The 276,465-nt window shown below is 61.0% G+C and overlaps 7 protein-coding genes and 2 non-coding genes across 14 annotated transcripts; 6 read left to right on the top strand and 3 right to left on the bottom strand.

Annotated features, from left to right (window-relative positions):
- Positions 1-7,405: 7,405 nt before the first annotated feature.
- Positions 7,406-36,932, top strand: CALU (calumenin). Of its 2 annotated transcripts, none has more exons than XM_077837634.1 (7): positions 7,406-7,478; positions 20,502-20,739; positions 24,590-24,783; positions 30,184-30,350; positions 31,881-31,941; positions 32,883-33,082; positions 34,117-36,932. In XM_077837634.1, exons 2-7 carry the CDS (start codon positions 20,519-20,521, stop codon positions 34,219-34,221), a joined length of 948 nt encoding a protein of 315 aa, XP_077693760.1. In that variant the 5' UTR covers positions 7,406-7,478; positions 20,502-20,518; the 3' UTR covers positions 34,222-36,932. The 2 variants fall into 2 exon arrangements, with proteins under 2 accessions (XP_077693760.1, XP_077693750.1); XM_077837624.1 differs by lacking the exon at positions 24,590-24,783 and adding an exon at positions 24,326-24,519.
- Positions 36,933-47,028: 10,096 nt separating this feature from the next.
- On the bottom strand, positions 47,029-55,323 carry OPN1SW (opsin 1, short wave sensitive). Its single transcript, XM_077837610.1, has 5 exons — positions 54,978-55,323; positions 53,070-53,238; positions 52,187-52,352; positions 48,440-48,679; positions 47,029-47,151 (listed from the first exon to the last, which is right to left on the bottom strand). The coding sequence occupies exons 1-5, from the start codon at positions 55,321-55,323 to the stop codon at positions 47,029-47,031; spliced, it is 1,044 nt and encodes a 347-aa protein (XP_077693736.1).
- A 2,563-nt stretch (positions 55,324-57,886) lies between these two features.
- Positions 57,887-57,958, bottom strand: TRNAP-UGG (transfer RNA proline (anticodon UGG)). The gene has a single exon. It is a non-coding gene; the product is annotated as a tRNA-Pro (tRNA).
- Positions 57,959-65,340: 7,382 nt separating this feature from the next.
- TRNAP-AGG (transfer RNA proline (anticodon AGG)) lies at positions 65,341-65,412 on the top strand. Its single transcript has one exon. It is a non-coding gene; the product is annotated as a tRNA-Pro (tRNA).
- An 11,470-nt stretch (positions 65,413-76,882) lies between these two features.
- On the top strand, positions 76,883-114,850 carry CCDC136 (coiled-coil domain containing 136). The gene is made up of 9 exons (XM_077807303.1): positions 76,883-76,919; positions 86,861-87,064; positions 88,115-88,189; positions 109,474-109,800; positions 111,608-111,725; positions 112,173-112,434; positions 112,526-112,669; positions 113,372-113,474; positions 114,754-114,850. Exons 1-8 carry the CDS (start codon positions 76,883-76,885, stop codon positions 113,462-113,464), a joined length of 1,260 nt encoding a protein of 419 aa, XP_077663429.1. The 3' UTR covers positions 113,465-113,474; positions 114,754-114,850.
- A 12,534-nt stretch (positions 114,851-127,384) lies between these two features.
- FLNC (filamin C) lies at positions 127,385-187,665 on the top strand. 5 transcript variants are annotated; one of them, XM_077807927.1, is made up of 48 exons: positions 127,385-127,730; positions 138,339-138,587; positions 140,583-140,680; positions 142,116-142,266; positions 142,576-142,694; positions 143,210-143,287; positions 145,126-145,288; positions 145,375-145,575; positions 154,786-154,923; positions 155,314-155,440; positions 155,708-155,844; positions 156,339-156,532; positions 157,313-157,426; positions 159,162-159,305; positions 159,620-159,743; positions 160,279-160,439; positions 161,263-161,353; positions 161,726-161,895; positions 162,311-162,428; positions 163,907-164,169; positions 164,756-165,353; positions 166,073-166,246; positions 167,112-167,274; positions 167,947-168,107; positions 168,745-168,912; positions 169,295-169,418; positions 170,043-170,199; positions 170,721-170,910; positions 171,430-171,453; positions 171,811-172,058; positions 172,636-172,734; positions 173,333-173,432; positions 174,575-174,715; positions 175,413-175,541; positions 175,776-175,949; positions 177,155-177,316; positions 178,084-178,287; positions 179,667-179,819; positions 180,214-180,336; positions 180,678-180,920; positions 181,658-181,927; positions 182,239-182,376; positions 182,988-183,103; positions 183,600-183,732; positions 184,139-184,315; positions 184,777-184,995; positions 185,258-185,467; positions 185,915-187,665. In XM_077807927.1, the coding sequence occupies exons 1-48, from the start codon at positions 127,385-127,387 to the stop codon at positions 186,100-186,102; spliced, it is 8,172 nt and encodes a 2,723-aa protein (XP_077664053.1). In that variant the 3' UTR covers positions 186,103-187,665. The 5 variants fall into 5 exon arrangements, with proteins under 5 accessions (XP_077664053.1, XP_077664058.1, XP_077664059.1 ...); XM_077807932.1 differs by lacking the exons at positions 171,430-171,453; positions 180,678-180,920 and having other exon boundaries at positions 127,439-127,730; positions 171,811-172,078; positions 172,664-172,682; XM_077807933.1 differs by lacking the exons at positions 171,430-171,453; positions 172,636-172,734; positions 180,678-180,920 and having other exon boundaries at positions 127,439-127,730.
- A 2,879-nt stretch (positions 187,666-190,544) lies between these two features.
- On the top strand, positions 190,545-192,115 carry ATP6V1F (ATPase H+ transporting V1 subunit F). The gene is made up of 2 exons (XM_077807926.1): positions 190,545-190,777; positions 191,338-192,115. Exons 1-2 carry the CDS (start codon positions 190,620-190,622, stop codon positions 191,537-191,539), a joined length of 360 nt encoding a protein of 119 aa, XP_077664052.1. The 5' UTR covers positions 190,545-190,619; the 3' UTR covers positions 191,540-192,115.
- Positions 192,116-196,429: 4,314 nt separating this feature from the next.
- On the top strand, positions 196,430-198,249 carry SPMIP1 (sperm microtubule inner protein 1). Its single transcript, XM_077807925.1, has 2 exons — positions 196,430-196,972; positions 198,034-198,249. Exons 1-2 carry the CDS (start codon positions 196,561-196,563, stop codon positions 198,141-198,143), a joined length of 522 nt encoding a protein of 173 aa, XP_077664051.1. The 5' UTR covers positions 196,430-196,560; the 3' UTR covers positions 198,144-198,249.
- Positions 198,250-221,538: 23,289 nt separating this feature from the next.
- KCP (kielin cysteine rich BMP regulator) lies at positions 221,539-272,184 on the bottom strand. Its single transcript, XM_077807924.1, is given in 48 exon segments — positions 221,539-221,756; positions 222,252-222,558; positions 223,081-223,245; positions 223,454-223,555; positions 223,756-223,867; positions 224,195-224,367; positions 224,693-224,835; positions 225,424-225,526; positions 226,097-226,185; positions 226,758-226,857; positions 227,859-227,941; positions 228,450-228,570; positions 229,918-230,012; positions 230,808-230,975; positions 231,292-231,385; positions 233,541-233,723; positions 234,211-234,384; positions 234,578-234,660; positions 235,570-235,746; positions 235,921-236,091; positions 237,012-237,194; positions 237,489-237,582; positions 238,130-238,212; positions 239,715-239,888; positions 240,750-240,843; positions 243,554-243,660; positions 245,995-246,147; positions 246,549-246,561; positions 246,563-246,610; positions 246,612-246,644; positions 246,957-247,042; positions 247,642-247,741; positions 248,136-248,171; positions 248,173-248,224; positions 248,503-248,591; positions 249,510-249,589; positions 250,045-250,138; positions 250,904-250,945; positions 250,947-250,987; positions 253,643-253,736; positions 254,424-254,506; positions 256,574-256,670; positions 259,469-259,545; positions 262,210-262,393; positions 264,285-264,535; positions 266,798-266,870; positions 267,860-268,416; positions 272,073-272,184. Coding segments are annotated over 48 exon segments (5,991 nt in total).
- Positions 272,185-276,465: the final 4,281 nt, after the last annotated feature.

Here is a 276,465-nt window from a genome sequence, read left to right as displayed (position 1 = left end):
GGCTGAGGGAACTGGGATTGTTTAGTCTGCAGAAGAGAAGAATGAGGGGGGATTTGATAGTGGCTTTCAACTACCTGAGAGGTGGTTCCAACGAGGATGGTTCTAGACTATTCTCAGTGGTAGAAGAGGACAGGACAAGGAGTAATGGTCTCAAGTTGCAGTGGGGGAGGTTTAGGTTGGCTGTTAGGAAAATCTTTTTCACTAGGAGTGTGGTGAAACACTGGAATGCGTTACCTAGGGAGGTGGTAGAATCTCCTTCCTTAGAGGTTTTGCCAGCTGCAGCCTCTGACAGGGACTTTGCTCCAACAACAGCTGCCAAGGAGCCTGTTCCAAGACTACAGAAAGGTGGTTGCAGATATCCCCGCACCAGGAGTCATCCAAAAGAAAGCAATCTCCTACTGAAAAATCTGCCCCGGCACCAAGAGCAGCAGACCATGAGGCATCGGGAACATCCGGCACCGAGGGCTCCCGACAAGCTGAAGACCCTATGCAGGCAAGCTGTAATGGCAGTTCACACATTAAAGTGAAAACTGCCAACTCAGCACCCACGGAGCCAAAGATCTCGGCACCAAGTGGTACAATGGCGCCACCTGCTGTACTTGTGCCACACAGCCATAAATGCTTGGCACCAGCAGTTTAACTCATGCTCCCGGGCCATCCACCATGCCATCTCTGGCACCAAGCCTTATGGTACCACAGCAATTTATGAGGCATGAAGGTGGTTTCAACACCAGAATCTCCTCTACTTGGCCCAGAGGGCACCACATCCAGATCGTTAACAAGCCAGCTGACCTACTCCCTGCGGATCAGCCCCTACTCTCTCTCCAGTGATGAGAGAGGATGATGCAGCAATGTACACTCCTCACCGCTCCCCACCCAAGCCAGGACCATCTCAGCACCCACCACCTGAGGATATAAGAGGATGGTATGGGCACTGCCCCCCCCCCCCCACCATTCCCACCTAACTGGTCATGCTGGGATCCATGGGCAATGTACAAGGCCCAAAACCGTAGGCCCCCTAGCCTGTATAGGTTCAGAACAGCTCAGTCCCCTTAACCAACTGTCCCAGCACCCTCAGAAACACAAGAGGAAGACACTGAGGAACCTGAGGATGCAGCCAAGCATGACACTTCGCCGCCTACTCACATCTCATCTTCATCCCCAGATGAAACCATAATGCCACCGCTCCCTATTATGGGGATGATTTCAAATCCTTTCAGGACCTCTTCAAAAGGGCTGCTGAGTCCCTAGACATTTCTGTGGCACAGCTACCAGAATTCCAACATAAGTTCATGGACATACTCCAGGCATCCCCATCAGCAAAGATAGTCCTGCCGATAAATGATGTGATTATGGAGCCTGCAAAAATAATCTGGCAGACTCCAGCTACTGCACCACCCTTGTGTGGTGTGACAAAGAGGTGTGACAAAAAATATTTTTATTCAGACATCCCCACCAAACTCCTTAGTGGTAGACACAGTCAATCAAAGGGAGAAACACCACTAGTCCTGAAAGCCCCTGTGACACCCTGACATCCCAATATTCACCACTGTCATGTCATTAAGATATGTCTTATACAAAGTATGCCTTGTGAGATGTCAATCTAAAAGTCTTGATCTGCTACCCCATACAGTCCAATGAGATATTACTGTCTATCATCCTATGTGAAGTTATGAAGTTTGGCTATGTATGTGTTACCGAAACATGTCCTAAGGTTGAAAACACCCACAAGCAGCCTTTCAGGTACGACCGTAAAAAGGCCAAACAACGTTAATGGCTTATTGAGGAAATGCACACAAGCATAAGGATTACTCTGGGAACTGTGTACAATAGAAACCTCTCAGAGATAGCACTACACAGTGGGAACTGTTTGACCCCAGTCACAGCAAAAGAGCTTTCCAGCAAGTGGGGGGGAAAATGAGATTATGGGGGACCGCACTCTCCCTACAACAACACACCTGGAAACACCTGAGAAACAAAGACTGGACTGTGGGAAGGGGAAGTGATGGTCCCAGGCTAGAAGGATCTTTAGCCTGTGTATGAAAACCTAGGAAAGCTAAGGCAACTTGTGCCTTAAGAATCTGCCAGACTGTTTATCACTCAGAGTGAAAATTTGCTAATTTATAGCCTACCCATCTAATGTGTTAAGCTCAGTTTGCAGTTTTTGTGTATTTACTAAGGTAATCTGCTTTGTTCTGGTTGCTGTCCCTTATTGTCACTTAAAATTTATCTTTTGTAGTTAATAAACAAGAAATAAGCTTATACCAAAACAGAGTTTGTGCAACTCATAACTAGGGGTAGGGGGCACAAAAAGCTGTGCATAACTCCCTCCACATTGAGGGATGGGTGATTTTTATGAGCTTGCGCTGTGCAGATCTCGCTATACAGTGCAAGACAATATTATTTTGGGTTTACACCACAAAGGAGGTGAGTATGTGAGTGCTGGGCAATCTCCTAGCTGAGTCCTCCCACAGAGAGCTGATTGCAGGCTCTGTGTGATTCAATAGCTGGGTCCCTACCTGTGTGTGTACTGGAAAGGGGCTTGAGAGCTGGTCACAGCAGCTCAGAGTGAGGGAAACCCAGGCTGGTGAGACAGGCAGGCTCACTGGGACCCCAGCACATCTGGTGACCCCCAAAAAGGGGGGTCCAATCCATCAAAGACCCAATATAATAAGAACTGGAAAAGGCTAGATTGTTCTGGGCAGAAAGCTTATTCCTCAGCTACATTTCAGTTTCATGTAGCCAAATATGCTGCCCTGCTGGCCAAATATACACACAATGTATTTGTCAAAATGTCAACTTTTATTGAAAATGTACCAGATGACAAAAAAACTGTACAAGACAAACATTTCTGAAGGGTCTCTCAGTGCCAGGATGGCCCTCCAGGTCTCCCTTGACTCTGCAGACGCAGCAGCATGATCCATCGCGACATCCGTGGTCATGTGCGGTGCATCGTGGCTCCACCTCTCTGAGTTTCCAAAGGAGGTCCAGGCAACAGTCGAGGAGTTACCCTTCGAGGGGCAGAAACCAATGTTTCGTGACACCCCTAAAAGACTCCTGGGCAATCTTAAAAACCCTTAGCATTTACATATCTGCAAACAAAAAGAAACAGAACAGGTTTTCCAATCAGAGATTCTGGGTCTGTGGCTGAGAGTATGGCATAAAGACAATATGACCAACAGCATAAACAAAAACGGCAGACCCATGATCAGCCTTCAACATCTCAACAATCCACCTCTAAACAATCATTTTGCAGGTGTGGTGTAAGGCAACGAGACCTGCAAACTCTCTGACTCCAGAACCAGAAACAGTCTGCCCATTTGGAGACCATCTGTCACGGTGCTACTCAGTCTGGAACACCATCAAGACAGACAAATGGGTTTAGAGATTATCCAGAAGGGCTACTCCATCCCCTTTATTTCTATCCCACCCACCCTTCCCCGTCCCTCTTCAGGGACCCCTCTCATGAGCATCTGTTAAAAGAGGAAATAAATCACCTCGTACAATTAGGTGCCATGGAACCCGTACCATTACAACACTGGGGGAGAGGTTTTTATTCACATTACTTTCTAACTAAGAAAAAGACTGGCGGGTGGAGACCCATCCTGGATTTATGAAAACTCAACAAATTTGTAAAAACACAACATTTCAAAATGGTAACTAACCACAATGATTTCGGCATTAGAGAAAGGAGATTGGCTCTCAGCCCTCGACCATCAGGACACTTATTTTCATATCATCATCCACCCATCACACAGAAGAGTCCTGAGATTCACCCTAGGAAACAGCATTTCCAATACAGAGTACTACCCTTTGGCCTTTCCACTACTGCAAGGGTTTTTCCAAAGATCTCGCTGTCATTGCAGCTCACCTCTGCAGATAAGGAGGAGTGATATTTCCATACTTAGATGACTGCAAGAAGCAATAAACTTCATGCAGAACACAATAACCCTGTTCACGGATCTAGGGTTGCCAATAAATGTACAAAAGTCCACACTGGCTCCTGTCCAAAAGTTAAGGAGTACTTGTGGCACCTTAGAGACTAACGAATTTATTTGAGCATGAGCTTTCGTGAGCTACAGCTCACTTCACCAGATCAGAGCTGTAGCTCACGAAAGCTCATGCTCAAATAAATTCGTTAGTCTCTAAGGTGCCACAAGTACTCCTTTTCTTTTTGCGAATACAGACTAACACGGCTGTTACTCTGAAACCTGTCCAAAAGTTGGAATTCATAGGAGCCTACCTCAATTGTCTCACAGCAACAGTATCCATATTACTTCAACAATACTTTCTCACTCTAGTCAACCTAATTTCAAAGGTGATGGACAGCCCCCAAACATCCGCCAGAACATGCTTACAACTCTTGGGGCATACATCAACAATGTTTGTGTAAAACATGCCTGACTCCACAGGAGATGCTTGCAGGCCTGGCTTCGAACAGTGTATATACCGCACAGTCACTCTCTCAACAGACACTCCTCAATGCCACACAGGTGTAAAAAACTCGCTAACATGGTGGACACAACCAAAGAACATCTGCTCAGGAGTCCCTTTCCAACAAAGAACTGCCACCACAACAAATGCTTCCCTAATAGGTGAAGGGGGGGGAACATCTACGCAACAATATGATCCAAGGCCACTGATCCCCAGCAGAGTCCAACCTGCACATAAACTTATTGGAGCTAAGGGCAGTCTGAAATGTATGCGAGCACTTTCTCCCTTTAATCAAAAACAATGCCATCAAGATCCTTGCGGACAATATAGCACGCATGTTTTATATAAATCGTCAAGGGGGAGTGCGATCATAAGTGCATCACCAGCAACACAGAGCTATCAGCATCCTAGCTGCCGGGATGTCAGAATACAACAGTGGCTCCACTAAGCAGGGATTTCTCACAAACACACAAGTGGGAGATGGATCCTGGAATTCTCAAATCCATATTCAAACTATGGGGGTTCCCCACCATAGATCTATTTGCAACAGCTCAGGATGCCAAGTGCCCACAATATTGCCCCAGAGCAGCACTGGGGCACCACTCCCAAGGTGAGGCTCTCCTCATAAAATGGGAGGCACCACTGGTGTATGCATTTCCTCCAACTCCACTCCTAAGAAAAGGAGTACTTGTGGCACTTTAGAGACTAACCAATTTATTTGAGCATAAGCTTTCGTGAGCTACAGCTCACTTCATCGGATGCATACTGTGGAAAATACAGAAGATGTTTGTTTTTATACACACAAATCATGAAAAAATGGGTGTTTATCACTACAAAAAGTTTTCTCTCCCCCCACCCCATTCTCCTGCTGGTAATAGCTTATGTAAAGTGATCTCTCTCCTTACAATGTGTATGATAATCAAGGTGGGCCATTTCCAGCAGAAATCCAGGTTTTCTTCCCCCCCACACACACCCCCCAAACAAACCCACTCTCCTGTTGGTAATAGAATAGCTTATGTAAAGTGAGAGAGCTGAATTGGAATTCATTTGCAAATTGGATACAATTAACTTAGGCTTGAATAGAGACTGGGAGTGGCTAAGTCATTATGCAAGGTAACCTATTTCCCCTTTTTTTCCTAGCCCCCCTCCCCCCCTTTCCTCAGACGTTCTTGTTAAACCCTGTGTATAAAAACAAACATCTTCTGTATTTTCCACAGTATGCATCCGTTGAAGTGAGCTGTAGCTCACAAAAGCTTATGTTCAAATAAATTGGTTAGTCTCCAAGGTGCCACAAGTCCTCCTTTTTTTTTTTGGTTTTTTTTAATGTTATAATTCTTGATGTTTGATTTGTGTCTATTTATTCTTTTACGCAGAGACTGTCTGGTTTGACCAATGTACATGGCAGAGGGGAATTGCTGGCACATGATGGCATATATCACATTGGTAGATGTGCAGGTGAAGGAGCCTCTGATAGAGTGGCTGATGTGATTAGGCCCTATGATGGTGTCCCCTGAATAGATATGTGGACCCAGTTGGCAGCGGGCTTTGTTGCAAGGATAGGTTCCTGGGTTAGTGTTTTTCTTGTGTGGCAGCTACTAGGCAGCTCTCCTACACCACTTTCTACAAGCCATTACCCTCTGATTCCACTGAGGGTTACCAAAAGAAACTACAGCATTTGCTCAAGAACCTCCCTGAAAAAGCACAAGAACAAATCCGCACAGACACACCCCTGGAACCCCGATTAGGGCTATTGTATCTGCTACCCAAGATCCATAAACCTGGAAATCCTGGATGCCCCATCATCTCAGGCATTGGCACCCTGATAGCAAGATTGTCTGGCTATGTAGACTCCCTCCTCCAGCCCTACGCTACCAGCACTCCCAGCTACCTTCGAGACACCACTGACTTCCTGAGGAAACTACAATCCATCGGTGATCTTCCTGAAAACACCCTCCCGGCCACTATGGATGCAGAAGCCCCCTACACCAACATTCCCCACAAAGATGGACTACAAGCCGTCAGGAACACTATCCCCGATAATGTCACGGCAAACCTGGTGGCTGAACTTTGTGACTTTGTCCTCACCCATAACTATTCCACATTTGGGGATAATGTATACCTTCAAATCAGCGGCACTGCCATGGGAACCCGCATGGCCCCACAGTATGCCAACATTTTTATGGCTGACTTAGAACAACGCTCTCCTGCTGGTAATAGCTCACCGGTCCTGATCACGCTCGTTACAGTCTGTCTGGTAATACCCATTGTTTCATGTTCTCTGTGTATATAAACCCCCCCCCCCCCCGTATTTTCCACTGCATGCCTCCGAAGAAGTGAGCTGTAGCTGAGGAAAGCTAATGTTCAGATAAATGTGTCAGCCTCTGAGGTGCCCCAAGGAGTCCTCGGTCTTCCTGCGGATACAGCCTAACACGGCTGCTACTCCGCCTCCACTCCGAAGCTCTCCTTCACAAGACCAGGCAGGACCCGTGACGGGAGTAGCCCGCCAACCCCATGGAACAGGTCATGAGAGCCCAGGGCTGCCTCGCCTCCCAGTGCCGGGATCGCCCCTCCCCCTCCGCCAACGGGCATAGCCTTCTTTTCCCGCCCTTTCTAACGGTCACTCCCTGCCCTCGCGCCCCCCTCATTCCTCTGCGCTCGTGGCAATCCCAAGCCTCAGCTTCAGCGTCGACGCTTGCGCAGAGAAAAGACTGCACACCCCCCCCGGACGCCGGCGCGCGGGCGGAGGGACGAGGGAAGCCCCGAAGTGGGCGGATCCGCCAGCCGGCGCGCGCCTGAGGACGTGGCGCTTTCCAGCCAATCCAGGCCGAGTCGCCGCAGCCCTTCGGCGCCGCCGCGCGGCTGGAGGAAAGCCGACGGGGCGCCCAATCCGAGCCCCGCGCGTGGCGGCGAGGGAGGCGGGGGCGATTCCTGATTGGGTGGCCGGGCGGGCGCCGAGGGCGGGGCGGGCGCCGCTGTTTCCGGTCCGCGCGGCGGGTGGCGAGCTGAGGGAGAGCGAAGCCGGAGGGTCTCCTGGCGGGAAGAAGGTAACCGAGGGTGTCGGCCTCCGCCACCCGCTGGCGCCGGGGTCTGTCTCCCGGGAAGGGGGAGGGAGGTGACAGCCCTGGGCCGGGCCCCCGCGCGCTGCGGGCCCTCCCCGGCCTGGGGGCCCGGTGCTCAGGGCCGGGCGGCTCCCCCGCGGGGGAGGGGAGCCTGGGGCCGGCCTGGGGGCGCGCTCTGGCCCGGGGCTCACGCGGGGAGCGGCGGCTTGGCCGTGACGTTCTGCCGCTGGAAGTGTGTGTGTGTGCGGGGGGGGTGCGCCTTTGTTCCTCGCCCCCGCCTGGGACTGGGGTGGGTCGCCCCAAGCCCGCCCGCGGCGCCCCCCCCCTCGAGGCGGGGGGGGGCGCGCTCGTGCAGCGGCCCGCCCGGGCCCGAGGGCGTGGCGCGCCCGCCCTCGTGCAAGCGCCCCAGCCTGGCTTGGTGGCAGGGTCAGTGGGGCAGGCCAGGGAAGGGACGCGGGGTGCAGCGGCTGGTGGCTGCAGAACCAACCCTGGTGTTTGTGTAGCTGCTCCAGAGGCCACGGTTGGGGGGAGGGGACTTTAAGGGCCCTGAAAGCGGGGGCTGATGACGTGAGACTTAACTCACCAAGAGCCTTCGTTATTGACAAAGCCTCATTCGTGTGTTCGGCACTGAGCGCCGCATGGAGACTACAAGAGCGGCCATACCATAGTGGGACAGATCCGCGGTCTAGCTAGTCCAGTATCCTGTCTTGCAACAGATGGTGCCAGGTGCTTCAGAGGGAGTGAACAGAACAGGGCAATTATTGAGTGATCATCCCCTGTTGTCCAGGCCCAGCTTCGGACCGTCAGAGATTTAGGGCCACCCTCAAGACTAGCCCTGCCCACAAGGAGCTTACCTATGGCTGCTTGTATGACTTATAAGGGCCTGAAGTCTGTCACTACTTAAAAAAGCTCTTTAGACCTAGGATGTGACCCTGTACGTGTATCTGGAATGGCATGTGGCTCACTGGATGGTCATTTGTGCTGATTTATTGCATCACCCTTTGAGAAATTGAGAGGAGATGCGCCACTTCAAAATTGAATTTTTTATTTAATAAAAAACAGCATGTCTGTTGTCTTGTTCACTGAATGTTAACAGAAGAGCCAAATAAGGTTTCAAGTTGTCGAAATGTCAGCTGTGCGGGTGAATGAATTTTTTATTCACCCACGGTAAATTGCTGTACTGTTTCTCACCATTACTCATATTGATAATAAAACTAAGTAGAGTTTAGATACCCAGATGATAAAAGACCTGTATAAATGCCCTGAAATAAGTAATTTTGCATTTCCATTATACTTTGTCCCAGAGGATATGTGAATTGACATATTAGCTACATGGGGGTACGTGAAACAATCTCTCTAAAATAGTCATCTCTATGAAAACAGTGCAGTTGGATACTACAGCTATTTCTCCATGCCTCGTGCTGAAGGTTGCTGCATTCTTTTCCCCTTGTCCACCCTATGCAACAGTGACCTTTCCTGTAACCACCAGATTTTGAAATGGAAAAACTTCAAAGCCAGTAAATATTTCTTTGTATTTGACTAGAGCGGTTGTGTGAGTAAAGTCAACTATTCCCTCTCTCCGCCACCAGGTGAGTATGTACTGCACCTCCTGATTTTCAACCAGGATCATGAGTAAAGATCTGGTGTTTCTGTGTGACAAGACATATCATTAGGCCATGGGCTGGTTCATGGAATCCATGTTAATATTATTAAAAGACAATCTTGAGCATAATTTCAAGATTTGTTGAGCTGTGTTGTCCATGTTTTTTCTGTGTGCTGGAAGAGATTTTTTTTTAATGTATTATTGTAGCACCTCGGAGTTCTAGTCATAGACCAGGACCCCCTTGTGCTAGGTGCTAAAGAGCCATTCAGGTGTTGCACTGTTGTGAGTGACCTCTTGCTGCAGATACTTATTTGCAAGAAAGGAATAACATGAAGATCAGCATTCAGATCTTAAACAAGTTAAGATTGCTATGAGCTCCTATTGTTGCAAGTAGAGGTCTCTCAACTCCAAGCCACCTCCTACCTAATTACCACTTCCTAGTACCCACGATGAACTCCAGTACCCATTTATGCAGGTAGCTTAACAGAGAGTGGGCTAGTGTTGATTATAAAGATATTGTTAGTTCATGGCTTGCTTATTGTGACTTAGTGGAAAAAACTTACATCAGTGAGGTAAATGATGGCTTGCTTTTCCTATTGATTGTAACATAATTTAGAGGGTCCTTAGATGTTGCAAAAGTTTTGTCATATTCTGTAGACAGAACTGTTGATGACTTGCAGAAAACATTCTCTTTAATAATAACTTTAGCTAAAGATTTTTCTCTTGTTTGCATTGGAACAAAATCTCTGATAGTGGATATGAGATTGTGTCAGAGGAGTCTAATGTTTGGATAGGGTGGAAATGATTAAAATGATTCTGGGTGGATTTTATTTAAATCAAATTGATATAAATCATGATTTAATCATGGTTTTCTACATAAAAGTGGTTTCAGAGTAACAGCCGTGTTAGTCTGTATTCGCAAAAAGAAAAGGAGTACTTGTGGCACCTTAGAGACTAACCAATTTATTTGAGCATGAGCTTTCGTGAGCTACAGCTCACTTGTGAGCTGTAGCTCACGAAAGCTCATGCTCAAATAAATTGGTTAGTCTCTAAGGTGCCACAAGTACTCCTTTTCTTTTTACATAAAAGTGCATTCTTGTTGGTTGTTATAACCTTAATACATATTCTTCACAACTCAGAAATAGATGTAGGTTTCATTTTTAGAAGGGACACACTATACATTTTTAAACAGTGATTTATTTTGAAAACCTTTCAGATTTAGTTTTACAGCTATATCAGAAAATGAATGATTGGTTATTTCATTTACCAAAGGTAATTGAAGCAGATATTTATGAATCCATTGGGAGGTGCACTATCTTCAGTTCAACAGGTTAATCATTAATATTTGGCGGATTTTCTTGCCAGGCTGTATTAGGAGGAGAACATCACCAGACAGACATTTAAATATTTTTTTAACTAAAACAACAATGTTAAGTATTCTTGAATTTTTTCTTCAACAACAAACATATAATATTTTAAACTAAACAAGCATATGTCCCTCGCTTCTCACATTTATCTCCAGACTTCTTCCCCTTGTCCAGATCTATTCAGCTCCCAACAATCTTCTATTCATTGAACCTTTTGAAACTTTGCACTTTTAGAGAGAGGTAAGGGATTGACTCTGTGTACACAAATTTGCAGAGGTACAGTATAGTTGAGGTCTGTTATTTCTCACCTCTATATAATATTTATTTTAAAACATTTTTGCTGTTAACAAGCATGTTACTTCTGGAGACACAAATCCACAGTTTGAGAACTGCAAAACTCAGCATCTCTGATGGTATCTTCTAGACTGAGCACTGGGTAGATAGAAAGATTAACCTAAATAATCTATACAGAAGCCTGTGAAACCCCATAAGATTGGGTCCCTAATCCATGAACTATTGGAACTCATTTACAAAACTTTTCTTAAACATTACATGAATATATTGTCTCATACTATAGAACTAGAATTTATAATCCCTATTCCATGATGAGATATCTTTGAGCTATAATGTATCTTAATTAAAACTATCTTTAGATAGATTTTTTTTATTTAAATCGGATTTTTTTGATAAAATGCTTTTTGAGGAAAAATCCTAATTTTTTTTTAATCGTTTATTTTTATCCACCCTGAAATGATTACGGTCCTGACCATGCTACAACTTTACAGGTTAGAACCAACAAACTGCTTCAGAGTGTCGTTTGTGTCTACATACAGCATGCATGAAACTCTGCAATTGTGGCATCTAACAGCATCATCCCTACCAGAAGACTAGTCTGACACATGGTTGTCTTCCTGTAACCAGTCTTGCACACCTGTTTTTTTCTTTTTTTTTTTTCTGGTGTGGATAGGACCCCCTTAAAAGTGTTTGGTTTTGCAGGTTTCCCTTTACACTCTGGTATGTCCTAACACACAGAGCTGGGAGTATTATCTACTTGAAATGTTCTGTGTGCATGTCATTAGAGTGCTCTGAGTTTTCCCAGAAAATGCTGATTAGTATAGGGTAGGCTGCATCTGAGGAGTGGGTTCATAGATGATTCAGGCATCTCTAAGGCAGAAAAACTTCAGTGGACACAATTCTGTCTCTGTCATTGTAACAGGGTTATATGAAAGCATTACAAACTCGTTTCAAAACATAATTGTAATATGGAGACACCTTAATATGGTGGGATTATAGAGTAGCAGCCGTATTAGTCTGTATTCGCAAAAAGAAAAGGAGTACTTGTGGCACCTTAGAGACTAACAAATTTAGTTGAGCATAAGCTTTCGTGAGCTACAGCTCACTTCATCGGATGCATTCACCGATGAACTGAGCTGTAGCTCACGAAAGCTTATGCTCAACTAAATTTGTTAGTCTCTAAGGTGCCACAAGTACTCCTTAATATGATGTTTACTCTCCACCTGAATACTGTGATAAGTTCTGGTCATCCCAGCTTGTAGGGTTCAGAGAAGGTCTATAAAATTGACTAGATGCATGGAAAGAGTTGTACATGAGGAACAATTAAAAAGGTTAGAATAGTTTAATTTAAAAAGTAGAAAAAATCATGGCACAAAATAGAGAAATATAAAAATGACATAGCATAGAGAAAGTCATTTGCCTGTTCCTGATTAATCTTTCTCATAATACAAGAACACAGGGACATACAGCAAACAAAAAGCAAACATTTAAATCTTTTTAATGTGATGGAATGAACTGAACAACAAGATACTGAGGTTAACAGCTTAGTAGGATTAGAAACTTTAATAAAATTATGGATATTATAATTAATAAAAGATATAAACCCTTATGCTTCAGGAATTAAGCCAACTGCTAACTTCCTGAGGTTGGCAAAAAATTTCCTTTACCAGGTGGTGGTTCTGGACATTTTCAATTTCATTATAGAATATTTAAATTTTTCCCTGAAGCATCTGCTATCACATTTCTTGTGTTTGTAAGAGTTTTGAAAATGTAAAGCATTTTACATTTAGCATATAAGTACTAATAATTTTCATAACCATAATGTCTATGGCTGGAGCAGTGTTGAGACCTGAATTAGTGTCTGTAAAGCATTTTGAGATCTTTAGAGGCAGAACTTTTTGTTTTAAAGTAGTACAATTATGTTCTTTGATTAGAATATCAAAACTTGAAATAATGAACAAAATTAAATTAAATCAAATAGAACAGTTGCATGAGAGTCTCTGTGGCAAATCAGGTTTGCTCGGTGTTCTCTCTCTTCAGAGTAGATATGTTCATGCACAGTTAAGATGGCAGACTGCCTGAATGCTTTATGGAGCTGAGGAATCCTAGTTTTATGGTGATACATGTTTCTGTTGCAGAAGGTAGCTGAGAACACCTGACATTCTTGGAGGTTTCCAGATGATGTTCCCCTCCCTCCTTCCAAATGTTCCAGCATTCAGGGTGACACTACTTAGGTTTTTTTGTTTTTTTTAACAATCAGTGAACAAAAGATAAATCACTGACTGGCCACCTGCCTACCCACTATAATTTCCATGTTTGATCGTCTTGATTATATAGCCAGGAGGGAGGAAATGCTTTTATGCGTTTGTTTTCCATACAGACATATGAAGTGCAGTTAAATTTGATCAGAAAGTAGGTTGGTTGCCTTTCTAAATCTTACATTCTTTCTCTGTCTGCTCCTTGTTCTGTTGGGCGGGCTTGGTTTAAGGAATTTATAGGAAACACAAGATTTGCTACATGGGATTCAACCGGTGGTCCATCAAATCCTGTAACTTGGCTCTGGCAACAGCCAGGTGCTTCAGCAGAAAGTATAAGAAACCCTACAATGAATAGTTATGGAATAACCTACTCATAAAAGCTTCTTTCTTAACCTTGTTCATTTAGTGTTTGATTTAATGCCCTAAGCATAAGGGTTTACATTCATTAAGCAAAAACCAAACCCTTTTGCTGTGTAGCATACTGGGTTGATAAAAATAGACGATTTGTTTAAAAAAATCCTATTTTCTATTTAAATTGCATTTTTGTAAAATTTAAACTAAATACAGGTTTATTTTTTAAAAACAAACCTATTTGCAATTGACAGCCTATATTAAGGCTTAAACTTACCATATTTAATTTAAATTATTTTAATACACAAAAAATAGTATTAAACAGTACATGTTTATCACCAATTTTTAATGAAAGTCAGACCACTGAACTGATGGAAATGACTGGCTGAGCACCTGGAACCAGAATTTGCTGAAGTGCTAAACCAGCTTCTGATAGCAGTAGCTTCTTCTACAGGTACAGAGAGAATATTTTCTTCATTTCAGTTTATTCAGCTAGTTCAGTTCAATTACTAGTAGTTCCTTCAAAGTTAAGAAACCAGTTGAGAGTTGAAAAAGCAAGAAAGCTTGTTTTCTTCTTCCAATCTGGGGGAAAAAAACTAGGTGTGATAGGATGAGATCTACTAGTTCTGAAATTGTGAAGGACATGGTGACCAGAAACCATTAGTTTAATTCACTACCTATAAATAATATGTATTTGTTTCATATATCAGTTGTTTTGCATTTAAAATTATTTTTGATTATTCTTTTTGAATGTATCCAACACATTTAAGGTACTTAAATTTTAAAAAATGCTGAGCTTGACACAAATCACAAGTATATAAATTTATAAATAAGAAATACAGGTGAGTCACATCATATGCACATTTAACTTATGCAAATTCAACAATACGCGCTCGGCAAAAATAAAAATAACAAGATATCTGTAAATAGTGCGGGCGATTCCGCCCACCATTCCACTAGATGAGCGTATGCCCTGGAGTGAGCATGAGATGGGAGACGTGAATTTGCTATTCCCTCAGTCTGTCTCAGTTCCCGCATGCCTCTCATTGTGTGAGCATCTTGCCGCACTGAGTGTGATTCTAGTGTTTAAAGATACTGTACATATTTTTCATACAACATGGCCCCTAAATGCAAGGCAACTACTTCGTCTGGTGCTCAACCAAAGAATCAGTGATCTGTTCCAGTGCTGGAGGAAAAACTGGCTGTGCTGGACTTACTGAGAGACAGTATGTTGGTCTCCAATGTGGCGCATAAATATGGCCACAACGAATCTAGCATCCATGTCATCAAGATTCGAGAGAGAGAAATTCGTCAAGCCGTGGCATTAAGTGCTCCAATAACTGCTAAGGTGATGAGCCAGGTGCATGATAAGACTTTAGTGAAGACTGAAATGGCATTAAACTTATGGCTGGAAGACGTGAACTGTAAACGTGTGCCTATCGATGGCAACACGTTGCGAGAAAAGGCTCTTAGCCTCTACACGCTGTTCAAACCTGCCGCTGAAGAGGGACAGCCTTCTGATGAGAGAGAATTCAAAGCCAGCCATGTTTTAGGAACCGCTTTAGCCTCAAAAACTTGCAGTCTACTGGTGAAGCTGCCTCTGTCAATGAAGAGGCAGCAAAAGCCTACCCCCGAACAATTAAAGAAAATCATAGAAGAAAAGAGCTATCTTCCAGAACAAGTTTTTAATGCTGACGAGACTGGGCTCTTCTGGAAAAAAATGCCCAACCGCACTTACACTTTGAAATCAGAAGGACAAGCCCAATTTGCTGAAGTATTCCAAGCAGCGAAACACTTGAATGATTTAATTTCTGAATACGATCCCTCTATGGAACGAAGCCTCAAAATCACACATAGTATTACGGAAGATTTGAGACCACACCAAGAAATGTTTGAGCAGCTCAAGAGACAACAGCGACAGTTGCCGATCACCATGTTTTTCAAGGAAAAACAGCCAGCAGCAGATGAGCCTACGCAATCAACTTGAAAACTGTGTACAGTATACTGTACTTTATGGGCGATTTAAGGGATTTGCAAGGGTAATTTTGACTATACGCGATTTTAGCCTTATGCACTGACTTTAGAACCTAACCCCCACGTAAGATGCGAGTCCACTGCACATCATTCCCCATTTTCTAGCATAATAAATGTAAAAATTAAGAATCTGAATGTAAATTAAGCTATATAATTGCTTAAACAAATGTATAGCTACTGTGTATCCTTCTGGTTAGCAAAAAGAAGCACCAAATTTAGCATAAAAATCTATATTTTATTGCAGATCAACATATTTTAATGGTTACTAACCAGTAAAAATCAAACTTTCCTTAAGAAAATAATTAAAGTACAAATGAACGATTAAAACTGATGATTTAAATCAAGGTTTTCTGCTTGCTGATTTAAATCATTAAAATCAGTGACTCAAATCACTTTGATTTAAATCAGTCCGTTCTGGTAACATAACTGTAGATGGTCGTATTATCCACAAATGTCTAATACTCTTTTAAACTTTCCTAAATCCCCATGCTCAATGATACCTTGTGATAATGAAGTCATAGATGAATTATGAATTGTGTGTGTATGTGGGGGCATGATTAGTTATTTGCAGCATTTTGATTCATGTAATGTCTTTGTTTTTGTATTATGAGTAATTAAATATGGGCTCCCCTTTTCCTTCTCTTTACCATGCAATATGCCGTATGTCCTCTGTAATATTCTTTCTTATACATCTCTCTAAGCAAAACAGTACAAATCTTTGAAGTCTCTCTCTACCTTTATTTTATTCTGGTACTCTGAGAACCTGCTGATTCTTCTAAATCTTCTTATAGATAAGAACCAGAACATGAAGACATACCATGATTGATATAAAGGCTTTGTAATTTATAACTACTGTATGTCTAGCTTCAATATCACAAGTTTTATAATGTGATCTGCTTTGAGATTGGCAACTCCAAATACAGAGTTCTTGCGTAATATGAATGGTGGAGCTCTTTGTCAGGGTTGCTTGTTCCATCTGTTTTAACTTCATATCTCTTGGTGTGAATATTAGTTACATAGCAGGATTATCTTCATCTGATTATTTCTTCAGTCATAATAATCTTTAATCTCTTCCACTGTCTGGGAAACCTACATCTGTGTTGAATGTGGCATTGAATCTCATCCTAACAACTTCACAGTGATTCATGTGGCAAACAGACTGCACAAATCCATTGGATATTATTCGTTACTGTGCTATTTACATCATCTTAAACTAATATTTGTAATGTGGTTATGCGCCACTTAAACAACAGAAATACTGTGATTTACAAGAAGACTCAAGTAACTGTTCAAGTATGTATTTATTTAACTTTTCCTACTTGTTTCACTTGCTTAAAGGATGGCAAACTTTCCTTTTTGTTATTGGCTTTTTAACCTCTTGAAGTAGTTTAAACTAATGTGGGAGGCTTTTTTCATGACTCCTATTTCTGTGAAATAGAACTTAGTTTTATAAAGCTACTTCTTGCAGGACTTTACTCTTTTTATGTAAACATCTCCACTTGTACCATAGTGGGTGAATGTGAGTGCCTATGATTTAGATATTGGGTATAGGTATGTTACCCACTCATACTTCTAAATTCAAGTTATGACTAATTAAATCAGATAATCAAAGGAAATATTTGTGTGAGAGATGGGAGAGACACTTGCTTACCTTTGGAGACTAGAATAGTTTACCCTTCATGAGTCCACTTTTATGTAATACCTGTCTCCTAAAAAAAATTTTGGGCTGGGGAAGAGATGTGCATTTGTAATCTGATTCTAGGGTTTGAAGACTACTGAAGTATCTGATCAGGATTCAGAATAAATAGTCTACAGTTTCTGTTACCTATTTGTATTGGATGTGTTGGGCTAAGGACAATTAGGGCTATGATTGCCCTAATTGAATCTTCTTACTGCATGAATCTAATAAATCAAACCAGAATATTTGAACTGTTCCAAGTTAAACATTAGTCTTCAGTGTGTATTTGCATTCATTGTCTTTTAATCCAGGCTGTGCATCGTTGTAGTATCTCTCTGCAATGTATCATTTCTAATTTGGCTGCAACGTTCAACTTTTGGAGATAGTACCTATGTTTAATTTGGAGGCAATAAAGTAGCATCTAGGTCAGGGGTCTCAAACTCAAATGACCACGAGGGCCACATGAAGACTAGTACATTGGCCTGAGGGCCACACCACTGACCACCCCACCGCTTCCCTGGCCCTGCCCCCACTCCACCCCTTCCGTGAGGCCCCGCCTCTTCCCACCCCTTTCTTGACCCCATTCCAACCCCTTCCCTGAAATCCCCACCCCAACTCTGCCCCCTCCCTGCCCCCAGGGGGCGCAGGAGGGGTGTGGCTGGGGGCTCAGGGCAGGGGGTCGGGGTGCAGGGTACGGCAGGCAGCTCAGGGCAGGGGGTTGGGGTGCAGGAGGGGTGTGGGGTGTGGCAGGGAGCTCAGGGAAGGGGGGCGGGGTGCAGCAGGGGGCTCAGCAGGGGGTTGGGGTGCAGGAGGGGTGCGGCAGGGAGCTTAGGGCAGGAGGTCGGGTGCAGGAGGGGTGTGGCAGGGGGCTCAGGGCAGGGGGTTCAGCTGCAGGAGGGGTTCGGGGAGCAGGGCAGGCTGCCTGCTTGCCCTGCCTCTGCGCCGCTCCGGGAAGCGGCCGGGACCTGGAGGGGGGCACAGGGGTCTGTGTGTTGCCCTGGCCGCTCCTCCAGGTATCTCCCCCAAAGTTCCCATTGGCTGGGAATGGGAGTTTGGGGGGGGGATATCTAGAGGAGCGGCCAGGGCAACACACAGACGAGACCCCTGTGTCCCCCCTCCCCGAGGTCCCAGCCACTTCCCGGAGTGGCGCAGGGGCAGGGCAGGCATGCAGGGAGCCTGCCCTGTCCCCGGTGTGCGCCAGGCCGGAGCTGCTCTAGGTAAACGCTGTGGGGGTCGTGAGGAGCTGGTGGGCCGCAGGAAATAACCCCGCGGGCCGCATGTTTGAGACCCCTGATCTAGGTCAGTGGTGTCAAACCATAAGGCTGTGTGGGCAGGATGCGGCTTACATGGAATGTTAAAATCTTAGATTCTGCAGAATGTTGTTTGAAAAACAGTTTCTCGGTCTCATGGTTGCCAAGTATACTTTGTGAATAGCCATGTTGTCTTCCCGAGTCCGCAGACAGCCTGAAACAATTGTGCTGAGGTGTGCCTTCCTGTCCCTATTAATCTAACTGGAGTGTTAACTCTAAAGCTTAATGATACAATTTTAAATGTCGTCATTAACTAATTCATTTCTGATCATTGCAGATGGCATGGGGAAAGAGTAGGAGTGAAACCTATGGTGGGTGGATTTGGGAGTTACTTCAGTGAAGGAAATGCAGAAGGAAGAAAGGAGAAGCAATATAAAGACCCAGGAAGTGGGAGAGAAGTAAAGAAAGGAGGTTGGGGTTGGGGAACAATGCTCATAAAAATGAGTTTTCCCGTTGAGTGATGCTGAATACAAGACGTTACTGAACAAAAACAAAAACATTTTCTGTATTAAGACTACATTCTGCCATTAATCTTTGTGCAGACTGTACATTGACATCAGTAGGAATTCTGTTGTAGATCAAGAAGAGTATATAGTCTTAATTTTCCCAAAACCACAGAAAGTGTTTTAAAGTGAAATTCAGCCCTCTGCACTGAATGAGTTTGACAGTGGCAAACCAAGTGTTTGTCTGGAGGGCTGCACATCTTCGGGGTTTTGTTTTTATTTTCAGTCAATATTGCTGCACCTCCAATAGAGGTGATACTAATATAATTCCTCATATTTGAAAGAAACAGAGTATCTTTTTAAAAGACATTAAATATGGTGAATCATAGGATAAGAATAACGTGATTGTTTTTTGGTTTAGTCCTTAACGCTGCAACTTTAACGTAGTAATGTAGATTTTTGCTGCTGGTCGCACAAGATTTATTGAGGGGGAAAAATGATGGGGAGAATATCCTAGTTCTATGACCGACAGGACCCAGTTGACAAAAGCCAGCTGTTGCCTCTCTGTTATTAGTGCACTATGCATTTGTAGACTTATGGCTCGTCAACACCTAAAACTTAGATCAACCAAACTACCTTCCTCAGGGATGTGAAAAATTCACACCACAAGAGTTGTTGTTCTGTCGACCTAAGCTCTGGTGTAAGTACCAAGAGGTCGACAAAATAATTCTTTCATCAGCTTAGCTATTGCCTCTGGAAAGGGTGGATTTACTACAGTGACCGAAAAGAATTCTTCTGTTGCTGTAGCAAGTGTCTGTGCTGCAGTTGTGCCACTGTAACACTTGTTGTGTAGACATATACTTAAAAAGCAACCATTTGCCAAAGGCTTAATAGTGTCTGTTCATCCGGTAGGCTAAGGCCCCGTTCCTTAAATGGGCTCCACTAATATGGAGTCCCATTGACTTCAGTGGGATTTTTTATGTCTGCAAGACACCTGTATATCCTGCTGATGGGCATGGTGTAAAAAGTTAAACAAAACAAAACAATCCTGTATGAGATAACAGTTAACCAAGACTTGTCAATTTTAAATGTTAATAACTTCAAAATTATTGACCTAACTTACTTCAAATTTGCCTCAAATTGTTTAGGTCTAATTGTGAGCTACAAAATAAGACAAGCTTATAAGAAATTGGCTCTAATTTAAAAGGCACGGACAATTAATGTGAGCAAACCAGTTTTGAAGACTGCAGACTTAATTAGTGGTGTATGCACTTAATTAGTGCATAACACACGTGTGTGTGCCTGGAAACCGTAAAAAATGGTGCATGTTCAGTATGCAATTTTCAAACTCCCATAACTTTAAACCGATTCAATTGTATTTTTTAAACCATCTGAAGACGCTAGTTGTGGACTTGACAAAGGTCTTGGAAGAGCCTTGCTGAAGGCTGAGATGCGTGGTGTTGTTGATAGCCTCGGAGGGGGGCCCTATAGAAATGCAGTGGCTACTTGTAATCCGTGGATGAGTAAGGCAGAACAAAATGAAAAGTTGGGCAGAAATTCCGGGTGTCTGGATTCATCCATCGTTCATTATTAAACACAGAAAATTGAATCTGAATGAGTATCTTGGGAGAAGCAAACCCCTAAATGACTTGTCTGTTAATATCCCAAAGGTTCATCTTGAATCGTCATGACCATTCAGCAGTTTCTTGTGTACCTATCCCTTTGTGCGGTCTGTGTCCTCACCAAACCCACGGACAAGAAGGACCGTGTTCACCATGACCCGCAACTCAGTGACAAGGTCCATGATGATGCACAGAACTTTGAGTATGACCATGATGCTTTCCTTGGTGCAGATGAGGCCAAAACCTTTGACCAGCTGACACCAGAGGAGAGCAAGGAGAGACTTGGGTAAGGAAATTAACTAGCTTTTTACTTCATTTGAGAAGAACTACCTCACATTTTTACTCATCTGGAATTTTGCAAAATAGTTTTTCCCATTCTTTGAAATGTAATCCTAAAACTCAAGTATATTGATATTTCTTCTATACCAGATGACTGTTTGGTACAAATGTTCTAAATTTAAAACTTTAAATGGGGTTCAAAAGTCAGTAGTAGCTCAAGTGCTACCAGCAAGCCAAATGTAGCCTTGTAAAGTTATAGGTTGTCTGCAGCACATCTCATCTTTAATATGGAGCTGTTTCTTTATAGGTGTCAACATGCAATATGGTCTTGCCTCTCATATCAAGTTAAAGCATTGCGTGCTGGGCTAAGTTCCCTCTATGTTGCGCAGCCATGCAGCAACCTATTAAGCCCCGTGCAGGCGCTCAGGCTGCAGTGGGGAGAGATGCCTCTCCCCAGCCCAGCCCCAGACCTGCGACGGCTGAGGTCTGAGCCCTCTTCCACATTCTGAACCCCTCTGGCCCACCCTCGCCAAATGATTTTTGTTATGTGCCCCTGACACATCACCTCCATGTTGCTGTTTGCTCCACTCCATACAGTTCAAGGTAACTGGGTGCTGGCAAGTTGCCATTATTTAAACAAAGCTTGGCTTCTGTCTTAAGGGAAAACTGAAACCCCTGGCAGGAGCTCTCTAGCCATATTGATTCCCATCTAGGAGGCGACTGCTGCACAAAAACCACACCCGTTGGCACAAGCTAGTGAAAATAGCATACTTTTTAATTAACTTTTGTCTTACTACTTTCACTCTAATTGGCTCCCATTGATAATGCCAGGATATGACCTTGAGAAGGATAACAGTAAGAGCTGGGGCACAGCAGTTGTTTGCTCTTCAGCATAACAGGGCATTCCCTCTGTCCAAGTGTCACGTAGCTGCACCTGTCACCACTCTGGTTTATATTTGGCTTTACACTTTGAAGCATAAGCCTACCCAATACTGAAAGCTGCTGTTGAAGTGGCTTTTGTGAGTGCCCCACCTATGACACCTCAGCACACAGCCTTCCTAGCTTGCCAGATGCTCTAATATACAATTTTTCAGCTTTATTTAAGGTTTAAAAACTATAAAACTTAAATAAATGTCTTTATGGTATTAACACTAAAATTATTACAGCATAAACTGCTTTTTGCAATTTAGTTTTCTGTGTTTTTTCACTCAGCTTGGCAATTAAATTAGACCAATCAATTTTGCTTTTTAAATTCTCATGTACGATTCTTGCATCATAAATGTAAGAAAGTGCTCTGTAAACAGACAAGACAGGGCCCCTGCCTCAAAATGCTTATAAGTGACACAAACAAAAATAAGTGCAAGACAACTGGTTTTGGAGACATTACTGAGGTGACGATATATGCCCTATGCTTTGCACAAAGATGGAATGTTCATGTTGCAGGGACTGAGTGGGGAAAGATTTGAGTCCAAATTAAATTAGTGATTGGCACGTAAAAAAAAAAAAGTTTTATGTAAGGCTCTGCAAAGACTTGCTTTTTATAAAAGCCTGAATTTCAAGAATAAACTACCTGAGTGTGTCTACGTGAAATACTTGTTTTAGTTCTCCAAACGGGTGCCACTTTCATCTGGAAAAACTAATACATAGCACCCTTTTTGTAAGTTTCCTTGTTTTAAAATCCTAGTATGAAGTTATTGCACATTAGGTCACCTTCATTGTATTTGTTCTCCGTCTCAGTTCCTCCAAGTTCCTAAAGGAATCCTGATGGTAGGAACATAGGCATTGTCATATTGTATCAGCCAATGGTCCATTTAGAGAGACAAGGTGGGTGAGGTAATATTGGACCAACTTCTCTCTAATTTCCTGGGACCGACACAGCTACAATTACACTGCATGCAATGATTCATTTTAGTCGAGCATTCTGTCCCTGACACGAATACCATGGGCTTCAGGTGAAGGTGTGTTTTTTTTAAAAATGGACAGTTATATAGTAGCATGTCCAGGGAATAGATTTTTCCTAACTTTACAATATACACTCACAATCTCAAGTGCTTGTCACAATCATACTCTTTCAGGCTGAGGAAGACTAGATCAGAAGGTTATTGAAGGAGGCATAGGGAGTTGCCTTTGTTTGACACGAGAAATGATTGCCTCCTGCCTGGAATTACTGTGTGTCCGCTCTGTGGCACACTTAGCTCAGGGAGCAAGAGACTGCCTTGGAAATCACACCTGGATGGTCACTGTGCCAACCAACATTTTTCATAACTTCCAAAGCGCTTGGCTCCCAGTGCTGCTGAGGCAATGAACGCTTTCCCAGAACGTGTGTAACAAGCTTTGCTTGGGCTGTCAGTTGTAAAATTAAACAAGCTTGTTTTTATTGCTTTTGTGAAGAAAGTGTTCTAGTGGGAAAGATCAACAGGTTCTCTTCTAGTGCAAGAGAAATGTCTAGCTCGGAAAACTGGTTACAGAATGTAGAAATATGCAAGAGATCCTCTTTTCAGGTTGTTTTGCTTTTCTAGCCTTTAGGTTTCATCATTGCTTTGCATTTTAATTTCACAGTCCTGCAAAGTTATTGGCTAGAAAAGCTGGCAATGGGAAGAGTGGGGATTAGGGTAAAATTTTGCTCCTTAAAAATGTCAGAATGGGTATTTGAACCCACCCCTCCCTCTGATATGCCATTTTTCCTTGTTTTACATGTGAAAGGCACTTTCATTACTCTTTCTGAATCTGATCTGGTATTGTGCTTGGTCAGTCATAACACACTACTAAACCTGATTCTTGTGGCTGGCATGTTTGTGTGTGTCTGCTGTTGAAAGAGCCCAGCCTTCGGAGTTGAGAAGGTTCTTGCTCCAAAGCTTTTACAGCACCGCTTTTGGCTGTTCCCTGAAGTCACTGCCTTTCTGGTGATCTTCACGTTGTCAACTGAACTGGAGTTCAGCATATGATTAGAGCCACATGCGGCCTAACATGCTGCTGTTATGTACTCCACCGATGTGTTTGGAACAGCTCCTTGTGCTCTGCATGATCTAAAAGTGGATAGAGTGTGACTCAAGGAGCATTCCATAAGCTGCCAGACACGAGGCAATGAGGGGAGTGCTGAGGAAATGGGAGCCTGATGAGGCCTGTCCTTCCCAGCAGGCAGGGCGTTGGAGATGGGAAAGAAGGGAATGTATCAGAGTCGTAAGGAATCACAAAATAACTGCGGCATCCTCTCTGTCGTGCTGTGATGCATTGTGTTTTGCATCAATATATGATGAAGCTGTATTTTTCTTACGGCTATGAAGAGGAACGAACAAGTCACTATTCCAGTAGCCTGTGACCTACTGAGGCTGAACTGTGCCCCGTCCATTCTGAATCAAGTATTCTCTACATCAGTCTTGTAAATCACTTTCTAAAATTGTGCGACTGGCAAACGCATATAGGACGACACCAGCTGGAAGGCAGTTTTGGGTAGCCTGCTGGGTTACAGTTTGGAATTGACTTGTTCACTCCTGCATACAGGTGCAGTGTCCTGCCCGTTAAAATGCGCTGCTCTGAGTAGAAAGAGCCTTATTTCCCTTAACTTTTCCTGCATTTCTCTGCATTTTCTACAGAAAGATTGTAAGTAAAATAGATGAAGACAAGGACGGGTTTGTAACTGTGGAGGAGCTCAGAGACTGGATTAAATTTGCACAAAAACGCTGGATTTACGAGGATGTAGAGCGTCAGTGGAAGGGGCACGACCTCAATGAGGACGGCCTCATTTCCTGGGAAGAGTATAAAAATGCCACCTACGGCTACATCTTAGGTAGGTCTTTATTCTTGGGGTAAAAGCTTTGTGGAGCTGGCACCTTGAAACTTGCTGTTTTGTCTTGTAGAATGATTGTAGATAAAATAGACACGGATAAGGATGGGTTTGTGACGGAGGGGGAGCTGAAAGCCTGGATTAAGAAGGCCCAGAAGAAGTACGTGTATGACAATGTCGAACGCCAGTGGCAGGAGTTTGACATGAATCAAGATGGATTAATCTCCTGGGATGAGTACAGAAACGTGACATATGGCACTTACCTGGGTAAGGGGCGAGATGTCAAACCTGCAGACACAGTAGTCGCTAATCAATAAAGCAGAAGTGTTGTGTAACACAGAGCATGGAGAGGTCTTGCAGTAGTATAAGATTCAACTGGGAACAATCTTTTCCCTCATATTAGTAAGAGGTCCGTGAAATTGGCAAGCACACAGAAGAATCTTAAAAGCTAAAGTTTGTATGAAGATGCAGCTTTGTAACTCTGCTTTATTGATTAATTTTAATTTAAAAATCTAGTCTAAAATTCAATCTGAGCAGTAATCTTGACAGTTTTATTCAAGGCTTCTGGGCAGACCCTTTGTTTAGCATTTAGTTTAACTCTCCATTGCTTGTAAATCCCACTTGAAGCTCTAAAGCTTTTCCCTAGCAATATTTATCCACTGGTGGCCTTCAGTATCTGCAGAAATATATATGTGGCTGTGGAAATGCAGCCATACTGTAGTAAGGTACTGTATGTTGTCTCTGTATAAATTGTGGTTCACTTGGCTTTTAACAGCTACATTTCTGGAATTTGAAGCTCCTGAAGAACGACCTCAACTGTCTTTTCTTAAACTTAGGACGAAAAAAATAAAATATATGTCTTAGCTCTGTTTCTCTTCTCCACTCCACCCCCACTTCCAGTGGGGGCGTGCCCTTTTTTTAGCGGTGGCCCTGTGACATAAGGCCTAGATCTGGTTTACGAAGAAGTAAAGACTGGCAATATCTGTGGAGATCTTTGAAGGGGGGAGTTGGTGAGGGAGGGGCTATTTTGAGTAGGGCTGTGGGAGAACGAAGACTAGCAAAGGGACTTGTAACCTGGATTGCATACAGGTGTAGTATGAACATAAGAATGGCCATATTGGGTCAGACCAAAGGTCCATCCAGCCCAGTATCCTGTCGGCTGACCATGGCCAATGCCAGGTGCCCCAGAGGGAGGGAATCTAACAGGTAATGATCAAGTGATCTCTCTCCTGCCATCCATCTCCACCCTCCGACAAACAGAGGCTAGGGACACCATTCTTTACCCATACTGACTAATAGCCATTAATGGACTTCACCTCCATGAATTTATCTAGTTCTCTTTTAAACCCTGTTATAGTCCTAGCCTTCACAACCTCCTCAGGCAAGGAGTTCCACGGGTTGACTGTGCGCTGTGTGAAGAACTTCCTTTTATTTGTTTTAAACCTGCTGCCCATTAATTTCATTTGGTGGCCCCTAATTCTTATATTATGGGAACAAGTAAATAACTTTTCCTTATTCATTTTCTCCACACCACTCATGATTTTATAGACCTCTATCATATCCCCCCTTAGTGTCCTCTGTTCCAAGCTGAAAAGTCCTAGCCTCTTTAATCTCTCCTCATATGGGACCCGTTCCAAACCACTAATCATTTTAGTTGGTATGTTGGAATAAATTTTGCAGAGCAGTGTGACTGTTTCTGGACTCACATAATAAATTTATTACATGCTTTCAAAATGTATGTTGCATCTTGTCTGCTCTCTTCTGGCTAATCCATGTCCCTCCAGGGCTGTTTCTATCACTTCACTCCGCCGAGCAGTTTTAGACAGCTGTGAGGTTTGGGGCTTTTCCCCCGCCACTTTTAAGTAACCCGTTAAAACTAAGACCAGCAATGTTCAGTCCAGCACCAATGACTGGTTAAGAAGAAAGATCCTGTGACCCTGTAGAACTAGAAACAAGTCTTATACCACGAACTAGAAAGGGAAAATACCAGATTTCTGATGGGATCCACAGCACTTGTTTCTAGTCCTGGGATATTCCAAGGTATCTGATCTTTACAATTTGACAATGTTAAGTATATAGAAAAACTACCTTGGGTCATCCTGAGGGTTTTTATGGCTTTCTCTGAAGCCCGTGCAGTTGGATCAGACCCCTGTCTCTGCAGGGGTATATTTAAAATGTCCTAATGAACAAAGTAATATACTCAAAATATTTCTCAAGTTTTATTTGTAACACATATGGCATATGTAGAGCCCATGAGAAGGTGGTATGCCATAAAGATCTCATTCCCAGGATTTTGGGATGGGCACATTACTCACCAGTGCCTCAGGTTAATGCTGATAAAATCTTCATAATGCACTTGCACCACCTTTTACTCACTTCATTATATACAATTTATATATACAGATATATTTATCTACTAAATAGTTAATATATTAAAACTACTCCGGTCTTCCTTTCATAACTACAATGCTGATCTGTCCCTGACAGCCATGTATGTGTAATGGCTTGGCTTCCCACTTCTGTTCAAAGGTCAATACTTTTCCATAATAGTATCTGGTAAAAGATCCTCATGTCTGTTGTGAAAAGCTATTTTCCCTTTTTCTGGCATGAACAAATTTGGAAATGCCTCTCAAACGTTTGATGCCCAGCCAGGAAACTAACAATCCCTTTATCTAATTGAGAACATACATCTTTCATGCTGTAGGAGCTGAGACATCATCCTCTTTCACTGCGCCTCTTTTGGCTGTTATATGTAGTATTTTTAAAATTAGGTTTTTGTGATCTAAATGAAACAGCATGTTAGTAAGCTCCAAGACCATGCTAGTCACTTCACTGCTGCACTTGAATAGTGTGTGTAAGCTTCTGAGTACCCCATGCTTTAGCATACATCACCAGAATGCAAAAGGAATTTCTGTGCACCGAGGCTGTGCACAATGATACAATAAGCAGGCTCTCTGTGGAAGATTTGCTTAGATTATGATCTGATGTCCTTGTTAAAGAACAAAGCCATTATATTCTTTGCTTATGTTTAATATTGGCTCTAAATGGCACCAACTTCATATGCAGGCTTCAGAACCTGGCACCTGGCCTTGCTGGTATGTTGCTCATAAACAGTGATTTTTATTTATTTATTTATTTTTAAGTACTCTGGATCTGCATTCTCTTCCATCTGTGGAGTTCAGCCTATGATTAGAGCCACGTGCGGCCAGTGTCCCAAAGACAGCTTTCTGAATTTTCCCATATACACTGTTCAGAGTAACAGCCATGTTAGTCTGTATTTGCAAAAAGAAAAGGAGTACTTGTGGCACCTTATAGATTAACCAGTTTATTTGAGCATGAGCTTTCGTGGGCTACAGCTCACTTCATCGGATGCATACCGTGGAAACTGCAGCAGACATTATATACACACAGAGATCACGAAACAATACCTCCTCCCACCCCACTGTCCTGCTGGTAATAGCTTATCTAAAGTGATCATCAAATTGGGCCATTTCCAGCACAAATCCAGGTTTTCTCACCCTCCGCCCCCACACACACAAACTCAGTCTCCTGCTGGTAATAGCCCATCCAAAGTGACAACCCACCTTGATTATCATGCACATTGTAGGGAGAGTGGTCACTTTGGATAAGCTATTACCAGCAGGAGAGTGAGTTTGTGTGTGGGGTTTTTGGAGGGGGGTGAGGGAGTGAGAGAACCTGGATTTGTGCAGGAAATGGTCCTCCTTGATTATCATACACATTGTGAAGAGAGTTGTCACTTTGGATGGGCTATTACCAGCAGGAGAGTGAGTTTGTGTGGGGGGGGGCGGAAGGTGAGAAAACCTGGATTTGTGCTGGAAATGGCCCAACTTGATGATCACTTTAGATAAGCTATTACCAGCAGGACAGTGGGGTGGGAGGAGGTATTGTTTCATGATCTCTGTGTGTATATAATGTCTGCTGCAGTTTCCACGGTATGCATCCGATGAAGTGAGCTGTAGCCCACGAAAGCTCATGCTCAAATAAATTGGTTAGTCTCTAAGGTGCCACAAGTACTCCTTTTCTTTTTTCCCATATACACTGTCAAGTACTCCATGCTGTGGTGAACCGGGGGTGTTAGATGTAAGTGCTCTTGAGCTGGCCAGATGAAGTCCAAAAGAGCAAACCTGGATGCTGCTGCAATGTTAACAGTGCCACTAGGTGACCTGAATTTCAGCGTGTACCTTGAATGTTTTCTGCATCTATTTCTGTTGTGGCCTTGCTCTGCAAAGTTCTAATGAGCTGTGCAGTTGAAGTCAATAACTGCAAATCACTAAGTCTTGGCTTGGTTCATAGCTCTTTAACGCCAATTTTTTGGAGAGTCTTAATCTTTTGTAAACAACATAAGAATTTTTGTGCCAACATGTGCAAGTAGTTTACTAAAGCACTTAGTTTAGCCTAGCATGACATGAGGACACAGCGGGGGGAGAAAAAAAAAAGAGCAAGCTAGATAGTTATTTGCTTCCTTTAATTTACCCTTAATTAATTCACATTGTTGTTTCATATGTGTTTCTCGAAGCAGTTATCCTTGTCTTTTAAGTTACACTTAAAAGAAATGTATTCCTTATACTTCTGCTCCATGTAAAAATGAACGTGAGACTGGTGACCTCATAACTTGAATTGACGGTGCCATTTGCAGAAGTTGTAGGAAATGGAGTGTCAGCCAGACCACTGTATAGCTTGGGTGCTAACTTACCCACAGAGAGATAATGTTTTTGCTTTAGTAGATAAATGGACAATAATAGTATAGCCCCCAAACTGTCACAACTGAACATACATTCACCAGATCAAAATTCCTTTTACTGTTTAATATTTGCCTAATCAGAATTTTACAGTGTCAGTATTTAATTTAATGTTTCATGTTCACAAGATGGTAACCACATTCTGGACTAAATAAACTCTAAACTGGGCTTTTGTTAGCCCAGGATATGATTAATTACTCTGACAAAGGGGCACCTGTATGTTATTACTATTTTAGTTATTAAATGTACTTTGTCCTCAAGTATTCGCTGCTAATTAAGAAACCTTGCGACAAACACGAGCCCCATAAATAGGATAGTAATTTCATATACAAATTATATGAAGTCTGATTAAATTTAATCACCCTAGTAGGCCCTCAGATACTCTTGGGGCACATATAAGTATGTAGATTTGGACAGTCAGCAGTGTTGCTCTTGCTTTGAAAATGCCTGTTGCACCGCTGTGGAAGAGCATAATCCCATTACATATTCTATTCCAAGAGTAGCCAAACTCTAGCCCACAGTCTCTCCTACCTTTAACACAGAGAAGACATAGCCCAATGAGATTACAGTTGTCAGAATACAATGTTTATCTTGATGAAAGTATCCTCAGCTGAGATAAGCTTGGGAGCGTTTCATGTTGACACTTGTCTCTTCAAGATGCCCCTCTGTTTAAAATGTAGAACCAGTGGAGACCTTTTCCGCTTAATGCAAAATAGGTGCAGTCTCTGGAGTCCTAATGAGTTTCACTGTAACCCTTGGAGGTGCAAGGTTTGGGCTCTCCTGACACACATTGTGAACTTACCCTAGTCAACAGCAAAAGGAAAATTTGAAATGCGATACTGGTGCAATTGTTTTGTGGATGAGCTTTGGAGTCTAAAATGGGTATAACTTGTCTGTTTCTGCCCAGATGACCCAGACCCTGATGATGGGTTCAACTACAAACAGATGATGATGAGGGATGAACGAAGGTTCAAAATGGCTGACAAGGATGGAGACTTGATTGCTACCAAGGAAGAATTTACTGCCTTTCTGCATCCAGAAGAATATGACTACATGAAAGATATAGTAGTACAGGTGGGTGACATTTAGAAAGCAGGTTGAGATGACCTGGGGCCTTAAGGTGTAGGGAGGAAGTAAAATAAAGAGGTTTTTATACTTGCTATCTCAGGCTAGTAATAGTCTGGTATCTCCCAGTTACCCGTGATCTCACAGGAGTACGTCGTTGGCCTGTTGGGTGAGGGGGAGTCGTGTATAAGGTTTACTTACTGGTGGGCACAGCTTTTTGTAAGGTTTCATTTTTTATCCTAAAGTTTTGAGGTTTTTATACACTATTCCAAATGTTTTAAAAAAAAATCTTGCCTGACCCCTCCTCCCCATAAGCGGCAGTTTCAGGCAGCAGCCAGTTCTGTGATGGATAGCGTTGCAAACCTAATGAATGCCCTGATTGGCTTTGCAGGAACTAATAGAAGAAAAGATGCTTCTAGTCACTGACATGCTAAGTGGCTCCTCTTCACTTGGTTAGTGGTAGCATGTAGCACATGTTGCTGAAGGGGGTGGAATTATGTTCCACTCCAGGGCGCATTTAAACTCCTTTGTCAGTCTGTCCTCTTATGCTGTGCACCAGAGCAGACCTTCCATACGCAGCTGCATTTGATGGCTGTTTTGGAGATTTTTCCATTTAGCAATTGCTATTTTTTGAAGCACAGGTGTATCAGCTAATCCTCCTATAAAAAAAAGTATATACAGTAACTCCTTGCTTAACCTTGTAGTTCTGTTCCTGAAAAATGCTACTTTAAGTGAAACAATGTTAAGCGAATCCAATTTCCCCATAAAAATTAATGTAAATGGGGGGGAGGGGTGTTAGGTTCCGGGGAATTTTTTTTCAACAAACAAAAGACTATCTATAGACACACACACACACACACACACACTATAAGTTTTAAACAATTTAATACTGTACATGGCAATGATGATTGTGAATCTTGGGTGGAAGAGTGTGAGAGATTTCCCAGGGAATGCCTTACGGCTAAATGATGAACTAGCACTAGGCTGAGCCCTCAAGGGTTAACACATTGTTGTTAATGTAGCCTCACACTCTACAAGGCAGCATGAATGGAGGGAGGGGAGACAGCATGGCAGAGAGAGACAGACACGCACACTGTGTGTGTGTGAGAGAGAGAGAGAGAGAGAGACGGGCATTGCTCCTTCAAGTACGCTGACCCCACTCTAAGTACATTGCCTTTTTAAGTAGATCTGTAAGTTGAGACAGCAGCTGCTGCCAGCAAGCTCCTGTAGGTGTTCTTCCCTCCTCCTCTCCTCTCCTCTCCTCTCCCCCACCCGTGGAGATAAGGTACAGCGGGAGGGGGACACCCTGACATTAGCATCCCTCTTTTCCCCCACCCCACCCCCGGCACAGCAAGCAGGAGGCTCCCAGGAGCAGCTCCAAGGAAGAGGGCAGGAGCAGCACATGGCAGTGTGGGGAGGGACAGCTGAACTGCTGGCAATTTGCTGTCTCATGTTTTCTCCTCTAGGTGGTAGAGAGCCATAAAAAGTCCTTTCTTTGTCCATGAACTTTGAGGCTAACCTAGTCCTTTTTTTAAATAGGAAACCATGGAAGATATCGACAAGAATAGGGATGGCGTCATTGACTTGGAAGAATACATAGGTAAGCAACTTGCACGCTGTCCTTGAGTCTGCTGATAATGTGTTCGCTTCCCATCAGTGCTCTGTAAAAAGATACTCCCAAATGAAATTACATTGTAGCCTCTTGTGACCAGTATTTGTGCCAAAGCAGTCATGCTCTTTAGTCTCCCTTGCCTACTCTCTGGAATTTTTCTGATGGGTCCCTCTTTGCTCCCTAACTTTGAAACTGAGTTTGATATTTTTTTTCCCCATGTCAATCCTTACTATGTAATTCCAAGTTAACTGCATAACCAAAATGACATGTATAATTTGCTTGAGGGTAACTAGACAAAATGCAAGTATGATCGATCACAGAACCTAGGTAGAGGGGAACATCTGCTCTAAGTCCATAGGCTGCTCTCTGATATATTGTGGGGCCTGCCAATTGCAGAACAGTGCTGCCACTTCTCTTGGCAGTAGCAAGTAACAGAGCAGCTGTCATTTTAGCTCTTATTTTTTTTAATGGAAAGCTTTGGCATTGAATAGGTGTGGTGATAAATGCCTCTGACTCTAAAATATATGCCAATATAGAGACTCTGCACATTTCTCTAAACATGTTTAAAGTAACCTTTTTAAACCTAAATGTCTGGGCTAATCTCACTAAAGCAACGAGATCCAGGGCTAGGTGGCCACTGGGAAAATGGGTGGAAAATATGCAGCTCCCTAGATCTGTGGTGTGGCCTGTGGTCACTGTCGTATGTAATAGAGGGCTGCACCCTGCAGCAAATGCTTTAAGAAGGCTGTAGCACTGCATGCGGGGATCTGCAGTTTCCACTGGCTGCATGTCCGTATTGAAGATGGGGATGACTGCTGCTTAACTTAGATGTAACCACCTTGCTTTACGATTTGCTTGCACAGTCCCAAGTGGAACAAAGAGGTGAGGGGGTGTTCTTGCATCAGCAGCTGTCTTGTGTTCTTGTTCAGGGGATATGTACAGTCATGATGGCGATGCTGATGAGCCAGAGTGGGTGAAGACCGAGCGGGAGCAGTTTGTGGAGTTCAGAGACAAGAATCGAGATGGGAAGATGGACAAGGAGGAGACAAAAGATTGGATCCTCCCCTCGGATTACGACCACGCTGAGGCAGAAGCACGGCACCTTGTCTACGAGTCTGATCAGAACAAGGTGGGAGGAGCTTGGTCCCCTTCAGTGTCTTGTCCTGTGCAGGATGGAGGCTTCAAAAGCCATTTCAGAATTGTCTCTGAGGATCACTTTGTAATTTTGGCAAGAAGCCCGAGTTACTGTGAGCAGCTCCACTGACGCTCTCCCTTTCAGTAGTGATTTTGGAGCTTACCTCAGTAAACTTAACAACTCTAGGGCCCTTTTTTCCTGGAGCTAGCACCGACTATTTAAAAAGTTTGGCAAACACTCTTATTGAGCAATCTGATTAGATTCCCCTTCTCTTGCCTAGGGAGGCAGGCACATGTCTGCCATATTGGAGAACAAGGCATGAGCCCTTCTCTTTGCCCCACCCTCCCCAGAATGCCTTGGGTGAAAACCTTGCAATGGTCTCTAAAACTGTCTCCAGATAACTAAGAGGATGGGAATCTGTCATGGCTGCTGCGTGAATCTGAGCTCACAGAACTGTGCAGGGGAGACGCGCGCGCACACGCTCTGGGGAAACTAGGGCCCAGGTGGTACCTGCTCCCCACCATGTGACCTTGGGGGAATGCTGAGAAAGGAGCCGGCAGTAGGAGCAGATGAGGAAAGCTGGGCCCTTTAGCCATTCAGAGAGCTCTCTACAGTTGTGCCTGGGCTCTCTCTGCCCTGCACTGATTGGCTGCTTGATCCAGCCCTTCCCTCTTCTCCCCCCTCCCCCCAAATCTCCTTACCCCAGCTTCACTGAACACCAGTCCCATTTACCTCCTTCCATTCCCTTCTCTTCCCATGTAGCTGAGCCCCTCGTAAGGAAATCCCACCCAAAAAACCCACAACACACAACTTGTGGCACTGCCATGACATTTACCACCATCACATTGTTCACTCTGCTTGTATATTCCACCCCTCTCCCAACCATGTGTCTGTCTGGTCTGTTCCAGGGTGGGGACAGTCTCCTCTGCTGTGTTTGTCCAGCACCTAGCACAGTGGGAGCTGAATGCTTGGCTGCTCCTTAGCCACTACCATAATAAACTTGACTAACATATTCTTTTTAATTTTAGGATGGCAAACTCACCAAAGAGGAGATCGTTGACAAGTATGACTTGTTCGTGGGTAGCCAGGCCACAGACTTCGGGGAAGCCTTAGTACGACACGATGAGTTTTAAGACATGTACAGAGAAACCTGTTTCTTAAAAGTAATTTATTTTTTACAGTTTCTGGATTAACATGAGAAACGTTTTCACTACTGAGACTGTTATTTCAGGCTATGAGGTGAAAAATCCTGTCCTGTCCCCTTTTCCTTTCCCAAAGGGATGGGGACATGGTGTTCTGAAAAGTGACTCTGTAATGATAACACTTGTGGTTTTTAGATTTACACTTTGTTTTATGTCTAACAAGTTCTGTTTATTTTTGTATTTGTTTGGGTTCCGTGTGAAATGAAGAATGCATATCCTGAAAAGTTAGCTGCAGAGCAATGATAGTTCCTTCCCCAGTGCCCCACCTCCCTCTATCCCCCTTAATGTTGTATAGACATAGCTACAGAATTTTTTACAAGCCACAGAACAATAAGGTCAAGGAACAAAGCTATATGATGTTTGTTTAGACTGGGGAATGCAAATTCAGCCTGAGGGCCACAATGGCAGCTTGTTCGGAGCCCAAGGGCAACACACAATGTGCTACAACTGAGCACTTTGCAGTCATCTTCAATGCAAAAGACATTCTCCCAAAATGCAATGCTGTATCTTGTCCCACGAAGTCAAGAACATTGCATGCTGGGAGCTGTCTGTCTGTGGACAGCACTGTAGAATTGGGGGATTCTGTGTGACTGCAGACTGCCTTTTGGCCATTCCTGCTTTGCAGACCCCTTCAAAATAGGCACCATGGTGTATGGCGGCAGCAAGACAAACCTGTGCTTGCTCTTCTCCAGAGCATTCCTTCATGAGGCCTTTGCTATTCTCGGAGCTCCAGGAATTTGAACTAATACAGCAAGTGTGATCTGAAGCTTTCCATCCAGAAATACTTGGGAGGTGGGGCCGTCTTGCAGATGCTGCTAAAATCCTCAGCCTGAGTTTTGTGTTTGCCGCAGGGTCTCTGTAAATGCAAGTTACTTGTGCATTACATTCTTCTGAATCCATATGGCTTCCATGTACGTAGTTAATCAAAGCCATGTGACCCTACTAGATGAGGCAAGAGGCTGACCTGATGTGACCCTCTGTATGTTATACAGGGAAATCAACCAGGAAAAGTGGCTCATCCTAAATTGGTCCCTTAAGGCAAGGAACAAAGTGGATGAGTGCTGCTTGCTCCATGGGGTTAGGGATGGAAATGGGAGAGGCTCCCTTTTTATTTAAACCATTAGACTCCTGCAAATCATACATCATTGAAGTGCCTTTACCTGCCAAAACAAAAACAAACCGGGGCTAGGTTGTCAGTTTAGGAACCTCAAGATGAAATGCGCCAAAAGAGGATAACTAAGAAACAACAAGGCTACAAGAAACCAGAGAATAAAAACTCTGAAGATTGAAATTAACCTTTGTGTGTTCTGCTCCTGTGCAGTGGTTAAACAGCAGTATTAGTAGAAAGCTTTGCAGCAGTGTTCTTACCTTCTTGTGAATTTTTAACCATATGCTGCCTATTTTACCAGGGATTTTCTTACCTCAGAAGGCAAACCACTTACTTCGTTGTATCCTGAGGTATTTTCTTATGCTTTTTTCTTTAACCAGGGAGAACTGCTGTTAGAGAGCCAGAGATAAGTGATTGCCAAGAGATGACTTCTCTACCTTAGCTGGTGACTCTTTCTTGGAGTGCCATTTTGCACAGCTTAGTGGGTCACTTGCACTTCTCATGTGTGGAGCCTAGTGGGGGAGTGTTGAAATTCGTCTAAAGCAATCACTGTGTTTGCAAACATAGGTCATTTCCTTCACTATATAGTCCTGTAAACACTAACGCCAGCCTCTTCTGGCCCCTTAACTGTAATAAACTTGGGCCTCTTTTTCTTTAAATTGGTTTGTTTCAAGGATTAAAGGCTTGAAACATTAAGTATGTGTACTATTATTTCTTGTAACTTTCTACAAATAACACACTTTTGATATAACTTGAGACAATGGATCAAATCATAATCAAGCATTGTATATGAGATTTGTATGGTATACGTGCCTTTAGTGTTCACCCCTGAAGTATGGGTGTTCTGACTCTTGGATGTGCTTTATGGTTTTGGGATAAAGCCAGGAAGAATCCTACTCTAATAAACAAAACTTACACATAGCAAAGGAATCTGGAGGGGATGAAGGCCAGGTAATGCAGCAGTGATAGGGCTCACTACAGAAAGGCCATAGCCTCACATTTCTGGTGACCCAAGCTGCTTTTGGGTCTCACATTTAAAATGAATTCCATTTCCTCCTGGCCTCCGTTCGTCCCATCATAAAACCTCCATGTGGTTTTGACACAGTTGGGTGTCCTTGTGTGTGAGGCTCAGGACTTTGAAATGGGCTAGTGCTGTTCAAAGTCACAATTGAGATGCATTTACAGAGCTATGTGGCAGAAGTTTGCACGGCTGCTGTCAGCACTAATGACTGGTGCAGACACTTTATAAACACTAATTCTTTCACCAGTAAAGTAAAACCTATTTCATATGTTCAGCATCAGGAGAGGTTTGGCCATATTCAGTGCTCTGCGATGCACATCAGTTTAATCTCAGCGTTTTCCCACTTCTACTGTATGTATCAACGCAAATGTAAAGCTGGTGAAAAACAGATTGCACACCCAAGGTATCTGTTCCCATGAATGCTAATCCTCTAGGTTTGTTTTGTAGAGTGTAAACAGATTTTTATAATGTATGTCAGACGTAAATCTGTCTCAATAAAACTGTTTACATTCACTGTGGCTTCAAATGTGTGGTGTGTTATCATTCAGCAACTGAGACTAGGAATGATCTGTTAGTTGTATTGGAATGATTTGTAGTCTGTCGTCACTAAGAAACAGTGCAAGTGGGGTGCTGCAGCGAGAATAAGTACTTCTATAAAACTGTACCTTGTGGGAGCAGAGCCCTGGCTCAGTTTATGGACTTGCATCCTGAATGGGCTAAGAAAATTAGAACGGCTATACTGGCTCAGACCAATGGTGTATCTAGCCCAGTATCCTGTCTTCTTTCAGTGACCAATGCCAGACGCTTCAGGGGGAATGAACAGAACAGGGCAACTAGTGAGTGATCCATCTCCTATCGTCCACTCCCAGCTTCTGGCAGTTGGAGGTTTAGGGACATCCAGAGCATGGGGTTGCATCTCTGACCCTCTTGGCTAATAGCCATTGATGGACTTTATCCTCCATGAACTTATCTAATTCTTTTTTGAACCCAGTTGTACTTTTGGCCTTCACAACATCCCCTGGCAATGAGTTCCACAGATTGACACTGTAAAGTTAAGCAGAATACACTGACGTAGATTGCTTTGTCAGCCAGCAAGTTAGAAGGTTTTTATACTAGGTGAAGATAAAACTGCCTCTAGCACACAACCACATGAACAAGTCACTCGGAGAACTTTCCATCGATGCAATTCTCAGGAGCCCCGAGCTGTTCAGGGGTTGCTCTCCTAGCATTGAGATGCTGTCACTGCTGGCATGGAATAGTCTTTGCTTTTAACGTTGCGGGGGGAATGTCTCAAATTGGAACTACCATTGCAGTTTTAGGTCGATACAATCTAATATTTACCTATGCTGGATGACCTTCCTTTGGAAAACAGGCATCTGTTACTGGATGTCTGTTTAAAAGCTGAACCGCTGGCGGCTGTATAGACACAGATGCAGCATCTGAAGTTACGGGCAGAGAATACTTTCATTTGGACAACTTAAATGAGATTGGAGATGCTGGGTAGGAGTTGAGCTCCGTTTCCTCTCCATCTCCTTGGACTCATCTACACTAGGAAACAGCAGCTTTTAGGTGAACTGGGGCTGACCGTGGTATGTCCTTGTCCGTGCTTGCAGCTAAACCATGATCAGCCTAGGCACAGTGGATCCAATTGGTGCTATTTCCTAGCGTAGGCAAGGCCCTCTGCTCCGATCTCTGTAAGTGTGGGGTCATTTGTGACCATCTCCTGGGGTTAGACACTGCACATTGCCACTTCTGCAGCATTATCCGTGTGTATCACTGCCTTAGCTATTCTGATCTTTATTCTCTCTTTGGATGACCTTTCCCAGCTCTTGCAGCTATCTCTATCAGCCTTCTCTATCGCCACGTCTCCAGACCAGAGCCTGTGCACAATGCTGTGGCTTGGTTTCCTGCATGTGGTTTGCAGAGGGTGCTGGTGTGTTCAAGGCTTTAGACCAAGAGGAAGACCTGATCCCTGCCCTATGTGTTATAAATAATGCAGCTGGCTGAAGGCCTAAGCAGCAAAGGGCTGCAGGATTTCCCCTGTATAGATTCCCATATTTCACACACTACTTTAGGGACTTAATATGCCCACACCCAAGGTGGGGATGAGAGATCTGAAGCAAGGGAGGTTTCATTGTGCTGGGAAAGAGGATTCCAAGGCTAGGGCTGCATGTCCGTAGCTGCCATGGCATGACACTCCCATTCTCAAACCTTTCCGCTAGCTTCGCTTTTGTGCAGGGATCCAGCTCCGCCTTCTGCTCCTTGATCAGACCCTGCACTTGCCCTAGTAAATGGGGGCACCTGGCTATAAAAACTGCTCCATAGACAGGCTTCAGTTTATGCCGGGGTCTTTGTCGCCTTTTCCCCCTCTGTGTTCAGTTGCCACTGGCCACTTTTGTGCCTGTTCGACAACAAATGACTCCGGTTGATGCAAACACCTTCTCCACTGTATTCGCTGCCAGCTGGAGTCATCTCCCCGTGTCTCAACCTCGGAAACTCCCCATCACATTTCAGATTTCTGCTGCATATATTTTTATGCTGCCTCTGACTTTCCCTTTGCCACTCTGCTGGCTGTCCTTGTATTGTTTGAGGTGACCTGCAAAGGAAAAAGGTCTCCCCCTCCCACCCCTGCTGTGTAAAGGCCTGAAACTCCTGTTAAAAGTTCTTTCTGCCTGTGTTTTGTGCTGGAAATAGCAGCGTTTGTCTCTCCCGTTCTTGCTGGAAGCCCAGAGGGATCATGGTACCACGAGAGCTGGAGCTGCAACTGATACTTAGTCAACTAACCCTATTTTAGCAAGCACTGCTGTACGTCCATTTTGGTTGAGGGTCCAGAGGGATCTTCGTGCCCTCCTGGCTGTGAAGTGCCTGTGATGCAGGGATTTTAAAATGTGCCAGAGGGAGGAAAATAGGTAAAATCCCGAAGCATGCCGAGGAGGGCTACACCAGCCTCTCCTGGGGAAAGAAACCCAAAGGCTCTTTAATGTTTGTGCCTTCTCATCACGGTGATGGAAACAATTCCTGGGTTAGGTACCAATCTCTCCTATTTCAGTATGAAGGGTGAATTGGCACTTCACTGCCTCCCCCAGCCCCTTTTGCTCCCCGGCCCTGATCTCCTACCATGCCTGCATTTCCGCCTCCACCCTCTGGTACCTGGCTGAGTTTGTGGCCACTGTTCAGTGCTGGTGACTTTGACAGATGGATGCTGCTGCAGCCCTTTTTCAGGCCAGCTTTAACAGGAGGCAGGGAAAGGGAGCCAACATGTTCCACAAGGGATGACTGCATCCCACTGCTCTACAGGTCAGGCGTTCCCCACAATTACATTCACACGCGCTACGCACAGAGGCTTACGACAGTAGGGTTCCCCGTGTTACTGTATTAGTGGAATGGAAGGAATCTTGTCAAAATTCCCTCGCATCAGGAAGGCTGCCTGCATGTTGGGCTTGAGCCATCATCAATGCATGTCCAAAGAGGAGAGGGAAAGCGTTCAGTTACCTCCTGCGTCCCCTGGACTTCCCTTTCTTCCCCCAAAGTATTAGCCTCAGCTGACAACTTCCTGAACTGTCCAATCAGAAATTGCAAATTTGCGGAGAGTTCTCTGAAAACGTCCGCTCAATGTGCAGCAGCAGTCAAAACAGCAAACAGCATGTTAGGCCCCATTAGCAAAGGGACAGATAATTAGAAAATATCATAATGCCTCTCTATAAACCCATAGCATGCCCACACCTTGAGCACTGCCTGCAGCTCTGGTTGCCCCATCTCCAGAAAGCTACATTAGAAATGGAAACGGTACAGAGACGGCAACAAAAATGCTTCGGGGTCTGGAGGGAGAATTGAAAGACTCCGACTGTTCAGCTTGGAAAGTAGACAACACAGGGGGGATATGAGAGAGGTCTGTAAAATCCTGCATGGGGTGGAGGAAGTGAATAAGGACGTGCTGTTTACCTGTTCACATCACACAAGCACCAGGGCTCACCCAATGAAATTAACAGGCAGCAAGTTTAAAACAGGCTGCAAGTTTAAAACAAACAAAAGGAAACGCTTCTTTCCACAACACAGTCAGCCTTTGGAACTGGTTGCAAGGGGATATTGTAAAGGTCAAAACTAATACAGGGTTCAGAAAAGAACTAAAGTTCCTGGAGGATGGGTCCATCAATGGCTATTAGCCAGGATGGGCAGGGACCCAACCCTCTGCTCTGAGTGTCCCTAAACGTCTGACTGCCAGAAGTTGGGAGTGGATGACAGGATGATGGACTATTCGATAAATTGCCCTGTTCTGTTCATTTCCTCTGAAGCATGTGGTACTGGTGACAGGTTACTGGGCTAGATGGACCATTGGTCTAACCCAGCATAGCTGTTCTTATGTATGAATGCTTGAGATTATCTCGATATGGTGTCTTGGTGTAATGTACCTGTTTCACTGGTCCTTACCCTGTGCCTGTTGCCCTTTTCTAAATCTAAAGCCTTCCCGGGCTGTCAAACGTTGCTTAGGGCACTACCATCCCCATCTGTCCTGCTCTTCGCGTGCCCTCTGTGTTAAGTCCCATAAGCCCAGCCCCTTTGGAGCAGTGCAGTCGCAGGCTGTGGGCGGCTGGATTTCTATTGTCTGCTCTCCTCCACTTCTCTGGGGTCTGTGGGAAGGGTCTGTATGTCCCAGTTCCATAGGATCTGTTAAGGCTGATTCCTCACTCTGGCACTTCGAGTGGGAAATCAGGACTTTAAAAATTAAATACTGGCCACTCCAGGCATGTATTCAACTCCCAAGGTTACAGCTTCTCTCTGACCTTGGATGGGTAGATGCTGCCACCACCCAAGTGAAGAACCCCTTTGAGGACCCAGGAAGGTGCACGTGGGAATTCCTCCCTGTGGGGTACCCTCAAGCCCTTTCACCCCCCTCCGGGGAAGAGCTATGGGGGGAGGGGGAAAGAAATCAGCTGTTGCCACCAGCTAATTAAAAAACGTGCATAACCTTCTTGAGACACAGAGATCCAATCCTGTTGTTAAAAAAGGTAAATTTTATTAAAAAAAGAAAGAAAATACATCTGGGAACTCAGGCTATTGCTAGATTTTAAAAGAGTAACTACAAGGATTAAGCACCAAAAATAGCTTTCTTGAGGTCCCGCTTAAAGGTTACAAGCAAAACAAAAGCACCGGGGTTAGCACAGAGGAGTCCACAAGCCATAAAGGAATCAAAGGGATAAACCTCATCACGTCTTCCTAGACAATTCCTGGTCTACGTACATATCTGGGGTTTCAAATGAGCAGTTTCTAGGTATGATCTTGATAAGTTTTTGTACCTGGCCCTAAGCTTTTTACAGCATAGCTGCTGCCCTGTTTGCCTCTCCCTGGAAAAACAACAGACAAACAAAAGGGAAGTTTTTTCTCAATTTTAAAAAGTTCTAGCTTTCCCATTGGCTCTTTTGACCAGCTGCCCGCTCCCTTCCTTTTACCTATGCATCGCAGTGAGACTTTTTAACCCTTTACAGGTAAAGCAAGTGGAGAACAGCTACTAAGAGGGATGTTATAGCTACTGGCTGGCTGGGTGTCCATAAAAGGGAGCTACCCTCCTCCCCCCTTTATTTATCACAGGATCCCTCCGGGCTGAGGACTTGATGTAACTTCTTTGAGATGCCCTCACCCAACTCATTTACACCAACTCAGCTTGGGGGCAGGGTGTGTTTTATGTCACCACCGAAAACTTGCCTCCCCTATGTTTGTGCAGCCAGACCTACGGTGCTGCTGGGAAAGTGGGGCAGCTCACCCAGTGTGCCTCAGCAGGGCACAGAGGGCAGGCCCACTGTGATGCCCTGCCCCTGGTGAACATGGCGGGAAGGCCAGGTCAGCCTGGTTACATGGGGAAGGTTAAGGAGCCCAGCCCACACTCAGAAGAGGCGTCTCGTCTCTGGGAAGACCAAGGCTGATGTGGTACATCGCTGATGTGGTACAAGTATTGACCATGGTTTTTGAACCCAAACTTGATTTAGACCCGACCGTGTTGCTAACTGGATCCAAACTCATTGAAAAGTGGCATCTGACGGCCTCACTGGTCTGACGTCCCACCAATGGAGGAAGTGTGAGTCAATTAAACTGGAAGCCACAGTCACTGTTAACGACCAGATCCCACTTTCCTGTTGGTCTGCACACCTTCTAGTTAGCAGCCCTTTCACACAGCTTGCTGCAGCCCTGTGCACTGTCATATCCTTTCTCTGCTCTTTTAAAAGGTAGCGTTTGTCCCACTTGATGTTAGGAAGAATGCTCTAGTCGTCAGGGCGCTGCACTGGGCTTGAGTTCAATTCCTGAGTTCTCCAGAGTTTGGAGAAGCCACTTCACCCAGCCTGTGCCTCAGTTCCCCACCTTTAAATTGGGGATAATGTCTCCCTACGTCGGGGTGGGGGTGAGGACAAACTCCATTAGCACTTGTGAGGTGGTCAGACACGACAGTGATGAAGGGCTGATAAGTGCCTAGCTAGAACGCTGGGTAAAATACAGACGTTTTATAATTCCACCTCCCCATCTCATTAAATGTGGGGCTCGGCTTCAAGTTCTGCTCAGCTCTGGGGCAAAGGAAGCATTTGTCCCTAGGGGGTTGAGCGTCTGTAACTGTTCCACAGGGAGCCAGCCCAGCCTTGCGTTAGGGCTGGTCCTGGAACCCTTGTCGTCCAAATGTCATCGTTGGGATGATTTGTAGCAATGGTAGCAAGGGTGAAGAAGGAACAGGCCCTGCCCGTGGCTCTGCTAACCTGTGAAGGTTTGTTACCCACAGCGAAAAGCAAAGCATGTGGCTGCAAAGAGGGCCAGGCAGCCTCCTGGTTGAGGTGAGTGCCCTTGATAATAGCGATTGCACAAGGCAAATACCGAAGCCGTCGAAGGCTTGGGTTTTGTTTGGGACTGACCACTGGCTCTGGCCGTGGGCAAATGCTAGGTCAGGCTGAAGCCACGTGCGCGTTCTCGGGGAAAGGTCATTTGCCTTTTTTAACCTGATTGTGCGTTAATGGGGAAGTTCATGGGTTCAGCTGTACGCACAGGTGCGGTTCTGCAAGCGAGCACGCTGCCCGGAATGAAGCCGTCGGAAACTGGGCCAGGCCCAGCTAATCCTGGTCTGGGAGTCGCCACCGTCCCATCCCCCGGGAACAGGTAGCCCTGGGAGAGCCCTCACTGCTCCTGTGACCTTAGCGGGCTGACGGGTACAAAACGGCTCACCACCACCGTGTTGCGTTCAGCCCACTCGCATTGTTTTATTGTCATAACCGCTCCTAGAGTATTACCCTGCGCTACAAGGATGAATACAAGGCAAATGGGCAAGTGGGGATACAGGGGTTTGCAGGTATTGCACTTGCTCTGTAGATTTAAATACAAACGTATGCTGGGAGCACGGCTCTGGGACTCTGCCCTGGCCCGCAGCGTCCGGGGGTTGAGGTGAATCGCTGAAGGAGATTAGAAGGAGATACTCTGGATTCCAGAGCCCGGACCCCTGCATTGCAAGAGAATGGACATTCCCCTGTGTAATGAGTGGGACTGCTGAGAGGTTCTCGCTTTGGCGGGGTCTGGCAGAGGACCAGGTGGGGAAGCTACTGGTGTTGACCCCACCAATAACGGGAGGGAAACGAGACGCCTCCTTCCCCTGCACACAGTGCTTTGGATCATCCAGGGTCCCCAGGTGTTTTACAAACCACACACACTAGCCCTGCTGGGCTGTAGGGAGAGGCACTGCGGGCCAAGCTCAGAATGGGGCACACCTCCCCAGAAGTGCCGGGGAGTGCTGAACAGCCACCGAGAACAGACAGGACCTGGGTTGGCCTCTGGAAGGGGGTGGGCTTGGGCCTGGGGCTTCTAGAAAAGACCCCCCCTCCCCGCCTGCCCCAGAGCTGCCTTGGGGAGTACAACAGAGACACAGAGGGAGAGCCAGGGCTACCAGCCAGCCCCATCACCTTGGGCGGGGACCAGGTACCGTCTCCATCCCCTGAGGGATAGCTCCCTCCCTCCTGAGCCTAGCTTGTGCCCTCTCACCCTACCCTAGACCATGCCCAGGTGTAGCCTCCATCCTCTCTCCCCAACTCCCACCAGGGTATATAAATACCCCACCCCGATCCCAGCGTGGGGCCCAGTCTCAGCGCAGCTGGAAGGTCTGTGCTTGTACCATGCTGTGCCCCTCACTGTGGTATCTGGGCACCTGACACCCCCTTATGCCTGCTGACACCCCACGCCACCTGGGAGGCGGTTTGTGTTGGGGGCGGAGCTTGTGGTTAAGGCACTGCGCTGGGATGCCAGAGCTGAGTTCAAGACCTGACTCTGCCATACATGCCCTGGGTGACCTTGGCCGCGTCTCTCTGGCGCTGTTCCCACCTGCACCCTGGGGTGCATGAGACCTGGGTGCTCAGACCCTCACAACCACCGCGAAGGGACCAGTCACAGCAAGGAGGTGGCAGTTTGGACTTACCCCTCCGGTCAGCTGTTTTGTTTTGCTACACTCCTGTCTTCTGGCTCCTTAGCATGCAAATTAATTAACCCTGGCTGAGGGGCAGATCCCAGCCCCCCAAACCTGCTGCAAGCCCCGCTGAATTCAGGGGGGTACAACAGGGCAGAAATGGGCCCTCTCAATTCCCTGGCACCCAGAATGAGCCAGACAAATTCAGGGGTGATGGGTAAAGTGACTCAGGAAATGGGGGCAATTCTCAGTCGAAGGGAGCCAGGGGGCTCACGCTGGTGTCCCAAGTGAGGGGGGCAGAAGATGATGTCAATCCCACCCTTTTGGCCTCTGGGCTGTCTGGGCTAAAACAAGAGGTTGGGTCTACTTCTTCTTTCGCTCTCTCTTCTGCCTTTCCTGTTGGAAGAGGAGGATGCTGACAAAGTGTCAGGGCCGGGGGGGCATATGGCGCCCGGACCCTGCTCCTGGAGACCCTTTCTGTTGAGTTTTGGGGAGAGCAGTGGGGAATGGCTCTGCAGAGCTGTGACCACATGGCAGGGGAAGCATTGCCCAGGGCTGACGGGGGACCTGCTACAGATTTCAGATATGAGGCTGTTATAAAGAGGATGGGGATCAATGATTCTCCATGTGGATTGGTGGTAGGATAAGAAGCTTAATCTGCAGCAAGGGAGATCCAGGTTAGATATTAGGAGAAACTTCTTTACTCTCGGGGTAGTTCATAGACTCCTAGAAGATTAGGGTTGGAAGAGACCTCAGGAGGTCATCTAGTCCAACCCCCTGCTCAAAGCAGGACCAACTCCAGCTAAATCATCCCAGCCAGGGCTTTGTCAAGCCGGGCCTTAAACACCTCTAAGGATGGAGATTCCACCACCTCCCTAAGTAGTTCAGCTCTGGAACAGGCTCCCAAGGGAGGTTGTGGATTCCCCATCACTGGGGGTTTTTAAGAACTGGTTGGACAAACACCTGTCAGGGACGATCTAGGATTACCTAGTCCTGCCTCAGCGCAGGGGGCTGGACTAGGTGACCTCTCGAGGTCCCTTCCAGCCCCGCATTGCTCTGATCTCCGTGGGGAGAATGGGTAAAGGTGATGCAGTGGAGGAATGGGCCCTAGAGTGCTGGCCAGAGGATGCTGCCTGTCCCCAGAATCCCGGGCTTGGCTCCCGCAGGGGAGCAGGAAACTGCGACTGCAAGGCGCCGTTAGCTGCCCTCACCGCAACAATGGTGCAACACTCGGCAAGAGATTTCAAAGCACCTGACACCCAGGGGGGCCGACCTCACCAATGTGAGGGGGGGTCGGTGCCATCAGCCATTTCTCAGCTGAGCCACCGAAAGCGCAAGTGACTTTCACACTGTGAGTCAGGGACATTGCCAGGGACAGAACCCAGGAGAGCTGACACCCAACCATCCTGCACCCCACTATAAACCACTACACCCCAGTCCGCTCCCAGAGCCAGGGATAGAACCCAGGAGACCTGACACCCAGCCCCCCTGCTCTAACCGCTAGACCCCACTCCCCTCCCAGAGCTGGGGATAGAACCCAGGCAGCGTGATGCCCAGCTCCCCGCTTCTTTAACCCACTAGACCCCCATTCCTCTTGTGTACCCCACTCACCTTGTAGAGCTGGGGATAGAACCCAGGAGTCCTGATGCACAGCCCACCCCCACTCTAACCACTGACCACACACTGCCTCTCTACCCCTTCCTCTGCCTGCCTCCCCCTCCCAAGCACTGTGTGCTGTTCCCCAGCTGGGGCGGTCTCCTTTGGGTCGGCGGGGCCATGCTTGGACGAAGGAGCGATGACGGCCGGTCAGCAGACCCAACGGGGGGACGCTGGGAGACGGCAAAGCTGCCCTGCCCCCCTCTCACCACTCAGCCTGCCCCATGCTGCCGGTGCCAGGGGCAGACTCAGCCTGGGGGACAGCAGCTGGGGAGGGTCAACGGGGGGCGCCCCCAGGGGCAGCGTGGGGTTGCTCTCCCCAGCCGGTTCGATCCGTCCTCCCATCGGGGGGTCGGTGAGCGCGGGCCAGCTCACCAATTGAAATTTACAGTGCAGTGTGTCGGAGGCGCAGCCGTGGGGCCGGGCTGTGGGGCCTCGGGGCTTCCTCTCAGAGCCCGCGCTGGAGCCCGGTGCCTGCTCCCCCTGGGCGTGGGTGTCCCGGGAAGGGCTCCGGGAGATGCCGCAGCCTCCTCAGCTGGGGCTGACCTGGCTGGAGGAGACGGACGAGACCTCGGTTTTCTGGGCGGAGCTGGACACGTCGGACTCGTCCGTGATGGGTTTCCCACACACCGTCTCCATGATGCAGGCGCGGAACTGTTCGGGGAGAGAGCGCCACCCCCCTGCACCGTTAGACTGGCCGGGGTGGTCCAGCTGGCCACCCCCGGGGGGGCAACTGCCCACAGGATGCTTCCATCCAGCCCCCGGTAGCCACATCCGCCCCCCTCTCAGCAAACCTGCTCCACAAAGGGTCGCGGCACGCCCCCTGCCCCCTGCACAGGGACGCCGTTTGGCAGAGCACGTGCTTCTGGCTGTGGGTTGGAGCATCCCGAAGGGGGACCGGGGTCATTGCTGCGCTGCCCCCCACCCGGGTCAGGCGCCTGCTGCTAGCCCTCTGGCCTCGGCTCGCGGGCTGCCACAAGGAAGTGCCCACACGCCTGGGGGGGTCTGCGTTGCCATGTTAGGCTCGTGCTGTGAGGTGGTGCCGAGAGCCCTCTCTCTCAGTGCCCGCCTGGCGGGTCTGGCCAATCCTCAGCCTCCAGCTGACCCCCGAGTTGGGGTGGGGGAGGAATTTCCCCCCAGATTGGCAGGGACCGAGGGGGTTTCGCCTTCCTCAGCAGCATGGGGCGAGGTCTCCGGCTGGCCTCGCCTGGGCAACTCACGCCTAATCAGCTCGGGTGGCAACTAGGCTGATGGAGGAATTTCTACCGGCGGCTTAGCACTGTCTACACCAGGGCTGACATCGGCTTAATTACCTCCCACAAGACGAGGCATTTTTCACAGCCCTGAGCAAGTTGGCTAAGCTGACCTCACTTTGTCGTGTAGACCAGGCCTCGGTCTCCCCTGTTCTCTGCCTGTGGCTCCCCGAGGAACAAAGTCATTGGGCTCCCCGTAGGGTGTCTGGGGGCTGGTCATGGCCTTCGCGAGGCAGGCAGCCACACTTGATAATCTAACGGGCCCTTCTGGCCTTAAACTCTATGACTCCTAGGCCCAGACTCTCTGCCTGCCCTCTGCTCTCCTCCCGGGTACAGTGCTGGCCATGCCCTCTGCCCCCCAGGCCATGTCCTGGGAACCCGGAGCAGGGACCCGAGCAGAACCTGGCGTCAGCACAGCCCCATTGCCCTGCCCTTGCTCTCAGCCAGGCCTGATGTCGGGCCCATGGTTAATATCATGACCCAGTGACCGCCAGGGCAGGCTCCGTGCACCCCTCCGGGCAACCACCCCACTTCTCCAGATCCGATCCTGGCTGTACCTGGGAAGGGACTTGGGCTGCTCCAGATCCCGCTCTCAGGGACCCCCCCGGGACGTGGGCCGGGGCAGGCCTGGTCCGTGGCGCACGCCGAGCCACGCTGCCCACCAGGGACGGAAGGAAGGAAACGCTCACCTGTTTGTTCATGAAGCAGTAGATGATGGGGTTATAGACACAGGAGCTCTTGGAGAAGAAGGCAGGGACGGTGACGAGGCGCAAGTCGAGGCCATGGTTGCGGTTGTTCACTATATACATGGCCATGGCCGCGTAGGGCACCCAACAGACGCAGAAGGAGCCCACCATCACCACCACCATGCGGGACACCTCCCTCTCCGCCTTCTGGGTGGTGGCTGACTCTTGCTGCTGGGCCGCTACCTGCAGGCAACCCACCAGGGCCCCCGGGCGTGAGCAGGAGGCTCCCAGGCACCCCTTCCCTAGCCCCCTCCTCCACCGGGGTAGCTCCGGAGAGCCGGGCTGCTGAGCCAGGGTAGGATCGGCCGGACGGTCCCTCGTCTCCTCGTGGCAGGTCTGATTTCCCACCCCGCTGCTCGCCTGGCCCCAGCTCCGACTCCAACGGGGAGAAGGTCATCCCCGGGGGCTTCCTCCAGGAGTCACAATGCCCCATCCGCCCGGGCTTTAGTTACCAGAAACACACGCTTCTTTGAGACCGAGTCTGAGAGCAGGGCACTCGCAGCCACTGGCATGAGCCGCTCTCCCTGTGGGGGCAGCAGGCCCTGACTGTGGGTTACAGACCAAGCCCACGAACCGGTCCCTGCAGCCATGGGTATTAGAAAAGCAACTCTGAACTGTCCCAGTGGTGGGGGCTCTGTGGAGGACACCTGTCCGTCCGTCTGTCTGGGCGCCTCTTTGGCACGCTCCTCACTAGACGGACCGGCATTTTCTAACATCGGAGACCAGCTACAGGCAAAATATCACCCGTTCAGACTGTCAGAGCTGCAAAGCAATCACACTCACCAGCGTGCAACCCTCCCGTCTCACACACACACCGCCCACTCGCCAGCGTGCAGCCCTCCCGTCTCACACACACACCGCCCACTCACCAGCGTGCAACCCTCCCGTCTCACACACACACCGCCCACTCGCCAGCGTGCAGCCCTCCCGTCTCACACACACACCGCCCGCTCGCCAGCGTGCAGCCCTCCCGTCTCACACACACACCGCCCACTCACCAGCGTGCAACCCTCCCGTCTCACACACACACCGCCCGCTCGCCAGCGTGCAACCCTCCCGTCTCACACACACACCGCCCACTCACCAGCGTGCAACCCTCCCGTCTCACACACACACCGCCCCCTCGCCAGCGTGCAGCCCTCCCGTCTCACACACACACCGCCCACTCGCCAGCGTGCAACCCTCCCGTCTCACACACACACCGCCCACTCACCAGCGTGCAACCCTCCCGTCTCACACACACACCGCCCGCTCGCCAGCGTGCAACCCTCCCGTCTCACACACACACCGCCCGCTCGCCAGCGTGCAACCCTCCCGTCTCACACACACACCGCCCGCTCGCCAGCGTGCAGCCCTCCCTTCTCACACACACACCGCCCCCTCGCCAGCGTGCAGCCCTCCCGTCTCACACACACACTGCCCGCTCGCCAGCGTGCAACCCTCCCGTCTCACACACACCGCCCGCTCGCCAGCGTGCAACCCTCCCGTCTCACACACACACCGCCCGCTCGCCAGCGCGCAACCCTCCCGTCTCACACACACACCGCCCGCTCGCCAGCGTGCAGCCCTCCCGTCTCACACACACTCCGCCCGCTCGCCAGCGTGCAACCCTCCCTTCTCACACACACACCGCCCACTCACCAGCGTGCAACCCTCCCGTCTCACACACACACCGACAACTCACCAGCGTGCAACCCTCCCGTCTCACACACACACCGCCCGCTCGCCAGCGTGCAACCCTCCCGTCTCACACACACACCGCCCACTCACCAGCGTGCAGCCCTCCCGTCTCACACACACACCGCCCGCTCGCCAGCGTGCAACCCTCCCGTCTCACACACACACCGCCCGCTCGCCAGCGTGCAACCCTCCCGTCTCACACACACACCGCCCGCTCGCCAGCGTGCAACCCTCCCGTCTCACACACACACCGCCCGCTCGCCAGCGTGCAACCCTCCCGTCTCACACACACACCGCCCGCTCGCCAGCGTGCAACCCTCCCGTCTCACACACACACCGCCCACTCACCAGCGTGCAACCCTCCCGTCTCACACACACACCGCCCGCTCGCCAGCGTGCAACCCTCCCGTCTCACACACACACCGCCCACTCGCCAGCGTGCAGCCCTCCCGTCTCACACACACACCGCCCGCTCGCCAGCGTGCAACCCTCCCGTCTCACACACACACCGCCCGCTCGCCAGCGTGCAACCCTCCCGTCTCACACACACACCGCCCACTCGCCAGCGTGCAACCCTCCCGTCTCACACACACACCGCCCGCTCGCCAGCGTGCAACCCTCCCGTCTCACACACACACCGCCCGCTCGCCAGCGTGCAACCCTCCCTTCTCACACACACACCGCCCACTCACCAGCGTGCAGCCCTCCCGTCTCACACACACTCCGACAACTCACCAGCGTGCAACCCTCCCGTCTCACACACACACCGCCCGCTCGCCAGCGTGCAACCCTCCCGTCTCACACACACACCGCCCGCTCGCCAGCGTGCAACCCTCCCGTCTCACACACACACCGCCCGCTCGCCAGCGTGCAACCCTCCCGTCTCACACACACACCGCCCGCTCGCCAGCGTGCAGCCCTCCCTTCTCACACACACACCGCCCCCTCGCCAGCGTGCAGCCCTCCCGTCTCACACACACACCGCCCGCTCGCCAGCGTGCAGCCCTCCCGTCTCACACACACACCGCCCGCTCGCCAGCGTGCAACCCTCCCGTCTCACACACACACCGCCCGCTCGCCAGCGTGCAGCCCTCCCGTCTCACACACACTCCGCCCGCTCGCCAGCGTGCAGCCCTCCCATCTCACACACACTCCGCCCGCTCGCCAGCGTGCAACCCTCCCGTCTCACACACACACCGCCCGCTCGCCAGCGTGCAACCCTCCCGTCTCACACACACCGCCCGCTCGCCAGCGTGCAGCCCTCCCGTCTCACACACACACCGCCCGCTCGCCAGCGTGCAACCCTCCCGTCTCACACACACACCGCCCGCTCGCCAGCGTGCAACCCTCCCGTCTCACACACACACCGCCCGCTCGCCAGCGTGCAACCCTCCCTTCTCACACACACACCGCCTGCTCGCCAGCGTGCAACCCTCCCGTCTCACACACACACCGCCCACTCACCAGCGTGCAGCCCTCCCGTCTCACACACACTCCGACAACTCACCAGCGTGCAACCCTCCCGTCTCACACACACACCGCCCGCTCGCCAGCGTGCAACCCTCCCGTCTCACACACACACCGCCCGCTCGCCAGCGTGCAGCCCTCCCGTCTCACACACACTCCGCCCGCTCGCCAGCGTGCAGCCCTCCCATCTCACACACACACCGCCCGCTCGCCAGCGTGCAACCCTCCCGTCTCACACACACACCGCCCGCTCGCCAGCGTGCAACCCTCCCGTCTCACACACACCGCCCGCTCGCCAGCGTGCAGCCCTCCCGTCTCACACACACACCGCCCGCTCGCCAGCGTGCAACCCTCCCTTCTCACACACACACCGCCCACTCACCAGCGTGCAGCCCTCCCGTCTCACACACACACCGCCCGCTCGCCAGCGTGCAGCCCTCCCATCTCACACACACTCCGCACACTTGCTAGCGGACAGGTGCCCTGGGAACCAGCAGCATGACCTGGCTCTCACCGTCCTGTCTCTCTGCAGCGGGTACTTACGGCTCGCAGGGCGCCCAGCAGCTGGGAGTAGGAGAAGCAGATGAGCGAGAAGGGCACGACGAAGCAGAAGATGAAGAGGAACCAGGTGTAGTATTCGCTCCTGTACTTGGTCCCCACCGTGTACCAGTCTGGGCCGCACGAGCACTGCAGGCCTTCGGGGATGAACCTGCAAGACAGAGGGCACGGCACTTCCCCAGAGCTTGCTCGGCCTTCTGCAGCCGGCACAGCCCACCACCTCCGCTGGCCAGGGCCGGCGGGATGGGCAGGGCCAGCCGCCCCCCGCCCCGTTTGGCGTGGCTTGTTCCCCAGCAGAAAGCAGTCCCTCTGCTCCCGGGAGCACAGCGATTGCACAGGCAAGGGGGAGAAGGTTCCTTGCTCCCAGGCCGATCGTGAGCCTGGCTACTACATCCATGTGCGAGCAAGAGAGGAATCAGAATGACGAGATTTTGAGGCCTGACGGCTCCTGACCTCTCAGGCCGGGAACACGTCCCAGGACCGGCGCGTGCCCTGCCCAGCCAGAGCTCGAGCCCAGAGATCAGACCGAATAGCCCAGCCCCCTGTGCTGCCATCGGGGCGGCAGCCCAGGTGCGAAGCCGGCGCTTGGCAAAGCTGCCTCTGAACCAGTTCGGCGCGAGAGGCTTTGCACACCACCAGCTCCCTGCAGAGCTGGCTCACGGCTCAGCCTGCCAGGCACTCTGCCATGGGGCTGGGGAGGCCCCCCACATCTGCTCCCTCTTGGCAGGGGCGTTTGCCAGGCGATGCCACGAGGCTGGGCAAGGTGATTGGAAAGAGGCAGGCCCAGGGCACACTAGGGCGGCTGGTCAGGGGAGCTTCCTCCTCCCTCTCGAACGCCCCTGCCCCCAGCTCCCTGCCCGGCTCCTACCGGCTCCACCCGAAGTAGGGTGGGATGGAGACACCGATGCCGATGACCCAGGTGGCCGCCACCGCCATCAGGGCGTGCTTGGAGCTGAAGCGGAAGTTCCCGAAGGGCTTGCAGATGACGATATAGCGCTCAAAGGCCAGGAAGGCCAGGGACCACCCGGTGACCAGGCCTGGGGAAGGCACAGGGAGATTAACCCATACAGCCCCAGAGCCCAGCATCCCCCTGCAGCCTCCAGCCTCTCCCTGTGCCCAGATGACACTGCCAGGGACCCCCGAACCCACCTCGCTGGTGTCCTGGGGTGCAGGGACAGGATACTGAGAGGAGCTCAGCTGACGTGAAGCTGTCCTGTTGAACCTCTGCCCCATGTTTCTCCCTTTTCTCCAGTAGCCAGACCCCTGCTTCCCCACCACAGACACTTCTGGACACAGGTGGCGGGGTGGGGGACGGCCAGTTCTCCGCATGCATTTGTTGCACGCAGAGTGACCCAGGGAAACAGCTGGTGGAAACTCCCCTCGCATCTCAGCAGGGCTGGGGAGCCGGGTGAGTTTATCTGGGGACGGGAAGGGGCGGGTCGCAGCAGAAGCTGCCTGGAAAGTCATTTCGTCCCCCTTCAGCTCGTCCCCCTGGATTGTGGAACATCCACCGGACTCGGGTTTGGCTTTGGAGCGAAGCCAGCGGTGACAGCAGCCTGGTCACCCCAGGGGCCAGTTTGTGAATGAAGGTGAAAATCTCTGGCCCCGATCCTGCAACTGGATCTGCCAGGCTGCCATGGTCACCTGCCCTTCTGCAGCCTAGCACAGCAGCTCTCCCAGGGCTGCAGCCTGTCTGCACAGGGCTCCCCTGGACTGGCTCCGTCCAGCCTCCGGTGAAGGCAGCAGGAAATCGCCCCTCGTGGGTGTTGGGCCCTTCGGGAACTATGACGCTGCCATGCATTCAGAGCTTGCGCCCGCTCTGATGCCTGGCACTGCGGGGACCGGAGAAGATGCAGTAAAGGACAGCAACAGGATGGCTGAAGAGGGTTCCCACCCCGACCCTGCCTGCCCTGGGGCTTCCCTGGGAATATGGAGGTGCCTGCTCTCCTCTCCAGATGGATTCCTCAGCTCTTCTCCCACCCCGTCCCAGTTCCCATCTCCACCCGGAGCGGTAGGTCATGTGGGCATCCCAGGGGAACCACAGAAGGTTGGCCCAACACCTTAAGCCTGGGGGCCCCATCCCCGCTGACTGCCTGCCAGCGTCCCCCCCTTGTTGCTCTTGATTTCCCCTAGGGACATCCCACCCCCATTCGGTTCTACTTGGGCCTGATCGTTAAAAGAAACCAGCTGCCTAATTGTGCTCACAGGACCATAAGCACGGCCAGACTGGGCCATCCAGCCCAGCATCCTCTCTGCTAACAGTGGCCAGTGCCGGGTTCCCCAGAGGGAACGAACAGAACAGGGCAATCTCGAGTGATCCAGCCCCTGTCGCCTACTCCCAGCTCCTGGCACTCAGAGGCTTGTGATCACAGGGCCCGATAGCCCAGAGCAGCTGTGTGCGTGTGCAGTCCCCCAATTTGCACGAGCCGTCAGGGCGACCGGCCTTTCCGCACAAGTTTTGTGCCTGCAAAGGGGCGCGTCAGGCTTTTAAAACGCCTTGGATCTGCACCCCGGGGCTGCCCAGCGCTTCCTGCCTCCGCTCGCGTCTGCCTCGTCCCCAGAGCAGCCCCCGCTGCGGAGCGGCCTCCCCTTGAGGCCCCGGCGGCGGGGGAGGGAAGCAATTAGAAAGTAAAGGCAGACCCTCAGCTGGTGCAAATGGCTGGAGGTCCACCGGCTTCACTAGTGCCCCCCAGTGCCCCCCCTCTGAGCCCACGCCGCAGCCCACGGCTGCTGGGACCCCCCTGGGGCCTGCCCGCGGCCCCTCTCCCTGAGTTACCTGCGACCGAGCCGAGGAAGGCCTCCAGGGCGCAGACTTGCCGCCCGAAGATGAAGTAGCCCTGGGAGCTGGCGATGAAGACCGTGAAGACGGAGAAGGTGCAGAAGATGAAACCCCCCAGGCAGATGTTGACCAGGATGTAGTTGAGCGGCTGGCGCAGCTTCTTGTACTTGATGGTGACCACGAGGACGATGGCGTTGAGGGGCACGCCGGCGAAGAACACGAAGCCCATGAAGGCCGTCTGGAAGTAGAAGGCCCAGAGCGGGGCGATGTGGTACTGGGGCCCGTCCCAGGGCCCCACCGAGGAGATGTTCTCAAAGAGGTAAAAGTCTTCTTCCCCCGACATCCTGCTGGCCGGGAGCGCTGCACGGAGCCTGCCCCGGCTCCCTTCCCCCTTCTAATATACAATCCCCGAGGGGACAAGCCACTTAAGGGCTCATGGGGGGATCAGGCATTAAGCCTGAGCTTCCTATGGACAAAGTTTGGGATTAGGGGCGCTAAGCCCCTTACCTCCTGTCCCCTAAACCCCCTGAGAGGGTAATCTTGTTGGCTGCGCAGCCGGGAGCCGATTGTGTGGACTCTAGGGGATTCCGGGGGGAGAAAGGGCAGGGGGCGGCTGGCAGCCTGCTTCTGTTCAGTGGGGCTGGGTGGACGGACCTCAGGGAGGTGGGTCGTGGGGGCCGTGAATCCAGAGGCACCCCAGTGGGCGGCTGTCACCTGCCTCCCTCTTTTCCGCCAGGAGACGGAGCAGTCCCGGCAGGTGCATCCTGCTCCGTGCACCCCAGCGCGTTCCCCCTCGGACCCTGTCCCAAGCCATTTGAAAGGGGGCTCCCAGCCTTTCCCTTTGGGGTCTGTGGCTCCGCCGGGCTCTCGCGGCAGGAGAGATCTGGAGCCTACATTTCCTGTTGCCGTCTTTCCCCCCCTCTCCCATCCTGCCGGGCTCAGCACGTGCCCAAACAGCTGGGGGAGGGTTGCCCACACTGTGCACGTGTAACGAGGCTGGTTCTGGTGGGACACTTCTGAGAGTGACAATTCAGGACAAATTGCTGCAAGCAGGGCAGTTACAGCCCCGGACTGGTGGGTCTCCACCTCTAAGGCACCAAACCAGCCAGACAGAGAGGACGTCGGTCTCACCCCACCGGCTAACCACAAGTCACACAAGCAATTCCCTTAGACACTCCAGTTTCCCAGTATCACCACCAGGGCCACCCATTATGGGGACGACTGGTTATGAAAACCAAGACCCCAGTGAAAGGAAAACGGTTCTCTCGATCCCAAAGGACCAAGCCCCAGACCCAGGTCAATATACAAATCAGATCTTACCCACAAATCCCGCTGTTGCCAATCCTTTAGCATCTAAAATCTAAAGGTTTATTCATAAAAGGAAAAAAGATACAGACGAGAGCTAGGATGGGTGAGATGGAATCAATGACATCCAGTGATGGCCAAGTTCTTGGTTCAGGCTTGTGGCAGTGATGGAATAAACGGCAGGTTCAAATCCAGTCTCTGGAGAACGTCCCCAGCTGGGAGGGGTCATTCAGTCCTTGGTTCAAAACTTCAGTTTGTAGCAAAGTCCCTCCAGAGGCAGGAAGCAGGATTGAAGACAAGATGGAGATGAGGCATCAGCCTTTTATAGTCTCCTCCAGGTGTAAGATCCCCTCTTTGTTCCTACTGTGGAAAATTACAGCAAAATGGAGTTTGGAGTCACATGGGCAAGTCACATGTCCCTGCATGACTCAGTTTGCCAGCGGACGCCACTGCTTACATGTTAGTTTGAACGTTTTCAGGAGAGCTCAGATGTGGATTGGTGTCTCCCAAAATCCATTGTCAGTTAAGTGTTTCTTGATTGGAAATTTGCAAATTTCTTTCTCTAGAAACTGACCAAGTGCTTTACTAAGGCTACTCAGGGCTAAATTCAGTGCCTTGCATAATGTAAGGCTACTTAGAATCAAGCACATTGAGATACAAGTACATAGCCAATGTTCATCACTTCAACTACAACAACGGTACACCCATACAGACAGCATAATCCTACCCAGCCAGTCCTAACCTTTCCATAGACACCTCACACGACAACCTCTGTACAATATTTGCTGCAAATATATAACAGTGGTTGCAACAGGGGTCTACAGTTACAGATTATGTCAATAACATCACAGCATGGCACCAAAATGGAGCATGGGGGGAGGACAGTGTGGCGGTGAAGTGACCGGGGCCCGGGGCTGCCCGACGCAGCGGGGATGTGACCGGGGCCTGGGGCTGCCCAGCGTGGCAGGGAGGTGACCGGGGCATGGGGCTGCCCGGCACAGCGGGGCCCTTACAATACCCTAGTATAGCACAGCAGTGCCCAAACCTGGTTTCCAAGGCCACAACTCAGCTTCCCCGGGGTCGCCTCTCCTTTGCATATTAACTGGCACCAGCTGAAACATTCCAACCCCTGAGATCAGCTCGGCTTTGGCAGCCGAATAGAAACTGTAGCGGAGCCGGCCATGGAAACCAGCCGCCCGCAATGTTGGGTGTCAGAGCAACATGGGTGGGGAGCTTTGGGGAGGCACTTAGGGACTCCAAGGGCCACCCCTGGCTTTTGCGCTAAGATCGGCCAGGCAGGAGAAGACCCCAAACCATCTGGCTCTATTGAGCATCAGAAAAGTTTGCAGTGGGGGAACCTTAATCGTTCCCATCCAGCTGTGACGTGGCCTTGGCAGCCAGGCTGGGCACAGCCATGGATTTTAGGCAATAAAATTCCTCCTCCTCTTCACTGAGCTCCTCTTCTTGGGGGTTTCAGAGTAACAGCCGTGTTAGTCTGTATTCGCAAAAAGAAAAGGAGTACTTGTGGCACCTTAGAGACTAACCAATTTATTTGAGCATGAGCTTACATGATTCTGGCAGATCCCCCAACCATTAAAAATGGGCTTGTCCGGGATTTGAACCCGGGACCTCTCGCACCCAAAGCGAGAATCATACCCCTAGACCAACAAGCCAGCTGGGAAAAGCATTTGCCAGATGTTGTCTTAGAGGAGACCTTGGCAGTGCTGGCAACCACAAGACCATGTGGCCTCTGAGGTTTAAGCAGCTGAAGAGCAATCTCCCCCGGCTCCTCGGCACACTTTACAGCATTTACAGTTTACACGTTGGGTGGCTCAGACACAATAGCCACTAGACCCTGAGTCAAGCCACTTCCAGCAAACCAGAGCCCCACAAAACCAATCCCTGGCTGCTTAAGGGGCCCGTTGCTTGCATCTCCCTTTAGGAACGTTGCTGCGTTGGCGATAAGCCATGCTGAGAGGGGGGAGCTGTGACAGAACACACCCCGTGTTCACAGCCTGCACACTGGTTTGCACGAGGGATGCCTCGTGAGCTGTTTAAAAACTCAGCATTTGCTGATCAGTAGCAGCCGGGCGCCGTGCACGGCGCAGCCTGACATGTGACGTTGTAAACACGAGCAGAAATCAGGACTAATAGCAGGTTTTCCAGAGACGTCTGGGGAGTGGTCAAACCAGTTCCTCAGGGCAAGCCGACGCCTCGGCCAGGTGTAAACAAGGCCTGTAGGCCATTACCTGCTCAGTGCCCGTTCTTGGGTGGGGCAAAAAGCTACGTCTTAGCAAAGAAACAGCATAGGGTTCCTGTCCTCACAGACGGCCTGTCGTCAGGCTCCCAGCTGGAGATGGGGGGACAGGACTATACAAAGGAGGGGCAGACACCCCTCTCCGTCCCCCTGCCCATCGCATTCTCTGCACCGGAAAAGACAAAGGAAGCCGCTGTTGGACTCTGGAGGAGGCGTCCTGACCTCAAGGGGCTGCTCAGGGAGATTGCTGGAGGCACCTGGCCAAACAACTTTGCTTTGACTCTAATAGAGTATGTGAAGTTGGGCACCCGTAAATGTCTTATCTTTATTTTTCTTGTGTCTGACTCTTACTCCTCCTTCCTGGGCCTCACTGAAAATCACTCTTTGTAGCTAATACACTTGATTTGTTGTTTTAGCTAATCCAGTGTGTTAAGTTGAACTGTCTGGATAACTACTTAAAATAATAAGCTGGGATATTGTTCCCTTAGAGTAATAATAGGCACAAAATATTTGTGATGTCCAGGAGAGGGCTGGGCCATGCAGGACATCAGTTTCTGGGGGAAATCTGAGGACTGGGGGTGTGTTGGGTCACCCTGCAGGAGAACCCAGGCTGGTAAGAGCCGGGCTGTGGCTGGCTGCTGATCACGCACAGATGTCGCTGGGAGTGACTTGCATGCGGGAGGCTGTTCGTGAGCAGTGCAGGACTGGAGGCCACAGCAGCAAAGCGGTGTAAAGAGCACCCCAGGTTAGAGGGCAGGGGTGACACAGCTACTCGTTATCTGGATTCTGCCCTGGGTATGGCACAGGAGCCCATTCTGAAGCTGGGGGAGGGAAAGCCAGGTGCCTCAGGAATGGATTGCAGCCCCATTCATGGTCAGCCTGCCCCGAGAGCAGAACATTCCCAGATCTCAGGGATATTGGCGCTTGTGCCCGGCTGTGACGTTCCCCTTGGTTTGCAGTAGCCGGTAAGGGAGTGGCATTGGGTGTGAAGAGGTGTGACCTTCCCTCATCTGTCTCCATGTGCTCACTGCACGGGCAGGGCAAGCTCACTGGGGCAGCAGCAGTGCTGACCCCTAGACAACTAACCAGGTCCCAGCTGGGGGCAATGGGAGGTTTTCGGGCAGTGGGTCAGGTGTCTGGAGTGAGCCCCTGAGACAAAGTGGGAATTTACTGTAATATTTTTATTAAGCTGATATGTGCCTCAGTTTCCCCTATATTGTGCTTGACTACCCAGTGTGGCCGAGGCCGACCTTATATCAGTGGAGGACCCAAGAAGTCAATGGCAAATCCAGTCACCAGGACAGTGCCCCAGAGGTAGATGGATTTCCCAGCCCCTCAGCAGGGAGCTGAGCAAAGACCCCAGCTGAAGCACAAAGGACTGGGAAGGGGTGAGGTGCAGGGTACAGCCAGCTGCTGTAGGGAGACAGGGCTCTCACCTGGGACCTGCCCAGGGAGCTCAGACTGAGACAGAGCCAGACCACAGCATTCACCGCAGCTTGGCTGGGCTCTGGGCTGGCCAGATGGACTTGGGCCATGCTCTAACCATGCCAACTGAAGGTCCCTGTGCCTAACACCCCCGACTGGTGTGACAACGGCATGTGAGTCGTTGTGAATGCTCGGAGAGGTGCATCAGTCCCGGCGTAGTGGCCAGGTCTCTCCAGGGTCTGTCTCCGCAGGACTTCTCTGTAATGCTTTCACCCTATGAATAAATGGGGCTGCTTCAAAGGAGCCGGATGGTAACATAACCACAGCGATACACTGGGCATCGCCTTTGGGGAGAGAGCAAAGTGCAGACGCCAGCCTTTCGGGCAGTCTGGCTTGCTGGGGATATTACAATATAGTCATGGAACTGTGCAGCCTGAAAAAACCCCTGTCAGGAGGGAGACAAATGCAGCCTGCTTGCACCATAAGCAAGAATCACATCCCTAGACCAACGAGCTGTGAAAGGGGACACTGGCAGTGCTGGAAACCAAAAGCACAAATTATTCTCTGTATATGTGGAGCCTATAATTAAGGCTGTCAAACTGTCCCATAGTGGCTCACGGGCGCGAGTCCCAGCCTCACCGCAGACTGTTAAGAACCAGCCCACAAACCCCAATTTGGTTGTGAGTTCTATACTTCGATTTCACCAATTATCAAGTGTAAACTCCCTCACGTGGGGTCACAGACAGTCCCCGGGGGGTACGCCGATCTGTCTGGCCACCCAAGTCAGCTTCTCTTTGTGATAGATGGTCCCTTACATCAAAGAGCACAGCAATATTCAGATTACTCCGTCACTTGCCCCAGGTCAGTTGCACCTTATGTAAGTGGGGGAATAGTCCCGTTATTATGGGGAACTTTCCTGGCTTCTGCACTACCCCGGGGAAGTGGGCTAGCGAAAGGATCTGAGTCCTCGCTCCCACTTCCTTTACCCAGTGGCCTCCCTGCCCCTGAGGACTCCCCTTCCACTCTCCTGTCTGGCAGAGTCCTCGTAACCCCAACAAGGCTGGGCCCAGGATTCCTGGGGAGCTCAACCCCCAAACCTGCTGCTCCAGTGGGGGGGGCGGCTCCCGGGGGCCCTGCACGGGGCCAGCGCCAGCAGGGCCAGAGCAGGGGATCCAGAGAGCCCTTAAAGGGGCCAGTTCCTGCTCCCCCAGCTGCTTTCCTGCCCCTCCCCCCCCAAGGAGACAGACTGCCTAAGGGCTTTGTCCTTTTCCAGGGAAGGCACCCTGAATCCCAGCCCTGTTCCTCCAGCCTCCACCAACACCCCACTTCTCAGCTGCTCTGCGGGGCCCGACGCTGGCTGGCCAGGTGCCAGCTCATGCCAAGGTCCCCATCCCTCAGTGGAACGCTGACGGCTCCATGGTTGGGCCCAGGCTGGCTCCCCTGGATGTTGTATTGTTCAGACAGGTATTAGCATTATCAGGGGGTGGGGAGTGTTCAGGCTTTATTGAAAGCTTGTGAGGTGCTGCCGGCCTTCATCTCACCTGTAACAGCTGTAGCCCATTGTGACACCGCACCCCGTATTCTTCACAGTGATATTATTAGGATATGATTATGGCATAGTTATGATGTATTTCATGCAAAATAAGTCATGTGAGGTGTCATTGGAAAGGTGATTTGCTGAATATGATTCTCTGTTTGTCTGCCTGTATCATTTTGGTCTCTGAAGTTATGAATATTGACTCTGTCTCTGCATTTCCAATGTAGTTACACCTGGGGAACGCCCACTAGACAAGATGCTTTCAGTCTAGATAGTGCATGGGGAACGGCCTATTCAGGGCAATGGGCCATTAAGAAAAAACAGTAGACCTTAGGAGAACCTTATCTCCCATCCGGGGAGCCTTCCTGAGAAGGCTACGGATGCCTGTGAGTTATGGCGGCTAGGACTCCACAGGAACATGTGACCAGGCCACATGATGCTGGACTCCATCTTGGGATGTCATTGTTTTTCTACAGACTGATCTGGGAACCAAGCTTTGGAACAAAGGGTTCCCACCATATGCCAAAGCTATATAAGGCAGGGAGTGACATCATCTGGGTTCTTCCCTCCCCATGCAAGAAGACTCCTGGAAACACCTGAGGAACAAAGACTGAACTGGGGGAAGTGCTGGACCTAGGCTAAAGGGATTTCTAGCCTGTGAATGAAAGACCTGGGATTCCAAACTGTAAGCAAGTGCAGCTTGCCCCTTAAGTATCTGCAGCCTGCTCGTATCATCTCTTAGGGTGCAAATCTGCTAATTCATATCCACTGTACTTAGTATATTAAGTTTAGTTTGAGTTTTTTGTTTATTTGCTAGGTAATCTGCTTGGATCTGTTTGCTATCCCTTATAATCACTTAAAATCTATCTTTTGTAGTTAATAAACTTGGTTTTGCTTTGTGTAAGGGGACTGTTGCCCCCTTACTAACATTCAGTGGGGGTTTTTAGTTTTTAGTTGCTAGCTCCCACCACTAAAAAGGGGGAAGGGTCGATGGGGAATCAGGACCCTGAGACTGACAGCCCCCAGGAACAATGGGGAGAGGCCAATGCTCCAGGTCAGCCTGAATGACAGGGTGGGCAGGCTAATCAGGGGGTCAGGAGGCCAGGGAGGTCCCGTCCTCCGTGTGAGCTGGATTTGCCTGGGTCAGACAGAGTGGGGCCGAGCTAAGGAGAAGCAGGGGCCCAAGCTGAGCTGAGGAGCAGAGCTGGGCCAGATCCAGAGGGACCAGAAAAGCAGCCCAGAGAGAGCAAACCCTGTCCTGGGAGCAGAGCTGCAGCAACCAGAGCCAGAGGCACAGCCCAGAGAGAGCAGAGCTGCAGCAACCAGAGCCAGAGGGGCTAGAAAGCAGCCCAGGAAGCAGGTCAGTGCTGGGAGCAGAGTCACAGAAGCAGCCGGCAGAGCAGACCTGTCCTGGGAGAAGAGCTGCAGCAACCAGAGCCGAAGGGGCCAAAGAAGCAGCCCAGGGAGCTGGAGGCAGAGCAGCAGCCCAGCAGAGACCGAGCGGTGCAGCCGGGGCTGGAGCAGTCCGGAGCTGGGTGCGGTGAGCAGCTGGGGAGAGTGAGGGGGACCCTGGGCAGCAGGCCCAGCACAGGGACACGCCTCAGCCAAGAGGCTCTGCAGGCCAGGTTTGGATTGTAACCCCGACAGGGCAGGGGCGACACTGGGAAGAAGGGTCCTACCACTTAGAGCCTGAGAGCGTGTGGCCACCACCAGAGCGAGTGTCCAACCCACAGCAGCCCTGCAGCACAGCCAGGGCCGGAGAAGAAGGCCTGGGACTTACAAGGAACAGACTGTGAACTGCCCTGACGTTCCAGAGACACTGTTTGTGATGTTCCCTGCCGCAGAGCGGGCTGATGTGTTTCCTCTAACCTCTCCCATTTTGCCTTATTCTTTTTAAAATTAATTGTTGATTAATTAACTTGCATTTGCTTTAACTTGTATGTAATGGTCAGTGGGTCAGAGAAGTGCCCAGTGCAGAGAGAGTACCCCAGAGTGGGGACACCCTAGCCCCTGTCCTAGGTGACCACAGCAGGGTTGGGGGTCGAGCCCCCCCAGGAATCCTGGGACCAGCCTTGTTGGGGTTATGAGGACTCTGCCAGACAGGAGAGTGGAAGGGGAGTCCTCAAGGGCAGGGAGGCCACTGGGTAAAGGAAGTGGGAGCGAGGACTCAGATCCTTTCGCTAGCCCACTTCACTGGGGTAGTGCAGAAGCCAGGAAAGTTCCCCACAAGAGCGGGACTATTCCCCTGCTTACATTTGTCTAAACCAGTGTGTGGGAATCATAACCCAGGGACAGAAGGCTGTTGCATAGTCCTCTCCACATTGAGGGAGAGGGTGAATTTTATGAGCTTATGCTGTACAGTTCCCTGTGCAGCTCCAGATGGTATAATTCTGGGTTTATACTCTAGAGGGGTGTGTGCCTAGGGATCTGGAAGTTGCCTTAACTGTAGCCTTCCCATGCAGGGGCTGGTCAATGAGCCTGCATGTAACTGCAGCTGGGTGAATGCTGGTGAAAGTGCAGGCTGGAGAGGGCTTTGCAGCTTTTCATAGCAATACAGTGTGAGAAGGAGCCCAGGCTGGTGGGTTGGGTGGCTCAATGGTACCCCAGTTCTAGGTGGATCCGGGGGGGAGCGGGGGACTCGTCACACCTGTATTGTAAGGTAATGTTTGAGAGTTTTGCTCTGTGAGAGAGTATCTCACCAGACGGGAGAGAGGCGTTAACTCGTGTGAAATGCTGGTCTCCAACAGAAGGTGGCCAGCTCTCACCCGGCGTCAGACCTCCCGTTCCTGGGCAAGCTCAGAGAGAAGCCAGCCAAAGGCCAGCTCCAGGCTCCTCTAACTGCAGCCAGCAGGCGGGACCCGGCACCACCTGACTTCAGGCCCAGACACGGAACTGGAGCTGGTTTCGTGGCCCTGATGGCTGAGCTCCTCCGGCCAGTGGGGAGAGGGGCAGCCATCCGGTCTCAGCCCCCTAGGCCTCTCTGCAGCGATCCACACTGGGGGCCAGGAGCTTCCGCTGGCTCGCCCGAGAGGTGGCAGGGTCGATGGGAAGGTGCTGAAACGGTTTGAGTCCTTCCTGGAGGGACACCCCCAAGGAGCAGTGATGGGAAACTGCCCCTACCCCCCAGCCCCCTCGCTTGTGGGGCTCCACCAGGGTCCGTTCTCTCTCTCTGGCCCTTTTCAACGTCTACATGCAACCACCAGGTGAACGGGCCAGAGCAGGACTGTACATTGCCTCGGTACAGTTGAATATTTACATTATCTTAGTAAGTTTGTTTCAATCGTTCATCACACTTTAGTTGCACAGATCAGAGAGAGAATCCGAACTCGGTCAATGGGCGTATGCAGCGTTGTTGTAGCCGTGTTGGTCCCGGGATATTAGAGAGACAAGGCGGGGGAGGTGATGACTTTTATGGGACCAACCTCCATTGGTGAGTGAGGCGAGCTTTCGAGCTCCGCAGAGGTCTGCTGCAGGCCCGGGACAGCGTGGCGTGTGCATGTCACCCCACGGGGGGGATACGCCATCCTTCGCTGTGCAGGCTGGCTGGGGGCAGGCAAGTGCCCGAGGCTCGGTAGGAAGGGACGTGAGAAGCAGGGTGCTGGGTATGAGAAGCCTCCATGGCCAGCTGTAGAGAATCCTTGCTCAGCGGGTGCCCTGAGGCTCAAGGCTTGTTTGTCCGGGCTGCAGCAGCAGCTGGCAGTTCCCTTCTGCTCTGCAGACTCCCCAGGAAGGCGGGGTGAGGCAGCAGCCAGCCCCTGTCAGTGTAACCCGATCACCAGGCTGCTGCTTTGCTGAGGTGGCATCTTGAGCAACAGCTGGAAAAACTGCTATAGGGTGGCTCGTTGGTCTAGGGGTATGATTCTCGCTTAGGGTGCGAGAGGTCCCGGGTTCAAATCCCGGACGAGCCCTGTTTTGCATTTTAGTGTGAGGAGGGTTTCCCAGAGAATTTTCCCTTCGCCTGAAGCAGGGTTGTGAGAAAACCCCCGGAGGCCAGTGATCCTGCCTGAATTGTTGGGTCCCGCCAGCCAGAGACTATCAGGGACAAATCCTCCCCCCACATCTTGTGGGTGCAAAGACACCACTTTGCTGGGTGCTGCCGCAGCAGGTCCGCATGTGTCCCGGTGGCAAGGTGGGAATTTCCTGCCATATCTCGGTGAAGGAGACCCATGGTGGCACTGACTTGCTTGCTCAGCGATCGCTCCCCACTTCCCAGGGCGGGGAAAGGGCTCAAATGCCGCTTTGGGGGCCGAGCGGGAGATGTGAGGGGGGCTGTCATGTGACTGTCTGGGTGGGATGAATGGGCTGGCCGAGACTGACCCAGATCAAGGGAGAGTCTGGAAAGACACTAGGAACCCCAAGGCTGGGAAATTCCAGCAGGCGGAAGGTGTGAGCTCAGCCTGGGTCTGCAGGAGCGGGACGATGGACCAGGAGGTGACGCGGCTGGGAATTGGATCAGACCTAGCCTTTGGGGAGACTCGGGAGCTCTCACCTGGGGCTGGCAGACAGAGACACGGGCCAGGGAGAGAGCGCTGGAAATGGATTCCCTGGCCGCTTGGCCGGGTGGTGCATGGGCTTGGCCAGCATGGACTGCCTTCTCCTTCCTCTCTCTGCGCTGACCTACAGACTTCCCAAGGCCGCGTCCAGTCGACTAATGAACCCTGCTCTGTTTGGGAACGGCTGCCTGGCGCCCCTGCACATGCTGGCTGCGGTGCCCTGGTCCCTGCAGAGTGGACAAGTCTCAGACCAGGCATCTGTCTCAGCTGGGCAGAGCTCGCGGCACGAAACAGGAGGGCGGGTGTCTCGGAGGCCGCGTGGCCTGCCCTGACGGACGCGTGGGCCCCGCTGGGGGTCTGTGGGATCCACGACAGGCCCATATTATTATATTCCAGTCACACCTACAGAACCCAGCCGAGCTCAGGACCCCGCTGTGCTTAGCACTGGACACCCACTCACTCTTGGCCCCTGCCCCTCTACTCACAAGCAGCCAAAGGGTACAAGGAAGGGAGTCTTAATAGCCCCATATTACAGGCGGGGCTCAGAGAGCAATGAAACGACTCAGCCGCTGTGTTTGGGGCAGGGCTGGGCCGTGCGCGTGGCTCGGCCACGTCAGAGTCTGGTAGTGCAACTACCAGACTGGCCTGGCTGTCCACCTGGTGTCCCCTAGAAACACAGCTCCGTGTTAGAGCCTCGTGCTCTTTCCAGGCCGTGCGAGGGGGCGCGACCTTTCACCACCACGCTCGCTCCCGCATTGTTTCTGAGGGGGCCATCCGAGCACACTTCAAACAGGACGTGGAGAGATCCTGAGCTCCTTGGGCTACCAGAGACCCTTGCTACCTGGGAGGGTTGTTCAGATCTCTGGGCATCTTAGAAACCTCCACCCCCACCAGCCCCACATCGACCCTGGGCTCTGCCCTGGTCGCTCGCAGTGCTCGTGTCATTGGGGGCAGTAAGGGCTGAGGCAGCCAGGTCCCGGCCCACGGAGACCGGTGAAGATGGCTCTAGGAGAGGCCGGGGGGCCCATGCGGAGCCTGGGGCTTTGTGTGACGAGCCCTCCCAGAGGCAGCTGCTTTCCTCACCCCGGCCCCCCTCATGCAATGCTCCCCTGTCCCCTGGCCGCCCTGACCCACAGTGGAGATCGCAGGCTACACTGCACAGCCTGGGAAATGGTGTGAGCTGAGCTTCACCCTCCTTTCCGCTTGGGGGGCAGCACACGCACCCACCCCTGGAGATCCCAGCCGGGCCAGGCCAGGCAAAAGCTGACCTCCTTTGAGGCTGGGTTACAGGGGAGGCCTGCAGCTGGCCCGGTGCCCCCTGTTTCCCCGCCCCGTCCCAGGGAGAAGATCGGGCTCAGCGCTAGCTGGGACGCAGCACGTGGTGGGGAGCTGCGAGGTGGAGTGGCCCCCTCCCAGCCAGGATGAGCAAGGTGAAATCAGCTTAATGAGAGGAGCTTGGCTCAGCCCCCTGACCCCTTTGGGGGGGGGTGATCGAAGGAGGATTAAGGACAAAGGGCTCCCTTGAGCTGCTTACCCCAAACTCCCATCTCCAGCCTAGAGGCTAATCGGAGCCCAGAGCAGAAACTGACTCACAAGAGCCGCACACGGCCGAACCTGCCTAGCCCTAGAAATGATCCCAATTCCATAAGCTCCCCCCTTCCTTCCCTCTTCCCCTTGCACAGCGCCGAGATCTCGCTCGGCAGCCCTTGGGGGCTCAGCTCTTCTCAGCCCCTATGGCTGGCCCACCTCAGGCCTTCAGCGCATCTTCCTCTCTCGCTGCCTTTCCGGGATAGTGTATTCCTGCCATAACTCCTTACCATGGCAATGGGCACTCTAGAAAGGTCAGAGACGGATATCGGAGGATGCTACAGGATAGCCTGATCTCGCATTGTGCTGGACGAAAATGGAAAGGACATCCTCACTCCTCACCTCCATCCAGCCCCATCTCTAGCGACTAATCGTCCGAGTGTATTTCTCTAACATTGTTCTCCATCTAGGGTGTCTTTTGAGAGCCTCTGGCTAGACTGATTAATTGATCTTTAACTATTCATGGTAAAGAGGCCCAGTGGCCTGTGATGGGATGTTAGATGGGGTGGGATCTGAGTTACTACAGAGAATTCGTTCCTGGGTGTCTGGCTGGTGAATCTTGCCCACATGCTCAGGGTTCAGCTGATCACCATAGAATCATAGAATAACAGAGTTGGAAGGGACCTCTAGAGGCCATCTAGTCCAACCCCCTGCCCAGAGCAGGACCAATCCCAACTAAATCATCCCAGCCAGGGCTTTGTCAAGCCTGACCTTAAAAACTTCTAAGGAAGAGGATTCCACCACCTCCCTAGGTAACGCATTCCAGTGTTTCACCACCCTCCTAGTGAAAAAGTTTTTCCTAATATCCAACCTAAACCTCCCCCACTGCAATATTTGGGGTTGGGAAGGAATTTTCCTCCAGGGCAGATTGGAAGAAGCCCTGGGGGGTTTTCACCTTCCTCTGTAGCATGGGGCACAGGACACTTGCTGGAGGATTCTCTGCACCTTGAAATCTTTAAACCATGATTTGAGGACTTCAATAGCTCAGACATAGGTGAGAGGTTTATTGCAGGAGTGGGTGGGTGAGATTCTGTGGCCTGCGTTGTGCAGGAGCTCAGAATAGATTATCATAATGGTCCCTTCTGACCTTGATATCTATGAGTCTATAAGACTGTGTGTCTTTCTAGAGCACCTCTCCGTGTGATCAAGCAGCGTTGTTCTAAAGAATCTGTCCTCCTGTTTTCCTAGATTCATGATTGTTTGGCAATATTTGGCTTTCTGGATTGTCTGCTTGGTTTTTTAGAGCACATAGCAGAGGTTCTTAGTGACCAGAATGGCAGAGGGGCATTGATCAATGTGGGAGCTGCTGCCCCCTGGCTTTGCATAGCGCTGTGTGATGGGATGAGATGCAATGGTCTATTAATATAGCAGCATGTGCATATTCCATCCATAACTGCATTAAAAGACTAGTACCGTTGCAAGGATAATGGTGCAAATGGTAGGGAAAGCCAAAGTTAAGGTTGCTCACTTAACCTTAACTCTGCCCCCTTTGCACACATGCATTGTTGTGGTGCAGGTTTTAATTTCATGATCACCTTTGGGTACTTAGATAAGAAAATAGAATATCATAGATAAGTGTATGCAGCATCTCATAACATGGTTTCTATTCTTTTATCCTGGCACTAGCTTCATTATCATACTAGTCATTGTCCTGGTCTGCGCTGGGTTATCTTCGCTCCAAGGTATGTAGCACAGTCATTTCCCTAGCAGATAAGAACGGTGCATTTTCTTCTCCACCCACAGCACGGCCTTTCTGGGGTGTGAGTCAGCGGATGAGGAGGCTAACTTGGGTGGCCTACATCTGCCATCCAAGTCTGTGGTGTTCCACGTAATCTGTTGTATGTCATATAAGAACATTACCAGTGTACTTAACTATAAATGACTTTCCTGGGCACTCCGTCATACAGAGTAGGATGCAGCCCTGCAAGACACTACCCAGGTACCTAAGGCTGCAGTGAATGAATGTCTGACTTTGTCATAGCTGAGAAATCATATGTGATCATGTACCTACAGGCTATAGCATAAAGGATGCCTGCAAGGGGGCAGAGTTAAGGTTGCCCATGACCTAACCTCAGTGGTGCCAATTCAGATATTTCCTGGGGTGAAGGGGGAAATTCTGTTCTGTCCCCCTGCACCCGGGGCTCCCTCAGCAGGGGGGGATCCCTCGCTCTTGCCCCCACAGTGAATGAGACGGAGATCCAGGAGTCGAGGTCTTGGCAGAGTCCCCTGCGCGGGGCCGTACCAGATCAGAGTGTCTGTGTGCTGGGTCACAGCGCCATGTGGCCGGGTCAGATTTCAGTGGGACCCCGCAGCCAGAGCAACGGTCCAGAGCTCTCGGGCAGCAGCCGTACTGGGCTAGTTCAGGACCATGGCTTAAAAGCGATGGAGTCAGGTCCCCTGTATTAACTTTTTCACAGCTTGGTTTTTGAGCTCTTATTTGTGCACCCCTAATACTCCCTTAACCCTGGGTTTGAAGGTGGAGTTGCCCTGGAGGGGTGTGTGGGTGGGGTTCCTTTTCAGAAAGATATCAAAAGGTGGCCGTTTTTGAACGAGCCATAACTTAGTCCCAGCAATATCGAGGGTCACCGCAAAGCCCCCGTCCCCTTCGCAGGGCTGTTTCCTGGCCCCATTTCAGCACTCACACCCCATCCCCCTGCCATTTTGATGGTACAGCCGTTCAACAGAACACCGGGCGATTTCCTTTTTTATCATGGGCAAATGGATTCCTCCCCTCCCCCTTCCCCAGCATTAATTTGGTCCGAACTCCCTCACCCGGAGGCAGAGCCTGCCCTGGGATACGCGAGCCCCACGAGCGGACGGGAGAAGCGCCTGCAAACAGGACAGTGGGACAGGGGTGGAGGCCTCCTGTAGCTTGCACAGCACCACCTGGCTGCCGGGGAAAGACACCCCGAGACCCAGCCCCTGCACTTCCACGGACGGCGGCGACCGGAGAGGGGATGGGGCGACGCACGGGGCTGGGCTGGCGGATTGGATCCACTCGGTTACAGAGGCAGAGGGCCTGAACGAACCTTTCCCCCTCCATCTGGCAGTGGCTGCCCATCCAGAGAGAAGCCGGAGGTTTTCAGGGCAATTCCCAGGGACCGGTGTCCACCGCAATCCCCCCGTTGACTGGCCGCCCCTGCTCTCCCCTCTAGGGGGAGCTCCCCCAGCGCAGGGGTGGTCTGAGCGGGGTGCGGGCCCTGCGGCCGGACCTGGCCTGTCTCCCCCTGGGGCTGGGAACGGCACTAACTGCCTGCCCCTGTGTCCCAGGTGGAGTTTTACCGAGTGAACAGGCCCCTGCTTTACTCTTCTCCAGCAGGGCGGCGAGCCGCTTCGAGTCCCAGCCCAGGGTTGTCGCGTAGCCAGGCCGTCGGAGTGCAGCGCGTGGCTGTCTTGCAACCCAAGACAGGCCTCCACCCCCAGGCGAGCCGGGCGGCGGAAGGGACCCTCCCCGGGCGCGAGGAGCTGGGATCTCTCCCGCTGGGTAAGTGCTCGCTAGACACGGGGGCTAGTGGGGTGACGGGTGAGCAGAGCCAGGGACCTCAGCAGGTGCGGTACGTCCGGCACCGAGGGCAGACTCGGACCTCATGAGCAGCACTGGGGGGACCTAGAGGGAAAATCCGGGTGCTGCAAGCAGCTCCATTGCACTCTTCCCACAGCCAGTACCTCGGGGTGGCACTAGGGGGCGCTGTGCTTCAGGGCGTGGGGTGCAGAGCTCAGTAGGGGGCGCTCCCCCAGTGCAGACCCCAATACCCCAGTGTGGCACTAGGGGGTGCTGTGCAGCAGGGAGTGGGGTGCAGAGCTCAGTAAGGGAGCAGTCATCCCTCTGCCCCAGTGCTGACCCTAGTGCCCTATTGTGGTGCCAGGGGGTTCCTGAAGGAAGCGACTGGGGGGCTCAGTAGAGGTGCCCCCAGCTGAGTTGGTGCCCCCAGTGGGCGTGATGCTGCAGGGCGCAGTGCTGCTAGACAGGCCCCCTTCCAAACGATCCATGATAAAAACAAGGTCCGGAGCACAGGTAAAGATCCCTTGGCAATTTCGGCAAGGCTCAGGGTGTGAACCCTGATGCCCCGTCCAGGTTCCCATTTAGTGATTCCTCTCTTGGACTAACAACCCAGCTCCTCTGGTTTCAACTGGCTTCTTCTCCACTTCCTGTCTTCCGCTGTCTATAGCATTGCTGGCCATGGTTTAACAGGTCCGCCGTCCCGCCCCAGAGGTGGCTGCAGGCCAGCGGGTTAGAGAGGTAGCAATCAGTGAGTGAGGTGTTTGGGGGTCATTTGGCTTGGAAGATGCCACAGCAATGTAAGGAGCACGCTCTTGAACTAACATGGACTTCTTCCTTTTACTGCACTGGGGACTAGAACCTGTCATGAGCAACAGCGTGACGGCAGAGACTGCCCACTGCTGGATAGAAGGGGAACTGCTCTGCTATGTGTCCTAGCGATGGCAATTCTCCTTTAGTTCTGTGGCAGAAGCGGTGGGGTCGGGTTGCCCCGGAGTCCCAGGCTCGGGGCTCCGGCCCCGCTGGGAATGAGCCAGGCAGGACTCTGGTGCAGTGTCTCCCCACAGGGCCACTCTCCGCAGGGCAAGGAGCCTCCTCGGTTTCAACCCTTCCTGGGTCTGACCTTGGAGCGTTCAGCCCCCCTGTCCATGCTCCCCGCAGTGAGTCCACCTGGGTGGGACACCTGGGGCAGCCTCACACGCCCGCACAGGGGCCAGGCACCCCCACTCCGTAGCCAGCAGGGACACCCAGCCAGCGTGGGACACAGGAGGTTTATTAGTGCTCGGGAACACAGCGTAGAACAGAGCTCGTTAGCACAGAAAGCAGGAACCTTCAGCAAAGTCCATCTGGGGGACCAGAGCCCTGGGCTCTCTCCCTGAGTCCCAAACCTGGAGACTGACCAGTTTCCACCAGCCCAGCCTCAGTCACGCCCAGCTGCTCCCCCACCGGGGCTTTGTCTCTTTCCCAGGGCAAACAGGTCACCTGGTCTCTGTTCTCCAACACCTCCGGCTAGCTCCTACAGAGGATGGGCCTCAGCCATCAGTTGACAGGACACAGAGTATCAGCCATTGTCTGTGCCCAGGCAGCCAGTTGGCATCACACCTTCCCACTAGGGGTCTGCGCAGTGATCACACACCCTTGTCCCACCACCTAAACACTTCAGTAACACATTGGGGAAACTGAGGCCACACAGTCTTCAGAGAAAACATTAAGAACATTCTCACTTTGTCCCAGGGGGTCAGGGGTTCGGAGGTCCCACCCTCCTCTCGCTGGGAGTGACTCTGCTTTGCAGCCTGGAAAACTATCAGGCTTTCAGAAGGACGCTAATTTGGTACAATGTTTTAAGACCTAGTGCATGTCTTTTAGTCTGCTGGGACCCGAGCTGATGCCAGCTGTCATAAATATAAAGAGAAGGGTAAACACCTTTAAAATCCCTCCTGGCCAGAGGAAAAACCCTTTCACCTGTAAAGGGTTAAGAAGCTAAGATAACCTCACTGACACCTGACCAAAATGACCAATGAGGAGACAAGATACTTTTAAAAGCTGGGGGGAGGGAAAAACAAAGCCTCTCTGTCTGTCTGTGTGATGCTTTTTCCGGGGACAGAACAGGAATGGAGTCTTAGAATTGAGTCAGTAATCTAGCTAGAGACGCGTTAGATTCTGTTTGTTTAAATGGCTGAGAAAATAAGCTGTGCTGGAGGGAATGGATATTCCTGTCTTTGTGTCTTTTTGTAACTTAAGGTTTTGCCTAGAGGGATTCTCTATGTTTTGAATCTCATTATCCTGTAAGGTATTTACCATCCTGATTTTACAGAGGTGATTCTTTTACTTTTTCTTCTATTAAAATTCTTCTTTTAAGAATCCGATTGCTTTTTCATTGTTCTGAAGATCAATTGGGACTGTGGTCACCTATGCAAACTGGTGAGGATTGTTATCAAGCCTTCCCCAGGAAAGGGGGTGTAGGGGTTGGGGAGGATTTTGGGGGGGAAAGATGTTTCCAAGCGGGCTCTTCCCCAGTTATGTATCTGTTAGACACTTGGTGGTGGCAGCAATAAAGTCCAAGGGCAAAAGGTAAAATAGTTTGTACCTTGGGGAAGTTTTAACCTAAGCTGGTAAAAGTAAGCTTAGGAGGTTTTCATGCAGATCCCCACATCTGTACCCTAGAGTTCAGAGTGAGGAGAGAACCTTGACACCAGCCTCACTCGGAGCAGCCACAGCAAAGTGTGCAGAGTGCCCTGCCCCTGGGGTGTCATCCTGCATTGCCGAGGGGACCTGGAGCCTTGAACTCCAGTCCTGGCAGGGACAGAGAGCGGCGAGCAAGTTCCAGGCCCGTTCTTAGCTTGGACATGGGCTGCCCTCACCCGGCTAGTGAGCAGGGCATTGAAAAGGTTCTTTAACGCAGGCCTGGGCACAGTTTGGCAGCCACCTCTCCGGTGCAGTGCCCTGTCCCGGGTGCACAGTCTGTGGCAAAGTGAAGGGGTTCAGAGAGCAGGCCCAGCCGGGAAGCATCAGGCCCAGCTCTGGGCTCTGCAAATCAGCGCAGCTCGCAGAGCAGATGCTCAGTGGGGAGTGACGTGGGGTGCTGAGGAATTAGGGGGAGAGGGGTGAGCGGGGGCACTGGGGATCAGGAAGCAGGTGTGATGTACTGTGTGTATCTGTGCGTGTGTGTGTCTGTGTGTGGGCCTGCCTGTTCCATTGCCCTCTGCAGGGCGGACAATGTCCAAAGCGCACGGCTCTCTCTTGCCACTGCTCCTTTGCTCAGTGCCTCGTGGGCATGTGCTGGGTCACTGAGATGCCCGGGGCCTCGTGGGCACTGCCCACAGCACGGGGGAAGCAGCTCAGAGCTGGGCCAGTGTAGTGCCCTATAATAACAAACCAGAGCACGGAGCCCATTGTGCCTAGGGGGCAACTGTGACATTCTGAGTGTAATATAAAATCTCATTGAATGGTGACAGGGCCAGAAAGAGTTAATTAACTCACAGACTGACCGGGCCCAGGGCCGAATTTTAAAGACTGGTTAGGGAGATCTGGACATGAACCGAGTGGTGAAATGCAGCCAGTATTGTTAGGGGTAGAAGGGAAGATGTTGGCTCAGGTCTTGTGATGTCAGCAAACGAGTCTTGTCTATTGCTATGGCTTTGATTCAAAGATCAAAAAAGGAATATTAACATTTAGGAAGACACTTGAGTGAAATAGGATTGTTGTCTGTATGTCTCTTTGAAGGTTGGGATAGCCTGTGTCTGAATGGTTTAATGGATAAATGACCCTGTGCTAATTGCCAGGATGTTTGGGAGAAGGAAAGTTAAGCGTATTGTTTTCTCAGGCCAAATGGTTGCAGGAAATGTATAAAAACCCTGGGACAGGATCCTTCTTCATCTCAGATCTGCTTTGGGTTCAAGAGGGGGAAACCCTGAGCCATAAGGATGGAGATCCCCAGTCACTGACCGGAGTCACCCTGAATATGGACATTGGGCTCTAACCTCTGGACTATTTCTAAGAGGACTTTTGGCAACTACAAACTCCCCATCTCTGCTCTGTATCTGGACCTCAAGAATTGAACTCAAGTATTTATGTATCTTGAGCTTTTAACCAACACGCTCTTTTCTTGTTTAATAAATGTTAGTTGAGTTAGTAAGAATTGGCTGTAAGCGTGAATTTGGGGTAAGATCTAAGTTATTATTTGACCTGGGTCTGGGGCTTGCTCCTTTGGGGTTGGAAGGACCTTTTCTTTTATATGATGCAGTCAGATTTCCAGTAACCGCCATCATATCTATCGTGTGTGTCTGGAGGGAAGCCGGAGGCTGGGCACTTGAAGGGAACTGCCTTGTTTGGACTTCTGAGTAACCAGTGAGGTGCGAAAGAAGTTGGTTTGGTAACTCTAAGTACTGGAATATCCCCCAGCCTTTGGGGTTTGTCTGCCCCGTTCTGTTTCCAGTTCACCCTGATTGAGTGACCTTCGCTGGCTCCCACAGGCATTACCATCAAAGCAACCCTACAATAACAAACCACAGCATGGAGCCCAGCGCTCCTAGGGGCAACCCTACAATAACAAACCACAGCATGGAGCCCAGCGCTCCTAGGGGCAACCCTACAATAACAAACCACAGCATGGAGCCCATTGTGCCTAGAGGCAACCGTATAATAACAAACCACAGCACGGAGCCCAGCGCTCTTAGGGGAAACCCTACAATAACAACGTGGTGCATACGCAATATGATCCTGGTAAAAAGAACCCCAACAACCTGAAAAGGCAGGCAGTGCCTGGTAACCTGTTTCTCTAGGGATGCCCGCTCTCTGTGCTGCGTTCCCTCCGCCGGGCCACGTTTCCCAAGGCCATCCGGCTTTGTCCGCGGCGGGCTGTAGAAGAGAGCTGGTGTGGCGAGTGTCCAGGGTCCCGGCCCCCTGCCAGGGGGAATGGGTGTGTGCTTTTGCTGGCCCTGACTCGTATTCATGCCGATAGCTTTGTGGTGCTTCAGGCCCAGAGCTGAGTCAGGATCCCAGGTGGGGTCTCGCTAGGCCCCGAGAAAGAGGGACTAATGTGAGTGGCTCCCTAGGGGGCCTCCCCACTCATTCAGTGATGACGCCTATGTGGCACTAGGGGGCACTGTGCAGTGGGGCAGGGGCTCAGCGGGGGGCTCTCTCCCCTCACAGCCAGTCTGACCCCAATGCCCCAGAGCACGGTAAGGGGGCGCTGTGCAGCGGGGGGCGGGGTTGCCTCCTGTGGGTTGAAGGGGGCAGGGACCCCCCCCCGGGCCTTGCTGGTCATTCCACACTCCGGCCCGGCTATAAATGCCACCCTCCTGGCCAAAGCCCCCAGCCCCAGCCTTCCCCGCCCCCCCGCCCCAGCTGGACACAGGGTCTCCCCTCCCCCGTTCCCTGAGGGGGGGGCGGCCGCAGGGCCATGCCCCGGCTGCCACGCCCCACCCCAGAGTCGGCTGCATTTCCCCTGGGTGAGCGATCCCAAGGGGCTGCGCAGGGCTGGGGCCGGAGCACGGCTCTCCCGGAGCAGGGGGCCCCGATCCTGCCCTGTCCGCGCCCGGGGCTCGCGTGGCCCCCGGTAACCCCCCCGGCCAGGCTCCAGAAGGCGAAGAGTTAAAGGCCTCCGTGGGGGAGGGGGGGTGAACCCCCCCCATCGGCTGCAGCGGAGCAGGCCGGAGGGGGGTTTCTCCCGCAGCAGGCCCTGCGGGGGGCCCCGCTGGATCCCGCCCCCAAGCTGGGGGGGGCGGCCCTGCTCCGCCCCTGCCCCCGCCCCCGCCCCCGCCCTGGCTCCGCGTCCACACAGCGGTTCGGGGAGCGGCCATGGCGCAGCAGCCGGGCCGGAGGCAGGAGCGGGCAGGTCAGTGGGGCTGCAGCCCCCCCCCCCCCGGACCCTCCCGTCCCCCCGCCGGGCTGCCATCCTCCCCCAGTGCCCCCCCCGCGCCGGACACCCCCCCCCGCATCTCTCCATCCCCCCCGCCGAACCCTCCATTCCCCCCCAGTGCCTCCCCCCCGCCCCGGACACCCCCCCCGCATCTCTCCATCCCCCCCGCTTGGCTGCCATCCTCCCCCAGTGCCCCCCCCGCGCCGGACACCCCCCCGCATCTCTCCATCCCCCCCCGCCGGACCCTCCATTCCCCCCTAGTGCCCTCCCCCGCGCCGGACACCCCCCCCGCATCTCTCCATCCCCCCCGCCGGGCTGCCATCCTCCCCCAGTGCCCCCCCCGCGCCGGACACCCCCCCGCATCTCTCCATCCCCCCCCGCCGGACCTTCCATTCCCCCCTAGTGCCCTCCCCCGCGCCGGACACCCCCCCCCCCGCATCTCTCCATCCCCCCCGCCGGGCTGCCATCCTCCCCCAGTGCCCCCCCCGCGCCGGACACACCCCCCGCATCTCTCCATCCCCCCCCGGGCTGCTATCCTCCCCCAGTGCCCCCCCCGCGCCGGACACCCCCCCGCATCTCTCTATCCCCCCCCGGGCTGCTATCCTCCCCCAGTGCCCCTCCCGCGCCGGACACCACCTCCCCGCCGGACCCTCCAGTCCCCCCGCCGGGCTGCCAAACTCCCCCAGTGCCCCCCCTCCAGACGCCCCCCCACAGCCCTCCACCCTCCCCACTGGGCCCTCCACCTCCCCACAGCTCTCCATCCCTTCGCCGTTGGGCTGCCCCCCGCCCCACATGCTGCGCCCTCCACCCCCCCCAGCCCCCCCCAGAGCAGGGAGCGGGGGAGTGAGCTGCCCGGCTGGGATTGGGGGCTGGGCTGCGAGGACCGCAGGGGTGCCTGGCTGGGATCGGGGGCTGGGCTGCGGGGACCCCAGGGGTGCCCGGCTGGGATCGGGGGCTGGGCTGCGGGGACCCCAGGGATGTCTGGCTATGTCTTGGGGCCAGGCTATCTAGCACGATGCTCTGTCTGGGTGGGGCTGCTCTGCTGGCATGGGGATGGGCACTTAGGGGCACCATGGCTCAGCAGAGTTGGGGGAGAGCTGTGCAGTTCCCCTGGGGGCACATCTGTGCAGTTGCCCTGCGAGGGGATAAGGGCCCACTGCTTGCGCTGGCCGAGGGAGCTCTCCTTTTGCTCCATTGGGCTCAGCCCAGCTCTTTGGAGCAGAGGGACTTGGGTTCTAGTCCTGACTCCCCAGGGTAGAGATCAGGTGTCCGTTGACTATGGGGGGGGTATGATGGGGCACCTCTGCCTGGGCAGGCAGCTGGCCTCTGTGCCAGGCGACTCCCCTCCATCCCTGGGAGCTCAACGCACATTGGCTGCATTCCTCCCCCCGGGAATGGCACATGACCCAGTTATGTAATTAACTTGTGGACGCAGATGAGGAGCTGTTTCTGGATGGGGGGAGAGGGGGGCGAACGTCCCAGCCCTGCAGCCTCCACCCTCCCCAGAGTGACCAGGGCTACCGGGAGGGAGAGGAGATGCTGGAATGGGTCCGTGTGTGGGGCATGGAGGGGCCCCTGTCCAGTTGCGGGGTCAGAACCCTGGAAAATGATCCTGCACTGGCCCCTGGAGTGCGGGGGACAGGCTGGCTCCCCGAGTCCTGATGCCCCCCAGTCTGTGAGCAGAAGCAAGGGCACCATGATGCTGTCCTGCCCTGGCATCTGAGCACATCAAGGCGCATTAGACATTCAGCCTCAGAATCCCCTGCCCTGGCGAACTCAGGGAAAAGCATCCGTGACAGGATTGGAACCCAGGAGTCCTGGCTCCCAGCCCCCTGCTCTAACTGCCAGACCCCACTCGCCTCCCAGAGCTGGGGAGAGAACCCAGGAGTCCTGGCTCCCAGCCCCCCACCCCACCTCTAACCACTAGACCCCACTCCCCTTGCAGAGTTGGGGGCAGAACCCCAGAGCATGTGTGTGTTGGGGGGGCAGATTGGGGGTGCCAGGGAGCTCACCCCCCATGTGCTGTCACAGAACAGCAGCGGATGGGGGTGTGGGGGGAGTGGCTCTTGGAGCGGCTCTTGGAGCGCAGCATCCTGGCTAGGATCAGCATGGGCCGACGGCTCTCTGGGCTGCCCATTCCCACTGGGACAGGGGCCGTGCGGGGAGGACTGGTCCACGGGGCCTGTGAGGAACCGGAACTGGGCTGATTCGCTGCCATGGCTTCCCCCTTGCTGGGCAGCGGCTCTGCGCCAAGGGGCAGCTTGGAAAAGAACGAGGGGATGGACTCTCCCAAGCTCCGCCCAAGAGGCAAGCCCCTCCCGCTTGTGCCAGAGTGAGCCCGCGGGTTGCTGGGGTACCTGCCATCAGTAGGTTTCAGAGTCAGTGCCCCCCCGGGGTGGGGTGGTGGCGGTGCCCATCGCTCCGAGCTGTCTGCGGGCACAGGCACGGGGCACTTGGTCGCCCAGGCTGAGGCCCTGTGTGCACCTGCCTCATCTCCCCTCCTCCTGCGACTTTCACTGTCAGCTTCCCCCCCCCGGCCCCAGTCACTCTCCTCTCTTCCCCTGCTCCAGCCGCTCTCTCCCATCCATGCTCCAAGGGGGCAGTAGTTTGGGAAGGGCTTGGCTGAGAGAGGGATGGGGGGGTCAGGAGTGAGGGGCACTGGCAGAGCTGGGGGGGACCCAGCGCTGGGGTAGCAGGGGGCTGTGGGTGGGGAGTGAGGGGCACCGGCAGAATTGGAGGGTGGTGGTGGGGGGGAAACGTCCCTGCCCCTCCCCAGAGCACGCTCCAGGGGGTGGGTCCGAGGCCCCCCCAGGAGCCCAGCCGGTAGGTGGCAAAGGTGAGATTCCCAGGGGTTCTGGCCCCTGATGTCTCTGGGCTCCTCTCGGTTGTCATGGGAACAGGAGCGTAATTGACAGCGGGGGCCCAGTGCAAAACATAGATCAGGGTTAAAAATAGCCCAGAGGCTAGTGGGGGGGCCAGAGGCTGAATGAAGCAGCCCAGACACCTGCCCCCCCCCGTGCCCCTGTCGGGCTGGGTCTGATTGGCATTGCGGGGGAGTCCGTCTGAACGCATGGGGCAGGCTCACCTCAGAGCCTGGCCCACAGGTGTGGGGAACTCGGTGCCCCCCCCCAGTGGGACCCGCTGCCAGGCCGGGTGGGCGTGTCAAAGAGTGAACTCTGTTTGGGGTGCGGGGGGCATGTGTCCCTGTGAGATCCTGGCCTGCCCGCCCTGTGTGGGTACGAGCCACTGCCCGGCTCTGCCAGCCCGGCTCTGGGTGTCGGCTCTGCCCCGGGCTGCTGTAACGGCGGGTGGGAGGGGTGCAAGATTGAGCTGGGGGGGCAGAGATGGGTGGGGTACCCAGGACTGGAACAGCAGATGGGGGCTGCAGGTCAGCTTGCCCTTCAACCTCCCCAGTCTGCCGCCTCCCTGAGGTTCTCGCCCTGGGGTCTTGCCCATCACACAACTCTGCCAGTGCCCCTCACTCCTGACCCACAGCCCCCTGCTAGCCTAGCCCCAGGCTCCCACCCCCCCCAGCTCTGCCGGTGCCCCTCACTTCTGACCCACAGCCCCCTGCTAGCCCAGCCCCAGGCTCCCACCCCTCCAGCTCTGCCGGTGCCCCTCACTCCTGACCCACAGCCCCCTGCTAGCCCAGCCCCAGGCTCCCACCCCCCCAGCTCTGCCGGTGCCCCTCACTCCTGACCCGCAGTCCCCTGCTAGCCCAGCCCCAGGCTCCCACCCCTACAGCTCTGCCGGTGCCCCTCACTCCTGACCCACAGCCCCCTGCTAGCCTAGCTCCAGGCTCCCACCCCCCGCAGCTCTGCCGGTGCCCCTCACTCCCAAACCGCAGTCCCCTGCTAGCCCAGCCCCAGGCTTCCACCCCCCCCAGCTCTGCCGGTGCCCCTCAGACGCTTGCCGGGCGGTGCAAGCTTCACTTGCTTCCTTGGTTGCAGCTCACACCCCCGCCTCATGCTCCATGGACCCGTCCCAGCACTGCCAGCCACCGGGCACAGCCACGGCCTGGGGACTGGCCTGGAGAGGAGACTCCCGGCCCAGCTTGGCCTCGACCAGCCTGGCCCGGTCCAGCCCGCTGAGTTCAGGGGCAGACGGTGGCATCTTGTAGCCCAGCATCAGAGCCTCTGCAAAGCCTTAGCCCGGGGGCTGCCCAGCTGCTCTCCTGCCTGCCCGGTCCCAGCTCGCCCCGTTGGGCCGGCTCTGGACAGCGGAGCCCAGACCACAGCCTCCTGCCCCTTGGTGTCGTCCTGCCCGGTTCCCGCCAGGCCGCGATCCCGGCTCCCCCTAGTGGCCAGCCCCAGTGGCCGGAGCAGCCTACTACTCTCTCCCGGCGGGTGGAGCCTCTCCCTTGGCACGCTCGGGGGAGCTGAGGTGCTCGGTGGTGAGGGGCCTGGGGTGGGTCTCCAGCAGAGGCAGTGTCTGTTACGCCCCTGTCACTGCTGCCCCCCGTGTGTGGAGACCCTCCTGCAGGGGGAGCCTGGGTCTCTCCCCCGCGCCGGGTGGGTGGGGTGCAGCCTAGTTCGCCCGTTGGATTCCCAGCCCCCCGCCAGTCGCTCGCCTCCCTACCCCCCGTCTCTGCAGCCCGGGAGAGCTCGGCTGTCCCGGGCAGGTTGGGGGTCTGCAGGGAGAGTCCTGCACCGGGGCCATCGTCACCTCCACTCCAGCGGGCCTGTGGCTGGGGCGGCTCCGGTCCCTCCCCATGTGGCCCAGACAGCGCTGCTGGCCCGGCTGGCCATGCATTACTGAGCAGCCCTGGGCTCTGGGGCTCGCAGCTCCTGGTGGCTCCGCCCCTCCCGGGGAGCCCGATCTGCCCACTGTGCAATGGGGCGAGGGCGGGGGGGGGGGTCAGCCCCCACGACCCGGCTGGCAGCCTCAGCAGAGGGGCTGGGGGCTGAAGGACTTGGCTAGTGAGGCAACAGGGCCCTCTCTGTCCATGCGCCATCGGGGCTGCCGTGGGGCCCAGGGCCCAGAGCCCTGCACTGGGAATCAGGAGATCTGGGTCCTGTGCCACTGGGGTTCTCTTCCCAGCGGAGGTGCCTGTCCCGGCCTCCTTCACGACGGGCTAGACCCGCACTGCGTGGTGATGGGGTTATCCCGGGCCTTCTGGGGCAGGGAAGCCGGAGATCCCAGGGGGCGGGGAAAGAAGCAGGATAAACCTCGCTTTTGTTCCTTTTATTCCTCGTGGAAGGGATTCGCTGCTCACAGCTGGGCCTCCATCGCCCCAGCCCTGGCCGAGCCAGCCCTGTGGTCTCACGCGGCGCACGGGAAGGGGCGCCCTCCCTGCGGATCGACGATTTCCCCCGTCCCCATTTATTACAGCAGCACCAAGCGGGCACCCCGAAGAGCCGACGCTGGAAATCGGCCAGACGGACCCCGGGCGGGAGAACGGCCAGAACGAGCCGTCCCATGCGAGTGCCCCATGACTTGTCTTCTTCGTGGGGATGGGATTCCGGGCTGGCGGAGTGGGAAGAGAGAATCCAGGGCTCTGGACAGCCAGCTAGCCCCACTCCTCTGGAGCCCAGACTCCCCCAGCTACCAGCGCCCCACAGCTGGGCTGCAAGGAGCTCATTGAGAGGAGACCAAAGAGCCCTCTGATGGATGTGCCCAAGAAATCAGCCTGCTGCCTGGCTGAGGATGGAGCCCCCCGGCCGCCCCAGTGCGATGGGACAGGGAATGGTGTATGGGCCCTGTCAATGCTTTTCACTGACCACTTCCCTCCCTCACTGTGGATCTCAAGGCACTTTAAGGAGTTCATCCTCCCAGCTCCTCAGGGTGTGTGGCTTGGGACCCTTACCCCTATTTTACAGAGGGAGAAACTGAGGCACTGGATGCTGAATGGACTTGCCCAGGGCCACAGAAAGAAGTCAGTAGCAGAGCCCCGGCCTGCCTAGCTCCTAGAGCTGTCACAAGCCCCTGCTCTCCGAGGCAGAGTTGGCAAACCCAGTGGGATGGAGCTTGCCAAGGAGATTGGGGTTGCACTAGGAGCCGGCTGGCTCCCTCCTCTGTCCCTACCAGACAAGGGAGAGTCACTCTAAAGCGGGACGGGCTGGTGCCAGGGCTTTCAGCATGCTAATCGAAGAGGGGGTCTCAGCTAGCGAGTCCTTGCTCCAGCTCGGTTCAGGGGAGCAGTGGTGGGACCTCGGATCTGTCTGCAGGAAGCGTGTGTGGGGCAGGGACTCATTTGTTGGCTGCTTTTCCAATTGTGCAGGTAGAAACATTATTGCAATAACTCCAGGGCCACCCTGGACAGCCAGAGCTCCCCAGCGACAGCCGAGCTTGCACCCAGACCCCCCCTGCTCCAAATGCACCGGCCGCAGAGCTAAAGGGGACTCATCACTAGCTGGTCGCAGTATAGTGCATATGACACATGGGTGCACAGTTCTGACCCAGACATCCCTCCAGTTCGTTACCGAATCTGTGGCAGTCATGGTGCAGGCCTCGTAACATGTCGTTCGGTGGCAGCTCCGTGCGATGTTGCAGTTTGGCTGAAGACACCCACCTGCCAAGGAGATTAAAGTCGAGTGCGCGTGAGCCCCGTGCTTTTCGGGCTGGGTCATGGGCTGTGCTGCAGGCCCCTCCCAGGGGAGCAAGGCTGGCTCAGGCTTCATACCCCTGCACCAGCTTCCTGCATCTCCCAGAGACCTCCCACCGCTCCTCCAGTCAACCCAGACCAGACTCCATGTCCCTGAGGCTTGGGGTAAAAAGCAAGCAGAAGAAACAAGTTATTTTTCTGGGTGGGGAACAGCCTCTCCGTCGTAAATCATCAAAATCGGGGACCACTGCGCTCCTTAAAAATACCCTTTGTGTGTTTAGCAAAGGGCCACGTCCCTTCGGGCCAGCGCAACAGAGACGTTGTCTCAGCCTCTTCCTACGTGACTGTCCAAATAGAAAACACTTAACTCTGCTCAGGTGGTGGGGAGAAGAGAATTTTGCAAGTGTAAAGGCACCATGGAGGTCAAATCTGCCCAAACCTCGGTTTTGTAAACAGAAGCTTAGAGTAGCTGTGGGACCAAGAGAATCCGGTCTCTGGGTTTATTTTAGTTTCTTGTCCTGTCAGTTCCCGTTAGACTGGATTGCTAAAGAACGCCCGCTTTGTCCTGCGGGGTCCGTAACCCGGCCCTGGCCGCCTCCAGCCAGGCCTGGCGAGTTGGCAGCAGGACCGGACTAGCCTGGTTTCACTCTCCAAGATGAGGAACCTGTGGAAAGTAACCGAGGGACTGGGGCTGGAAGAACTGACTGGTTTCATTATCTTGGGAGAGGTTTTCAAAAGCAGCAGGGGGAGGCAAATGCCCGGCTCCCATTGGCCTTCTGTGTGGGCATGGCCCGCTCCTATGTGTCTTTGAAAGTCTGCCCCCTGATTAAAAAACAAAAGGTCTTAACCTGATGCTGTTGCTTTAAGAACATAACAACGGCCAGACTGAGCCATGGTGTATCTAGCCCTGTCTCCTGGCTGGTGCCAGACACTTCAGCGGGAATGAACAGAACAGGGTAGTTATCGAGTGATCCATCCACTCTCGTCCACTCCTAGCTTCTGGCAGCCAGAGGCTAGGGACACTCAGAGCATGGGGGGCTGCGTCCCTGATCCTCCTGGCAAATAGAGGCTTGGGACACCATCCTTGCCCATCCTCCTGGCTAATAGCCATTGGTGGACCTATCTTCCGGGAACTTATCTAATTCCTTTTTGGCCTTCACAATATTCCCCTGGCAATGAGTTCCACAGGTTAACTGTGTGTCATGTGAAGAAGTACTGTCTTTTGTTTGTTTTAAACCTGCTGCCTCTTACTTTCATTGGGTGACCCCTGGTTCGAGTGTTATGGGAAGGGGTAAATAACACTTCGCGATTCACGTCCCCACATCAGTCATGGCTTTATAGACCTCTAGCCTATCCCCCTTTGGTCAACTCTCTAAAACACAAGGAGGCATGAATACCACAAGAGTAACTCATTCCCATTGTATGGACTGGGCCAAGTCCATCCCTGGTGTGAGGCCACTGACCTCGTATTTCATACCCTGGCCCATTACACTTTGTCCGTAAGCTTGTCAGTTCCGCTCAGGCGGCTCCATGGATCTCTGTCCTGTGACCCTCCTCTCCCGTCGCTTTAACCCCGGGGCAAGGCTGTTGACGTCAGCGGAGTTAATCCAGATTGATGATGGTGTAAACTAGAAGAGAATCTGACCGAGGCTGGGCCATGTGGGGACACTGAGGGCTGCTAGGAGATCCCTAACTTTGGGATTGCCCGGCGTCCTGCAGGAATGAGGTCTGATCCTATGTGCCCCGTGTGAGTAACTGGTCATGCTGGGGTTAGTCCTGGGTGTGACGTTATTCACGTGCACGAGCATTTGCAGGATTAGGGCCTACCTTTGTCATCTGGCCATTGCATGAACTCAGGTTTGACGTTTCGACGTGCTTAAACTAGCTGCATTCTCCCCAGACGCCCCCAAAGGGGGAGGTGCCACAGATTCCCTGAAGCCCACTGGGGACTTGGCTGATGCTACAGCTTGTATATGGCAGGCGTCCAGATGCCATGGTGAGGGGCAGCAGCGAGCGATGGTTCTAACCGAGCAGTCAATGATGTTCCCCATTGCGGGGGGGGGGGGGGGAGGGGTGTTAGATGGGCAAACGGGCAGGACGGAGGCAGCGGGTGGGGCCCTGTGTGGTCCATTTTTCCTCCTTGTAAGCTGAACCCCCCGCCCCAGGGAGTGGGGAGCTGCCACTGTCTGTGTTACAGGCAAAGTGAGGAAAGACAGCCGCCAGCCCCGCCCCTCCCCCGGAGAGCAATCCTCTCCCCAGCCCAGAGCGCTGGGTGCCCCTGAGCCCACCTGCGGGGGCTAAAGCCCAGTTCGGTAATTCCTGGAAAGCGGCTGGATAAACACGTCCCCTCCTGACTCAGTGGCTCTGCTCCGTGGGCATGTTCAGAGCCCAGCCCGCTCGCTCCAGCCCTGCTCCTCACCCCCGCGAGCCTGGGAGGGCAGGGGGGTGTCACAGGCTGGAACCTTTGGGTCCCCCTGGGTTAGCTCACATCTGGCCTGGTGAGCCTGCCCAGCTGGGAAGAGTCTCTGCCCCTGGAGGGTGCCAGCAACAGGACAAGAAGAATCCGCCCTTTCCCTTGAAGCCTGGGCGCCTCTGATGGGGTGGCGCTGAGAGGGGATCCCAGCCCCTGCCCAGGGTAGCAGGGACCTGCCTGCCAGGTCATCTGTCCTCTCCTGCCATGCCCAGCAAGCCACGTAGGGAGGAAACAAGTGTATGGAGGGATGGTGTGTGCTTGTGACGGGTGGAGAAATGGGGACTCTGCGGGGGACCCCAAGCCCCTGGGAAATGCCTGCCCGTGGCCCCGGAGCAGTGGTCCTGTGAGCGCCAGGGGTACGCAGTGCCTGGCATGGGGGCTTAGCAGCATCGGTGGAGGTGACTCCAGCCCCTACCCCTTTCTCCGGTCACCATGGGGGCAGAATTTTAACGAGCGGCTCTGGGAAGCCCTGTCAATTCTCCCCCATCTGCCTCCAGCCAAGCCATTTCTCTCAGGCCCCTGGGGTCAGCTCTGGATGGACCTCAGGAGGGGACCCCCTTTTTCATCCCTGTGGCTGCCTGTGTGGGCCCGGCGGGTGCCCCACCTCGAGAGCCAATCGGCTGGAGAGGTTCTGCCCGTTGCCGTCAGGTGGAGCCAGTGGGTCACGTGCGGCGGGGCGGAATCCGCTTCTCCAGCCGGGCCAGGGGGGCCTTTGCCCCTCCACGCTGCAATGACTCAGAGGTTTGTCTCTGCCGCGGGCTCAGAGGCCTGGTACCAGGCTGGCATGGCAGGGGGTGGTCTGGCTCCCTGCTGCAAGCCGTGGCCTGGGGCACAAGCAGTGAGTGCATTGCGAGGGGCTGGAGGTCAGCGGCAGGAGGCTCACATAGTGTTCCTTGCCAGGCGATGTGGATGCCCCGGACCCAGAGGAGGAAGAGGAGGAGGATGTGGGGAAAGTGGGCTTCACGGAAGAGGACGACAAACAGCTGGACCTGACGGACCAGGAGATGGAAGACCTGAGGGCCCAGGTGCTGCAGCTGCTGAAGGAGCTGGAGGAGACGCGGGAGCTGGCGGTGAAGCACGAGGATGACTCACTGGAGCTACAGGGTAAGGGCGGCACACGCTGGCCTGGGGCCATGCGGAGTCGTGTGAGCAGGAGAGCACGGGAAGGTGACTGGTGTGCACAGGGCGTCTCTCGTGAACTCCTGGCACGGTGCACGTTCCACAGAATCATATAGACCTCAGGAGGTCATTGAGTCCAACCCCCTGCTCCAAGCAGGACCAACCCAACTAAATCATCCCAGCCAGGGCTTGGTCAGGCCTGACCTTAAAAACCTCTAAGAATGGAGATTCCACCACAGCCCTAGGGAACCCATTCCAGTGCTTCACCACCCTCCTCGTGAAATAGTGTTTCCTAAGATCCAACCTAGACCTCCCCCACTGCAACTTGAGACCATTGCTCCTTGTTCTGTCATCTGCTACCACTGAGAACAGTGGAACCCCCCTTCAGGTAGTTGAAGGCTGCTATCAAATCCCCCCTCACTTTTCTCTTCTGCAAACAAAGTAAGCCCAGTTCCCTCAGCCTCTCCTCGTAAGTCATGTGCCCCAGCCCCCGGTCATTTTCGTTGCCCTCCACTGGACTCTCTCCAGTTTGTCCACATCCCTTCTGTAGCGAGGGGCCCAAAACTGGACGCAATACTCCAGGTGTGGCCTCACCAGATCTCTGTCATGTTCTCTCAGGTCCCCATGCATGGGGCACCAGGGGGGCTTGTGATCTCTCGTGAGCACCATGGGGCACGGGGGGGCTCGTGCTTGCACAGGTTCCCATGCACAGCTCCCTCGGTGCCATGTGCTTTCCCGTTCCCTTGGGCGGGCTAGGGTCCACGCAGGGCTCCCAGCCCCTCCCGTGCCCTTCCCATGTCCCTTGTGTCTCTCTCCAGATGCTCGTGGGGTGGCTGGGGGCAATTCTCCCTCTCCCCCCTGGAGGGCTCAGCTGGGCTCATGTTCCCCCAGGACGTCCCTCCCTGTGTACCGTGGCATGTAGCCCAGCTGAGGCCCTGGGGGCCTGCAGCCCCATTCCTCTGATCAGCATGGCAGGGCGGATGCAGGAGCAGGGTCTCTGCACGCTGCCTGCTGACCTTGCGCTCTCTGCTGCAGGCTTGTTGGAGGACGAGCGACTGGCCAGTGCCCGGCAGGCTGAGATCTTCACCAAACAGATCCAGAGGCTCCAAGGTAACCCCCCCCAGCAGTGAGTTCCACAGGTTAATTATTGCCCGTGCTGGGGATAAAATGGTTTCCTTTGCTGCCCGGTCACGCCATGGTGTGCTTGTTCCCAGACTGGGAATACTTAGCACTGGTGGACTGGCCGGGGCCTTCCCTGAGCGAATGGCCTTTCACATGTCCTGCCTTGCTTCGTGTTCTGACTCTCCCAGAAATTAGATGGAGCAGTGGCTGGCGATGGGCTCATTTGGCAGACAGACAGACAGACAGACGTTAATCCCAATGTCCTGGCCAAATTCCAACTCAGGCAATTCCATTCTCGCTCCTTCCATCCCCTTGAAACAAGATTCCTCTTCGCTTCCTGTCCTGAATGGCCAGGCAGCATTGCTGTGGGCCCTTGAGCAGCTGCCAGGCCCCGGCCCAGCAGTGGCCGCCCATCACTGCTTGGCCGGGTGATCAGTTGGCTTTGCGGCTCTCTTTCCAGATCATTTAACCCTTTATTTCCCAGCAGCTGCCCCACTCTGCTGCAGCCCTGTGGGGCAGGGCTGCTTTGCTGGCTCCCCACTGAGCGGCTGCCGCTGGGCTCCAAAATGTTTGGAAACAGTCGGTCACGAGCCAGTGCGAGAAACGGGGCCTTTGCCCACTCCAGGGCTCCCCCGTTGCCCCTGCTCCCAGGCACACGCAGCGCCCCCAGGGGTGTCAGCTCAGAGGGCTCAGGAGAGGCAGGGCCGAGCCACCTGCTGCTGCTCTAAACAAAGCACTCTCCAGAGGGCGAGTAAGATAGGGGACTAGAGATGAACCCCAGAAAGGGGTTCCCTATGGCTCAGGGGGCTGTGTGCTAGCTAGATCGGGGCAAAGGGCAATATCCTGGGCGTCCAGCTCTACTCCACCCCCTACAGCAGGCCTGTGGGGCCTTCCTCGGGCTTGCGGGGTCACAGACTGCCAGTTATCACTCGGGGCAGGCCTTGGGGTTGCTCTAGTCTGTGCTGGTGGCTTAAATGGATTAAAAACTGCCTAACTGCTGGGGCTCGCCCTGCTCACTGTGTGGTAGCCGTGTTGGTGCCAGGGTATTCGAGAGCCAAGGGAACGTCTTTTAGCGGAGCTTTGCTGAAGTGGACGAGCCTTCGGGCTTCCCCGAGCTCTTCTGCAGGTCGGGGGAAGGGAACCAGAGCGGGCAAGCGAATTATAAGGTGGGCCAGATCAGGCAGAAGGGGCTGACTCCTGGGACGCTCTGGCCCAGCTTGTATTTTGCTGGGACGCTCTGGTTCCCTTCCCAGCTTGGGGGAGCTCAGACACTTGTCTGGGCCACTAACGAAAGAAAACGAATGACACCCCGCCCCACCCCCGCCCCCGTGGTTTGGGTCTCCCGCTGTAAGTGTAAACCGGGAGCCAGCGTTGACGGGGTGTTTCCAGTGCGGTCCTGCAGGGATCGGCTCCTGGCCCTGTGCTATTTCCTTAATGACCTGGGAGGAAACATTCACTCCTCCCTGGCAGTTTGCAGAGGGCCCAGAGACGGGGGAAGAGGGGGCGGCGAAGAGGACGGGTCAGAGACACAGAGCGAGCTGACTAGCTGGGCACAAGCGGACAATGTGTAATTCAATACAGCCGAAGTGGGGTCCCCTGTGTGCAGCCCCCCCCCCCCCCCCCCCGCATCATGGCTGGGGGGTGGCTCTGCAGTGCCCTGTTAATTCCTTCCGACCCAAACTCCACCAGGGATTGCCTCACCCACCCGCCAGCCCTTTGCAATTCACCTCATGAACCACCGAGTCCCAGGACGGCCCCCCTAGGGTGAGCCTCCCCTCGGGTTCTCCCACACTTTCCCTGCCTGCGGCCTCACAAGGGAAACCCCATATCTCAGGTCTTTCGGCTGCAGCGTGCCCACACCCAGCAGACTCCAATTCCCCCTGCCCCAGGCCCTCCTGCTGGGGCCTTTGCTGCTTTGGCTGGAGCCACAGATTCCTGGTCTTGGGGCTCAAATCCTTTGGTGTCAGGGTCTTCTGCCTGTCTTCTTTCCTGCCCTGCGCTCCAGCAACCTGCTGCCCTTTATAGGAACCACCCGATCCAGCCCAGGGGTGCCTCGGTAGTTCAGCTAGACCCAGATCCGCCCGCCCTAAAGGGGCAAGTCGCCCTGATACGGGGTGAGGCTGTGTTCAGAAGGGCTAATGCGATCCTTGGATGCAGAAGTAGGCACAGGGAGGGTAAATTACATCTGTATTTGGCACTGGTGTGGCCATGGCTGGAATCCTGTGTCCTGGTCTGGGGGCACGCAGGGGTCTTCTGGGGGTACATCAACTCATCTAGATATTGGCCTAGTTTTCCAACAGGCTACGTAAAAAAGCACTAACGAAGTCAGTACAAACTCAGATTTCGCCCAGATGAAATGAGAAAGTCGGCAATCTGTCAGTACTAGGGTGCTGGGTCACTTTGGTATTTTTATGTCTGATTTTGTAAGCAAGTGGTTTTTAAGTGAGGTGAAACTTGGGGTACGCAAGACACATCTGACTCCTGAAAGGGGTCCCATCTTCTGGAAGGGCTGAGAGCCCCTGGATTAGAAAACCTGCCCTGTGGTGATAGAGGGGACAAGGTGGGCAAGGTATTATCTTGTAATGGACCAACTTCTGTTAGCAAAAGAGATGAACTTTTGCACCACACAGAGCTAGGGAGACCAGACGTCCTGGTGTTATTGGGACCGTCCTCATAGCAGGGGCTTTGTCTTATATACACAACTAGACCCAAAAGAAGTGCTCCAATTTTTCACGCTTGTCATCTGGTCACCCTATCCAGAGCCCTTCTTCTGGTCTGCGATAGTGACAGACTCAAGGAGCTCCACAAAGAGGAGGTTAAGGGGTGACTTGATCTCAGTCTGTAAGTATCTACTAGGGGAACAAATATTTGCTAGCAGGCTCTTCACCCTCGCAGAGAAATGTGTACTGTGACCGCAACAGCTGGAAGTTGAAGCTAGACAAATTCAGACTAGAAATAAGGCATGCATTTCTAACAGTGACCGCAATTAACCATTGGGACAGTTTACTAATGGTCATGGTGGATTCTCCATCACTGACCATTTGTAAATCAAGACAGGATGTTTTTCTAAAAGGTCTGCTCTAGGCGTTACTTTAGGGCCGTTCTCTGGCCTTTGTTATAGGGGAGGTCAGACAAGGTGATCACAATTTTCCCTTCTGGCCTTGGAATCTAGGAATCTAAGCTTGGGGTGGTGCAAAGGCCCTACCCCTAAAGACCCTTTTCTCTACAGCTCCCTGCTTTGAGCACAGCCCCAGCCCTGGGATGCATTCAGCCGAGATGGAGCCATAATGGCCCTTGGAGTGGGGCTGGCACAGAGATCTCGGTTCTGTACTCAGCTCTGCTACAGATTCCCTGTATAACCTTGGGCAAATCACTTGAGCTACCCCATGCCTCAGTTTCCCATCTGTAAAAAGTAACCTGTGTCTGTATAAGAATAACGTTTCCCCTTTCAGATCTTCTGCTTCCTTTGATTGACTGTATTTTCGGTTTTATTCCTCCCTCCCCCCCCCCCCCGGCTCATTTTTAAAAAAAGCATGAACCTTGTTTTGATTTGTTTTTTTTTATCTCTGTCTGGGGAATGTTTCCCTTGAATTCAATTACAAAACACCTCTGCTCACCCCAGGGCCACGCACTCTGCTGGTTGTGTTTTGGGCTGTGGAACTCCCTGCCACAGGAAGTTGTTGAGGCCAAGAACTCATCCAAGCTTCAGCAAGGGATTAGCCATGGCTCTGCAGCATTATTAATGACAACAGACATTCCCGCAGGGCTAGCAGAGCGCTTGGCTCAGGGTCTGAGCTGGTCTCTGATTAGTAGACACCTAAAGTGGGAGGCCGATTATTCCACGTCTGCTACTGTGGGGTTCTCACACCTTCCTCTGAAGCATCTGGTGCTGGGCACTGCCAGTGACAGGACACTGGGCTCGCGGGGTGTTCGTTGGCTCTCATCCAGTCCGGCTGTTCCTATGTTCCACACGAGGACAAATATGCAGGGTGGAGGACCCCCCAAACTCCTCAAACAATTGGTGACGTGGTATTTGGGGGACCTGGTCACTCACTGATCACCTTTATATTCTGATCCGTTTGACCCTCACACCCCAGACGTGTCCCGTGCTCCTCTGGCGGCTGGGAAAATCGATTTGGGCTCAGCTTCCCTGCCAGCGTGTGGTGAGGTTACCGGGTCCCCTCTGCTGTGATTTCTAGCCCCGACTCCATTACTTAGCGCTGTGTGTCTGCACGCGTGCACAATGGAGCTGTAAATAGCACCTGCCCCGGCTGGTACGTACGTGTTCACACTCGTACGTGAGCACACACTCACACGTGTCTGCTACCGGGCGGGTGGAGAGTCTCTTCATAGTTCTGCAGTCCCAGGCCTGAGGAAATGGACAGCCAGGAAGAGCCTTACTGTTGCGGGACCAGCCAGAGCACAGGGCGCTGGGGGTTTGGAGCCCGTCTGATTTAAAATCCTAGTGAGCTAGGTCCCTCCTGGCCTGGACGCCACTGGCCTAGTGGGTCCCCTCGGCCCATCCCTCGGCCAGTGTGGAATTATTCTCTCCAGTGTGTGCACCCTCGGCCTCCCCCGAGGCATCGCTCAGCCCAGCCAGATGTGGTCAGAGCTGTTCTCGTGGGACCGCCTGGTCTCCCAGCCCCCTGTGCTCTGTCCCTGTCTGTCCTTGCTGGATGCAGCGCTGGGGCGATCCCCTTTGTGGAATGGAAAAACCATGTGAAAAGCGAGGGGCGGCACGTTCTTGTGCGGGACATTTCAGGGGAACACCAACTCCCGTAGCAGGGCGGGTACGTGTCTGCCGCCCTCAAGGAGACCACACAGTTCTCGTGAGCTTCCATGTCATGTATGAAATGCTCCTTCTGTTCTATTTTAACGCCTTTCGGTACATCCGAAAATACGGGGCAGTTGCGCTAAGGGACAAATCAAGAACATAAGAATGGGCATGGTGGGTCAGACCAATGGTCCATCTAGCCCAGTCTCCTGTCTGCCGACAGTGACCAGTGCCAGGTGCCCCAGAGAGAATGAACCCAACAGGGCAATTACTGAGTGATCCACGTTTCCACCTGTTGCCCAGTCCCAGCTTCCAGTGAACAGAGGCTTAGGAACACACAGAGCGTGGGGTTGCATCCCTGCCCATCCTGGCTAATGGCCATTGACGGACCTGTCCTCTGGGAACTTGTCTGGTTCTTTTTGAACCCAGTTACCCTTTTGGCCTTCGCAACATCCCCTGGCAAGGAGTTCCACAGGTTGACTGCGCATTGTGTGAAGAAATACTTCCTTAGGTGTGTTTTAAACCAGCTGCCTGTTAGTTTCATTGGGTGACCCCTGATTCGTGTGTTTTGTGAAGGGGTGAATAGCACTTCCCTACTCACTTTCTCCACCCCAATCGTGATTTCATAGCCCTGTGGCAAGGCGCCTCCCCGCACCACGGCGGGCTCAGCGCTCCCCCCTCTGGCGGTGGGGGCTGGGAGGAAGTCAGCCCCTCTCTGGACAGTGTTTACTCTCCTGCTGGACAGGGGGGAGGCATATTTCCCAGGCAGGCCCACGCGGTGCCCCTCCACTAACTGAAGGGAAAAAAGAAACGAGTTCTACTACAAACCAAGGGTGAATAACGCTCCCACTCTCCTTTGGAGTGGGGGTGGCAAAGGATGCAGACAGCCCTTAATTGGTCTCGGGGTCCCTAATTGACATGAGGTGACCCCTTCTCAGCTTGTAGGGAAAAGGACCTTAATCATTCTAGGGCTAATTCTCCTGCCTTCCAGCTGTCCGGCCTGACTTCGTCACGGCCTCTGTCACATCCCCCTCCATGGTCTCTTTGCCAAGCCAAACAGCTCCAGTCTTTCTAATCTCTCGTCGCATGCAAACTGCTCCAGACCCCAATGATCTGTGTGGCCCTTGCTGTACTCTGTCCAATTCCAATGGATCTTCTCTGCGATGGGGCAACCAGGGCTGCACGCAGTATTCAAGCTGTGGGCGTACCATGGATTTATACAGTGGCATTACGGTATTTTCTGTGTTATCTGTCCCTTTCCTAATGGTTCCTAACACTCTGTTCGGTTTTCTGACTGCCGCTGCCCATTGAGTGGATGTTTTCTGAGAACTATCCACAGTGACTCCAAGATCTCTCTCTCGAGTGCTAACAGCTAACTTAGACCCTCTCGTTCTGTATAGTCAGGGTTATGTTTTCCAATGTGCATCCCTTTGCATTTATCAACAAGTTAATTTTATTTTCCATTTCCTTGCCCAGTCACCCAGGTCTGTGAGATCCCGTTGGAACTTTCTGCAGTCAGCTTTGAACGTAACTAATTGGGGATGATACCATGAAATCAGGGGTGGGTGGTCACTTTCCACAGCGCTGCCTCCCCAGAGCAACTCAAACCTTCTCAGCCTGCAAAGCCTCTGCTGGTGAAGTGCTGGTCTCCCACCAGAGCTAAGCACCGTACAGAAATCACACATCTCCTCTGTGCTCTCCCGGGTGGAATCAGAACTGCTCAGGTGTGTCTCATAGGCCCTATACTGCTAGCAACTGACAGGGATTCTTCTTTAGCTCCCCACAGGTGGGGCTTTTGGAGCAGTTATTCCTACTGCTTCCAGGAGGACCCCTGTGTGCTGAAGCCCTGCCTGGGTGGAGAATCGTTACAACCGTAACCGAAAAGCTTCTCTGCTCAGAATAGCCCCCTCCCTTCTCTGACACCTCCCCCGGGCCCTGTGAGGCAGAGATTTGTAGAACATAAGTAAGGCTAAGATTTTGTCAGGGACATTTTTTGTAAAAGTCACGGACAGGTCACAGACAAAAAAGAAAAATTAACAGAAACTGTGACCTGTCTGTGACTTTTGCTAAAAACATCAGTGATAAAATGGAAGTCTGTGGGTGCCCACAGCACCTGCAGCAGCTGAGGGCTGTGGGGTACCCCTGCCACCCGCAGCTCCGGGGGTCCCCCCACTGCCTGTGGGGGCTGGGAGCTGGGGGTGCTCCCATCTCCAGTGTCAGCCAGGAGCTGTGGGGTACCCCCGTCGCCCACAGCTCCAGGGGCCTGCGGTGGCCAGGAGCTCGGGGTTCCCCTGTGGTGGCCAGGAGCTAGGGGGTTCCCCGCCACCCGCAGCAGCTTGGAGCTCCGGGAGTACCAGAGGTGGTGGGGGTACCCTGCAGCTCCCTGCTCCCACGAGCAACCCCCGGGGGACCCTGTAGCTCCCGACCACTGCAGGCTGAAGTCACGGAGGTCGCTGGAAGTCATGGATTCCGTGACTTCCGCAAACCCCGTAACTAAATCATAGCCTTAAGCATAAGGACATAGGGAGCCCTGTGATGATCTGCTCTGATCTCCTGTGTAACCCTGGCCAGAGGAGTCCCCTGAATTAATTCCTGTTTGAAAGAAGGAAGATCTTTCGGAAAAACATGCAATCTGGATACAGAAATGGTTAGTGATGAAGAATCGGTCACGACCCTGGTGAATTGATCTAAAGGTCAATTACCCTCATTGTTAAAAATGACGCTTTCTTCCCAGCCCGAGTTTGTCTAGGTCAACTTCCAGCCGCTGCAGCTTGTTCGACCTTTGTCTGCTTGACAGAAAAGCCTCTGTTATCAGATTCTGCCCCCATGTGGGTACTTATGGACCGTGATCAAGTCACCCCGTTGCTTTGGATAGATGGAGCTCCCTGAGGCTGTCACTGTAAGGCTGCTTTTCTGATCCCTTCATCCTTCTTGTGGCTCTTAGAATCATAGACTATCCAGGCTGGAAGGGACCTCAGGAGGTCATCTCGTCCAACCCCCTGCTCAAAGCAGGACCAATCCCCAATTTTTGCCCCAGATCCCTAAATGGCCCCCTTGAGGATTGAACTCACAACCCTGGGTTTAGCAGGCCAATGATCAAACCACTGACCTATCCCTCCTTGCCCCTTCTCTGGCCCCGCTCCAATTTACCAACATCCTTCTTGAAGGGCAGGCTCCAGAACCAGACACCGAATCCCAGCCGCGGTCGCCCCAGTGCCCAAGACAGAAGTAACAGAACCTCCCTTCTACTCCTGCTTACGTAGCCAGGCATCGCATTAGCCCTTTTGGCCACAGCGTGTTCAGCTGATTGTCTCCGTGACCCCCCCAGTTTCTTTCAGAGTCTCCGCTTCCCAGGATAGAATCGCCCTGTCTCAGAGCCCCTGGGTCAGGGCTTCGCCCCCAGCTTTGGAACAGTCTCTAGGACGAGCCCTTCTACGGGGTCTCGCTCTTTCTCCAGCGATGGCCAAGCAGCCTCCCCGCCTCCTAGACTGAAGCTATGGGGTTCCAGCCCTTCTGTTTCGTACCGGGAACTCCGCTCAGCCAGTCCCACGGAGACAGCCCGTTGGGAGGGACTTGGTCACTCCGCAGGGATTACTGGACTTCTGGGGCATGGGCTTCCAGTGTCTGGGCCATTGGGCTTGCCATTGTCTTCTCGGACCCTCCATTGACATGAGGTCAGCCTCGGCCAGTCCTTTTTAATGACCCATCCAGCTCAGACAGCTGGGGGACATGCACGCCTATGTCTTCCAGCCTGCCCTGAAAGCAAACAGTCCCTTTCCCCACACTGGGTAACCATGTAGCATATATGGGAAACTGAGGCATGCGTAGGCGTTTCCGGGGGTTAGTTGAGTGCTCTGGGCTGACAGCGCTGCCTAATGGCAATGCTGTGGGGTGTGCCATATCACGGTGAGAGTCCAAAGGCCCCTTTACCGAGTGGCTATAGTTCAGGGGGTAGAGTCGCCTAGTGGTGGGGGAAGGTAGGGGAATCCGGGCCCACCCTACTCCACAGGGTTCCGATCCGGAGCCCTTCGAAACAGTGGATCCTGCCACAGGGTTCAGGTCCCGACACCCTCACGTCCATTCCCTGTGTCGCTTCCTACCCTCATTCCCGTCCCTCTGGTGGTGTCTTGGGGTGGGATGTGGGGTCCCTCTCGTGTTCCCTCTGATTAGTCTCCAGATTCTCCTCTGCTGGCCACAGCAGGTTGTCCCCTTCGGTTCCCGCGGTCAAATGGCTTCCCGCGGCTAGGAGGCGTGACCCTGGTGGCTTGGAGCCCAGTGGCTTCCTGGCTGCTCTGCTCCTCGGTGAGCTTCAACTGAGCTGACCTGCTCCCTTTTTAATGCTCCCTCCACAGGGGCATGGCCTCTTGGGCCCAGAACAGTTTGTTAACCCTTGCCTCTCCTGTGTGCGGTTGGTGCAACCCGTCACAAAGGGTCATAAAAATACAACAGACAATTCCCATTTGGTCCCACCCCCATCCTGTAAGTCTGGCCTGTCTTGTTTGTTCCTCGATGCGTGACTTTACATTTGGCTGTATTAAAACGCATATTGTTTGCTTGTGCCCAGCTTACCAAGCGATCCAGATCGTGCTGAATCAGTGACCTCTCCTCTTATTCATTTCCCACTGCCCCAGGCTTTGTGTCACCTGCAAACTGCACCATGTTTCTTCCAGGGCATTGATAAAAATGCAAAATGGCCCAGAACCGATCCCTGCGGGACCCCACTAGACACGCACCTGCATTGACAGTTATGTTTTCAGACCTAGCAGTGAGCCGGCTTCTAATCCATTGAACGTGTGCCGGGTGAATTTTATATCACTGTTGTATCTTAATCAAAATGGCCTGAGGTAGCAAGTCACATGCCTTACAGAGGTCTAAGGACCTGACAACACTATTACCTTGTGTAACGCTGCCTGCAGTCACTCAGCAGTGAGTCCCAATCTCAGGGTGAAAAAACAACGAGGAGTCCGGTAGCACCGTAGAGATGTAACGAGGCTGCCTTTGGCGGGACCCAACGGAGAGTACCAACGCAGGACAAATTGCTTAGAGCAGGGCAGTCACAGCCCAAGGCTGGGGTTGCTTTGCACACCCAGGCAAACCAAACCAGCCAGACAGAGAAGACTTTGATTTTACCCCACCGGCTGACCACAAGTCACATAAGCAATTCCCTTAGACACTCCAGTTTCCCAGTATCATCACCAGGGCCACTTGTTATGGGGACGAATGGTTATGAAAACCAATATCCCAGTAAAAGAAAAACGGTTCTCTCGATCCCAAAGGACCAAGCCCCAGACCCAGGTCAACATACAGATCAGATCATACCCACAAATCCCGCTGTTGCCAATCCTGTGACGGGTTGGATCACAGAAACCCCCTTGGGAACTGCCACCTGATGTGCCCAGACTACTTCTGCTCGTGCTTTCCTGCCCTGTCAGCTTAGGACTTCAGTGCCCTGCCTGGTTTGAGCCAGACCCGCTAGCCTGCTGCAAACCCAGACCCACGTCTGAACCATGTCACCTAACAGCTGTAGGCTTAATTGAAACCAGCTTAGGAAGTGTTCCTGTCCTTGACACTCAGATGCCCAACTCCCAATGGGGTCCAAACCCTAAATAAATCTGTTTTACCCTGTATAAAGCTTAGACAGGGTAAACTCATAAATTGTTTGCCCTCTAGAACACTGATAGAGAGAGATGCACAGCTGTTCCCCCCCCCCAAGTATTAATACATACTCTGGGTTAATTAATAAGTAAAAAGTGATTTTATTAAATACAGAAAGTAGGATTTAAGTGGTTCCAAGTAGTAATAGAACAAAGTGAATTACCAAGCAAAATAAAATAAAACATGCAAGTCTAAGTCTAGTACAGTAATAAAAATTGAATACAGATAAAATCTCACCCTTAGAGATGTTTCAATAAGTTTCTTTCACAGACCGGACACCTTTCTAGTCTGGGCGCAATCCTTTCCCCTGGTACAGACCTTGTTCCAGCTCAGGTGGTAGCTAGGGGATTTCTCATGATGGCTGCTCACTTTGTCACCCACTTATATATCTTTTGCATAAGGCGGGAATCCTTTGTCCCTCTTGTCTCCCACCCCTCCTTCTTAGTGGAAAAGCACCAGGTTAAAGATGGAGTCCAGTTCAGGTGACATGATCACATGTCACTGTAAGACTTAATTACTCACTTGCCGGCACACAGGTATACAGGAAGACTTACAAGTAAAACAGATTTCAGAGTAGCAGCTGTGTTAACCTGTATCCGCAAAAAGAACAGGAGTACTTGTGGCACCTTCGAGACAAACAAATTTATTTGAGCATAAGCTTTCGTGGATTAAAACCCACTTCATCGGATGCATGCAGTGGAAAATACAGTAGGAAGATATATATATATACACAGAGAACATGAAACAATGGGTGTTACCATATACACTATAACGAGAGTGATCAGTTAAGGTGAGCTATTACCAGCAGGAGAGAAAAAAAACCTTTTGTAGTGATAATCAACATGGGCCATTTCCAGCAGTGGACAAGAACATGTGAGGAACAGTGTGTGTGGGGGAAATAAACATGGGGAAATAGTTTTACTTTGTGTAATGGCCTGTCCACTCCCAGTCTTTATTCAAGCCTAATTTAATGGTGTCCAGTTTGCAAATACGTTCCAATTCAGCAGTCTCTCGTTGGAGTCTGTTTCTGAAGTCTTTTTGTTGAAGAATTGCCACTTTTAGGTCTGTAATCGAGTGACCAGGGAGATTGAAGTGTTCTCCGACTGGTTTATGAATGTTATAATTCTTGACATCTGATTTATGTCCATTTATTCTTTTACGTAGAGACTGTCCAGTTTGACCAATGTACATGGCAGAGGGGCATTGCTGGCACATGATGGCATCTATCACATTGGTGGATGTGCAGGTGAACGAGCCTCTGATAGTGTGGCTGATGTGATTAGGCCCTATGATGGTGTCCCCTGAATAGATATGTGGACACAGTTGGCAACGGGCTTTGTTGCAAGGATAGGTTCCTGGGTTAGTGGTTCTGTTGTGTGGTGTGTGGTTGCTGGTGAGTATTTGCTTCAGGTTGGGGGGCTGTGTGTAAGCAAGGACTGGCCTGTCTCCCAAGATTTGTGAGAGTGAGGGATCGTCCTTCAGGATAGGTTGTAGATCCTTGATGATGCGTTGGAGAGGTTTTAGTTCGGGGCTGAAGGTGATGGCTAGTGGTGTTCAGTTATTTTCTTTGTTGGGCCTTTCCTGGAGTAGGTGACTTCTGGGTACTCTTCTGGCTCTGTCAATCTGTTTCTTCACTTCAGCAGGTGGGTATTGTAGTTGTAAGAATGCTTGATAGAGATTTTGTAGGTGTTTGTCTCTGTCTGAGGGGTTGGAGCAAATGCAGTTATCTCATAGAGCTTGGCTGTAGACGATGGATCGTGTGGTGTGGTCTGGATGAAAGCTGGAGGCATGTAGATAAGTATAGCGGTCAGTAGGTTTCCGGTATAGGGTGGTGTTTATGTGACCATCGCTTATTAGCACCGTAGTGTCCAGGAAGTGGATCTCTTGTGTGGACTGGTCCAGGCTGAGGTTGATGGTGGGATGGAAATTGTTGAAATCATGGTGGAATTCCTCAAGGGCTTCTTTGCCATGGGTCCAGATGATGATGTCATCAATGTAGTGTAAGTAGAGTAGGGGCATTAGGGGACGACAGCTGAGGAAGCGTTGTTCTAAGTCAGCCATAAAAATGTTGGCATACTGTGGGGCCATGCAGGTTCTTAAAGGTGATTTAAAGGTATACATTTGTCCCCAAATGTGAAATAGTTATGGGTGAGGACAAAGTCACAAAGTCCTGGTTAATGGGAGCCATTAAGATTCCAAACCACCATTAATGGCCCACACTTTGCATAACTACAATAGGACCTCAGAGTTATATTTCATATTTCTAGTTTCAGATACAAGAGTGATACATTTATACAAATAGGATGACCACACTCAGTAGATTATAAGCTTTGTAATGATACCTTACAAGAGACCTTTTGCATGAAGCCTATTCCAGTTACATTATATTCACTCATTAGCATATTTTTATAAAATCATATAGAGTGCAACGTCACACCCCAGGAAAAGAACAAGGTTCTCCCCATCCCAAAGGACCAAGCCCCAGACCCAGGTCAATATACAAATAAGATCTTACCCACAAATCACACTGTTGCCAATCCTTTAGAATCTAAAATGTAAAGGTTTATTCATAAAAAGAAAGAAATATAGATGAGAGCTAAAATTGGTTAAAGTTCATTTCGTAGCAGAGGTCAGAAGCAGGATTGAAGACAAGATGGAGGAGATGCAGCTGCCTTTTATAGTCTCTTGCCGTGTGGAAGGACACCCCTCCATTCTTACTGTGGAAATCACAGCAGCAAGATGGAACCTGGAGTCACATGGGCAAGTCACATGTCCATGCATGACAGTTCTTTGAAGGCGGACGCCATTGTTTACATGTTAGTTTGAACATTCCCAGGAAAGCTCAGATGTGGACTGCCGTCTCCTAAAGTCCATTGTCAGTTAAGTGTTTCTTGTTTGAGCACTTACTGAGAATAGTCCCTTCTCAAGAAGCTGACCAAATGCTTCACTGAGGCTACTTAGAATCAAGCACATTGAGATACAAGTACATAGCCAATGTTCATCACTTCAACTACAACAACGATACACCCATACAGACAACATAATCCTACCCAGCCAGCCCTAACCTCTCCATAGACACCTCACACGACAACCTCTGTACAATATTTGCTGCAAATATATAACAGTGGTTGCAGCAGTGACCTATACGGTCACAGGTCATGTCAATAACATCACAAAAGACTAACAGATTTATTTGGGCATAAGCTTTCATGGGTAAAAAACCCCACTGAAGAAGTGGGTTTTTTACCCACAAAATCTTATGCCCAAATAAATCTGTTAGTCTTTAAGGTGCCACCGGACTCGTTTTTGTGGATACAGACTAACACGGCTACCCCTCTGATACTTAGCAACCTCAGGGCAGACTCTTAGGAACTGGGGCACAAACCCCAAACTGGCTGAGAGTTCTGTACTTCAGTTTCACCAACCAATTATCAAGTGTAAACTCCACAGCCTTACCATGGAGTCACAGACAGTCCCCTTGGGTGCTCTAAACTGTCTCGCCACCCAGGGGAGCCTGCCTTTGTGAGAGATGGTCCCTTGCACCAAGAATCACAGCAATATTCAGGTTACTGCCAGTCCCAAAAGACAAGTCACTTGCCCGAGGTCAATTGCACCTTAAATCTCACACCAAAGACAACTCTTGTTGCCAATCTTATAATAAACTAGCAAAAGACGGGAAAAGGAAACCAGAGAGTTATGTACCAGGTTAAAGCAGGTAACCATAGATACACAAATGAGTTCCAGTATTAAGTTTCACAAAGTACTAGACGTTTCTGTAATAAGCAAGCTCTGCATGTCCTTCAGGGTTAACCCAGGCTAAGCACTGGTGATCTCTTGTTTATTCCTACAAACACCTTCCCCCCGCGTCCCCCCAGAGTCCAAGCATCATAGAGATACACACCAGGTCATAGAATCATAGAATCATAGAATATCAGGGTTGGAAGGGACCCCTGAAGGTCATCTAGTCCAACTCCTGCTCGAAGCAGGACCAATTCCCAGTTAAATCATCCCAGCCAGGGCTTTGTCAAGCCTGACCTTAAAAACTTCCAAGGAAGGAGATTCCACCACCTCCCTAGGCAACGCATTCCAGTGTTTCACCACCCTCTTAGTGAAAAAGTTTTTCCTAATATCCAATCTAAACCTCCCCCACTGCAACTTGAGACCATTACTCCTCGTTCTGTCATCTGCTACCATTGAGAACAGTCTAGAGCCATCCTCTTTGGAACCCCCTTTCAGGTAGTTGAAAGCAGCTATCAAATCCCCCCTCATTCTTCTCTTCTGCAGGCTAAACAATCCCAGCTCCCTCAGCCTCTCCTCATAAGTCATGTGTTCTAGACCCCTAATCATTTTTGTTGCCCTTCGCTGGACTCTCTCCAATTTATCCACATCCTTCTTGTAGTGTGGGGCCCAAAACTGGACACAGTACTCCAGATGAGGCCTCACCAATGTCGAATAGAGGGGGACGATCACGTCCCTCGATCTGCTCGCTATGCCCCTACTTATACATCCCAAAATGCCATTGGCCTTCTTGGCAACAAGGGCACACTGCTGACTCATATCCAGCTTCTCGTCCACTGTCACCCCTAGGTCCTTTTCCGCAGAACTGCTGCCTAGCCATTCGGTCCCTAGTCTGTAGCGGTGCATTGGATTCTTCCGTCCTAAGTGCAGGACCCTGCACTTATCCTTATTGAACCTCATCAGATTTCTTTTGGCCCAATCCTCCAATTTGTCTAGGTCCTTCTGTATCCTATCCCTCCCCTCCAGCGTATCTACCACACCTCCCAGTTTAGTATCGTCCGCAAATTTGCTGAGAGTGCAATCCACACCATCCTCCAGATCATTTATGAAGATATTGAACAAAACCGGCCCCAGGACCGACCCCTGGGGCACTCCACTTGACACCGGCTGCCAACTAGACATGGAGCCATTGATCACTACCCGTTGAGCCCGACAATCTAGCCAGCTTTCTACCCACCTTATAGTGCATTCATCCAGCCCATACTTCCTTAACTTGCTGACAAGAATACTGTGGGAGACCGTGTCAAAAGCTTTGCTAAAGTCAAGAAACAATACATCCACTGCTTTCCCTTCATCCACAGAACCAGTAATCTCATGATAAAAGGCGATTAGATTAGTCAGGCATGACCTTCCCTTGGTGAATCCATGCTGACTGTTCCTGATCACTTTCCTCTCATGCAAGTACTTCAGGATTGATTCTTTGAGGACCTGCTCCATGATTTTTCCAGGGACTGAGGTGAGGCTGACTGGCCTGTAGTTCCCAGGATCCTCCTTCTTCCCTTTTTTAAAGATTGGCACTACATTAGCCTTTTTCCAGTCATTCGGGACTTCCCCGGTTCGCCACGAGTTTTCAAAGATAATGGCCAATGGCTCTGCAATCACAGCCGCCAATTCCTTCAGCACTCTCGGATGCAACTCGTCCGGCCCCATGGACTTGTGCACGTCCAGCTTTTCTAAATAGTCCCTAACCACCTCTATCTCCACAGAGAGCTGGCCATCTCTTCCCCATTTTGTGATGCCCAGCGCAGCAGTCTGGGAGCTGACCTTGTTAGTGAAAACAGAGGCAAAAAAAGCATTGAGTACATTAGCTTTTTCCACATCCTCTGTCACTAGGTTGCCTCCCTCATTCAGTAAGGGGCCCACACTTTCCTTGGCTTTCTTCTTGTTGCCAACATACCTGAAGAAACCCTTCTTGTTACTCTTGACATCTCTTGCTAGCTGCAGCTCCAGGTGCGATTTGGCCCTCCTGATTTCATTCCTACATGCCCGAGCTATATTTTTATACTCTTCCCTGGTCATATGTCCAACCTTCCACTTCTTGTAAGCTTCTTTTTTATGTTTAAGATCCGCTAGGATTTCACCGTTAAGCCAAGCTGGTCGCCTGCCATATTTACTATTCTTTCGACTCATCGGGATGGTTTGTCCCTGTAACCTCAACAGGGATTCGTTGAAATACAGCCAGCTCTCCTGGACTCCTTTCCCCTTCAAGTTAGTCCCCCAGGGGATCGTGGCCATCCGTTCCCTGAGGGAGTCGAAGTCTGCTTTCCTGAAGTCCAGGGTCCGTATCCTGCTGCTTACCTTTCTTCCCTGTGTCAGGATCCTGAACTCAACCAACTCATGGTCACTGCCTCCCAGATTCCCATCCACTTTTGCTTCCCCCACTAATTCTACCCGGTTTGTGAGCAGCAGGTCAAGAAAAGCGCCCCCCCTAGTTGGCTCCTCTAGCACTTGCGCCAGGAAATTGTCCCCTACGCTTTCCAAAAACTTCCTGGATTGTCTATGCACCGCAGTATTGCTCTCCCAGCAGATATCAGGAAAATTAAAGTCACCCATGAGAATCAGGGCATGCGATCTAGTAGCTTCCGTGAGCTGCCGGAAGAAAGCCTCATCTACCTCATCCCCCTGGTCCGGTGGTCTATAGCAGACTCCCACCACTACATCACTCTTGTTGCACACACTTCTAAACTTAATCCAGAGACACTCAGGTTTTTCTACAGTTTCGTACCGGAGCTCTGAGCAGTCATACTGCTCCCTTACATACAGTGCTACTCCCCCACCTTTTCTGCCCTGCCTTTTGGCTTGGGGTTTTTATCCCCTTCCTGCCACATGCTCTAAGCTGCAAACTCAGCTGATGGGAGGAGTCCACTTGCCTGACTCTTCTCCACTGGGAGGATAGCAGAACCTCTTGCTGATGGTGTGTAGGGAAATTCCTGTCCCACAATAGTCTGTCTGGTATCCATGGACCTTTCCTGCTGGGCAGGGCGTGACACCTTCTGCTGGAGATCAGCCCTTCCCACGAGTTAATGTCTCTCTCCTGGCTGGTGATTTACAGTCACAGAGGCTCACAACACAACGGCTCAAATATTACCATACAATACGGGACATAGATGTTACAGGTGGGATTAATATCAGCAGCAACTCACAACCGGCCATCAAGGTTAAACACTCAGCACATTCTTACAATTCTAATACTGAGCTTGTCAGTGTCCAGCTGAGACAAGGGGACCATGGCATGAGCTGGCATCTGGCCTGCCAGCATCCCGTCTTTATCAACCAAACTTGTCATCTGAACACTCTCAGGCTCTGATGATCTAAGCAAGCTCCTGCCTCCCATCCTCAGGGCCTGCCAGTGACAATGCTCTGGTGCCCTGGGTGGGGAGCCAGGACCCAAACCCTATAGGCTTCCAGGGATCAAACCTGCCCCAGATCACACCAAGAGCCAGCAGGTTGTGTGTGTCCTACAGCTGGCCCCATGCAGCATGGGGCACAGGGCACTTGCTGGTTTGAACTAGAGTAAATGATGGATTCTCTGTAACTTGAAGCTTATGAATGAAGATTTGGGGAGCTCAGTGTCTCAGCCCAGGGGAGCCCAGTAAGGAGCAGGGGTTGAGGGGCTGACTAGATGGTCCCTGCTGTCCTGAGAGTCCATGAGAAGCTGCGTGGGGCACCAACCAGGCCCTGTAGCCCAAGGAGGCAGTGCTATGCTGGGGCTTGTAGCCCAAGGGGGCAATGCCACGCTGGGGCTTGTAGCCCATGGGGGCAGTGCTACCTGGGGCTTGTAGCCCAAGGAGGTGGTGCCATGCTGGGGCTTGTAGCCCACGGGGGCCGTGCCACTCTGGGTCTTGTAGTCCACAGGGTACATGCCGTACTGGGGCCTATAGCCCATGGGGGCCATACCACACTGAGGCTTGTAGCCCACAGGGGCCATGCCATACTGGGGCCCAAAGCCCACAGGGGCCATGCTATGCTGGGGCTTGTAGCCCATGGGGGCCATGCTGCACTGCGGCCTGTAGCCCATGGGGGCCATGCTGCACTGCGGCCTGTAGCCCATGGGGGCCGTGCTGTACTGGGGCCCATAGCCCATGGGGGCCGTGCTATGCTGCGGCCCGTAGCCCATGGGGGCCGTGCTATGCTGGGGCTTGTAGCCCATGGGGGCCGTGCTGTACTGGGGCCCATAGCCCACGGGGGCTGTGCTAAGCTGGGGCTTGTAGCCCACGGGGGCTGTGCCACGCTGGGGCCCGTAGGGGTGTGTCGCACTGGGCCCTGGGGGCACCAGGCAGGGGTGCACTGGTGGGGCAGAGGAGAAGGCCCCGGCCCTGCCGGTCCCTGGGCCTGGCCCCGCCAGCAGAGGGCGCGAGCCGCAGGCCGGGCCGGAGCAGCTGGAACCGCGCGGGGTCGCCCGGGCTGCGCGCAGGGGCCAGCCCGGCCTGGAGCCAGGGGAGGCAGCCATGGAGCTCACGCCCTCCACCTCCGTGGGCAGTGAGTGCCACCGGCTCGGGGACCCCCCGGCAACCGCCCCCCGGCAACCGGCCCGGGGACCGCCCCCCAGCAACCGGCCTGGGGACCCCCCGGCAACGCCCCCGGCAACCGGCCTGGGGACCCCCCGGCAACCAGCCCGGGGACCCCCCCGGCAACCACCCCGGCTACCAGCCTGGGGACCCCTTAACAACCACCCCCTGGAAACCGGCCTGGGGACCTCTCAACAACCGCCCCCTGGGGACTCCCCGGCAACCGCCCCCTGGGAACCGTCTTGGGGACCCCCTGGCAACCACAGCCTAGGGACCCCCCCAGCAACCACCTCCCGGCAACTGCCCCCCAGAACCTCCCGGTGACCGCCCCCTGGGGATCCCCCCAACAACCGCCCCCTGGCAAGCTCCCTGGCAATTGCCCCCCAGGGGACCCCCTAGGAACTGCCCCCTGGAGATCACCCTGGCAACTGCCCCCAGGGGCCCTCCCAGCCACCCCCCAGGAGCTCCTGCAGCAACTGCCCCCTGAGGATCTCCCCTGGCAACCTCCCCCAGGGCACCCTGGCAACTGCCCCCCAGAGACACGCCCCAGCAACTGCACCAGAGATACCCCACCCCCAGCAACCATGCCCCAGAAACCCCCCCAGTCGAACTGCCCCCGGGAACCTCTGCCTGCCAATCACCCCCAGGGGTCCCCCACACCCAGCAACCACCCCCCTGGAACCCTCCAGCAACTGCCCTTCAGGGATCCCCAGCCAGAAATCACCCCTTGGGGACCCCCCACGTGGCAACTGCCCCCTGGGGACTCCCCGCCCAGCAACCACCCCCAAGGATCCCCCACTCAGCAACCGCCCTCTAGGGGTCCCCCAGCAACTACCCCCAAGGGATCTCCCTGGCAACCGCCCCCTAGGAATCCCCTGCCAGCAGCCACTTCCCAGGGAGCGCCACCAGCAATCCCCGCCCCTGGTCCTCCCCACCTGACACCCATCCCCCCGGGTCCCCTCCGCCTGGCAACCATTCCCCAGGGAGCTCCTGCCCAGCAACTACCCACCAGAAACCCCTTGCATGGCAACCACCTTCTGGGCACCACTCCCCAGCAACCGCCCCCCATGGAGTCCCCACCTGGCAACCGCCTTGGGGACTCACTGCCCAGCAACTGGCCTCCCCCACCCCGGGTACCCCCTGGTAATTGCACAGCAACCACCCCTTGGGGACCACCGCACCCAGAAACAAGCCCCCCTTAGGACCTACCCCCCAGGGACCCCCTGCCTGGCAACCACCTGGCAACCAACCCACAGGTACCTGCCTCCCAGGGACCACCCACCCAGAAACTGCCTCTCAGGGAGCCCCCGCCCCCGGTCTAGTAATCATCAGGCAACTACCCTTCCCGGGGACCTTCCCACCCCAGCAACTACCTCCCTGGCACTCTCCTGCCTAGCAAGCCCGGCCCCGGGAATCCCCCTGTGAGACAAGCCTCCCTGACAACCCTTGCTCAGGGACCCCCACCTGGCACCCTCACCCAGGGTCTCCACCCCCCAGCTCACCCCCCAGGGACCACTCACTCAGGGGACCGTAACCCCAAGGTCAGCCTTCCAGGGGGTACTCCCTGCTCCCACCCAGCCACACCCCAACTTCCCCCAGTCACCCCTGCTCCCAAGGGATCCGCCCTGCACCCGCCAGGAGTCGCCCCTCCAAACCACCCCCTCCCCCCCAAACTGTCATCCCAGCATGGATCTCTTCACCCCTACACACCCGCTCCCCCCACTCCCAAAGGCATACCCCACGGTTCCCTCACCACTATCACGCCATGGTTCCCCCTGCTCCACACTCCCAGCTCTTTGCCTCCACAGCCTGCCTGGCCTATATCCACCCCCCCCCCCCCCCGCAGCTCCCCCAGGCGCTCCCCCACTGCCTCCCCAACCCCACTGTCCCCAGGACCGCCCCCCCTGGCTTGTGCTCCTCATTCCACCCACTTCCCTCCCCCTGCGCCCACCCAGTGGGTGCTCTCCAGGCACCGCTCCTCCCTGCTTGTCCGTTCCTGGCCTGGTGGTCGGAGCAGGCCCCAGCGGAGGGCAGGTGGGTTGGCCAGGGATTAGGCTCCTGGGGCAGGACCAGGAGCCAGCCCAGAGGTGGTGCTGGCGCAGGCCAGCAGAAAGTCCTGTGGCAGCCAGCAGATGGGCTGGGAGGCAAAGCCGTTTGGCATTGTTGCAGGTTGGGGCCAGGCATCCTCAGGTGGGAGGTGTCTCTTGGGGGGCCTGGCTGTTCTGTGGGGACTGGGTGGGGTGTGCCATTCACCTTTTTTCATCCTGCCTCCGCGGATCCACTGCCCAGAGATTCAATTGGCTATGTGGTTATACCTTACTTCCTGTCCCAAAGTGCCACGTCCCGCCCCAGAGGTGGCTGCATTTCAGTGGTGGGTGAAGTGATCCTAGTGCATGCAGGCTGGCGGGTGCTTTGGGATCATTCTGGCTCTCGAACGCATCCCTCACTGCAGTCCCCTGGCCAGAAGGCACTGGACAGGCGACGGGGCAGTAATGGTGCTCTGGCGCCAGGCTCTCCCCCCGCCTCTCCCCCCACAGCTCAGATGCGCACGCTGAAGGATGAGTTCAGCACCCTGCAGGATATGAAGGAGTCGGAGCTGGAGCAGGTGGAGCGGGAGCTGCAGGAGGCCAACGAAGAGATCCACGGCCTGCGGCTGGAGGCGGAGGAGGTGGCTGCCATCCACGAGAACGAGATCGCTGCCCTGCAGGAGCAGCTGTGCCGGCTGCAGGCCGAGCTGCAGCGCTTCCAGCGGGTCCGCGAGGAGTACGAGACGGAGATCACCACCCTGCGCGCCGAGATCACGATGAAGGCCAGCGGCCAGGCCCGGGCTGAGGGCCCCGCTGACAAGCTGGCTGTGCTCCAAGGTATTGCCCCTGGGATCCCCACTCAGCTGTGGGGAGTGGGGTGGGGGTGGGCTCAACAGGGGATGCTCTCCCCCAGCAGTAAGTGCTGGTCTCAGTGAGGCACTAGGGGGCACTGTGCTGCAGGAAGTGGGGGGCTCAGCAGGGGGCGCTCTCCCCTGGCAATCAGTGCTGGCCCCAATACCCTAGCGTGGCGCTAGGGGGCTGTCACGGGTGCCCAGGCTTGGGGCTCTGTCACCACTCTCAGGGGGGGCCCGACAGGACCCTGGGGGCAGTGTGACACCCCTCAGGGCGTGCTCTCACCAGGGCAATCCCCCTTGGGTACAGCGTCTCCTGGGTCTGACCTTGGAGCGTTCAGTCCCCCCCATCCATGCTCCCCACAGTGAGTCCACCTGGCTGGGATGCCTGGGGAAGCCTCACACACCCCCAATGGGGCCATGCACCCCAACTCTGCAGCCAGCAGTGACTCCCAGCCAGTGTGTGACACAGGAGGTTTATTAGTGGTCGGGAACACAGCGTAGAACAGAGCTTGTTAGCACAGAAAGCAGGAAGTTACAGCAAAGTCCAGCTTGCGGGGACCAGAGCCCTGAGCTCTCCCCTTGAGTCCCAAACCTGGAGACTGACTAGCCTCCAACAGCCCACCCTCAGTCATGCCCCATTGCCCGTCCTCCTTCCTTTGTCTCTTTCCCAGCAAGCCAGGCACCTGGCCTCCACCTCTCTTTGTTCTCCAACACCTGCAGAGGATGGGCCCTGGCCACGTCTGTGCGCAGGCAGCCATCTGGCAGTCACACCTGCCTCCTAGGGGTCTGTGCAACAATCACACACCCTTGTCCCACCACCTAGCCCCAGATATTTGTGCAACACATAGGGGAAACCGAGGCACTCTGTAGTCATACAATACATTAAGAAAATTTCCACTTTGTCCCGGGGCACTGTGCTGTAAGGAGCTGGGTAGGGCAGCACTAGGGGGCGCTGTGCTGCAGCGGGTGGGGTGGGTAGTCCAGAATGGGGCAGGCTCCCGTCTGTCAGCATGGTGCTGGGGGTGTTGTGCACAGCCCCGGTGTCCTCCCCTTGTCTGCACCCAGGTGGATTCTGCTCCCAGCGGTTGGTTCCCAGCTGTGCCACGTGGGTGGGAACTGGTAGCAGGGAGGTGGTGGTGGGTAGGAACCCCCAGCCCCAGGGCTGAGCCAGGCGCAGCCCCAGACTGGTGGCATTGGAATGGAATGGGTGCTTGGAAAGCAGCCCCAGGGAGCTGTGGAGGTGGTGGTCATGGGGGGCACTGTGGTGTGTGGGTCTCCTGTGAGGCAGAGGCTGGGGGGAGGGTGTGACCATGTGACGCAGCAGGGAGGGGGGAGTGTTGACCTGGGAATGTGCCCTGGGGATGGAAGACCTGAGAGCCTGTCACCTGAGCCAGGAGAGGGAGGGGGACCTCTGCCCAGGAATGTGAACAGAGGCTGCAGAAGGGAGCCTGCTGGGGGGGTTTAGTTTCAGTTTGGGGCTGGGTGGAGGAACGCAGGGAACCCCAGGGCTGGGGTCTAAGCTCCCTGCTCCCCCAGAAGGACTTGACTGAGGGGTCCTGGGTGTACCCACAAGCTCTGTTTTGGACTGTGTTCCTGTTGTCCAATAAACCTTCTGTTTTACTGGCTGGCTGAGAGTCTCAGTGAATCCCAGGAAGAGGGGTGCAGGGCCTGGACTCCCCCACACTCCATGACAATGTGGGGGCTGTAGGGGGCAGTGTGGGGGTGAAGGTCTCCTGTGAGGTGGCAGCCCTGTTGTGGGCTGTGCCCCATTGCAGCCTGTGTGTTTCCAGAGGAGCTGCTGTCCCTGCGGGAGCAGTACCGGGACCTGACAGAGGAGTACCAGACCCTGCAAGAGAGCAACAAGATCATGGTGCACCATCTGGAGAACCTGGAAGCCCAGAAGTACAGGTAAGGGGGCTGGAAGGGTCAACAGGGTGGGGCAGGCCAGGGAGCCCAGCCTCAGACCCCAGGTGGCAGCTGGGCTCAGGACCTGCCTCCTGTCCCCTCTGGCAGCTGGGGCTTGAACCAGAATCTTCAGGGGATCTGTGAGCAGGTGGGCAGGCCCCTGGCTGGGTCGTCGGAGCTGAGCTGGGGCAGGGCTGTGCTGGGCTGGACTGGTTAGTTCTGAACTGGGCTGGGCTGGGCCAGGCCACCTCCCGCTGGCTGGGCTGTTGGAGCGGAGCTGAGCTGGGCCAGGCCACCTCTCACTGGCTGGGCTGGGCTGGGCCAGTCGGGGCTGTGCTGGGCCGGGAGCCTTCTGCCCTTGGCTGGGCCAGGCGCCTCCTCCCCATGGGGGCCGGGTGGGCCAGGAGCGGCTCTGCAGTCTCTGCCCGGGGCCGCGGGCTCCCGTTGCAGATCCAGGAGCAGGTCGGAAGAGTCTCACAAGTCGACGGACTCGGAAGTGATCCATGCCCCGGTGCGCCGGACCCTCTCTCCCCGGCGCGCCAGCCCCCGCCTGAGCGGCAGCGTCTCCTTCAAGATGGTGGACAACACGAGAACCATCAGCGCCCCCAGCCCCAAGGAGCCCCTGAGCCAGGACGAGGAGGACGACTCCGAGCTGAGCCTGCGCTTCAAGCTGCAGAGCGAGGAGGAGAAGGTGCAGCTGGCCCAGAGCAAGGTACCCATCCTGGCCCTGCCCGGGCAGGAGCTGCAGGGCGGGGGGAGGGGCTCCCCAGGGGCTGCTCATGCCCCTCTCCCTGCCCCTGCAGTGTGACAACATGCAGACCGAGCTGCGGGAGCTGCAGCGGCAGTATCAGGCCATCCAGCAGGAGCGCCAGCAGCTGCAGGAGGAGCTGAGGCTGTGCCGGGCGGAAATCCAGAGACTCAACGGCACCGTCCCCGCTGACGGGCGGGTAGGTGTGCCCCGGGGGTGCCACACGGCCGCGGGCAGGGGCGCCGCAGGTGACAGGCGTGGGTAACGACGCTGCCACGCTGCCGTGGGGGGTGCCTGGTGGGTGCTGACTGTGCCACGCTCCCACAAGGGATGGGGCTTGTGGGCGATGGCTGTGCCAAGCTGCCGCCTCGCGGGTGCCCGCCACTTTCCCACAGACCCCGTTCTTGGCTGGACCCGCTGAGGCAGAGGGGGACGCTGCTCCAGGGAGCCAGTGGGGAGCCTGAGTGGGGGCGATAGGGGGGTCTCAGCCAGCGGCATGCAGGAAGCAGCGCCCAGTGCTGGGGGGAGGTACCAGCCGGGCACAGAAGCTGCCTGGACCCGGACGGCGACAGTTTGAGCCCGAGGCTGGTCAATAGCCGCTGGAGCTGGGGCTTGACCTGGTGCACACTGGGCCAAGGACACTCAGCCAGGGAGCCCCCACCCGCGGCCCAGCCTGACCCACGAGCCCACCCCAGCGCCCCCTCCCGTGGCTCAGCCCCCCAGCAGGAGCCGCCCCCTCCCCAGCTTTGAGAGCCCGCTGGGGCAGGGCTAGGGTGACACCGAGACAAGGCCAAGCAGCCTGTGATTTAATCTCTCTTTTCTCTCCCTTCTCATCTCCATCCACCCCCACCCCCCGGCCTGTGGCTGCCGCTCCATTCCATTCCCTGCTCTCCCCCCATAGAGCCACCCCGCCCCCGAGATCTCCCTCCCCCTCATAGGACTGGTTGTTATAGTGGCTCTGCTCTGGTGCTGGTGGGCCGAGACCTCTTCCTAATGCGGATCAGGTACTGGTATCTCCCCTTTCCCTGGCCCTGGCCCAGGCCCCTGCTTGGCTCTCCCCGTGCATGGCAGGCTGCTCCCAGTCCCGCCGCTGCTTTGAGCCTCCAGCACCTGCCCTCCGATCCCTGCCCCTCGCCTCTCCCCTCATCCACCCTTCTGCTCTCCATCTCCCCAGGCGCTTGCTCCGGCCCGCCAGCCAGAGACAGTGCTGGGGAGGGGCATGCCCTCTTGGGAAAGGGGCTGCTGCCTCAAAGGTCAGATACGCTAAAGACATGCCACCTCGTCCCCACTGCTGAGGGCAACAAGTGCCCCTGTGTGTGTGTGGGAGGATGGCGCTGGGGCAACCAACTCCCTTCCCCTGCTGTCACACCAGGGCCTTCCTGCCCCTCTGAGCCCAGTGGCAGGGCCTGCGCCCCAGGTGGCCAGCAGGGGGCACTGTGCACCGGCAGAGGATTTGAGGGGCATCAGTAATGAGGTATGATGCCCTCAGCACTGGGGCATAGCCCCATCTCCACTGCCTCCTCGGCCAGAGCCCCGGTGTGTTCCCCACAATCGGGCTGCAGCACCAGGTCCCTGCCCTGGTGAGAGGCTTTGGGATCTCCGGGCAAAGCCCTCTGAGTGCCCATTGCGGGGCGAGGAGCGCAGCACAAACCCCCCTGCTAAGCAGCCAGCCCCCTGCATGCCTCAGACCCCTCACCATCCCCCCACCCCCTCACAGCATCCCCCAGCTGCCCATGGTTTTTTCCCAGGACTCAAATCCCACAATCCTTTGTGGCCGCCAAGAATCGTGGGACAACGTTTGGCCCCCCAGAGAGTGGGAACCAGCGGGCGAGGGGAGGGGCGGGCGCCCCATCACTGGGGCCATGGGAAACAAGACGGGGGAGTGGCCCTGGGAGATTGAGGCCCACTGGGTCTGAGCCCAGGGTCCCCCCAGAGAGGGAGTGTGTGAGAGCAAGGGACCCCATCTCTCCGTGCTCCCCTGGGGAAGGCTGCCCCCCACCCAGCTGTTAGCAGCTAGCCAGTAGCTCCGCAGGGCGGCTGGTGAACTCCGGGTCCGAGGTGCTCACCGCTCCCTGCTTGCCGGGGTCCGCTCCTGCTGGCATCACCCTGCAGCTCGGCCACACGCGCGTTTGGAATGGGGGCTCCAGGAGAACCCGCCCCCCCAGGCTCCAGCTGCCTCCCAGCCTGGCCCCCACCCTGCAGCCGCTGAGCAGCCTGGGCTCCCTGGAGGCGCTGGAAGGCTGCGGGGCACAGCACTGACCTCCCCCACATCTCCTCCCACAGGTCCCGGCCGGGGGGCTGAAGCCCATCATCCTCTTTGCGGTAGCTGCGGTTGCCTTGCTTCTGTACCCCTGCCTGAAGCGGTCCTGCGCCAGCTCCATGCCAGCCTGAGGAGCGCTGTGCCCGGGCCATGCCACACACGCAAGCGAGATCCGCCCCTTACCCCCCATGGCCTGCTGCCACTGGGAGGGCTGGAGACCCTTGCTCCAGCCCCCCTCAGTGCATGGAGGTCACACCCCCCCCCCCGGTCAGTCACGCCATGGCAGCATCTGCCCCCTCGTTACTGCATCGGGGCTCAGGGTCAGGGACACTGCATCTGTGGGGCAGGGAAGGGAGACTCCAGCCTCCTGCAGCTCAGCCCAGGATGCTGCTCTGGTGGGTGCGTGGATGTGCGGGGTGGCTGGGATAGGGAGGGGGTGGGCTGCAGGCCCCGTGGGAGAGTGAGGGGCTCCCTGGAAAGCAGCCTCAGCCATCCCTGGTGCTCCCCCCTCTGAGCTGGGTCCGGTCCCATTGGATCATAGCACCAACTAGTGGGGAGGTGGGGGGTACAAGGGATCCCTGCCATCGACTCCCCAAACAGAACCTGTTCCAGTGGAGCCCCAGCCCCCGTCCTGCCCCCTCCATCCCAGCCCCCGCCCTGACCCCGCTCCATCCCAGCCCCCACCCTGACCCACACTGCTCCCCTGCCATCCCAGCCCCCGCCCTGCCATGGGGGAGCTGGGATCCCAAGGGAACCCCAGCCAGGGCTCTGGTCCAGTCCCTGCTGATTGGCGCCATTTCCAGCGCGAGTCTGGTTCCCAGCCAGGCCAGCCCAGCTGCGCCGGGAGCCCCTCTGTGTGCCCCGCCAGGGGAGGTTCACGTTGCCTGGCTCTCGGTGTCCCTATGTGGCCACTGCCATGGAGCATTGTTACCTCGGACAAGCTGCTGACAGCCTGGGAGTGGCAGGATAGGCTTTGGCCGGGGTAGGGAGGATGGGCACCAGCCTGCCACCCCCCCTTCTGCCAAGGACTGTGCCAGGTCTCCACCCTACACCTCCACCGAAGCCCAGTCCTTCCGAACTTGCGCCCACCTCTTCCTCCCCACTCCCCTCTCCAGAACACATTGGCTCCTCTCCAGGTCAGCCCGAGGGGGGTGCTAGAGACCAATACCCAATGCTCCCCGCCCCACCCACCAGAACCCTGCCCCCTGCTGGCCCGGCGCTCGGCGTGATCCACTGCAATAAATTGAAAACCAAGGAGGTCACGTGGTGCTTGAAGCAGCGGGCAAGCCTGGGCCAGGGTTTTTAGTTGGCAATATTTAAAATCTGTCTTCACACTTGTGCTCCATGTCTGGGAAGGTTTGACTGTCTCGGTGCCATTCAGCAGGGAAGACCCAGGTGCCAGACAGTCCCTAGGGAGAGAGATTTATTTATTTTTAAAGCGGGAGCCCTCATGGTTTCCTCGTCTCCACCCGGGCGTTGCATCTTGCTGTCACCCCTTTGCCCGAGGGCCCCTGCTACAAACCTTCCCCCGTCACCTCATTTCAATGTTAGTGCACCCCTTTCTTCTGCCCTCGGCATGCAAGCCGTGGGCGCTGGCCCCAGGGCTGTGTGGGTGGCGTTTGCAAGCTCACTGGTATCACGACTGCTCGTGACCGGTCAGCACGGACGGGCAGGGAGGGGGCCGTTGAAGAGAAAGGGGCTCTCATGGGGGCTTCAAAATGGCCCCGAAGCTTGACACCTTTCCCTGGGCATGTATTCTGGAAGTGCCTGCATTTGGGCTGCGGGAGGCTGACCTGGCCCCATGGCCGGCTCCTGTTCTGGTCTGTCCCCGCCCAGCCCTGCGTCCCTGCTCTCCGACTGGAGCTGCGGCTGCCCCCCCCCGACTCGCGCGCTTGGGGGCTCCCTCTCTTTGTGGTTGTTGAATGTTGTAACTTGGTAAAAGAACTTTCTAAATCCACGGAGCCTGGATCTGTCCTGGGAGTTGCCTCGTGCTGGGCGGGGGCTGAGCCAGACTCACAGGTTGCGCCCGGGGTAGAGCAAGAACCCGGCCTGAGCAGGCCCTACTTCTGGGGACACCAAAGGGGGCTGGCCCAGCCTGTGCTGGGAGACAGACCTGAGGGGAGCCGCTGCCTGCTCTGAAGCCATGGTCAGGATCCTGCTCTGGGGAAGTCGATGGGAAATTTCCCCCAGCTGCAACCCTGGGCCCTGTCCAGAATGGCCCAGATGCCGTGGGGATGGGCACCTTCCGAGGCAGCATAAAGCCAAGCCCAGAAGGAGCTCCTGGCTGCGGGGGTTGCTGGGCCCCGCTGTGACTGCACAGGGGCGCTCTCCTCGGGCCTAGCTGATGGCACATCTGCATCGCTGCTCCGTGACGGTGGAGAGAACGCCAGGCTGGAGAAATGGGGCTCCAGCTTCTCCCCAGAGCCAGCTCAGGCAGGAGCCAGAGCGCTCCCCAGCTGCTCTCCTTAGCTCCAGGTTTCTAGCCCAGCCTGTCCCTGTCCAGCCCCCTCCTGAGCAGGCTCAGGGCCAGGCCTGGACCAGTTTGCCCCCCACGCACCGTAAGAGCCTTGAGCATAGCCCAAGCCAGGAGACTCCCCCTTGCCCTGGGCACTGCAGGGAGTGCGCGGCCCGCAGCCCCAGGGGCTCAGGGCGGCGAGCCAGGCAGAGGTCCGGGGATCGGGGCTATCTGGGCCAGGTCAGCTGGGCTGTGAAGTGCTGGCGCGAGTCTAGGTTCTCTACTCCCCCACACGGCCGGAGGCTGCTCGGTGGGACCCCGCTGGGACTGCAGATGCAGAGGGTGGCTGGCTGGTGAAATGCCCCTTGCGAGCCCGAAGCCCCCTCCCCTGAGCTCTGACCCGCACCGCCCCTCTGCGGAGGGGCAAGGGCCCATTTGGCCAAGCACACCATGTTCTCTGCCGGCTGGCAGGGAGCGTGTTCCTCACCCCGGGCCGCGCCAGCCAGGTGCTTCGGGCCAGTGCTCAGCTGCTATATTGAGCTGCGAGGGTCAGGCACAGTGTGACTGTCTGATGGTGCCAGGCTCCTGGGGGCTGCCCCCCCTCGACTCAGCAGCACGGGGGCTGAGTGTGTGCGAGGCCAGGGCCTAGCGTGGCAGATCAGCCCCCGGGGAGCTGTCCGCTTGAGGGGCCCCCCGTAACTGGAGGGCTTAGGCCACGCTGCCCTCCCTGGCCAGCCCCAGTGCTCGGCAGGCAGCCCCAGCTGGAGGTGCCCAGCGCGGCTCTGGGTTCTCAGCCTGCCCCTAAACCACACGGGCTGAGCCCCTTCCCCGCTGCCGGCCCCCTCTGGCCCAGGGCTCCCCTCCCAGCCTCCTGTCGCTCCATGCTGTGGGGATCACATCATGCCAGAGGCCTCCCGTGTGCCGGCTTCACCAAGAGCGGGTGTGAGGTGGCTGGATCCCATCTGCAGGTCCTGGGGCGGGGGGATTTCGGAGAGCGGGGGGCTCTGTGACCAGCTGATGGAGGCTGAGCGAGAGCCGGTGGCTGGGCGCTGAGGCGAGGCGGATGCTGGCCCCACGGTGCTATCTGTGGCCAGGGTGGCGACCGATCCCGGGATCGGCTACCCCGGGGACAGGGCAGATTGGCCATCGCACAGGGTCTGTGCAGGGGGTCCCAGAGCTCATGCTGGAGCAGAACGGGCCCACCTGACCCTCCGGGCTGGGCCTCTCTGGCTAGGCCCCAGCAGGGACCCTCCCCCCTGGGCTGGGGGAGCAGCCGGGAGCCCACCTGGGCCGGTGGGACCAGGGGAATGGGCCCCAGGTGGCGGCCTCCTGGGAAGGGCAGGGGCTGCATGGAGGGAGGGGCAACGCCTTCCTCAGCCCGTGCAAGGCTAGAGCCCCCCAGTGAGCCAGGGGGCTGGAGCAGGCCGAGCCCGGGAAGCACCTGGGCGACCCAGGCAAGGGGGCAGCATTGGCCCTGGTGGAGCTGGACCCCAGGTGCCCCCCGGAGGAGCGCGCCCAGTGGTTGGGCTGGCAGCAAGAGCCATGTCTTGAGTGGGGCGGGGGGTCAGTCCTGTGGGGCGGAGCCAAGGGGAAGGCTGAGAACACACCCACACCCCCCAGGACACACATGCACACCCCCCCAGGACACACACACACGCACAGCCCCAGGACGGACACCCCCCCATCTCTCTCCACTTTCAAACAGCCCCCACTCCTCACCATCCTGTACAACCGCCCCGGCACCTGCAGCCTTCTTCCCCGCTCCCCACGCCTCATCCTCAGTGCCATGGTGCCGAGAGCTGCCAGTCAGGACCGGGGCCCTGGGTGCCAGGTGCTGCATGTGTACAGAGTCCTTGTCCCACCTCGAGGGGCCGACGTGCCAAGGGGGGGCACCTGAGTGTCGCCAGCAGTGTGGCCGGCAGGGCGCTCCTGGGCTGGCCGGGGAGCTGACGTGGGGGAGCATGGAGCTGGAGGACTAGGTATTATCCATCCCTGACAGGTGTTTGTCTAACTTGCTCTTAAAAATCCCCAATGCTGGAGAGTCCACAACCTCCCTGGGCAATTTATTCCGCTGCTTAACCATCCTGACAGTTGGGAAGTTTTTCCTAATGTCCAACCTAAACCTCCCTGGCTGCAATTTAAGCCCATTGCTTCTTGTCCTAGCCTCACAGGTTAACGAGAAGAATTTTTCCTCCCTCCTCCTTGTAACAATCTTTTATGTACTTGAAAACTGTCATGTCCCCTCTCAGCCTGGTCTCCTCCAGACTAAACAAACCCAATTTTTTCAATCTCCCCTCATAGGTCATGTTTTCTAGGCCTTTAATCATTTTTGTTGCTCTTCTCTGGACTCTCTCCAATTTGGCCACATCTTCCCTGAAATGTGGCATCCAGAACTGGACACAATACTCCAGTTGAGGCCTAATCAGCGCGGAGTAGAGCGGAAGAATTACTTCTCGTGTCTTGCTTACAACACTCCTGTTAATACAGCCCAGAGTGACGTTTGCTTTGTTTGCAAGTGTTACACTCTTGACTCATGTTTAGCTTGTGGTCCACTAGGACCCCCAGATCCCTTTCCGCAGTCCTCCTTCCTAGGCCGTCATTTCCCATTCTGTATGCGTGCAACTGATTGTTCCTTCCCATGTGGAGTGCTTGCCATTGTCCTTACTGAATTTCATCCTATTTACTTCAGACCATTTCTCCAGTTTGTCCAGATCATGTTGAATTTTAATCCTGTCCTCCAAAGCACTTGCAACCCCTCCCAGTGTGGTATCGCCCACAAACTCTCTAAGTGTACTCTCAATGCCAGTATCTAAGCATTGATGAAGATATTAGAACCGGACCCAGACCTGATCCCTGCGGGACCCCACTCGATATGCCCGTCCAGCCTGACTGTGAAGCACTGATAACTCCTCTCTGGGAACGGTTTTCAACCAGTTCTGCACCCACTTTGTAGCAGCTCCATCTAGGTTGTGTTTCCCTCGTTTGTTTATGAGAAGGTCATGCGAGATAGTATCAAAAGCCTGACTAAAGTCAAGCTAGACCATATCTGTCTAGTCTAACCATCTATCTATTTGTCTGTCTGTCTCCATACACGCACCCTGCCGTTTGCACTGTGTGCTTTGTGACTGTCCCCAACGCCTGGCGTGAGTGTGCAAAGGGCGAGGAGTATTTCTGGCTGCTGATGCCGGGTCCACTCTGACTCGGCCCTTTATTAATAGCGGCCCCGGCTCGGGTTCCCTCTGCTCCTGGTTATTCAGGAATCCCAGGCGGCCGGCTGCAGAGACCCCCATCCCCCACCCCGAGCATGGAGCTCCCCTCCCCCAGGGCCCTGCACATGACTCTCCCTGATGAGCCCAATGCAGGGACTGCAGCCTGGAGATGATGGCTGGGGAGTGGGAAGTTAGCTGGGGCTTGGATCCACTGGGCCCATTCCAGCCTCCTGGTACCTCCCTGCCCAGCCCTCTCCCCAACACAGCTCCCCCCCCAGCCTCAATAGCCAGTCCTGGAGGGGGGCAGTCAGGCCAAGCTCTCCACTGTACAGAGGGGGAAACTGAGGCAGAGTGCAGGGGAGGTGATCTGCCCGAGGTCACCCAACAAGCCAGGATTGGGACCCAGGATCCCCTGCTTAGCCCACTAGCCCATGCGGCCTCTCTCACTAGCCCCCACCCCAGCGGGCTGGCCACATGCTGCTGGGGTGAATACTGCCCCCCGTTCTAGGGGCAGGTGGTAAAAGGATGTGGGATGATTGCAGAGGGTGCAGAGCAGAGCTGCGGAAGCGAGCAAAGGCTGGAGGAAATTGGTGCCCGTGAGCAGCTGAAGGAGCTCAGCGGGTCAGCTCACCCAAAGGAGAGCGAGGGGAGACTGGATTACAGGGCCGGAGGCCATCCATGGGGAGAAACTCCCGGGCACCCCTGGGTGCTCCAAGCTGGCAGGGAAAGGTGGCACAAGCAGCCCCGGCAGGACGCTAGAGCTGGACCAATTTCAATCAGAAACCAGGCACGCCCTGTGAACAGGGAGCATGGGTGACTGGGGCAGTGGGGGATTCGCCATCTCGGGAGAGCTCCCTGGCCTTTGGGGCTCCAGGTCCTCGCGTGACGCCACGCTCGGGGATACCGTCGGGCAGCCCCCCTCTCTCTGGTCTGGCTCCCATTGTGCCCCGGCTCCTCACCCCTGCCCCATGGAGAGGACACAGGGCAGCGGGCGCAGAGCAAGCACAAGGCGCCACCTCTTGCGTGGAGCTGATCTGGGGAACTCCTTGCCGCAGGGGATGCTGCTGCTGGATAGTGTTCAGAGCTGGGCAGCCTATGAATAAGGTCAAAGCTCAGGCTGATCCCTGCAGGGGTCTCCTCACTATGTACCATGCTGGCCAGGGCTAGGACCGACACACCCCCCCCGCCCCCAGCAGCTGTCAGCACCTGTGCCAGGGCAGGACACAGGCTCCGCGGGTTGATGGCCTGCTTAGGTGCCGCAGGGTGGGGGATGCAGGTCTGGTGTGGCCTGGAGACCCAGCTCTGGGCCTACCTGGGGTGCAGCACGTCTCTCACCCAGGGCAGGGTGGTGTTTGCCCCGTGGCCTCTGGGCAGACAGTGCCCAGGTCCTCCAGCACCTGCTTGGCCACCGTGTCTGCTCCGTGCCTGCCCAGCGGGGCTCGTCTCCCAGGGCCAGCTCGGAGCTGGGGCTGGCTGATCCCTCGCGGACTAAGTGCAGGGCATCGGGCACATGCCTGGCAGGGCCTGGGAGCTGGGGATGCGACCAGCTGCCCCTTCCCTCTGCCCCGCTGTCCGTCCATCCGCCCCTGAGCCGAGGGAGCTCCGGCCTCGCAGCAAGGGCCCCGGCTGGGCTGTCAGCCGCTCGGCTGGCTGCTCATTTGTTCCGGTTCTTTGCTCAGCTGGGTCGATGGAGCTTGTAGCACCAGCGGGGGAGTCACCTTGGCTCTGAAATATTGAAGGGCCGTTCCCGGCTCCAGCGTCTGCCACGAGGGGCTCAGCGCCCTTGGCAAGCAATCCGTTCCCCCAGCAAGGGCGGCCGGCGGGATGGGTCCCTGTATCGCAGCTGGGGAAACCAAGGCAGAGTGTTCAGGGGACTCACCCAGAGGGGAGGGGCAGAGCGGGGAATAGAACCCAGGAGTCCTGACCCCCACTACCCCCCTGCTCTAACCACCAGACCCCCCTCCCCTCCAGAAGCCAGGGATAGAACCCAGGAGTCCTGACCCTCACTACCCTCTGCTCTAAGCACCAGACCCCCCTCCCCTCCAGAGGCCAGGGATAGAACCCAGGAGTCCTGACCCTCACCCCTCCTGCTCTAACCACCAGACCCCCCTCCCCTCCAGAAGCCAGGGATAGAACCCAGGAGTCCTGGCCCTCACCCCTCCTGCTCTAACCACCAGACCCCCCTCCCCTCCAGAAGCCAGGGATAGAAACCAGGAGTCCTGGCCCTCACCCCTCCTGCTCTAACCACCAGACCCCCCTCCCCTCCAGAAGCCAGGGATAGAACCCAGGAGTCCTGACCCTCACTACCCTCTGCTCTAAGCACCAGACCCCCCTCCCCTCCAGAGGCCAGGGATAGAACCCAGGAGTCCTGACCCTCACCCCTCCTGCTCTAACCACCAGACCCCCCTCCCCTCCAGAAGCCAGGGATAGAACCCAGGAGTCCTGGCCCTCACCCCTCCTGCTCTAACCACCAGACCCCCCTCCCCTCCAGAAGCCAGGGATAGAAACCAGGAGTCCTGGCCCTCACCCCTCCTGCTCTAACCACCAGACCCCCCTCCCCTCCAGAAGCCAGGGATAGAACCCAGGAGTCCTGACTCCGAGGAAACCGCTTCTCTAACCACTACACTGTGCTGCCTCCCCCCCCCCCCCCCGCACTGTACTGCCCCTGGATCGTTTCCTAATTCTATCCTATCCCATTCCTCCTAGTCATTCCCTGGGGGTGACCATAACCTGCCCCCTGCCAGCTCTGGGGGGGAGGGGTGTCATGGGGCAGCCCGAGGCCCCTGCAACCATGGCACTAGGGGGCCTGCTGCCCTTTGCTATAGCCGGGCACACGCCGGCTCTCCATGGGCTGGAAGGTTCCAGGGGCTGGCGGTGAGCCGGGAGATCGGAGAGGACAAGTAATGAGGCAGGACCAGGGGATGATTCATGGCCTGGTCACAGGAGCCGCTTTAAACCCGAGCTGCTGTCTGAGTGAGAAACCGGAACCAACAGGGACACCCGACCCCCGCTGGCTGTCCTGCCCAGAAGGCAGCGCAAGAGCTGATGCCCCACGCCTGGGCCCCCCACCCTTGCCCATGTGCAGGGGACTGCGGATGTTCGTTATTTCTACTAATGGCCAGGCCTGTCCTGACCCCTGCTCAGCTCTTGGCCTGCATTCCATCTTGTGGCAATGAGTTCCACAGGCTAACTCTGCCTTGTGTAAACAAGGGCTTCGTTTGCCCCTTGCCAATGCCCCCTCCTCTTCGTTTCCTCTCCAAACTACAGCCTGGGTGTTTCCCTCTCTAGACCCCTGCCTCTCGGCGCACCCCCCCGCCCCGCCTTCGCAGCCCAGGGCAGGGAGCTTCGCGACCAAGCAAACACAAGAGGAGATGGTGGGCTGTGCAGAGACGCGCGCAGCCGAGGTCGGAGGGAGGCAGAGCTGGGCAGCGAGAGCTGAGGAGCGGGATGAGGCCCTGGGGCAAGAAGCAGGGTGCGAGGCTGAGGCCGGGTGGGTGGCAAGGCCAGGGCCGGGAGCCGAGGGAGGGCAGTGCTGAGATGTCAGGGGGCGCGGTGGTGGGTGCCGGTGGGGTGACGCGCTCATGGGTACACGCTGGCAGCCGGGATCTGGGATGGGGGGTGGGGAAGGGAACACAGGACCAGACGAGACTCCTGGGTCACTCCAGCCCCATTGCGTGATCCCGTTCCCACATCTCCCCACCTCCAGCTGCAGGCCGGTTCATTTGCCATGCTGGCCCCACAGGAGGCCACCCTCTCATTGCCAGCTTCAGTTCCCTCTTGGCCAGTTATTTGGTCCTTTGCCGGCTCCATCCTTTAGCTTCCCTGGCTTTCCCTGTCCCTGGCGTTCACCCCCCGCCCTGACGGATCCCCTCCCAGGCATGTCCACTCTCCTGTCGTGAGACAGCCCCCCATCCCAGCCCTGGTCTGCCCCCAGCCGGGGCGCAGCCGGCTCTCCTGCATGCGGGATTCCAGGCGACGTCTGGCCGGCGCTTTGTCCCATGTTACGAAGCCGGCCCCAGCTTAGCTGGAAGTGCCTCTCCGATGCCCCCGAGGGGCTGCCCGTCAGACTGTCTCTCTCCTCCTCGGCCACTTTCACCTCAGGAGCCCCCAGCCCAGAGCTTGTGTGTTATTCATGCATGTCCCTTGCTTGCCCTGCGCTTGATTTCCATCCCCTTTCTGATCCTCCAGGGGTTAGGCCCCTCGGCAGCCACCAACGCCGGCCATGTGCCGGCACTGGCCACCCCACGGGAGGAGCTGCTTGACCCCAGCAGCCCCGGCCCCCCACTGGCTGCCATCCGTGCAGGGCCCCGGGGATGCACAGTGGGGAGGCTCTGGGTCTGTGCAGCAGAGCTGTGGGGTCTGACTCACGCGCCCCCACCGGGCCCATCACCCCAGTGTCCTGCTTTACAGCTCCCTCCCCGCTGTCTCTAGGGTGCAGACGTGGTAAGGAACGAGCCGGAGCAGAGAGAGCGGGAACGAATGGTCCCCAGGGCATCCCTGCTCCTAGGAGCTCAGCCAAGTGCCCGGGAGGAGCTGGGATGTCACGGGGCGGGCGGGATTCAGACACGCCGTGTCCTTTGTCCCTGGAGGAAACACGGCCTGATATTCTATCGGCTCTGGGTGCTATTCAGGCCTGGGTGACCAGGTGGGTTATTTCTATCCAGGAGAACTGGGTCGAATGCAATCTGCTGCCTCGGGAGTTGTGCTGCCAGCCAAGCAGTGGCGGGCCGAGTGAACGGCACGTGGGCCGGGGGGCGGGTCTGGGTGGTTCCCACTGGGCTCAAACTGGGCGCACGGGAAGAGAAGGGAAAAGGGCAGGGCTGAAACAGGAGAAACCTGGGCCAAGCTCAGAGGGGGAGCAGGGGGAACCGGGCAGCACTGGTGCAATCACAACCCGGCTTCCCTTCGGGGGAGTTGGCAGCCCGTCAGCACCCGTGCTGCTGGAATCCACCCCTCAGTGGCTGGCGGGGAGCAGACGCGGGGCGGCACCCGGGGGCGCGGGGAGCGGATTTCGAGGACACGCTGGAATGCTGGGTGGGGGCGGGGAGTGGATGTGACACTGACATCCCGCCAGCATTCACCTGGGAACGTGACCCCGATGCTACGCTCACTGGGGGTGGGGGAGCCCCACCATGTGACATGGGAACCCCCCAGCGCCCTGGGACCCCATGGCCAGCCCCAGAGCAAAGGGAAAAGGCAGAAACATTGTGGTGAAGCCTGGCGGGGGGATCCCTGGCGGCCCGGAGCCATTACCGCCTGGCAAAGTCGCTGGTTAATGACTCCTGCTCCTCCCTGACAGCTGGACTCCCAGCCCCGTGACACCGGCAAGGCCCGCTAGCAGGCGGGAGTGGGCCTGACGCCCCATGCAGGGCCCTGAGAGAGGTGCTGGGCCCACGTGCCCACCAAGAACCCAAAAGCCTGGGGCTTCCCATGTCCCAGGAGCAGAGCTGGCGTTACTGGAGATGTTGCCAGGGGACTGGGAGATGCCCAGATGCCTCCTGCAACCCTAGGGGTTGGCCAGTAGCTCCTGTGCCAAGGGAAAGAGAGTAGCCGCACGGGCTCCAGTCCTCTGTGCTGGGCTGCCCGCCCTGTGGCAGTGACGTGAGAGCTGTTTACCAGGTGTGGGAGCTGCTCACCAGGGGCAGGAGCTGCTTACCCCACACGGGACCCATTTACCAGGGGCGGGAGCTGTTTACCAGGCCCCATAGCTGTTTACCGGCCATGGGAGCTGTTTACCCCCGCTTGGGAGCCATTTACCGGGGCGGGAGTGGGAACTCTTTACCAGGTGTGGGAGCTGTTTACTGGGCGCGGGAGCCGTTTACCCTAACCTGGGAGCCGTTTACCCGGGCGCGGGAGCCGTTTAGCCGGGCACGGGAGCCGTTTACCCGGGCACGGGAGCCGTTTGCCAGGTGAGGCCCCGGCCGCGCTGTCGGGCCTGAGCCGTCCCATTGCTCAGCCAGCCAGCCAAGCTGCCCGTCACGTCACGCACTGAGCTGCGGGCTCACTGTGACCACACGGCTCATGGGCTATTCTGAGCGGCGCATCATGAGAGAAATATGAACCTCCGGGCTCCCAGCCCCCTCCGGCGCTCCAGGCCCGGCCCGTCCCCTCCCCCGTGCTCGCCAGGGCTTTCCATGAGAGGGCTTTTTCTGAGCGCTGATCACACTCGGCCGCGCTCTAGCACCTTCCACCCGGGATCCCCAAGCGCTGGGCGCACATCCGGATGAATGAAGTCCGGCCCGCCCGCCCACGTGGGTTTGGTATCCCCCCCTCCGAGGGACAGAGGAGGAAACTGAGGCACAGGGAGGCCTGGAGCAAAGCCCCGGGGCGGGGACAGCGCCTAGAGCTCCAGGTGCCTGCTCGCCTTTGGTCCTCCCTCCAGCCCCCACATGCCCGGCCCCACTTCTTCCCAGGGTGCCCCCCGCGGACTGGGGTCCTGTGGCGGTTTGTGGGGGGTGCAGGGGCCCTGCCCCCCTGCCATTGTCTACAAGGAGAGAGGATCCTCCCCCTCCCCCTGGTTTGGGGCAGGTTAAAAATAGCAGCCAGATGTCCCCGGCGTCAGCCCGGGGGGGCGGCGGCCGAGCCAATCCCAGCCCCCCGCTCTCCTTAGCGCCCAATCCGCGGCCCGGGCGTTATCTCCGCGGGGAGGAAGAGAAAGTTCCCGCTCGGCTCTTACTTGTATATGGTCAGGGCCCGGCATTCCTGGGAGTCCTGCGTCCTGACGCGGGGCCCGGGGGGGCCGGCGGGCGGGCCGGAGGCGGCCCGTTAAAACCCCCCTGCGCGGGGCCCGCCGCTTCACTGGGGCGCAGCCGGGAGCCGCCGGCGCCAGCCCCCTCGCCATCGCCGCGGCCGGGAGAGCCGCGCGTCGGGCAGCGAGTTCGCGGCCGGGCCGGGCCGGGGCGCGTCGGGCAGCGAGTTCGCGGCCGGGCCGGGGCGGGTGCGGGAGCGAGTTCGCGGCCGGGCCGGGGCGGGGCGCCCCGCGCGGCGGAGATGAACAGCCACAGCTGCCCCGAGGCGCCGGCGGCCGGCGAGGAGGCGGAGGAGATGCCGGCCACGGAGAAGGACCTGGCGGAGGACGCGCCCTGGAAGAAGATCCAGCAGAACACGTTCACCCGCTGGTGCAACGAGCACCTCAAGTGCGTCCACAAGCGCCTGGGCGACCTGCAGCGCGACCTGGGCGACGGGCTGCGGCTCATCGCGTTGCTGGAGGTGCTGAGCCAGAAGCGCATGTACCGCAAGTACCACGCGCGCCCCAACTTCCGCCAGATGAAGCTGGAGAACGTGTCCGTGGCGCTGGAGTTCCTGGAGCGGGAGCACATCAAGCTGGTGTCCATCGGTGAGCGCCGGGGCGGGAGGGGCCGGGGCGGGAGCAGGTCAAGCTGGTGTCCATCGGTGAGCGCCGGGGCGGGAGGGGCCGGGGCGGGAGCAGGTCAAGCTGGTGTCCATGGGTGAGCGCCGGGGCGGGAGGGGCCGGGGCGGGAGCAGGTCAAGCTGGTGTCCATCGGTGAGCGCCGGGGCGGGAGGGGCCGGGGCGGGAGCAGGTCAAGCTGGTGTCTATGGGCGAGCGCCGGGGCGGGAGGGGCCGGGGCGGGAGCACGTCAAGCTGGTGTCCATGGGCGAGCGCCGGGGCGGGAGGGGCCGGGGCGGGAGCAGGTCAAGCTGGTGTCCATGGGCGAGCGCCGGGGCGGGAGGGGCCGGGGCGGGAGCAGGTCAAGCTGGTGTCCATCGGTGAGCGCCGGGGCGGGAGGGGCCAGGGCGGGAGCACGTCAAGCTGGTGTCCATGGGCGAGCGCCGGGGCGGGAGGGGCCGGGGCGGGAGCAGGTCAAGCTGGTGTCCATCGGTGAGCGCCGGGGCGGGAGGGGCCAGGGCGGGAGCACGTCAAGCTGGTGTCCATGGGCGAGCGCCGGGGCGGGAGGGGCCGGGGCGGGAGCACGTCAAGCTGGTGTCCATGGGCGAGCGCCGGGGCGGGAGGGGCCGGGGCGGGAGCACGTCAAGCTGGTGTCCATGGGCGAGCGCCGGGGCGGGAGGAGACGGAGAGAGCGGGATCGGCGCTGAGTGTGCCCCTGACATGCCCGTTCACGCCCATGGTGCTGAGTGTGCCCCCGACAGGCCCACGGTGTTGAGTGTGCCCTCGACACGCCCACCCACGCCCACGGTGTTGAGTGTGCCCTCGACACGCCCACCCACGCCCACTGTGTCGAGTGTGCCCGCAACACGCCCACCCACGCCCACTGTGTCGAGTGTGCCCCGAGACACCCACGCACGCACACTGATCTGAGTGTGCCCTGACACGCCCACTCACACCCACTGATCTGCACATGCTGCTGACCCTCACAGCATGTGCCACTGACACCCCCTCACCCACACACTGATCTCTCACACACTGTGTTGTCTCTGACACACGCCCTCACACCCACTGATCTGCACGTGACACTGACACCCCTGCTCCCACACCGTGATCCGTGTGTCCCTGACACGTTCATGTACACCAGGGCTTCTCAGACTGGGGGTCGGGACCCCTCAGGGGGTCATGAGGTTATTACATGGGGGGTCGCGAGCTGTCAGCCCCCACCCCAAACCCCGCTTTGTCTCCAGCATTTATAATGGTGTTAAATATAGAAAATATAGTGGTTTTAATTTATAAGGGGGGGTCGCACTCAGGGTGCAGTGTGAAAGGGGTCACCCGTACAAAAGTTTGAGAACCACTGACTTACACTGATGTGTATGACACTGACACCTGCTCACACACACTTATTTCTCTCACACAATGCGTAGTCCCTCACATCCACTGATCTGTGTGTGTCCCTGACACACCTGCTCACACACATTGATCTGCGTGCCCCAGACACGCTCGCTCATGCTGGTCTGGGAGTGACACTGGTACATTCATACCTCACACCCGCTGGTCTCCGCATGTCACTAACACAGACGCCCCCCATCTCTGTGTGTCACTAACAGTCACACACCCGCACCCGCACACATACACATCTGTGTCTCACGAATGCCCTTGTTCCCCTTACACACACACACACACACACACACACACACAGGTCTCTCGCACACTGTGCCCTGCCACTGACACACCCACTGATCTCTGTGCCCCTGACACACACACCCATTTCCGCCCCCCCCATCCCTTCACAGGGTGCCGCACACTGAAGCCGATGGCCTCCTTACACACGTACCTCGCTTTTTCTCCCCTAGACACACACTGCTCACCCTGACCCCCCAGATCTCACCCCCACGCTGATATCACACGTACACCCCCCAGGTCTCGCTCCCACTCCCACTCACACACACAGCTGCTGCCTCTCCCTGGTGTGCAGTTCACTAGCAGGCCAGCCAGGTGCCCTTCCTCGGAGAGGTCAACACCGGGCCCAGGCGGCTCCTTTTCCTGTGCTGGTTTTGCTTGTGTGTGTTTTGGTGGGACAGTGAAACTCTCCCTCTTCTCTCTTGGGGGGGCTCTCCCCATACCAGGCTGCCCCCCCCAAGAGTTTGCCCCAGCAGGCTGGACAGCGTGGGAGACGCTGGCAGGGGGAGACCAGTGCGGGGGCCCGGGCGCTTGCTGCCCGTTGCTGTCTGTGAGCTGGCCCAGGGAATTAAGGGGATTAGCCGGCATGGGGGGGATGGCTGGAGCCACATGGGCAGGAAGGAAAAACAAACGAATCTGAGGGCCCCGGCTCTCACGGCCCCCGCTGAAACCTGCTGGGCCCCTGGCAGAAAGCTGGCTGGGGTGAGATCAGCCGCAGCCCCACATCTCTGTGCAGGGGGCTCCTGTCCTCCCATCCCTGCGGCTAGCCCCACCCGGCCTGGCGAGGGGCAGGGGTTTCCCCGTGTGAGGAGGACAGGCGGGATCCGGCTGGGCTACAGGCCGGGGGGTGTGGGGGAGACCTGTACCTGCCCCTGCCCCATCCATTGGGGGTGCTGACAGGCTGCTGCTGTTGGCAGAGGGCATGGGGGCAAAGCGAGAGGGGGCAGTAAATGCTCCAGGGAGCTTTCTGGGCGGTCTGGGGCTTTGATTTGTTCAGCCTTCATAGTAGGGGAGGAACTGAGTGTTTGGAGCAGCCCCACCCAGGCCGCACACTTGTTCCCTGGCGTCTCTGAGCGTCCCTGTCTGGCTCACAGAGCGAGGGGAAGGGCAGGACTCACAGATCTGTTCCGAGCAGCGTGTGGGGCTAGCCCCAGCCTCCTGAGCAGAGAGGGGGCCCCTCGAAGCGTGGGGCGGATCCAGCCCCAGCTCTGGCCCTTGTTGTCTGCCCAGCGCTGGTTCCACAGGGGGCTCAGCCCTGAAACATGTGGCATTGCCGTGCCGCGGTTGAACAGCTGCTGCGTCCCACCCCAGAGGCAGCTGCATTCCGGCACAGGGCAAGCAATTCTCTTGGGTCCAGAGCTGCTTGCAGGGGCAGCAGGCCACTGAGGGTCGGCGTGGCCATTTGCAAAGCCCTGTGGAGCCTCCTCCCCCGCCCCCCCGTGGCCCCACGCCGTGACGGTCCATTTGTGATTTCATCCCTGCCTGAGCCAGGACAGATCTTTGGCCCCTCGCCCAGACCTGACCCGCGCCGCCCCGCCTGGCTTCCCTCTCACTCAGAGGGGGCGGCTGCAGCCTGGCCCAGGCCCCCGCTCAGATCCCAGCCCAGCCCAGGCCGTGCCGTGCCGAGACCTGATCCCAGCAGCTGTTGCCTGGCTGCAGAGGCGGCCTGGCCCGGATTTATTGTTCTCCCTCTGGGTGGTGCGGGCGGGGGGCGGGGGTGGGATTCAGACCCTGGATCTGAAGCCTAAAAAGGGCTGTGGAGACAGACTTAGCCTGCGGAGTTAACCCTTTGGTGTCCAAAACCGTCCCCCCTCCCCCCCAAGTGGGCGGTGAGCTCCTGGGCACGGGGTGTGTTTGGGGGGAGGAGGGGCTTGGTAAGGGCAGATGCTGTGAGCTCTGGGTAGCTGGGATGAGAGCGAGTGAGAGCAGCCAGGACGGGGTCTGGACCCAGGGGGTTGCCCGCAGGCTGGGGCAGGGAGGAGCCGTGAGGGGGCGGATGGGGCAGTGGGACATGGCAAAGGGGCTGCAGGGCCAGAGGAGAAGGGGGGGGCTCACAGCTGCCAGATACCCGGCCTGTGGCGCGGGGGAAGGGGCTAAGTCCGGCTTCCCACGCAGCCCCCGTGGGGCAGGGGAGGCGGAGAGGCCCTGGCCAAAGGAGGGGGAGGCCTGGCTCCCCCGTTCCCTACCCCGCTGCTCGGCTGGTGCCTTCTGAGCCCGGATCTGCCCCTGGCTGGGATTTGGCTGGGGGTTCCTGGGGGGCTGTTCTCCCCTCCCAGGCTACCTCCGCCACCCAGGACCGTGTGTGCCCTGGGGCTGGCTCTCTATAGCCACGGGCACGTGTCCCAGATCCCCTCGGCTCCCCAGGCACTGGCCGGGTTTTCATCCTCTCTGTTAGGAGAGGGCTTGCCCTATTGCAGGGCAAGGGGGCTGGGGCAGGGCTGAGCCCCCAGTCTCTGTCCACCCCCAGCCCCACAGAAATCCAATCTGCTGGGTCTGGAGGGTTCCCAGCCCTGGGCTGGGCTAGCAGGGGGCTGTGGGTCGGGAGTGAGGGGCACCGGCAGACCTCAGGGGGGAGCCCAGAGCTGGGCTGGCAGGGGCTGCGGGTCGGGAGTGAGGGGCACTGGTAGAAGTTTGCTGTTAGTCTCGAGCCGTGAGCTGATCCCCGTGGGGCCCCTGGCAGCGGGGCCCCGTCTCCACACGGCCGTGGGGCAGGGAGCCCTCGGAGGCTGGTCTGCAAGGCCTGGCGGCATGGCCAGCCCCAGGCTGGAATTCCAGGAATCTCCCCAGCACCTGTCCCGGCTCCACTTCCTGCCCCACGGCTGGCAAGGCCCCTTGGGCCCAGAGTGCTCCCCCGGGCGGCCCACAGGCCAGGCGATTTAAGTCAGACCCATGGGCCCATCTGGCCTGGTGTCCTGCCCCTCCCTGCTCCATAGGCCCATCTACCCTGCCCCCTCCCTAGATCTCTCCCCACCCTAAGGGCCCATCTACCCCAGTATCCTTCCCCCCCACCCCGCCTCATAGGCCCATCTACCCCACTGTCCCCCCTACCACCTGCCCCATGGGTGCATCCAGCACAGCATCCCACCCCATCCCGGGGGTCCCAGGGAGATGGAGCCCTTCCTCCCCTCCTCTTCCCCCGCCCCCCCAGCCAGGGAGGCGCTGGAAGAAGCACCCTGAGGGGGCACCTAGGCCTGGTTCTCCCCCCACACCCCAGTGTGGGGCTGGGTGGCAGCTGGTGGGTGGCAGGGGCTGGAGCGACATTCTCCAACTAATCCTGCTCCCATTGCACGGGCCCAGCCCCTGCTCGCTCAGGGCAGCTGGCATGAGCAGCTGAGCTTGGGCCATCGGCCCCAGGCCCAGTGCCATCAGCCCCAGGCCCAGTGCCCCCCTCTCCCGTCCCCAGGGCTGTTCTCCCCCCGCCCCTAGGCCGGGCAGCTCCCCCACTGTGCAGCCAAGGAGCCTGGGAGCTGCTATGGGGAGTTTGGGGGGGAAGCTGGGGGAGGTGGGGGGACGGGGCAATGGGCAGACAGTGGGTGCCACATGGGGCTGGGGTAGGGGCAGGAGGGGAACAATTGTGGGGGCGGGGTCACTGGGGACAGGGAGGGGACTGACAGCAGGGGCGGGGTCACTGGGGAAGGGGGCGGAGTTACTAGGGGCGGGGCAGGGACAAACAATGGGGTGGGGTCACTGGGGCGTGGCTGGGACTGGCTGTAGGGGCGGTGTCACGGGTGGGGGGAGCAGGTGGGGTTACAGCAGTGGGTCAAAGAGAGCGATAATGTTGGGCACAACCCATTGGTGAGAGCAATGGGGCGGGGTCTGTGATGTCAGAGGAAACAGCCAATCAGCACATTGCTAACTTGTCGCACTCGGGTTGGTTCTCAAGCAGTGGGGGTGGGGTCGGGAGCCCAGGGATGGGCTTGAGTTGGCAGGTTCTGGGGCACGTGTGGCCCTGGGGCAGGGGGTGTGTCGTGCTGGGGGGGTCAGAGGCCCCTCTCCCGGGTAAGGGGCCCGTCCCACATGCCGGGGCTGACGCCTCCTGACGTGGAAACGCCCCCTCCCCCCCGGCTCCGTCTGCCCGCCCACTCCCACCGTGACTCTGCCCGCAAGCCTGCCCGCCCGCCCGCTCCCACCACGGCTCCCTCTGCCTGCCCGCCCGCTCCCTCTGCCCACCTGCCCGCTCCCACCGCCCGCTCCCACTGCCCGCCCGCCTGCCCGCTCCAACCGTGGCTCTGCCTGCCCGCCCGCCCGCCCGCTCCCACCACGGCTCCATCTGCCCGCCCGCTCCCACCGCCCGCTCCCACTGCCCACCCACCTGCCCGCCTGTTCGCTCCCACCGTGGCTCTGCCTGCCCGCCCGCCTGCTCCCACCACGGCTCCATCTGCCCGCCCGCTCCCTCTGCCTGCCCGCCCGCCCGCTCCCAATGGGGCTCCGTCTGCCTGTCCGCTCCCACTGCTGCTCTGCCTGCCTGCCCGCCCGCTCCCACCGTGGCACTGCCCACCCGCCCGCCCGCTCCCACTGCGGCTCTGTCCGTCCAGCCCTGCCCCCAGTGACCCCACCCTGCTCTTCGTCCCCATCCCTGCTCCCCAACCAGCCATGCCAGCCAGCCGGGCCGTGGCGCCGTGCGTGGGCCCGGTGGCTGAGGCAGACCCCTGGGGCATCGCAGGCAGGGACTGCAGGCAGGGCGCCCCCCACCCCCCCCACGGGAGACAGCAAGGCCAGGCAGCTCTGAGGCCCTCAGTAAGCCCCCGTGGTCTGGGCCTGGGGCGGTCGTTGCGGCTCCCTGCCGGGGCTGGGAGGGGCCACGCCGCACGCCAGGCCCCCTCCGCCCCCGGCTGTGCTCACAGCCGCCCGCTGGCTCCCTCCAGTGCTGTGGTGAGCTCATCTCTCCGGAGACGGCGGGCTGGGCTGCTCGGCGCTGACCTCAGGCCGCAGCAATGAGCGGGGGGGTGGCCGGAGTCGCGGGGCCGGAAAGCCGAGCTTCCCGCTGGGGCTGTTTCCCCTGCTGGAGCCCTGGGAAACCTCGCAACCGCTCGGCCTGGGTCAGCCGGGCTCTGCCGGGGACCTAACCCGTCCTGCTGGCCCAGCAGTGCCGCAAAGCCCTCTGGAGGAAGGACGGCAGGGTCCGGCTCGCGCCTTCCCCTCCAGGCACCTGCCTGCCCCACCTGTCTGATCGCCCCCTCAGTCTGGTGGAACTGAGCCTTGTACACTCATTACACGCATGGAGCTGGCATGTTCAGACCCTGTGGGGGGGGGATCCGCCCCAGCGGGGGGCCTCGGGTCTCCCCCTTGCTCTGGGGGGCCGGGCAGAGGGCAGAGCTTGGAGTGCTGGCACCAGGGCCTGCCAAGGGGTGACACGCTGGGATGGACTCAGCCGTCAGAAGTGCAGCAGCAGGGCTGGGTGGGGGGCCGGCAGGGGACCCCCCAGCTGGGCGCAGATGTTCACTGTCTCCAGTTGCTGCCCTCTTCTGGGGTTGGTTTCAGGGGCCCCCGGACGTGCTGTCTTGCTCCCCGGCCCCTCTGATCCAGCCGCAGAGCTGACAGGCCGACCCCCCCATTCCCATCCAGGACCAGGGCTCTTCTGGGGGAGGTTGGGGGGACCGTCCCAGTGCGGGGATGGAAAAGGGGGATCTGAGTGTGGCCTGCCCCTGGTCCCCAGGGCCTAGGCACGGCTGGGGGGGGCAGGCCCAGAGCAGGTGTAGCTCAAGGGGGCCTATCCCCCCGACCCCCCGGGATTTAAACCTGGTGCCCCTAATGTTGGGTTGAGCCAGGGCACCCCCCATAACAGCTGGGGGTATGGAGAGCCTTTCATCCCGGGGTGCACACCTGGCCCCATGGGGCAGTGCAGCCACTTCTGGGGAATGTGGCAGTCGGCTGAGAGCCGCACAGTGACGCTGTCTTGATGGGGGGGGCGGGATTAAGATGAGCTCAGCCCTGAGAGCACTGGAGCGTTGTCTGGCTGGGGGGTCTCGCCAGCAATGGGCACAAGGACCCCTGGACTGTAACGATGCCAGCTCGGTAGGAGCTCACCTCTGCACCTCCTCTGCAAGGCAGCACCTGCATGAGGGGGCCCCGCTGCCCCCCAGTGCAGCGCCCCCCGCTGAGCCCCTGCCCTCCCAGTGCAGCGCCCCCTGCTGAGCCCCCACCCTGCCCCTCCACGCAGCGCCCCTGCTGAGCCCCTGCTCTGCCCACGTAGTATCTCCCTGGGATGCTGACCCCCCAGCTGGCCCCGCTGAGATCTCTGCAAGGCTCCCAGCAATAACCACGGGGTGGGGGGTGGGGAATGCACAGGTCATTTCCAAACCCCGGGGGCCTAACCCCCCCCATCTGTGGGGCGAATCCCCTGGGGCTGAGGCTCGGCGGCCTGGGTGCAGGATTGGGCCCCAGGCCTCTCTGCTCAGACCCCTGGCCCCTTGGAACAAAGGAGCCAGTTTCTCAGTGTCCCCCCCACAGCACCCCCCCGCTCCACCCCTCGCAGCTGCTGCCGCCCCTTCTGCAGCGAACAGCTGAGCGGCTCCCTTTGGTGGACAAAGGCAGCTGGGGGGGCCCTTGGGAACAGCAGCTGTTGCCCCCCCCAGCACAGCCCCCCTCCGAGCCAGAACAAATCAGGCTTCAAGCCCTGGCACTGCGGCTGGCAGAGCTGGGGGTGGGGTTGGGCTACTCTGGGCCACTCCCTTGGTCGCCCCATCCTGGGCTAAGCTGGGGCCGGGTGCTCCCCGGTCTCCCAGACCTGCCCCCCCCACCCGCCGAGCGGGATCAGCCCCCCCAGGTCGCCTCAAGGTCAGAGGCTGGCTGGGCAGGACGCCCGGCCTACGTCAGGGTCAGCGCTGGGCACGGGACCCGGCCCCCTTGCGCCCGTTGGGGGGGGTCCCCTTCGGCGACAGCTCCGCCCCTGCTCTGCCCCCTCCCCCGCGCTCCCCTCCCCCCACAGGGATCGATGGAGCCTGGCTGGGAACATCTGCAGCCCATTACCTCCCTGGGCCAAATCCAATCGCTTTTTCCATGTCCACCGCCCCTCCCCCACTCGCCGGGGGGGGCGCCCACAGCGCAGAGCCCTTCCCCCCTGCCTAGCATCCCGGCTCCCCTCCCCCACACGCTGGGGGGCCACAGCGCAGGGCCCCCCACTCACCTAGCATCCCAACTGCCCCTGTCCCACATGGGCTGCCTGGGGGGAACCCACAGAGCGAAGGTGCGGGGGGGGGGGGAGCTGAGCCTTGGGAGTGGGGAGGAGCGGGAGGCCAGAGGGCTATATTGGGGAGGGGTGTAGTGCTTAGAGCAGACGATCTGGGAGCCAGGACTCCTGGGTTCCATTCCTGGCTGGGGGAGGGGAGGGGAGTTAAATGGTTGGGGAGGTGGGGGGAGCCGGGACTCCTGGGTTCTGTGCTTGGCTTTTCCACTGAATCACTGGTTTATCTTGGTTGAGTCAGTCGCCCTGCCTCAGTTTCCCGGTGCTGGCGGGGGGCAGGGGGCCGTTGTTAGTCCGGGCGAGGAGGGTTTGTGCAGCGATGCCCCCCGGGAGCCCAGGCTCTATGCCGCTGGAAGGCCGCTCATGCTTTGCTGAGCCCGGCAGCCCCCAGCCTCGCGTCCCCGGCGTGCGGAGCTAGCGGCCCATGGACGTCTCAGACCCACACGCGGGTTGGGCCGCCAGCTCTGAAATGCAGCCACCTCTGGGGTGAGGTGCGGCCGCTGGGTACGAGACAGTCCCTCCCTGCCCCATGGGAGGGCAGAACATGGCCGGCAAAGCTGACAAGTGCCGGGATGGCAGGGGTCACACCCCGCCGCGTGGCACCAGCACTGAGCGCAGGGCACCCTCGTGGGAAAGTCCTGCCCACCTGGGGCATACCCACTGGCGTCCAGCTGGGGCAGGGGGCTGGCACAGACCCAGCCTGCACCGCGACCAGGAATGGGCCCACCATTCCTCCAGCATTGGCATCTCCCCGCTTGGCCCAGCTGCCCCCTCAGCCGGGCAGAGGTGCAGGGCCTGCTGGGGGTGTGAAGCAAGCCGGGCCGGCGTTCCCCTCTCCCACAGGCCGTGGCGCAATGCTTCCGGGAGGAGCGCTGCCCCCTGCGGGCTGGGAGGGGGACTGGCCGGTTGTGTGTCAGAAGCTCCGTAGCGCTCCGCTCTGGCGGGGATTCTCCCGCAGCTTGGGCTTAGCAGGATGCCTGGCCGTGTGGGGCGGGGGGGGCGGCGGAGTGACAGCATGGCGGGGGGAATCCAGGGCAGAGACCAGAGGCGCAGGGGGAGGGGGAAGGAGCTGCAGTGGGGCGTGCGGGGGGATCAGGCTGGATTGGAGGCATTCAGTGTTCGGCCTGCCCTGGGCCCCCCTGCCCTGGGGCACCCCCTGTCCCTCCTAAGCTTAAGACCTGGGGGGGGGGTCCATTGTTAGGGCCCCCCCCAGCTCTGCTCTCAGTCCGGCCCCTGCGGCTCCGCCCGGCGAGTGTTTATGGAAAGAGTGAGGAGCAGGAAGGGGCGGGCGGGCGCATTGTTCCCTGGACCCAGGCCTGGCACGCTGCCAGAGCACGGGGCACAGGGGGTGGGGCGGGGCAGGGGAGGGTCACACAGCACCCCATGCACCCCCGCTGGAGAGCCATCGGTGGGGGGGCCCCAGGTCACTGCCGAGGGGAGCCCCCAGCTGCCCAGTTTGAGGATACTGTTGGGGTGGGGGGAGTACTGGCGATGGGGATCTTTCCCCCCTGCCCCCGCCCTGAGCAAGTTGTCTCTGGCTCTCCCCCAGGACAGGGGGCAGGATGGGGCTGCGGGTCGGGTGTGAGGGGCGCCGGGGGGGCTGCTTTGCACCTGCCAGCCATGTCCCGGGTGATCCCGGCCCGATGCCCACAAGGGGGCTGCTGATGCCCGTGAGACCCCCCCACCAAGGGGCAGCCGGCGCCCCCTGCCTGACCCCCCTGTCCCCACAGACAGTAAAGCCATCGTGGACGGGAACCTGAAGCTGATCCTGGGGCTGGTGTGGACGCTGATCCTGCACTACTCCATCTCCATGCCCATGTGGGAGGACGAGGACGAGGAGGACGCCAAGAAGCAGACGCCGAAGCAGCGGCTGCTGGGCTGGATCCAGAACAAGGTGCCCCAGCTGCCCATCACCAACTTCCACCGGGACTGGCAGGACGGCAAAGCCCTGGGCGCCCTGGTGGACAACTGCGCCCCGGGTGAGTGACTCCCTGGACCTGCCCCGGACTCCCTGGATCCACCCATACCCCCCTGGACCTCCCATACCTGCCCCGGACCCTCCGTATCCACCCATACCCCCCTTGAACCCCCATACCTGCCCTGGACCCCCCATATCCACCCATACACCCCTGGACCCGCTGGACCCCACCATATCCCCTGACCTGCCCCGGACCCCCCGTATCCACCATACACCCTTGGACCCCCTGCCACACCGTATCCCCTGCACCCCCCTGACCTGCCCCAGACCCCCTGTATCCACCCATACACCCCTGGACCCTCTCAACCCTGCCCCGGATCCTCCCATATCCCCTGTCCCCCCGTCCTCATACCTGCCCTGTACCCCCCCATACCTGCCCCAGATCCACCCATACACCCTCATACCCCCTGTACCTGCCTCGGACCCCCCTGTACCTGCCCTGTACCCCCCGTATCCCTGTACCCCTCCATATGCCCCCTGTACTCCCCATATGCCGCACACCCCGCATATGCCCCTGTACCTCCCCTGTTCCCCCATATGCCACCCATACATTCCCATACCTCCCTGTATGCCCCCCACACCCTTGTTCCTGCCCTGTACCCACCCTGTAGCCCTGTACACGTGCCTAGTACACCCCCTGTACACCCCCCTGCCCTGTACACCCCCAGACATCCACTATATACCCACACCCAGTACACTCCCCTACACACACACCCTACAGACACCCACCTATACAAAGACCCCTACAGACATCCCCTGTTCACCCCCGCAGACACCCCCATCCCCCCGACAGACACCCAGCTCCGATATCCACACACTGTACACACCTGCCCCCCACTCCCTGTACAGCACCCCCCCAGCACACACAGCCCCCCCCGGAACCCCCCCAGGGCCTGTGCACCACACTCAACACACAAGGCCATGCCCTGCCCTTCCCCCACTCCCAACATGCAGACCCCACAGCACACGGCAGTGCAAATCCCCCCCCAGATATGTGCCCCCATTCAAGATGCGCCCCCCCCCCGCCACAGGTACACACACAGGTGCGCCCCCCCCCCAGCTTGGGGGTCCATGGGCTCCCTGTCCCCCTGCGCACATGACTTGGGGATCCCACAGGTCCCTGTCCCCCATGCACACATGGCTTGTGGGCCCCCATCTCCCCATTCCCCCTCCACGGCTTGGCGGTCCCCCAGCTCCCCCTCCCCCTGCGCACATGGCTTGGGGGGACCCCATCTCCCTATCCCCCCGCAGCTTGGGGGTCCTCCATCTCCCTGTCCCCCTGCGCACACGGCTTGTAGGCCTGCCATCTCCTCTTCCCATCCTGCCCGGCTGCCCTGCTCTGGCAGACAGCTGCTGCATCCCACCCCAGAGGGGGCTGCATTTCAGCGCTGGGGACATGGTACCTGGCAGCGGCCGGGCTTAGCCAGACACCTTGGGTGCCACTGGGCAGGGTAGGGGGGAGCGCAGCACCACGTGGAGGGCGGCTCTGGGCGTGGCACCAACGGGCACATCGCTCTGAGCCTAATATTTGGAACAGTCCAGTTCTCTGCCCTTTGCCAGCTCTCACTGCCTGGGAGCGCCAAGCTCCCAACACGTTCCCAGCCTGGCCGGGCCAATACACCCGTGCCTGCTGCATGGCCCAGATGGGGAAACTGAGGCACGCACAGGGCCAGGCCTGGCTCTACCACTCGGCGCACTCCCTCCGCAGGCAGCTCTAGGCTGGACAGGAGCAAGGAAGGAGCCGTCCTGAGTCCAATCGGGGGCACAGGAATCTGGATCCTGTTTGTCTCCTCCCCCCTGCAAGAGTGGGGGACTCCCATGCCTGTGGAGACCCCAGCAGGGATCCAGGAGCCCCCAGACCAGAGCTGGCACAGTGCCAGGGAAGCCCACAATGCCCCATTGTCAGCAGGGCTCCTGGCGAGACGTATCTCTCTGCCAAGGCCGTGCCCGCCCCGCCCGCCGGTCTGACTCCGTCTCCCGAACTCCTGCCCCATAGGCCTGTGCCCGGACTGGGAGACCTGGGACCCCAACCAGCCGGTGGAGAATGCCCGGGAAGCCATGCAGCAAGCGGACGATTGGCTGGGCGTGCCCCAGGTACGGGACCCAGACGGGGGGCACCCCTGGGCACTCTGGGGCCATTCTTTGATTGGGGGACTCTTGGTGGGGCTGGGGGTTCCCGGGGGCAGGGGTGTGTCAGGGCGGGGGGTCTCTCGGTGGGGCTGGGGGGCTCTCGGGGGCAGGGGCGTGTCGAGGCGGGGGGGCTCTCGGTGGGGGGCACCCCTGGGCACTCTGGGGCCGTTCTCTGGGCTGGGGCACACCCCCCCCCGCATGGGGGCCAGACCGGGGGGCACCCCTGGGCACTCTGGGGCCGTTTCTGGGCTGGGGCACACCCCCCACCGCATGGGGGCCAGACGGGGGGGCACCCCTGGGCACTCTGGGGCCATTTCTGGGCTGGGGCACACCCCCCCCACCCGCATGGGGGCCAGATGGGGGGCAACCCTGGGCACTCCGGGGCTGTTCTCTGGGCTGGGGGCAGGCGGGGAAGCCAGGCATGGACACAGCTCCCCCAGCCAGCACCCCGGGAACCAGTCGGGCCTGCTTCCCATCTCAGGGTATACATGGGAGAGTTGCCCCTGGGGCTGGGTGGGCCTGGGTGTCACCCCAGCCTTGTTAGGGACCCAGACAGGGCCTGTCCCTGCGCTGGGGAATGCATCCGGGGCAGCGGAAGGGGGTGTTACACTGGCACCTCAGGGTGAAGGGGTTGGTGGCTCCCACTCAGCACCTGGCACGGCCCCCAACACACTGGCCAGCTGCTGGGAACCCAGGTTGACATTTTCTGCCCCCTCGGCCCCCCCCGCAGTCAGGATTGGGGGGCAACGGAGCCCTGGGGGCAGCACATTGGGGCTGGGGGCTCTTAGGAGGCTGGGAGCTCTGGGGGGGCATGTTGGGGCTGGGGGGTTCTCTGTGGGGTTGGGGGAGCTCTCAGTGGCAGGGGTGCGTCAGAGCGGGGGGCTCTCGGTGGGGCTGGGGAGATCTGGGTGTCGGCTCTAGGGGGCAGGGGCGTGTTGGGGCTCAGGGCTCTTGGTGGGGCTGGGGAGTTCTCGGGGACAGGGGCATGTCGGGGCCGGGGGCTCTCGGTGGGGATGGGGGGCTCTCGGGGGCAGGGGCGCGTCGGGTGGGGGGCTCTTGGGGGGGGCTGGGGGGCTCTGGATGTTGGCTCTCGGGGGCAGGGGCGCGTCAGGTGGGGGGCTCTCGGTGGGGATGGGAGGCTCTCGGGGGCAGGGGCGTGTCGAGCGGGGGGCTGTCGGTGGGGCTGGGGGGCTCCTGGGGGCAGGGGCGCATCGGGGCAGGGGGGCTCTCGGTGGGGCTGGGGGGCTCCTGGGGGCAGGGGCGCATCGGGACGGGGGGGCTCTCGGTGGGGCTGGGGGGCTCCTGGGGGCAGGGGCGCATCGGGGCGGGGGGGCTCTCGGTGGGGCTGGGGGGCCCTCGGGGGCACGCCCTGAGCACAGGCCCCGCTCCCTCCCCCCAGGTGATCGCCCCGGAGGAGATCGTGGACCCCGACGTGGACGAACACTCCGTCATGACCTACCTGTCCCAGTTCCCCAAGGCCAAGCTGAAGCCCGGGGCCCCCCTGCGCTCCAAGCAGCTGAACCCCAAGAAGGCCATTGCCTACGGCCCCGGTAGGGCCCCACCCCTGGGGCTGGGGGGGCCTGGGACAGGGCTACCTGCTCCATAACGCCCTGCCCCACGTGGGAGGGGCCCCTGGGAGCCAGGGCTGCAGGGGGGGGGAGCAGGCACAACTGGACAGGGCAGGATGGGGGCAGGAACTGGGAGCAGGGGAGGGGCAGGGAACTGGGTGTGGGGGAGGGGCAGGGAGAGGGGCAGGAACTGGGGCTGTGGGGGAGGGGTAGAAGCGCTCCGGGCAGGGCTATGGGGGAGCAGCCCCGGCTGGTGCCCCCCCTCTGAGCTCCACTGTCCCGGCGCCGCAGGGATCGAGCCCCACGGGAACACAGTGCTGAAGCCGGCCCAGTTCACGGTGGAGACCCTGGAGGCGGGGCTGGGCGAGGTGCTGGTCTACATCGAGGACCCCGAGGGACACACCGAGGAGGTAGGGGCTCCTGGGGGCCGGCCTGCCACTCCCGCACCCCCTGCCCTGGGGATCCCCCTGGTGGGGCCAGGGCAAACAGAGAGCAGGAGCTCTGAGCAGCTGGGTCTAGTGGTTAGACCTGGGGGTCTGGGAGCCAGGACGCCTGGGTTCTATCCCCAGCTCTGGGAGGGGACTGGGTTCTGGTGGGTCAGAGCTGGGGGCTGGGAGCCAGGACGCCTGGGTTCTAACCCCAGCTCGGAGGGGGGTGGGTTGGGTTGGGTCCTGGGGGGTTAGAGCAGGGGTCTGGGAACCAGGATTCCTCGGTTCTATCACCAGCTCTGACCCTGATTCCCTGTGTGACTCTCAATGATGCCCTGCACCTTGCTGCTCTCCTCTCTCTGGTGGGCACCATGTGAGTGAGTCGCCCTGGGGCACAGCTGGGCACGGCTGGGGCCCTCCTGAGGGTGGGGTGCTGGGGAACAGCCCCCCCGGCATAGCCTCTGCCCCAGCCTCACCTCTGGGGCCTTCCTCCGCAGGCCAAGGTGGTCCCCAACAACGACAAGAAGCGGACGTACTCGGTGACCTATGTGCCCAAGGTGGCTGGGCTGCACAAGGTGAGCTGCCCGCCCGGCTGGAGCCCCCAGCTGGTGCTGTGGGACGGGGAAGGGCTGGTACCGGTGGCTGGGCCCTGTCGGCCCCTCTGTCCAGGGCCACACAGCTGCTGTGTGAGGGTTGGGGGGGCTCCCCATGTCCCGGGGGGTGTAACGATGCGGCCTCTGGCAGGACACAACGGAGAGTGCCAATTCAGGACAAATTGCTTCAAGCAGGGCAGTTACAGCCCCGGACTGGTGGGTCTCCACCTCTAAGGCACCAAACCAGCCAGACAGAGAGGACTTCGGTCTCACCCCACCGGCTAACCACAAGTCACACAAGCAATTCCCTTCGACACTCCAGTTCCCCAGTATCACCACCAGGGCCACTTGTTATGGGGACGACTGGTTATGAAAACCAAGACCCCAGTGAAAGGAAAACGGTTCTCCCGATCCCAAAGGACCAAGCCCCAGACCCAGGTCAATATACAAATCAGATCTTACCCACAAATCCCGCTGTTGCCAATCCTTTAGCATCTAAAATCTAAAGGTTTATTCATAAAAGGAAAAAAGATAGAGATGAGAGCTAGGATGGGTGAGATGGAATCAATGACAGCCAGTGATGGCCAAGTTCTTGGTTCAGGCTTGTGGCAGTGATGGAATAAACGGCAGGTTCAAATCCAGTCTCTGGAGAATGTCCCCAGCTGGGAGGGGTCGTTCAGTCCTTGGCTCAGAGCTTCAGTTTGTAGCAAGGTCCCTCCAGAGGCAGGAAGCAGGACTGAAGACCACGTGGAGATGAGGCAGCTGCCTTTTATCGTCTCCTCCAGTGGCAGGTTCCCTCACAGCACCAAGATGGCGTTTGGAGTCACGTGGGCAAGTCACATGTCCCTGCATGACTCAGCTGTCTACAGGCCGACGCCATTGTTTACATGTTCGAATCATAGACTATCAGGGTTGGAAGAGACCTCAGGAGGTCATCTAGTCCAACCCCCTGCTCAAAGCAGGACCAATCCCCAACTAAATCATCCCAGCCAGGGCTCTGTCAAGCCTGACCTTAAAAACCTCAAAGGAAGGAGATTCCACCACCTCCCTAGGGAACCCATTCTGGTGCTTCACCACCCTCCTAGTGAAAAAGTTTTTCCTAATATCCAACCTAAACCTCCCGCACTGCAACTTGAGACCATTGCTCCTTGTTCTGTCATCTGCCACGACTGAGACCAGCCGAGCTCCATCCTCTTTGGACCCCCCTTCAGTAGGCTGCTGTCAAATCCCCCCTACTTAGTTTGAAGGCTCCCAGGAGAACTCAGATGTAGATCGGCTTCTCCCAAGGTCCACTGTCAGTTAAGTGTTTCTTGACTGGGCACTTACTGAGAATAGTCCCTTCTCAAGAAGCTGACCAAATGCTTCCCTGAGGCTACTTAGAATCAAGCACATTGAGGTACAGGTACATAGCCAATGTTCATCACTTCAACTATGATACACCCATACAGACAGCATAATCCTACCCAGCCAATCCTAACCTGTCCATGACACCTCACACGACAACCTCTGTACAATATTTTCTGCAAATATATATATGATCTACCCGGTCACAGGTTATGTCAGTCACAGGGGGCTGTTCGATTGCTGGATGCGGGGTTCTCCTGCCCTCGCTGCCGTGTCCCCCCCCAGAGGTGGCCGCATTCAGGAGCGTTCAGGCCGGGAAGTGCTCTGGCAGGTCACAAGCCCTATGCAAACAGAAGCCCAGCCCCCTCCTGGCCAGGGGGCTCTGCCGCCGCCCCAGTGCCCCCCTCGCCGCGGCTGACCCCTCGCCCGCTCCCTGGGGCCCAGGCAGGGATTCACCCAGCGCTCTCTTGGCCCAGGTCACGGTGCTGTTTGCCGGGCAGAACATCGACAAGAGCCCTTTCAATGTCCATGTGGGCATGGCGCTGGGCGATGCCAACAAGGTGACCGCACGGGGGCCCGGCCTGGAGCCCGTGGGAAACGTGGCCAACAAGCCCACCTACTTCGACATCTACACAGCAGGTAGGGGTGTGGGGCGGAGGCCAGGGCCTGGGAGGGCTGGCGGAGCCCTGCCAGGGTCTGGCACTCACGCTGCCTGTCTGTGCCAGGTGCGGGCACGGGTGACGTGGGCGTGGTCATCGTGGACCCGCAGGGCCGGCGCGACACCGTGGAGGTGGTGCTGGAGGACAAAGGTGACAGCACCTTCCGCTGCACCTACCGGCCCGTGCTGGAGGGACCCCACACCATCTGCGTCACCTTCGCCGGCACCCAGATCCCCCGGAGCCCCTTCGCCGTCAACATCTCCGAAGGTGAGAGCCTGCCCCGTGCCCCCTCGCTGGTGCCCACCCTCCATGCCAGCCCAACAGCCCACCAGGAGGTGCTGGCTGACCCCTCCCCGAAAAGCCAGTGGGGCTGGGGGATCCCTGATGCCAGGGCTGGGAGCGGGGCACAGAGGCGACCCTGGTCAGAGAGCGGGGTGGTAGGGAACAGTCAGCATGGATTCACCAAGGGAAGGTCATGCCTGACTAATCTAACTGCCTTCTATGACAAGATAACTGGCTCTGTGGATGAGGGGAAAGCGGTGGATGTGTTGTTCCTTGATTTTAGCAAAGCTTTTGACACGGTCTCCCACAGTATTCTTGCCAACAAGTTAAAGAAGTATGGGTTCGATGAATGGACTATAAGGTGGATAGAAAGCTGGCTAGATTGTCGGGCTCAACGGGTAGTGATCAATGGCTCCAGGTCTAGTTGGCAGCCGGTATTAAGTGGAGTGCCCCAAGGGTCGGTCCTGGGGCCGGTTTTGTTCAATATCTTCATTAATGATCTGGAGGATGGTGTGGATTGCACCCTCAGCAAGTTTGCAGATGACACTAAACTGGGAGGAGAGGTAGATACGCTGGAGGGCAGGGATAGGATACAGAGGGCCCTAGACAAATTGGAGGATGGGGCCAAAAGAAATCTGATGAGGTTCAACAAGGACAAGTGCAGAGTCCTGCACTTAAGACGGAAGAATCCCATGCACCGCTACAGACTAGGGGCCGAATGGCTCGGCAGCAGTTCTGCAGAAAAGGACCTAGGGGTTACAGTGGATGAGAAGCTGGATATGAGTCAGCAGTGTGCCCTTGTTGCCAAGAAGGCCAGTGGCATTTTGGGATGTATAAGTAGGGGCATTGCCAGCAGATCGAGGGACGTGATCGTTCCCCTCTATTCGACATTGGTGAGGCCTCATCTGGAGTACTGTGTCCAGTTTTGGGCCCCACACTACAAGAAGGATGTGGATAAATTGGAAAGAGTCCAGCGGAGGGCAACAAAAATGATTAGGGGACTGGAATACATGATTTACGAGAAGAGGCTGAGGGAACTGGGATTGTTTAGTCTGCAGAAGAGAAGAATGAGGGGGATTTGATAGCTGCTTTCAACTACCTGAAAGGGGGTTCCAGAGAGGATGGCTCTAGACTGTTCTCAGTGGTAGCAGATGACAGAACGAGGAGTAATGGTCTCAAGTTGCAGTGGGGGAGGTCTAGGTTGGATATTAGGAAAAACTATTTCACTATGAGGGTGGTGAAACACTGGAATGCATTACCTAGGGAGGTGGTGGAATCTCCTTCCTTAGTTATTTTTAAGGTCAGGCTTGACAAAGCCCTGGCTGGGATGATTTAATTGGGGATTGGTCCTGCTTGGAGCAGGGGGTTGGACTAGATGACCTCCAGAGGTCTCTCCCAACCCTGATATTCTATGATTCTATGGCAGCCTCTGCCTCTGCTGGGTGCTCTGCAGCACTCTGCCCCGGACAGCCTCTGCCCCACGGGGTTGCTGTGCCCTGTCTTCTGCAGCCCGTGGGAAGGGGGGCTCTTAACACCCCCCCCACACCGCAGTGGTGGTGCTGATCCCCCTGCCGGCCAGGAGACACCTGTTCCTGGTATGCAGCGCCCGGGGCTGCTCTGTGACCCGGAAGCCCCGGGCGACCTCCCCATCCCGCCAGCCCCAGTCCCACCACGCAAACAGGAATCCCTGACTCACCGTGGCTTCCTCCCGCTGCTGGGCCGCCCTGAGATGGCTTCCCCCGCCCCGTTCACACTCAGCCCCACCCGTGGGGGAGCCAGGCCCCTGACGGTGCCCCCCAGGTCCCAGGCAGACCAGCTCCAGCTCCGCAGGCCAGGAGGGTCCAACAGCTCCTGGCCGGCTGGATGCCCGCACAGCGGGGGTTACGCGGCACAGTGCCTCCCCCAGGAGGAGGGCAGCGAGCCAGGGGTGGGGTCTCTGGGACACTGGCAGGAGTGGGGGGAATGGTGCTGCCGGGCTGGGGCCAGTGGGGTGGGCCTGCTAGGTCCCCTCTAGCCCATGCCCTGGGTTCTGTGCTGCACCCCCCTTTCGCCAGTGGTCTACATATAACAGCCCCAGATATTCCTTAGCTCGCCAGGGGTGTGGTGGGGGGCTCCATTCTTCAGATGGGTAAACGGAGGCACAGGGCAAGCCGGGGTTAGGATGCCCTTGCAGCCTGCTGGGAGCTGCCACCTCTCCCATTGCTCAGTGCCCCTCATTGCTGCTAGCCCTGCCCCTCCATTTCTTCCCCCAGCTCTGTGCCTCTCCACCCCCCTGTGACGTTATTGACATGAACTGGGACCGTATAGATCATCGTTGCAACCAAGGTCCTGTAGTGGCACCAAATCTTCTATAAAGTGGGTCAAATAAGGTGTCTAAGACAAGGTTGGGGTTTGCTGCTTAGGAATATGCTGTCTGCTTGTGTGTATCGTTGTATTTACAGTTATAAGTATTGGCTCTCTACTGTCTGTAGTTCAAACTTGTGCTGTGCTTCTGGGTGACACCCCAGACACGTTGGTGTCAGCTCTGCCTAGCCGGCTGGATGGCCCATGAAGGACCATCAGCGACACACCTGACCCATTGAGAGAAGGCAGATACACCTTGCGACTTAGCCAGGTACGCAGGGACCTGCCTACGGACAGACGGCTGAGGGTTTTTCAGGCCGTGTGAGGGGCAGCTTGTCTCTGGGACAAGGAAAGCAGAGACCACCTGGCAGGAGACTGAGAAAAGCTGCGGCAGCTCCTCCATCTTGTCGTCAATCCTGCTTCTGCCCTCTGGAGGGACTTGGCTACACGGAAGCTCTGAACCAAGGACTGAACGACCCCTCCCAGCTGGGGACGTTCTCCAGAGACTGGATTTGAACCTGTCGTTTATTCCATCACTGCTGCAAGCCTGAACCAAGAACTTGGCCATCACTGGATGTCATTGATTCCATTTCACCGATTCTAGCTCTCGTCTGTATCTTTTCCTTTTATGAATAAACCTTTAGATTTTAGATTCTAAAGGACTGGCAACAGCGGGATTTGTGGGTAAGATCTGACTTGTATATTGACCTGGGTCTGGGGCTTGGTCCTTTGGGATCGAGAGAACCGTTTTTCTTTCACTGGGGTATTGGTTTTCATAACCATTCACCCCCATAACGGGTGGCCCTGGCGGTGATACTGGGGAACTGGAGTGTCTAAGGGAATTGCTTGTGTGACTTGTGGTTAGCCGGTGGGGTAAAACCAAAGTCCTCTCTGTCTAGCTGGTTTGGTGCCTTAGAGGTGGAAAAACTACCCCAGCCTGGGGCTGTAACTGCCCTGCTTGAAGCAATTTGTCCTGAATTGGCACTCTCCGTTGGGTCCTGCCAGAACCAGCATCATTACAGTGGCGTAGTCGTGCTAGGATCCACAGAACCAGGTCAATTAAGCTTTGGTTCAGAACCCCACACTATCCAAATTTGACTTTTGGTATTGAGAGTTTGGTTGGTTAAAGAGCAGTTGCAATGGGTGAGCAAAGAGCATATGAGGGGCTTGACAAAAAAGCCCTGAAAGATTTGTGTTCAGAAAAGAGGATAAGCTTTAGAAAGAAAGCTACAAATCAAGAACTGAGAGCTCTGTTAATGGCCAGTGATCAGAAGGCAGGAGCACAGGTCTTACCTGAGGCTGCAGAAGCAATTAGAATGCAGAAGGCAGCAAGTAATCTGCAACTTGAGCATGAACAAAAACTGGCAGATATTCGAATGAGAGCGAAGCAAGCCTTGGCCCAGCTGGAGAAAGAAGCCAAAGAAAGGAATGTTGAATTTGAAAAATACGCTGATGAAAGGAAGAAGAAAGCTCACCAGATGCAACAGAAGACGCCCAGACTTCTGCTTCCAGTCAAAAAAGCAATGGAAGAAGAGCAGAAACTGTATCCTCTTGGAAGTCCAGTTTATAACAATGTTGGTACGTTGTATGACTCTGAGCAGTTGTCTGGGTGTAACCAAATGTACCCCAACACTGCCACCTTATATGTAAATGCTCTTACTGTGAGTTCAGTAGAGGGTGGCCCCCTACATTGTGCCAATGCTCTGGATGGGAGTTGTGGTGAAAAATTCAGAGAGTGTAAAAGTCAATGGTAAAAGCTGTTTAGGGCAAATTATGGCTTCTAACATCACTCTTGTTAAAGCAGATCTAGTGAAAGAGGAAGATTACTCACCAAATCATAGTGTGAATGTTGTAGTCCTCTGTGAGTTTACTGTAAGCGTGCCTTTAGCCAGAATCCACCTTGAATGGGATGGTTCTAAGCATGAAGTTATATGTATGCATCGGATGAAGTGAGCTGTAGCTCACGAAAGCTTGTGCTCAAATAAATGGGTTAGTCTCTAAGGTGCCACAAGTCCTCCTTTTCTTTTTGTGAATACGGACTAACACGGCTGTTACTCTGAAACATGAAGTTATAGTTGGTATAAGGAAGTTACTGCCTAAGGATCTTTTGATTGGGGAAAATATTAAAGCTTTGTTCAGTCCAGGTAGCCAGTCACAGGAAAGGAATGATCTTAAACCTGTGTCTATCATGGGCAATGATTTGCCTGGGGCGGGTTTCTCCGAAGGTTTGTCTAAGGAAAAGAGCAGTTTGTCTGTGAATGAGGTTTCGGAATGTCTGTCTAACGTCTCAGAAGTGAATCTGGAGTTAGATAAAGAGCAGAAAGAACTCATTGGTCAGGACAATGTTTCTCAGGAGCAGATGAAAGTGGATGGTCAGGTGGAAGCCCTAACTGAGGAAGGAAAGGGTCGATTTTTGATGGGTGATGGATTGTTGGCTAGTACAGCTTGTAAAAGTGAACCTGGAAAAGGTAACTGTGATTTGCTGGAAGTACCTCAGAGTAGTGAAAAGAGCAGCAGGTTATCTGTTGGGAGTGGCAATGTGCCTGGTAAGGAAAGTTTGGATGAGCCTAGGCGGCCTTGTGAGCTGATGGCTTTGTCTAGTCAGCAGGGTGGGAAGGCGAGGAGAGTGGAAGATGAGTGTCCCTGGACCTTACCTATTACCTGGGTGGAGAATTGGGACAGTGAAGGAAACGTGTCTGTCAGGGGTATTGACTTGCCTATGGAGGGAGCTACCCCGGTCTCCAAGCAGTTGTCTGTGAGCAGCCTTGTGTGCTGGGGCCAGGGGAATGAGATCCCAAGCTGGGTGTCTGGGAAAGGAGAATGTGTCTCCGGCTCTTCTTTGTCTGTGGAGCAGACAGAAGGGGCCATTCAGCCTGTGATGGTTGAGAATGGTGCAGTTGTCTCAGAGTTGGTTCTGGATTCAGCTAAAGCCCAGGATGGGAAGGGTCCTAAGTTTGTGTCTGCTCGGGAGAATGGCCCTGTAACTAGGTTGCATCCAGTCAGTGTCATGGCGAAATCCCAGAGACCAGACAATTCTGGTGCTTGTATTTTGCCCGTTGCTAGTGTGTGGCTGGGAAAGGGTGTCGCAACTCTGTCTGATCAGGGTGAGATCCTAGTCAGGGCACAAGGAGAGCATGAAGGGGATTTGATTGTGTTACCTACTGAGCGTGTGGAAACCTGTAGCAAGAAGGAAAAGATTCCTGAACTTGTGTGTGGCAAAGGGAAGGAGAATGCTTCTGACCTTTTTATCTAGGAAATCTGTCAGTTTGCCTGAAAGGGGATTGTGTAGGAATCCGCCTGATGGGCCAGAGGTGATTCTGGATGTAAGGGAGACCCAGAAAGAGTCTGTTATTGCTCAGGAAAGTGTTCCTCTAGAGCAAGCCCTAGGTGAAGAGGGAAAAGGCAGAATTTCTGTGAGGGGTGAATTGTTGCATAGAAAAGCCCCTAGGGAAAGGAATCCTCATGGAGTCTTTGCAAGCAGTTTACAGCAACTGAAGGGTGTGAAAGTGATTTAACCAAGAAAGTTTCAGTTCCTAACAGCTGGACATTTTCTGCTGTGAATGGATCCACTGACTTTCCTGTTGAAAGATCCAGTGTGGAGAGCTCTGAGAAGGTCTCAGATGGAGTGAGAGCTGTTAAGAAAGTTGAACAGTCCTATAACCAAGTGGCTGGGTTTGGCCAGCTTGTGGGGGAGACAAGGTTGTCGAGAGAGGAGTGTCTCATGCTGATTCGGTAAGTGAACAGTCTGTGTCTCCGGTTCAGAGGGAAGACAGGGTAGCTGAGTCTGCAGAGCAGAACAGCTGGGCAGTTAATCTCTTGAGAATGCAGGGGATGGCCGGTAAACTGTCATCTCCAGGCACTTTGGGTATGACTTGTGGTATCTTGGTGAACTTAACATCTAATCCCATGTGGAATCAGAGGTTGGTAATGGAAGGACCACAGAGTATAGCTTGTTAGTGAAAATGGACGGTATCTCTTTAAAACAGAGTCCAGCCTTGGAATTGGTAGCAGTTTAGGATCTGAAAACTGGTGAACTGGCTCCTGTCTGGGATAACGCAAATTACTTGGCTGGCAGGGAGAAGAAGGACTTGCTAATAGCTGTTAGCACAGAGAGCACACCCAACCGGCCAGTGAATTCTGTTAAGCAAGAGAAATCAGGGTTTGATCCTTCAGGACAAGGAGGAAAAAGAGAACTTAATTTTATAAAGGGAAGCCACAGGTTAACCCTAAAATGCCAAAACCCCAATGGTATTGAGCCAAAGGTGTGGCATGACAAACATGACTGTAGATGACAGGTTTCAGAGTAGCAGCCGTGTTAGTCTGTATCCACAAAAAGAAAAGGAGGACTTGTGGCACCTTAGAGACTAACCAATTTATTTGAGCATCAGATGCATAGAATGGAACCTATAGTAAGAAGATAGATCTATACATACAGATAAGTTGGAAGTTGCCATACAAACTGAGAGAGGCTAATTAGTTAAGAAGAGCTATTATCAGCAGGAGAAAAAAACTTCTGTAGTGATAATCAAGATGGCCCATTTAGACAGTTGACAAGAAGGTGTGAGGATACTTAACTTAGGGAAAAAGAAAAGGAGGACTTGTGGCACCTTAGAGACTAACCAATTTATTTGAGCATGAGCTTTCGTGAGCTACATCTGATGAAGTGAGCTGTAGCTCACGAAAGCTCATGCTCAAATAAATTGGTTAGTCTCTAAGGTGCCACAAATCCTCCTTTTCTTTTTGCGAATACAGCTAACACGGCTGTTACTCTGAAACTTAACTTAGGGAAATAGATTCAGTATGTGTAATGACCCAGCCACTCCTACTTCTGACTGTAGATGGACACTTGCAATGAATTTGTTATTATTGCTCATGGTAATTTTTGAACTAATGTGTTGCTATTAACAAGAACTGTAAAAATGTACAATGTGCCTAATCTTATGAAAAAACTCTTAAACCTGCTCAGAGTGATACATAAAAACACACTTTATGTTAAAAAGGCCTTGTAATACTGATGTTTCACAGTTAGTGCCTGTAAACAGGCTTGAAACTTTTCACTGGGGAAAAGACATTCCAGACCTAATGTGCTGTATGAAAAGGGAAACTGAGGCACACTACCATATTGCTTTCACGACTAACTGCCAAGATTCCTATACTATGGACAACATTAATATCTACATTGACTATGTTAATTGGGTTCCACACATTTGCCAGAGCTTGTGTGAATAAAGTATCAGAGGGGTCGCCGTGTTAGTCTGGATCTGTAAAAGTGGCAAAGAATCCTGTGGCATCTTTACAATTGACCCATTGAGAGAAGGCAGACACGCCTTGCGACTCAGCCAGGTGTGCAGGGAGCTGCCTATGGACAAACTCGGACTGTAACGCTGCTGGTTCTGGTGGGACCCAACGGAGAGTGCCAATTCAGGACAAATTGCTTCAAGCAGGGCAGTTACAGCCCCAGGCTGGGGTTTTTCCTCCTCTAAGGCAAACCAAACCAGCCAGATGGAGAGGACTTTGGTTTTACCCCACTGGCTAACCATAAGTCACACAAGCAATTCCCTTCGACACTCCAGTTTCCCAGTATCTCCACCAGGGGGCGTTATGGGGGCGAATGGTTATGAAAACCAACACCCCAATGAAAGAAAAACTGTTCTCTCGATCCCAAAGGTCCAAGCCCCAGACCCAGGTCAATATACAAGTCAGATCTTACCCACAAATCTCGCTGTTGCCAATCCAAAATCTAAAGGTTTATTCATAAAAGGAAAAGATACAGATGAGAGCTAGAATTGGTGAAATGGAATCAATCACATCCAGTGATGGCCAAGTTCTTAGTTCAGGCTTGTGGCAGTGATGGAATAAACGGCAGGTTCAAATCCAGTCTCTGGAGAACGTCCCCAGCTGGGAGGGGTCGTTCAGTCCTTGGTTCAGAGCTTCCGTGTAGCCAAGTCCCTCCAGAGGGCAGAAGCAGGATTGACGACAAGATGGAGGAGCTGCTGCAGCTTTTTATAGTTTCCTGCCATGTGGTCTCTGCTTTCCTTGTCCCAGAGACAAGCTGCCCCTCACACAGCCTCGAAAACCCTCAGCCGTCTGTCCATAGGCAGGTCCCTGCGTACCTGGCTAAGTCGCAAGGTGTATCTGCCTTCTCTCAGTGGGTCAGGTGTGTCACTGATGGTCCTTCATGGGCCATCCAGCCGGCTAGGCAGAGCTGACACCAACGTGTCCGGGGTGTCACCCAGAAGCATAGGACAAGTTTGAACTACAGACAGTAGAGAGCCAATACTTATAACTTTAAATACAACAACGATTCACACATATAGACAGCATAATCCTAATCAGCAAACCCCAACCTTGTCTTAGGCACCTTATTTGACCCCCTTTATAGAAGATTTGGTGCCACTACAGGACCTTGGTTGCAATGATGATCTATAGGGTCCCAGATTACGTCAATAGCGTCTCCCCACTCCCCCCCCCCATCCTCCCCCTCCAGGCTAGGTCTGTCTGCCCCCTTGTGAGACAGCCCCTTGCCCTTTGCAGGCTCTCTGTGTGTGTGTGTGTGTTTAATCCTTCTCCAGCCCCTGCTGTGGGCCTACAGGCTGCCTGGCCTGGGCACAGACACCTGGGTGCCCCGGCTGCAGGGGGTCTAGGCCAGCCGGGATGTGAGATCTTCCAAGTGACATGGCCGGGTGCTGGTCCACCGCACATGCCACGCAGAGGGCAAGCTGCTTCCCAGCCTCGGGCCCAGTGCAGCCCCCAGGCCCAGGCCAGCAAGCCAGCTGGGTGACCTGGGTGAGGAGCAGGGGGGTGGCAGCCGGGGCACCTCCCCACTAAGCTCTCTCTTCTCTATCCCCACAGCCTGCAACCCCAATGCCTGCCGGGCCACGGGCCGTGGCCTCCAGCCCAAGGGCGTGCGAGTCAAGGAGGTGGCTGATTTCAAGGTCTACACCAAGGGCGCTGGCAGTGGCAAGCTCAAGGTCGTGGTGAAGGGGCCGAGTGAGTGCTGGGCAGGAGGGGAAGCTGTGTGGGGCCCGGGTGGGAGGCGAGGGCCAGTGCCCTGGAGCATCACGGGAAAGATCCGTCTCTCTCTGTCAGCCTGTCCTCAGCCGGGGCAGAGCAGCATCTGGGCCAGAGTGCTGGGGAAACTGAGTCACGTGACGAGCGGGGGTGGGGGGGGTGAGTCTCACTGCTGCCCCCTGCTGGACAGAGCATGGCACACTGGCCGGCTCTGTAGCGCAGTGTGTCTGGAGCGGAAGGCGCCAGGTTCTGCCCTACTGGCAACGGACGCGGTGGCTGGGCAGCAGTCCCGCTGCGCGCACTGCCCAGGCCGGGCGGGGTGCTCCCCGGCCTGGTTCGGCTCTCACCGCCTTGCCCCTCTCTCTGCAGAAGGCACGGAGGAGCCGGTGAAGGTGCGGGAGGCTGGCGAGGGGGTGTACGAATGTGACTACTACCCCATGGTGCCTGGCAAATACGTGGTGGCCATCTCCTGGGGTGGCTACAGCATCCCCCGCAGGTAAGGGACCGGCCTGGCGCGTGGCGCTTGGGGCTGGAGCCGTGTCTGGACAAGTGCCGGAGCCTTGCACGCGCACGTGCGGGGGAGGAGGAGCTCGGAGCGCCCTGGCGGCACTGCCTGCAGATTCCTGCCCAGGGTCGTTCTGCGCTCTCGAGCCGGGGAGTGGCTGAGCCCTGTCACGCTCGTTACGCTAGTGGTGTCCCGGGCGCAGAGCAGCAGCCTGGCCGCCCGGGGTCCCCTGGCTCTGACCCTCTGTCTCCTTCGCAGCCCCTTCGAGGTGCAGGTGGCTCCGGAGCCGGGCACCCAGAAAGTCAGGGCCTGGGGCCCGGGCCTGGAGACTGGCGTGGTGGGCAAATCAGCCGACTTCGTGGTGGAGGCGATTGGCACCGAAGTGGGGACCCTGGGTAAGAGGGCGGGCGGCGGGCGGCAGGGAGGGACCTGGAGGAGTGGGCAGTGGGGCCCTAGGGGGTGGAAGGGATCTGGGGGAGCAGGAGATGGAGACCTGAGGGAAGGGAGGGATCTGGGGGAGGTGGCGGCAAAGCCCCTGGAGAAGGAAGGGATTTCAGGGAGCAGGCGGCGGGGCCCGGGGGGAAGGAGGGAGGGATATGGGGGGAGTGAGTGGCAGGACCAGGGGGGGCGAGGGGTCTGGGGGAGCGGGGAGTGGGGCCCCAGGGGGAGGAGGGGATCTGGGGGAGCGGGCGGCGGGGTCCGGGGGGGGTCAAGGGGTCAGGGGGAGCGGGGTGCGTGGAAGGAACTTGCTGAGCATCCCCCCTTTGGTGGGCTTGGGCAGCCTTTGCCATCGTCCCGGGGCCTCGCGGGCTGGGTGGGGGGTGGCGGCTGTGGGGTGGGAGGGGGGCCCTGGCCCAGCCGCTGATGCTGGCCCGCGGCTCCCCCGCAGGCTTCTCCATCGAGGGCCCGTCGCAGGCGAAGATCGAGTGCGACGACAAGGGGGACGGGTCGTGCGACGTGCGCTACTGGCCCACGGAGCCCGGGGAATACGCCGTGCATGTCATCTGCGACGACGAGGACATCAAGGACAGCCCCTTCATCGCACACATCAAGCCGGCCACCAACGAGTACTTCCCAGAGAAGGTACAGCCGCCCCGGCCCTTTCTGGCCTCCCTAGCCCCTGCCCCTGCCACTTGAGCTGCAGGAGACTCTCCATTAGCTCTGTGCAGTACAGGGCCTATGACACATCAGCTGCAGTCCAACCTTTCTGCCGCCTGTCTGCTCCCCCACTCCGGCTCATCCCCTCTCCCCCTGCCTCCTCAGGCATGGGGGTCCCCTCCCCCAGGAGCCCAGCTCGGGGTGGGTCTCAGGAGACAGGGACAGAAGGAATTTTATAAAACTTTGGCCAGATGGATGAGTCTGAAATTAACTAGGGAAACTGAGGACAGATCCTCTTGGAGGGGGGAGGGGGGGGCTGGGTGGCTCTCTCAGTGGGGCGGGAAATGGGGCATAGGGCCTTTCTCCTCCAGGGGGCGCTGGTTCTGATCTGGCTCCAGGGCAGGGGACTGGCTGGCCCAGTGGGGTCAGGAATGGGGTACAGGGCTTTTCCCCTCTAGGGGGCGCTGTCTCAGCACAGAGTAAAGATCATTGCCATCCAAAAGTTGCAATGGGGCCTGGGTGAAATGAGTTTGGGGGGGTCCCAGCCCCGTTCCCAGGGGTCCCAGCCCCCCATGCACCCTGGCAGGGACAGGCTCTCTCCCCGCAGCGCTGGCATTCGGTGGTGGGAGGCTGGGGTCCCCTCTCCCCTGGGGGGTCCCTTTGGGGCAGGGAGCTGTTGCCCGGCCCACGCAGGGCACGGCGCACCCCGCCCAGTCGTGCGTTCCTGGCGGGCTGCCTGGCTGAGGTCCCGCTCTCCCGCGGCAGGTGAAGGCCTTCGGGCCCGGCCTGGAGCCCACCGGCTGCATCGTGGACAAGCCGGCGGAGTTCACCATCGACGCACGGGGAGCAGGGAAAGCCGAGCTCAAGATCTATGCCCAGGTAGGAGGGGCCCCAGTGGGGGTCTCAGCGCAGGGTACCTTGCTGGGGCCAGCCCTGGCAGGGCATCCGGGGCAGCGCCCCAAGGGCCAATCTCTGCTGAGGACCCAAGCATTACCCAGAGGGCAGGTTCCTCCTTGTGGGGTACACTGGGGGCATTTCCCTGCCGGCATCGGCTGCTGTTGGAGACTCGGAGACGGGGCTAGATGGGTCCAGGGTCAGGGCTGGTCTCAGTGGTGGCAGATGACAGAACGAGGAGCAATGGGCTCAGGTTGCAGTGGGGGAGGTCTAGGTTGGACGTTAGGAAACACTTTTTCGCGAGGAGGGTGGTGAAGCCCTGGAATGGGTTCCCTCGGGAGGGGGTGGGATCTCCTTCCCCCGGGATGTTCCGTTTAATTACACTGTTGGTGCTATTACCACGCCGTTCAGCTATAGCCCCTCTGGGGCCTGATCCTGGGCTCCACTCAGGACTAAATCCAGAGTTGCCTCTGCTCTCGTGGGTTCCAGGACCAGCTGCTCCAAGAAGCCGTCCTTGAAAGCCTCCGGGACTTTATCTCTGCATCCCGTCCTGAGGTGACGTGGACCCAGTCAATATGGGGATAGTTGAAATCCCCCGTTATTACTGAGTTTTCTATTTTTATAGCTTCTCTAATTTCCTGAGCATTTCACAGTCACTGCACCACCCTGGTCAGGCGGTCGGTAATACATCCCCACTGCTGTACTCTGCTTATTGCAGCCTGGAATTTCTCTCCAGGCAGAGTCTATGGGACAGTTTGATTCATTTGTGATTTTTACTATGAAATGGTAAAATCTTTACGGTAAAATCTTTACTGTAAAATCAGTTGGGCCCACTGAGCGAAGCAGCAGGCAGGTGGGGTACCGGGTCAGATGGGCCCACAGCGTGAAGCAGCAGGCAGACGGGATACCAGGCCAGATGGGCCCATGGTGTGAAGCAGCAGGCAGGAAGGATACCAGGCCAGATGGGCCCACGGCACGAAGCAGCAGGCAGGCGGGATACCAGGTCAGATGGGCCCACGGCGCGAAGCAGCAGGCAGGCGAGATACCGGGCCTGATGGGCCCACGGCGCGAAGCAGCAGGCAGGCGGGATACCAGGTCAGATGGGCCCACGGCGCGAAGCAGCAGGCAGGCGAGATACCGGGCCTGATGGGCCCACGGCGCGAAGCAGCAGGCAGGCGGGATACCGGGCCAGATGGGCCCACGGCGCGAAGCAGCAGGCAGGCGGGATACCGGGCCAGATGGGCCCATGGTGTGAAGCAGCAGGCAGGAAGGATACCAGGCCAGATGGGCCCACGGCACGAAGCAGCAGGCAGGCGGGATACCAGGATGGGCCCACGGCGCGAAGCAGCAGGCAGGCGAGATACCGGGCCTGATGGGCCCACGGCGCGAAGCAGCAGGCAGGCGGGATACCGGGCCAGGTGGGCCCATGGCGCGAAGCAGCAGGCAGGCGGGATACCGGGCCAGGTGGGCCCATGATCTGATCTGAGTTAGACCGGCTATAAATCCAGTCCAAAGTGAGGAATCCCCCGGAGCATGTGGCACTAGTGGGGTACCAGCCAAAGCCCCATCCTATGCAGTACCAGGTTCCACAGGGGGAACTGGAGGATCCTCCAGGGAGCAGGAGGGGTGGCTCTCTCTGGCCTGCACACAGCCTGGGGCGGGGGGTGACCTTTGCCCTCTGGTGCCCGCCTTGCGGCTGAGCTCCCAGTTGTGCCCACAGGATGCTGAGGGCTTCCCCATTGACATCAAGATCAAGGACAACGGTGACAACACCTTCCACTGCGTCTACGTGCCCACCAAGCCCATCAAACACACCATCATCATCTCCTGGGGCGGGGTGAACATCCCCAAGAGCCCCTTCCGGGTGAGTGACCCTGCCTCTTGCTGGACCTCCGGTGGGGGACTGAGCGGGCACCGGTGCCCGCCGGCTAGGCACCCCGCCAAGCTCCCAGAGGAGCGACGAGGCAATGGCAGGGCGCTGAGGGGGCTCCGGATTCAGGGGGATCCCAGCCCTCCACTTGGCTTGGAAACACCCCCTTCCCGGCGGTGTCCCAAAGGAGCTGGCCCGGGCGTCCTGCCCAGCCTGCCAAGGATGGAGCGGCCCCTGTGGGTGTGGGGTGGGGGGCTGGGCCCCGCGGCTAGCCAGGGCCCATGGACACGGCGCGTTGCTCCCGGCAGGTGACCGTGGGTGAGGGCAGCCACCCAGAGAAGGTGAAGGTGTACGGCCCCGGCGTGGAGAAAACGGGGCTCAAAGCCAACGAACCCACCTACTTCACTGTGGACTGTAGCGAGGCCGGGCAAGGTAGGGCCGGCCGAGGGGCCGTGGGGCGTCCCTGCTCCTCCATGCCCTCTGCTGGGTGGCGCGCGGCCCCGTGGGACTCTAGCTGTGCTCAGGGCACCGCTGTCAGGGCTGCCATCTGATAGCTTTCGGGGGCCCACGTGTGTAGCGAGTGTGATGGGTCTCAGCCCGATCTCTAGTGGGATGGGCACACCACTATTGCAAACGCCACCATGTTTGTGGGGCCTGGACTGGCCAGCTTGGCTGCGGGTCCACGGGCTACGTGGGGCATGAAGAGCAAGCTGCCCCTTGGCCTCAAAGGGTCTCTCGGGGCAGGCCTAGGGGGTGATGGGGGCTGCTTGTGTCCTCCAGCCTCCCCGCCCTTACCCAGGGCTAGAAAGCAAGTCCCCCCCTGTTACCCGGCCCCCACTGTGTGCCAGCCCCCCTGCCCCTGGGGCTCAGCCAGTCCAGCCCCCCACGACCAGCGCCCTGCGTGTCAGCCCCCACAGCGGCTTGGCTAGCTCCCCGGTGATGGGGGCTGCCTTGGCTTTTGTTGCAGGGGATGTGAGCATTGGGATCAAGTGCGCCCCAGGCGTGGTGGGACCAGTGGAGGCTGACATCGAATTTGACATCATCAAGAATGACAACGACACATTCACAGTGAAGTACACGCCGCCAGGCGCCGGGCGTTACACCATCATGGTGCTCTTCGCCAACCAGGTATGGACTGGCGCCGGGCATTACACCATCATGGTGCTCTTCGCCAACCAGATATGGACTGGTGCCAGGCACTATACCATCATGGTGCTCTTTCCCAACCAGGTATGGACTGGTGCCAGGCATTTCGCCATAATGGTGCTCTTCGCCAGCTGGGTATGGCCTGGCACCAGGTATTACACCATTGTGGTGCTCTTCGCCAGCCGGGTGTGGGACTGATGCTGGGCCCAGGGCAGAGGAATGGCGCATGGGGCCATCTCATCTCAGGGGGGCTCAGACCAGCGTCAAAGCCACCGTTTTCCCCAGGTGCCCCCCCCTCGGGGGGCATCTCGAGGGGCTCTGTAGGGGGCTCCCTGTGACCTCTCACCCTGGCACTGGGGATACTGGGAGGGACCTGCCATTGGCTGCCCCCCTGAGCCGGCGGGGGTGGGGACTGGGCTGGGCTGGGCTGGGCTGGGCGTGCTGCTGTCCCAGGCTAAGGAGGAGGCCCCTGGGGGAGAGTGATGGGAGCCCTGTGGCCAGCGCAGACCCCATGCCTGGGGGCATCTGTGCTGCTGGAGGGGCCTGGCCGGGGCAGCTCTGGGACCCATGGCTGCGAATTCACGTCCCCACTGGTGGATCCAGCCCACCCGCCCAGCTGCCATGTTCCACCCCAGAGGGGGCAGCATGTTGGAGCCGGCTGGGCGATTGCCGGGTAGGCGGGGGGCTCCAGGAGGAGAAGCAGGAGGGTCTCCCCCTGTCTGGCTCTCCATGGGATCCTGGCCCCCCAGCCCCAGGTTCCAGCCAGCAGGACTTCTCTCACCCCTCTCTTTCCTGTGCCCCCCAGGAAATCCCCACCAGCCCCTTCCGCATCAAGGTGGACCCGTCCCACGACGCCAGCAAGGTGAAGGCTGAGGGGCCCGGGCTCAGCAGGACAGGTAAGGGGGTGTCCATGGGCTAGGAGGCTGCAGTGCCCCCACCCCCCGGGTCAGGGGATGGGCCCCCCCCCCCCAGGCTGGCAGTCCCCCCTGAGCAGTATGGGGCCTGCACAGCACCCGGATGGGAGACCTCTGAAGAGAACTTGGGGTGCTTGCAGGGACAGGGTGGAGCAGGGCGGGGCTTGGCAGGGGGCGCTGTGCGTGGGGGAGCGGGGCAGGGGCTCGGCGGGGGGCACTCTCCCAGGCAGTCAGTGCCAGCCCCGATGCCTTGCATGGCACCAGGGGGCGCTGTGTGGCGGGTGGGTGCAGGGCGCCCGGGGGAAGCTGGGCTGGCAGGATGCTGACCTGGCGCCTCGATCCCCTTCCCACCAGGAGTGGAGGTCGGGAAACCCACCCACTTCACCGTGTTCACCAAGGGCGCCGGCAAGGCCAAGCTGGACGTGCAGTTCGCTGGGGCGGCCAAGGGCCCAGCCGTGCGGGACTTCGAGATCATCGATAACCACGACTACTCCTACACCGTCAAGTACACCGCCGTCCAGCAGGTGAGGGGCCGGGGCGCGTGCCAGCCGGGCATCGCCCCCTTCCAGGGCTGGGCATCGCCCTCCCCCGCCCACACACCAGCCAGGCATCGCCCCCTTCCAGGGCCGGGCATCACGCCCACACGCCTGCACCAGCCAGGCACCGTCCCCCTACGAGAGCTGGGCATCATCCCCCCTGCACACACACACCTAGACGGGCATCGCCCCCTACTACAGCCGGGCATCACCCTCCCCGCACATGCAGAAGCCGGGCATCGCACACACCCCACCCCATCCCCAGCCGAGCATCGTTCCCCACACGCCCAGCAACCGGAGATCGTCCCCCCCGCCCCCATGCACACCCACAGCTGGGCTTTGCGGCTCCCTGCCGGGCATCACCCCCCGTCCGTTCCCTGACTCGGTTGCTCTCCCCGCGCAGGGCAATCTGGCTGTGACGGTGACGTACGGGGGGGACCCCGTGCCCAAGAGCCCCTTCACCGTCAGCGTGGCACCTCCCCTGGATCTCAGCAAGGTCAAAGTGCAGGGACTCAACAACAGTGAGTGGGGGCAGGGCCGCGCCCAGAGACCTGGGGGATGGGCTGGAGGGGCTGGAAAATGCCAGGGCGATGGTTCAATGGGGTGCAGGAGGAGTGGGCGGAGATGGAGGTGGCACTGCGATGTGTGGCAGGCGAGTGGGTGGGTGGCACAGTGGGGCGTGGTGGGCGAGGAGCTGGCACCGTGGGGTGTGGTGGGCAAAGGGGTGTCACTGTGGGGCATGGCGGGCGAGGGGCTGGCATGGTGGGGTGCCAAGGGGGGGCACCATGGGGCTCGGTGGGAGAGGTGCTCGCACTGTGGGGCACAGCAGGCGAGGGGCTGGCATGGTGGGGTGTGTCGGGCGAGGGGCTGGCATGGTGGGGTGTGGTGGGCAAAGGGGTGTTACTGTGGGGCACAGCAGGCGAGGGGCTGGCATGGTGGGGTGCCAAGGGGGGCACCATGGGGCTCGGTGGGAGAGGTGCTCGCACTGTTGGGCACGGCGGGCGAGGGGCTGGCATGGTGGGGTGTGTCGGGCGAGGGGCTGGCATGGTGGGGTGTGGTGGGCAAAGGGGTGTCACTGTGGGGCACGGCGGGCGAGGGGCTGGCATGGTGGGGTGTGTCGGGCGAGGGGCTGGCATGGTGGGGCGTGGTGGGCAAAGGGCTGGCATGGTGGGGTGTGGTGGGCAAAGGGGTGTCACTGTGGGGCACGGCGGGCGAGGGGCTGGCATGGTGGGGTGTGGCGGGCAAGGGGCTGGCATGGTGGGGTGCGGTGGGCAAAGGGGTGTCACTGTGGGGCACGGCGGGCGAGGGGCTGGCATGGTGGGGTGTGTCGGGCGAGGGGCTGGCATGGTGGGGTGCCAAGGGGGGGCACCATGGGGCTCGGTGGGAGAGGTGCTCGCGCTGTGGGGCACGGCGGGCGAGGGGCTGGCATGGTGGGGTGTGGTGGGCAAAGGGGTGTCACTGTTGGGCACGGCGGGCGAGGGGCTGGCATGGTGGGGCGTGTCGGGCGAGGGGCTGGCATGGTGGGGTGTGGTGGGCAAAGGGGTGTCACTGTGGGGCACGGCGGGCGAGGGGCTGGCATGGTGGGGTGTGTCGGGCGAGGGGCTGGCATGGTGGGGTGCCAAGGGGGGGCACCATGGGGCTCGGTGGGAGAGGTGCTCGCGCTGTGGGGCACGGCGGGCGAGGGGCTGGCATGGTGGGGTGTGGTGGGCAAAGGGGTGTCACTGTGGGGCACGGCAGGCGAGGGGCTGGCATGGTGGGGTGTGTCGGGTGAGGGGCTGGCATGGTGGGGTGTGGTGGGCAAAGGGGTGTCACTGTGGGGCACGGCGGGCGAGGGGCTGGCATGGTGGGGTGTGTCGGGCGAGGGGCTGGCATGGTGGGGTGTGGTGGGCAAAGGGGTGTCACTGTGGGGCACGGCGGGCGAGGGGCTGGCATGGTGGGGTGTGGCGGGCGAGGGGCTGGCACTGTGGGCCAGCTCCATTGCCCTGATCTCGCACTGCAGAGGTGGACGTGGGCAGGGACCAGGAGTTCGCGGTGAACACACGTGGTGCCGGAGGGCAGGGCCAGGTGGACGTGAAGATCACCTCGCCCTCCCGCCGGCCCATCCCCTGCAAGGTGGAGACGGGCACTAGCAACGACATCCACACCGTCAAGTACATGCCCCCCGAGGAGGGGCCCTACAAGGTGGACGTGGCCTACGATGGGCACCCCGTGCCAGGCAGCCCCTTCTCCGTCGAGGGGGTGATGCCCCCGGACCCGTCCAAGGTGAGCGGCGGGGGCTGCCTGCGGGCCGGGCACCATCTCCTGTCGCCCTGGTAGCATGCCACGGGTGGAGTTGCTTCACACCCAGCTCCTCAGGGTCACCCCGGCTCCCCCGCCCACCCGGTCTGCTCCGGGGCGTCTTTGCGGTGCCCCCCAGCTCCCCTCTCCGCACCAGGGGGCTGCGCTCCCAGCTCTCGCAGACCGGAGGAATGACAGTGAGGAATTGACCCCCCGGTGCTCTGGTGCCAGGCAGAGAGCAGGCATTGCAGGACACAGGAGGGTGCTGCCCGGCTAAGGAGATGCCAGGCAGTGTCCCAGGCTCCAGGGCTGGGAGGGAGGGCTGGGCCCGATGGGGTCCCTCCCAGCCTGCTCCCTGGGGCTGGATCTGGGATCACTTTTTGGGGGGGCAGGGTCTGCCACTGCCCAACCAGGCTGGGGTACCCCCCATGCCATGTAGGGAGACGTAACCCCGACCGGGAGCGGGCAGCCTTCGCGTCTCCTCCCATGGCCAGAGGGGAGAGAAGACATCGCTGGCAGCTGCCCCCAGGGCCGTTCCTGCCCCGCTGATGTGCGCCCGCTCCCATTTCAGGTGTGCGCCTACGGGCCGGGCCTGGAAGGCGGCTTCGTGGGCAAGCCGGCCCCCTTTGCCATCGACACCAAGGGTGCGGGCACTGGCGGGCTGGGCCTGACGGTGGAGGGCCCGTGCGAGGCCAAGATCGAGTGCCAGGACAACGGGGACGGGTCGTGCTCCGTGTCCTACCTGCCGACGGAGCCGGGCGAGTACTCCATCAACATCCTCTTTGCCGAGTCCCACATCCCCGGCTCGCCCTTCAAGGCCAACATCCAGCCGCTCTTCGACCCCAGCAAGGTGACGGCCAGCGGGCCGGGGCTGGAGCGCGGCACGGCGGGTGAGACCGCCACCTTCCTGGTGGACTGCTCCAAGGCGGGCGAGGCCGCGCTCACCATCGAGATCGTCTCCGAGGCGGGGGTCAAGGCCGAGGTAGTGATCCAGAACAACCGCGACGGCACCTACACCATCACCTACAGCCCCGCCTTCCCCGGCACCTACACCATCACCATCAAGTACGGCGGGCACGCCGTGCCCAAGTTCCCCGCCCGCGTCAACGTCCAGCCCGCCGTCGACACCAGCGCCGTCAAGGTCTTCGGGCCCGGCGTGGAGCCACGAGGTGAGGGCCCCGCTGGCTGTCCCCAGACACCCCCTGTCTACCTGTCTGTCTACACCTGTCTGTCTGTCCCCAGACACCCCCTGTCTACCTGTCTGTCTAAATCTGTCTGTCTATTTATCCCGACATCCCCTATCTACCTGTCTGTCTGTCTCCCCAAACACCCCCATCTGTCTGTCTGTCTAGCTATCCCCCGACACCCCCATCTACCTGTCTATCTGCCCATCCCTGTACACATCTGTCTGTCTATCTATCTATCTATCTATCTATCCCCCACACACCCTCTCTCTGTCTATCCCTCTATCCGTCCCTGTACACACCTGTCTCTCTCTCTATCTGCCCCACATTCCCCTCCATCCGTCCCCCCACACACACATCTCTCCCCCTCTGTCCCCATACCCCCATCCCGTATGTCCCCGTACCCACCCCCCATCTCTGCTCTTTGGGTGTGGCCAGGCCGACCGGCTCCCTCCTGAATGGGGTCCTTTCCCTGGCCCTGTGCAGCTCTGCCTGGCTCCGGGGGTGGGATGGGGGCCCCCCGGGGCCCATTGCCAGGGAAGGGGGTTCCACCAAACGTCCTGCCAGGTACCACCTCAGCCAAGATTCTGGCAGCTGATTGGCACAGCCCGGGCTCCAGCGCGCTGATAGGCCGGTGCGGCTCTCTCTGGGGGGCAGCGGCGCCCGCAGACTGGCACTCACTGCCCGCTCGCTCGCTCCGCCAGGTGTCCTTCGCGAGGTTACCACCGAGTTCACCGTGGATGCCCGCTCGCTCACCAAGACGGGCGGCAGCCACATCAAGGCACGCGTCATTAACCCCTCGGGTGCCAAGACAGAAACCTACCTCACAGACAACGGCGACGGGACCTACCGCGTCCAGTACACGGCCTACGAGGAGGGTAAGGAGCCCTGCCCCCCCAGTCAGGGCCACCCACAGCTCCGGCCCTGGGCTAGGCTATCCCTGCCCTCAACGTGTAGTAGCCCTGACATTCAGACAGCACCATATAGGCCCAGGGTCAGGGTAATTATCCCCAGCATAGAGGGGGAAACTGAGGCACACAGAGAGGTGCACCGACTGGCTGAGGTCACACTATAAATCAGTGTCCGAGTTGGGAAGGCTGGGACGCCGTGGCCGAGCCGGGGGATGATTTATCGCTGGACCGTAGGGAGCAGGTGCCCTGGGCCGGGCAAGTGGGGGGCGTTCTGGTGCCCAGGCCCTGCCAGCTGCCCTGAGTCTGTGGCTATTGTTAGAGACCTTGGCGTGCTCCGGCCAGGGCGGGGGACTCCAGGTGCACCTGTCGCCTGGGAGCTGGGTCCACGGCCCGACCCTGGTGGGGATGGGGGTGGTGGATTTGGGATTCGGGGCTTCCTGAAGGAGGATTTCACTGGGGTGGGGGTGGGACAGGTTCCAGCTCAGCTTGGGGAGGGGTGTCCCAGGGGCCTCTATACCCCATGGGGCTGCCTGGGCTGGAGGGGAAGGAACCCATGTCAAACCTGGCCTGGTTTCTCGTAATGGGGAGCAGAGACCAGGCCCCCCCCCCTTCCCCCAGCTCCAAAATCCCAGTGGGGTCTGGGGGTGCAGCGCCCCTTGGGGACAGAGGGTTATCATGGCTCCCTGCCCCACAGTTGGCATTGCAGGCATTGGGGAGGGAGCTTCCTGACCCCTGTGCGGAACTGGGGGAACAGGGGCAGTTGGGGGGCAGGGGCAGTTGGGGGGGAGCAGAGGCAGCTCCTGACCCCTCCCCGCCCCGTCTGGCACACCAGGCCTGCACCGGGTGGAGGTGACGTATGACGAGGTGCCAGTACCCAAGAGCCCGTTCCGCGTGGCCGTCACCGAGGGCTGCGAGCCCAGCCGTGTGCGCGCCTATGGCCCCGGCCTGGAGGGGGGGCTGGTGAACAAGTCCAACCGCTTCACCGTGGAGACCAGGTACCGGCCCCTGTCCCGCCGGGATCTGCTGGGGAGAGGGGGAGACCACGGAGCCGCCGCGGTCATGGCCCGGGCCGGGGTGGGGGATGGATGTTGGCGAGTGGCTCCCTGGGTCCCATTCCCACACCACTCCCTGCCCCGTGAGGTGGGCGGCTCCTGAGGGGGGACGGGCACGGCCCTGCGGGAAGGAAAACCCTGTCCTGGCACTGCTGGCCGGCCACGTGGCCTGGCTCCGGAAGGTCTGGCTGGGGACTCTGGGTAACAGCACAGGGCCAGGACAGACGCTTACTAAATGCATCCACTGTGATTGGCCTGTGGAACTCCCTGCCACAAGAGGCCAAGAGCTGAGCAAGATTCTAGAAAGCCTGTGCCATGCCTGGGGCGAATGGGACCCTCCTGGCTCAGAGCAGCCGCACCGGAGATAACTGAGGGCTGGCAGCGAGGAGGGGGCTCCCCGGGGCAGGTCACCCCCCTATGCTGCCTTTGGCATCAGCTGCTCCTGGCCAGAGCCCCTCTTCAGCCCCCTGACCTAGGAGCGGTGCACTGCGGGGCCAGGCCCCAGATGCCCTCCCCCCACCCTCCCACGCCTCTGCTCTGGCCCATGGCCGAGGCGGAGCTGGATTTCCCGGGTGGTCAGCGGGGGCTCTGACCGGCCCCGGGCTCTCCTGGCAGGGGTGCTGGCACCGGCGGGCTGGGCCTGGCCATCGAGGGGCCCTCGGAGGCCAAGATGTCCTGCAAGGACAACAAGGATGGCAGCTGCAGCGTGGAGTACATCCCCTTCACGGCCGGCGACTACGATGTCAACATCACCTTCGGGGGACGCCCCATCCCAGGTAGGAGCCGCAGCCAGGGGCCACGGACAGGCTGGGCGGGGGAGCGGGGGTCACAGGGCTGGGGGATGGGGTCACAGCCAGCTGGGCTGGGAGGCTGGGGTCACCTCCTCGTCCTGCCACGTGCGCCTCAGGCCGGGGTGCAGCAGGGTGGCTTGGTAGGAGCTGGCCAAGGGTGTGTCAGGGTGGGCTGGGTGCAGCACCGGGCCGGCTGGGCCCGCGGCTCTGGGCCGGGGCCGGGGGGCACCGGGCCGGCTGGGCCCGCGGCTCTGGTCCGGGGCCGGGGGGCACCGGGCCGGCTGGGCCCGCGGCTCTGGTCCGGGGCCGGGGGGCACCGGGCCGGCTGGGCCCGCGGCTCTGGTCCGGGGCCGGGGGGCACCGGGCCGGCTGGGCCCGCGGCTCTGGGCCGGGGCCGGGGGGCACCGGGCCGGCTGGGCCCGCGGCTCTGGGCCGGGGCCGGGGGGCAGCAGGCTGGCTGGTGTGGTGGTTCCCGGCCAGGCTGGCGGCCCCTGGGGCGTGGGGTTTGTTCCCGATCCGGGTGTGAAGTCCCCCTGAAGTCAGTGCAGGCCAGGCTCCCTGCCTTGCCCTGGGGGCTGGGGTCCAGCTGCCCCCCGGTTGGTAACCACCCCTTTCCCCACAGGGAGCCCCTTCCGAGTGCCCGTGAAGGACGTGGTGGATCCCAGCAAGGTGAAGTGCTCGGGTCCCGGGCTGGGGGCTGGCGTCCGGGCCCGCGTCCCCCAGACCTTCACCGTTGACTGTAGCAAGGCCGGGCTGGCGCCCCTGGAGGTGACGGTCCTCGGGCCCTCAGGTACCTGGAGCAGACCCCTGGGCTCCCCGCACCACGGCTGGGCAGTGCCAGGCCGGGCATGACAGGGCTGGGCGCAGGGTGGGAATGGGGCATCAAACCCCCTGGGGATGGCTTGTAGGGGGATGGGATAACTCATGGGGTGGGGAATGGGGTGGCTCATAAGGGGCGGGGGATGGGTCAGCTTGGGGTAGGGGGTGGGGGTGGGGGATGGGATGGCTTGGCGGAAGGGGTGGCTTATGGGGAGAGGGGGCTTGGGGCAGCCCCTGCTACCCATCCCCCCTCATTCTCCCCCCCCGCGGGGCTCTGAGCAGGGCGGTACCCATTGGGGGGGGCTCCCCTGGTGCCCGCACTGAGCCCGCTGGGCTGTGCCCCTCTGCTGCAGGCCTGGCCGAGCCGGTGGACGTGCGGGACAACGGGGACGGCACCCACAAGGTGAACTACACCCCGGCCAGCGACGGGCCCTACACCGTGGCCGTCAAGTACGCCGACCAGGAGGTGCCGCGCAGGTGAGCCTGGTGGAGGGGCTAGTGTGGGGGAGGGGGCTTGTGCCGCCGGGGGGGGAGCACAAGGCCGACGTACAATGGCTCCTGGAGCCCGCGGGCCTGGCTGGACAAATAGCCGGCCGGAGGCAGGGGGCTGGGGCAGGCTCCGGAGTAAGGTCAGATTGAGTCCTAACCCTCCCGGAGTCCCAGGCTCGGGGCTCCTGCCCCGCTGGGGATGGAGCCGGGCAGGACTCTGGTGCAGCGTCTCCCCGCAGGGCAAGGAGCCTCCTCGGCTTCAACGCTTCCTGGGTCTGACCTTGGAGCATTCAGCCGCCGGCTCACCCCGTGAGTCCACTTGGCTGGGACACCTGGGGCAGCCTCGCACACCCCCAAAGTGGCCCTGCACCCCCACTCCGCAGCCCGCAGGGACTCAGCCAGCGTGGGACACAGGAGGGTTATTAGTGGTCAGGAACAGAGCTGGTTAGCCCAGAAAACAGGAAGTTACAGCAAAGTCCAGCTTGGGGGGACCAGAGCCCTGGGCCCTCCCCCCGAGTCCCAAACCTGGAGATGGACCAGTTTCCACCAGCCCAGCCTCAGTCACGCCCAGCTGGCCTGACCCAGCTCTGACTCCGGCCTCTCCGCCTCCAGCCCGTTTAAGATCAAGGCGCTGCCGGCTCACGATGCCAGCAAGGTGCGGGCCAGCGGGCCAGGCCTCAGTGCCGCGGGCATCCCCGCCAGCCTGCCCGTGGAGTTCACCATCGACGCGCGTGACGCCGGCGAGGGGTTGCTCACTGTGCAGATCCTGGTGAGTGCTGGCAAGGCTCCGGGGTGCTCTGCAACCAGGCGCTGGGGGCCGGGGCCCAAGGCTCTGATGGGGGTGCTCTGCAACCAGGCTGGGGGGCCCATGGTGTTGTGATTGTGGGGTACCAGGCGGGGGGGCCCAGGGCTCTGTTGGGGTGGTACCGGGCTGGGGGGCTCAGGGCTCTCATGGCGGGGTACCAGGCTGGGGGGCCCATGGTGTTGTGATTCGGGATACCAGGCTGGGGGGCCCAGGGCTCTGTTGGGGTGGTACTGGGCTAGGGGGGCCCAGGGCTCTGATGGCAGGGTGCCAGGCTGTGGGGGCCCATGGCTGTGATGGGGGGGGTACTGGGCTGTGGGGGCCCATGGCTGTGACGGGGGGGTACTGGGCTGGGGGGCTCATGGCTGTGATGGGGGCACTAGCCCCCTAGGGGGTGGAAGTGAGGGCCCCCAGCCAGGCTCTGCCCGCTGCCCTGGGCTGGGGAGCTGGGGCGGCCGAGCGGCTGTGACCCGTCTGTGCCTGGCCAGGATCCCGAGGGCAAGCCCAAGAAGGCCAACATCCGGGACAACGGGGACGGCACCTACACGGTGTCCTACGTGCCCGACCTGACGGGGCGCTACACCATCACCATCAAGTATGGGGGCGACGAGATCCCCTTCTCGCCCTTCCGCACCCTGGCCCAGCCCAGCGGCGACGCCAGCAAGTGCCTGGTCACAGGTGGGTCCAGCCCCACGCGGCCCCCAGACTCTGCCCCACACGTCCTCCGGCCCCTGCCTGATGCAGCCCCTGGGCTCTGCCCCACAGGCCCTCTGCCCCACACGTCCTCCGGCCCCTGCCTGATGCAGCCCCCGGACTCTGCCCCATGTGTCCTCCGGCCCCTGCCCCCTGTGACCCCCCCCGAACTCTGCCCCTTGTGCCCTCCAGCCCCCACCCCAAGCAGCCCCCAGACTCTGCCCCATGCGGACTCCTGTCCCCTGTGGCCCACAAACTCTGCCTCATGCCCCCATGCAGCCTCTGACCCCCGCCCCACGTGGCCTCCACCCCGTGCAGCCTCCACGGCCTCCGGCACTCCCACGCAGCCTCTGTGGCTTCCAGCCCCCCTCCTGCCCCACACAGCCTCCAGTCCCCCGCCCCACATGACCTCTGGCCTCTGCCCCTCGCTCCCGACCCGAAGCCCCATGCCCCAGCTCTGTGGCTGGCCCTGTTCTCACAAGTTTTCCCTCCCTCTCTTTGCAGTGTCCATTGGGGGCCATGGACTGGGTAAGTCCTGCTCTCTGTGGCTGAGGGAGGCTCTGGCCATTGTGAGCCATGGGGAGGACCCGGGGCACGGCCAGGCTAAGCAGGGCAAAGCGGCCAGAAGCCAGGGCCTCTGGTGGCTGCTCTGAGCCCGACTCCTAGGGCGTGGGCTGCCTGGGGTGGGATTTGAACCCCTGGCTGAGGGCAGGGATCACAGCTCCCCCCAGTGGCTGGCCAGAGCCCCTACAACACCCTGGCCATGCTCAGCTCCCTTCAGCTGGGTGGGTGGAGCAGCAGGGCCAGATGCCATCCCTGCTTATGGGCACGGCCCTGGCACCTGCCCCCCCCCCCCCCCGCCGACCACATCCCTCCACCCCGCAGGCGCCTGCCTGGGCCCCACCATCCAGATCGGGGAGGAGACGGTGATCACGGTGGATGCCAAGGCGGCAGGCAAGGGGAAGGTGACGTGCAAGGTGTCCACGCCGGACGGGGCCGAGCTGGACGTGGACGTGGTGGAGAACCACGACGGCACCTTCGACATCTACTACACGGCACCCGAGCCGGGCAAATACGTCATCACCATCCGCTTCGGGGGCGAGCTCATCCCCAACAGCCCCTTCCACGTGCTGGTGGGTCCGGGGGCGAGCGAGCTCGGCGGGGTGGGGCTGGGCCGGCCGTGGGCAGGGAGACCTGCTGGGAAACCCGGGGATTGGGGGTCCCGCTGGGACCGTTGGGGTCAGCGCTGACCCCAGTGTGGCACTAGGGGGCGCTGTGCTGGGAGGGAGGAGGGGGGGAGCTCAGTGTGCTCCCCTTGTCAGTGCTGGCCCCAGTGCGGCACTAGGGGGCGCTGTGCTGGGGCTCAGGAGGGGGTGTAGGTCCCTTGTCAGTACCGCAGGGTAGCACTAGGGGGCGCCGAGCTGCCATCGTGCAGCGTGTGGGGGCGCTGGGTGTTACAGGTCCCCCAGCCAGGGTGCTGCAGGGGAGCCCCGCCTTAGCTGCGGGGCCCCTTCCTTGCTGGACACTATTGCTGCGGGGCTGTTAGCCAGCTGCTGCGTCCCACCCCAGAGGTGGCTGCATTTCAGTGCCGGGCGAGCGATCCCTGTGCCTGGTCTGAGGGATCCTGCGGGGCACCCCCCAGGAGCGTGGCTACGAGCCATGGAGCCCGGCATGGCCGCCTGCGTTAATCTGTTCCTTGCCTCCCGCCAGGCATGCGAGACCATCCCCCACGTTGAAGAGCCGTGCGACTCGCTCCAGTTGCACCAGCCCTTCTCTCCGCACCAGGCTGGCGGCTACCCGGCGCGCTGGGTACCAGGAGCCCCCCTCGGCCCCGCTGCCTCTCTCTGCCCTATCCTGCTGCCTCTCCCCCATCTCTGCCCAGGACGCTTCTTGGTTCTGAGCCCTGGGCTCGCTTGGGCCCCCCTCGCCCTCGGCAGGGCACCCACCAGCCTCCGTCGTTACCCTCCCTTGTAGGTGCCCGGGCATCTGCCCAGGGGCGAATCCCCCCGGTGCCTGGTGCGCCGTGGCCATGCGGAGCCAGCGGCACTGTCTGTCTCACACCCAGCTGGTACAGGCCCCGGCTCCAGGCAGGCTTGGGGGCAGTCGCAGACCCGGGGGGACCCCCGCCTGTCTCCCTTGAGAGGGTTTTGGTGCCACGGGATGAGGGCCCCCCCAAAGCTCTGGGTGCAGTGATTTCCCCCCCCCCCACAATGAGCTCCAACCATCTGGGGTACCTGCGCCAGGTCCCCGCACCCCCACGCCCCCCTTCTCTTGCAGCTCTGTCTCCCATGGGCCCGTGCGGGGCCCTGGGCCTGTCGCTCTCTGCTCCTGTCCTGCTCCGCCTCGGGCACCCTGCCTGCCTTGCCAATGCTCTCTCTCTCTCTGCCCCCTCCCTCCACCCCGCCAGGCCACGGACCAGCCCGTCGCGCCCGCCGAGAGCCTGGACTCCATGCTGCGGCCCTTCAACCTCGTCATCCCCCTCACCGTGCAGAAAGGGGAGATCACCGGTACGGGCGGGGGGAGCCTGGCACCGCGCCACAGGGGCCCTGTGGGCGGGGCACCAGCCTGGGGTGGGCGGCGTGGGGCCTCCAACCCAGTTCCATAGCACCAGGCAGGGCGGGACGGCACTGCGGGGGGAGAGCTCGGGGGGGGGGTGGAGCGAGTGCGTGGGAGAGGAGGTTGGGGGTGGGTCGGGGTGGGAGAGCTCAGGAGCAGAGCAGGTGTTGGGGTGGGAGAGATGAGGGTGTGGGAGAGCTGGGGGGGTTGGAGGGAGGGGGTACGGCTGGGAGAGTTCAGGGGGGTAGTAACGGGGGAGAGCTCAGGAACAGAGCAGGTGTTGGGGTGGGAGAGATGAGGGTGTGGGAGAGCTGGGGGGGTTGGAGGGAGGGGGTACGGCTGGGAGAGTTCAGGGGGGTAGTAACGGGGGAGAGCTCAGGAGCAGAGCAGGTGTGGGGGTGGGAGAGATGAGGGTGTGGGAGAGCTGGGGGGGTTGGAGGGAGGGGGTACGGCTGGGAGAGTTCAGGGGGGTAGTAACGGGGGAGAGCTCAGGAGCAGAGCAGGTGTGGGGGTGGGAGAGATGAGGGTGTGGGAGAGCTGGGGCGGTTGGAGGGAGGGGGTACGGCTGGGAGAGTTCAGGGGGGTAGTAACGGGGGAGAGCTCAGGAGCAGAGCAGGTGTGGGGGTGGGAGAGATGAGGGTGTGGGAGAGCTGGGGCGGTTGGAGGGAGGGGGTACGGCTGGGAGAGTTCAGGGGGGTAGTAACGGGGGAGAGCTCAGGAGCAGAGCAGGTGTGGGGGTGGGAGAGATGAGGGTGTGGGAGAGCTGGGGCGGTTGGAGGGAGGGGGTACGGCTGGGAGAGTTCAGGGGGGTAGTAACGGGGGAGAGCTCAGGAACAGAGCAGGTGTTGGGGTGGGAGAGATGAGGGTGTGGGAGAGCTGGGGGGGTTGGAGGGAGGGGGTACGGCTGGGAGAGTTCAGGGGGGTAGTAACGGGGGAGAGCTCAGGAGCAGAGCAGGTGTGGGGGTGGGAGACCTGGGGGGGGGGGACCAGGGGGAGAGCTCGCGGGGAGTGGAGCAGTGTGGGAGGCATGGGGCAGTACCCGGGCAGGCCGAGGGAGCCCGGTGACGGTGTCCCCCCCGTTCCCTCCCCCCAGGCGAGGTGCGCATGCCCTCGGGGAAGACGGCCCGGCCCAGCATCACGGATAACAAGGACGGGACGGTGACCGTGAGGTTCGCACCTGTGGAGAAGGGGTTGCACGAGATGGACATCAAATACGATGGCAACCACATCCCCGGTGAGCGACCGGCCGCCCACAGCTGGGGGGCCCCGGGACCCACCCGGCCACGGCTCCTGGGGGGGTTGGGGAACACCCGGGACCGGCCCACCCGCAGCTCCCCATGGGGGTGATGGGAGTACCCCGCCCTCATTCCTTCCCCTTGTTGCCAGGATGGGATGCTCCCGACAGCGCCTTGCCCTGTATGCCAGGCCCCAGGCCCAGGGGGTCCCATGGGGAGAAGGCCCCAGAGAGCCCTGGGGCCACCCCCTCAGCCCCCAGATGATCCCCCACACCTTGGTGCCATGGCCCCTTCCTCCCCAGCCCCCAGGCTCTGCCCCCTCTGCAGAGCCAGCACCCCCTAGCGCCAGCCTGGTTCTGAGGAGCCGGCCCCCCATGGCCCCTGAGAGCCCAGGCCTTGTAGGCGGGGGGCCCTAGGGCTCTCTCGAGCCTTCTCCCCATGGGACCCCCTGCCCCTGGGGTCCCCAGGGCTCAGTGCCAGCCTCTCCCTCCAGGCTGGGCCAAGCTGGGGGGCTCTGAGCCTGGCCCAGCCCCTGGGGCCATGCCCCCCAGAATCTCTCTGCAAGCCCCCACTCCTCCCTGACCCACAGGATCCCCAGTGTCCCATGAGCCCCCTATCAGGGTGCCCCTGCCCCCAGGACCACCCCACACACCCCACCAGCCCCCAGTCACAGTGCCCCTGCCTCCCCTTCCTCAGGGAGCCCCCTACAGTTCTACGTGGACGCCATCCACCCCCGCCACGTCAGCGCCTATGGGCCCGGCCTGAGCCACGGCATGGTCAACAGGCCGGCCACCTTCACCATCGTCACCAAGGGCGCCGGCGAAGGTACCAGGGGGGCGGCTGGGGGCAGGGAAAGGAGGGGTGGGGCAGGGCTGGGGAGCTGGCAGGGGAAGGTTGACGGGAGGATGGGGGGCTGGTGTGGGGGGAAGGGCAGGGCAGGAGGCAGGCAGGGGAAGGGTGGGGGAGGATGGGCAGGGCAGGCAGGGGGGAAGGGCAGGGGGCAGGCAGGGGAAGGGCGGGGGGCCATGGTTGCGGCACCCCTGATGGCCGGTTCCCCAGGGGGGCTGTCGCTGGCCGTGGAGGGCCCGTCCAAGGCCGAGATCACTTGCAAAGACAACAAGGACGGGACCTGCACCGTGTCCTACCTGCCCACCGCACCCGGCGACTACAGCGTCATCGTCCGCTTCGACGAGCAGCATGTCCCGGGGAGCCCCTTCACCGCCAAGATCACCGGTGAGCCCCCCCACCGGGCCCCCGCCTGCCCACAACCAGCCCCCAGAGCCACCACCACTCCGCCGGGCCCTCACCGAGCCCCTGGAGCCCCCACTACCCCGACAGACCCTACACCTGATAGACCCCCACTCAGCCACCGGGGCCCCCGCCAGCCAACTGGGCCTCCACCGAGCCCCTGCGGCCCCCACCACCCAGACGGACCCCCACCTGCCCTCACCCAGGCCCCGGAGCCCTCGCCACCCCAACGGACCCCCCACCCAGCCCCCAGGACCCCGCCTGCCCCTGCCCAGCCACTTCCCCCTGCAACAGGCCCTCCCTGTGGCCCAGCTGCACCCCCAAACCCTCCCCCCACCCTGGGCTGTGCCCCCCGGTAACAACTCCCGCTCCCGCCATCTGGGGATGTCAAGGTTCCCTGCCCACTCTGAACTCTAGGGTACAGATGTGGGGACCTGCACGAAAATCCCCTAAGCTTATTCTTACCAGCTTAGGTTAAAACTTCCCCAAGGTACAAACTATTTTACCTTTTGCCCTTGGACTTTATTGCTGCCACCACCAAGTGTCTAATCAATATATAACAGGGAAGGAGCTCGCTTGGAAACGTCTTTCCCCCCAAAATCCTCCCCAAACCCTACACTCCCTTTCCTGGGGAAGGCTTGATAACAATCCTCACCAGTTTGCATAGGTGACCACAGACCCAAACCCTTGGATCTTAAGAAAAATGAAAAAGCATTCAGTTTCTTAAAAGAAGAATTTTAATAGAAGTAAAGGAATCACCTCTGTAAAATCAGGATGGTAGATACCTTACAGGGTAATTAGATTGAAAACATAGAGAATCCCTCTAGGCAAAACCTTAAGTTACAAAAAGACACACAGACAGAAATAGTTATTCTATTCAGCACAGCTCTTTTCTCAGCCATTTAAAGAAATCATAATCTAACACATCTCTAGCTAGATTACTGACTAAATTCTAAGACTCCATTCCTGTTCTGTCCCCGGCAAAAGCATCACACAGACAGAGAGGGAGAGAGGCTTTGTCCCCTCCCTGCACCCCTCCTGCTTTAAAAGTATCTTGTCCCCTCATTGGTCATTGTGGTCAGAGGCCGGCGAGGTTACCTTTAGCTTCTTCACCCTTCACAGGTGAGAGGGTTTTGCCTCTGGCCAGGAGGGATTTAAAGGTGGTTAGCGTTCCTTTGTATTTATGACAGGGGACGACTCCATGCGGACGTCCCAGCTCAACGTGGGCACCTCCACCGATGTGTCGCTTAAGATCAGCGAGAGCGACCTGAGCCTGCTAACGGCCTCCATCCGGGCACCCTCCGGCCACGAGGAGCCCTGCCTGCTCAAGAGGCTGCCCAACCGCCACATCGGTACAGCCCCGGGGCCGGGGGCACTGGGCTGGCTCGGGAGGGGGCACCGGGGCCAGCGGGGCCCGTGGCTCTGGCGTGGGCGGCGGGGGAGGGGGCACCGGGCCGGCATGGGAGGGGGTACTGGGCCTGCTGGGCCCGTGGCTCTGGCGTGGGTGGTGGGGGAGGGGGTACCGGGCCTGCTGGGCCCATGGCTCTGGCGCGGGCAGCGGGGGAGGGAGCACCGGGCCAGTGGGGCCCGTGGCTCTGGCATGGGGAGGGGGCGCTGGACCTGCTGGGCCCGTGGCTCTGGCGCGGGCAGCGGGGGAGGGAGCACCGGGCCAGTGGGGCCCGTGGCTCTGGCATGGGGAGGGGGCGCTGGACCTGCTGGGCCCGTGGCTCTAGCGGCGGGGGAGGGGGCACGGGGCCGGCTGGGCCCGTGGCTCTGGCGTGGGCGGCGGGGGAGGGGGCACCGGTCCGGCTGGGCCCGTGGCTCTGGCATGGGCGGCAGGGGAGGGGGCACCGGGCCGGCTGGGCCCGTGGCTCTGGCGTGGGCGGCAGGGGAGGGAGCACTGAGGCCGGCTGGGCCCATGGCTCTGGCGTGGGCAGCAGGGGAGGGAGCACTGGGCCTGTGGCTCTGGCATGAGCGGCAGGGGAGGGAGCACTGACGCCAGCTGGGCCCATGGCTCTGGCGTGGGCGGCAGGGGAGGGAGCACTGAGGCCGGCTGGGCCCGTGGCTCTGGGCAGCGGTTCCCATCGCCCGCGGGCACTGACCTGCCTGTCTCCCCCAGGCATCTCATTCACCCCCAAGGAGGTGGGGGAGCACGTGGTGAGCGTGCGGAAGAGCGGGAAGCACGTCTCCAACAGCCCCTTCAAGATCCTGGTGGGGCAGTCGGAGATCGGCGACGCCAGCAAGGTGAAGGTGTGGGGCAAGGGGCTGGTGGAGGGGCACACCTTCGAGGTGGCTGAGTTCATCGTGGACACCCGCACCGCAGGTGATGCTCATGCTGGGGAGTGGCGGGGGGGTTCCCAACAGGGCTGGGATCTGGGGGACGTCCTGACCAGAGCTGGGGGGCATGGATCCAGCCTGGAATTGACCCCAGGGGAAGGACGGGGAACCCCATTCCCCCTGACAAGGGGGGGCTCTGGCGATTAGGTCTAGCTGGGGCTGAGCCCTTGGGAACGAAGTGTGGGGCACACCCCCACATGCCCAGTGCAGGGGGGGGCTCCTGCTGGTGCTGTGGGGATCCCAGGCAGCGTGCCCTGTGGGGGGCTCCGGCTGGCGCTGTGGGGGTCCCAGGCGCTGTGCTGACGGGCAGCGTGCCCTGTGGGGGGCTCCGGCTGGCACTGTGGGGGTCCCAGGCGCTGTGCTGATGGGCAGCGTGCCCTGTGGGGGGCTCCGGCTGGCGCTGTGGGGGTCCCAGGCGCTGTGCTGACGGGAAGCGTGCCCTGTGGGGGGCTCCGGCTGGCACTGTGGGGGTCCCAGGCGCTGTGCTGACGGGCAGCGTGCCCTGTGGGGGGCTCCGGCTGGCACTGTGGGGGTCCCAGGCGCTGTGCTGACGGGCAGCGTGCCCTGTGGGGGGCTCCGGCTGGCGCTGTGGGGGTCCCAGGCGCTGTGCTGACGGGCAGCGTGCCCTGTGGGGGGCTCCGGCTGGCGCTGTGGGGGTCCCAGGCGCTGTGCTGACGGGCAGCATGCCCGGCTGGGGGCTCTGGCTGGCGCTGTGGGGGTCCCAGGCGCTGTGCTGACGGGCAGCGTGCCCTGTGGGGGGCTCCGGCTGGCGCTGTGGGGGTCCCAGGCGCTGTGCTGATGGGCAGCGTGCCCTGTGGGAGGCTCCGGCTGGCGCTGTGGGGGTCCCAGGCGCTGTGCTGACGGGCAGCGTGCCCTGTGGGGGGCTCCGGCTGGCGCTGTGGGGGTCCCAGGCGCTGTGCTGACGGGCAGCGTGCCCTGTGGGGGGCTCCGGCTGGCGCTGTGGGGGTCCCAGGCGCTGTGCTGATGGGCAGCGTGCCCTGTGGGGGGCTCCGGCTGGCGCTGTGGGGGTCCCAGGCGCTGTGCTGATGGGCAGCGTGCCCTGTGGGAGGCTCCGGCTGGCGCTGTGGGGGTCCCAGGCGCTGTGCTGACGGGCAGCGTGCCCTGTGGGGGGCTCCGGCTGGCGCTGTGGGGGTCCCAGGCGCTGTGCTGACGGGCAGCGTGCCCTGTGGGGGGCTCCGGCTGGCGCTGTGGGGGTCCCAGGCGCTGTGCTGACGGGCAGCGTGCCCTGTGGGGGGCTCCGGCTGGCTCTGTGGGGGTCCCAGGCGCTGTGCTGACGGGCAGTGTGCCCGGCTGGGGGCTCTGGCTGGCGCTGTGCCTCTGATGCTCACGCTCACTCGTCCCCAGGCTATGGCGGGCTGGGCCTGTCCATTGAGGGGCCCAGCAAGGTGGACATTAACTGCGAGGACGTGGAGGACGGCACCTGCAAGGTGACCTACTGCCCCACCGAGCCCGGCAACTACATCATCAACATCAAGTTCGCCGACAAGCACGTGCCAGGTGCGGGGGGCATGGCCGGGGCACAGCCAGGCTGGCTGAGACTGGCCACCGGGGACGGCGGCCTGCCAAGGGGAATGTGGTTCAGTCGAGCAGCTAGAGCGGGGGGAAGGGCTGGGCGCCAGGACTCCTGGGTTCTATCCCCAGCTCTGCTCCTGAAGGCAGAGAAGCAACCCAGGTGGCTCTTGGGCATTGGGGAAGCCGTTTCCGTGCCTCGGTTTCCCCTCAGCCCAGGGGGTGCAGGCACCAAGCCCCTGGCTGAAGTTGTTTGGAAGTGCCGGGGGCTGCATTGTGTCAGGCTCCCCCGTGGCGCCCTGCCACCCCCCACGGGCGGGGCGGGTTCCGCGGGCAGGGTTGGGGCAGGGCGGGCGCGGCTGACTGGCATGTCCGTGTACAGGGAGCCCCTTCACGGTGAAGGTGACGGGCGAGGGGCGCATGAAGGAGAGCATCACGCGCCGGCGCCAGGCACCCTCCATCGCCAGCATCGGCAGCACCTGCGATCTCAACCTCAAGATCCCAGGTACAGCCTGGGGGGGAAACGGGGGGCAGCTCTGCTCCGAGGGCCTGGCCTGGGGCCCCCAGCCCTGTGCCCTATGCAGCCGGGCAGGAGGGAACACTGATGTGGGTCCGGGGGGGGGGGGAGGGGGGCTGCCTGCCCCGCCTGGGCCCCTGGCAGGAAGGCTGAGCCCTGTGGATGGGGGGCCAGGACTGGGAGCCTTTCGCAGCCCTCGGTGGGCTTGGGGCCGGGGTGGAGATGACGGGGAGGGCCCTCCCCTGGCAGTGGGAGACGTGCGGGGGCCCAGGCCTGGGGGCGGGGGCCCAGCGCCCCCCGCTCTGATTCCCTCCCCCCGCGTGGCGCAGGGAACTGGTTCCAGATGGTGTCGGCACAGGAGCGGCTCACGCGGACCTTCACACGCAGCAGCCATACGTACACGCGCACGGAGCGCACCGAGATCAGCAAGACGCGGGGCGGCGAGACCACGCGGGAGGTGCGGGTGGAGGAGTCCACGCAGGTCGGCGGGGCCCCCTTCCACAACGTCTTCGGCGACTTCCTGGGCCGCGAGAGCCTCGGGTCCTTCGGCAGCATCGCCCGGCCCCAGGAGGGTGCGTGCCCGGCACGGGGCGGGGGCCACATGTGTGCCTTATCCATGGACAGCAGCATGGCAGCCGTGGGGGGGCGTCCTGCCCTTGGGGGCACCGGGGGAGGCGGCTGCCCCCCGTCATGCACAGGGCAGCCGGAGCTTGTCCCTGGCTCTGCCGGGGCAGGCAGAAAGGATGGGGCAGCGCTGGGGATCTCATGGGCACATCGGGTTTGCAGGTGCGTCCCACGCAAACGTGTCGGTGTCTTCCACGCCTCCGGGTGTGCGAGCCACGAGGCACTAGGGGGCGCTGTGCTGCAGGGGGTGCTCTCCCCTCACAGTCAGTGCTGGCCCCGATGCCCCAGGGTGGCACTAGGGGGCGCTCTGCTGCTGGCCCCATCTCTGGCCGTTGTTACCCCTGGCTCTTTGCCCCACGGGGGCGTTAGCCCCGGTACCCTGCCCAGATCCCAGGGCAGGTGACTCCATGCCCACTCCCTGCCCATTCAGCCCAGGACCCTCCTTCCTTCCTGTCCCAAACTGCCCTGGGGCGGGTGCCGCAGCTGCCTGCCAGCTTGTGGCTCAGCACCCCCCGAGTGTGGCAGGCAGAGCTTGTGCCCGCTGGGGCCGTGCGGGTGGTCAAGTCTGCGGATGTCAGACAGGTGGTGCCCCGCCCCAGAGGTGGCTGCATGGCAGTGCTGGCGGCAGGGGGAGGGCCGCAGGGCTGTGATTGATTGACGGCCCCGCCCGTCTCTCATTGCCCAGGCGAGGCGGGCGCCCCGACCATGACGGCCCAGGTGACCAGCCCGTCGGGGCAGACGGCCGACGCGGAGATCATCGAGGGCGAGGACAGCGCCTACAGCGTGCGCTTCGTGCCCCAGGAGATGGGCGCCCACACCGTCCACGTCAAGTACCGCGGGCAACACGTGCCTGGCAGCCCCTTCCAGTTCACCGTGGGGCCCATGGGCGAGGGGGGCGCCCACAAGGTGCGGGCTGGGGGCACTGGCCTGGAGAGGGGCGTCGCTGGAATGCCAGGTAGGGGGTGGGCACTGCGCCGGGTGGGCACCAGAGCCCGCAGGGCTGGAGGGGAGCATGGGGCATTGGGGGTGGGGGGAGAGATTGGAGGGCTTGGGCATTGGGATGGGGGTGGCTCAGGCATTTGGGGGGGCTTAGGCATTGGGATGGGGGTGGCTCGGGCATTTAGAAGGGGCTTGGGCATTGGGATGGGGGCAGCTCGGGCATTTGGGGGCGGCTGGGACGTTGGGGGGCAGCTGGGGCCCCAGGGGAGCTGGAGTGTAGGGTGTGCTGGGCCCAGGACCCGCCCTGACGGCGCGCTCTGCCCCCAGCCGAGTTCAGCATCTGGACGCGGGAGGCGGGCGCCGGGGGCCTCTCCATCGCCATCGAGGGGCCCAGCAAGGCCGAGATCGCCTTCGAGGACCGGAAGGACGGCTCCTGCGGAGTCTCCTACATCGTGCAGGAGCCAGGTGGGTGCGGGGGGGCCGGGCCCTGGCTCCTCACTGCCCCGCCAGCCCCCCGCCAACCCCCCGTCTGCCCCCCGTCTGCCTGGCTGTCCTCCATAGCCTGGGCTGCTGCCGCCCGTGGGTTGGACCCCTCTTGTCCCGCTGTGGGGCGGCCGGCGGTACAGAGGCAGGCAATCCCTGGGCTTCGTCCTCTGCACATTGCTCCCAGGCGTCCCCCCACCGGCATGGAGGGCCCTGCACGTCCCCACAGCCATCCCACACCCCCAGCCTCCTGCTCCCAATCTGGCAGCTTTGGGGGACAAAGGAGTCCTTCCCCCACCCGATCAGGCTGCCCCTTTCTACCCCCAGACCCCCACCGCCTGCGGGGCCCCTTGAACCCGGCCTGGCCGGCTCTCTGGGTCCTCCGGGGCCAACTGCCTGGCCTGGGAGCTGCAGGACTCAGCCCCCAGGGACTCGGTGGCCCTGGGGCCAGCACCCAATCCCTGCTCCCGTCATGGCGCCAGCCCTGGGCCCATGGGACCCGGCACAGGTCGGCAGCCTGGCCTTTAGAGCTGCGCCGGTGCCCCGGGCTGCCGGGCCTGAGCCTGACCCGTCCCACTGGCTCTGCTCCCCAGGGGACTACGAGGTGTCCATCAAGTTCAACGAGGAGCATGTCCCCGACAGCCCCTTCGTGGTGCCGGTGGCCTCCCTCTCCGACGACGCCCGCAGGCTGACGGTGACCAGCCTCCAGGTACCACGTGGCCAGCCTGGCGAGGGGCGGGCGCTCGGTGCCAGGGGCCAGTGCACACAGTGTTGGCACCAGAGGGATGCGAGCCACAGTCCCACCAGGGCCGCTCAGTCCCAACTCGCAGCCCCCTGATAGCCCAGCCCTGAAGTCCCCCTCCCAGCTCCGCCGATACCCCTCAATCCTGACCCTCAGCCCCCCCCGCCCCCCCCGCCAGGGCCCCTCAGCAGATGGGCGATTGCATTGGGGCCATGGTCCCTGCAGCCTGGGAAGACCCCAGAACCGCGACCATGTGCCCATCTGGTCCGGGGGGGCAGATTTAGCAGGGGGCAGGGCTTTGACGTGCCCACTGCTGTGGGTCTCCCCCTGCCCCCCTCTGTGCTGGGGGGTGATGGTCCCACCCTGGGTTAACCCAAGGCTCCACTGGCCTCCCCTCGGGAACCGGCCCCTGCCACTCCCAGCATTGCCCCGGCCTCGGCGTCACCCCCCCTTGCCGTTGCAGGAGACGGGGTTAAAGGTCAACCAGCCAGCGTCCTTCGCGGTGCAGCTCAACGGGGCGCGGGGCGTGATCGACGCCAAGGTGCACACGCCCTCGGGCATGGTGGAGGAGTGCTACATCTCGGAGCTGGACAGCGGTGAGGGCGCCCGGGCTCAGGGCAGGCGCGAGGGTCGGGCCATGGGCAGGAGGAGGTGCCCGGGGCTGGCCAGATGGGCGATTGCACCAAGGCTCCGGGCCGGGAGCGGTTTTGCCCCACGGGGGCCTGGAGACTCAGAAGATGCAGAGCCAGTCACTGGCCTGAGGGTGGCGCCGTCTTAGCTGGACCCCAGTGAGCAGCCTTGGCAGCCTGTGCCAGGCCGGACGGGTTCCTCAGAGCCGCTAGGCGGGTTCCTCACACCCCCTGAGCCTTGGGTGGGCTGGACGGGTGCCGGCGAGGGGCTGGGCGGGTTTCTCGGACCCACCGAGGCTCGGTGTGTCTTCCGGGCCAGGCGGGTGCTGGTGAGGGGCCGGGCCGGGCTCTCTAAGCCCTGCTCCCCCCACAGATAAATCCACCATCCGGTTCATCCCGCGAGAGAACGGCGTGCACTCGATCGACGTCAAGTTCAACGGGCGCCACATCCCGGGGAGCCCCTTCAAGATCCGCGTTGGGGAGCAGAGCCAGGCCGGGGACCCGGGCCTCGTCTCGGCGTACGGCCCAGGCCTGGAGGGCGGCATCACAGGTAGGGGCGCGCGGCCCGCTCCCAACCCTGCCGCCGGCTGCTCTCCGCAGGGGGGAAGGACGCGGCACCGGCTGGTGCCCTTGTGCCCGGCCTGGCACCACTCGAGGGAGGGGATCCAGGCGCCGGAGCCAGTCCCCGAGCCTGGATGGGAGCCGGCCAAGGAGATCCAGCGGGCAGTGGGGTGGGTTGGGGAAGGGGGCACTCTGCCCTGGGCTGCCCCCACGTGTGCTGGCACTTGGGGGACTGTGCCCGTCTCTCTCCCGACACCCAGAGGTGTAACCCTCGGAGGTTGGTATCTCCCCCTTGTGGGCACCCATGGCCCTCACTGTCCCCGGCTCCGCGTAGCTTCTGGCACTGCAGCCCCCTGCCCCTCCATTGCGGAGGGTCCCTGCTCCTGGCACCCGGGGACTGGGTCCGGCAGGCCCTGCCCCCGCTGCCCCCTAACCCCTGTCCCGTCCCAGGTGTGTCCTCGGAGTTCTTCGTCAACACCGTGAATGCTGGCTCGGGCGCCCTGGCCGTCACCATCGACGGCCCCTCCAAGGTGAAGCTGGACTGCCAGGAGTGCCCCGAGGGCCACCGAGTCACCTACACGCCCATGGCGCCCGGCAGCTACCTCATCTCCATCAAGTATGGCGGCCCCCAGCACATCGTGGGCAGCCCCTTCAAAGCCAAGGTCACAGGTACGGCCACGCATGGGGAGGGGGGCGGAGCCTGGCCACGCATGGGGAGAGGGGCGGAGCCTGGCCACGCATGGTTGGTGGGGCAGGGTCCCAGCCATGCCCTCCGCTGGGGTGCAGGGGAGGATCCTGGTCGGGCTGGAGGGCGTGAAAGGTGGGTGTGGGGCTCAGGCAGCAGGGGCTGGCTGGCTGGAGGCTGCAGACCAGAAGGGGGTCACCGCGTGGGTGGGGGTGGTTGGTTACGTGTCCCCCTGCCCCTCTCCAGGGCCACGTCTCTCCGGCGGCCACAGCCTCCATGAGACGTCCACTGTCCTGGTGGAGACGGTCACCAAGTCCTCGTCCTCCGTGGGCAGCAGCTTCAGCTCCATGCCCAAGTTCTCCTCCGACGCCAGCAAGGTGGTGGCCCGGGGGCCCGGGCTCACCAAGGCCTTCGTGGGCCAGAAGAACACCTTTACCGTGGACTGCAGCAAGGCTGGTACGGGAGGGGCAGGGCCTGGCCTCATGGGGCGGGGTCTAGTGGGAAGGGCGGATTCTGGCCTCCGGGGTGGACCTGGTGGAGAGGGATGGGGCTTAGTGGGGACGGGATGAGCCTGTCCAGCAGGGGGCAGGATTAGTGGGTCACATGGCTGGGGGAGGGGCGCTAATGTGGGGTGAGCTCTATGGGGCACAGGAGGTAACTCAGCAACCAGGTCTCCTTGGGCACCGCTGAGAGTCAGCGTGAGCCCCCGAGAGCTGGGGGGGACGGTGGGCGGGCATATGGGGGGAGGACGTGGGCCCTACCTCCATCGCTGTGGCTGCCCGGCTTCCATGGGGTTTCTGGTGCTGGGGGCACTGTGCTCTGCAGGGACCTGGCCCAAGCTGAGCCTGCCCCCCCGGGACACGCTCTCCTCCTCACCCCCAGCTGCGCTCTCTGCCCCCCCAGGCACCAACATGCTGATGGTCGGTGTGCACGGCCCCAAGACGCCGTGCGAGGAGGTGTACGTCAAGCACATGGGCAACCGGGTGTATAACGTCACCTACACTGTCAAGGAGAAGGGGGACTACGTCCTCATCCTCAAATGGGGCGACGAGGGCGTGCCGGGCAGCCCCTACCAGGTCACCGTGCCCTAGCCAGGAGCCAGCGCCGGGAGCTGCGGCGCCTCCCCTGGGCACAGCGAGGCGCCCACCCCCTTCCCCTCCTCTCTCTCTCACACTCACTCACACACACACACACACACGCTTTCCCCCCCTCCCCCCGGCCGGTGCCCCACGAACTCCGTCCCGTCCACGGGTGAAGAGCCATCAGCCACGGACTCCACTGTCCTGCCCGGCACCAAGGACTGTTCTTGTCCAACAGCACCCGCCAGCTGCCCACAATGCTCCTCTGCGAGGCTGCCCTCCAGCTGCCCACAATGCTTCTCTGCAGGGGCACCAGCCAGCTGCCCACAATGCTTCTCTGCGGGGCCCTGTTAGGGGCATTGAACTGGGTGAAAGGAAGAGAGGAACTTTTTATAGTGGTTTTTCATCACTTCCTCTCTCGCTTTCCTCCAGTACTAGCCTAGCTGGAGGGGCAGAGGACATGGCCAGGGCACAGAGCGGGCACAGGCAGGGCAGAGGGCATGGCTAGGGTGCAGAGCGGGCACAGGCAGGGCAGAGGGCATGGCTAGGGTGCAGAGCGGGCACTGGCAGGGCAGAGGGCATGGTCAGGGTGCAGACTGGGCACAGTTGGGCACAGCTAGGGCATAAAAGGGGTGGAGGGCATGGCTGGGGTGCAGACCAGGCACAGATGGGGAGGAGGGCATGGCTGGGATGTAGATGGGTGCAGGGCATGGCTGGGCACAGACTGGCAGAGAGCATGGCCCAGGGCATGACAGGGCAGATGAGGTTGTAGACAGGCTAGGTTTGAGCAGGAAAAGGGCCAGGGGCAGAAGCCGCTTTCCAGGGTTGGGGCTCCCGGTTGTACGTGGGCAAGGGGTGAGCTGCTGTGGTGGTGGGGGAGGGAGAGGTCAGTGTGCACCCTAGGGCTCCTCTCCCCACTCTGAGCGAGAGGCTCAGCCCTGAGGACCGAGGGAGGTGCCTAGGAGGGGCTGGTTGGGGGTGCCACCAAGGGACATGCCAGCCCAGCTCAGGAGGAGATTGAGGGGCCCCTGCTTCACAGGTGCTGAGAGGGGCTAGGCTGAGAGGGGCTAGGCCAGTGGGCAGGAAGTGTCTGGGGTCTGCTCCGCGAGCCCAGGGCAGCAGGCCGTGGAGCCGGTGCCAGGGAGGGGAAAACCAAGTGAGCTGTGATACCCACCACCCCCCAGGCCGGAGCCCACTGGCCCCATGCACACAGCCCGCAGAGCCAAGCCCTGGGGAAGTGGGGAGCTCCCAAGGGTGCTGGGGGCCTGGTAAGTGTCTGGTCATCCCCTGCCCTTGGCCAATGCCTGCTGTGCCCTTCTGCCCCTCCTTGGCCTCTGGCGCTGCCTACTGCCTCCCTGAGCTGCTCAGTGGCCGACTCGCTGTCTGGCTTCTGATGCTTTTTGAAAAAAACCACACCCTAAAAATACCCCCGCCCGGGTGCCCGGCCCCGGTGCGTGGTCTGTGAGTGCCTCTGGGTGTGTACGGGCGAGGGGAGCCCCTGGCGCTCCCGGCTTCGTTCTCTGCCGAGCGCCGGGGCCTGCCACCTGCCAGGGAAATAAAGTGACTTGCTAATGTGCCCGGTGCTGCTGCCTGTGTGTCCTGCGCCGTGGGGCCACGATGGGGCGACAGGATAGGCCCCCGCCCCAGCCGCTCCCAGTATCAGGGCTGCCTCCGTGGCCTGGGGACGTTGCTTCCCAGCCCTATGCCAAGTCTTACCCACCCAGCCGGGCCCCGCATGCTCTGGCACCCACTGAGCTGCGGGGAGCTGAAGGGCAGGCGGAGCGGCTGGCCCCCTCCTGTGTAATGTTAGCCTCGGGCTGGTTCATCCCCTCCCTTCCCTGCCCCCCCCCACTCCCCGATTCTCCAAGAGTGGGGCTGGCTGGTGTCCTGGCGTCCCGGGGTGCTGCTCTGGGACTGCTCCCGACGAAGCCAGGCAGGACTCTGGGGGAGCCTCCTCTCCGGGAGCAGCCTGTCTGCAGGACACACAGCTCACCCGGCTTCCACCTTCCTGGCTCTGACCTCGGAGCATTCAGCCTCCTCCGCCCTCCGTGCGCTTCCCCCAGCGAGTCCCCCAGGTGGGGTCCTGGGGGGGCCAGAGGGTCCTGCCCCCCGACTCCGCAGTCAGACGTGACTCTCAGCCAGCCAGTAACACAGAAGGTTTATTAGGCGACAGGAACGTGGTCTAACACAGAGCTTGTAGGTGCAGAGAACAGGACCCCTCAGCTGGGTCCATTTTGGGGGGCAGTGAGCCAGACAACCCCGTCTGCACTTCACTCCTTGTCCCCAGCCAGCCCCCAACTGACTCCCCCTCCAGACCCTCCTCCTCTGGGCTTTGTCCCTGTCCCGGGCCAGGAGGTCACCGGGTTCCTTTGTTCTCCAACCCTTCAGCTCTCAGCTTGCAGGGGGGAAGGCCCAGGCCATCAGCTGCCAGGAGACAGAGTGTCGGCCATTTATGTACCCTGGCCCTGTGCTCTGCAACAATTACCCCCCCTTATCCCACCACCTAGAGACTTAAGTAATGCATAGGGGAAACTGAGGCACCCCGACAGTATTCAGAGGAAACATTAGGAACAGTCCCATTTCGTCACAGCTTGGCGACTCCTGCCCCTGCTGCCAGCTGCACTGAGCCCCCCAAGGATGGGGCAGCCAGCCGTGCCTTGCCAGGGGATCCCGGTTTAGATTGGGAAGGCCGAGAGACTGGCACAAACAGCGGGTGCAACAGACACTGGTCAGGGCCAAAAAGTGGTGCCTTGCTCCTGGAGCTTGCTGGGGGTGGATCCCCCTAGATGGGGCCAACAGCCGACCCCCATGGTGCCCCCTAATGTGGGGGCTGGGCATGGGCCCTAAACACAGGACCAGGCTACCCAGAACCCAAATTATGGTCTGGGCTACTCTGGATTAGCTGGGTCCCCCGCCCTGTGGAGCCAGAGCTGGTGACCCCCACCCCCCCCAGGAGCTGGGGAACAGCCGGGGTGGTTGCCCCGTGGCTGGCACAGTTCAATGCAGTGTGGCCCAGCTGGCGAGGGGGGGGAGGGAAGAGCCAGGTGCCTCTGACCTGCCCCCCCCCCAAGGCTGGGGTCATGCACAGTGGCTGGGGGTTGAGCTGGGCTCCCTGGGCTGGCCCTGGCCTGCTGGCAGGTGGCTCCGTAGTGTGATGCCATCAGTGCAGGCCCAGGGTTCCCGCCTCCCGCTCCACATGCTGCCGGAGTGGCTGCCACCCCGGGTAGGGCGGGTGCGCCAGACTCCCAGGCAGTGCTCTGCCCGGGGGTTTGCCAGTCGGGCCGCCCAGAGCAGAATGACGCCGCGGGGTTCAGAACCAGGCCCTGGCTCGGCAGCGAACAAAGGAGCCTCTGCAAACGTTCCCCAGGGCAGCTGAGCACCCACAAATTGAGCACTCACAAATCAACACCCCACGCACCATGGCGCACGAGGGCCTGGCCCTACACGAGCTCTGGGAGCGGACGGGTCAGAGCAGGGGGCTGGAGCCAGGACTCCTGGGTTCTATCCCTGGCTCTGGGAGGGGAGTGGGGTCAAGTGGTTAGAGCAGGGGGACTGGCAGCCAGGACTCCTGGGTTCTCTCCCAGCTCTGGGAGGGGAGTGGGGTCTGTCGTAGACCCACATGGTCAGCGCTGTGTCCCCAGTTTTGACTCAGTCTCTGGGAGGGGCCCTTCAGTGGGGCAGACTCCCAAGGGGGCTCACGGCCTCCAGGCTAATCCCCCCCCTCTCAGTGTGCCCTGAGGCTGGGCCTGCAGCCCCCCAGGCTCCCCCCCCATGAGCTCTGCTCAGGGCGTCCCACCGCGGGGGAGCCGTGCAGGGCCTCTGGGGACTGGCCCCGCGCCCGGCATCTGCGGCACCGCTGCCCCGGCTGGCAGCACAGGTGGGTGTAGGCAGTAGCGGGCGCCCCGCCCAGGAGGCCTCGGGCAGCCCAGAGCCCAGCCAGGCCAGGCCGCAGGGAGCCCCGGGGTCAGGCTCCCTCAGTCCATGGTCCGAATCCACCCACCCCTGCCCCCCGGGCCCTGTTCCCGCCGCTCCGGCCCTGCGGCCGGGCGGGGGGTTCGGCGCTCCGGGGGCACCGGGTGCTCGGGGGCCTGCCCAGGGCCCAGCCAGCTGGGGCCACCCCGGTGAGTCCTCCCAGCCCTGCCCCGCTTGGGAACAAAGCCGCACACCCGGGAAACTGAGGCACGGCCAAGCGCCAGAAGAAATACTACAAACAATTCCCACTTCGTCACATGGTCTGGGGGGGTAGAGTGGGGGAGGGGGCAGGACTCCTGGGTTCTCTCCGAGCTCGGGGGGGTGGGGGGCACAGCGCACAGGCGCAGGAGCCCGCAGGCCACAAGCAGCGCCCGCGCACGCGTGGAACCGCTCCGCCAGCCTCCCAGCGGTCGGCGCGAGATGCGCATGCTCCGAATGGCGGGGGGCGGGGGAGCCAGCCGCGCACGCGCAGGCGGGTGCTGCAGGGGCCGGCCGCGCCTGCGCCGTGCGCGCCGAGGGTCTCAGGGGCCAGCGGCGGGCGGCGGCGGAGTCGAGCCATGGCCGGGCGCGGGAAGCTGATCGCGGTGATGGGGGACGAGGACACGGTGACGGGCTTCCTGCTGGGCGGGGTGGGCGAGCTCAACAAGCACCGCAAGCCCAACTTCCTGGTGGTGGAGAAGGACACGAGCCTGACCGAGATCGAGGAGACCTTCCGGTGCGCGGCCGGGACCACCGGGGCGCGCGGGGGGGAGCCGGGCGGGACCACCGGGGCGCGGGGGGGGGAGCCGGGCGGGACCACCGGGGCGCGGGGGGGGGGAGCCGGGCGGGACCACCGGGGCGCGGGGGAGGGAGGGGAGCCGGGCGGGACCACCGGGGCGCGGAGGGGGGGTGGAGCCGGGCGGGACCACCGGGGCGCGGGGGAGGGAGGGGAGCCGGGCGGGACCACCGGGGCGCGGGGGAGGGAGGGGAGCCGGGCGGGACCACCGGGGCGCGGGGGAGGGAGGGGAGCCGGGCGGGACCACCGGGGCGCGGGGGAGGGAGGGGAGCCGGGCGGGACCACCGGGGCGCGGAGGGGGGGCAGCCAGGGGGTGCGGGGAGCTGACCCTGGAGCTGCGGGGGACCCAGGAGTCCGGCTTTGCTTATCCAGTGGAGGGTGCAGGTGCTGGTTCCCTGGGGGGTCTGCAGGTGATGGTTTGGGGGGGCAGATGCTGGCTCGGGGGGGGGGTGTCAGTTCCCCCTGGTGCAGCCCCCCCCATTCCCGCTTCCCTCCCCCAGGAGCTTCCTGAGCCGCGAGGACATCGGCATCATCCTGATCAACCAGTTCATCGCGGAGCTGATCCGGCACGTGCTGGACGCGCACACCCGCTCGCTGCCCGCCGTGCTGGAGATCCCCTCCAAGGAGCACCCCTACGACGCCGCCAAGGACTCCATCCTGCGCCGCGCCAGGGGCATGTTCACCGCCGAGGACCTGCGCTAGGGGCTGGCCTTGCCGGCCCCGGGCCCCGGCCGGCTCCCTCCCTCCCTCCGGCCTCCGGCCCGGTCGCCCCAGCGGGCCCCAGCTGAGCCCCGGGGGAGCGGCTGCTCCTGCCGTGCTTCGGGGGCACGGAACAGCATCTGCCCCTCCCCAGGGCTGAATTGCTGCAGCCCCCCTGTGCTGGGGCGTCCGGGCCCAGACTGGCTCCCGGGGGGGGAGGGGGGCGTGTTGGGCCTACGTGGCTGTCCTCCCCACCCTGCTCCTCTGACCCCCTCTGGGGCTCCAGGGGCCTCCCACCAGCTGTGGGGCTGAGGGCCAAATGCACCCAATCCATGCTGCTGCCCCCGAACCCTCCCCAAGCCCCTGTGTGCTGGGGGCAGGGGCTGTGTGCCAGTTGGCATGGGGGGCAGCAGCAAGGTGGGTGCCAGAGCTGGCCCATGCCCCTGGCTCGGCTGCACCCCTCCCGTTTCCCAGAGCCCTGGCTCCCCCTGTCCCTCCGTGTGCTGCCGGCGGATCCGCCTTGTGTATGTTCCTGTGACGGTTGAGCTGTTACATTAAAGCAGAGGAGCCCCCCCCCCCCCCCCCCGATTCCTGTGCTCTGTGCTGGGGCAGACGCCCTCCCGAGCCGGGCTGCGCCCCAAAGGTCCCGGTGTGGGCAGAGCACCAGCAGGGAGGGGGCTCAGCTGGAGGGCGAGGGGTTAAAACTGAGCCAGGCTGAGGAGCTGGCCTGTGCTGAGCTCCCTGCGTGTCCGGGACAGCTCCTGCCGGCCGGGGCCAGTCCCAGCCCAGCTCCCGGTTCGCTGCAGTGGCATTCTCCCGCCTGCCAGGAGCTCCCTGGTTAGGCCGGTCACTTGCCCACAGTGGAGATGGGGGTGTGCGTGCAATCCTGACCTCCCCCCCCACACACACACACCTGCCCCCTCTCCTGCACCTGCCCTTGGCGGAGGCTGGCGGCTCTCGGCAGTCACCAGCCTTCGCTCCCAGTGACGCTCTGCCAGCAAACCTCCTCCCCAGGCAGGCGCTGGCTTGTCCCCGGCGGGGGGGCTGCTTATGAGCCCGTCCCATGACCCCGAAAGGGGAAGTGGCTGCGACTCACCCGCATGCGGCTCTGAGGAGCCAGCAGCTCCCTTGTCCTCAGCACCAGCCCGAGGCCTGGTGGCCCTGACCTAGGCGGGCGGCATCCCGGCTGGCCTGGCTCCTGGCCCTGACCTAGGCGGGCGAAGGGACGTGCAGCGACCTGCACCCCTGCTGACCGCGCTGCGCTCGCTGGCTGCTGCGCGTGGGCTGCCACGGCCCCAGGGAAACCGGCTGCGGAGCCGCGGCTGGGCCGGTAGCTGACCAGCGGGTGATGCCCTCTGCCCTTCCAGCCTGGCCGTGCCGGTGGCACCAGCTAGTTCATGAACGCAGGCGCTGGGTGGGGAGTGCCAGTGGCTGGTGAATCTGCTGCTCCTGAACGGGAGGAGGGGCCGCTGAATATGGGTGCTGCTGTCTCCTTGCCCCCGGGCTCTCTCCCTCTCCCTCTCCCTCCCTTGGTGGCTGCTTCCTGCCTCCCGGGTTCAGTTTCACCATGTCCCAGCTGGCTGCAATGCTGGGCAGAGCCCTGACGGGAGGAGCTGGCCTGTGCCAGCTCCCTGCCCGCATGGGACAGCTCCAGCCGGCCGGGGCCGCTCCCAGCCTGGTTCTGGGCCTGCCCTCCTGCCTGGGGGCAGCTCTCTGTCCCCTGCCCAGACCTGGCTCTGCACAGAGCGTGACAGACCCAGGGGGACCCTGCTGCTGCCGGCAGGGCTGGGGCGGTGGAAATGCTGAGCCGTGTGGGCCGGCTGCTGCTGCAGAGCGGAGGGAGAGCCCGGGAGGTGCTGGGACTCTTTAGCCAGGCCACTATGCCCGGGGTGCTGGGAGCCGGCCAGGAGCTTCCACAGTCGGTGTTACAGGGTGCCCGCGTGGCAGGGGGGCGCTAGAGCGGCCTGGGCAGATGAGCCAGGAGGACACTGAGCTGGGGCCAGCGCGGCCCGGGGGGCCTGGCTCAGGGCCAATGAATTAACCATTGGCACAGCTCAGCAGGGCTGGGGGTGGCATGGTTTATACAGCGAGCTGAGCTGGGCTCTGGGCTGGGGTCAGGGAGATGATCACAAAGGGGGGGGTCTCTGGGTCTGCCCTCAGGCGGGTCCTGCTAGGGAAGCCCAGCAGCCCACCCCCATTCCAGGGCCAGCTGAGGGTGCAGTGATGATGCCCCCCTGCTCCTCGCTCCCTGGGCAGGCCGAGCGGAGCCCAGGTGCTCTCTAGGGGGCATGCTCTGCCCTGGGGCATTGCCCACCAGCCAGGCTCTAGGGGCGTTGGGGCCTCGCCAGTTCCACGGCCTGGTGCTGCCAGCCCTGTCCCAGAGTTTGTCAACACAGAGCCTTCCCCAGCCCCCGAGGTGCCAGCCTGGGGCATGTGGCATGTGCTGCTCTGGGGGACTTGATTTGAGCTTGTGTGTCAAGAGCCAGAGACGGCCCCTGAGCCCTGGGGAACCAGGGGCCGGGGAGCCTGTCTGCTCTGGCTCCCAGCCGCCCCCTCCCCACCCCATTCACTGCCCATCCTGTGGGGCATTCAGGTTAGGGGCTGTGCCCAGTCTATGAGCCTGAGGGGCACCCCAGGTGGGTGACCCCTCCTAGTGGGGCAAGAGCCCCCCTATCCAGCTGCTATCTGAACTGCATCACCCCGTGCTGCTTCCTCTGAGGGTGGCCTAAGCTTCCTGTATGCCACTGATCTGCCCCCTGCCTAGCTGGCAGTGCCTTTGGGGGACCCCCTGCCCTCTGCACAGCTTGCTTCCTTCCAGCCTCAGGCTGCCCCCAGCAGAACCTTGGATCCTGGCCCCAAATACCTGCAGCCAGCACTGACCCGGCCAAGGTCAGTCTGGCAGAGCTGGGAACCCAGGAGTCTGGGCTGCTAGCGCCCACCCCAAGCACAGCACCTGCCCCCTGGAGCTGGCATCTGCTGGCGGGTGCCATCTGCTCTGGATCCCTCTGCAAGTCCTTGTGGGGCGGGGGGTATTCTAACAGCCACAAGTACGGGCCCAGGTTTAATCCATTGGGGCTTGTAGCCTCTTGTCCCCCCCGCTCCCAGTCCCCTGACTGCCCCGACCCTTATCCACCCCTCCCCGACAGCCCCCCAGGGACTCCCACGCCTTATCCAACCGCCCCAGAACCTCCACCCTATCCAACCACTCCCTGTCTCCTGACTGCCCCCCAGGGCCCCCTGCCCAACCCCCCCACTGCCACCCCCTTACCATGCCCCTCAGAGCGGCAGGAGCTTGCAGCCCCTGGGAAGGGGCTGGGCTTTGTACCAGGCCACTGCAGAGCTCATGGGGGACACGACGGAGAGTATCAATTCAGGACCAATGGCTTAGAGCAGGGCAGTCACAGCCCAGAGCTCAGTGTCCTTTATTACTAAGGCGCCAAGCCGGCCCGACTTCGGTCTCACCCCCTGGCTAACCACAAGTCACACAAGCAATTCCCTCAGACACACCAATGTCCCCACCAGCGCCGCACGTTATGGGGGCGAATGGTTATGGAAACCAACACCCCAGTGACAGAAGAAGGTTCTCTCGATCCCGAAGGAGCAAGCCCCAGACCCAGATCAAATAATAACTTAGATCTTACCCAAAATACACGCTTACAGCCAATTCTTATTAAGTCAACTAAAATGTATTTAAAAAGAAAAGAGAGAGTTGGTTGAAAGATCAAGATACAGACAGACTTGGGTTCAATTTCTTGAGGTCCAGATACAGAGCAGAGATGGGGAGTTTGTAGTTGCCAAAAGTCCTTTTAGAAATAGGCCAGAGGCTGTACCCCAATGTCCATATTCAGGGTGACTCCGGTCAGTGACTGGGGATCTCCATCCTTATGGCTCAGGGTTTCCCCCTCCTGAACCCAAAGCAGATCTGAGATGAAGGAGGATCCTGTCCCAGGGTTTTTATACATTTCCTGCAGCCTCTTGGCCTGAGAAAACAATACGCTTAACTTTCCTTCTCCCAAACATCCTGGCAATTAGCACAGGGTCATTTATCCATTAACCCAGCGGTGAGCAAACTATGGCCCGTGGGCCACATCTGGCCCCCAGGACCATCCTGCCCGGCCCTTGAGCTCCTGCCCGTCCACCGCTGTCCCCCCTTTTGTGAGCTCCTGCCGCTCTGAGGGGCATGGTAAGGGGGTGGCAGTGGGGGGGTTGGGCAGGGGGCCCTGGGGGGGAGTCAGGAGACAGGGAGTGGTTGGATAGGGTGGAGGTTCTGGGGCGGTCAGGGCACAGGGGGGGTTGGATAAGGCGTGGGAGTCCCTGGGGGGCTGTCGGGGAGGGGTGGATAAGGGTCGGGGCAGTCAGGGGACTGGGAGCAGGGGGGTTGGATAGGGGGTGGGATCCCGGGGGGGGGTGCGGTTTGGGGTGGGGTCTGGCCCTGGGTCAGGCTGGGAGGTAATTAACTCTTTCTGGCCCTGTCACCTTTCAATGAGATGTTATATTACACTCATAATGTCACCGGGGGGGGGGGGTGTGACTCCCAGAGCATCCCCCCCTTTCCCATCAGCACCAGTACAGCCTTGGCCCATCTGATCCTTGGGGCAGCTGGTCTCCCCCCCCCCACTCACCGAGGTGCCACGGGGGCAGCCAGCATGTGAGCGCGATGCCCAGGCTCAGTGCCCCCTGGGCTGGCCAGCAGGGGCCGCGGGCAGCCGCTGCTGATGGAGGGCACCGCTGGGGGGCTGCTCCGGGTGAGATTCAGACGTCCCTGCCCTGGAGCCATTGCTGGGGCCCCGGAGCAGGGCAGCAGCCGGGTCCGTGCCAGGCAGCCCCTTGCCCCCGGCCTCTGTGAGCTCAGGGGTGTGATGCGGCTGCCATGGCAACACAGCTGCCCCTGGTACCAGCAGGGACGGGACCCGAGCCCCGGACTTGTGCCCACAGGGTACCCGGTGCAGGAGGCCCTCGGGGCGCAGCTCAGCCTTGCCACAGGGGGCCCCCCGCAGCTCTCTCGGGGGCGCCCGGGGGCCAGCATGGCGCGCCCGCTGAGCATGGACGCGCAGCAGCAGGAGTTCTGGAAGGAACGGCACCTCCAGGAGCTGCGGCTCCGTTTCCGCTGGCGCCAGCGTTTCGGGGCGTCCGTCAGGGCCAAGCAGGAGCAGCGGCGCCGGGCCGCCCGGGAGCCGCTCAAGCTGCCCGCCCTCCGGTCTCCGGCGCCCGTGGCCCAGGCCCAGCGGCCGCCCCAGGCGCCCGCCGGGGCCGCCCCGGGCATCCCGGAGGGGGAGATGAAGCCCGTGGCGCCGGAGGTGCGGAAGCTGCTGGACCAGGGCATCTCCCAGGACGGCGAGGGCCGGCGGCGGTACCTGCGGCTCCGCACGACCCGCGGGCCCGAGGAGAAGTACTACACCCCCGTCACCACCAACTTCCTCTACGGCTGGCAGATGGGTGAGCCGGGGCAGCGGGCGCTGGGGGGCAGAGCCCTGCCCCCGCCTCCCGCCTGTGCCCGCAGGGCCGTCTCGCCCCATAGCCCGGGGCTGCACTGGCGGGGGGGGGGGGGTTCCGCGAGGTGGCGCTCTCCCCTCGGGGCAGTGCCTCCGGAACGGCGCCATGACGCCGGCTGTGACCTCGCGGCGGGCTGGGCCAATCAGCACAGCCGGCCTGAGCTCGTTTGCGTACGGCAAATCTCTTGCGGCTGGCGCTGTGGGCCGGGGGTTCCCCAGCCCCTTCCCCCACGGTGTCGGGGCACCTGGCTGGCACAGGTTGGGTTTGTGCTAATGACCTGGGGGTGGGGGCAGCCCTGCCCTCTGCTGGATGGGATGAGATCTCGTCTGCTGTGTGTCATAGGCCCTACAGTGCTGGGGTGTGATGGAGATTCCCCTCTGGCTCAAGAGGCAGGGCCGTGGTTCTTGGCCAGGAGGCTCTAGTGCTGAGGGGGCCTGGCCTGCGGCCCAGCACCAGCTGTGACAACCCCCCGAGCAAAGCCCACCAGGCTCTCAGCATTTTGCAGCTGCAGCCAGGTGCCACGTGGGCTCTGGAACTGCGATGACAGTCACCATGTCCCCTCAGCCTTCACATGCTCTGGGCCCGCCTCCCGGGGGTGGAGGGCTCCCAGCCAGACTGGCCCAACAGCTTCCCCAGCTGCCCCCCAAGCCAACTCCTCTGCCCACGGTGGCCTCATGCCCCAGCCCTTCACCCCTGCCAGCTGGAGTACCAGCTGCCGGCTAATAGCCCAGCGAGCAGCTCTGCCCGGGGGGGGCGCCAGGGCTTGGGGTTAAAGCCGAGGTCCCCTCTTGGCTCGCTGGGCATGCAGTGGGGGCGCTCTGGGGTCACCCCTGTGCCAGGGGACACTCACCAAGCAAGATCGTGGGAGCCCAGTGCTGCCGGGGGGGGGGGAAGGTTGGCAATGAGTCAGCTCGGGGGTGGGGGGGGTCTGGGGTTCTGGTCTGTCCCCCCCCAGCTCATTGCCCCCCCCCAGCTCACCGCCCTTCCCTTGTGTCTCTGCCCAGGGAAAGTCACCAACGTCTACGTGCCCCCGTCGCCCAAGTGCCGCATCGAGAGCTTCTTCCGCAAGAATGGGGTCTTCTCGCTGCTGGACCCACGCGATGTGGCCTTGTGAGAGCCCGACCCCCCTCCACCGCCATGGGGCTCTGGGCCTGGGACTGGGCCAGTCCCCCCACCCCTGGATCACGCTGGCTGCTTGGGACGCTGGGCTCTCTTAACACGACCGCCTGGTGCTGCCCTGCTGGCTCTGTGCATCCTTCACCCACCCGGCCGGGCACTAACCAAATGTAGGGCCCAGGGGCCTCCCCTTTAACTGCCTCTGTGCAAAGCGGCATGCCAAGGCAGCTGGGCCTGGCACCCGGCTCTGGCAGAGCCTGACCCTGCCTGGCCAGTGCCCAGCCTGTGGCTGCCAGGGCCCCTCCAAGCAGGGTCAAGGCTCTGGGAGTGGCAGCCGGTGAGGGGCAGGCTGGGCACCAGGCCCTGCGGCGAGTCCAGGGTGGGCACAGGCAGCCAGCAGGGCCTGGCATGTCCTTCATGGTAACAGCCCCAGGGCCGTGCCAAGGTGAAGGGTGGGTGACTTTATTGTAGGCTGTGCCAGGCTGGGCTGCACGTGGGCAGAGCCATTGCACAGTCCTGCGGGCTCCTCTCCAAGGCCCCCGGCAGCGCCAGGGGACTCCCCTGCCTAGCCAGTGTCTCCATCCACTGGGGATCTCTGGTGGCTGCCCACTGTCCTCACCGGCAGTCCCTCGCCCTCTTGGTGGGGACCCCCCCGAGAGCCACCATGGGGGAAAGGGGGGCCTGAGCCCCACAGCACCCCGAGCCTCCTCTCCAGTCCCTGGGAATGGCCCCTGAGCTGCAGCTCCTGTCCTTCCCTGTGCCCCAGCCCCACAGCGCCCCCCCACGCTCCAGGATCTCCAGCCCCACAGCACCCCCCACGCTCCGGGATCTCCAGCCCCACAGCTCCGAGCCATGGTGAGCATGGGGGGAGCCAAGAAGGATGGGGCCAGCCCTGTACACACCCGGCCATGGTGTCTGCCCCACCTCAGTCAAAGCCCAGGGCGGCTGGGCAGCAGGCTGTGGGGTGGCTCTGGCTCCCTGGACTCCCTAGGCGCTCGGGGCTCCAGCCCCGCTCTCAGGGGGGGCCCGACAGGACCCTGGGGGCAGTGTGACACCCCTCAGGGCGTGCTCTCACCAGGGCAAGCCCCCTTGGGTACAGCGTCTCCTGGGTCTGACCTCGGAGCGTTCAGCCCCCCCCATCCATGCTCCCCACAGTGAGTCCCCCTGGCTGGGACACCTGGGGAAGCCTCACACACCCTCAATGGGGCCACGTACCCCAACTCCGCAGCCAGCAGGGACTCAGCCAGCGTGGGACACAAGAGGTTTATTAGTGGTCGGGAACACAGCGGAGAACAGAGTTTGTTAGCCCAGAAAGCAGGAACCTTCAGCAAAGTCCATCTGGGGGGGCCAGAGCCCTGGGCTGTCCCCCGAGTCCCAAACCTGGAGAGTGTCCTGCGGCCAACAGCCCACCCCCCACCCCCAGTCATGCCCAGTTGCCCCTCCTCCGTCCTTTGTTGTCTTTCCGGCAAAATCGGTCACAACGTCTGGCCAGGCAGCCCGAGATGCTCACACCTGAGTCCCCCCACCTAGTTAATCATGCTGCACACATGGAGAAACTGAGGCACACAAACTATTCATACAACATGTTACGCAAATCCCCCACTTCATCACAGGCTGTGTGCTGGCGGCCCCCTGACGGCTGGGCAATGCCGGGCTGGGAGCGAGGGGAGGGGGCTGCCCATCCCTGCATGCCCACCCATATTCAGGCCTTCCCAGCCGGGCTCAGGTCGCTGCCTTCCTCACCCGGTGCCACCAGCGGCTCCAAGAGCTCCTGGAAACTCAGCGTGTTCCTGTGGAGAGACCAGCATGGGTCAGCGTGGGGCCAGAGAGCCTGGCCCAACTTGGGCCAGTACGGGGGAGGGGCTGCCAGCCCTGGGCCAGCCCGGGGGACGGGCGGCCAGCCCTGGGGCAGCACAGGAGAGGGGCGGCCAGCCCTGGGGGAGCAGGGTAATGGTGGGGTTGTGACTGGACAGTCTGGGCCAGAGTTGGGGCAAGCCAGGGCGGGCACCCTGGGGCCAGAATGAGCCTGGGGGGAGGCAGGCAGGACAGCCAGCACAGGGGTGGGATGGCCCAGGCCAGAGCTGGGGGTCTTGGCCCCACACGCCCTGCTGCTCTGCTCGACCCCCTCCCGCAAGCCGCACTCCCCTCCGACCCCCTCCTGCCCAGGCCACCCCTGCCCCCAGGCAGAGATGCGGGGGGCGCGTGAGGGAATGGCAGGGACCCCAGCCCTGCTTCGGAGCAGCCAGTGGGCTGGAGCGAGAGACGAGACTCCAGGGCACCCCAGCGGCTCCCCGGCCCCATGCTGCAGGACTGCTCCTCTGCCCCCCCCGCCCCCCCAGCCATGCCGCTCCCCACGGGCACCTGCCTGTGGCCCCTGGCCTGCATGCCGTGCGTCCGCGCCCACTTCACCTGCTCCAGGTGCTGCTTCAGCGCCTCCCTCTGCTGTGCCCGGGCCTCCTGCCAGGGGGACGGGCCAGGCTGAGCCAACGCTGCCCCACCCAGCCTGCCCCCCGGGCACAGCCAGCCGCCTGGGGACTTCTGCCCTGGCCGGCCAAGAGCCTCGAGCGTGGAGGAGCGGCGCCCCAGAGAGAGCGGGGCAGGGGGGCAGGCCACCTCCCTGAGCCCCAGGCAGCCCCCTGCCCCATCTAGGGAGATGCCAACAGGGTCTTGCCATCTGCCACTGCTGGTGCATCTGTGCCCTGACCCCCAGGGCCACTGCCCCCCCCCGGCCCTCCTATTGCCCCCACGCTGGGCTGGATCCCACCCCCCCGTCATCCCTTGGGGCAACTGCTTCCTACTGCCCCCATGCTGGGCTGGCTCCCACCTCCCCCCCCGGGGTGATCATCTCCCCCCAGCCCCACACTGGGCTGGATCCCACCCCCCACCCTCTGGGGTGATCGCCACCCCACACCAGGCTGGACCCCCCACCCCCCTTGGGCAGCAGAAGGGCCCTTGCCTGCAGCTGAGGCTCCGCAGCGGGCTGGGGTCTCCCCAGAAGATTCTCCACCGTCCTGTGCCTGGCGATGGACAGTCGCTCCTGGAACTGGGGGGAGACGGGGTGGGGGCTTGAACCCGAACCTGAGAGAGCCCGGGGAGGGGGCAGCTGGGCAAGGAGTGGCCCCTTCTCCAGGTGCACAGAGCAGCTGTGCCAGCCCTGCCCGGGGAGCTCCGGGGGCCTGGCACTGCCAGGGCAGGGGAACGGAGCCTCCACGGGGCTGGAGAGAGTGCCCAGAGTGGGACCCAGCCACCCCCCAGCTCCGCACAGGCCAGGGCAGAGGGCGCAGCGCCCCGTGGGGTGCCAGCCTGCCCCGGAGTTGCACCCCCTGCCTGGCCCGATCTTTGCCCCAAGGATCCCGTCCCACCTCCCGGGCAGCGCCAGGGGGCAGCCGGGCCCTGGGGCACTTAGGCGGGCACTCTGGTCCCCACGCCGCAGGGGCCGGGCCCAGAACAGTGACACTCCCCAGCCTCGCCCCTGGGGGCGCCCTGGGCAGGACAACCCCTGCCCCCACAGCAGGGCCCGTGTGCGGGGCGAGTCCGGGCAGCCCCCCCGCCTCACCCGCAGCAGCTGCCGCTCCTTGTCACGCCGGTGCTTGTGCCCCCCCTCCAGCCGCAGCTCCGCCAGCCTGCGCACGGCCTCCTGCTGCTCCCTCCGGGAGGGGCGGATAAAGGCCTTCTCCCGGCGCAGGGGGCTGCCCCGCAGCCAGCCGCATGGGGCGGGTAGGCCGGGCTGCAATGGCACCAGAAGCGTTAGGGACGGGGGTGCCAGGGGGCCGGGCAGCTGAGCGAGACACCCCTCCCCCTACATGTGCCTCTCCCCGCAGCGGGTGACCCCTGAGCGCGGCCCACCCCCCAAGCCCCTGGGTTTCCCAGGCCGCAGCACCCCCCCGCACAAGGGCCCCAGCCTGGCCCGTGGGTCGGTGCAGACGGCACCGTGAAGGACACCACGCTAACCCCGCAGTGCCTGGGCCAGGGAAGATGGGCATTCGGGCCGGCACCAAGCCATGGTCCAGCTGTGACTCTATGGGGCTGGGACGCGGCTAGCGGGCATAGGATGGGCCCATGCCAGGGTCGGCTTGGGGGGGGCACCTGGACCCGGCCCGCTCTGAGCTCAGCGCAGCTCCCTGGGGGCTGGGCCAAATTGGCTCCCTGGGGGCTGGGCCAAACCCCTCCCAGCTGGCAGTGCCCGCTCTGGTTGGGGGGCGCCTGTGTACCCCTCTTGTCTCCAGGGCAGGCTCCGGTGGCAGCTTCCCGCACTCGGCGCTCCTTGCGTGAGCTGCTTGGGAGCTGGTCTCCTCCCTTCGGGTTGGGGGGCTCCAGGCAGGGGGCTGCAGGGCTGCGGCGCTTTGGGGAACACCAGATCCCTGAGCAGCTTTCCCATCCCAGCCACCAACCCCTGCCCCCGGGCCTGGGGCCCCCCCATCCCATGGCACCGGTCACACCTCCTCCCTCACCCGGCATGGGAGCCCCTGCCCATGGCACTGGCCACACCTCCTCTGCACCATGGGCCATGCCCCCTCCCCCACCAGGCTTGGGAGCCCCCAGCCCATGGCACAGGCCACACCCCCTCTGCACCATGGGCCCCACCTCCATCCCCTGCCTCAGGGCTTCCCTCCCCACTGCCCCTCCTTACCCAGCATGGCCCCATGGCTTCTTCTCCACGCTTGCTGTGCTGGTCCGCCCAGCCAGGGCTCGCCCCACAGTCTCCAGTACCGAGGACTGCCTGATCCCACTTCAGGGCCTCCCCAGGGCTCTGGTCTGGATGCCCAGGGCTGGGTGGGGAAGGCCCAGTGGCTTTCGCTGGCTCTAGGAGCTGATGGGCCTGCCGCCCCCACTGGAGAGCACCCTGGGCCGGCAGCACCTCCCCAGCCAGCTGCAGGGACACCCAGGGCTCCTCAGTCTCCGGCTCCTGCTGCAGGGACACCTGGGGCTCCAGAGCCTCCAACTCCCGCTGCAGGGACACTCGGGGCTCCAGGGCCTCCGGCTCCGGCTGCAGGGACACCTGGGGCTCCAGGGCCTCCGGCTCCGGCTGCAGGGACACCCGAGGCTCCTCAGTCTCTGGCTCCTGCTGCAGGGACACCCGGGGCTCCTCAGTCTCTGCCTCCTGCTGCAGGGACACCCGGGGCTCCTCAGTCTCTGCCTCCCGCTGCAGGGACTCCCGGGGCTCCTCAGTCTCCAGCTCCCTCTGCAGGGACACCTGGGGTTCCTCAGTCTCTGGCTCCTGGGGCTCCAGGGGCTCCAGGGCCTCTTGCTCCCGGTGCTGAGCAGGCTCCACCTCCAGTAGCAGAGCTCTCCAAGGCTGGGCCACCTCTGGTCCTATCAGTGCCTGGGGCAGAAGAACCTGGGGACCCCCAAGTTCCCGGGACCCAAGAGCCCGGGACCCGGGCTCCCTCAGCAGTGCTCCCTGGGGCTGACAGGCCCCTGGCCCCCATCCCTTGAGCTGAGGGACCTGGGGAGCCTCTTCTCCCTTCAGCTCCTGGAGCTCTGGACTTTCCCGGGGCTGGAGTGGCCCCAGTGGCGTTTTGTGGAGCTGTGGGATCCGTGGCCCCCCCAGCTCCCGAGGCTGGTTCACTTTGGGGTCCCCCTGCAGATGCCCCTGGGCCCAGAGCGGCCCCAGCTCCAGCGGGGTGGCCTCCCCTGGCAGCGCTGGCTGGAGCCGAGGGGCTGGAAGCTCCTCCCCGTGCAGCATCCCCTGGGCCTGGATGCTCCCTGGCCCCAGAACTGGGGCTGGTCTCAGCTCCCTCAGTCCCTGGGGATGAACCCAGGGGGGGTCCCTCAGCACAGCTCCCTGGGGCTGAGGGGCTCCTGAGGGCTCCTTCAGCTGAGACCCCCATGGCTCTGGCAGCTGAGCCCCCTGGGTCCCCCAAGGCTCTGGCTCGCTCTGGGGAGTGTCCCAGGGCAGAAGGGGCTCTGCCCCCTTTGGGTCCTGGTGCACGGGGCCCACTGGCTCCCTCCCTTCCTGGGGCCTTCCTTGCTCCCCCTGCAGAAGCTCCAGGTCACTCTGCAGAGATCCCTGAGGCTGAAGGGGTTCTGGGGGGCCCCTCACTTCCTGGGGTGCAGGGGCCTGGGGCTCCCACTGGAGCTGTGGAGCACTAAGTTCTGACTGTGGAGCCCCCCAGAGCCGACAGGCCTGTGGGGCCTGCTGTCCTTGGGGCTCCCTCCGCAGAACCTCCTGAAGCTGAGGGACCCCCAGGGACTCAGGAGCTCCTGGCTCCCTTTGCGGCCTCCCTGGGGCCTGCCGGGTCTCCAGCTGCCTCTGGGCAGGCTCAGGGGTTCGCAGCCCCATCGGTCCCAGGCCAGCGCGAAGGTCCTGGGGCTGGCCGGCCTCCGGCTCCCTTTGCCACGGCTCCTGGGCCTGAAGGGCTGCGAGGTCCCTCCCCAGGGACCCCTGGGGCTCCAGGGCCCCCAACAGCCCCAGTGGAGTCTTGTCCCTTTGCAGCACGCCCTGAGCCTGATGGGGCCCCAGCTCCCTTTGTGGGGGTTCAGGGGGGTCCAGCTGCTGGGGCTGAAGGACCAGTGGCTCCCTCTGTTCGGGGGGCTCAAGAGCCGCTGGGTCCCCTTGTGGGGTCCACTGCACCGGAAGGGACACCTGCTCCCCGTGTGGGCGCCCCTGGGGCTTCTGGGCCCTGGACTCCCCCTGGTCCTGGGCCTCGAGGGCATGTGGATCTTGGGGCTCAAGAGCCGCCCGCTCTGTCTGCGGAGCTCCCTGGAGCGGCTGGGCCCCCGGCGCTTTCTGTAGCCCCCACTGGGCCGTTGGTGGAGACCCCCGCGGCTGCCGGGTTTCCAGCTCCCCCCGTTCCTGGGCCTCTGGCGCCGGCTGTGGAGTTCCCTGCCGCTGAAGCACGTTTGGGGCCAGGAGGAGCCGCTGTTCCCTCTGGGGGAGTCCCGGGGCCTCCGGCGACCTCTGCTCGTGGGGCTGCCGGGCCCCTGTTTCTCTCTGCAGCAGCTCCCAGGCAGGAAGGGCCCCCGGCTCGCTGCACGGCATCTCCTGGGGCTTAGACGAGACACAGCCAGACATTATAGACCCTATATGGACCCCGAACCCTGTGGCGGCCCGATGATAAACCCATTGCCCTGCCTGGGGCTGCTAGGGCCCCACGACCCCCCTCCACCCGCTCAGCCATGGGGAGCCCTGCCCCAGAGCAGCATGGGGGAGGGGTTCGGGACCAGCAGGGGGCAGCCCGTGGGTGGGGGGGCTGGACACAGCACCCCCTCGTGGCTGCCCTTATGGTGCCTAGCACGGGTGTGGCCCGGAGCAGGGGTGCCCGTGCGAGCTGGGTGTGAGCCAGACAGGCGCTGGGACCTGCGTCCCACGGCAGGGCCAGTGGTCGGGGCCGACGGGCACCTGGGTTCTGCTCCCTGGTGCTGTCCCGAGTCACCTGCCCGAAGCCAGCTGGGTCCACCTGGGTGGGCACCTGTGGAGGCTCGAACCCCCGCCCCCGGAAACGAGGCAGGGGCCACAGCTGGGCTGCTGACCAGAGAGGGCACGGTGCCCCCCACAGGTATAACTGCACAGGTTCGTCTGGGCACTCGCCCCCCCACCCCCCATGGCCTCGCTGCCCCCAGTAGCTGCTGAGGGGCTGTACCCGTCGGGGCAGGAGACGGCCAAGCGTGGGGGGGGGGGCAGTGAGCCAGCCCGTGTCCCGGCCCTGGCTCCGGGGAAGGAAGTCCCAGAGTGAGCCAGCCCCACTGGGGCCCCTCTGTCGCGATCAGCCGGCGCCTGGTGCCACCAGATCTGACCCCCCTTCTCTGGGCACGCGGGGCCACGGCACAGGGGCAGCGGGATCAGCCACAGGCTCCGCGACCACTTCCCCCCCCCGCCCTCCATGCTGTGCCCAGTCCCTCCCCCCCCGCCCCTCATGGCACCGCACTGTGCCCAGGACCCGCCCCGCACAGCACGTGGCTGTGAGGTGCCCGGCACAGGCTGCCCGGAGCCCCGTGGCCGTGCCAGCTGCCGGTCCTGCCCCACCCGGGCCACGCCACATCCAGCTGCTCAGCCAGGCCAACGGCCCAGCGGCAGAGCCTGGCACCAAGGCGATTCCTCAGGGCCAGGCCAGCCCGGGGAGCTGGGCCGAGCTCACACCTGAGGACGGAGCAAGAACCAGGAGGCGCTGGAGCAACCCGGGTCCCAGGCCTGGCAGCCACCCTGGCACCAGATATTGCTAGCTCCCTGGAGCCACCACCTCCCCCGGCCGTGCCCCACGCCACTGCCCCTGCTCACCGTGCCCCCCCAGCCCCTCCCCCGGCCGTGCCCCACACCCCCTCACCGTGCCCCCCCAGCCGCTCCCCCGGCCGTGCCCCACACCCCCTCACCGTGCCCCCCCAGCCCCTCCCCCGGCCGTGCCCCACACCCCCTCACCGTGCCCCCCAGCCCCTCCCCCGGCCGTGCCCCACACCCCCTCACCGTGCCCCCCCAGCCCCTCCCCCGGCCGTGCCCCACACCCCCTCACCGTGCCCTCCCAGCCCCTCCCCCGGCCGTGCCCCACACCCCCTCACCGTGCCCCCCCAGCCCCTCCCCCGGCCGTGCCCCACACCCCCTCACCGTGCCCTCCCAGCCCCTCCCCCGGCCGTGCCCCACACCCCCTCACCGTGCCCCCCAGCCCCTCCCCCGGCCGTGCCCCGCACCCGCTCACCCACACCCACCCAGGAGTGCCCACCATGGGAAGACAAGCGGGGGCTGAGTGGGCCCAGCGGGGCTGCCCTGCCCGGGGCACGGTGCCAGGCAGAGCAGTAAGGGGGGACCCACCCGAACCCAGGAGAGCCTCTGACAGCAAGACAGGGCCCAGGGCAGGCACGGTGGCGGGGCGGGCGGTAGGAAGGGGGGTGTGGATCTTCGGGCTGTGGCTTTCCCCCCGCCCGGCTCCTACCTGGGCAGCTCTGCTCCACAGAGTCTCTGCCCCGCTCGTCCAGCTAGGCACCGCTCGCCGCCCCGCCACCAGCCTGGGCCCGGCCAGCGCCTCGCGCCGCGACACCACCTGGAAGGGCGCCGAGTCCCAGAACCTTCCCACGGAGGGGTCAGGGTTAGGTCCTCCGTCCCGCCTGGCCTGCGCCCGCAGGGAGCACTCACACCCAGCCCCATGCCCTCGCGGCCTGCCCCTGGGGTCTGGGACACCTCACAGCACAGCCACACGGGGGGAAACTGAGGAACGGGGGGACGGGGACGTCTCCAGGCTCTCGGGCCTGCCTGGTGCTGCTGAGGGTGTCCCAGCCAGGTGCCCACCACTTGCCCTTAGTGGGGTTGCAGCAGTGCCATGGGGCCTGATCCTGGGGGGTAGTGAGAGAGAGCCAGCCCCAGAGCGTCAGTCAGAGAAGAGGCAACATTACAGCAAGGCCAGGAGTCTCCCCCAGCTCTGGGGCTCCATGACCGCGCCCCCCTGCATGACTGCTTCCCCAGATGGATCGGGCCCGTCTGGCCCAAGTCCCACCCTCTGCCCTGGATCGGGCCCGTCTGGCCCCAAGTCCCACCCTCTGCCCTGGATGGGGCCCGTCTGGCCCCATGTCCCACCCTCTGCCCTGGATCGGGCCCGTCTGGCCTGGCTCCTGCCCCATTGTGGGTTCCCCTGGGCCCTGGCTTGGTGCCAGTGTCCAGGGCCCGGCTTCCCACAGGGGGAAGGGAAGGGGGAAGTGGGGGAGGGGAAGGGGGTGGTGGGGCTTCACCCCGGACCCCCAAACTGTGTCCCGCCATGGCACTGCTCGGGTTACAATGGGGCAGGAGCAGGTCGGCGATGCCCGTCCCCCCCACCCTGTTGTCTCCTGGCTTAGCACTGGCTGCGCCCCCTTGCTGTACATGGCTCAGGTCCTGGGGGGGCTGCACTGTCAGACATGGGCGAGGGGAGGGCAGCAGTGCCAGGGCAGGGGGTCAGACTTACCCATCCAGGAGCTGCCAGGGCCGGTGCGTTGCCCAGGGGCACAGGAGGCTGCTGTCCTTGGTGCCCGCACCCTGCAGGGAGGGAGGGCGACCAGTGAGTATCTGGCAGGGGGCACAGATAGGGCAGAGCCTGGGGGGGGGCGTTCTCCAGGGATGAGCCCCCACAAGGCACAGAGCGTCCCATCAGCACCCAGCTGGCTTGGATCCTGGCTCTCAGCAGACCAGGCATGCAGTGAGTTTGTGGGAGTCTCAGTCTGGAGGCCAGGCGTCCCCGGTGCCCCCTGGGCATCACGGCCAGGGTAAACGGGCCCCGGAGCCCAAGCTACCCTGCCTTAGAGCACCTGCCAGGGCAGTCCATGGCCCAGGGAGGGGAGTTATGGGGGGCTGGCAGCTGTGGGACAAGGACCCATGACCCAGTGGCCCAGCCAGTGAGGCTGAATGCCAGTTCAGGGGAGGGGGGGTCGTGATTGCCCCGGGGGCAGGCCTGGCACACGCTGGCAATGCACTGTCCCTCGGCCCCCTGGGAGTGCCCGCTCCTTACCGTCCCGCTGGGGCAGCATGTCCCCGGCTCCACTCGGCGTTCCTGCCCAGGGGCCCAGGCCGGCCCTGGGTGTGGCTGGCGGTCTGCAGAGAGCCAGGCCTTGGGGACAGGAGACACACGGGTGGGTCAGTGCCAGGGCAGCCCTGGACCCGCCTGCTCCCATGCAGGCAGTGCCAGCCCCCCCCAGCCCTGCGTCCACTCCCCACCCCCCAGCCTGCTCCTGCAATCAGTCCAGCTGGCAGGGCCCCTGGGTACAGTGCCCCCCCGCCCTAGCTCCATTGCTGCCCTCTGCCACCCCTCCCCAGAGAGCAGCTGAACGCCTGGCACAAGGGTGTGAGGCTGGGACACTGGCAGACTCACAGCTACCAGCAGAGCAGAGAATAGAACCCAGGAGTCCTAGGAGTCCCAGCTCCCCGGCCCCTGCTCTACCGAGTAGACCCCCGTGATGTTATTGACATGAACTGGGACCGTATAGATCATCGTTGCAACCAAGGTCCTGTAGTGGAACCAAATCTTCTATAAAGGGGGTCAAATAAGGTGTCTAAGACAAGGTTGGGGTTTGCTGCTTAGGAATATGCTGTCTGTATGTGTGAATCGTTGTTGTATTTAAAGTTATAAGTATTGGCTCTCTACTGTCTGTAGTTCAAATTTGTGCTGTGCTTCTGGGTGACACCCCAGACATGTTGGTTCAGCTCCGCCTAGCCGGCCGGATGGCCCATGAAGGACCATCAGCGACACACCTGACCCCTGAGAGAAGGCGGATACACCTTGCGACTCAGCCAGGTACGCAGGGACCTGCCTATGGCCAGACCTCTGAGGGTTTTCCAGGCCGTGTGAGGGGCAGCTTGTCTCTGGGACAAGGAAAGCAGAGACCACCTGGCAGGAGGCTGAGAAAAGCTGCGGCAGCTCCTCCATCTTGTCTTCAATCCTGCTTCTGCCCTCTGGAGGGACTTGGCTACACGGAAGCTCTGAACCAAGGACTGAACGACCCCTCCCAGCTGGGGACGTTCTCCAGAGACTGGATTTGAACCTGTCGTTTATTCCATCACTGCCACAAGCCTGAACCAAGAACTTGGCCATCACTGGATGTGATTGATTCCATTTCACCAATTCTAGCTCTCATCTGTATCTTTTCCTTTTATGAATAAACATTTAGATTTTGGATTGGCAACAGCGAGATTTGTGGGTAAGATCTGACTTGTATATTGACCTGGGTCTGGAGCTTCGTCCTTTGGGATGGAGAGAACCGTTTTTCTTTCACTGGGGTGTTGGTTTTCATAACCATTCACCCCCATAACGAGTGGCCCTGGTGGTGATACTGGGAAACTGGAGTGTCGAAGGGAATTGCTTGTGTGACTTGTGGTTAGCCGGTGGGGTGAGACCAAAGTCCTCTCTGTCTGGCTGGTTTGGTGCCTTAGAGGTGGAGACCCACCAGCTTGGGGCTGTGACTGCCCTTTGTGACAAAGTGGGAATGTTCTTAATGTTTTCTCTGAATGCTGGGTGCCTCAGTTTCCCCTATGTTTTTCTTAAGTATCTAGGTGTTGGGATAAGAGGGTGTGATTGTTGCAGAGCCCTAGAGGGCCAGTGTGATGGTGTCTGCACAGAGAATGGCCGACACCCTGTCTCCTGGCAACTGATGGCCAGGGGCCCTCCCCTGCAAAGGTGCCAACTGAAGGGGTTGGAGAGGACCCTGAGAGACAGCGAGAGCCTGAGAAAGAGCTGCAGGAGATGCAGCAGCTGCATGAACTGGCGGTGGTGGAGCGGAGAGGCCTAGGGGACCTCCCAGGGGTGAGCGGGGATAGACCCCCGGGTGCCAGTTCTTCAGGGAGCCTCGTTACTAAATTGCTCACCCTGGTTAAGGAAGGGGGGATGTGGATGCCCACCTCACTGCCTTTGAGCAGGCTGGAGATTTGAACCGGGGGACCCTGCGGAAAAGCCCCGGTATCTAGCTCCCTTGCTGGGTCCCAAGGCTGTAGACTCCGTCAGTCAGATGCGTGGGGTGGTGGACAGGCTCCCACTCCTGGCCCCGGCCTATATGTCTGTGTGGAGTCTCCTGGGGTCAGGTCCCTTGAACCCCCAGTGGGAGCAGGTGGTGGTCAATGGGGAGACATTCCTGGGGTGCTGGATCCCCTGGTGTCCCGAGAGAGGGACATGGTGGGCCAGGTACAATAGCCTGGGGCGATACTTCTGGGGCACCCCCAGCTGCTTCCTGATCCCCCACAGTTCTACATTCCCTGGGGGAGCCCATTCCCGGTACAGGAATCCCTTCTCCCACGGGAATCTGTCCCTGCAGCCTTCCCCAAGGGGGTTTGCAGCCTGCGGCCAGCACGTTCCCTCAGCTCCTCCAAGGAGGGATCCTTCTGCAGCTCAGTCTGGGATTCAGCTGCTGGGGAAGGGAGTGGGACCTGCTCCCTCCCACGGGCTGGGCCTGGGGTCACAGCCCCGCTGAGCCCTGTCCTGGGTCACCTCCTCCCTGCCATGGGATCACTTCCCAGCAGCACCTCTGGACTAGGCAAACCTGGTTGGCAGCCATCCTGCCCTGCCTGTGGGTCCCCCTGCTCAGCTGGGGTCTCAGCTCCCCCCATGCTCAGTGCTGCCCTTGCTGTCTCAGTGGGGGCAGGCAGCGAGCTCGCTGCTTTGGTCACAGCATCAGAGCCAGCGTGAGCCCCTCTCCGGTGTGCAGGGGGGCGGGGAGCATCTCTCTGTCCCACTTGGCCCCAGGGCCCTGGTTACAGGCAGGCAGGTAGCCCAAGCCTAGCAGCTCCTCCCCCCAGCCAGGTCATCTGCATTTTCACTGACCATTTCCCTCTCTGCCAATTGGTTCCCTAGATTCAAATTCAAACCCTTGGCTGTTACAGGAGCCGGGCCTGCATCCTGTCCCAAAGAGACACAGTCACCCCACAACAGGGTCTCACAGCTGATATCCTGGAGAACCCCAACCACCAGCCAGCCCCACCCCTCCTGTGTCTGCACAGGGATCTGGGCCATAGGCAGGGTGAGGGGCTTCGTCCCTGGCACCTTTACCCAGGTCTCTCAGCCCTGCAGCATCTGGGGGGGCTGCACCACCCAGGGCCTGACAACAGTTCTCTGTGTCCCAGGGTCTCACCACCCCAGGAATGTCTCCCCATTGACCATCACCTTCTCCTCCCACTGGGGGGTCGGAGGGGCCTGAGCCCAGGAAACTCCACGCACACATATAGGTTGGGGTCAGGAGTGGAGCCTGTCCACCTCCCCACCTATCTGGCTGACCCGTCTATGGTCTTGGGACCCAGCTAGATACTGGGGCTTTTCTGCAGAGTTCCCCTGGTTTAAATCGCCAGCCTGCTCAAAGGCAGTGAGGTGGCATCCACATCCCCCCCCCCTTAACCAGGGTGAACAATTTAGTAATGAGGCTCCCTGAGGAACTAGCACCTCGGGGATCAATCCCCACTCACCCCTGGGAGGTCCCCTAGGCCTCTCCAGCTGCTCGATGAGTCCTTTGAATCCAGGGAACCAATTGGCAGAGAGGGAAATGGTCAGTGAAAAGGCAGATGACCTGGCTGGCAGCGGGGAGGAGCGGCTAGGCTCAGGGTACCTGCCTGCCTGTAACCAGACCCCTGGGGCTGGGTGGGACAGAGAGATGCTCCCCGCCCCCCTTGCACACCGGAGAGGGGGCTCACGCTGGCTCTGATGCAGTGAGGAAAGCAGCAAGCTCGCTGCCTACCCCCACTGGGACAGCAAGGGCCGCGCTGAGCACAGTGGGAGCTGAGACCCAGCTGAGTGGGGGGACGCACAGGCAGGGCAGGGGATCTGTGGGGAGTGGCAAGGTGCTTGGTAAGGAAAGTCTGGATGAGCCTAGGCAGCCTTGTGAGCTGATGGCTGTGTCTAGTCAGCAGGGTGGGAAGGCGAGGAGAGTGGAAGAGGAGTGTCCCTGGACCTTACCTGTTAGCTGGGTGGAGAATTGGGACAGGGAAGGAAACATGCCTGTGTCTGTCAGGGGTGTTGACTTGCCTGTGGAGGGAGCTGCCCTGGTCTCCAAGCAGTTGTCTGTGACCAGCCTTGTGTGCTGGGGCCAGGGGAATGAGATCCCAAGCTGGGTGTCTGGGAAAGGAGAATGTGTCTCCGGCTCTTCTTTGTCTGTGGAGCAGACAGAAGGGGCCTTTCAGCCTGTGATGGTTGAGAATGGTGCAGTTGTCTCAGAGTTGGTTCTGGATTCAGCTAAAGCCCAGGAAGGGAAGGGCCCTAAGTTTGTGTCTGCTCGGGAGAATGGCCCTGTAACTAGGTCGCATCCAGTTAGTGTCTGTGTAAAATCCCAGAGACCAGGCAATTCTGGTGCTTGTATTTTGCCCGTTGCTTGTATTTTGCCCGTTGCTAGTGTGTGGCTGGGAAAGGGTGTTGCAACTCTGTCTGATCAGGGTGAGATCCTAGCCAGGGCACAAGGAGAGCAGAAAGAGGATTTGATTGTGTTACCTACTGAGCGTGTGGAAACCTGTAGCAAGAAGGAAAAGATTCCTGAACTTGTGTGTGGCAAAGGGAAGGAGAATGCTTCTGACCTTTTATCTAGGAAGTCTGTAAGTTTGCCTGAAAGGGGATTGTGTAGGAATCCTCTGGATGGGCCAGAGGTGATTCTGGATGTGAGGGAGACCCAGAAAGAGTCTGTTGTTGCTCAGGAAAGTGTTCCTCTAGAGCAAGCCCTAGGTGAAGAGGGTAAGGGCAGAATTTCTGGGAGGGGTGAATTGTTGCATAGAAAAGCCCCTGGAGAAAGGAATCCTCATGGAGTCTTTGCAAGCAGTTTACTGCAACTGAAGGGTGTGAAAGTGATTTAACCAAGAAAGTTTCAGTTCCTAACAGCCAGAAATGTTCTGTTGTGAATGGATCCACTGACTTTCCTGTCGAAAGATCCAGTGTGGAGAGCTTTGAGAAGGTCTCAGATGGAGTGAGAGCTGTTAAGAAAGTTGAACAGTCCTATAACCAAGTGGCTGTGTTTGGCCAGCTTGTTGGGGAGACAAGGTTGTCGAGAGAGGAGTGTCTCCATGCTAGTTCTGTAAGTGAACAGTATGTGGCCTAGGTCAAGATGGGGGCTCTTAACCAAGAGAGCCCGAATTGCAGCCCTCCAGACTGGAGCGCTGGGAGAAGACCCTATCCCAGTTTGACCCCTGGGGGTTTTGGGGTGACCAAAGGGCACGGGCCGCATAAACCTTCCCCCATGCGGCATGCGAATGCTATCGACCAACCCCGACCTAAGGGAGGGCATGAAACTGGAAGGGCCTGGTGTAACTCCCACCAAGGAATGGGAGAGATGCTGGGGCATCCATGGGAACGTTGGTGGCTTCGAACTTCCCCAGGTCTCCAGCTAAAATGACCCCACTCAGTTCGGTCTTGAAGGGGGCAGAGATGTGATGAAGTGGGACTGTACTTAATGTTTCCTCTGAATATTGTGGTGGTGCCTCAGTTTCCCCTATGCAGTTCTTAAGTATCTAGGTGGTGGGCTAAGGGTGTATGATCGTTGCAGAGCCCTAGCAGGCACGTGTGTGCAGGGGTCTGGACACAGAGAATGGCCAACACCCTGTTTCCTGGCAGCTGATGGCCTGGCCCTTCCCCCCTGCAAGGTGAGAGCTAAAGGGTGGGAGAACAAAGGAATCAGGTGCCCTCCTGGCCCAGGAAAGGGACAAAGCCCAGAGGAGGAGGGGCTGGAGAGAGTTTTCGGTTTGGGGCTGGCTGCAGACATGGAGTGAAGGGCAGACGTGGCTGTCTGGCTCACTGCCCCCCAAAATTGACCCAGCTGAGGGGTCCTGTTCTCTGTACCTACAAGCTCTGTGTTAGACCGTGTCCCTGTCATCTAATAAACCTCTGTGTTACTGGCTGGCTGAGAGTCCCGTCTGACTGCGGAGTCGGGGGGCAGGACCCTCTGGCCCCCCCAGGACCCCGCCTGGGGGACTCGCTGGGGGAAGCGCACGGAGGGCAGAGGAGGCTGAATGCTCCGAGGTCAGACCCAGGAAGGTGGAAGCGGGGGGAGCTGTGTGTCCTGCAGACAGGCTGCTCCCGGAGAGGAGGCTCCCCCAGGGTCCTGCCTGGCTTCGTCGGGAGCAGTCCCAGAGCATCACCCGGGGACGCCGGGACAGAGTCCGCACAGGCAGGGTCCTGGGGAAGCCAGAGGGTCCTGCCCCCCAACTCCACAGTCAGATGTGACTCTCAGCCAGCCAGTAAAACAGAAGGTTTATTAGACAACAGGAACACGGTCTAAAACAGAGCTTGTAGGTACAGAGAACAGGACCCTCAGTCAGGTCCATCTTGGGGGGCAGGGAGGCCAGAGCCCCATCTGGGCCTCCCTCCATTTCCCCAGCCAGCTCCCAACTGAAACTCTCCCGCCCCTCCTCTGGCCTCTGTTTGTCTCTTTCCCAGGCCAGGAGGCCACCTGGTCTCTTTGTTCTCCAACACCTTCAGTTGGCACCTTTGCAGAGGAGAGGCCCAGGCCGTCAGTGGCCAGGAGACAGGGTGTCGGCCATTCTCTGTCAGACACCATCACACTGGCCCTCTAGGGCTCTGCAACAATCACACCCTCTTATCCCACCACCTAGATACTTAAGAAAAGTCTAGGGGAAACTGAGGCACCCACACAATATTCAGAGACAACATTCCCACTTCTCACACCCTGCTCTAAGCAATTTGTCCTGAATTGATACTCTAGGTTGGGTCCCACCAGAGGCAGCATCGTTACACCCCCCTTCCCAGAACTGGGGATAGAACCCAGGAGTCCTGGCTCCCAGCCCCCCCCCCACCTCTGTGCTCTGCCCACTAGACTCCCCTTCCCCACAGCCTTGGTCTTTGGGCAGTTGCTTGGGTACCTCTATGTCTCGCCAGGCCAGGCCATGCCTGTGCTCCTGCAGGAAGCTGTGCCAGGCTGGCCCGCTGGCGCCCATTCCCGGCACCTCCCGGAGCAGCAGCTCCGCGTCGCGGGGGGGCAGGCGGCCGTCGCCATCGGAGTCCAGCAGCTGGAAGTCCCAGTAAAGCTGCAGGGCAGGGGGTGCGGGTGGGGAACAAGGGACAAGGCTGAAGTCAAAGGCCCCCTCCCCCTCCCCACGGCTTGCTGGCTCAGTGCCAGCCAGCAGCAGTAGTGAGCTGTTATCCCAGCCTGGGGAGTAATGGGCTCTGCCCCAGGTCACATCAACACTAGCTCCCCCTCACCCCTGTGCCAAGCTGGGCAATCTGGGGGGGGGGGAATGTGGGGCCCTGGAGTAGATGAGGCCAAGGGGTTGTGCCAGCCTGGATCCAAGGGCCACATCAGCTGCAGATGGGTGCTGGATCCCCTGGTGTCCCGAGAGAGGGACATGGTGGGCCAGGTACAATAGCCTGGGGGCAGACAGGGGGCAGACAGGGGGGGAGATGCTGCAGATCTGGGGACCAGAGCGGGGGAGGAGCGCCGGGGGACAGGAGCAGATAGGTGGGGAGATGCTGCGGAGCCGGGGAGCCGAGCGGGCGGGGGAGGAGCGCAGCGGGGCAGGAGGCAGACGGCTGGGGAGTCTCTGGGGAGCGGAGCCAGGAGGAGCGCAGGGGGGCAGGAGGCAGATGGGGCAGAGGGTAGGGGGAAGAGATGCTACAGCTCAGCTCTGGGAGCCACCGAGCGAGCGCAGGGCCGGAGCCAGGGGGCGAACACGGCTGGGCCCTGGCATGGACCCTCAGGGCTAAGGGACCCCAGGCCTTGGCCCCTCTGCCACACAGGGTGGGCCCTGTGCTGGGGGCACTTCCCCCCAGTCACTGGTGGGGCAGGTGCTGGCTAGGACCTGGACAGGCCACGCAGTGACGGGCGCTGCCCCCCTCTGGGCATGGCGGGGCACAGCAGCCTCCGCAGCTCCTCAGCCTGCCACAGGGGGGCACTAGAGAGCCAGGGGCTGCCCCTTCCCCGGGGTCTGGCTGCCCCATGGGTCACAGCCCTGCCTAGATCCCTGCCCCACTCCGCAGGGTCTGACCCAGCCCAGCGCACCTGTGCCAGTAGGTGGTGCCGCCATCCGGCCGCCAGCAGCGTCTCCAGCAGCATCTCGGTGCAGAAGCTTCCCTGGGGCCCAGCCCCACAGCCCTGGGGGGAGAAGGGCTCAGAGGGGTGGGGACGGTGCCAGCAGCCCCAGCCTGCTCCCCAGCAGCTGCTGCAGGAGAGCACAGGGGGGCACCGGGAGGGGGGCATCACAGCAATGTGCAAACTGGGCACTGGAAGCAGGGTCAGCCCCAGGGGGACTGAGTGGGGAGGGGGCTGGGGTAACAGGGGGCTGCGGGTCAGGACTGAGGGGCCCTGGCGGAGCTGGAGGGCAGGGGAGAAGGTTGCAGGGTGCTGTCCAGCTCACACCATCTCTTTGGCATTCATAGCCCATGTGCCCAGCTCATGCCAGCTGCCCCCAGCACCTGCCCACCCCCCACAGGAGCCATGGGCCAAGCTGCCCCACACTGGACCCTCCTGACCCAACCGGGTCCAGCCCCTGCCTGGCTTCCTGCCAGCGCAGCACCCCGGGGTGTCCCCAGCCCTGTCCCACCAAGCTGGCAATGGGGCTGTGGTCTGGCCCCTGGGGGCGAGGGGGTCACCAGCCCCCCCCACGTGGCAGCTGCCCAGATGTGCCCAGAGAGGCTGTGTGGGGCCAGTCTCACCTGGTGCGTGGCCCCTGGCCTCTGGGCCCCCTGCGGGTGGAGCCCACACAGCTCCCACAGGCTCGGGGCCTCCTGGGGCAATGGGTCCATCTCAGGCAGCTGGTGGCCTGCGGAGGAGGTGGTGATCAGCTCCCCTAGGGCTTGGAGCCAGGACCTGCCCCCCCCGCAGCACCTACCCCAGGGCACCCCCCCCAGCTCCCCTGCGCCAGGCCCCAGGACTCCCCCCCCATGTCTGGCACTACTGGCCCCGGTGATGGGGTCCCCCCCGGCACCATGGCCCCAGGGGGCTCGAAGCCTGGAGGGGGTGGCTGGGCATCCCACAGACAGGTAGGTTGGGAGAGGCCGGACCAACCCAGGGAGGGGCCGCAGTGTGCCGAGGCTGGGAGCTGGCCCGGGCTGGCAATGGGCTAAGGATGCCCCCCAAGTGGGCAGTGCCCATGTCCCCAGCCTGCAGATGCTCACAAGGGGCAGCCAAGGAATCAGCCCTGAGCAGATGCAGGGCCCTGCCACGCTGTCCTGCGCCCATCACCCCAGCCTCTGCACCATGCCGGGGGGCAGCTGGTGCCCCATGTGTGTGTGGGGGGAATCGTACCTGGTGGTGGCTGTGTCAGACGCCCGGCTCCCTGGCTGCTGGCAGCTCCTCAATTATGCAGGGGCACCAGGTGTCAGGTTCGGGACATCTGAGCTGCAGTGTGGGGGTTGGGCGGGGGGGCCCATCTCCCTCCACTGCCCATGGCTGTGCTCTTTGGGGCAGGTGCCCTCCTGCCCCTATCCTGGCAAAGGGGTGCCCCACCCCAGTTTGCAGCCTGTGGTGCTGGGGGGTGCCAGGCCCTGGGGCGGGACGTGGCCACCCGGTGAGTGTCTCGGGCTGGGTGCTGTGATGGCCTGTCTGACCCACTGCGATGGGCACAGCTGGGCACCTGCCAGGGGGTCTTGGCACTGGGCTCTGAGCCTGGCACGGCTCTCCCCCTGCCTCCTGGCACACGGCCACTGCCCCCTGGCTCCAGGGCTTTGGGTCCCTGGCTGAGCTTCTGGCTGGTGCCTGTCCCTGGGGCAGAATGGCCCATAGGGCCGGGGGGATGAAGGGAACCACCCCCCCCCCCCCGCAACCCGACCCTCAGGGCATTTTGTCAAGGACCCTCCGGGGAGGTGGGGGGTGGTGTAGGAACAATCCTGAGCAGGTCTATAGCAGCAGCCGGACCCACTGCCCTCCCAGAGCTGGGCAGAGAACCCAGGAGTCCTGGCTCCAGCTCGGCTCCCGGTGGCCCACACTGTGGGAGGCTCAGGTGAGATCAGTCCCCCCCCCCCGCCCCCGCAGATCTCCCGCCAAGCTGGACTCTCCTTTGCCATCACGGGGCGCTGGGCTGACGGCAGCGTTGCTCCGAGGGGCTGGGCTCCGTCTGTGCCAGCTGCAGGCAGCCTCCCCCCAAAGCATCAATGGAACCCGGGGGGGGGGGATGGAGAGAAATGGGGGGAGGTCACAGAGCCAGTGACCAGCCCCCATCCCAGGGAGAGGGAGCTCCGCAGGGCGCCAGGCGGCATCCGGAGACATGCAGCTCGCGGGCAGCACTAGTGATTTCACAGCAGCAGGGCCAGGGGCGTGGGCAGGGCAGGGCCGAGTGCCCTGGGGGACGACCTGCTGGCTCCTGGTGAGGATCTGGAGGGCACCTGGGAAGACTTGGCCCCAGGTGCCCAGAGCACTGCGGGGGTGGGGGGGATTTCTGCCCACAGAGAGCACCTGCCGCGATACAGATGGGCATCGCTGGCACCTGGCCAGGGAGCTGCACCCCAAGCCTTGGGGGCCAGGTGGGCAGTGGGGAGCCACTGCTGCCAATGCACCCCTGGCAGGCTCCTGGGCAGGGCCACCCAGGGACTCTGAGCCAGCTGAACCCTGCCACTTAGCTGCCCCTGCAGCTGGTGCGACTGGGCCCCATGGGGCGAGCCAGTCACAGGAGGGGCTGGGCTCGTTGCGGCCCCGACTCCACAGGCCACACTGGGTCGTGGGCAACGTCGCAGGGCTGCCTGAGCAGCAGATGCCCGGGTGATGGGCCACAGGCCCCCACTGGCCAGAGGCCGCTGCCCAAGGACCAGATGCTTGCCCATGGTTACCACGTTTATTGCTGTGGGCACAGGGGTGCCCAGTCCCCACCACACTGATAAATACCCTTGCCCCTGTCCAGCCAAAGGGGCACAGGGGTGGCACAATCTGCACCTGGCACCTTTCCCCAAGGCCAGGGGGACTGGCCAGCCCATCTGTGCCAGGACACAGCACCCCGTGTGACTGGCACCTGATGGCGGACGATGCCACTGGGTGCTGGGCAGGGCGGGGTACGGGCAGGGGTGGATCCAGACCGGGGGGGGGCTCCATGCCAGCCTGCATGCCCAGCAATACTAGTGCCAGGGCACCGTTACCCCCAGGGGGCCTGCAGGACTTGATGCTAAGGGCATGGATGGGACACCGAGACCTAGGGGGTACTGGGGATAGAACCCAGGAGTCCGTTCTCCCCACTCTGTGCCGCCGGGGCTGGTGTTCAGGAAATGGTCCTCAAGCCATTGCAGCTGGGCGTGTGGGAGCCATGGCCAGCCTGGCACCCTGCCCCTCCCTGCACCCCCATGGCTGCATGCCCTGGCTGGGGCAACCTGGGAGGGGATCCGAGGGGAAAAAGAGGGGACAAGGGGGTGGCAGACCCTTGCCTCCTCCCTGTGGGTGGGGGAGGAGTATTGGAGCTGCCAGGCTCCCTGTGGGTCCCCCATGGGTGCTGCAGGGGTCATATCTGGGGCACCAACTGGGAGTGTGGCCAGCCCCGGGGCCATGGCGGAGGACGCAGGTGTGAGGTTATTGGCATGAACTGGGACCGTATAGATCATCGTTGCAACTGTCCTGAAGTGGCACCAAATCTTGTATAAAGGGGGTCAAATGAGGTGTCTAAGACAAGGTTGGGGTTTGCTGGTTATGATTCTGCTGTCTGCTTGTGTGTATTGTTTTTGTAGTTGAAATTATGAACATTGGCTCTCTACTGTCTGTAGTTCAAACTTGTGCTGTGCTTCTGGGTGACACCCCCAGACACGTTGGTGTCAGCTCTGCCTAGCCGGCCGGATGGCCCATGAAGGACCATCAGCGACACACCTGACCCCTGAGAGAAGGCAGATACACCGTGCGACTCAGCCAGGTACGCAGGGACCTGCCTATGGCCAGACCTTTGAGGTGTTTCCAGGCTGTGTGAGGGGCAGCTTGTCTCTGGGACAAGGAAAGCAGAGACCACATGGCAGGAGACTGAGAAAAGCTGCGGCAGCTCCTCCATCTTGTCTTCAATCCTGCTTCTGCCCTCTGGAGGGACTTGGCTACACGGAAGCTCTGAACCAAGGACTGAACGACCCCTCCCAGCTGGGGACGTTCTCCAGAGACTGGATTTGAACCTGCCGTTTATTCCATCACTGCCACAAGCCTGAACCAAGAACTTGGCCATCACTGGATGTCATTGATTCCATTTCACCAATTCTAGCTCTCATCTGTATCTTTTCCTTTTATGAATAAACCTTTAGATTTTAGATGCTAGAGGATTGGCAACAGTGTGATTTGTGGGTAAGATCTGACTTGACTTGTATATTGACCTGGGTCTGGGGCTTGGTCCTTTGAGATCGAGAGAACTGTTTTTCTGCTACTGGGGTATTGGTTTTCATAACCAGTCGTCCCCATAACGAGTGGCCCTGGTGGTGATACTGGGAAACTGGCGTGTCTGAGGGAATTGCTTGTGTGACTTGTGGTTAGCCAGTGGGGTGCACAGAAATCCCAGCCTTGGGCTGTAACTGCCCTCTTTTCAGCAATTTGTCCTGAACTGGCACTCTCAGTTGGATCCTGCCAGAACCAGCATTGTTACAGTGGGCGTCCCAGGGGCTGTGGGAGGGAGCGTGGCCGGCCCCGGGGCCATGGCGGAGGACGCGGGCGTCCCAGGGGCTGTGGGAGGGAGCGTGGCCGGCCCCGGGGCCATGGTGGAGGACGCGGGCGTCCCAGGGGCTGTGGGAGGGAGCGTGGCCGGCCCCGGGGCCATAGCGGAGGACGCGGGCGTCCCAGGGGCTGTGGGAGGGAGCGTGGCCGGCCCCGGGGCCATGGCGGAGGACACGGGCGTCCCAGGGGCTGTGGGATGGAGCGTGGCCAGTCCCGGGGCCATGGCGGAGGACGCGGGCATCCCAGGGGCTGTGGGAGGGAGCGTGGCCGGCCCCGGGGCCATGGCGGAGGACGCGGGCGTCCCAGGGGCTGTGGGAGGGAGCGTGGCCGGCCCCGGGGCCATGGCGGAGGACGCGGTGTCCCAGGGGCTGTGGGAGGGAGCGTGTTCGGCCCCGGTGCCATGGTGGTAGGTGTGGGCGTCCCAGGGCTCAGAGGCTGTCGTAGATGACCCGGGGACAGGCCTCGGGCAGGATGCAGTGGGCCTCGTGCTCGACCCGCCCGGCGGGGCACTGGCACCCGGGCACGCAGGGCGTGAAGCAGCGAGACTCGATGGCCCCCAGCGGCGCATCCTTGTTGTAACACGTCTTGGGGCAGGGCGGGCCGCACTCGTCGAACACGTAGCCCCGGTCCTTGGGGCAGCCGACGGCTGGAGGGAGATGGAGAGGTCAGTGCCAGGGCTCGGGGGGGGAAGAGGCAGTCCTGGGACCTGCCTCCCCCCTCAGCCCAGGCTCAGCCCCGAGGGTGAGAAGCCAGAACTGTCCCCGTGGCCATGGGGCCGGCCTGAATTTCCCCAGGGGGTTGGGGCTGTGCCCACCACCTGCCCCTTCTGCACCCCTGCATCTGGGCTAGCATAGGGCCTGCCCCCCTGCAGGGCTCCCCCACAATCTGAGCCAGCACAGGGCCTGCCCATCCCCAGGTCCTGTCCCGCCCCAATCTGAGCCAGCCCAGAACCTGCCCCCCAGGGACTCCCCCCACTGATCTGAGCCAGCCCGGGACCTTCCCCCTCCCCGGGGCTCCCCCCCTACCCCGATCTGAGCCAGCCCAGGGCCCGCCCCCCGACCGGTGGGGGTCACGGCCGGGCCCGGGGCTGCGAGGGTCCGGGTGGGAGGAGTGGGAAGCCCTGGCCCCCGCCCCCCCTCACCGCAGAGCGTGGGGGAGCGCCAGCTCAGTGTCAAGCCGGCCCGGCGGCACAGGGCGGCGTAGGCCTCCAGCGCGTCGCACAGGCAGGGCTCGGCCCCGGCCCCGGCCCCACAGGCACACAGGTCGTAGACGCAGGCGGCGAAGAAGGGCTCCGGGGGCACCAGGGGGTGGCAGGGCTCGAACGCCCCCGACTTCAGCACCTTGCAGCGGGCGTTGGCCTCCTTGCGGGCGCGGTAGCCGGCCTCCTTGCAGGGATCCACATCCTGCCCGTCGGCACACGGCCCGCCCGTGCCGTTACCGCTCAGCACCTGCCCCAGAGACGCCGTCAGCGCGGGGAGGGGGGATCGCCCCCAGCACCCACCCAGCCTGGAGACCCAGCAGAGCCCGGGGGCTGCAGGGAGGGAGGGCAGGGGCTGGGGGGCCAGCGCCCTATGGCGGTGCTAGGGCGCGCTGTCCTGCAGTAAGGGGGGGGGTCAACAGGGGGCGTTCTCCCCTGGCAGTCAGTGCTGGCCCCAATGCCCTGGTGTGGCACTGGGGGGCGCTGCAGGGAGTAGGGCAAGGGGGGCTGCCCATGTCCTGGCTACCTCCTCCCCATGGCTGTCTCCCTTCCGCATACAATTCCCCCTAGTTGGGGGTCGCAGCCCTCACTCCAGGGCACTCGGGGGTCATGATGGGCACCCCAGAGGGATACCGAGGGGGAAGGGAGCCGGCTGGGGGGCGTGATGGTGGAGAAGGGAGCCGGGCGGGGGGGGCGTTATGGCGGGGAAGGGGGCTGGGCTGTGGGCAGCCGGAGGACCTGGCTTGCTGTCCCCGGGGTGGCCCCCACTCACCCTCCAGCTGTTGCCGAAGGCGGCCTCGGAGCGGGCCAGCTGCCCCGAGCGCAGGCGGGTGTCGTCCTGCGGGTGGCCGTTGAAGTTGCCACACAGGCCGCACATGTGCCCCTGGTAGGTGCCGGGCACGCTGACCTCCAGCTGCGAGCGCCCAGTCCACAGGACCTGGGGGGAGAGGGGAGATGGGCAGCACCCCCCCAACGCGGGCACAGGGCCCAGCCAGCCGCCGGCCCCGGGCTGCATCACCAGCCAGGCGCGGTCTGAAATGCCTGCGTGACAATGCCCTCCCGCTGGCACAGCCTGGATCGGGGGCCTGGGGGCGGCACCCCAGCGGGCAGCGGCAGGGCAGAGGACCCCCAGGCCCGGCGGTTACCTTCACCCCGATGTTGGTGTTGAGCAGGACGGTGTTGGTTTGGCGCTCGACGTAGAGGTGGGGCTCCTTGAGGAAGGGCAAGGTCACCACCTGGCCGTCCACCTGGGAGGGAAGGGCAGGGGTTCAGCGGGCACCAGAGGACACCGGGGTCCCACCTGTGCGGCCTGGTTCCCTCCTGCCTCCAGGTGACCTCCCATAACCGCACCAGGGCCCTGCCCAGTGCAGGCTCCAGACCTGGCTCCGCCATGGGCAGAGGCTCGGGGTGCAGTGGGCGTCCGGCCTGGCACTGTCGCCCGTCTCACCCTGACCAGCCAGTCCTGCAGAAGCTGCACCACGGTGTCCCCGACTCGCACCGTCACCTCCTTGGTCCAGGCCACACCCGGGCGCCCCCGGTCGTCGTTGGTCACGTGGATGCTGCGGGCAGGAGACGGGCACAGGGTTTGTGTGTGGGGGGAGGGCTTTCCTCGGTGGGCTAGGGACAAAGCTGGGAACAGAACCCAGGAGTCCGGGCTCCAAACCGCCAACCACCAGACCCCATTCCCCTCCCAGAGCTGGAGATAGAACCCAGGAGTCCGGGCTCCAAACCTCTAACCACTAGACCCCATTCCCCTCCCAGAGCTGGAGATAGAACCCAGGAGTCCTGGCCCCCAGCCCCCTGCTCTCACTACTAGGCAGCCTTTCCCTTCCCCCCAGGCTCCCCTCCCTGGGGCTGTTGACCATGTCTGCTGTGCCCCCTCTCACCTGAAGTCCTCCCGCTGGCAGTCCTGGGCCAGGACGTAGGTGCAGGTGCCCTGGAAGTGCAGGATGCGCCCGTCGAAGGTGCGGTAGTGTGGGTCGCCGAAGGCCAGGCAGGTGGCGGGGCGGGGTAGGCAGCGAGGGCAGCAGGTGCCTGGCGCCAGGGCAGGTGTCTCATCCTGGGCACACAGGGGCCGTTACGGGGATGCGGGTGCCAGCCTCTGCCCCCGTAATGCCCACGGCTGGCTGCCCCTCTCCCATCCCCCTCCCGGCTTCCACCCTTCAACGCCCGGCGCTGGCTGCCATCCCCCCCAGCATGGCTATGGGACACCTCCCAGGGTAACGGGGTGGGCGCAATGGATCCTGGCAATGGGACAGTACTCACCCCCCAGTGGCCAAGGCAAGTCCTCAGGGGGGCCCCTGACCGGCCCCCCCATGGCTCAGCCAGGGAGCTCGACCAGCAGAGAGAGGGAGGGCAGGGGCCTAGCTGGGCCCCCCACTCACCGCGGCGCAGGCGGCCGGGGGGCAGGGCTGGATCTGGCAGTGCACCTCCCCGGAGACACAGGTGCAGGTCGTACAGGTGTCCACCTGCCAGCGCTCGCTGGCCGGGTACCGCTGGCCCTGGTAGGAGCAGGAGCCCTCTGGGTCTGAGGGCAGAGGATGGAGCCAGCATTGTGGGGATCCCCCAGGCCCAGAAGACAGCGGCCTGGGGGCAGGCGCCGGGTCCTGGCAAGGTGGCAGGACTGGCATGGCGCAGGCAGGGGCGCCAGGTCTGGCCCGCCCAGCACGGGGCCGGTATGCCGCCTGCCAGACGGTGCGGGAACGCAGAAGGCAGCGTGGCTGGTGATTCGAGCAGGGAGAATCAGGGGAGCCAGGACTCCTGGGTCTTACTCCCAGCACTGGTCTCTGTGCAGCGTGCAGAGGGCCCCCTTCCCCTGCTCGGTGCCTCAGTTTCCCCACCTGGGACGGAGGGCTGACACTGATCAGCCTCACCGCACAGGCTGTGAAGTTAGCCCCGCGCAGACTGGCACCATCAACTGGCACGCAGCCCCTTTAACCTCTTCCGTGCCACCTTCCGGGATCTGCCAGCGAGGGGCTGGCACCGCACTGGGCTCCCACCCGGGGGAGCAGCACGCCCCTAGGGAGCCTGGCATTGCGGAGTCACTGGCCTGCCATCCCTCCCCTCCTGTGGCGTGGGCCCTGCACCCGGCCAGCCCGCCAGGAGCAGCGCCTACCTTGGCACTCGTAGCAGCAGGAGCCGGGCATCCGCACCCGCCGCAGGCTGCCCTGGCACTCGACGGGCTCGCACGCCGCGACGTGGCACTCCACGTGGCCGCGCTGCGTGGCAGAGACAACGGAGAGGAGTGGGAGCCCGGCTCCACCCGACAGCCCTCCGCCCCTCTCCCCCCAGCCGGGCAGCCCCAGGCGCAGAGGGCACCGGTAGCCAGTCTGCACAGGGCACGCCTGGCGCGGGGAGACTGCTCCATCCTTTCCACACGGAGAGCCCTGCCCTCTGCCCCCCAAATGCAGCCCTTGGCCTCGCTGGCACACAGGTGGGCCTGCCCCCCGCCCCCCTGTTCCGTACCCCGCGCCCGCTGGCCCGAGAGGGGGCAGCCCAAGCAAGGTGCCATATGGCCTGTCCAGGGATCCCTGCCACAGAGCCAGGACTCCTGGGTTCCCTCCAGGCCCTGCTGTGGGGCCCCAGGCGAAGCCCCTCCCTGCCCGGCGCCTGGGGAATCGCCGGTTGTTTGGGAAGCGCTGGCTGGAGGGAGAGGGGTAGGGACACAGTCACGCCAGGCTGGGGGTGGGAACGGAGCCCCCAGGGCACAGACACACCAGGTGTGGGGGAGGGGATGCCCCAGGGCACAGCACCAGGCTGGGGTGGGGGCTGCCCCCGCTGGGGCTTACATGACAGGTGCAGCTGACACAGTCGTCCTCACTGTCCATCCAGCTCTCACCGTCCGACACCCGGCGCTCTCCAGCCTCTATCACACACTCTGCAAGGGAGGGTGGGGGTCAGCCGCTGCCCCAGACCTATGGGGATGGGCGCTGGGAACTGCGTGGGCAGACAGCCGCCCTGTGACCAGCAATGCCAATGATGGCGCAAGACAGTTCCTGGGGGGGCCACATGATGGGACGGGGGGATTCTCACACAGTCAGGCCTGTGCTGACCGGCAGTTTGCCATCACTAGGCTTCAGAGTTATTAGCTCTGATCTAGCACTGTGCTGTCTGTCTGCAGGGACGGGTGCTTGACAGACAGACAGACCTGGGGGAAGCTAACCCAGCGTCACCGCCTCGGGGTCCCCCTCGCCCGCTTGGCCTCTGCTGCCACTGAAGGGACAACTGCCCTGTGGCCTCTGTGCGTAGCCAGCTCCGAGCACCCCAGCCACAGGGCTCCGTGCCCAGCTGGGAAGGGGGGGACTTGCTGCCTGGAACGCAGGGATCCCCAGATCCCAGCCCCCCGCTTCTTGGTGCCATGCCGCTCCCCCTCCCCCCCACAATGAAGCGTGCTCCAAGGGGCCCCTCGGCGAGGCCTCCGGGTGCGAGCAGGCGCTGGCCATACGTCACCGTCACAGACGGGGCAGCAGACGCCCAGGGGGGTGAACTGCTCGGCGGGAGGGCAGCTGAGCTGCGGGCAGCCCTGGTGCACGCACACCCAGGTGAGATCCTGCAATGAGAAGAGCGGGGGCCGGGATGCAGCCAGGGCACAGGGGGCAACCCGGGATGGCAACATGGGCGCACAGAGACCCATGGGACGGGGCCGCGACTTGGGCACAGCCACATGGGACGGGGTGGTGGCACACCCCCCCCCACACACACACCAGGGTCAGCTGTGGGTATGGAGGCCAGCGCCCGGAGCTGGGCGCCCCTCACGATTCTCTCTTGGCCAGGCCTGCTGCTAATGGGATGAGAGGAACCTGGGGGGCCCGGAGGGGGTCCAGCAGCGGAGCCATGGGGCGGACGGGCCACACCCAGCGTGCTCTCCATGGCTCTGAGGGGCCAGCCCCTAGAGGGTCACTGGAGGGAGAGCTGGAGCTCTCTATGGGGGGCACCCTGAAGATCAAGGGCCATGGACTCCCCACTTCTCCCTGCTGGGCTCTGGCCCCACTTCACACCACGCGGGGCTGGCCCTGGTCACTCTTTGGATGGGAGACCTCCAAGGGAGGCCCAGGGTGCTGCAGGGAGCGGGGTGGGGGCTCAGCAAGGGGGGCTCTCCCCTGGCAGTCAGCGCCGGACGTCAGTGCCTGCCAGTGCGGCACTAGGGGGCGCTGTGCTGCAAGGAGTGGGGCAGGGGCCCAGCAGGGGGCGCTCTCCCCTGCACTCCGCGCTGACCCGATGCCCCAGGGCGGTGGTGGGGGTGACCTTAAACGTGGGCCATGGGGGGCAGGCCGTGGGCACACCCCAAGGCGCCGTGTGCGTCAGAGACGAGACTCTTCGTTCCCGGAATGACTGCGCCGTTCCACGGCTGCCCCGCCCCACCACAGAGGGGGCTGCACGGCACAGCCCGGGGGTGCAATCTTGGGACGCGAAGGGCTGAGGGCAGGAGGCGTCCGCACTCCCCTGGAGCAGGCGTCGGCATGGGGGTCTGATCACACAGCGGGGTCAGGCTCAGCTCAGCCCGGCAGCCGCTGCCCAGCGGAGGGACAGAGCCGGCCCCGGGGCTCGTACCTTGCACTGGCAGGTGTAACACGGGTCGTCAGCCGCCTGGAGCTCGTTCCCGGCCAGCTCGGCCGTGCAGTTACTCAAGGCCTCTGCAAGCCACAAAGGCAGTGGGGTGAGGGGCGGGGTGAGGGGCCAAGGCACAAGGGACAGCCCCACCCCGCCCTGCCCCGCCCTGCCGGGGGGAGCCAGGGCCAGACACCTGTGTGACGGGAACGGACTGACCAGTGAAACAGCCCAGCTCCGGCCTTGCCCGGAAGGGGGCACTATGGGGAGCGGGCGCTGGCCATGGGGGAGCTCCCAGCTGCTCTAGCCCCGGTCTGGCCCAGCAGGGGGTGCTGTGGGGAGCGCAGTGGGGGGGAGAACTGGCCGTGGGGGACTTGCAGCGACTTCAGCCCCGGCCTTGCCCAGCAGGGGGTGCTGTGGGGAGTGAGGTGCGGGCACTGGCCGTGGGGGGAGCTCCTGGAGACTCCAGCCCGGCCTTGCCCAGCAGGGGGCACTGTGGGGTGTGTGGGGTAGGCCCAGGGCATTCCAGAGCAATGGCCGCCCCGTGCCAGGCCCTGGCTGAGCAGCCCTGGCGTGTGCCCGCAGGGTACTCACGGGCACAGGTGGGGCAGCAGTGCTGTGGCCCGGGCGGCTGGATCTGGCTCCTGGGGCAGCCGACCAGGCTGGGGCACTGCCTGCGGTAGCAACGCACATGAGGCCCCCCGACCGCCAGCCGCTGGAAGGAAAGGCAGAGGCCAGGCTGGTTACTGCCCCGTCCCCCCGACCCCGCACAGCACAGACCCTGTGTCGCGTCATTGACAGAATCTGGGGCCGTACAGATCACTGGTGCAACCAAGGTCCTATAGCGGCACCAAATCTGGTACAAAGGAGGTCACGTGGGGTGTCTCAGACAAGGCTGTGACTGGCTGCGTAGGACTATGCTGTCTGCATGTGTGTGTCGGTTCTGTAATTGAAGTGATGAACATTGGCTCTCTACTGTCTGTAGCTCAAACTTGTGCTGTGCTTCTGGGGGACACCCCGGACACGTTGGTGTCAGCTCTGCCTAGCCGGCCGGATGGCCCATGAAGGACCATCAGCGACACACCTGACCCACTGAGAGAAGGCGGATACACCTTGCGACTTAGCCAGGCACACAGGGACCTGCCCATATGACTCCAAACTCCATTTTGCTGTAATTTTCCACAGTACGAACAAAGAGGGGACCTGCCACCTGGAGGAGACTATAAAAGGCTGATGCCTCATCTCCACGTGGTCTTCAGTCCTGCTTCCTGCCTCTGGAGGGACCTTGCTACAAACTGAAGCTCTGAACCAAGGACTGAACGACCCATCTCAGCTGGGGACGTTCTCCAGAGACTGGATTTGAACCTGCCGTTTATTCCATCACTGCCACAAGCCTGAACCAAGAACGTGGCCATCACTGGCTGTCATTGATTCCATCTCACCGATTCTAGCTCTCGTCTGTATCTTTTTCCTTTTATGAATAAACTTTTAGATTTTAGATGCTAAAGGATTGGCAACAGCGGGATTTGTGGGTAAGATCTGACTTGTATATTGACCTGGGTCTGGGGTTTGGGTCCTTTGGGATCAGGAGAACCATTTTCCTTTTTCTTTCACTGGGGTCTTGGTTTTCATAACCATTTGTCCCATAACCAGTGGCCTGGTGGTGATACTGGGGAACTGGAGTGTCTGAGGGAATTGCTTGTGTGACTTGTGGTCAGCCAGTGGGTGAGACCGAAGTCCTCTCTGTCTGGCTGGTTTGGTGCCTTAGAGGTGGAAAAACCCCAGCCTTGGGCTGTAACTGCCCTGCTTGAAGCAATTTGTCCTGAATTGACACTCTCCGTTGGGTCCCACCAGATCCAGCATTGTTACACCCTGCCAATCCAGGGGCAGGGGTCAGAATAGCCCCCCTCCCTGATGAGTCTCCCACAAGACTCCAGATGGGAGAGCAGACCCCCAAAGCCGCGGCACCCCCAGGACGAGTGCACAGTGTGGGAGGCCTGGGGGTGTCCCCAGCCCGCTGCCTGGGAGGAGGGGGAGCAGTGTTTGCTCCCTGTCCCCTTACCTCACAGGTGCAGATCTCACAGGGATCCAGTGACGGCTGGAAGCTCTCCCCGGGGCTGTACGGCTGGCCCTCGAACATGCAATCTGGGGAGAAACCTGTCAGGGCAGTGGGGGGAGTCCCCATTCCTCTCCCAGAGCCGGGGACAAACCCAGGAGTCCTGGCTCCCAGCCCTGCCCACTCTAACCACAAAACCCCACTCCCCTCCCAGAGCCGCGGACAGAACCCAGGAGTCCTGGCTCCCAGATCAGCCACTAGTCATAGAAACAGTAAATGTAGAATCACTATTGACAACACCTGCAGCCGACGCAAAGCCTGGGGGCGGGGAGGTAAATAATGCTGAGGAGGGGCCGTCCCATGGTGCCATCTGCCCTGCCTGGCATGCTGGGCCCGTTCAACCAAAAGGGTTCAGTGCAGCCGAATGCAAAGTCCCCCATGCAGGACCGAGGGACGCAGGTGCACAGAGCAGGGGCCTGTCCCCCGCAGAGCAGAGACGCTGGGTGGGATCCAAGGCTCGCAGTCGATAAGCGACTCCACACGTCCAGTGCCAGGCTGTGATCCTTGGGCACACACAGGGCCACCGGGCGTGAGGACGTCCCTCAGACACTAATGGGCGCACGGCCGGACACTCCCGTCGGAGCTCCGGCCCCCGGGGCCTGTCTGGGAGGCGCTTTGGTCGCAGGTCTCTGGGCTCGATACGGGGGTAACAGGGGCAGTTCTCCGGCCTGTGCCAGGCTGGGGGGGTCAGACAGTCCCGTCCAGCCTTTGACCCTACAACCCTCCGGCTCAGCCCCGTGCCCTCTTCTGCAGCAGCTGCCCACCTCTGAGCCCCCTGTGCCCGCTCCCTTCCCCGCCCCCGTGTGGGCCTGGCAGAGCCGCACCCGCCCTCGCACCTGCACACAGTGGGCAGCATTCCCCGGGCACCTGGACCGGCTGGAGGCAGGAGCCGAGGCAGCGGATCTGGGCGCACGTGGCGATGCCGTGGGTGCACAGGCAGGACACGCAGGGGGAGGAGAACCAGCTGGTGCCATCGGCGTGCTCCTGCCCATCGTACATGCAGCCTGCGGGAGAGCAGCGGGTCAGACTCACACCAATGTCATGCCTGTGCTCTCTGCACGGTCCATCATACAGGTCGATATGGACCCGTGGGTGCCCACTACGCTAGGCCACAGCCTGCAGCTGCCTGACTCGGGGGGGCACTATCGGCCCAATATAGACCAACAGAGGTCACAGACCCCACATGCTAATGAGTCACTATTGACTGACATGGACCACTTGTTTGGGGCGGAGTTATGTAGATGGCCCGCCTCTCTTAAAGGGATAGGCCCTCTGTCCCCTGGGGGATATTGGGCGGGCAGCGGCCAGGGTGGGTCGTACCTTTGCAGCGGGGGCAGCAGTCCCCGGGCTCTATCACCTGGTGGGTGCACGTCAGCGGGGGGCACGGGGCCATCACGCAGAGCACGTCCCCGCCCTGAGAGGGGAAAGGCAAAGCCGTCAGTGGGGGGGGACCCCCGGCTTGGGATACGCCCCCTCCACCCGGAGGGAAGCCATCCGGAGCACGAGCAGGGGCTGGAGATCAGGGCTGTGGAGTGGGTAGATGGGGCTCTCGCCCCAGCGGCGGGTGCCGGCACCCAGGGTCGAAGGTCGGACACTCTTCGTCCGGACCGTGTCTTCGCTGACCAGCGGTGTTTGGGTGGAGAATTTACACCAAATCCCCGGTAGCTGCCACGGAGTGAAAAATATCCAGCAAACCCACCCCAGCCGGGGGGCCTGTCGCCAGGCCCCGGGAGAGCGCCGCTTTGCGGGCTCTGACAAACACTTGCAAAATGTGGCAAACCAATAAAATCCTGAGACCCACACTGTGGGACCCACACATGCCCAGGTGGGGCCAGTACACCTGAGGCACAGCGAAGGGTCCATGGGGGGCTCTCCTCAGAGCAAAGAATTAGCTGGTGGTCACGGGCATTGCCCCAGGCCCATTGCACACACCATCCCCGCCCCAGCCCCCCAGGAACCTGGCGGCCCCAGCCCATGCGGAGTTAGTGCCTGGCTCCCTGGGGAACGGGGTGGAGGTCGGGGGGATCTGGGTGGAGTGGGGTGCGGGTCAGAGGGGGAATGGGGTGGAGGTCGGGGTGATCTGGGCAGAGCGGGGTGGAGGTCGGAGGGGGGACTAGGCGGGTTTTGGAGGGGACCTGGGCGGAGCACGGTGGGGGTCAGAGGGGGAAGGGGGTGGAGGTCGGGGGGACCTGGGCGGAGCACGGTGGGGGTCAGAGGGGGAATGGGGTGGAGGTCGGGGGGATCTGGGTGGAGCACGGTGGGGGTCAGAGGGGGAACGGGGTGGAGGTCGGGGGGACCTGTGCCCAGCATGGTGGGGGTCAGAGGGGGAACGGGGTGGAGGTCGGGGGGACCTGGGCGGAGCAGGGTGGGGGTCAGAGGGGGAACGGGGTGGACGTCGGGGGGATCTGGGCGGAGCAGGGTGGGGGTCAGAGGGGGAAGGGAGTGGAGGTCGGGGGGATCTGGGCGGAGCAGGGTGGGGGTCAGAGGGGGAAGGGGATGGGTGTCGGGGGGACCTGGGCGCAGCACTGTGGCGGTCAGAGGGGGAAGGGGGTGGAGGTCGGGGGGATCTGGGTGGAGCACGGTGGCGGTCAGAGGGGGAAGGGGGTGGAGGTCGGGGGGATCTGGGCCCAGCACGGTGGGGGTCAGAGGGGGAACGGGGTGGAGGTCGGGGGAATCTGGGCGGAGCAGGGTGGGGGTCAGAGGGGGAAGGGGGTGGAGGTCGGGGGGCTCGGGTGGAGCAGGGTGGGGGTCAGAGGGGGAAGGGGGTGGAGGTCGGGGCGCTCGGGCGGAGCAGGGTGGGGGTCAGAGGGGGAAGGGGGTGGAGGTCGGGGGGCTCGGGCGGAGCAGGGTGCGGGTCAGAGGGGGAAAGGGGTGGAGGTCGGGGGGACCCGGGCGGAGCAGGGTGGGGGTCAGAGGGGGAAGGGGGTGGAGGTCGGGGGGATCTGGGTGGAGCAGGGTGGGGGTCAGAGGGGGAAGGGGGTGGAGGTCGGGGGGACCTGGGCGGAGCAGGGTGGGGGTCAGAGGGGGAAGGGGGTGGAGGTCGGGGCGCTCGGGCGGAGCAGGGTGGGGGTCAGAGGGGGAAGGGGGTGGAGGTCGGGGGGCTCGGGCGGAGCAGCGTGGGGGTCAGAGGGGGAAGGGGGTGGAGGTCGGGGGGACCTGGGCCCAGCAGGGTGGGGGTCAGAGGGGGAAGGGGGTGGAGGTCGGGGGGCTCGAGCGGAGCAGGGTGGGGGTCAGAGGGGGAAGGGGGTGGAGGTCGGGGCGCTCGGGCGGAGCAGGGTGGGGGTCAGAGGGGGAAGGGGGTGGAGGTTGGGGGGACCTGGGCCCAGCAGGGTGGGGGTCAGAGGGGGAAGGGGGTGGAGGTCGGGGCGCTCGGGCGGAGCAGGGTGGGGGTCAGAGGGGGAAGGGGGCGGAGGTCGGGGGGACCTGGGCCCAGCAGGGTGGGGGTCAGAGGGGGAAGGGGGTGGAGGTCGGGGGACCTGGGCCCAGCAGGGTGGGGGTCAGAGGGGGAAGGGGGTGGAGGTCGGGGGGCTCGGGCGGAGCAGGGGGGCACTGCGGGCCGGCTCACTCACCAGGCAGGTGCAGGTGGAGCAGGGGTCCCCCCCCGGGGGGCGGAAGGGGGCCCCGCTCTCGTAGAGGTGGCCCTGGTAGTGACAGGCACGGGGGCACTGTGGGCAGCACTGGCCGGGCAGGGCGACCGGGTTCCCGCAGGGGGCGGGGGAGCAGGGCGTGGGCACACACGTCACGCTGCCATCCTGCGGGGCAAGAGCCGCTGGCATCACACCTGGCCGGGCTCCTGCCCTGGGCAGGCAAGGGACCGAAAGCCCCCCCCAGAGCCAGCACCCCGTCCCTGGGGCCGCCAGCCCCCGCGGTGCCCGGAGGCAGGGCCAGGCCAGCACTGGGAAATCTGCGGGGAGGGGCTAGATCTGCAGGGGCACCTCCCCTGGCACTCAGCGCTGGCCCCAGGGCGGCACGACTGGGCGCGGTCCTGTGGGGGAGACTGCTTTAGCTAAGCCCACGGTTCCGCCCATCTGTAGCTATTACCGGCCTGCTGGCTCCTGGCCCAGGCCCTGCCCGCTGTCCCGGGCCAGGCCCCGCCCGCTGTCCCGGGCCAGGCCCCGGGGTGTCCCCTGCAGAGGCGGCTGGCGCCAGGACTGTGACCCCCGTCCCCAGCACCGTGGCGTGCTGTTTGCAGCGGGGCCCCTCCCCAGAGCTGGCTGCTTTTCGGGGGTGGACACTCACCAGGCAGGAGCAGAGCTGGCAGGCGTCGTGGGGGTCGGGGAAGCGCTCCCCGTTGCTGCACGCTCGCCCATGGAAGCTGCAGCCGTCGCACACGGGGCAGTCGCAGGGGCCCACGGCCGGGTGGGGACACGTCACCCCAGGGCAGGGCAGGGGCCCGCAGGACACCTCTCCCCGCTGCAAGAGGGCAGGGAACGGGGGTGAGCAGGGCAGGCCCCCAGCCATGCTGAGCCCCCCAGCGCCCCCACTCCCCTTGGGCTCCATCCCCCTGGCACAACCCCAGCCCTGTGCCAGCTCGGCTCCCTGTGCCCCCTGGGGCTGTGCCCAGCCCTCTCCCCACAGGGCCGGCCATGCCCCCCCGGGCACGTACCAGGCAGCGACACTGCTCGCAGCGCCCGCCGGGGGCCGGGAAGGTCTCTCCGTCCGCGAGGTCCTGGCCCTGGAAGTGGCAGCCTGGCACCGGAGGGGAGGAAAGACATTGAGAGCAGGGGAGAACCAGCCCCCCACATCCCAGGTGTCCCCCCTCCAGCACCCGCCAATCCCAAGCCCCCTCCAGCACTTGGGAGATCTGGCCCCGATCCTGCACCCAGCCCCACGCCCAGCACCGTCCCGCCGTGGAGCCAGCAACGCCCCCAGACCCGGCCTGGGCCTGCTCTCGCCCTAGGCACCGCTCCGGGGGCCAGGCCAGGCTGGCATGGCCTCAGGCTCCGCTCCGGGTGGGGCAGGCTGGGCTGGCGTCACGCTGGCCAGGCCGGACGGAGGTTGAGGCCCAGAACCTGCCCAGGGTCAAGCAGGGCGTCGGCAGCAAAACCTGCCTCCTCCTCCCCACGCGAGCGCCCTAACCACTGGACCACACTCCCCTCCCCTGGCACCTGGGCCTGTCGTGGGCACTGGGAATGGCCAAACCAGCTCAGCCCATCGGTACCCCGCCCAGGCCTGCCTGCGGTGCCCGTGAGGAACAGAAATGCTGGAGCCATCGATTGGCTCCACCCTCCCCCCTGGTTCTGCCCAGAGCTGGGCTAGAAGGGGGCTGCAGGTCGGGCGTGAGGGGCACCAGTGGGGTTGGGGAGGGACAGAGCTGGGTTGGGCTAGCAGGGAGCTGTGGGTCAGGGGCACCAGTGGGGCTGGGAGGGGCAGAGCTAGGACAGCAGGGGGCTGCAGATTGAGATTGAGGGGCACCAGGGGGAGCCCAGGGCTGGGCTAGCAGGGGGCTGTGGGTCAGGGATGAGGGGCACCAGCGGGGCTGGGGGGCACTGGCCATACCCCTTCATTTTAACAAGGCCTGAGGTTCCCCAGCCATGCCTGTGGTGGCGGAGAGTGGCCATGCCACGCGGTGCCCACCCTCCCCCGAGCCCCGCTTACCCTGGCACACGGGGCAGCACCGGCCTGGGGGGCTGGCGGGGTGGCGGCAGCCTGGCGGGTCGCAGGGCGTCGTGGTGCAGGTGACGAAGCCGTGGAGACAGGCACAGCGGCCGCAGGCGTCCTGGGGGTCCGGGAACTCCTGGCCATCGAGGTAACCCTCGCCCAAGTACTCGCAGCCTGTGGGGGCCGGACAGAGTGAGCCCGGTGCCAGGCACTGCAGAGGAGGCCAGGGCCCAAGACACCCCCCATGGGCTGACCCACCCCCCAACCCTGGCGCCCCAACTGGTGGAGCCCAGCGGCCCCCTGGGCTAGCCCAGCCCGGCCTCCGCCCGCACCCCATGCCCAACCCACCTTCGCAGACCTGGCAGCACGGCCCCCGGGCAGGGAAGGGGCACTGGAGCAGCGGGCAGGCCCTGGGCTGGCAGGAGACGCTGCCCTCCCAGCAGGTGCAGACGTGGCACGGCTCCGCGGGGTCCGGGAACTGCTCCCCGTTGGGCAGCTCCTTCCCCTGGTACAGGCAGCCTGGGGGCAGAGTGGGTGATGGCACCGGGCACAAGAGTGGGGCAGGAGCAGAGCCGGGGGCTGGGGGGAAGTGTTCCTGCTGCAGGGGGGAGCAGAGCACGGGGGCTGGGGGTGCAGCGGGGGGTTTGGGGGCCCAGGTCACTGGGTGGTTTCAGGGGACCCAGCGGGGGGCTGGGGGGCCCAAGGGGTATCGTCACAGAAATGGCAGCAGCCCTGCTGTGAGGGTACGTGCAAAGCCCAGGAGTACTGGGGGGGAATGCTTAGTGGACCCAGGTGGGATTCGAGGGGCCGAGGGGGGCTGGGGAGGCCCAGGGAGGGGGTTCTGGGGACCCAACAGGGGGTACCGTCACAGGAGCGGCAGCAGGGGGTGGGTGCAGAACATAGGGGCTCGGGAGTCCATCAGGGGCCTCAGGAGGCCCAGTGAGGCCCGCGGAGTGCCCAGTGGGGGGCTCATCGGGACCGGGGGGCCCAGTGTGGCCCGCGGGGTGCCCAGTGGGGGGCTCATCGGGACCGGGGGGCCCAGTGTGGCCCGCGGGGTGCCCAGTGGGGGGCTCATCGGGACCGGGGGGCCCAGTGTGGCCCGCGGGGGTGCCCAGTGGGGGGCTCAGCGGGACCGGGGGGCCCAGTGTGGCCCGCGGGGTGCCCAGTGGGGGGCTCATCGGGACCGGGGGGCCCAGTGTGGCCCGCGGGGTGCCCAGTGGGGGGCTCAGCGGGATCGGGGGGCCCAGTGTGGCCCATGGGCTGCCCAGTGGGGGGCTCAGCGGGACCGGCGAGCCCAGTGTGGCCCGCGGGGTGCCCAGTGGGGGGGCTCATCGGGACCGGGAGTACCAGTGTGGCCCGCGGGGTGCCCAGTGGGGGGCTCAGCGGGACCGGGGAGCCCAGTGAGGCCCAGTGGGGGGCTCAGGGGGTTGGGGGGGTACCGTCACAGGAGTGGCAGCAGTCCCGCCGCAGGGGGTGGGCGCAGAGGGCGGGGGCGCAAGGCTGGCGCTGGCAGGTGACGGTCCCGTTGGCACAGATGCAGAGGCGGCAGGCGTCCGAGGGGTCGTAGAATCGCTGCATGGGCTGGTAGGAGATGCCCGCGGAGAGGCAGCCCGCCGGGGGCTCTGGGAGGAGACAGGGGCGGTTGAGGGGGGCGCCGGGGACAGAGCGCCCGACTCCCCCAGGCGCTCCCTGCCCTTGGCCATGGCAGGGGCGGGTTTCAAGGCGGCAGAGGGTTTAGCTTGTGGGGTCAGTGCTGGGGGGCACCTCCCGGGAGCCCAGATGGGCTGGGCTCAGCTCGGCCCTGCCAGCAAACAGTGCCATGGTGCCTCCCAGCCCCCCCCCGCCCCCAGACAGATGGGGGGCAGCTGCGAAGGGGCCGTGACCCCCCCAGACCACTGCCCCGGGCGCCGGCCTACCTGGGCACTGGGGGCAGCACCCGCTGGGCACCAGGAAGGGCTCCGCGCAGGGCAGGGGCGGGCAGCGCCGCGACAGACAATGCACATGGCCGTTCTGCAGGGGGGAGAGGCAGGTCAGAGCCAGCCGGGCACTGCCGGGGAGAGAACCCAGGAGTCCTGCCTCCCAGCCCCCAACCCACCCTGTGCCCCAGCTCAGCATCCCACCCATCCCGTGACCCCCGCCCCAGACTGTGCCCCCAGCCTCCAGCCCCGCCCTCAACCCCACCCAGCACAGCGTGAAAACCACCGTCCACTGCGACGCCCCGGCCCCTCGCTGTGGCCGGGACGGGGTTAAATGGGTCCCTCCCTCGGGGGCAGTGGCTCAGCCATTGGACTGGAGCCCTGGGCTCTAGTCTCAGCTCTGCCGTGCTTGCCTGCTCTGTGCCTCAGTTTCCCCACTTGTAACGCGGGAAGCAGGCAGAGCGGGGCCGGCGGGGGCGCTGGCTGCACGATCGGTCCCCCTGCCATGGGCTAACGAGACGCAACCGGCCCAGCTTCCCCCAGCAAGGCAGCAGCAGAGCCCGGGCTGGGACCCAGGCGTCCAGTAGGCCACGCTGAACCACCCTCGGGCCCCGGGGCCCCGCTCGCCCCCCGGCACTTACGAGGCAGTGGCATTGCTTGCAGTGGTCCGTGGGGTGCGGGAACTCGGCTCCGTTGGGGTACTCTTTCCCCCCATAGCTGCAGCCTAGGGCAGACGGAGAGGGGACACGGGGGGGCTAACGGAGAGGACCCCGCCTCTGCAATGCATGCTGGGAGGATGGGGCAGACAGCGAGGGCCCCTGAGGTGCCGCCCAGGCCCCGTCCAGTGAGTCGGGGCCCAGTGCAGCAGCGCCCGATCCGCCCGCAGCCCCGACAGAGCCGTGTCCACTGGGGCTGGGGAAACTAGCCCAGTGGGGTCCCCCGTGGTCGGGGGATCGGGGTCGGGGGGACTGGCTTGTGGCCCCCGCGGGCAGGGGTTGGGGTAGTGGGAGACCGGGTACAGGCAGGGGGGAGGGGGGACTGGCTCGTGGGCCCCGCGGGCAGGGGTCGGGGGAGTGGGAGACCGGGCACGGGCAGGGCGGGAGGGGGACCGGCTCGTGGCCCCCGCGGGCAGGGGTCGGGAGAGTGGGAGACCGGGCACGGGCAGGGGGGAGGGGAACTGGCCCGTGGCCCCCGCGGGCAGGGGTCGGGGTAGTGGGAGACCGGGCACGGGCAGGGGGCGGGGGACCGGCTCGTGGCCCCCGCGGGCAGGGGTCGGGGGAGTGGGAGACCGGGCACGGGCAGGGGGCGGGGGACCGGCTCGTGGCCCCGCGGGCAGGGGTCGGGGGAGACCGGGCACGGGCAGGGGGGAGGGGGACCGGCTCGCGGCCCCGCGGGCAGGGCTCGGGGGAGTGGGAGACCGGGCATGGGCAGGGGTCGGGGGAGTGGGAGACCGGGCACGGGCAGGGGGGAGGGGAACTGGCCCGTGGCCCCCGCGGGCAGGGGGTCGGGGGTAGTGGGAGACCGGGCACGGGCAGGGGGGAGGGGGACCGGCTCGTGGCCCCCGCGGGCAGGGGTCGGGGGGGAGTGGGAGACCGGGCACGGGCAGGGGGCGGGGGACCGGCTCGTGGCCCCGCGGGCAGGGGTCGGGGGAGACCGGGCACGGGCAGGGGGCGGGGGACCGGCTCGTGGCCCCGCGGGCAGGGCTCGGGGGAGGTGGGAGACCCGGGTACGGGCAGGGGTCGGGGGGAGACCGGGCACGGGCAGGGGGGAGGGGGACCGGCTCGTGGCCCCCGCGGGCAGGGGTCGGGGGAAGTGGGAGACCGGGTACGGGCAGGGGGGCGGGGGGACCGGCTCGTGGGGCCCCGCGGGCAGGGGTCGGGGGAGACCGGGGTACGGGCAGGGGGGCGGGGGACCGGCTTGTGGCCCCGCGGCAGGGCTCGGGGGAGACCGGGCACGGGCAGGGGGCGGGGGACCGGCTCGTGGCCCCGCGGGCAGGGGTCGGGGGAGTGGGAGACCGGGCACGGGCAGGGGGCGGGGGACCGGCTCGTGGCCCCGCGGGCAGGGGTCGGGGGAGACCGGGTACGGGCAGGGGGGCGGGGGACCGGCTCGTGGGCCCCGCGGGCAGGGCTCGGGGGAGACCGGGCACGGGCAGGGGGCGGGGGACCGGCTCGTGGCCCCGCGGGCAGGGGGCGGGGGACTGGGAGACTGGGCGCGGGCAGGGGTCACCGTTGCAGTTGTTCGGGCAGCAGGAGCCGGGCAGCGGGCGGGCACACAGGGCACCGGGGCAATCCCGCGCCGAGCAGCTGACGATCCCGTCGGTGCAGACACACAGCTGGCAGGGGTCCCGCGGGCTGGGGAACCGCTCGCCCGCCTCCACCGCGCCCCCCTCCACGCTGCAGCCTGGGGGGGGCAGATGTCAGCGACCGCCGACCCCCACCCTGTCCTGCCCCCCAGCCCGGCCCTGCGCCCACCCTGCCCTGCCCCACCCTGTGCCCCCCTCCCATCTTGCCCCCCTCCCTGCCCTGCCCCCCAGCCCTATGCCCTCCCTCCTGTCCTGCCCCCAGCCCGGCCCTGTGCCCCCTGTGCTCCCAGCCCAGCCCTGCCCCCCCTGTCCTGCCCCACCCCGCCCAGTGCCCCCTCCCATCTTCCCCTCAGCCCTGCCCTGCCCCATGTCCTGCCTCCCGCCCTATGCCCTCCCTCCCATCCTGCTCCCCAGCCCTGCCCTGTGCCCCCTCCCATCCTGCCACCACCCCTGCCCTGACCCACCCAGCCCCACCCATCCTGCCCCCCAGCCTAACCTGTCCTGCCCCCTAGCCCTGCCCTGTGCCCCCTCTCCCCCCGGCTGGGATCAGCCAGCTGCTCAGTGTGACGGGGCCTCAGGCCCAGCCCCCCAGGGTTGGCTCCCTCACCCCAGCCCACCCCGTTTGCAGCCCCTGCGGAGGTGCCCCTGCCCCCCGTGCCCCCAGGGAGCCCCGAGGGGGCCGCCAGCCCCGGGCCCCTCCCCCCAGGTCCGCTTGGCCGGTCCGGCGATGGACGGGGGCATCGGGGGCATCGCACGTCTGCCCCAGGGCAGCGCCCCGGGGTCACAGTGCCCTCTGGGGGCCACTCACTGCCTCTGCAAGGGGCAGCCGAGTCCCATGGGGGGATATGGGGAGGCGGGGCGGGGGGGCTCAGCGCCATCACCCCCGTTTGGGGCAGGGCCTCACCGGCAGAGCTGGGTGGGGAACCCAGGAGCGCCCAGCCCCTCAGCGGCACACTCACCCCGACACGTGGGGCAGCACTGGCCAGGCTGGCTCTCCGGGCGGGGGCAGCTGGGCGTGGGGCAGGCGACGGGCGAGCACTGCACGGTCCCGTCCTGCGGGCAGGGGGCAGGTCACCGGCCGCTCCCGAGAGCCCCCCCCGACCCACCCCGCGGGGCCCACCGCCACCCTGCTCTGCCCCCGACCCCGGATCCCCCCAGGCCTGCGCTCCCAGCCCCCCCCCGACCCACCCCGCGGGGACTCCAGGCCCACCGCCACCCTGCTCTGCCCCCGACCCCGGATCCCCCCAGGCCTGCGCTCCCAGCCCCCCCCGACCCACCCCGCGGGGCCCACCGCCACCCTGCTCTGCCCCCGACCCCGGATCCCCCCACAGCCTGCGCTCCCAGCCCCCCCGACCCACCCCGCGGGGCCTCCGGGCCCACCCCCACCCTGCTCTGCCCCCGACCCCGGATCCCCCCAAGGCCTGCGCTCCCAGCCCCCCCCGACCCACCCCGCGGGGACTCCAGGCCCACCCCCACCCTGCTCTGCCCCCGACCCCGGATCCCCCCACGGCCTGCGCTCCCAGCCCCCCCCGACCCACCCCGTGGGGCCTCCGGGCCCACCGCTACCCTGCTCTGCCCCCGACCCCGGATCCCCCCAAGGCCTAAGCTCCCAGCCCCCCCCCGACCCACCCCGCAGGGCCTCCGGGCCCACCGCCACCCTGCTCTGCCCCCGACCCCGGATCCCCCCAAGGCCTGCGCTCCCAGCCCCCCCGACCCACCCCGCGGGGCCTCCGGGCCCACCGCCACCCTGCTCTGCCCCCGACCCCGGATCCCCCCAAGTCCTGCGCTCCCAGCCCCCCCCGACCCACCCCGCAGGGCCTCCGGGCCCACCCCCACCCGCTCTGCCCCCGACCCCGGATCCCCCCAAGGCCTGCGCTCCCAGCCCCCCCCGACCCACCCCACGGGGCCTCCGGGCCCACCCCCACCCTGCTCTGCCCCCGACCCCAGATCCCCCCAAGGCCTGCGCTCCCAGCCCCCCCCGACCCACCCCGCGGGGCCTCCGGGCCCACCCCCACCCTGCTCTGCCCCCGACCCCGGATCCCCCCAAGGCCTGCGCTCCCAGCCCCCCCGACCCACCCCGCGGGGCCTCTGGGCCCACCCCCACCCTGCTCTGCCCCCGACCCCAGATCCTCCCAGGGCCTGCGCTCCCAGCCCCCCCGACCCACCCCCCATGGGGCCTCCACGGCCCCCCACCCTGCTCTGCCCCCGACCCCGGATCCCCGCAAGGCCTGCGCTCCCAGCCCCCCCCGACCCACCCCGCGGGGTCTCTGGGCCCACCGCCACCCTGCTCTGCCCCCGACCCCGGATCCCCCCAAGGCCTGCGCTCCCAGCCCCCCCGACCCACCCCCCATGGGGCCTCCAGGCCCACCCCCACCCTGCTCTGCCCCCGACCCCGGATCCCCGCAAGGCCTGCGCTCCCAGCCCCCCCCCGACCCACCCCCCATGGGGCCTCCACGGCCCCCCACCCTGCTCTGCCCCCGACTCCGGATCCCCGCAAGGCCTAAGCTCCCAGCCCCCCCGACCCACCCCCCATGGGGCCTCCACGGCCCCCCACCCTGCTCTGCCCCCGACCCCGGATCCCCGCAAGGCCTAAGCTCCCAGCCCCCCCGACCCACCCCGCGGGGCCTCCGGGCCCACCGCCACCCTGCTCTGCCCCCGACCCCGGATCCCCCCAAGGCCTGCGCTCCCAGCCCCCCCCGACCCACCCCGCAGGGCCTCCGGGCCCACCCCCACCCTGCTCTGCCCCCGACCCCGGATCCCCCCAAGGCCTGCGCTCCCAGCCCCCCCCCGACCCACCCCCCATGGGGCCTCCACGGCCCCCCACCCTGCTCTGCCCCCGACTCCGGATCCCCGCAAGGCCTAAGCTCCCAGCCCCCCCGACCCACCCCCCATGGGGCCTCCACGGCCCCCCACCCTGCTCTGCCCCCGACCCCGGATCCCCGCAAGGCCTAAGCTCCCAGCCCCCCCGACCCACCCCGCGGGGCCTCCGGGCCCACCGCCACCCTGCTCTGCCCCCGACCCCGGATCCCCCCAAGGCCTGCGCTCCCAGCCCCCCCCCGACCCACCCCGCAGGGCCTCCGGGCCCACCCCCACCCTGCTCTGCCCCCGACCCCGGATCCCCCCAAGGCCTGCGCTCCCAGCCCCCCCCCGACCCATCCCGCAGGGCCTCCGGGCCCACCGCCACCCTGCTCTGCCCCCGACCCCGGATCCCCCCCCGGGCCTGCACTCCCAGCCCCCCCGACCCACCCCGTGGGGCCCCCCCACCCCCCAGTCTGCTCTGCCCCAGACCCTGGATCCCCCCAGGGCCTGCTCTCCCAGCCTCCCCCAACCCACCCCCCATGGGGCCCCCAGCCTGCTCTGCCCCTGACCCCGGATTCCCCCAGGGCTTGAGCTCCCAGCCTCCCCTGACCCACCCCATGGGACCCCCAGGCTGAGCATGGCTCAGACCCTGCCCCATTAGTTCCAGCCCCCCGCTGGGCTCTGTGCCCTAGGCACAGGTACCCTTGGGGAGAGCCGCAGGGCAACCCACCATGGGGGCATGCGGATGCAGCCCGGCACTGGGGGGGGTCTGTGCTGGCGCCCCAGGCAGGACCCGGGGGCAGCCCCGTGCCCACACCCTAGAGAGGACTGGGAGGTCCGGCACCACAACCCTGGCAACCGGGGAGGGCGTCCCCACTGCCCCCCAGCGGGGAGGGGCGGCTCCGGGGGCACAGAGGCCCCGGTTGGCCGCCCGCCGCGGTGCCCCGCGGGCCGGCCCCCTCACCAAACACTGGCAGCGCTGGCAGGGGCTGTGCGGGTCGGCGAAGGCCTGCCCGTTGGCGTAGAGGTGCTGGTTGTAGGAGCACTGGGCACAGGTCGGGCAGCAGTCCCCTGGCCGAGGAGACAGCAGGCGGGTTAGCACAGCGGGGCGCCCCGATCGGCCCGTGGCCACCCGCCCCATGGCCCAGCCCCAGGGCAGGGGGGGCCTGGGCCAGCAGGAAGCACTGAGGGGTCACTCCCGGTGCCCGGCCGGCTCTACGGGCTGCCCCCGCTGGATGGACCCACGGCGCCCGGTGTCTGCCATGGGCCCGGTGCCACGCAGACCCCCGGAGCTCAGGGGTGCGGAGCCAGGGGGGACCACAGAACGGAGGGGGTGGGGCCAGGTGGGCACCCACAATTGAGCTGGGTGGAGTGGGGGGAAGTGAGGGATGGGGGCAGTGGGGGAGGGGCAGTGCGGGGAAGGGAACTCACTGCTCAGGAGGGCGGGAGCAGGGGTCAGTGTGTGGGGGGGGGGTCAGGGGGGGAGGGGCACTCACCGCTCAGCCGGGCGGGGTGCTGGCAGGCGAGGGGCGGGAGAGGGGGCAGTGTGGGGGGGGGTCGGGGGGGAGGGGCACTCACCGCTCAGCTGGGCGGGGTGCTGGGAGGCGAGGGGCGGGAGAGGGGGCAGTGTGGGGGGGGGTCGGGGGGGAGGGGCACTCACCGCTCAGCCGGGCGGGGTGCTGGCAGGCGAGGGGCGGGAGCAGGGGGCAGTGTGTGGGGGGGGGGGGGTTGGGGGGGAGGGGCACTCACCGCTCAGCCGGGCAGGGTGCTGGCAGGCGAGGGGCGGGAGCAGGGGGCAGTGTGTGTGGGGGGGGGTCGGGGGGAGGGGCACTCACTGCTCAGCCGGGCGGGGTGCTGGCAGGCGAGGGGTGGGAGCAGGGGGCAGTGTGTGTGGGGGGGGGTCAGGGGGGAGGGGCACTCACCGCTCAGCCGGGCGGGGTGCTGGCAGGCGAGGGGCGGGAGCAGGGGGCAGTGTGGTGGGGGGGGGGTCGGGGGGAGGGGCACTCACCGCTCAGCTGGGCGGGGTGCTGGCAGGCGAGGGGCGGGAGAGGGGGCAGTGTTGGGGGGGTCGGGGGGAGGGGCACTCACCGCTCAGCCGGGCGGGGTGCTGGCAGGCGAGGGGCGGGAGCAGGGGGCAGTGTGGTGGGGGGGGGTCGGGGGGAGGGGCACTCACCGCTCAGCCGGGCGGGGTGCTGGCAGGCGAGGGGCGGGAGAGGGGGCAGTGTGTGGGGGGGGCTCGGGGGGAGGGGCACTCACCGCTCAGCTGGGCGGGGTGCTGGCAGGCGAGGGGCGGGAGAGGGGGCAGTGTAGGGGGGGGTCGGGGGGAGGGGCACTCACCGCTCAGCCGGGCGGGGTGCTGGCAGGCGAGGGGCGGGAGCAGGGGGCAGTGTGGTGGGGGGGGGGTCGGGGGGGAGGGGCACTCACCGCTCAGCCGGGCGGGGTGCTGGCAGGCGAGGGGCGGGAGAGGGGGCAGTGTGGGGGGGGGTCGGGGGGGAGGGGCACTCACCGCTCAGCCGGGCGGGGTGCTGGCAGGCGAGGGGCGGGAGAGGGGGCAGTGTGGGGGGGGGGTCGGGGGGAGGGGCACTCACCGCTCAGCCGGGCGGGGTGCTGGCAGGCGAGGGGCGGGAGAGGGGGCAGTGTGGGGGGGGGGGTCGGAGGGAGGGGCACTCACCGCTCAGCCGGGCGGGGTGCTGGCAGGCGAGGGGCGGGAGAGGGGGCAGTGTGGGGGGGGGTCGGGGGGGAGGGGCACTCACTGCTCAGCCGGGCGGGGTGCTGGCAGGCGAGGGGCGGGAGAGGGGGCAGTGGGGGGGGGGGTCGGGGGGGAGGGGCACTCACCGCTCAGCCGGGCGGGGTGCTGGCAGGTGAGGGGCGGGAGAGGGGGCAGTGTGGGGGGGGGGTCGGGGGGGAGGGGCACTCACCGCTCAGCCGGGCGGGGTGCTGGCAGGCGAGGGGCGGGAGAGGGGGCAGTGTGGGGGGGGGGTCGGGGGGGAGGGGCACTCACCGCTCAGCCGGGCGGGGTGCTGGCAGGCGAGGGGCGGGAGAGGGGGCAGTGTGGGGGGGGGGTCGGGGGGAGGGGCACTCACCGCTCTGCCGGGCGGGGTGCTGGCAGGCGAGGGGCGGGAGAGGGGGCAGTGTGGTGGGGGGGGGGTCGGGGGGAGGGGCACTCACCGCTCAGCCGGGCGGGGTGCTGGCAGGCGAGGGGCGGGAGAGGGGGCAGTGTGGGGGGGGTCGGGGCACTCACCGCTCAGCCGGGCGGGGTGCTGGCAGGCGAGGGGCGGGAGAGGGGGCAGTGTGGGGGGGTTCGGGGGGAGGGGCACTCACCGCTCAGCCGGGCGGGGTGCTGGCAGGCGAGGGGCGGGAGAGGGGGGCAGTGTGGGGGGGGGGGTCGGGGGGAGGGGCACTCACCGCTCAGCCGGGCGGGGTGCTGGCAGGCGAGGGGCGGGCACGGCAGGGCCCCGCAGACGGGCTCTCCGGCGAGGCAGGTGCAGGTCGTGCAGGGGTCCCCGTCCGGCTTCCACTGCGCCCCCTCCTCGAACTCCTCCTCGGCCAGCACACACACTGGGGGATGCAGGCCGTGAGGGGGGGGGCCTCCCTGCCACAGCCCCCGGGGACCCCCAGACGGCTCACCCCTCCTTCCACCTGGGCCCTCCCAGCCCCCCAGCTCTCCCCCCGGGGCCCTGCCCCTCCCAGCCCCCCAGCTCCCCCCCGGGGCCCTGCCCTCCCAGCCCCCAGCTCCGGGCCCTGCTCTCAGGCGTGGGGCGGGTCTGTTCTCAGGGAGCTAGCAGCCTTCCCCGCCCGGCCGGGGGCTGCCCCAGGGCTGGCGAGCCCAGTCAATGCCCACGGGCCAGCAGCACCCAGCGCCCCGCCCCGGCGACGTCCCCGGCCCGCGGAGGGGGCATCGGTGCTGCTCGCGGGCGCCGTCGGGCCGGGGGCTGGCGCAGAACCGGGCGTTACTCAACCTTTGCAGAGGGGGGCAGCAGCGCTGGGGGTCCCGGACGGGCTGGGTGCAGGACATGGGGGGGGCACCTCTCTTCCTGGCACTGCACGTGCCCAGCCTGCGGGAGAGAGCCGGTGTCAGTGATGGGCGGGCACAGACCCGGGCGCGCCGGTGTCCCCGCACAGCCCAGCCCTGGCACCCCTCGGCGGGGCTGCCCCGCCCCAGTGCCGCCCGCCCCCAGCCCAGCAACCCCCCCAGGCCTCCGTTGCTCTGCCCTCGCTCGGTGCCAGGGACCCACGTCCCCTTCTCCCTGTGCCCGCAGGGCTGGGCACCCTGGGCACAGGAAGGGGCTGGTTACGTGGAGGTGAGCCCCCCCCGGCCCCCCCCAAACCACGTGTGACCGTCCCAGGAGTCCCCCCGGGTCACTCACCGCACAGGTGCACTGCACGCAGGGCCCGCGGCCCGGGGGCGTGAAGGTCTCTCCGTGGCGGTAGGGGCGCCCCTCGTACTCACACGCTGCCCGCGGAGAGAGACGGGGTGAACAGCCCCGCACGGGGGGCAGCCTGCCAGCCCCAGCCGCACCCCCGGAAACCCGGGCCGGCTCAGAGACCCCAGCGCCCCCAGAGAGCCTCTACCGCCCCCCACCCTGCTCAGAGACCCCGGAGACACCCCCCCCTTTCAGAGACCCCAGCTCCTCAAACTCCCCCCACCTGCTCAGAGGCCTGGCTCTGACCGCCCAGTGGCCCGGGGGGGTCTGGCAGGGGTCTGGATGGGTCGGGGCCCCGTGGGCCCCCCTCCCAGCGCAGCCAAGCGGGATGGGCACAGGGAAGCACCAGCCCTGCCCAGAACCCAGCAGGAGGGACGCCCAGACCTGCTTGGGCAACGCTGGAGGCCGGCCCAGCCCGTAACCTGGGGGGTTCTTGTGCCCCGTGGCGCCAGGCCCTGTGCCGGGGGGATGCAGGGGAGGAGCCTGGCTCTGCTGGAGGCCCTGGGGGCATCCTCCCGCTCCCATGCCCTGCTGCCAGGGCTAGGGGCTCTCCGTGGGGCCAGCAGCTCCGGAGGCCCCTTGCTGGTCCCTCCCCCCAGCCCCTCCCCTCGCCCCGCCAACTACTCACCATGGCAGGCTGGGCAGCACTGGCCTTGGGCAGTGCCAGGGTGGCTGCAGGGCACGGGTGGGCAGCTCTTCTCCAGGCGCTCACACGACACCTCCCCGGCCTGCGGGCACGAGCCAGAGCACAGCCGGGCATCGGTGAGCGGCCCCCCGCTCCCGCCCGCTGGCACAGAGCCTCCGCCAGCATGGCACAGCCCCATGCCCAGCCGCCTGGCCCCCCCGCAGCCCGTGCCCCTGGCCCCCCCCGCAGCCTGTGCTTGGTGCCCCCCCCTGCTGCCAGCCCTGGCCAGGGCAGGCCTGGCACTGTCAGGCCTCCGGTGCTCTGCAGCATGGGGAGAGCGGGGCAGGAGCAGGGGCGCCCGTGGTGAGGCTGCCAGGCCAGCGGCCCGCCCGGGGCACTGGCATCCCTTGGGCAGGGGCTGTGCCGTCTGCATGGCCCATGGAGAGGGCTCCCGGGGGCGCTAACCCCACGGGTACCTGCCCCTGTGCCCGGCTCACCTGGCAGCGGCAGCTCAAGCAGGGCTGCTGCGGGGGGGGTGAAGGTGGCGCCGTCCGGGAAGGGCTGGGCATCGTAGAGGCAGTCCCTGGCACCTAGGGCGAGGCGGGCGTTGGGGGTGCAGCCAGGGCACCCAGCCCCTGGCATCGCGGCCGTAGGGCAGCGACGCCACGGGTGCCCCCCAGCCCCCTGCTGCAAACAGGCCCCCCTGAACTCCCCGAGCCCTCCCCTCCCCCTGGCTACCTGCCCCGGCCCCCCACCCGCTCCAAGCAGTGTTCCCCTTTACCAGACCCCCGCCCCAGTCATCGTGAGCAGTGCCCCCCCCGCAGCCCCACTCACGGTGGGCAGCGCCCCTCCACCAGCCCCACTCACCGCGGGCAGCACTCGCCGGGTCTCAGGACGGGCTCCGGGCAGGGGGCAGGCGGGCAGGCGGTGGGTTTGCACAACACATTCCCTCTCTGCACGACACATGTGCCCCCCACTTTAGCAGTCGCTGCCCCAGCCTGCCCCCCCCACCCGCCCTGGTCTGGGGGAGCCCCAGGGCCCAGCCCCATATGCTGCCTTGAGACCCTCCCAGCCCTGCCACCCAGGAGCCCCTGCCAGCCCCGGCCCAGCCCCCCACCCAACGGAGCAGCAGGGGCCCCCAGCCCTCTGGGGCCCCCGATGTACAAAGTGGGGATTTTCCCTTGTTATGTTGTATGTGAGTCTTACTGTTTTGCATGAATGCTGTGCGTGCCTCAGTTTCCCCGTGTGTCGCACCAATGTCTAGGTGGTGGGAATAAGGGTGTGTGACCTTTGCGGGGGTTGCTCCAGCTGCCTGCAGGGATGCTCTGGCCGCCTCTTCCTAACCAGAGACCCAGGAGGGGGCTGGGAGCAGGGGACTCTTGGCCCGGGAAGCGAGACAAAGGCCGGAGGAGGAGCAACGGGCAGGGCAAGAGCCGGGCAGCTGGAAGCGAGTGAGTCTCGGCTGGCTTGGGGCGCAGGGGGAGGACCAGAGCCCTGGCTTTGCCCTGCGCCGTGTTCCCGTCGACTAATAACCCGGCTGACTGCGGGGTTGGGGGGCAGGGCCCTCTGGCTGCCCCGGGGGCCCGGACTCGCTGGGGGAAGCGCACAGAGGGGCAGAGGAGACTGAATGCCCCGGGGTCAGACCCAGGAAGGGGGAAGCTGGGGAAGCTTCTTGCCCTGCGGACAGGCTGCTCCCCGGAGGAGGCTTCCCCAGAGTCCTGGCTGGGTCGTAGGGAGCAGCCCCAGAGCATCGCCCCGGGGACGCCGGGACACCGGCCAGCCCCTCCCCGGGGATGCCTGGGGGAGGCAGGCCCCAGCCCCTCTGGTGTGCAGACGGGCAGTGCCAGGCTGCCCCCGTCCGGAGCACGCACCGTGCAGGTACACTGGGTGCAGGGCTCCCCGCTGGGCACCGGCTCCCCGCTGGCAAACTCCCGGCCATCCAACGAGCAGCCTGCAGGGAGAGAGGGCAATGCATCCTGAGGGCACCCCCCGCCCCGTTCCCCACCCCCCGGACACAGCTGCAGCCCCCAGCCCAGCACCAGCCCCCTGGCAGGGTGGGATGGGCACCCAGGTGGCCTCCTCCCGAGGGCACTGGGCCGGCCCCACAGCCAGGGAATGCAATAAGTTTTCTGGGCCTCAGCCCAGTGCCCACCTCACCCCGCTGCCCCGCCTGGCACCAGCTGGGCCCTCACTGGCAGGCCCCATGCAGGGACCACGGAGCCCGCACCCCAGGGCTGGGAGGGGGGCACTGACCCTGGCATTACCTGGCCTGGGCCCAATAAGACCAGCCATCCAGCAATGAGGGGGGGCCCAGCGGCCCAGACCCACTTCCCCATTGACCCCGCCCCGCCCCCCACGGCCCCAGGGAGTACAGCCCCCACCCCCCGCGAGAAGCCCCTCACTCACCGTCGCAGACGGGGCAGCAGGTGCCCGGCCGGGGGCTGGCAGGGTGGCGGCACAGCCTGGCACATTGCCTCTTCCTGCACACGGCACGGCCCTCCTGGGGGGGGGGCGGGGGGGGTCACAGACTCACAGATTTTAAGGGGACCATTAGGATCGTCTCGTCCGACCTCCTGCACATCGCAGGCCACAGAACCGCACCCGCCCCTCCTGTCAGAGACCCCGGACCCACGTCTGAGCTGTCCCAGTCCTCAACTCGGGGTTTAAAGACTTCGGGGTGCAGAGAATCCCGCGCCCCACGCTGCAGGGGAAGGCGAAACCCCCCCAGGGCCGCTGCCAGTCTGCCCTGGAGGAAAATGCCTTCCCGACCCCAAATATGGCCATCAGCTGATCCCTGAGCACGTGGGCAAGACTCCCCAGCCAGACCCCCAGGAAAGGATTCGCCGTCGTAACCCAGATCCCACCCCATCTGGCACCCCACCACAGGCCACTGGGCACTTCTACCGCTAGAAGTCGAAGATCAGAGACTTGCCCATCGTACCACCCCCTCCACAAACTTAACGAGCTTAGTCTCGAAGCCAGAGATGTCAGGGCCTCCGGGGGCCACTCGCAGGCCAGCAGCTCCCATCCCAGGGCGTTCCCCACCCCACCCAGACCCCCAGACAGACCCAGGGCCCCCCTGGAAAGGGTCCAGCCAAATAACGGGCGGGGGGCGGAGCTGGGCTGGGCTGGGGGCGGAGCCTGGGAATAGAGCTCTGCCCTGGGCAGCGGGGAGCGCCGGCAGGGGGTGCCCTCAGGCCTGGGGCCAGTGGGGATGGGGGCCCCCAGGCTCTGCCCAGCGACACGGGGGGGGTCGTGGCCTTACCAAGCAGCGGCAGCTCTGGCAGGGGTCTGCGCGCGGCACCCACATCCTCACCGTGCGCCCGCTGGGCGGCTCCGTCCACACAGCCTGGGTGGGAGAGAACCGGCATCAATCGGGCCCCTGGCCCCCCGGCTATCACTGAGCCCAGGCCATGGCTAGCAGGGGCAGGGAGAGCGGGGCTGCAGGTCGGGAGTGAGGGGCACCGGCAGGGGCTGCGGGGGGCTGGGGGGGAGCCCAGGATGGGGATAGCAGGGGGCTGCAGGTCGGGAGTGAGGGGCACCGGCAGGGCTGCGGGGCGGGGGGGGGTGAGCCCAGGATGGGGATAGCAGGGGGCTGCGGGTCGGGAGTGAGGGGCACCAGCAGGGCTGCGGGGCAGGGGGGGGGGTGAGCCCAGGATGGGGATAGCAGGGGGCTGTGGGTCGGGAGTGAGGAGCACCGGCAGGGCTGCGGGGGGCTGGGGGAGCCCAGGATGGGGATACCAGGGGGCTGCGGGTCGGAAGTGAGGGGCACCGGCAGGGCTGCGGGGGCCTGGGGGGGGAGCCCAGGATGGGGATAGCAGGGGGCTGCAGGTCGGGAGTGAGGGGGCACCGGCAGGGCTGCGGGGCAGGGGGGGGGGTGAGCCCAGGATGGGGATACCAGGGGGCTGTGGGTCGGGAGTGAGGGGCACCGGCAGGGCTGCGGGGGGCTGGGGGAGCCCAGGATGGGGATAGCAGGGGGCTGCAGGTCGGGAGTGAGGGGCACCAGCAGGGCTGCGGGGGGCGGGGAGGAGCCCAGGATGGGGATACCAGGGGGCTGCGGGTCGGGAGTGAGGGGCACCGGCAGGGCTGCGGGGGAGCTGGGGGAGCCCAGGATGGGGATACCAGGGGGCTGCGGGTCGGGAGTGAGGGGCACCGGCAGGGCTGCAGGGGGCGGGGGTGGGAGCCCAGGATGGGCATAGCAGGGGGCTGCAGGTCGGGAGTGAGGGGCACCGGCAGGGCTGCGGGGGGCTGGGGGAGCCCAGGATGGGGATAGCAGGGGGGCTGCGGGTCGGGAGTGAGGGGCACCAGCAGAGCTGCGGGGGCAGAGCCCAGGATGGGGATAGCAGGGGGCTGCAGGTCGGGAGTGAGGGGCACCAGCAGGGCTGCGGGGGGAGCCCAGGATGGGGATAGCAGGGGGCTGCAGGTCGGGAGTGAGGGGCACCAGCAGGGCTGCGGGGGCCTGGGGGGGAGCCCAGGATGGGGATAGCAGGGGGCTGCAGGTCGGGAGTGAGGGGGCACCGGCAGGGCTGCGGGGCGGGGGGGGGGGGTGAGCCCAGGATGGGGATACCAGGGGGCTGTGGGTCGGGAGTGAGGGGCACCGGCAGGGCTGCGGGGGGCTGGGGGAGCCCAGGATGGGGATAGCAGGGGGCTGCGGGTCGGAAGTGAGGGGCACCGGCAGGGCTGCGGGGGGAGCCCAGGATGGGGATAGCAGGGGGCTGCGGGTCGGGAGTGAGGGGCACCAGCAGGGCTGCGGGGGGCGGGGAGGAGCCCAGGATGGGGATACCAGGGGGCTGCGGGTCGGAAGTGAGGGGCACCGGCAGGGCTGCGGGGGGAGCCCAGGATGGGGATAGCAGGGGGCCTGCGGGTCGGGAGTGAGGGGCACCAGCAGGGCTGCGGGGAGCTGGGGGAGCCCAGGATGGGGATAGCAGGGGGCTGCGGGTCGGGAGTGAGGGGCACCGGCAGGGCTGCGGGGGGCTGGGTGAGCCCAGGATGGGGATAGCAGGGGGCTGCGGGTCGGGAGTGAGGGGCACCGGCAGGGCTGCGTGGCAGGGGGGGTGAGCCCAGGATGGGGATAGCAGGGGGCTGCGGGTCGGGGAGTGAGGGGCACCAGCAGGGCTGCGGGGAGCTGGGGGAGCCCAGGATGGGGATAGCAGGGGGCTGCAGGTCGGGAGTGAGGGGCACCAGCAGGGCTGCGGGGAGCTGGGGGAGCCCAGGATGGGGATAGCAGGGGGCTGCGGGTCGGGAGTGAGGGGCACCGGCAGGGCTGCGGGGCAGGGGGGGTGAGCCCAGGATGGGGATAGCAGGGGGCTGCAGGTCGGGAGTGAGGGGCACCAGCAGGGCTGCGGGGAGCTGGGGGAGCCCAGGATGGGGATAGCAGGGGGCTGTGGGTCAGGAGTGAGGGGCACCGGCAGGGCTGCGGGGCAGGGGGGGTGAGCCCAGGATGGGGATAGCAGGGGGCTGCGGGTCGGGAGAGTGAGGGGCACCGGCAGGGCTGCGGGGGGCTGGGGGAGCCCAGGATGGGGATAGCAGGGGGCTGCGGGTCGGGAGTGAGGGGCACCGGCAGGGCTGCGTGGGGCTGGGGGAGCCCAGGATGGGGATAGCAGGGGGCTGTGGGTCAGGAGTGAGGGGCACCGCAGGGCTGCGGGGCAGGGGGGGTGAGCCCAGGATGGGGATAGCAGGGGGCTGCGGGGTCGGGAGTGAGGGGCACCGGCAGGGCTGCGGGGGGCTGGGGGAGCCCAGGATGGGGATAGCAGGGGGGCTGCGGGGTCGGGAGTGAGGGGCACCGGCAGGGCTGCGGGGGGCTGGGGGAGCCCAGGATGGGGATAGCAGGGGGTTGCGGGTCGGGAGTGAGGGGCACCGGCAGGGCTGGGACGTCTTCTGCAGTGGAAGGTTCTTGTCTCCTGTTAAAAGGGCCTGATCCTGCCCCCCCCAGCACCCCCCTTCCCCCACATTGTCCCCTGCCTCCCCTCCCTCCACTCACCCAGCAGTGCCCCCCCAGGCTCACCCTGGCAGTGGGGGCAGCAGGCCCCGGGCAGCTCCTCCTGGGTGGCGCAGTGGAGCTGCGGGCAGACGAGTCGGAGGCACTGGACGTTCCCATCCTGGGCAGGAGAGACGCAGCTGGTGTCCGACCCCACCTCGTCCCCTGGGGGGTCCCGTCCCCATCCCGTCCCCTGGGGGGGTCCCAGCCCTTGGGGGTTCCCAGGGGTACCTGTCCCAATCCATCCCCTGGGGGGTCCTGTCCCGATCCCGTCCCCTGGGGGGGGATCCCGACCCCATCCCATCCCCTGGGGGGATCCCGTCCCCATCCCGTCCCCTGGGGGGATCCTGGCCCTACAAACGCAGCACCCCAGGGACCTGGACGGGGGAGGGGGACTCTCTTGGGGGCTAAGGATGCCAGAGACGCAGAGCCCGACCCTGGGGGTCGCTGTGGCCTGGACGGTGCCTGGCGCTGCAGCCCCAGAGGATCAGGATACGGGGTGGCAAGGCCACATGGCCGCCCTGACAGGAGAGTGGGACCCCCTGGGGGTCTGGCCCGCAGAGGGGCCCCTCCAAGGGGCTGTTCTGGAGCTGGGGGAGCCCAAATCCTGGGGACCCCAGCTCTGCCAGTGCCTCTCACTCCCAACCCACAGCCCCGTTAGCCCTGCCCCAGGCTCCCCTCGCCCAGCTCTGCTGGTGCCCCTCAGTCCTGACCCACAGCCCTTGTGACCCCCGCCCTGGCCCCCCCCCCCTGGTTTGCCCTGTGGGGGCCCTGGACAAACCCCTGCCCCTGGAGTGCAGGGTCTCACCAGGCAAGAGCAGTTCATGCAGGGGTTGGATGTGGCCAGGAAGACGTCTCCGTCCTGGTACCTTTGCCCGTCGTACTCACAGCCTGGGCAAAGGAGAGCGATCGGGTCACACGGACACCCCTCCTTTCCCCTGGGCTGCAGGGAGCCAGGGGCTCAGCAGCGGGCGTTGCGCTGGGGGGTGAGTGGGGCAGGGGACGCTGCACTGGGGGAGCGGGGCAGGGGCTCAACGGGGGTTGTTGTGCTGGGCGGAGCAGGATGGGGTCTCAGCAGGGGGCTCTCCCCTTTTAATGTCGGCTCCTCTGCAGTCCCTGAGACGTAGCTCCTGGGGTCCCGGATCCAAGTTCCTGGCCCGAATCCATAGAATCATAGAATATCAGGGTTGGAAGGGACGTCAGGAGGTATCTAGTCCAACCCCCTGCTCAAAGCAGGACCAATCCCCAATTAAATCATCCCAGCCAGGGCTTTGTCAAGCCTGACCTTAAAAATATCTAAGGAAGGAGATTCCACCACCTCCCTAGGTAACGCATTCCAGTGTTTCACCACCCTCCTAGTGAAAAAGTTTTTCCTAATATCCAACCTAAACCTCCCCCACTGCAACTTGAGACCATTACTCCTTGTCCTGTCCTCTTCTACCACTGAGAACAGTCTAGAACCATCCTCTCTGGAACCACCTCTCAGGTAGTTGAAAGCAGCTTTCAAATCCCCCCTCATTCTTCTCTTCCGCAGACTAAACAATCCCAGTTCCCTCAGCCTCTCCTCAGAAGTCATATGTTACAGTCCCCTAATCATTTTTATTGCCTTCCGCTGGACTCTTTCCAATTTTTCCACATCCTTCTTGTAGTGGGGGGCCCAAAACTGGACACAGTACTCCAGATGAGGCCTCAGCAATGTTGAATAGAGGGGAACAATCACGTCCCTCGATCTGCTGGCAATGATCCTACTTATACAGCCCCAAATGCCATTGGCCTTCTTGTTGACTCATATCCAGCTTCTCGTCCACTGTAACCCCTCGGTCCTTTCTGCAGAACTGCTGCCGAACCATTCGGTCCCTAGTCTGTAGCTGTGCATTGGAATCTTCCGTCCTTGCACTTGTCCTTGTTGAACCTCATCAGATTTCTTTTGGCCCAATCCTCTAATTTGTCTAGGGCCCTCTGTATCCTATCCCTGCCCTCCAGCGTATCTACCTCTCCTCCCAGTTTAGTATCATCCGCAAATTTGCTGAGAGTGCAATCCACACCATCCTCCAGATCATTTATGAAGATATTGATCAAAACTGGCCCGAGGACCGAACCTTGGGGCACTCCACTTGATACCGGCTGCCAACTAGACATGGAACCATTGATCACTACCCATTGAGCCCGACAATCTAGCCAGCTTTCTATCCACCTTATCGTCCATTCATCAAACCCATACTTCTTTAACTTGCTGGCAAGAATACTGTGGGAGACCGTGTCAAAAGCTTTGCGAAAGTCAAGGAACAACACGTCCGCTGCTTTCTCCTCATCCACAGTTATCTCATCATTAAATTAGTCAGGCATGACTTGCCCTTGGTGAATCCATGCTGACTGTTCCTGATCACTTTCCTCTCCTCTAAGTCCTTCAGGATTGATTCCTTGAGGACCTGCTCCACGATTTTTCCGGGGACTGAGGTGAGGCTGACTGGCCTGTAGTTCCCAGGATCCTCCTTCTTCCCTTTTTTAAAGATGGGCACTACATTAGCCTTTTCCCAGTCGTCCAGGACTTCCCCGGATCGCCGTGAGTTTTCAAAGATAATGGCCAATGGCTCTGCAATCACAGCCGCCAACTCCTTTAGCATCTGAGGGCTGCCCTGGATTCGGATGACCTGGGCTTGGGTGCCCCGGTCGTGCTGCCCTGTACCCGGCTCTGGCAGCCACGTGACCAATGCCCATTGTTAGTTTTAACAAAGACCCCTCCCACCGTCACGGTCCCCCCCAGAGATGGCTGCACTCCTCCAGCACCGCCCCACGCAGCCTAGCGGGACAGCGAACCCCAGGGTCCATGCCCACTGCCTCCCCTCCCCTGCAGACACAGCGGGTCTTGGGACACGCCACTGGGCCTCTGCCAAGGGGTGGGAACAGGGGCACCCCAGAGCCAGCCTGACCCAGGTGCCCGCCCCAGCAGCACCTCACCTGGCCGACAGGTGGGGCAGCACTGCCCAGCCAGGGTCTCGCGCTCCAGGCAGGAGAGCTCCGGGCACACGGTCTCCTGGCACCGCACGGTCCCAGCCTGACAGGGAGCAAATACAGTTGGCAGGGGCAGCCAGACTGCGGGATCAGCCCTGTATGGCCAGCGGGGGGCGCTGCGCCCTGTGAGTCCCTCTCCCCAGGTACAAGGCGCCCATGCCCCAACTCCCCAAATCTACTGTGCCCTGCTATTCAGCCCTGACCCGCAGCCCCCTGCCGGCCCAGCCCTGGGATCCCCCCACCCCCTGAGCTCTGCCGGTGCCCCTCAGTCCTGCCCCGCAGCCCCTGCTAGCCCAGCCCTGAGCCGGGGGCAGTGGTTCTGGGTTTGAACCTCAGGCAGTGGGACCCACTTGCCCCCCTTCCCCTCCTGGTGCCCAGGACTCACCCTGCAGGTGCAGGTGCTGCAGGGCCCCTCCTGGTAGCTCTGCCCGTCCCTCAGCCGGTGCCCGCTGTACAGACAGCCCGCACACTCGGGACAGCACTTCCCCTGCGAGGGGAGCGGGTGCTGGCAGGCGGGCGGCGGGCACTGCTCCGTCACGCAGCGGGCTTCCCCCTCCTGGGCACACGGCACACGCCTCAGCACAGGGAGACGGCTCCACACGGGCACACGCCTCCACACGGGCACACACCAACCTCTGCTGCACTCGCTCGGGCAGTGAGACATATGGGGGGGCCAGGACTCCTGGGTTCTATCCCAGCCCTGGGAGGGGAGTGGGCTCTGGCGGGTTAGAGCAGGCGGGGCTGGGAGCCAGGACTCCTGGGTTCTATCCCAGCCCTGGGAGGGGAGTGGGCTCTGGCGGGTTAGAGCAGGCGGGGCTGGGAGCCAGGACTCCTGGGTTCTATCCCAGCCCTGGGAGGGGAGTGGGCTTTGGCGGGTTAGAGCAGGCGGGGCTGGGAGCCAGGACTCCTGGGTTCTATCCCAGCCCTGGGAGGGGAGTGGGCTTTGGCGGGTTAGAGCAGGCGGGGCTGGGAGCCAGGACTCCTGGGTTCTATCCCGACTCTGGGAGAGGAGTGGGCTCTGGTGGGTTAGAGCAGGCGGGGCTGGGAGCCAGGACTCCTGGGTTCTATCCCGACTCTAGGAGAGGAGTGGGCTCTGGTGGGTTAGAGCAGGCGGGGCTGGGAGCCAGGACTCCTGGGTTCTATCCCAGCCCTGGGAGGGGAGTGGGCTCTGGCGGGTTAGAGCAGGCGGGGCTGGGAGCCAGGACTCCTGGGTTCTATCCCAGCCCTGGGAGGGGAGTGGGCTCTGGCGGGTTAGAGCAGGCAGGGCTGGGAGCCAGGACTCCTGGGTTCTATCCCAGCCCTGGGAGGGGAGTGGGCTCTGGCGGGTTAGAGCAGGCGGGGCTGGGAGCCAGGACTCCTGGGTTCTATCCCAGCCCTGGGAGGGGAGTGGGCTCTGGCGGGTTAGAGCAGGCGGGGCTGGGAGCCAGGACTCCTGGGTTCTATCCCAGCCCTGGGAGGGGAGTGGGCTCTGGCGGGTTAGAGCAGGCGGGGCTGGGAGCCAGGACTCCTGGGTTCTATCCCGACTCTAGGAGAGGAGTGGGCTCTGGCGGGTTAGAGCAGGCGGGGCTGGGAGCCAGGACTCCTGGGTTCTATCCCGACTCTAGGAGAGGAGTGGGCTCTGGAGGGTTAGAGCAGGCGGGGCTGGGAGCCAGGACTCCTGGGTTCTATCCCAGCCCTGGGAGGGGAGTGGGCTCTGGCGGGTTAGAGCAGGCGGGGCTGGGAGCCAGGACTCCTGGGTTCTATCCCGACTCTAGGAGAGGAGTGGGCTCTGGAGGGTTAGAGCAGGCGGGGCTGGGAGCCAGGACTCCTGGGTTCTATCCCAGCCCTGGGAGAGGAGTGGGCTCTGGCGGGTTAGAGCAGGCGGGGCTGGGAGCCAGGACTCCTGGGTTCTATCCCGACTCTGGGAGGGAAGTGGACTCTGGCGGGTTAGAGCAGGCGGGGCTGGGAGCCAGGACTCCTGGGTTCTATCCCGACTCTGGGAGGGGAGTGGGCTTTGGCGGGTTAGAGCAGGCGGGGCTGGGAGCCAGGACTCCTGGGTTCTATCCCGACTCTGGGAGGGGAGTGGACTCTGGCGGGTTAGAGCTGACCTCCTGGCACCCTGAACCCCAAAGCACGCGGGCTCAGCCTGGGATCCCCTTCACCCACATTAGCCTCCTTCCTCTCTAGCATTTCCACAGGGCACTTTGTGTCCCCGCAGGGGCCCCCCCCAGCACTGAAATGCAGCTGCCTCTGGGGCAAAGGGCAGCAGCCCCCGACCAGCCGGTGCCAAGGACAGGATGGGACGAAGAATCAGGCCCCCAACGGGAGCTGAAGAGGGGCAACGAAGGAGGCAGGGGCACCCTCCTGGACGTAGCGCCGGCCCGGACTCCGGGGTCCATCCCCAGCTCTGCAAAACAGTGCTGGGACCACACGGGGGCCAGGCCCCTGAGAGACACTTCCCGACTGCCAGGGAGAGCGTCCCCTACTGAGCCCCTGTCCTGCTCCCCCCAGCACAGCGCCCCCCTGCTTTTCCCCCCTGCCCCCCAACCCCCTGCCCCAGCCCTGAGCCCCCTCCTGCACCAAAACTCCCTTCAAAGCCCACGTCGGGGTGTCAGCCCCCAAAGTGCCTGGGTCCATGTGTCCAACCCCACCTCCCAGTGCCCGTGTCCGTGTGCCCAGCCCCCCAGTGCCCGTGTCCGTGTGCCCAGCCCCCCAGTGCCCGTGTCTGTGTCCAGGCCCCCCCCGGTGCCCATGCCCATGAGCCTGCCCCCCTAGTGCCCATGTGCCCGCCCCCCTAGTGTCCGTTTGCCCAGCCCCTCCAGTGCCCACGTCTGGGGGCCTGGCAGGGCTGCGGGTGCTCACCCGGCAGCGGCAGGTGGTGCAGGTGTCCCTGGCGAAGGCGTCCCCGTTGCTGTAGAGCTGCCCTGCATAGCTGCAGCCTGGGAGGGACACGGGCACAGCATTAGCATGGTAGGTGGGAGATCCCCGCCCCTGCCCAGAGCCCTGCAAGGGCCCCACCCCACAGCCAGCCAGGGGAATGAGCGGGGCAGGTGTCGAGCTGCAGCCAAGGGAGACTCCAGCTCCCTGCATGCACCGGTGTGCTAGCTGATCCATGCTCAGGGCATGGGGCACCAATGCATGCTGGGACCTGTAGTCCCCAGGAGCTCCACCAGCCCAGCTGGGCTCACCAGGGCAGGGTTCAAACCGTGACCTCCAGCCTGTGGGCACAGCAGCCCTCAGCAACCCCCTGTGATGAAGCGGGACTGTTGTTAATGTTGCCTCTGAATATTGTGGGGATGCCTCAGTTTCCCCTATGCAGTCTTAAGTATCTAGGTGGTGGGATAACGGTGTAGGATCGTTGCAGAGCCCTAGAGGGCAGGTGTGTGCAGGGGTCTGGACACAGAGAATGGCCGACACCCTGTTTCCTGGCAACTGATGGCCTGGGCCCTTCCCCCTTGCAAGGTGAAAGCTGAAGGGTGGGAGAACAAAGGAATCAGGTGCCCTCCTGGCCCGGGACAGGGACAAAGCCCAGGGGAGGAGGGGCTGGAGAGAGTTTCAGTTTGGGGCTGGCTGGGGACAAGGAGTGAAGTGCAGACAGGGTTGTCTGGCTCACTGCCCCCCAAAATGGACCCAGCTGAGGGGTCCTGTTCTCTGCACCCACAAGCTCTGTGTTAGACCACGTTCCTGTCGTCTAATACACCTCTGTTTTACCGGCTGGCTGAGAGTCACGTCTGACTGCGGAGTCGGGGGGCAGGACCCTCTGGCCCCCCCAGGACCCCGCCTGGGGGACTCGCTGGGGGAAGCGCACGGAGGGCAGAGGAGGCTGAATGCTCCGAGGTCAGACCCAGGAAGGTGGAGCCGGGGGAGCTGTGTGTCCTGCAGACAGGCTGCTCCCGGAGAGGAGGCTCCCCCAGAGTCCTGCCTGGCTTCGTCGGGAGCAGTCCCAGAGCATCGCCCGGGGACGCCGGGACACTGCCCCACAGCTCTTCTGACCCACTGGGCGCCTGATGGTGATGGAGACGCCCTGGGGCAGCCGGAGGTGGTGGGTGAACTGGGCAGCTGGGGGGGGGGGGGGCACGGAGCCGGAGATGGGAGATGCACAGGCCCCAGCCACGGCTGCTCCCTCTGCCAACTGCACCGCGCTGCCCCGGCTGAAACCCACTGCCCCAAACCTCCCCACCCCCACGTCAGGACCCCCTGCCTGGGGCGGTAGGAGTGCAGCCCCCAGCCCTGCGCCCGGGGGCAGGGAACTGGCCCGCAGGACGCCAAGAGAAGACACGTAGGCACGCACACGACCCTCATTCCCATGCAGCGGCACGGCCGAGAGCTCCCCCTCCCCAAACGCCGTCTGGCTCCAGGCTGGCAGGGGGCAGCGCGGGCCGGGAGGGGTGAGGCACGGGGCAAGCTGCTGGGAGCCCAGAGCAGGGCTATGGGCCCGCTGGGGGGTACGTGTGGGTGAAGTGCCCCTGGTCCAGGCACTGGCAGAGGAATCCAGAGGGCTCAGTGCTCAAGGCCTGGCACAGCCCCCATTTGAACACAGGCTGGGGGCACAGGGCTCTAAAACAAAACCAGACCGTTCACACCACCCACAGGGACATGGCAGCACCCACGGGCCAGCCCGGTGCCCCTCCCTGCGGCATTTGGTCAGATCTCTGGGCCCGGCCACCTACCCGTGTGACCCGCCCCAGGCAGCCCCATGCCCATCTCCCTGTGTGACCCGCCCTGGGCAGCCCCGCGCCCTCCTCCGCCTCTGACCCACCCCAGGCAGCCCCGTGCCCTCCTCCCCGTGTGCCCCGCCCCAGGCAGCCCCTGTGCCCCGCCCCGGGCAGCCCCACGCCCATCTCCCCGTGTGCCCCGCCCCGGGCAGCCCCGCGCCCTCCTCCCCGTGTGACCCGCCCCGGCAGCCCCACGCCCTCCTCCCCCTGTGCCCCGCCCCGGGCAGCCCCGCGCCCTCCTCCCCGTGTGACCCGCCCCGGCAGCCCCACGCCCTCCTCCCCCTGTGCCCCGCCCCGGGCAGCCCCGCGCCCTCCTCCCCGTGTGACCCGCCCCGGCAGCCCCACGCCCTCCTCCCCCTGTGCCCCGCCCCGGGCAGCCCCACGCCCATCTCCCCGTGTGACCCGCCCCGGGCAGCCCCACGCCCTCCTCCCCGTGTGCCCCGCCCCGGGCAGCCCCATGCCCATCTCCCCGTGTGCCCCGCCCCGGGCAGCCCCGCGCCCTCCTCCCCGTGTGACCCGCCCCGGCAGCCCCACGCCCTCCTCCCCCTGTGCCCCGCCCCGGGCAGCCCCGCGCCCGCTGCGCTGAAGGGGGAGCTCCCCCCACCAACAGTAGGAGAGCTGTTACCCCGCGGCAGTCGCTCAGGCAGAGGGACGAGAGCCGCAGACGGCTGAGCTGCCCTGACGGCGGCAAAGGTCGGTGCCAGCCAGGCGCTGGGGTGAGAGCTCAGCGCATGGCACAGCCGCACCCAGCCCTGCCCCGCGCAGCACAGGGCAGGCTGGGCACGATGCCCCCGGAGCACCGGCAGCCAGGCCAGCCCTAGGCATGGCCGTGATGGCTGAATGGCACAGCGCCCCCTACAGGAGCCAGGGCCCGGGGCCCCTGCTCACCGAGGCACTGGGGCCGGTCCTGGCGCGCCGAGCACCGCACCTCCCCCTGCAGGCAGATGCAGGCGGTGCAGGCGTCCTTGTCCCAGGTGGCTCCGTCCTCCTGCCGCGTCCCCTCCCACACGCACGCCGGCCTCCGGCACTCACAGCGCTCCAGGGACTTCACGCGGGCCAGCAGCTCCCAGTTCTGCAGGAGACAGCGGGCGAGCCGTGAGCATGGGCTGGGGGTCTAGTGGGCGGGGGGGTCCTGGGAGCCAGGACTCCTGGGTTCTATCCCATCTCTGGGAGGGCAGTGGGGTCCAGCGGTTAGAGCAGGGGGGCAGGACTCCTGGGTTCTATCCCAGCTCTGGGAGAGCAGTGGTGTCTAGTGGGTGAGAGGTGGAGCAGGACTCCTGGGTTCTATCCCTGGCTCTGGTAAGGGAGTGGGGTCCAGTGGTCAGAGCAGGGGGCTGGGAGCCAGGACTATTCCTGACTGGGAGCCGGAAGGGGGCTGAGTCTCATAGAATCAGGGTTGGAAGGGACCTTGAGACGTCACGTACAGACCCCTGAGCTGAGGCAGGACCATATGGACCTGGACCAGCCCTGCCAGACCCCTCAGTGTCAGGAATCCCATGATCCCCCGGAAGCCTGGTCCAAAGCTGATCGACCCTGAGAGCAATAACGTTTCCCCTCCTATCCAACCAAAACGGGCCCTGCTGCGGATTATGCCCATTCCTGCCTGTCCTGCCTTCTGCGGAGAAAACCGGATCCCCGTCCTCTGGAGAACAACCCGTGAGATGTGAAGACTGTTCTCAGGTCCCCCCTCAGTCGCCTTCTCTCAAAACTAAGCAGGTCCCGTTTTTTAACCTCTCCTCCGAGGTCAGGTTTTCTAAACGCGCCCCAGAAGGAGCGTAGCCTTCTTCACACCTGCCAGACATGGCTGACCCACACTCAACGTCCAATCTGCTGTAGCCCCCAGCTCCTTTTCACCAGCGCCACCCCCTCGCTGCCGCTCCCCGGTTTGCAGCTTTGCCTTTGATTTCTCCTGCCTCCGTCTGTATTGAATCTCAGCGTGTTGAATTCAGACCAATTCCCCCATTTGCCCAGCTCACGCTGAATTCTCACCCCCCTCGCCAAGGGCTGGCAACCCCCCCAGCCGGGTGTCACCTGCAACCTTTAGCAGCATATTCTCCACGCCAGGAACCAAGTCAGTAATCCAAGTATTGACTCGTCCTGGACCCAGCCCTGACCCCTGCGGGGCCCCACCAGACACGGCCGCCCCGCTGGCCAGTGAACCCGGGTAACGACTCTCGGAGAACTGTCTTTCAATGAGTTTCACGCCCATCTTATAGTAATTTCATTGCGACCACATCTCTCGAGGGAACGTCACACGGGACCGTGTCCAAAGCCTTATTAAAAATCAAGCTACATCAGACCTACAGCTTCTCCCCCACCCCCCAGTCGCACCCACTCGGCCAGCAACCCCGTCCCAGAAGGCAATTAGGTTGCTTTGGCATGCTTTGGTCGAGGCAATCCATGCTGGCTGTCCCTGCTCTCCCCTACGTGCTCACAAGCCGATCCTTCCCTAGCTTCCAGGCTGAGGGGTCTCTAATCCCCCAAGTCCTGTTTGATCCCCTTTCTCAAGAAGGGTGCCGCGTCTGCCCCTCTCTCGCCCTCTGGTCCCTCACCCGGTGGCCAGGTCTCAAAGATAATCGCTACCGGGTCTGGGATGGCTTCAGCTAGTTCCTTAAGCATCAGAGGGTGAATTTCATCAGGCCCTGCCGACTTGAACACATCTCACCTCTCTAGACGAGCTTTCCCCTGGGCCTGGCCTGTCGGGGCCGGCATTCCTTGCCCCGGTGGTTCATATGACCCGTGTGAAGTATCCGCTCACCATTTACTGCCTTAGTGAAACAAACCATGGGTGAAACCCGTCAGCCTTCCTGGTGCCGGCCGTTAGCAGCTCCCCGGCCCGGCTCCTTCCCACGGGGGCAGTCTGCAGTGGCCCCTTTCTTATTGTCTCGGAGGAACTGCCCGCTCTCCGGAGTGCCTTTTCCCCGGAGCTTTGCCTCCCGCTGGGCCGCGTCCCCGGGTCCTACCTGCGCTTTGACCATGTCCAGCATGGCCCCGAATCCATCCACCAGCTCCTCCAGCCGCTGCATTCTGTCCTCCAGGGCGTCCGGGTGGGGCCGCGCCAGCCCCGGGGGGAACTCAGGCTCGCCGGGCTGCTGCTGGTAGTTGCGGATGTCGGCGAGGGCCGGCGGCTCCGGGGCTAGGGGGGATCCTTGATCAAAGGGGGGCTCGGCCAGGTACCCCTCCTCCGCCAGGGTGTACGGCACGGGGAAGGGGTCTGCAACACACCGCAGGCAGGGCGTGAACGGGGGAGATGGTTCCGCAGCGCTGGTTCCAATCCCGCCAGGGCTGGCATGTGCCCGTCCCCGTGGGAACGGGGATCTTGTGCTACCCATGGATGCCTGGGGGCTGGATACGAGGGGTTTGCTGGGGGGAAGCCTGGGAAGCCCAGGGAACTCTGCGAACCACCCCCCACCTGGTGCCACTTCTCCCCTGGCTCCACTGATGGCCTGGCACTGCGCACCCCCGGCACCCGCTCTGGAGCCCAATGACTCCAGCCCCTGGGATCCTGGGGGTACCTGGAGCAGTGGGGAGGGGGGAAGGAATAAATGGGAACCCCATATACCCCAGCCCTCGCTGCTCCCCTGGGGAAACCCTCCCCTACTCGCCCCCCCCCCCAGACATCTCAAAGCCAGTTCCCAGCAGCCACCAGGGTGCCAGTTAGATGGCTGGTGCACAGCGCCGCCCTCTGCTGGACGGATGCAGAGCTGCCTTGATGTGTGTCATGGGCTCAAGACTGCTAATAGTGGGGATTCCCCTTCCAAAGGAGGCCTGTTGTCTGGGAGCCAGGACCTGCACCTGCCAGGAAGCTGGGCAAAGCCCTGGCCAGGGCGGGCAACATCCACGGGGCCTTTGGTGACTGCAGCGGGGACAGGCCGGGAGACGGTACAGAGACCTTCCCCAGACACCTCAGCTGGCCAAGCCCACCTCACCTCCATGCTGCGGCGGGGGGTTTGATACATGGGGGCCCCTCCCCCCGATACACCCCATCCATGCTCAGCTCACACGTGTTATGCACACTCATGCCCATCAACCTGGGGCACCGAATCCCACCCTGCACCCAGCGCCAGCCAGCCGAGCCGAGGGTGGGCCCAGCACCCAGAGCGTAGCCAGAGGAAACAGCTGATTCCCCCTGGCCCAGCAGCCAGTGCCAAGGGCAGCCGGTTGGCCAGCCCCGAACTGGCACCGGCCACGGCGAGCACAGCTTGGCCCCATGTGCCCGGCCGATAGCTGGTTCCAGGCTGGTCTCTGCACCTTGCTGGGCTCATATGGGGGAGGGGGGATGTGCTGCAGATCAGAGGGGGCAGGGGAGGATGGGGGGCTGCCCAGGGTCCCCCAGCGCCTGGAGCACTACGCGGCTGCCAGGCCCGGGGACTTGAGCACATGGGCAGTGTCTGAGGGGCAGCGTTCAGAGCCGGGCCCTGCCCGTCTGCCCCACATCCAGCCAGGCCCCAAACTCTCCGCTCCCCACCCGCTGTATCTCCCCAGATCCTCCTTGTCCTCCGGCTCCTGGGGGCTGGCCTCAAGCCAGCGTCTATGGCTGGGGGCCCGATTCCATCCCAGACTGACTGCCCAAGGAGGGGGGCACCGGTGGGGGGAACGCTCAGGAGGGGGGTTAGCCCACATGCAGTGGCCAGGAGCCTGCACCCGGCGCAGCTGAGGGCCCATCCCCCCAGCCTCAATGGGGGCAGTGGAGCGGAGCCAGCCCCAGCAATTAGCGCCAAAGGCTGCCCGAGGCCCTGCTCGTTAGCGGATGAGGCCGGGGGCAGCCGCGGGGCAGCTGTTGTTATGGCTGCCAGGGCCGGAATTGAGGCCAGTGGGGAGAGACGGGGGGCGGGAGAGGAGAGGAGCCCAGGGAGGGGGTTGGTGGGGGGAGGACACGCCGGGGGACAGGGCCAGGACTGACTGCAGCTGCAACGCTGAGAACAGAGACCTGGATCTATCCCAGCTCTGGGAGCGGAGTGGGGTCTAGTGGTTAGAGCAGGGGGCTGGGAGCCAGGATTTCTGGGTTCTATCCCCAGCTCTGAGAGGGGAGTGGGCTCTAGTGATTAGAGTGGAGGGGAGGGGTCCAAGGGCCCGGAGCAGCCAGGCCCCCGGGGAAGGGCTTGGGGGGCCATCACATGGCCAGGCCCCAGCCCCGGTGACCGGCTGATCCAGGATTCCCAGAGGAGAGCGCCGGGTCTGCCCGGCTCTGTCCCAACCCAGGGGCAAGTCCCCTTCCTCACCCTAATCGCCCCCCATTCTCAGCTTCCCCACGTGTCCCCCCCAAGACCTGCCAAGCGCCCCACAGGAGGAGGAGGGGGAAGCAGGATTCTGCGGTGCCTGGCACTCTGCTAAGCAGGGGCAATGCTGATTTATTCAGATCTCTCCCTTGTGGGACCCCACCCAGCCCGGGGTGGAGCTGGATGTGCGGGGTGGTCTGGAGATGCACCCCCCATCCCAGCCCCATCCCAGCCCCATGGCCGTGGCTGGCTCCTACCTGCCAGGTTCTCGCAGTGCCACGGCCGGCGTGGGAATCCGCTCGGGGAGATCTCAGCCGTCTGCCAATAACCCTGCAGCGAGAGCGAAGCCCGTCAGGCTCCGGGTCGCCCGCCAGCACCAGGGGCGAGAGCCCAACGTCACTGCACCCACGAAACTGGGGTGTGCACGTGTGTCTCTGGGCTGCTGTGTGGGGTGCTCAGAGCTGGGGTAGTAGGGGGCTGCGGGTTGGGAGGGAGGGGCACCGGCAGGGCTGTGGGGTGAAAGCCCAGGGTGGAGATAGCAGGGGGCTGCAGGTCGGCACTGAGGGGCACCGGCACAGCTGTGTATGGGGGGCACCCAGGGCTGGGATGGCAGCGGGCTGTGGTTCGGGAGTGAGGGGCCCTGGCACAGCTGTGTATGGGGGACCCCCAAGGCCGGGATGGCAGGGGGCTGCGGTTCGGGAGTGAGGGGCCCTGGCAGAGCTGTGTATGGGGGGCACCCAGGGCTGGGATGGCAGGGGGCTGCGGTTCGGGAGTGAGGGGCCCTGGCAGAGCTGTGTATGGGGGACCCCCAGGGCCGGGATGGCAGCGGGCTGCGGTTCAGGAGTGAGGGGCCCTGGCAGAGCTGTGTATGGGGGGCACCCAGGGCTGGGATGGCAGGGGGCTGCGGTTTGGGAGTGAGGGGCCCTGGCAGAGCTGTGTATGGGGGACCCCCAGGGCCGGGATGGCAGCGGGCTGCGGTTCAGGAGTGAGGGGCCCTGGCAGAGCTGTGTATGGGGGGCACCCAGGGCTGGGATGGCAGGGGGCTGCGGTTCGGGAGTGAGGGGCCCTGGCAGAGCTGTGTATGGGGGACCCCCAGGGCCGGGATGGAAGGGGGCTGCGGTTCGGGAGTGAGGGGCCCCGGCAGAGCTGGGAAGGGAGACAGTCCTGAGCTTAGGGGGGAGAAGGCAGTGGGGGGGACGGGACCCTCCCGCTGCTGCTAGGCCCTAGCTCGGGAAGGACACTGGCAGAGCCCCACGGAGGGCTGCCTGGGTCCGGAGCCGGGGCGGGCAGGGGCAGCTGCCTGTGGGCGCAGGGCTCACCAGGAACTTGCTGGCGGGGTCCCCGGGCAGGCTGGCGAAGGTGATCTGCAGGTCAAGGGGCAGCAGCAGGCTGAGCGCGTCCCGCAGGCCGCCCCTCTCCAGGAGCACGGCCGGGCGGCAGTCCACGAAGAGCGCCAGGCGGTGGGGCTGCAGGTCGAGGGCCAGCCGGGCCCAGCGGCCCCGGGCGAAGGGGCTGCCGCCGGGGAAGAGCAGCGAGGCGGGCTCCATGCTGGGCCCGGCGCGGTAGTCCAGACGCAGCTGGTTGGCGCGGGTGCTGGACGCCAGCTGCAGCAGCGGGCGCCCGTCCCGCGCGGCAGCAGCCGGCGACACCAGGGAGATGAGCGTGCCCGCCGAGCCCTGGCTCTGCCTGGCCACGAAGTGGAAGCCCAGGGCGCCCTGCGAACTGGCCAGCAGGTAGACGGCGTAGTCCCAGGGCAGCGTCAGGTGGGGCACCCGCTGGCGGAACTTCCAGGCCGGGGCGCCCGGCTCGGGGCCCGGGGCCCTGCTGACGCCCTGGACGGAGCGGGTGACGTTCAGCGCCTCCAGCAGGTCAATGACTGCGAAGCAAGTGGGGGGGGGGGGATTTAGCAACGTGCATCTCTCCCGCCCCCCGGGTTCTCCCCTGCTCCGTCTCCGTCTGCAGAGCCGTCATCCCAGGCAGGACGCGGGGATCTCTGCTGGGACCCCCCGGTCCCCACTTTCATGCTGAGTCCCTGGCTGGACCGATGCTGAACCCCAAGGGGCCCGATCCTGACCCTGAGCAAAGGGGAGCTGGGAACCCTCATGAAACTTGCCCCCAGCCAGGCATGGGCCACTGGCCCGGTGCACAGAGACCCAGTGGGAGCTGAGAAGTGGAAGAAATGGGAAGGAAGAGCCACCCCCCTGCCCCATCCCCTCACCCAAGCGCGGGACTTGGGGGGGTCTGGAACCTGCAGCTCTAAAAGCCTGGGGATCTGAATCCTGGTGCTGGTGCCCCTGAGCACAGAACCCACTGGGCTGGGGGGCTGGATCCTGTCACTGATGCGCTCGGGCACAGATCCCACTGGGCTGGGGGGTGGATCCTGGTGCTGGTGCCCTGGGCACAGAGGGTCATGGGCTGGGGGGTGGATAGCCGGGGGGTCGCCTGAGGATTCTCCCCGGCTGTCCCTGACAGCTCTGTGCAGCTGTGCTGCGGATGGCGTGCCAGGTACTGGCCCACGGCCCAGCCAGGGGCTGTGTTCACAGGCAGCCGGCAGGAGCCTGGTGCGTGGGAGCCCTGCTGAAGAAGGTGGAGGGGGGCAGAGGGAAGCGGGGGGGCTGCCTGGGGGGCAAGGGGAGGAGAGGCAGAGAGAGAGAGACCTTGGATCTCACTGGGATTCACTCAGCCCCCCCAGCCCAGCGGGGTCTGTGCCTGGGGGCACCAGCGGCAGGATCCCCCGCAGCACGTCCATCTCCTCCTGCCAGGCCTGCGGCTCTAGAGACCGGGTAGTGGCTATGGGCAGCCTGAGCCATGCAGCCGTTCAGCCCCTCTCGAGTGCCGCCCCCAGGCGCCAGGCCTGGTCTCCTGCAACTCGTACAGGGGGTCCCCGCACCCCAACCTCTCTCAGCCTGGGCCTCCGGCCTGCAGCCCCCTGCTGCCCAGCCGCGTTAGCCACACGGCCCCCTCCCCAGCTCGGTCCCAGTCACCTTCCCCCCAGTGCCGAGGCCACCGACAGCGTCAGCCACACGAGGTGCCCAGAGCCGAGGCCTCACTGCCCACATGCCCCAGACGGCTGCCACCAGCTCCCCTCCGCCACGCGGCCCCACGGGGCAGGGAGCGGTCGCCGGCTCCGGGCGGCTCCATCCTGCTCTGGCAGCGCGGGGAGACCGGGCCAAGCCCGCCCAGGCTTTGCGAGTGGGAAGCTGCAGCCCCACGGGCTGCACCCCAAGCCCTGGCTGACGGGCAGCTGGCGCGGCTTCATGGCCTTTGGTGTCCTCGGCTCTGCCCGGGCTGCTGCCACAGGCCCATGGGCAGTGCGGCCCATGGCAGGCCGGCAGCGTTCCCTGATACGCCGGGCAGGGGCTCTGCCCCACGCCCGCCTGGATGGAGCTGGGGGGGGGGGAATTCCCCTCCTGACAGCCCCCCTCATTTCGGTTTCCTGTGGGGCTCCCCATGGCACCCTCCTGGCTCCCAAGCGGGCTGATACCAAACCCCAGAGGGGAGGGGCTGTGACACACATGACGCCCACACTCCACCCCGGGCGGTTACCAACCAGCGCCAACGAGCAGGCAGAGCAGGGCGGCGTGGACGGGCGCCGCGGTGCAGCCTGTCTGTAGGGTGCGCTGCGATGCCTGCAGGGAGTGTTTTCTCCTGCATGCAACACTCCTGGTTCTGCCAGAGCACATGAGCCAGCAGGGGGTGCGTTCCCCCAAAAAGGGCATGTCCCGGCGCCACAGGATGGGGGCCGCACCCCAACTTCATACAGACTCTTGGAGAACCCCCGTTTCTGCCCCAGTCTCTCTCTGCCTTCCCTAGGCAGTACCAGGCACACCAAGCTGGGTGCTGGGCCCAGGAACCAGCGGAGGGCCCCCAGGAGTGGGACTCGGGTAAACCCAAAGTGGGGTGAGCAGCTGGCCCGGCAGACCCCCACCGCGGGATCACCAGGACTGGGGGTGCAACACTTGTAGGGAATCAGGCCATCAGCGGGCAGGCTGCCCCAGGCTGGATGGCACAGGGTTTGCCCAGGGCATTGGGGTGTCCAGCTAGGGCTGATCCTTTGGAGGGAAGCATCCACCCAGCCTCGGGGGCACAGAGGGTGGGGACAGACGGGCTCCCACTCCCGGTATCAGTACCCATGTCCTCTTGGACCCGCCTGGGCTCAGACCCATCTGACCCCTAGAGGGAGCAGACGGTTAATGGGGAGACATTGGTGGGGTGGAGACTCGGAGGAAGGTGGATTCATGGCCCTCCTCGCTCCCTGCAGACGAGGGGGACGAGGCAGTAGCAGGACCCCAGCCCCGTTTCAAACCCAAAGGGTCTGGGAGGGCAGGGCCACACAGCAGCTCATCATGTGCCACGGAAGAGGCCGGACCTGGTGAGCCAGGTGCTGTGAGACCCCTGGGGCCGGGAGAGACGCTGGGGCACCGGTGGGGCCAAACTTCCCCAGGCCACTTGTTAAAGTGACCCTGCTCCAGTTGGAAGAAACGTGATACAGTGGGAATTTTCTGGAATATTTTTACGATGCCTGAGTGTGCCTCGGTTTCCCCTTATCCGTTGCGTGGTTCCCCAGCGTGGGAAACGGGCTATGGTTGCAGGGCAGGATGGGGTGGGGGTCACCTCCCTGTTGGGCTGGAATGAAGAGTCCTTAAGAAACTGGCTGAAACTGACCCAGATCAACAAGGGGTCCAGAGAGACAGGCCTCCTTTAGTATGATAAAGGGAACGGGCCAGCTGGATCCCGGTGTCAGAGACACGGATTCTACCACTCCACCACAGCTGGGTTTGGCCCTTGTATCTTTAGTGACCCCACATCTGGTGAGATCCCAGAGTTAGGAACATCTGGAGATGGCCCCGGGAGGGCGTGGGAGGCCCAGCTGCAGAGAATGCCCGCATTCTCAGCCACATATCGCCGGGGGCACCCGGACGCCGGGGTCCCAGCCTGCAAGCCCTCTGGAGTGAACAGGCCCCAGGAGAATCATCACCTGGGAATCCAGCCCAGGCCAGGCCGCAGGCCCTGGGGCTCTGGGCCTGGTTCATGTCACGCTCTCCCTGCCCCGTCCCCACACCAAACCAGCACGAGGAGCGGGGGGAAAGAATGGGCCCAGCCTGACCCCAAGGGGAAGAAGAACCGTGACTAGGCCCAAAGTGCTGCCGGGCGCCCCAAGGAAACACGCAGAGCCCAGGGGTGGCTCATCCCCTCCTGGGCCAGTGCCAACTCCATTCCAGTGCCAGCCCCAGGCCCTCCAACGGGGAACCCCCCTAGGTGCCCCCAAGGCCAGCCCTGGGCCCCCCAAACCGAGAACCCTCCGGGCAGGTCCAGCAACCCAGGCTGTGCCTGGCCCCGGGCCCGCTCCAGCAGCGGAAGCCCGAGCCCAGGGGGCTCCCATGGAGCAGGGGGGCTCCGCGCCTCGCCAGCGGGGCCAGGGCTGGGGCCGCCGCGGGGCAGGGGATTCCCGACGCCGGGAAGGAATCTGCGCGGAGCCGGGCGGGGCACGTGGGTCCCCTCGGCCCGGCCGTCGGAGCGGGGCTCACTCACCGTTGTCGCCGTAGTGGAGCGGGGGCAGCTCGGGGCCCGGCTCGCCGCCCGGCGGGGCCTGCAGGGAGAGCGCCGCCAGCCCGAGCCAAAGGGCCAGGGGCAGCCGCGCCATGGGCCGAGCGCCCGGGGCCAGGCGCACGGAGCGCGGGGAGAAGGGCGGCCGGATCGGGGCCGGATCGGGGCCGGGGGTCCCGCCCTGTACAGTTTAGCTCGGGGAGCCCCCGGGGCAGAGCCAGGCAGCAGCACCGGCCAAGGCGCAGGGCGCACGGGGATGGGGGGCCCCGCGCCACTCCCCGCAGCGCAGCCGGGCTCTGCCTTGGCCCGGAGCCGGAGGTGCCGGGGACCGCGCCCGTCCCCTCTGGGGGCACAGCCGGGGCGGCCCGCGGGGGAGCGGAGCTGGTGGGGCGGCGGCGGGGGGAGCAGCAGCCGGGCGCCCTCCGGACTCCGTGCGCCCCTCGGTGCAACGCAGCGGCGGGATCCCCTTGCGGGGAAGGGGGCCGGCGCCGGGACCCTCCGGGGGCCGGAGCGAAAACCCGGAGCGGAGCCGGGCGAGAGGCAGCGCGGAAGGGACCCGCTCAGAGCTGGGCAAAGGGGGTGTGTCGCCCCCAGAGGGGGCCGGGGACAGCTGGGCCCGGAACGCGGCACCGCACCGGGCATCGACTCAGCCCAGCCCCGGGCTGAGGGCCCGAGCCTGCCCGGGCAGGGTCCAGAACCCTGCGGGCCAAGCGCCGGCTCTTTTGAAAATCTGACCCCTGGCTTCCCTGCTTCGGTTCTGGGTGTGAGATGGGGTGTCAGGGATCCCCAGCCCGGTGCTCTGGGACAGGCCCCGGACCCCTTCAGTCGCCAGTCCCCGCAGGGGCACACGCTCCCCTGGCTTCACCGCCTCCTGGGTCCCATCCTCGGCCCCCCCAGCCCCCCTGCGTCCGCCGGGAGCTCCCTGCAGCGAGACCTCCTGGGTTGGACACCTGGGGAGGACACCCCCCCCCGCGCCTGCTGGGACTCAGCCAGCGGGGACAGGCAGTCGGTTTATTAGATGTCTGGACACCGCCTGGAAAGCCCTTGGTTAGCCAAGAGAACGGGCAGTTGCCCCCCGGCTCGGCCCCGAGCCCCCTGAGCCCACCTTAGTCCCAGGCCAGGAGCGTCTCCTCCTTCCAGCCCCTTGGTCCCCAGCTGGTCGCACCCTGCTGGCTTCCTGAGGGGGGGGGGAAGGACTCCACGGGCATTAGTTGCCAGGGGCCAAATGTTCCCTTGGAGTGGCCACTGTCTTCTCGGACTCTCCACGGGGCCCGGGGCCCAGGGCCCAGGCAGGTGGTGTCAGTCACACCTGGGTCTCTGCAGAGAGTCAACAACCTTTGCCCACCGTGCCCTGTGTGAGGTCCTGAGTGTACTATGAGCCGGTACAACATCCTGCATCCACTATGGGAAAAGGACCGAGAGACTTTTTCCATTGGACCATATGAACTGGAACCATAAACTCACGGAACATTAAATCCCACCAAATGAGGGTAGATCCATCCTCATCATCCTATCCACTCATTGTACTCCACACCTGAACATAGCCATGATATGGACAACACACGCCCATAGCTCAATGTCTGTACTTTGACCCGCTAAACTTTTACCCCCAATCAGGGAGATTGCAGATTATGTATCCCTTACGCCACCCGCTCCTACACCGAATTTCGCACCCCTTGATAATCTGTACCTTAGTCCCTGATAACCAGAAACTTCTATGCTTAAACTCTGTACCATTTTCTTTTTACTTCAACATCATCTTAATAAAATTATTCATGTCCCATTGAAAGGTGACAGGGCCGGAAAGAGTTAATTACCTCCAGCCTGACCTGACTGGCTTGGCAGATCTGGAAATGAACAGTGTCACAGAGTCCCTGGGCGATGCTCTGGAACTGCTCCCCATGAAGCCAGTCAGGACTCTGGGGCAGTCGCCTCTCCGGGAGCAGCCTGTCTGCAGGACACACAGCTCACCCGGCTTCCACCTCCCTGGGTCTGACCTCGGAGCATTCAGCATCCTCTGCCCCTCCATGCGCTTCCCCCAGCGAGTCCGCTCAGGCAGGGCTCCTGGGGAAGCCAGAGGGTCCTGCACCCCAACTTCGCAGTCAGACGTGACTCTCAGCCAGCCAGTAAAACAGAAGTTTATTAGATGACAGGAACATGGTCTAAAACAGAGCTTGCAGGTGCAGAGAACAGGACCCCTCAGCTGGGTCCATTTTGGGGGGGGGCAGTGAGCCAGACAACCAAGTCTGCCCTTCACTCCATGTCCCAGCCAGCCCCAAACTGAAACTCCCTCCAGCCCCTCCTCCTCTGGGCTTTGTCCCTGTCCCGGGCCAGGAGGTCACCTGATTCCTTTGTTCTCCAACCCTTCAGCTCTCACCTTGCAGGGGGGAAGGGCCAGGCCATCAGTTGCCAGGAAACAGGGTGTTGGCCATTCTCTGTGTCCAGACCCCTGCACACACCTGCCCTCTAGGGCTCTGCAATGATCATACACCCTTACCCCACCACCTAGATACTTAAGAACTACATAGGGGAAACTGAGGCACCCCCACAATATTCGGAGGAAACATTAAGAACAGTCCCACTTCGTCACAAACAGCGCTGTGACATGCGGGGCATTGTGAGAGAGAGAAGGGGAGCTGTGTGCTCAGGGCTTGGGATGTCAGCAAACGAGTCTTGTCTATACTATGGCTTTGAGTCAAAGATCAAAACAGGAGTATTAACATTTAGGAATAGGTTTCAGGGTAGCAGCCGTGTTCGTCTGTATCCGCAAAAAGAACAGGAGGACTTGTTGGCACCTTAGAGACTAACAAATTTACTTGAGCATAAGCTTTCGTGAGCTACAGCTCACTTCATTGGATGCATTCAGTGGAAAATACAGTAGGAAGATATATATATACACAGAGAACATGAAACAATGGGTATTACCGTACACACTGTAACGAGAGAGATCAGGTCAGGTGAGCTATTACCAGCAGGAGAGGGGGGTGGGGGTGGGGACCTTTTGTAGCGATAATCAAGGTGGGCCATTTCCAGCAGTTGACAAGAATGTGTGAGGAAGAGTGGGGGGTGGGGTGGGGGGGAATAAACATGGGGAAATAGTTTTACTTTGTGTAATGACCCATCCACTCCCAGTCTCTATTCAGCCTAAGTTAATTGTATCCAGTTTGCAAATTAATTCCAATTCAGCAGTCTCTTGGAGTCTGTTTCTGAAGTTTTTTTGTTGAAGAATTGCCACTTTGAGGTCTGTAATCGAGTGACCAGGGAGATTGAAGTGTTCTCCGGATGGTTTTTGAATGTTACAGTTCTTGACGTCTGATTTGTGTCCATTTATTCTTTTACGTAGAGACTGTCCGGTTTGGCCAATGGACATGGCAGAGGGGCATTGCTGGCACATGATGGCATAGATCACATTGGTAGACGTGCAGGTGAACGAGCCTCTGGTAGCGTGGGAAGACACTTGACTGAAATAACTACGGCATAGAGATACAGATTGAGGGGTGGTCAGTAGTCACTGCACCCCACTGTTGAGTTCTCTGTGGCTAATACCCCTCCCCCCGTGCCCCACCCCAGCCCTCAAAAGTCACTCCAGCAGTGCAAAAGACACTCTGGTCCCATGGTGAGAACAGGGGGCTGGAGGGCAGGTGCCAAGCTGGTCTGTGACTCAGTTTCCCCACCTATACAATGAGGCTAGCAATGCTGTAACAAAGCGATGGTGGTCACTGTGCTGCCCAGCTGGGCCTCGCAGAGCTGCATGAGGACAGTGGGGGGTAGAGCTTGGTGTTCTCCCGTTCCAGAGCCCCTGCTACTGAGCTAAAGGAGAATCTCCATAAGCAGTATAGGGCTTGGGACACAGCTGAGCTGTTCTGATTGCAGCCACTCGAGGGCAGTAGGGCACATGTACACCAGCCAGTTGGCAGCAATCCTTGGCTGCTGCCCAGCGGGGCTGGGACGACGAATGAAGCTTTGCAAAGCGGTTGGAGCTCTCGGGGCCTCGCTACAGGACAGGCAGCTCCATATCTTGTTAGCTGAACCAAGAGAAGGGCCAGGGTGGCTTGACCCCAGTCTGTGAGTATCTATGAATGGGCTCTGCAGCCTAACAGAGGAAGGTCTAAGGCAATCCCATGGCTGGTCGCTGAAGCTAGGCAAATTCAGACAGGAAATAAGGTGTAAATTATTAACGGTGGCAGGACATTGGGAGAATGTATCAGGGTCAGCACCTCTGCTCTAGCCACTAGACCCCAATTCCCGCCCAGAGCTGGATATAAATGCCTCACGTCCCCAACCCACTCTACGCCCCTCCCCGAGCCCGAACCCAGGCATGCCTGCCACTCTAACCCTTCCTGCCTGGCTCGATTATGCCCCCGAGCGGCCGCACTAA

This window comes from Eretmochelys imbricata, chromosome 1 (genome assembly GCF_965152235.1).
Source record: "Eretmochelys imbricata isolate rEreImb1 chromosome 1, rEreImb1.hap1, whole genome shotgun sequence".
Lineage (NCBI taxonomy): Eukaryota > Metazoa > Chordata > Testudines > Cheloniidae > Eretmochelys > Eretmochelys imbricata.
The sequence above is the reverse complement of the archived record's forward strand: the minus strand, read 5'-3'. Positions and strand labels throughout refer to the sequence as shown.

Excerpts from the sequence above, each read along its gene's own strand:
- SPMIP1 (XM_077807925.1), top strand. The coding sequence starts at position 196,561 with ATGGCGCGCCCGCTGAGCATGGACGCGCAGCAGCAGGAGTTCTGGAAG. Across the intron at positions 196,973-198,033 it reads CCTCTACGGCTGGCAGATGG|GGAAAGTCACCAACGTCTAC; the intron begins GTGAGCCGGGGC and ends GTCTCTGCCCAG.
- CCDC136 (XM_077807303.1), top strand. The coding sequence starts at position 76,883 with ATGGCGCAGCAGCCGGGCCGGAGGCAGGAGCGGGCAG. Across the intron at positions 111,726-112,172 it reads CTGGAAGCCCAGAAGTACAG|ATCCAGGAGCAGGTCGGAAG; the intron begins GTAAGGGGGCTG and ends CTCCCGTTGCAG. Across the intron at positions 112,435-112,525 it reads TGCAGCTGGCCCAGAGCAAG|TGTGACAACATGCAGACCGA; the intron begins GTACCCATCCTG and ends CTGCCCCTGCAG.
- ATP6V1F (XM_077807926.1), top strand. The coding sequence starts at position 190,620 with ATGGCCGGGCGCGGGAAGCTGATCGCGGTGATGGGGGACGAGGACACG. Across the intron at positions 190,778-191,337 it reads GAGATCGAGGAGACCTTCCG|GAGCTTCCTGAGCCGCGAGG; the intron begins GTGCGCGGCCGG and ends TCCCTCCCCCAG.
- FLNC (XM_077807927.1), top strand. The coding sequence starts at position 127,385 with ATGAACAGCCACAGCTGCCCCGAGGCGCCGGCGGCCGGCGAGGAGGCG. Across the intron at positions 142,695-143,209 it reads CCGAGGGACACACCGAGGAG|GCCAAGGTGGTCCCCAACAA; the intron begins GTAGGGGCTCCT and ends CTTCCTCCGCAG. Across the intron at positions 180,921-181,657 it reads CATCGCCCGGCCCCAGGAGG|GCGAGGCGGGCGCCCCGACC; the intron begins GTGCGTGCCCGG and ends CTCATTGCCCAG.
- OPN1SW (XM_077837610.1), bottom strand. The coding sequence starts at position 55,323 with ATGTCGGGGGAAGAAGACTTTTACCTCTTTGAGAACATCTCCTCGGTG. Across the intron at positions 52,353-53,069 it reads CCCTACTTCGGGTGGAGCCG|GTTCATCCCCGAAGGCCTGC; the intron begins GTAGGAGCCGGG and ends TCTGTCTTGCAG. Across the intron at positions 48,680-52,186 it reads TGCTGGGCGCCCTGCGAGCC|GTAGCGGCCCAGCAGCAAGA; the intron begins GTAAGTACCCGC and ends GGTTGCCTGCAG.
- CALU (XM_077837634.1), top strand. The coding sequence starts at position 20,519 with ATGACCATTCAGCAGTTTCTTGTGTACCTATCCCTTTGTGCGGTCTGT. Across the intron at positions 20,740-24,589 it reads GAGAGCAAGGAGAGACTTGG|AATGATTGTAGATAAAATAG; the intron begins GTAAGGAAATTA and ends TTTGTCTTGTAG. Across the intron at positions 30,351-31,880 it reads TGAAAGATATAGTAGTACAG|GAAACCATGGAAGATATCGA; the intron begins GTGGGTGACATT and ends TTTTTTAAATAG.